General features: G+C 36.2%; 1 protein-coding gene across 2 annotated transcripts; it reads left to right on the top strand.

Annotated features, from left to right (window-relative positions):
* Positions 1-5685: 5685 nt before the first annotated feature.
* COL21A1 (collagen type XXI alpha 1 chain) lies at positions 5686-204334 on the top strand. Of its 2 annotated transcripts, XM_055263888.2 has the most exons (30): positions 5686-5853; positions 80350-80475; positions 82878-83429; positions 91868-92036; positions 92131-92347; positions 94699-94872; positions 96013-96090; positions 98141-98149; positions 98457-98540; positions 106280-106342; positions 120539-120592; positions 120684-120737; positions 134510-134563; positions 135035-135086; positions 136330-136385; positions 136509-136562; positions 157961-158014; positions 180852-180896; positions 182864-182917; positions 184110-184163; positions 190162-190215; positions 191837-191908; positions 193620-193655; positions 196309-196353; positions 199238-199270; positions 199874-200020; positions 200116-200170; positions 200695-200895; positions 201676-201753; positions 203079-204334. In XM_055263888.2, exons 2-30 carry the CDS (start codon positions 80388-80390, stop codon positions 203264-203266), a joined length of 2874 nt encoding a protein of 957 aa, XP_055119863.1. In that variant the 5' UTR covers positions 5686-5853; positions 80350-80387; the 3' UTR covers positions 203267-204334. The 2 variants fall into 2 exon arrangements, with proteins under 2 accessions (XP_055119863.1, XP_055119865.1); XM_055263890.2 differs by lacking the exons at positions 5686-5853; positions 80350-80475; positions 82878-83429; ... (9 more) ...; positions 134510-134563; positions 135035-135086 and adding an exon at positions 150666-150690 and having other exon boundaries at positions 136148-136385.
* Positions 204335-243793: the final 39459 nt, after the last annotated feature.

The raw sequence follows: 243793 nt of genomic DNA, 5'->3' as shown, positions 1-243793 counted from the left end.
GTTATCATATGAACCCAAACCAAGGTCTACTACAATCACTCCTGTAAAATCATGGGCCTCTTGGCTGTGGTGTTTCTGGAAACAGCAGCCCAAGGTCTATAGTTCAGCAGTGAGCATCTGAAATATTTCCCAATTGTTTTCAGGGTAGGGCTATGAATTCATGACCTGTGCAGCACTTAAAGAAATATCAGAGGTTGCTAAGAGAATGATTGTTGTAATGAACATATCACTTTTAAGAGAAGTCTGGAAACTGGGGTTGTTCTGTTTTCTTACATAGAATACATAGGTCATATCTTCTTAGATAGAATACAGCTATTGTGTATTAGGCTCTTCGATTTATCCATCAAACTTAAGGTGTTTATAATCCAAGGATATCGTTGTTGAAAGGAGATAGAGGTGGCCCCTGTCATTGGTTCTAAAAAGCCCCAGGGAAATGGTATATCTTTTCTCTCCATGCAGTGGCTGTTTTGTTTCATTTTGTCCACCCAGCATTCATTCCTCCTTTTTATGGTAACAGCATCCTGATTTTCTTTGAGGATATTTTCTTCCCCATTGTGGGCAATTTTAGTAGGGCAGTAGAATTACATGCCCTACTCTTTCCTAATCTAAGGGGTCGATAGGTGACCCAAGCTAAACCAATGGAACTCACTCTCTTTATACATCTAGTAGATTAATATATGAAAAGAAAAATGTAGCATATTTATACCTTTGTTGGTATCCTTTAAAGATGCTAAGTAGTTCCTGATACCTGGTCTCTGCAGCTTTGTCTGATGCCTCTTTTTCAAAACTTAATTTTCCAGCCCTTCTGGGAGCTACTCATATATTTCCAAAGGATTCATTTTTTAAAAAATAAATTACACATAAACAGCTTCTGTGCTTGCAACCGGAGAGCACTAACCAATGTAGAAGTTAGGGCTAGAAGCAGGGTACTGCAAGTTACGGAGCTTAACATGCGAAATTACCTAGTCAAAGGAAGATAGAAGGCAGAAAAGACTCCTCCATCCAGGCCTGGAAAGTTGGCCATTATTGTTATGCAATAAGGTAAAAGCTTGTTAAGCTGTAGCTTGTAGTAATTGGGAACTCAGACCACTTGAATCTTTCAGAGATGCAAATGGAAAATGTGAAGATATTGAAGTTTCTTGGCTATATCTTGTAATCTTCAGTAGGATCCTAGAAGAAATTGATACATTTAAGCTGAAGCTCATTCTGAAAGGAGAGAAAGAAGAAATAAGGCCTTTCTAGAGATATTCTGCAACCTGCAAAACAAGATGTCTTAAAGACTATGGAGTCTTGGATAGTTAGAAAAGCCAAATTCTCTGTCTCCTGAGGAAGTTAGTGTGATCAAAAGTAGCACAGTGGAAACTACAGAAGGAAATAAGACGGCACAGTCCTCTGTTACTTCTCACTCCCTGCACATATATCCTTGATTTAAGTTTTGCATTTACAGAGGATTGCTAGAGGAAAAAGTGAGGACATGATCAGATTTTCTTGGGATAACCCTTCCTGCAAACCTAGAGAGAGCATTTGAGAACTGCTTGTCTTTGTGAATGGCCACTATTTTAGAGTTAGCTATTAATGTCCTGGCCTATGTCACTAGACTAGACACTAGAAAGATGTCTATGTCACTAGACTGAAACATGAAATGTCACTATGTCACTAGACTAGACACTAGAAAGATGTCTATGTCACTAGACTAGACACATGAAATGTCACTAGACTAGACATTTCATGAGGGAGGACAGGGGCTAGTCCTGTTTATAGGTTTCAGAAAAACTATGCCAAATAACTTTAATATTCTCAACTATTTCCCATTTTTTCTCATACACACTCACACACATCCAATCAAAAGACCTTTATGAACAATGAGCTTTTGCTCATAGCTACATCCCAAAAGTCTAGCCTGGTGCCTGGAATAAATAACATCAATTTATTCAATATTACATACATTGACGTTTTTCTCCCTTGGACTTGTCATATTAGGTATTCATTCGATAAATAGTTGTTTACTGTTCCCATGGGAATATAATGAGAAACGATGTAGATATGACACCTGCTCTTAGTGGTGCTGTGTGGCTTAGGTTCACTGTGGGAGATTGATTAAATATAATTTAGTTGAGAATTTGAGACTTACGATGCCATAATATAGTAGTCATTTAGGCTTATTCTTTTGAAGAAAAGGAAGAAGTATTACCTTAGCAGAGAATTGAGGAGCCCTGAAGAATCAGGATAGAGGTATTTCTAAGAGAGCAATGTATCAATTACAGCCAATCTTTATGTAACAGCATCTTCTGTCTTGATAGCCTGCATTTGGATGAGGCAGAGGTGAGACAGAGGACTGTAAGGGAAGTGAAGGGCTCTTTTGATCCCTTGTGTTCTAGTTTTGGGGGTCTATGACTCAAATATCTATTACTGAGGAGGAAGAAGCAATATTGTGAATTTGGGCACAATAATGTTCTAAAACAAACATTGGGAAGTTTAACTTGGCAAGTATATTCTTTTTCCTAGTTTGTGAATTTAAACATTTAAAGCCATACAAGTATTTAGTAATTAAATAATATTAATCAGATATAAAAAGATACTCTCCTTACTAAAATGAATAGCTCAAGAAATTTAGACCTTGCTAGAATATACGGGTTTATGGTAATTGCATTAGTTTTCTGTTGTTGCATAACAAATTACCACAAATTTAGCAGCTTAAAACATCACAAATAGTTCATATCACAGTTTCGATGAGTTAGAAGTCTAAGTATGGTGATGCTGGATTGTCTGCTGAGAGTCTCAGTGGGCTGAAATCAAAGTGTTGGCTAGGGCTGAGGCGCTCATCTAGGCTCAGGGTCATCTTCTAGGCTCACTGGTTGCTGACAAAATTCATTTCCTTGTGGCTGTACAACTGAAGTCTCTGTTATTCTTCAAGCTGTCAGCCTGGGATGGTTCTCAGATCCTAGAGGCTGCTCACTGTTCCTTACCATGTGACCTCCGCAGGCAGTTCGTTACATGGATGATAGCTTTCTCTGAGGCCAGCCAAAGCATGCCTCTCTAACTTCCTCTTCTGTGAGGAAACCTCTCTGCTTTAAAGGGTTCAGGTGATCAGATCAAACCCATCCATACAGTTTCTCTGTCTTAATGTTAATTCATTTAAAACCTTGGTTATATCTGCAAAATGCCGTCACAACAGTTTCCTAGTTTAGGCTAGTTTTTTCTTCTTCTCCTTCTTTTCATTTAAAGCAGTTGTCTTAAAGGAACCCTATGAATATTTCCCTAAGTATATATGTGCCACATGGCATATTTTGGGAATGGGGATGATGAAATCAAGCAATGATTGTGCAGACATGTTTTAAAAAATTGTGAATTCACTTAGGACAAGAATAGTTCTCCAGAGAGCCACGACAAAATTTAGAGGAATATTTTACAGTTCAGTTAAAACCAGTGCATTTTATTTCTTATTTTTAATAACATCTTTATTGACCTACAATTCATGCATCATAAAATTTACCCACTAAAAGAGTACAAATAAGTGTTTTAAAACTGATATATAATTCACATACGGTAAAATTGACCATTCTAAAGTCAACAATTCAGTAGTTTTTAGTATATTCAAAATTGTCACTATCAGCACGAATTCCAGAGCATTTTTATCACCCCAAAGCAAACCCCATTCCCATTAACACTCAGTCCCATTTCTTCCTTCTACCAGCACTTCATGTATTATAGGTATGGATTTACTACATACTTCAAGTAGCTATGGATTTGCTTATTCTGAACATTTAATATTGACAGAATCATACAATAAGTGTTTTTGTGTGTGTGTGACTGGCTTCTTTTAGCTAACATGCTCAGGTTCAACCATGCTTTAGCATGTAGCGTTTCATTCCTTTTTATGTCAGAATAATATTCCATTGTAGGGATATAACACTTTTCTTATCCATTCATCCGCTGATAGACATTTGGCTTGTTACCGCCTTTGGCTTTATGAGTAACATTCCTATGAATATTCATATAGAAGTGTTGATGTGGATATACGTTTTTGATTTTCTTGGCTATCTACTGAAGAATGAATTTGTCAGGTCATATGTTAACTCTACATTGAACATTTTAGAGAATGGCAAACTGTTTTCCAAAGTGGCTTAATCATTTTTACAAGCCCACTAGGAATATATGAGTGTTCCAATTTCTCCATATCCTCCCTAACACGTATTGTTTGTCTTTCTTATTTTAGCCATCCTAGTGGTATAAAGTGTATCTGCTTGTGGTTTTAATTTTCATTTCCCCAATGGCTAATTATGTTTAGCATTCATTCATGTTCTCATTGGCCATTAGTAGATCTTCTTTGGAGAAACGTCTAAATACTTTGTGCATTTTTAAACTGTCTTTTTACTCTTGAGTTGTAAGATTTTTATATATCTGGACACAAGAATCTAATTGTATAGATGGCATGCAAATATTTTCTTAGTCTGTGGGCTGTTTACTTTCTAGATAGTGTGGAAATTCAGGAAATGATCATTCGAAGATGTTTGTATCACACCTGAATGAAGTGAGATTTAGTTATTGAAGAAGGCATTTCTTTGTGAACCTGTTCCCACAGGGAGAAATTAAGTCACACATTCATTTAGCCAATGTTTATTGAGCACCTTGTATATTCCAGGTATTGTTCTAGGCTCAGGGGACATGGCTAGGAACAAGACCAATTTCCTGCCCTCATAGAGCATACCTTGAGTTGGATAGGAAACACACAAGCAACGAAGATATAACAAACTTCAGATAGCAATAAGTGATCTGTTGAAACCAAAGTGGGGTTGGGCATTCCATTTGGATGGGATGTACAGGAAGGACTCACTCTCAAAGGGCCATTTGAGTGGAGAATTTGATGAACAGAAGCAGGCAACTATGATAAGATCTGGGACAGAGTTTTGGAGGCAGAAGAAAGTGCCAAGTGAGATGAGAACACACTGGTGTGTATAAGAAAGGGCAAACAGGTCTTGTGTGTGTTGGGGTAGGAGGGGTGCAGGGTGAGAAAGAAGAGTGACAGGTAATAGGGAAAGCATATGAATGTTAAATAACTTTCTGGCTGCTCTGTGAAGAATGGACTCAAAGGGGCAGAGCAGATAGCATCTTTATCTTGTCATAAGGCTGTCACCTTATTCTGAGGCTTCCCTTGTAATCGCTAAACCCTCAAAGGTCACTGCCTACTTGACTATTTGAAAGTGAACTTCCTTCAGGTTTTGGAGCAGCTGTTACTTTTGGTTAAAAGCAAGGAACATCAGTCCGCTGCGACGTACCTTGGCGTCCCAGAGGGGTGTTCTCCTTGGGCAGGGGAGGCAGGCCTCCTTCGATCAGTGCAGGCGATGCTCTGGTTTTGCCCAAGTCTTTGCCTCCTTTGGTGCTTGCCCTTTCAGCTGAGTTGCCTTTCCTGCTTTCCTGGCAGTCCCTTATTCTGCCTCTCTCCTCGCGCTTCCCTGGTCCTCCTTCACCCTCGTTTTCAATCCTCAATCGTGCATTTTCTGATGCTAGCAGGATTTGAACAGAGTGTTTCCACCAGGGCGACACTAGCAGTTCGCCCTTCAAGATCCAGATCCAAAATCCACCCTCTGGTCTTCGGCCAAGGAAAGGGGGCGGGTGGGGAGCGCGAACCTTATCTCCCGGGCTCCGCCTCCAGGGGGCTGAGAGCGAGTTTCTGAGCCTCTGCGCTCTGCACTGGCCGCTGCAGGAAGAACGGACTCCGGGCGGAGGGCAGCCAATCCGTTTCAGCTCAGGTCTTGCTCGGGTTGGGCTTGCCACTGCCTAGAACATACCTGTCCCCCTGGCGCAACACTCAGCTGGCTGCGACGGCAACCCCGAGCCCGGACACTGCGCCAGGTAAGGAGACACCTCCTACTCCCCTCTCGCTGCCAGAATGCCGTCTCGGGGGGGCCTCAGGGCTGGCCCTCCAGGGGCTGCAATTTGGCATTTTGGGTTTCCTGGGGGTGCAGGCTTCTCCCTGCTTCAAAGCAGTTGGTGAACCGTCCGGTGAAATCCTCGCCCAGGCTGGAGGCTGAGCTGTCAGGATTTGTCTTGCAAAGTTACTTCATGTTAATGAATCTTGGGAGGTTCTGTGGGTGCAGATTCCTGACTCGGAGTGTTTGGCTTCTGAGCACGATAACGTGCGTTGATTTACTCCCCTGAGCTCAACCCCACCCTCAGCTTTTAGCTTCTTGGAAGGGTCTCCAGCGTCCACACGTGGCGCTAAGCGCGCAGAGCTCTGGGTCTGGGGCTGTGTTGGGTGGGCCAGAGGTTCTTTATAGCTGCTGCATTATGGACTCATTCCGGGACCTTTAAAAAAATCGATGCTTGAGCAGCACCCCAGACCAATTACTCAGAATCGCTGGGGGTGGGACTTTGAGTATTAACATGTTTAAAACTTTTCTCAGGTGATTCCAACGTGCAGTCGAGTATAGAAAGCAGCGAACTACAGCAGTGATTCGCTGTGCGGCATCTGGCCAGCAGCAGCAAGCACCTGGTAACTTTGAGAAATACAAACAAAATCTAGGGCTCTAGCTCCGCCCTAGACCCACTGAACCTAAAACCCTGAGTTTGGGGCCCAGAAACCTGTGTTTTAATGAGCCCTCCAGGTGACTCTAGTGCTTGCTCAAGTTTGAAAACTGTTGGGTTGGATCTTATTTAATCAGAAAAGACACCTGCAAATTTCCCTCCACCAGGGGAGGAGGCAACAGACCACTTTTCAGAAAAACCTTAGTTATTTATTTGTAGAGTTTTGCCCATATTGAAAAAAAAAAGCATACTGGGGACTTTGAAAGATCTTGTAAAGGGGAGACTTAACCATCATTGAATAATTTTTAAGCAGTAGAATTTGCATACTTGCTTTAGGAGAGAATAGGAATTTTTCCTTTTCTAAAAGTTGAAATGAAGCCAAGGAAGAAATATACATGAGTCTTCCAGCTGTAATAACAGGAATCTTTGACCCTGATGAGATGTTCCTGGATCATCATTGTCATCAGTGCAGGTTACAGAACTCATATGCAGTATTTTTTCTTTTCCTAAAGCAGTTGAGGGTTTAAGGGATTCATGCCAATTCTCTTTAGTGAAAGGGAATTCAGTGTTGCAGGCCTCTGGATTATTGAAGTGGACCATTTTTTTTTCTTTTTATAGATATCTGAGATTTCAAAATTTTGACTAAAATAGTTCCAGCTGTTTCTACGCCATTAGTACAAAAATAGAATGACTTTGCAAATGGGCTTAAATGGATTAGAAATCTGACATTGGATAAGAAAATCTAGAATAGGCATGACTCCAATCCCAGCACATGTGTGCTGCAATGAACACAGGGCTAACTGTACCAAGACTTTCTGTACAGAGAACATTTATTTTCCAAACTGCTTTTTTTCTGTGCCAATTTGTGACTGAGGTATATAAACTTGTTAAGGGTTAGGTACTAAGCTTGCATTTAGAGAATTTGGGGGAAATTTAGATAGTGGTTAGGAACAGGAACTTTGGTCTGAGGCAGACCTGGGTTCAAGACCTGCTCTTCTGCTTCTCTGTGCTCTTGGATAGTTGCATAGCTTCTCCGAGCCTCATTTTCCTCATCTGTGAAATGGGGGACATACTAGTACACTTACCTCATAATTCACATTGTTGTGAGAGTTAAATGAAATAATGCTTCTAAAGTGCCTAGCGTAGTAAGTTAAATATTTGTTAGCTCAAAATACAAACTCATGTATACACACCATAAAACAACATAATCCTCGAACACCTTAATATAAGATCTATGTTGATACATGATTAGATTTTTATTTAAATACCAACTGCACCCTTAGAAGGTGACTATATGGACATCCTCAAATTATCCTTATAATTTTATTACATACTTCATATGGAACTTTCTGGAAAAAGTTTTAGATTAGCTTCAAATCAATAGCCTAGTTTTTCTTTAGTCACTGTGGTGAAGGATTTCACCTTCTGGTAGCCTTCATAATATATTAACATTCATATTTAAATAGCCGTAAAATCTGTTTCTTCAGAATATTTTTCTTTATAAAAGAAAATCCAAATGAGAGAGCATCTAAAAGTGGCATGGTGTAGTCTCCAGCAGAGCTAGTTTAGAAGTACTATCTGGTGTTTCTTAGGTTCTTAACAGAGTGAATAAAGGAAACCCTATCCAGTTACATCATGATTTGTTCAAGAAAATATAAGAGGAAGCAAAATGAGGACACAGAGCAAGGACAAGCCTAAACTGGCAAAAAGAGTAGGTGAGGTAATGAGTCCTTTTCTTCCTTAGCTGCAATAGTTTCAAAATGCTTCAAGTCACACACACACGCATACAATCAATTCCTTTCACATTATTTGATTGGAACTGATCTCTATTATCCTCTTAGGACCAAGTAGATCTAGTGAAAATATTTATGGTATTAATGCCAAAAAAGATGCCAAATGATTCTGTACTTTGAAATTAATTTCCATTCTCTTTTATTTTAGCGATAAGTTGAATAGTGTATTACTGAGAATGCCTTTTATGACTCATCTGGCATCTTTACATGCAAGAGATTGTAACCTGCCTATTACCAATCTTATATGACTTCTCTAAGACTAAACATAAAGCAAGTTCCGGCATCTAAGCCCTTTAGTAAGTCCTCCATTCAAGAAATCAGATCTTCATTAGGATACTTTAAAAATTACAATTTAATGTTATTAAAATGATTAGAATTAGAATGTAATGTTATTAAACTAAATGTAATTCCAATTTATTATAAGTAGGGTTTTCTATTTGACTCACTGTGGAAAGAGGAGTAGCTGTGGGGATGAAAAAGAAGGTCAGAGGCACACCTGTTGATGGGAAAAACGGAGACATATAGGAGCAAATTCAGATTCTCAGTAATCAAATGACGTGTTCTGGATAACTTAACTGAAAAGCTAAGAGAGTCTACGATGTTGCAATTCAGAGTGACAGATGGGGCAGCACTGCTTGCAGTGAATGGCCAACTAGGAATGATCAATATTGCGATGCCCCACAGTGACTTTATGATTCTCCTCTCATAGGTATAGGGTCCAGAGCAGATATAATCATAAAGAAGTTGTGCTTGGTTTACATAACCTGGCTCACTTAGAAATGTTTTGATGAGGGTTACCTGGCATTCATTTAGGTTCATTTTCAGGGCCCTCTTTGTTCCATAGTGGATGGTTTTACTATTAAGGGTAATCTTGAAACTGTTGTGAGTAAGGCCTATCACAGGAAATGGATACGTGTTTTTATTTTGTATGTATTCTCTTTGGATTATATTTCTCAGCACGCAATAGTAATTCTTTGGTTTGCTTCATTACTATTCTTGTGAGAAACAAAGTTGAAATGTTTATTTCTGATATGTGGTCCAGTCTCATAGGAAGAAAATGAACCATGAGGCTAAATTCCCCAACTTTCTGCATAGACTGTTGGTTAAAGACGAGGTACTCTGCAGCCAGACAGCCTAGCCCCGAATCCTGACCTCATTACTTTCTAGTTGTTTCAACTTGGACAAGTTACATAATCACTTTTCACTTCTGTTTCCTCATTGGTAAAATTGGGGTAGTAGAACCTACCTCAGTAGGGCTGTTGCGAGGGGTAAATGAGTTAACACATGTAAAGTTCTTAAAACAGTGCCTGGCTCATAGTAAGTGCTTAATAAGAATTTGCTATTAGTTTACTTTGGGCCTTAATGAATGCTTTAAGCTGAAGCTCTCTTTTCTGTTTTCACCTCTGAAAGTGAGATCCTAAAAGGAAATAGTAATTTAGGTTATTAATGTGGTGCTCATTTCATGATTTTTCTGTTTTATTTAATGGGATAATTTGTCTCAGAATAAGTGAAGTACTTAAAGTTTCTCAGAAAATAATAAATTTAGAACAACATTTTTGTAAGGTTCCAGTTGGTACTACTGTGGCTGGCCAGAGACCGCACCTAGGGAATCACTGCTTTAACCCACTGATTCCCAAACTCGACTGGACATTTGAATCATCTGAGAACAGTTTTTTAGACTGTGTTCTGTGTTAGAATGTTTGAAATTTATTATGAAAAGAGTAAAGTAATCATGTCATTTATAAAGAGAGTCCCTGGAGCATATCTACACACTAACTATATCCATGGGATTCTCGTGTACTCATAGAATTTTTAGAATGGTTAGGGATATTAGAATTTGCTTAATACAAATGAGGGAACAGGTTTGGAGATGTCATTCTTAGCCAAGGGCTCATGAAGAGTTAGTGGTGGCACTGGATAACAATTCATATTTTTTTAGTACTTTAATCCTACTTAGTACATTTTTCATTCAACTGTCTTGCATTCCAAAAAGTCAGATAATGTTGACAAGGAGACACACAATCCAACTTACAGAATACCACTGGAATACTATAGTTAAGCCTGTTCCACTTATCCCAGTTTAATTTCAGGGACATTTACTTAAAATATTTCTTTAATTAAAGAGCACTGGAAGCAATATGTTTACAATGCCAAGAAAATAAATCTGAAGTTATCAGTTGTGAAGAGGATAATTTTTCTCACCTTTGTCACTTCAAAGAATTCAATATAATTTTTTCTCCTTGTTGTTTCTTGGACATTTTGGTTTTTACCAATGAAATGCTCAGATAAATCTTTGAAAATTTCAGGAAACATTGACAATTTTCTGAAGTCCAAGCTTAGTGACCTTCTGGGAATCCTGCCAGATGCTTGTGTTTGATTCAGTGTTTAGTTTTTGTTTGGACTTGTCTTGTTTTCATCTAGGTCAATTTAGCCATGATTGCAGTGTTATGCTACCCCTTAACTGTTTGTTTATGTACTCACTGGTGTCGAGAAGAAAAGACTAAGGACCAAGAAAAAAGGTTTTTTTAATTCAAAGTAAAATGTTCTAGCGAAGTTTGAGCTTTTTAGAAAGTTCTTTTAAAAAATTTCTTTGGAATTTTAGTCTTTTGCATTAATTATGTAATGGAGTAAATAAAAGCACTCAAAGCTTATTTTTATATTTTTATGAGAATCTTTAAATTCATAGGTGATTCAATGGAAACAACTTATTAGAATATTAACTTAATATACTTTAACATTTTTAGACCTTGTTGTATATGTATTTTGCAACTTTATTAGGAAGAGAGAGTTTGCTTCCACTTATAGAGTGTGTATAGGCATGTTTTTTCCAGCAGTACTCAGAAGATGGAATATTAAAGATAAAACCGGGAGGAACATTCCTTGTTAGTGTTCAGCCATTCATCAAATAACTATTAAATGTCTACCAAGTGGTTGGCTATCTTAGGTAAAGGGGATTCAGACAAAAAGTTGCTAAAGTCTGTTTCCGAGAGTCTATTAATAGCCAATCTGCTGTTTCTTTTTTAAAAATGAAAAACTCCCTTCAATTTGTTATTAAAAAATAATATTTTGTAAATACCTTGAACAATGTAGAAGGCAAAATGCTTCTAATTTAAATTTAAAAACCTCAACAAGCATAGCGTGATGTATCACTGGATTTCTTAAACCATTTTTGATTGTCGTTTGACATAATACTATTTATTAATCTTTAGAAAGTGTTCAATGTGGTTTGAAGTAATGTCTTGGCAACCAGTGGAGAGATTATCCCAGAGAGAAGCATTGTGGAGAAGGTAAATATCCAGGGTCCTGAGAGTCAGGCTTCTGTCCACCGTTTCCCTATTGATCATCACCTGTTCTCCTTGGCAGTTTGCCTTTGGATCATTTTACAGCTCTTTTACTATTTCTCCCTGTTCAGATTCCTTGCTAGCTAGCAACACTAGGCTGAGTTTTGAAATGAGATAAAGATAAATATCAACTGGGGAAGAGGGATGATATGTGTCTTAGTTAGCCCAGGCTGCTAAAATAAAATTCCATACAGCAGGTGGCTTAAACAACAGAAATTTATTTCTCATGTTTCTGGAGACTAGGGAGTCCAAGATCAAGGTGCCGGCCAATTTGGCTTTTGAAAGGGCTCTGTTTCTGGCTTACAGAGAGTGGTCTTTTTGTTCTTTTCTCATGATGAAGAGAAAGAAAACAAGCTCTCTGTCTATTTATAAGGGCCTACCAGTCCTGAGGGCACCAGTCTTGTTATCTAATTACCTCCCAAAGGCCTTGTCTTCAAATATCACCGTGTTGGGAGTTAAGGCTTGTACACATGACTTTTGGGAGGGCAGCTTTCAGTTCATAGCAACATGATAATTGTTTTAACCAGAGTGGTATAGGAATGGGCAGAGTTCCTACTTGGGTGTCTATGGAATGGGGAGGGAGCAGGGTTGAAAAGGGAAAGTAAGACGCAGGGCTCTTAATGGAAGCGGAGGGACATGGAACCTAATTCAAACTTTTGTATTTGTGTAACGACAGCAAACATGTGAGTGTGAAGTGTGAGCGATAGGTACCTATAATCTAAATTATGTGTCATTTCTACACTACTATTTAGATAATATTAATATTGACATGTCAAATACTAAATAAAGGCCAAGAAGACCCTGGGCCGGGAAATGGCTTCTCATCCAGCCTGCCACCAACTTACTGAGATGCTGGAAGCTTAGAAAAGCCTGCAGTAAGGAGAGTTAGACAGGTGTGTTTGCAAAGTTCTCTTTCCTTTTGCTATTTGGATATTTTTCTTAGTTAAAAGCACCATTAGAGGCCATCATGAAACATCTAAAGGGTTGCATCTGAGCGCATCTCTATATAGAGTTTAAGTCAGCATGAAGTCATTGTATCCTTTAGGAAGTCGGGCTACTGAGAAATGTAGAGTTTATTTATTCCTAAGATTCCTATTGAGGTATATCTCAGTTCATTTTATGCTGCTATAACAAAGTACTTGAGATTGGGTAATTTATAAAGAACAGAAATTGATTTCCTCACAGTTCTGGAGGCTGGAATCTAAGATCAAGGCATTGGCAGTTCTGTTGTCAGGTGGAGGCTGCTTCCAGGGTGGCGCCTCATGGCTGCACCCTCCAGAGGAGAGAAACACTGCGTCCTCACATGGTGGAAGACTAAGGGCAGGCCAGCTGAAAGCTGCCCGAAACCTCTTTTATAACAGCTTTGTATTATTCTGTTCTCACACTGCTGATAAAGACATACCCGAGACTGGGTAGTTTATTAAAATAAAAAAAAAGGTTTAATGGACTCACAGTTCCATGTGGCTAGGGAGGCCTTATAATCATGGTGGAAGGCAAATGACACATCTTGCCTGGTGGCAGACAGAGAAAATGAGAGCCAAGCAGAAGGGGTTTCCCCTTATAATACCATCAGATTCGTGAGACTTATTCAACCCCATGAGAACAGTATGGGGGAAATCATCCCCATGATTCAATTATCTCCCACCCGGTCTCTCTCACAACACATTGGAATTATGGGAGCTATAATTCAAGATGAGATTTGGGTGGGACACAGGCAAACCATATCAGGCTTTAATCCGATTCATATTGGAGGAGCCCTTATGGCCTAATCACCTCCTAAAGGCCTCACCCCTTAATACAATCACATTGGCGTCATGTAAATTTTGGAGGGGACACATTGAAACCATAGCAACATACTTGAATGTTCACTGAAGATGGATGTTCCTGTGGATGGTGAGTAATAACAGCTTTTTCTTCCAAACAAATTGTAAACTCTTTTTCATGATGGCTAAACAAATTTATCTTTGACTTCTATGTGGAAATTATATAAAAAATTTTTTTCATTGGTCTTTCCAACACTTGAAAAAAAAATTTAAATTTGAATTATGGCTTTTTGTTGGAAATCATGTTTATATGAGTAATCAAATTATATTTTCAGGCTCTAAATTATATGTTTCCCAAAATGCTAACAGTTGTGTTTGGGTTGTGAGATGATAGACTTTTTTATGCTTTTCTTTGTTTTCTCATGTGTATTTTTAAATACATGTATTATTTTTATGATGCAAAAATGAATACTTAGATACATGCTTTGTATATGGAAACATTTGGAATTATAATTTCAAATTCCCATAAAAGTGAGAGATAATGATTGTTAGAATGTGATTAATTCATGTTTCTATAATTCATAAAGTACATGTTGTGCCAGATGCACTTAGATACTAATTAGAGATGGTAACATCTGGTGAAAAGGAAATAATTATTTCTAAAAAGCAGAAAATATTATTACTCCTTGTGAATGCAAAAAGAATAGTTACATGCTCTAATACATTGAGGCCATATAGAGTAATAGCTAAGATTATGTGTGTTGTATGGTTGTGGCTCTGACATTTACCACTTGTGTGACTTTGTGCATGGTGCTTGACTTTTTAAAGCTTAATTTGCTATGTGTCAAGTGGGTATTCAGAGGACCTACTTCATAGTATGGTCAGAAGGGTTAAATAAAACAATGCACATAAACCCTTTGGCATAAGGGCTGGCAGATACAAAGTACTCAGATTAGTTCAAATTAGTTATTATCATAAGTAATATTCTCCTAAGCTTTTTCACACTTACATTTGAATTCCTATGTTTTGGAAAGCTTGTTGCTTCTTTGGGTGAGAATATTCTTCATATAACTGAGGACCTGGAGCAGATGCAAATCCAGATTTTAGCCATTATCCACCTTGTACTTGGGAGAGGGAAGTGAGAATGCGAGAGAAAGGTATCTGCTGAAGGTGGCAGGGCAGTGGCAACTCTAACAGAAGCTTTTGAGGTAAAGCTTTGTGGCTGTAGGTGTTGATTCTGGGATCCATGAGGCTGTCAGTCTTTGCTGTAATGGCACAGTTGCAGTCACTGTGGTGGTTGGGTGAGACTGAGGGTATCCTCAGGTCTTGCTTGTAACTGCAAGTGGTTTGTGGTGAGCTCCTGGATTTAGCATTTGTGGAGGCTTTTTTTTTTTTTTTTTTTTTTTTTTTTTAGAAGACTGCCCCGAGTTTCAGCATCCACTGCCTTCTCAGCAGGTGCCTTCATGCTTCTGCAGTCCAGATTTGCTGTAACAGTATAGATATGCATCAATTTATCCATTCAATAAATATTTTTTCAGCCTTTTCAATAGATTAGACAAGGTGCTAGGGATGCAGCCCTAAATATGACATGATTCCTGTCCTCGAGCACTCAGTTTGTTAGTCAGTTTCCCCTTAGGTTCTCTGGATGCCATGATTGGTTGTCATATCACAAGGCTCCCAGCCCTAATCAATTGCTGCTTAGAGTAGAGTTCTTTGAGCACGTTGTTGATTGTTTCATACCCAGTAATGTGAAGGCTTATAATTGGAATATGTGGTCAGATCTATGTTCTCCTCAAAACTGTGGTGAAGTCTGTGTATGTAACGTACATAAATTTTTACGTGATATTTAGACTAACCACGTAGTCTATTAAGCTAAAAATAAAACAAAAAAACCATAATTGAATTGAATGAACTGAGGCTTTATGGAATAAAGCCGTGGAGGCACTGGGAGAATCAGAATCAATTACTTTTAGACTATACATCTCAGAATACTGGAAAAAATGTGAATATTTTTGACCTCTGATTCATTCTAAATTAATTAAATGAATGTCCAGTTGCCTCTGTAGAATAGTTAGAGCCATTTATGTATGTGTATTTCCTTAACTGTGCCTCTAAATATTTTTAATTTTCAGGTGGAGAGTGTAATTTCACACTGGACATTTTTGGCCAGACTTATGACATTACTAAATGCTAAGGTTGACTAATTTAATAAATGTACATTTTAAATTATTCTATGCCATTTTGGATATGGTTGCTAAGTTGAATTCCAAATCTCCTTTCTAGTAACCTGTCATATTTTTGAGCCTTTGGCCTAAAGAGCCTAAGCGAGATTAGAGAAGCAATTATATTTTTACATTTTCAAACTTGATTTGAGCACTAATGACTTAATTTAAAACCTAAATGTGTTTATGCTTTCTACTTTATCTACTCTTTCATTTTATCCTAAGGATTAGCATTTATCATAAAGTTAACTGAGAAAAACATTTTCCTTTTTAAAAATTTCATTATTTTAGTATTGCCAATGCTTAGACAGGGCAAACCTGTTTTACTCAAGGGAGTGTCCTCAGGTAATCAGCACGGTATAAAGCTGCAGACTTTTCAAGTTGCAATGAAGAAGACATGTAGCCCTGGTTCTTTAGAGTGCACTACTTTGCTACTGTCTATTACTGTAGACTCTAGAGAATTTTAAAATTTGGCTTTTTTTTTTCCTTTCGAATTTTTCTTTTCCTGGGATTTCTGTTTTCTCAGAGCCATCTATTGATAGGTTCTCAAGTAAAAATAGAGAGAAAAAGGCACATTTTGCTCTCATCAAAAGCTGTAAAAATGGATTTCAGTTTTTATAACCATTGTTTTCAATAGGGAGTTGAGAAGTTTTAAATGGAAAAATATAGAAATTTTAAACTATCAAGATGGAGAGGCACCACCAGGAACTCTCAAATAGCCATTACTGTATATTTCACCACTTTCGCAGCAAGGAGGTATTGTCAGCTGTAAAAACATTGAATATATGCCATACGAAAACAAGAGGAGCAATGAGTAGACAAGTTTAATTTCAGTGGCCATTAGGTACTTAGTAGATCAAGGCAAGCCATAGTCAGATTGCTTATGATACAGTTGTGAGATGGACTATTTTAAATACAATTTTTAGAAAGCAAACTAATACTCTTTAATTGAGTTCCATATGGTCTAATGCTAGACGTAAGCACTGTGGAAGATATGATCTGTTTTTGTCATGGTTTGCTTCATGGAGGAGATGGGGCTTGACCCAGCCTTTTGAAGCATGCTTCAGTTTGAACAAATGTTTCTGTTTAGACACACTCTAGTTAACACAAGTCATAGGGCTGGCAGTATCTTACAAATTGTTGTTCATGATACGAATATTGTTTATCCCAACAATACCTGATGCTTTCACCCCTCCCTATAGCATACATATTGAGCATACTTTCCAATACCAAACACCTCCAATGATGGGAAACTTTCTATTTTAGGGAAATCCTCATCTATTGAAAACTTTTTTCTTAAACTGAAAAACTTCTCCCTGGAGTTTCCAGGCTTTGGACCTAGTTGTGTACTCTGGGAGTGACAGAAACAAGCCTTATTTTTTTTTCCATGTTCCCAGCATTTGAAGACAGCTAATATGATGCCCCAAATGGAACATCATATTCTGAAACCACTTCTTTGAGATGGTTTGTATTTATATCTCCACTCTGGTCAGCCTTCCCTAAGCACATTCAGTTTTGATATCTCTGGCCATTGGTTGCTTAATAGAAAGGATGTAGCCCTGTTCTTTCCTCAATGTAGTTCAAGAGCAAATTAATTCTTGACAGCCAGTTCACACGAATGAATTCAATTTGGCATCAGCTAAGACCATTTAGTCAACTCAGACCTGCTGCTGTTAAGGCACTTTATTCCTAACGAGCATTCTACAATCCAAATTTTGGATCCCAGAAGTTTTGTATTTCTTTTGAATTTTGCCTTGTTGCAGTGGTCTATTATTTATTCAGTTGAGGTATTTTTTTTTTGTCCAAAGTCTTCTATTCCATCAGCCAGTCATCTTTCAAGGTTTGCTTTGTCTAGAAATTTAATTTGCAAGCCATCATCTCCCTCATTCAAATTATGAATAACCAGTTAGACAGGGAAAAGCATAGAACTCTAAAACATACCACCAGACACCTCCTACCAGGCTGACGTCAGGTGTTTTTCTTCATTAGGGGGGCCCTTTAAATAGTCTTATATCCGACTTACATTAATTCATTTTCATTTTTGAACTATCACGAACAGTATTCCCCTGATGTCAGCCTAGTACAGCTATCAAAGAAGTACAGGTTAGTTTTATATGATCTATTTTTGGCACTTAGCAAGCACTGCAGAGTGTTCAGTGACTCATTCCTTTTGTAAGTTTTGTTAAGTGCTCACAAATAGGAGTGAGGCTTAGAATATTAAACAATCAGAAAAGCCAGAACATCAGCCAATTGGAGTGGGTTCAGATCCAGTCAAAACAGATGTGCATACACAATCTGTACTGCAACCCTGCTTTGTACCAGCTGAATATAGGCCTGGTTCACAATTGTTTTTAACCTTCGGGCTTGTGGGTTTACCAGAGGCATATATATACATTGATATTCATAGCTATTTCTGTTCCCTTTTGCCTCCCATTTCTTTATTGCATATACAGATTACTTATACCAGGTTTCTGTAAGTTTATGGTGTTTATTACCTAGACCCTGAACATTAACCTGTAAGCCACAAATTAAGGTGTGTTTTGAGATAAGCCTTAGAACTATGAATGGAAATGGCTTATTTAAGGGACTCAATATAACTTGCCTAGTAGGAATGGAAGGTTTAGGTGTAGAGAAGTAGGAAATAAGATATTTCAGTATGCAGGAACTGAAGTTCTTGAGTGGAAGCAATCACTGGAGCAGGGGAAGATGTTGTGTTTTCTGGATGAGGGGCAGTGATCAGTTGGCTAAGAATACATTTGTCAATAGTCTGCCAGAAACAAAAAGGCCAAAAGAAAATGACCAATCAGGAGAAAGGATAGCTTTTAAGAGATGAATATGAGAAAGCATGAGAAGAGTGATTAAGAGTGTGTGACTTTTTAAGCAGAGGAAGATAAAGGAGAGAAGTGTGAGAGTGTGGGTGAGGGAGCTATTGAATTGGGAAATGAGGATGTCATTACTCTTCAGGTGAGCATTTCTGCTGGTGAGGGAGATGAAAGTGCAATTTTTTTGTATTTTAGAAAAAAAATCCTAAATGTGTACCATTAGGGAAAATGTTGCCTTTTGTATTGATTATGAAGCAGTGTTTAAAACGATGTTTAACAGTAAATGTGTCTTTAGAGATAATAGAAAATATAGAAAGTAAATAACTTTATAGAAAATGTTCATGACAAAATATTAAAAGAAAGTGGTTACAGCTTCATAACTTATTTCTTAGGAAACGCATCTTATATAAATATGAAATATTCCTTTTTGATCCTGCTTAATACTTTTGCTTTGAACTCTATTTTTCATACTATATTTATTTTCTTTTATTAGTATTTACCTAGTAAATTATATTTCTGCCCCTTTATATTCAACATTTTCTGTCACTGAGTTTTAGGTGGATTTCTTGTAAACAGCATATACAAAGACTTTAAAAAACACAATTTCAAATTTTTCTGGATTCCAAATAGGCAAATTTAACCCATTAAACTTTATTATGATTGCTAATATGTCTGGACTTTTTCCTTGAAGTTTAACTTATGTTTTCTGTTTTTACCATGCTTTCTTGTTTTTTATTATAAACGACTTTTTCTGTTATTTGGAATTGTTTGCTTTATTTTCCTTTTCTACCAGTTATCTCCGGAAGTTATAATTCTGTTTATATCATAATTGTTATAATTACATTTCTACGTATTAACTAAAACATGTTTTCCTATTAATGGCTGATTGGTATCAATTACCCCCTCATTGTTTTTTAGCTTCACTTTTGTGATAAGAAGTCTCTAGACAATCTAAATTTTATTTCTTTTTAGGCATCCTGCTCCTCCCCCAAACACTTAGGATTTTTTTGCTCTATTCTTTGAATCATAACTTTTCACAAAAATATGAAATAGGTCTTTTTTTTGCCTATTCAAGCAGCTTGATATTTGTAATGCTTTCAGTTTCAAGATTCAAATGTTAATTTAGCACTGAAATTTTTTCCTTTACTGTTTCTCTCCTGTATTTCTCCATATGTCTCTTTTTAGTTTTTTCTTCTGAATATTCTTCTGAAATATTTTGTAAACTCTGTGTTCTTTTGCATTGTAATCTGGTAGAAGTCTTCAACTTGATTTTCCATCTAGCTATTTCCATCTTCAACTATATCCATTATTAAGTTTTTAATTTTCTAAGATACTAATTGATTCTTTCTCTTTTTATTCACTAATATTCTTACATATATATTTGAATATATCAATTAGATTTAAGTGAGTCCTTTTCTTTTCACTGTTATTAACTGTTTCTTTGGCTGTTAATGTATTCATTGAGTTCATGGTTTTTCTTCATGTTGCTGGTTTTTATTGATATTTGTTCACTCTTATTTGTATGCCTATTTTCATGTCTGTAATTTTGTATTTAAAACTATCTGGAGCTTGCCCCCAATAATTATAAAGTTGGGCAATGTATTAGTGTCTTATTTATTGGATATGGCTGCTTCTTCTCTTGGGTTTTGCTAGTGGGGAAGCTACCTGGGGCCTGTCTTGTCAATCTAGTCTAAGTGCCCAAACTCATAGATTACTGTAGATAGAAATAGAAAGAGTTGCATAGTGTTCAAGAGGCCATTCTTCCTCATTTGTGTAAAGTTTATCCTTCTCTGAAAGGCACCTACCTCTGTCAGAGCACTTTTCTTCCCCCTGCTCTGAGAATTCTTTTACTTCCAGCTCTGAGTATTATTGTTCTTCTAATCTTCCCAGCAATATAGGCTATGGAGTTGTAGAGGTATCACATTCAGTGTTAATCTGACAATATTCTAAAGCACCTGTAATTATAGAAAGGAACAAGAGTCAGTTTGATATCTGCTTTATTACTTCTACTGTGTAGTGAACATTTTGGATCAAATCATATGTGGCTCTGGGGATCTTGTTTGCAATTTCTTCTGAAAAACATTTGAATGATGTAGTAAAATAAGAGCATCTCCTTTTGGATAAAGTCTGTCATATTGTAATTCTGAGACTGCACTTGGCACATGCTTGAGAAATGTCTGTTTTTCGGGATGAACGAAGTCCAGTGCAGCTGTTTCTGCTTTACACCATTGGGTCTGAAAGTCTGTACAACAGAACGTAACCAACTGACTTTGGAGTGAACAGTGAGATAGGAGAGTTTCCCACCTCATGAATCTCCTGCTTTATAGGAAGCAAACTTGATAACAACACTGTCTTGAGTTTATACAACATGACCCCTTTTAGAGATCTGTTCTGCAAAAATTTTTCGAAATATTTAATGACAGTATCAATGTTTGTAATTCACTTTGTTTGTCACACTAGTCTAACATAGCAGAGTTTAAAATATCTTTTTAAACATTGCATATTGTTCTTGTTTTCTAAGATGTGAGGCAAAATATTTCCTAAGTAGAATGTTTTTTAGTTCTCTTGAGTTGCTTTTTCCTAGGATGTTTTCATTGTTTACTCAGTTGGAAGTATAGTATTGTCAATTTTCAGAATGCCAGACATAGTTTTATTCAAATATAAGAATAAGACACATTCCAGTGCCCAATTATACATCTTCCCCAACTCTCCACAATTTAAGGTTATGTGTACTAGTTCTCTCTTGCCATCCCACTTGGCAGATAGTCAATATTTGATTGTGGTATTCATTTGCTAATTTTTTTTGTGTGTGTTGAAAACAATGTCAAATAGTTTAAGAAATCTCATATGTTGGAGTCCTAAACCATATACTGCAAGAATTCAGTTGGAGTTTTGTAGTGCTTGTTACTCATTTAAAAGGAAGAACATTTTCATGGGATTATTTTTCATCGTGATAGCTTAGCAATCAAAAAACTTACGAAAAGAGAATGATCTGAATGTTACCGTATATGTCTTTGGAGCTCTTTAAAAGTAATAGAACTAGGGATAGATATTATAATTTTGATCATAAAATGTTAATTATAGAAAATTCATAACATTAGATCTAGTGGATTCAGTTTGAATAATGGAAACAAATGACTTTTTTGCAGCTTTAGAAAGCTGATTATTAACCATGTATTTACTAGTATACATAATTAGTAAAATATTTAAGACAATAGAACTGTAGCCAATTGGAAATGGAAGAGATTCTCAAATTCGCTTATCTTCTCACCCCCTGGTTTTACAGAGGAGATACTGAAGTCTAGCCAGGCTTGTTTTCTTGCTCAAATTCCCGCAATGTCTTAATGGCCTTGGTTGGGATGCAGAGAGTCTAGTTCTCAGTACTATCCTCTTTTACCCACACCTAGCTGAATAACGCCAGGAAGGAACTGAATATTGTGACTCATCACTTTTAAAAAAGTTGCTGTTACAGAACTGAATATAATGCTTCCTTTACTAACAAATGCAGGATGTTTATCATTTTTCCATACCAGAGCTTCCTTTTATATGGTAAGAAATGGCACACTAAGTTATTTTTGAGGATAGTCTTTTTATTTTCTGTTCTTTTAAACATAGTCATGTTTTATTTGGGTCTCCTGAATGTCAGGATGGTATTAGTTCACATTGATTGTTTCTTCCTCAGGAAACCTCTTCTGGCATCCTTAGTAAATGGCAGTAGAGTCATCTGGGAGGTAAAAGAAGATTGTACCATGTGAGGTGTGTTTTATTCTTGGCTGGTCAGCAAGCATTTTTCCTGTCGAAACAAAAGGCTGGCTTTTGAACTGGTGGTGCTATGAAGGGTCGGTAGGAAAAAGCATGGCAGTTTATTTGAGGGAAGGGTAGAAAACACTGATTGGAACTCATGTATTTAAGTAAGCGATTATAAACCTTTCACATGGGTGATAGAAACTAAGAGTTAAGATGAATTTATTTTGGAAATGAAAAATTTGAAACTAAATTGATAAATGGGATGTTTCCCATAAACATGTACAGCTAGCATATTTCAAATTTATATTTTCTCAGTTGAAAATAAGAAATAAAACATTTAAAATTGTGCAATATTAAGCATGTGATAAGGAGTTAGATACTCATACAAAAGGTATTTTGCAATTGATTATGGTTTTGAAGTGTGCTTTCTTCCCTTAAACATCAAAAAATAAGTAAGCCTGATAAAAATCATCACCTTATAAAACATGATAATACTTTATGTTAATAACAATACAAACTAAAAAAAATTATATTACAATTCATCCTGGTCAAGGATGCCATTTGAATTAATATAAGAAGTATATCTGTTCCTTAAAAAAAATAAAATAAAGCTGTACGGAATTAAGAAAAACTTTGGAAACTTGACTTTTTTTATTTTAGGAGAAATAAAATGTGATTCTACTCTTAGCACTTGAAGGATGCTAAACTTTGAGTTTGCTTTGTGATATTTCTCAACTGATTTATCATTGAGAGACCATACTATTAAAGAAAGAGTAAAACATTGGCTGAGTTCTTTGAGATTGATACAAGATTCCCCCAGCCTTTCATAGAGTCATAGGACACTGGACTAGAAAAACCTAGTATGCAAATTGTTATGTTTCCATATATCTGGCTTAGTTGGGACTCCCATAGAAAAATGACTTTCAATTTTTTTTACAGGACCTACAGGAAGAAATAAATTTTACATTGTGACACATCTGTATTTATTCGAAATATGTATACCAAATATATCATAATATTTACCTTTTGTACATACAATGTGCTCTAACATTTTCTTTTCCCTTCTATTCTATTAAACACTATTGGTCATAGACCACTGAGTTGATTTCAAGATCAACCAACGGATCGTGATTTGCATTTTAAAAAACACTACCATAAAAATCCCTCCAGTTTTTTGTTGCTGCTGGTGGTAGTGGTGGAGGGGATGAATTTGTAGTTATAGGAGATCCTTATTAGTTCTGTTTGTCAAATAAATTTCAGGTACACAGTCAGATTACGTTTTCTGGCCCCATGATACTCATGGCCAATGAGTTGAGTGGAAATTAACATATATTTCTGCACTGGAACATTTATTTTAAATGTGAGAACCTCCAGAGCTCTTTACACTTACCTTGGAAAATGACCATACTCCTCAGACTCAATCTTAAAATGAGGAATGTGGAGCAGAGCCACTAGACAGCTCATAGTGGACGTAGAGTATGCACAAAAAATAAATGTTTGTTGTTATAAGGCACAACAATTTTTGGGTATATTTGTTACCCAGCATAATCTAACCTCTTGTGGTTAGTGTACGATAATTCAACTATGTGTTTTGCTAATGGAGCAGAGTCTCCTTTTGAGATATTAACCTTATCTAAAACATATGTAAGTTTAAAAATATGTTTATTATTTCTGATTTTAAAATAATGCATATTGTGTTGTTTTTGAGACAGAAGCTCTCTCTCTTGGCCAGGCTAAAGTGCAGCAGTGCAATTCAAAATTCTGGGCTCAGTGGTTCTGTCCCCTCAGGCTCCTGAGTATCCAGGACTACAGGCATGAGCCACCATGCTCAGCTAATTAAAAAAAAATTTTTTTTGTAGAGACAGGGTTTCTCTGTATTGCCCAGGCTGGGCTTGAACTCCTGATCTCAAGCAATTCTCCTGCCTCAGCCTTCTAAAGTGCTGAGATTCCAGGTGTGAGCCATCATACCCAGCCAAAATAATGCATATTCTTTATAGAAAAGTTGGAAAGCATCAAAAAATAAAAATTACATATCCATAATGCTATTATCTGGAAGTAACAATTTTTGACATTTCTTTGAAAGAGATATAATATCACATAGTTAGCTTACTATATAGTTTTGCATTTTTTGCATTTTTTCTTTTATTGATATTTTTTAAATTGTCATTAAGTATTCTTGGAACATTTGAATTTTATGTCTCTGTAGTACTCCATCATATGGATGAACCAGCAATTACTTAGTTATTCTTGTACTTTAGTCATTTGTTTTATTCCATACAAGGAGTTTTAATGGACTAAAAATCTCAGCCCTTGACACTCAAAAGCAAATAGTAAGCCAGACCAGAATCCATGTCCACTCACTCTGCTTAGCGTCAGTGGCATCTCCCCATTACTCAAATCCTGGCACACAGGGGGTCTATATATTTACCTGTCAAGTAAGCAATTTCATCTGTCCATGCTTTTTTAGAAAATTAAGCACAAATTTCATGTATGAACCATTTCATGTCCATACATGAAATTTGTGCTTAATTTTCTAAAAACTTAGATGCTTTATATTTCTTCTCCTCTACCCTCTAGCAAGAAAATTTGGTTTTATTTTTCCTGAATTCTTTCAGGGAAAGACATCCCTATCTACAAGATGTTCAAGCCAGAGGCTGGGGTCGTTCTCTTTCTCCTGTCCACTGCAATCAAATAGTCATGGGACCTGGCCCGTTTTAACCCCTGAATGCCTCTCAATCAATTTCTGCTCTCAACATCCTTCAGGCCCTTACTGCCTCTCATTTGACTGCTGCCATAAACTTTCCATCTTCCTGTACACCATTCTCCCTATTGCTGCCATTGTGAGCTTTCAAAAATGTGAGCCAGAATATGTTTCTCTCTGCTAAAAATCCCTCCTATGGTAAATTTTAACGACAAAGTCTTCACTTAATGCAAAAGGCCATGTTCATGCTATGTTTCCTGAGTACCTGCCCCATCATTCATTTCCTTCACCCCTCACCCCTTTCCCAGTCTCCACGGGCGGTTCACTTCATAAAAACCTTTTCACTGAGCACATCTTGTTCTTTAGTGTTTTTAAGCATTTTCAGGTACTATCTTCCTGTCTTCTTAAGGTCATCTAGCAAATCCCTGGTTTGCCTTTAATTCACAGATGCACTATACTTCCTCTCAGAGAATGTACCCATTTCCTCTCAGCCTTCCAGGAACTAGGTATTCACTCCACCAGGCTCCCAATACCTTGAACATACCTCGATTAATGTCTCTATTATTGTATTGTGGTTACATATTTGATATCTTTTCACAAAAAACGCTATACTTGCTGAGGCTATCACTAGGCTTTCTCATCTCTGTATCCTCAGTGCTTAGTACATTGCCTGAATAATAGCAGATGACTGTGCATATTGTGGAATGAATGGATAAACAGACAAACAATAGTGGGAAAATATGTATTAAATTTTATCTCTTGATGATTCTTTCTCTTTCTTTTACAATCTAAACAACCAAGCTTCATATATTTTTCATATCAGAACCAACTGTCAAGACAGGGTCTGAAGTTCATTTACTCTGAAGCGTAATAACTGATAATAGTTTATGTCTCCCAAGGGGGTTTTTATTTAACAAGGATGGAATGCTTAATCTAAAGAAAGGAACCTTACTTAGTAGAATTTCCCACAGGCTAAACAAGCATATGGGATTAGTTTTAATTGGGGATTGGAGGTGGGACTTAGAGGTTTTCTCTTTACTCCAAATAGTCTATAGGCTTTGGCTAAATATGAGACCAGTTTTCTTGCTTGCTGGCTCACAGAATGAACTAGCATGTCATATTACACAGCACATTCATTTTTGTTTCTATTATACAGCATAGATCATATGAACTTCACATCTGGTAAACATTTGTACATTGAATGTGCAGCTGCCAAGAATTGTGGTTTCTTGGTAACATCCCAGTGACGCTGAGTCAAGGTCACAAAACCAGCATTGCAGAGTTTTCATGATCTGGAACTGTATCCTGCTTTTAGTTATTGAGAAAGTTGCTCTCTTAGTTCCTTTGAGGACCTGTCATGGCACCATTTTAAGTTTGGAAAATAACTTGGGCGATTCAAAGTCCATTATAGTGTTTGTGGACTCCTCCTATACGAGCCATCCCACAGAGATGGGAATCTTATCTACTTAAAAAAAGTCCAAAGAAAGTATTTCTTAATTCTTCTCAGTGATCTGTTTTCAAAGTTTGATAGTCTCATCAAAAGTTTCATTGTCATAACAACGTAACTCTTCCCTAATTTAGTTTTATCACCTTGCACTGTTTTTTATGGAAGTGAGGAGCATTGAATTTTCATATAAACTGCAGTGCTGAAGATACCAGTGCATTGTACCATAAAAGCAAACCAAACAACACCACACAAACAATTCAAGATAAATTAAGTTAGGAAAATGGGGTTTCACAGTGTGACTCAAACTAGGCTTGCCAGTTAGCTTTTGCCTCCAAATGGAAGTCTAACATTTTGGTGTGTGGTTTATATTTTCAACATCCTTAGTGAATTCTGCCTTGAAAAGCCAGATACCATTAATATAATGGAGGAACTGGTTTATTTTATAATGATATAATATATAAAGCTTTTAAAAATGTTTCATGATAGTTACATTTTCCCTCTGGGATTTTGAGGAAGAGGGACAAATATCTATCTCTTGAAAGTTACAGTAGAATCATTAGTAGATGTGTTCATATACATTAAGTAATGAGAAACATTTTGTAAAAAGTTACTTTGCTCTTCTTTCTAGAAGGGAATGATATAACATTCCTATATTTCCAGGTGAAGAAAGCAAAGTGACTTTTGTTGGTATACACCTGACTGTAAAAGCTACCCTGTAGGTAATTCGGCTATGCCCTATACTTATTTTTCTCCCTGATGTTAGATGAATTAACAATTGGTAACATTTCTAAAATTAGATTTGAAAAGAAAAATTCAAGATATTTGGATTCTTTAAACAATTCTATGTACTATTTGTACTCTTATTCTTGGGAAGAATATTTGAAATAAGATGAAAAAAGGACATCATGAAATAGCAGGCATAATACTCTTTGTAACTTCTAGAAACATGTACACCACAATAAAGACAGGATGCTCTGTGATTAATCTATTTAAACACTATATGCTTCCAGGGATCTCCTACCCAGGAAACAAAGCCCACAGGAAGACCATCACATAGGAATAGTAAAACATCACAGGCACTTGGGTGACTAGCTGTGTCTAATTTTACCTTCTGACATTCTAGCATTACTCAAACTTAATTTCAAAATATTCTTTTTTGTTCCCATAATTATTGTGTTTCTTGTCTTTTTAAAGTAATTAAATCTTAAAAAGACTAAAAAAATTAAAGGCCATGAATATGTTTAAAATTTGGAATCCTTTTGTTTTTATGCCAAAGTTCTCATCAGATTATTTTCTGATGTAGATTATTTTTCATTGAGTACCTGAAAATAGTACATTCTTTGGACAGGAACAAGGTGAAAATTTGCCCAAGTGGCAACCTGTAGGCAGCCAAATACCAGGTCTCTGCTGTCAAGTACATTTTTGTTGCCTTCATTCCACCAGCTACCATAGATTCCATCTGGGCTAGAATAGAGAACTTAGCTACTTAAGGTTTTCAAGTTTCCTTACTGAGGAGTGAGTAGTAGCCCACTCAAAGTGAAGCTCTAAAAGAGTTCAGAAATGTTGAGTCATGCTATCACTCAGCAGCAGGTGTTGGAATCAATGAAGACCAGTTGACCTAGTGGTTAGTTTCTTGATAACTTGGGGGGTCTCAAAATGATTTAAAGAAATGATTGTTGAGTACAGGGCAGTTGTTTGCTTTAGTAGAAATCTTATTGTAACTTGCATAATGTTAAAGGAAAATGAAATGTTTTAAGACTTTGTGGGGAAAAATTTAAAATTTGTGGCTTTGGAGGAGTCAGTGGTGTTTAAACTAATTTAGTGGTTAAAGTGATCATATTTTAGAATTTGAGAAAAGGGAAATCTTTTCTGACTTTTTTTTTTCCTGGAGGGTCAGAATTTTTTCTTTCCCCGTTTATTACATTTTAGTTTTATGTTACAATTTACACTGCATGCATGGTATCTTGCTCAACAGCATTGTTGTTCTTTATCACCATCAATTAGATGATGAGAGGTAGGTAGGAAAAGTGGTTGGTGTGATTTGGCTCACTAGTTGTGATAGGTTAAGTAGTACTTTTTGTTAAATAATGGAGTTTAATTTAACTATAATATTTTAGCATATTTGTCCAAGTGAAATCCAATATGTCATTATTTTCATTTAATGGCCCATATTGATGTGCTTTTTCCATTAAGGGACTTGGTAAAACAGGGAAATATCAGAGAAAGAACAGCCCATAATGTCAATGTTTTTGTTTTGATTTAGTTACATCTGCTGATTTTTATAAACCCAATCCTTTTTTGGTATTAAATATGATTTTTAAAAAATTTGTTTATGTCTCCCATATTACAAAAAGACTGTGAATTATTTAGTAGCATCACTTATTGACATAAGGTATATGGGTTTCAGAATGAGAAGCATTAAAATAGTATTTTTGTCTTAATTACATATAAAATAAAGTATAGACTATGACACACTTTTGCTAAAGTAAATTGTAAGCCTCCACATTAAGTCATGGAATTCAGCCATACATGGCTACCTGTTCTCTTCATTTAAGAAGTAATTATTGTCTATCTACTATTTTTATGTGAAGAACTATGAGCCTGAGATTTTACCCTACTTGCAAGCTAACTAGTCTGGTGCAGTTTTATAGGTGTTGGCAGAGAGGAGACTGTTGAGTTAGGGACAAAAGACTTTATTACTCACAACTTCATGTTTGCATTGGTTGCTTTTTCCCCTAAGCCCTGTGGGGTGATATGGAAGGACCCAGATAGATGCTATGTACATAGTGGGTGTGTGTCATGGCTGAAGAGCTCCAAGCTCAAAAAATCCCCAGTCTTATAAAAAGAGTACTAGTAAATCTCTCCAATGTTTATACTGGAAAAAATTACGTTTATTATTCCAGTCAGGAAACAAACTTGCCCTTATCCCAGGAGAGAGACACTGTCTCCCAAGGCTGTAGGGGATGTATCTCAACATCTTTGGGAAAATAGGTGGAAATAAGATGCACAGAACACTCCATGAGTATCTTCCAATACTTTACAGTTTAAAAAATCAAATAAAATGTAAAATCTTAATGCATGTATCAATTAATTTATATCGCATAAGGTGAAAGCCTTTTGGTGACTATCAAGATGAATCATGGTACATTTTGTTACTCTGGCAATAGCTAATGATGTTACACACCTGGGCATCTTTGATTTAAAGGTAGTTTACCATGAATGCATTATGCAAATATCATTCTACATTGCTTACAATTTTTATGTTTTTTTAAAAATTAGTATTATCCCCTTACCCAAAACCCCAATGTAATAGCTGTAATTATCATAAGAAACATTTACTGGTGACTGCCAGAAAATTTTAATGTGCTTTGTTTGGCACATTAAACAAATGTGCTAAGCATGTTAAGAAAATTGTATAAACCTAGTACCTAAATTTTTAGAGGAATTTAATATAGTTTTTAAATTTAATGATTCAGTTACTTGGAAAAGCAAATAAATAGGTGTTTCAGTAAGTCATGTTATAGAATGAAGGATATTACTTATGGCACCCAAACAAAGCTTGAATAAAATATGAAATAAGAAAGTACAGTCTTTCCCTTCATGTTAGAGGGACACTTTTACTTTTCAGTGGGAAGACAAAAATAAGCTCAAGACAATAAAGAGGAAAATAATACAGAAAAAAATAACATGCTACTGTCCTCTCATCTACTGATGTTACTGTCAGTCATGATCAGCCTGTCTTCAAATGAAAAGACAACAAATACATGAACTGATTATCCCAGAAAGTAATGTTGGAAGAACACGGTTTATCCCAGAAGTGACCGGTAGAGTAACAGCAATAAAAACTTATCCAGGGATTCCAAATTTTTTTTGTTCTGAATAGAATGTGGATATCTCTTCCTTTAATATACACTTTGTCTGCATTTAATAAAAAAAAAATACTGAGTGAGTCACATGATACTCACTGGTATGAGAGCAAAAAATGTAAAAGGATGGTCAAAGTCAAGGACATAGATTAATCCACTCACCCTCCATTGCCAAAGCCACCAAGTAGGCTTTAGTTTTTTGGAAACTGTAAGTACTAATCTGTGTGACTCACTTTGAAATTCTTGCAAACATTCCCTGGGAGTCCCTTTTTTTTTTTTTTTTTAAGAATAGGAGCTTACACTGAATAAAAAGATATCTGATTGACAACCTCATGAAAATCCTCTAGGCTGAAAGCCAAAGAATCTTTGTGTACATGATTTTTTTCTGAACCTTAAATGTAACCAGATGTATTTTCTTTTAATACTCTCCTACTCAGCTGATTTAAATGAATGATTTGTCTTCTAATGGGAAATCTGCGTTTCATCATAGAAATGGATTACATGTCTTACATTTAATTACTCCCTAGAGAAGCAATGCCTCTTTTGTTTAATATTCTTTGAATGTACTGAAGACTTATATAAGAATTTTATTATAGGCATGAAATATTAGAGCTTTTTAGATGAATGGATGGAGAAACATGAAAAATATAACCACCATTATCATGCGAGTGAGTAAAGTATAATAAAAATCCTCATAGACAACATTATTAACCTCCTATTTTACAATTAGTTGCCTGTAAAGCTAAAATAAAATAAAAGGAAAACACTTTCAATTTTTTTTTTTGAGATGGAATTTCACTCTTGTTGCCGAGGCTGGAGTGCAATAGCTCTATCTCAGCTCACTGCAACCTCCACCTCCTGGGCTCAAGTGATTCTCCTGCCTCAGCCTCCTGAGTAGTTGGGATTACAGGCCTGCCCCACCATGCCTGGCTAATTTTTGTATTTTTAGTAGAGATGGAGTTTCACCATGTTGGTCAGGCTGGTCTCGAATTCCTGACCTCAGGTAGTCCATCCGCCTCGGCCTCCCAAACTGCTGGGATTACAGATGTGAGCCACCATGCCTGGCCAACACTTTCAATTTTAAATGCACTCTATAGTTCATGGCCAAAGAATAAAAAGCAAATATAAACCATGAAATTGTGTGTATGTTTAGTAGCTTTCTCGATTTGCTTTTAAATTGTTTTTTGGCAATACTTAATCTATTTCAAAAACATTTTGATTCTGAAATAGAAGCATTACCCTGGAAACACTGATAGTAAAAGAATAGAGCTATGTCGAACCTGATACAGAGAAGGCTATCCAATAAATTCAAGTCTTTATAATATTTTATTTTTTATTTTTTAGAGACAGTCTTGTTCTGTCACTCAGTGCAGTGGTGTGGTCATGGCTCATTGCAGCCTGGAACTCCTGGGCTCAAGCAATTCTCTCACCTCACCTCCTGGGTCACTGGAATTATAGGTGTGTGACACCACAGTTGGCTAACTTTTAAAAATTGTTTATAGAGGCAGGATCTTTCCATGCTGTCCAGACTGTTTTAAAACTTCTAGGCTCAAGTAATCCTTCTGCTTTGACCTCCCAAAATGCTGGGATTATAAGCATGAACCACCGTGCCTGACCCTTTTGAATACTTTAAACAAATTGAGCTTTTTACCTTACTGACTTCTTCTTTGGGCAGAGGAATGTGAACATGGTGGCTGATTCCTAGTTTGGAACCTAAGATTTACAAACTTCAAACTCAGTTTCATTAATTAAGGTCCAATTATCAATCCTTGAGGTAAAGCCTCTATTTACTGACTAAATCAGTGATTTCCAATAGAGGGATTTTGTGCCACAGAGAAATTTGGTCATATCAGGGAACATTTGTGGTTGTCACAGCTGAAGATGATGCTACCAGCATCTGGTGGGTGGAAGGATGCTGCAAACCTCCTAAAATGCATGAGACAGACTCCACAATAAACAGTTAATGTGGTTTCAAATGCCAGTAGTTGAGAAACTCTGGACTAACATACATAACAGTACACTTAATGCATAAAGAAGAACTACAAAATATCAATTAACAAGAGGCAGATTTTTCCCTTAAGAATGGAATTGAATTGTGTAGTGGAAAGCAGAAGTCATATGACCTCAAAGGGACTTCGCTAAAACTGTGGGCTCCACCTTTTTGTGACCAGCTTCCTTTAAATATCTCAGAGCCTCTCTGTGCTCTTGTAAAATTGAGGTAATAGTATAGTTTCTACTTCAAAGTCTTGTAGAATTAAATAAAATAATGTGTGTAATTGCTTAGTCCGTTGCCTGGTTCCTATAGGATCTCAATAAAAGTCAGCTATTTTTCAAAGTATGACAGTGAAGAAGAGCCTTGTAGCTATCAGAACTGTCTAAAGATAGAATGGTTTGTTTAGAAGGTAGCCAGTTTCCTCTTCTCAGATAAGTTCAAGTACAGTATGGACATCTTGTGTCCTTCTGACTCTGTTATGAGTGAATGGCATTCCATCTTTCTTAGTTATACAGAACCATTCTTAAATAAAACATAAAGTCACCGTAAAACATAAAGGTTTTTCACAAGTCTTTAGCAGTTAAGAAATTTTAGGTAAGAATGACACCAAATAAGCATAGACAACACTGATATTGTTCAGCAATTTTAAACTTCCTTTGTGTTTTAATACCAAATGTTGACTACCTTTTTTGCAAACATATTCCCTTTGTTCCTTCTACTAATCAGTGTCGGTTATTTGCTTGGATTCCCCCAGGCTATTTTCTCTGCTTCTGTAGCACCAGAATTCTTTGTACATCTTTTGTGTGGTTATTGCCTGTTACAGGTCATGGCTGGCCTGCCATTTATCTCTCCATATAGCATGACATTAATTGTGCACTCCTTGTATGCCAGTACTGTGCAATGTGCTGTTTATGTATTATGCCATTTGATAAGCAGGCAATAAATGTTAATTCAATGAATAAATATGTTAAGCATAAATGCAATATTGATTGAGCTTCAATACATTATATACCAATACAGTCTATTATTGAAAATTGAAAAAAAGATAAAATACACTTTGAGCCCACCCTCTAAAAACTCTTTTTTTGAAGAAACAGAATGATTTATAGTAAACTTCCTATACACAGTTAAGTGCCTTGATTGGAAGAATTGTGATTATTAAATCTTCATAACACCTCAGTGTTTATCAGGCATTTAATAAATAGAGGTATTCTGTAAATCAGGCACTCAATACATATTTGCTTGAAAAATGAATAAAGTGTAAGTCAGTGGATAGATGGGCAGAAATATTCATTGCAACAAGTCAGCTGCTTGACAAAATGCTATCTTAATTGGGTAATAAAATGAAATGTATCCTGATGATATCACAAATGATAATTGACGTGTATCATCACATCCATCATCAGGATATAATAATATGCTTCAATTATGCAGTAGATGTTTTATTGTAATTTTTTTGTTAATTACAGTTTTGTAAACCAGATCATGTTTATTTATTTTAAATAATTTGAATTTGCAAAAAGTCAAGATGCTTGAAGAAATGGTAGTTGGTTGGCAAGAGGTCGGGTGAATAAGGCAAATGAAGCAAAAGTTTGTAGCCCAATGCCTTCAACTTTTGAGGTGTTGGTTATATGGTGTGCAGTTGGGCATTGTGGAGAAGAATTGGGCCCTTTCTGTTGATCAATGCTGGCTGCAGGCATTGCAGTTTTCAGTGCATGTCATCAATTTACTGAGCATACTTTTCAGATGTAATGGTTTCTCTGGGATTCAGAAAGCTGTAGTGGATCAGACTGACAGCAGACCACCAAACAGGGACCATGACTTTTTTTTTTTTTTTTTTTTGGTGCAAGTTTGGCTTTGGGAAGCGCTTTGGAGCTTCTTCTGAGCTCGGCTCAACACTGAGCTAGCAGTCGCTGGTTGTTGTATAAAATTCACTTTTCGTTGCATGTTACAGTTTGATCGAGAACTGGTTCATTATTGTTGCATAGAATAAGAGATGACACTTCAAAACGATGATATTTTTGATTTTTTGCTCAGCTCATGAGGCACCCACTTATTGAGCTTTTTCACTTTTCCGATTTGCTTTCAATGCTGAACAACCATAGAATGGCTGACACTGAGTTCTTCAGCAACTTCCCATGTAGTTGTAAGAGGATCAGCTTCAGTGATTGCTCTCAACTGGTCATTGTCAACTTCTGATGACTGGCCACTACGTTCCTCATCTTCAAGGCTCTTGTCTTCTTTGCAAAACTTGAACTACCACTGCACTGGACATTCGTTAGCAGTTCCTGGGCCAAATGCGTTGTTGATGTTGCAAGTTCTCTCTACTGCTTTAAGACCCATTTTGAACTCGAATAAGAAAATAGCTCAAATTTCCTTTTTGTCTAACATCATTTCCATAGCCTAAAATAAATATAAAATGAGCAGTAAGTAATAAGACATTAGTAAAAAAAAAAGCAAGAAATGTGCATTTAAGTAGTGTATAACATAACCACATTTATTTTTATTTATTTATTTTTTTTTTTATTATACTTTAGGGTTTTAGGGTACATGTGCACAATGTGCAGGTTTGTTACATATGTGTCCATGTGCCATGTTGATTTCCTGCACCCATTAACTCGTCATTTAGCATTAGGTGTATCTCCTAATGCTGTCCCTCCCCCCTCCCCCCAACCCACAACAGTCCCCGGAGTGTGATGCATAACCACATTTATTTAAGAATGTATTCCAATATCAAATGGCAAATTTCAACAAGGCAAAAAAAAAAAAAAAACACAATAACATTTGCACCAACCCATTTCCATCTAAGGGGGGAGGGAGCTGTTGTCTTATAGATTTATAACAATAACAAGCCATGTGGTGATTTTATTATACAGTTAAAGAGCAGCTTTTGATTTTAGGAAGTGTTGGGAAATGTACTAAGAACAAGACAATGATATGGCTAACAACTTTCATGACTGTATTCTGTTGTTTTTCTTATTCTTTTTTTTACAAAGCCATATACTTTTATGCTAGGAAGTAATGTTGGAGGACAGTTCTGAGTATTGAATATTCATCAAGTGCATTTTCTTTACACTTTGAAAACAAGATAATTCAGCAAAGTTTGATTATCCCCCTAATATTTTGTACCAAGTTTGTGATCTATAAACATTTTTAGTGTATTCCTCTTAAAAGAGGGTACTAAATTGTATTTAGACAATTTTATAGTACAGATTAAGCCATCTTCTCATTTGGGGACACAGAATTTTAAGTACTTTGCATAGCATGTCATAATATGTGAAGCTCTTGAGGTTTCATCATTACATGTCATTCTCATGTGAGACGGATTAGAATTGGCTTGCCCCATCCCCTTTTACATATACAACCTCCAGCTCTCAGAGGTGCTTAAGTGATCAGGAGGATCACATACCTGGTGCTTTGCAGTTAGGACTGGAGTTGACTGGAGTTGGGATGGTTTTGCTCTGTGTTGAGATGTGAGTGAAGTTTTCTTGTTGTTCCTAGAATACCACATGTGGGTGGAAGCCTTCTTCATGTTTAAGCCATACACTGAATCCTATAGGTTGTTTCTAGAGCAATAACATTATGCCTTTTCCCATTTTAAGGGAGACAGTGTGGTAGATCGGAGAGAACACAGTTTGGGGAGTCAACGCACTCAAGTTCTGATATTGGTCTGTCATTATACTTAATATTGGTTAGAATATTTAACATTATTGTGCTTCAGATTCTATCTGCCGAACAACAAAATTGGGTTGGAAGGACTTTCTGGTACCTTTCGGTCATTTGGTTTATGTTTTTGAGGAAAATTTTCTTTATTTTTCTATTTATAGGGAGTTTTTTTATTGAAATGTATTTAATGTGCACTCTTCCGAATTTCTGAGAAAATTCATGGTTGACAGTGCTGTGGTGGGTGAGAGCCACATTTGGGGTGGAGTTCTGTTCAGACAGGTAGTTATCTGAGATAAAGCATTGACTTAATTGGTGGTTTTGTTTCAGATGACCCAGGAGTGGGAACCCACCAAGTGGAGTCCTCCTTATTTATTGGTCCAGTTGTTTAGACAGAGGACACCATTCACTGGAACTCGTATAGTGTCCATTTACAGAAATTTTAATTAAAAAGCTAGCAATATACTTTTATTACACTTGAGAGTATTACCCTCTAACAGTATTTCTTTTTATTTGGAAACTTAATATATTTTATGATTAGTACCCAAACTCTACACCTAAACGTTTCTTAAAAATATGGATTGGCCATATTTTTATAAGAATTTTAACATTTGAAGAATATGTGCACAACTGAATGTGTTTGCTTAATACAGAAAATACTTGTAGGTTGCTTTGGAACATATAATCAGGTCTTGCCATCTAAATATATATTCTCATGTTCTTAATTTTCAGAAAGAAATTATTCTGTAATTATCTTGTTATTTTAGAAATAAAAGTGATACTGAGGTAGATGATCTCATAAGATTTTTCATTGTTTAAAAATGCAAGCAGGTGTGGAAAAATCCAGCCTCGTGCCCATTTGTTAGGAAATTTTGGCCTGAGTAAAAAGATGTGTCAGGAAAGTATAGCTTCAATATTCTACAGGTGGTTAGAGAAAAGAATTGAACTGGAATCTTCTCTTGGTCAGAGGCTGCGAATAATGTTGACCTAGCATTGGCTGTGTACAACTAGTGAGTCTCACATCTGTATGATGTTGACCCTTATCAAGAATTTCTTTTGATGATTCCCATGGGAATTATTTGGCTAACAGAGTAAAAAGACATGGGGCAGAATTTTCAGCACATTTAAAAGTTATCCTAGTATGAATTGGGCTTTAAAAGACTTCTTTGGTCAAAAAAGGAAAGTTAGGTGTATGTGAGCAGAAGAGGGATAAATTTTTGCTGTTTGTATATTTGGTTGTATCAACTTTTGGCTCTACTTGGTTCATACTTTCAAAGCTAAAATATGAATTTCCTAAAAATAAATTATCCAAAAATAATAATGTTGGTCCTCTCTGTAGGGTTGGATGTATCTGAGTTGGCTTGGTTTGTTGGAACACGGCCACTAATGCAGCAATAGGTCCCCTATCGCAGTGGACTACATAGTGTTCCACATGTATTCTGTACACTTTGTCCTAGCCAGTCATTCCACTGATATGTGGCTCCAAGAGAAGCCATCACAGAAAGTGTAGGTGGATTAGCATACATCTATCACCATTGTGAAAAAATTAAATATCTTACCAGTGACAGGTGAGCCATTAAAATATTTAATTGATTGCCTGTAACATGTAAGGAATTGTGAGGTTAGAGAATTATTGGCTTCAAACTGTGCCCTCAAGGAACTCACAGGCAACTAGTCAAGCAATTGGAATATATACACATATACACATGAACGTGTAATACCTTACAGGAAAATGACAGATGACTGCTTGCAATTCGCAGATAATGCATTATAAGTATTCAGGAAAAGGGGATTCCTTTCAACCATAACAATCACTTGTTTTTCCACTCTTGCTTTTGCAAATTCTGCTGTTAAAGGAAGGGAAGAAAAATATTATTTATTTGGTTCTTACAGTTGGTTAGAGACTGTGAAAAGTGCTTTTATGCCATTTTCCTTAGCATTTTACTTAACAGCCCTTCAAGGTAGATGCGGTAGATTTATCCTTGCTTTTAGTGAGGAGGATAGTAAGATTCAGAGAGAATTAAGAAACTTGCTTTAGTCACACAGGGAGTGAGAATTTAAGCATGTTTTAACTGAAAACCAGTACTATTTCAACTATGCCATAGTTTCTAGCAGTATGTGCAGGAAAATGCAAAAGTGCCTAGATTTGGGCAAATCTCCAGAAACATTTCCATCTTGATCCATAGTTGCACTGCCAGGTGAGGATGGTAGACCCTTCTGCAAGTAGAGTATGAGTCTGGAGTGGGGAGGGTGTCCAAAGAGAACACAGCTGCAGGATAAGGTGTCCTACACCAGTCTTTGAAAAGCAGATATCTGGGATAATTAAGGATATGGAATGAGAGAGGTGCTACCCACACTCTCAGAGATATTATTGCAATGGGTTGAAGATTTAGCAGGAGATGAGAAAATGGAAGGAATCAAATGAAGACTTCTGTCTCATCAGGCTTTGCCATGAGGGGACGGAAAGGAAAGAACATTCAAATAAAAGAATCAAGGGAAGAACAATACTTTAAGATTAAGTGTCAAATTTCTCAGTTTTGAAATTGCCTGCCACATGTATATAACATAGGACGTTAAGCATTTGCGAACATGGTTAGGAGATAGTTACTGGATGTGATGAAGAGCTGACCAAGGTTATGTGACTGGACAGTTTTAATTTAAAGTTGACTGTTCAGCTATATATTAACCTGCCCTTTGGCTCTTTTTATTTGTTGTGCCCAAAAGCATTGAGTCACATAAAAGAAACTTACATGAAGCAAAGTCAAAGACTGGAGTCAATCCTGGGTTAACAATGAAGTGCTTAAATAAGGGTAAAAACTTTCAATAAATGGAAAATATAAGACAAAAATCTTTTTAAAATCATTAATGTAAAATATAACCATTTTGGTTCTTATTTTTGTTTTGCCTAACAACCATATGCCATGATCAAATGGATTTCTAATTTGCAAAAAATTTTCTAAATGAAAAAAAAAAGGGGGGCCTTGACTGCTTAGGGTAGAATGTTGAGTCTATTTTGGTTATCATGATTCAGTAAAAGCTATTAAATCCACAGACTCTGCTAGTCTGTAATAGAGGAAGTCCTTGTCCCTGTTCTTTCTCCAACACTGGAATCAGAGGATAACCATACTCTAGATTCTATTTATTCTGGCACAGCTTAGTTCATTGGATTTGTTTCCAATTTAAATGATATCTTTGCCAGGTGAAGTTGGTAATGATTAAAGGAATTTAAAAATATGTATTCAATTCACTGAGATGCTTTTCACATATTTAGCTATCATTTAGAAATTCCATTCATGATAGGATGGATAAATATTTTAAGTTGCCAAATTTATTTTTATAGTTGAAATTAGCCCAGATTGCCAACTTAAGTTGGATTGCAACAAACCAGTTCAGGGTTTCCATGGAAACATGATTTCATCCCATCTATGAAAACCATTTTGTGTTTTCTCCTTTATCATGGAACTTGAAATTCCGCAATGTTTTTTCTGTGATTCCTGCTCCAAGAAAAAGAAAACAGGTTTCCAATTATACAAATATTCACATTTAGCTTATTAAAGTTTAACTCCAAGGGACATTTTAATTTAGGGAGATAGACAATAGCTATAGCCTCAAATCTTTCCTATTTAGGTACCACTTTGTGTTTTTGTTATTTTTGTTTTCTATTTTCAAATACTTGGGTCACCCTCCAGTCAAAATTGTTCTAAGCTATGTTAAATTCCTACTTCTAATATCCCTATTATTTGGTGTTTAGCCGATTTAGAAATCTTTAGTGAAAGAGCTGTGACATTCTTCATTTTTACTTTCTCCCATGCCTGGCGCAAATAGGTTCTCAATACGTCATTGGAGCATGACGTATATTGAATAAATGATGGATCTGACATTTGTGTGCCCTCTGTGGGCTTAGCACTGTTAAGGGCTCTGTAGTACACACACAAAAAATGTCTATAATATACTTTTTTTTTTTTCCGTAAAGGAGTGCTCTACGGAGGAAAAATAGTGAAATGTATGTGCTTGATACTTACTTTTTAACCTCATATACGCCAGAGTTTTACTATTTTGTTTAATCTTTACAAAAGTCATTGAAGGGCTAGTGAATTATACTGATGTCTTCAGATGAAGATACTGTGGCTAAGCAAGGCCATGAGAGTGACTGTTGGGCCAAGGTTTGAATACCAGCCCAGGATTGGCAAGTACACTTGCTAGTTGGAGAGACAAGTCCGTCCACACAAAGCAATTAGTGAGCTAGGAGGTATTAGTGGCTCTGAGGAGTTCAGACAAGGAAAGATTATGTGGATGAGGGTAATCATGGATAATGTAAGTGAAAACGTCACTACATAATGAGCTCTATACCATATACTAATCAATACTACCTATTTGTAGTTTATCTATTGAAATAAAATGTCTTGGCTTTTGGACTTGTTTGTTAAATGTGTACATTTTTTTAAAATAAGACTATGAAATGGCATGCAGATACTTTTGTCGTAGAAACAACCAAAGGAATACATGCAAACTGATTTATCGTAGAGTCACAATATCAGACTGGTCAGCCCTCTACTTTTTAATAGAAAAGAAAACTGAGTCTAAGACAGCAGTCACACCTAATTTTTTCTTTCTCTCTTGCTTAAATTCATATGATGGCAGAATCAGGCAAAACTCAGTCTTCCAACATCCAGTCTAATGTTCTTTAAGCTGTGTAATGCTTTCATTCTTTCATTTGTAGCATAAGTACATATTAATGAATAAAAATAATTATAAGAATTTTGAGTATATATCATTCATTTATCATGCTCCAATAAACTATTATATAAACATGTTGTGGTGAAAACCATGCATTTCACATCCTTGTGCAAAATATTCTTAGAGATCATTGAGATGTTAAGTGCTGTATTAAGTGAGGTGAAAATGATGCTCTGTATCAATTCATTACCTATTTTTCTGTGCCTTTTCCTTGGTTATATTTTGTTTCTTTGCTGACTCCAAGCTGTAGTTTTTTTCCTAGGTCTTCTCTTGGGTTCCATGTAAGTGTTAAGCACTTTTGTTTTTCATGATTAGTTGTTTTCCTTGAAAGGGAAAAGTTTCAAGTTTAGAAAGATAATTATAATCATTCTTAAATGCTAAGTCCTTATCAATACGTCATTAGTCTAACACTATAATTTCTCGTATAAACCTAGAATCCCTCAGAATAGGAATAGGTATTTTATTGGTAGCAAACCTATGCTATAAAATTTCTTATTAAGTAGTGTATATTCACAGTAAGAATAATATTCTTTTTTTTTTTTTTTTTTGAGACAGAGTCTCACTGTCGCCCAGGCTAGAGTGCAGTGGCGCGATCTCAGCTCACTGCAGGCTCCGCCCGCCGGGATTCACGCCATTCTTTTGTCTCAGCCTCCCGAGTAGCTGGGACTACAGGCGCCCGCCACCTCGCCCGGCTAATTTTTTTTTTTTTTGTATTTTTAGTAGAGACGGGGTTTCACTGTGTTAGCCAGGATGGTCTCGATCTCCTGACCTCCTGATCCGCCCGCCTCGGCCTCCCAAAGTGCTGGGATTACAGGCGTGAGTCACCGCGTTCTTTTGGTGGGGGGCTGTGTTCCTGATTAGCAATTAACATTAAATAATATGTATCAGTGGTGATCTCAGAATAGCAATCACAGAACTAGGATAATTCAAAATAGAAAAATAATGATCCAAACTTTAAAAATGAACCAAATTAGAGAGTACAAATCAATTATACCAGGCTCCAAAGAACCATAATGCATTTCTAGGAAACCCTCTATTGTATTACATATACAATTTGAATATAAGAAATGTTAATGAAGTACTTTGCACTAATCTTGCTTGCCCTTCTTAGAATTAAGAATAATTTAGGAGCGAATGATTTAGGTTAGACCACATTTCTTAAACTTTCCAGGAAATTTCAGTTGATACTATCTTTTTCTCCAGTGCCTATGTCACAGTTTTACACTCTTTCAAACTCATCAAACTTGGTTAGAAAAATTTGAAAAATAATTACTCAACTCTTCCTTAGAATTGCTGACATATGTGATGGACAAATATTCATCGGGTTTTGATAAAAGTGGTGTAGATTAATGTATTTTATTAATCAGGCTGGCTTAAATTAGTTCAACTGGAAACTAGGAACTGGGAGAAGGGGCAATTAAAAAATAAGTAGTTTGAATTTTTAGAGACTGACCCAGTGAAATAGCATTTGTTTAAAAAAATGGTGACAATCACAGTAATTTAATTATGTATATCATACATTCGAGTGACATCTTCCTCTCTCCCCCCAGTTTGGTAATTCTTCTAGAAACACTGCAAATCAGATGAGTTGTTTTTGCCTTTTGTTTTGCTTTGTTTTGAATTGAGGTAAATAATTCAATATAGGACTTTCCTCCCTGCCACAGCGGTTTACATTACTACCCTGCATGCTCTGTGAGAATAATGCTGCTATTGGCCACACCTAAGAACAGGAAAGAATATTTCTGACATATTTTTTAGTAACTCCAACTATTAAAAAGGTTTAAAGTAAGAGAAAAACAAGACTGACTGGGTTGATTTTTTTCTAACTCATTTTAGAAACAAATTAGAAATAAATAAAAATTTGTATTCAGAATACAAATTCCTTGGTGACTGTGTGCATTACAAATATTTTCTCCCACTGTGTGGCCTATCCTTTCATTATCTATCTATGTATCTATCTATCTATCTATACACACACACACACACACACATAAAATTTACACATATATAGAACTTGCTCTCGCTATATAAAGATTATATATATTTATAAATAAAACTGTATACGTAGAATTCTGTCTACATAAAGCTTATATATCCATTTGAATACTTAAGGACTTAAAGGAAACACAACCACCGTGCTACTGTCACACACATGCATTTTTTTAAATGGTGAATATCATCTAATGTCCTGTCCATGTTCAGTTTTCTCTGATTGACTCAAAAATATCTGTTTACATTCAGTGGTTTAAATTAGGATCTCAACGAAGTCCACAATAGCATGTAATTGATGCCTCTTAAGTTTCCTTACCCTTGTCATACCATTTATTTATTGAATAATTTTAGAATTTCTAGATTTCACTGATTTTGTCCTCTTGGTGTCATATAACACAGTACTGAATTTCTTTTATTTAGGTAGCTATAGAGTCTTGAGTAGATTCAAATTTTACTTTTTATTGGCAAAAACAATTCACAAAAGAAGGTGATGTGCTCCTCCTATTATATCTTGTTTGGAGGAATATATGTCTTTTTAAAATTTTATTTTATTTTATTATTATTATACTTTAAGTTTTAGGGTACGTGTGCACAATGTGCAGGTTTGTTACATATGTATACACGTGCCATGCTGGAGTGCTGCACCCATTAACTTGTCATTTAGCATTAGGCATATCTCCTAATGCTGTCCCTCCCCCTTCCCCCCCTCCCCACAACAGTCCCTGGTGTGTGATGTTCCCCTTCCTGTGTCCATGTGTTCTCATTGTTCACTTCCCACCTATGAGTGAGAACATGTGGTGTTTGGTTTTTTGTCCTTGCGATAGTTTGCTGAGAATGATGATTTCCACTTTCATCCATGTCCCTACAAAGGACATGAACTCATCCTTTTTTATGGCTGCATAGTATTCCATGGTGTATATGTGCCACATTTTCTTAATCCAGTCTATCGTTGTTGGACATTTGGGTTGGTTCCACGTCTTTGCTATTGTGAATAGTGCTGCAATAAACATACGTGTGCATGTGTCTTTATAGCAGCATGATTTATAGTCCTTTGGGTATATGCCCAGGAATGGGATGGCTGGGTCAAATGGTATTTCTAGTTCTAGATCCCTGAGGAATCGCCACACTGACTTCCACAATGGTTGAACTAGTTTACAGTGCCACCAACAGTGTAAAAGTGTTCCTATTTCTCCACATCCTCTCCAGCGTCTGTTGTTTCCTGACTTTTTAATGATCGCCATTCTACCTGGTGTGAGATGGTATCTCATTGTGGTTTTGATTTGCATTTCTCTGATGGCCAGTGATGATGAGCATTTTTTCATGTGTTTTTTGACTGCTTAAATGTCTTCTTTTGAGAAATGTCTGTTCATGTCCTTCACCCACTTTTTGATGGGGTTGTTTGTTTTCTTCTTGTAAATTTGTTTGAGTTCATTGTAGATTCTGGGTATTAGCCCTTTGTCAGATGAGTAGGTTGTGAAAATTTTCTCCCATTTTGTAGGTTGCCTGTTCACTCTGATGGTAGTTTCCTTTGCTGTGCAGAAGCTCTTTAGTTTAATTAGATCTCATTTGTCAATTTTGGCTTTTGCTGCCATTGCTTTTGGTGTTTTAGACATGAAGTCTTTGACCATGCCTATGTCCTGAATGGTAATGCCTAGGTTTTCTTCTAGGGGTTTTATGGTTTTAGGTCTAACATGTAAGTCTTTAATATGTCTTGAATTAATTTTTGTATAAGGTGTAAGTAAGAGATCCAATTTCAGCTTTCTACATATGGCTAGCCAGTTTTCCCTGCACTATTTATTAAATAGGGAATCGTTTCCCCATTTCTTGTTTTTGTCAGGTTTGTCAAAGATCGGATAGTTGTAGATATGCGGCGTTATTTCTGAGGGCTCTGTTCTGTTCCATTGATCTATGTCTCTGTTGTGGTACCAGTACCATGCTGTTTTGGTTACTGTAGCCTTGTAGTATAGTTTGAAGTCAGGTAGCGTGATGCCTCCAGCTTTGTTCTTTTGGCTTAGGATTGACTTGACGATGCGGGCTCTTTTTTGGTTCCATATGAACTTTAAAGTAGTTTTTTCCAATTCTGTGAAGAAAGTCTTTGGTAGCTTGATGGGGATGGCATTGAATCTATAAATTACCTTGGGCAGTATGGCCATTTTCATGGTACTGATTCATCCTACCCATGAGCATGGAATGTTCTTCCATGTGTTTGTATCCTCTTTTATTTCATTCAGCAGTGGTTTGTAGTTCTCCTTGAAGAGGTCCTTCACATCCCTTGTAAGTTGGATTCCTAGGATTTTATTCTCTTTGAAGCAATTGTGAATGGGAGTTCACTCATGATTTGGCTCTCTGTTTATCTGTTATTGGTGTACAAGAATGCTTGTGATTTTTGCACATTGATTTTGTATCCTGAGACTTTGCTGAAGTTGCCTATCAGCTTAAGGAGATTTGGGGCTGAGACAGTGGGGTTTTCTAGATATACAATCATGTCATCTGCAAACAGGGACAATTTGACTTCCTCTTTTCCTAATTGAATACCCTTTATTTCCTTCTCCTGCCAAATTGCCCTGGCCAGAACTTCCAAGACTATGTTGAATAGGAGTGGTGAGAGAGGGCATCCCTGTCTTGTGCCAGTTTTCAAAGGGAATGCTTCCAGTTTTTGCCCATTCAGTATGATATTGGCTGTGGGTTTGTCATAGATAGCTCTTATTATTTTGAGATATGTCACATCAATACCTAATTTATTGAGAGTTTTTAGCATGAAGGTTGTTGAATTTTGTCAAAGGCCTTTTCTGCATCTATTGAGATAATCATGTGGTTTTTGTCTTTGGTTCTGTTTATATGCTGGATTACGTTTATTGATTTGCGTATGTTGAACCAGCCTTGCATCCCAGGGATGAGGCCCACTTGATCATGGTGTATAAGCTTTTTGATGTGCTGCTGGATTTGGTTTGCCAGTATTTTATTGAGGATTTTTGCATCGATGTTCATCAAGGATATTGGTCTAAAATTCTCTTTTTTGTTGTGTCTCTCCCCGGCTTTGGTATCAGGATGATGCTGGCCTCATAAAATGAGTTAGGGAGGATTCCCTCTTTTTCTATTGATTGGAATAGTTTCAGAAGGAATGGTACCAGTTGCTCCTTGTACCTCTGGTAGAATTCGGCTGTGAATCCATCAGGTCCTGGACTCTTCTTGATTGGTAAGCTATTGATTATTGCCACAATTTCAGAGCCTGTTTTTGGTCTATTCAGAGATTCAACTTCTTCCTGGTTTAGTCGTGGGAGGGTGTATGTGTCGAGGAATTTATCCATTTCTTCTAGATTTTCTAGTTTATTTGCGTAGAGGTGTTTGTAGTATTCTCTGATGGTAGTTTGTATTTCTGTGGGATCAGTGGTGATATCCTCTTTATCATTTTTTATTGGGTCTATTTGATTCTTCTCTCTTTTCATCTTTATTAGTCTTGCTACCAGTCTATCAATTTTGTTGATCTTTTAAAAAAACCAGCTCCTGGATTCATTAATTTTTTGAATGATTTTTTGTGTCTCTATTTCCTTCAGTTCTGCTCTGATTTTAGTTATTTCTTGCCTTCTGCTAGCTTTTGAACTCGTTTGCTCTTGTTTTTCTAGTTCTTTTAGTGGTGATGTTAGTGTGTCAATTTTAGATCTTTCCTGCTTTCTCTTGTGGGCATTTAGTGCTATAAATTTCCCTCTACACACTGCTTTGAATGTGTCCCAGAGATTCTGGTATGTTGTGTCTTTGTTCTGGTTGGTTTCAAAGAACATGTTTATTTCTACCTTCATTTCGTTATGTACCCAGTAGTCACTCAGGAGCAGGTTGTTCAGTTTCCATGTAGTTGAGCGGTTTTGAGTGAGTTTCTTAATCCTGAGTTCTAGTTTGATTGCACTGTGGTCTGAGAGACAGTTTGTTATAATTTCTGTTCTTTTACATTTGCTGAGGAATGCTTTACTTCCAACTATGTGGTCAATTTTGAAATGGGTGTGGTGTGGTGCTGAAAAAAATGTATATTCTTTTGATTTGGGGTGGAGAGTTCTGTAGATGTCTATTAGGTCCGCTTGCTGCAGAGCTGAGTTCAATTCCTGCGTATCCTTGTTAACTTTCTGTCTCGTTGATCTGTCTAATGTTGACAGTGGGGTGTTAAAGTCTCCCATGATTATTGTGTGAGAGTCTAAGTCTCTTTGTAGGTCACTCAGGACTTGCTTTATGAATCTGGGTGCTCCTGTATTGGGTGCGTATGTATTTAGGATAGTTAGCTCTTCTTGTTGAATTGATCCATTTACCATTATGTAATGGTCTTCTTTGTCTCTTTTGGTCTTTGTTGGTTTAAAGTCTATTTTATCAGAGACTAGGATTGCAACCCCTGCCGTTTTTTGTTTTCTATTTGCTTGGTAGATCTTCCTCCATCCTTTTATTTTGAGCCTATGTGTGTCTCCGCACGTGAGATGGGTTTCCTGAATACTGCACACTGATGGGTCTTGACTGTTTATCCAATTTGCCAGCCTGTGTCTTTTAATTGGAGCATTTAGTCCATTTACGTTTAAAGTTAATACTGTTATGTGTGAATTTGATCCTGTCATTATGGTGTTAGCTGGTTATTTTGCTCATTAGTTGAGGCAGTTTCTTCCTAGCCTCGATGGTCTTTACAATTTGGCATGTTTTTGCAGTGGCTGGTACCGGTTGTTCCTTTCCATGTTTAGTGCTCCCTTCAGGAGCTCTTTTAGGGCAGGCCTGGTGGTGACAAAATCTCTCAGCATTTGCTTGTCTGTAAAGTATTTTATTTCTCCTTCACTTATGAAGCTTAGTTTGGCTGGATATGAAATTCTGGGTTGAAAATTCTTTTCTTTAAGAGTGTTGAATGTTGGCCCCCACTCTCTTCTAGCTTGTAGATTTTCTGCTGAAAGATCAGCTGTTAGTCTGATGGGCTTCCCTTTGTGGGTAACCCAACCTTTCTCTCTGGCTGCCCTTAACATTTTTTCCTTCATTTCAACTTTGGTGAATCTGACAATTATGTGTCTTGGAGTTGCTCTTCTCAAGGAGTATCTTTGTGGCGTTCTCTGTATTTCCTGAATCTGAATGTTGGCCTGCCTTGCTAGATTGGGGAAGTTCTCCTGGAAAATATCCTGCAGAGTGTTTTCCAACTTGGTTCCATTCTCCCTGTCACTTTCAGGTACACCGATCATATGTAGATTTGGTCTTTTCACATAGTTCCATATTTCTTGGAGGCTTTGTTCATTTCTTTTTATTCTTTTTTCTCTAAACTTCCCTTCTCGCCTCATTTCATTCATTTCGTCTTCCATCAGCGATACCCTTTCTTCCAGTTGATTGCATCGGCTCCTGAGGCTTCTGCATTCTTCACATAGTCCTCGAGCCTTGGCTTTCAGCTCCATCAGCTCCTTTAAGCACTTCTGTTTACTGGTTATTCTAGTTATACATTCGTCTAAATTTTTTTCTAAGTTTTTAACTTCTTTGCCTTTGGTTTGAATTTCCTCCTGTAGCTTGGTGTGGTTTGATCATCTGAAGCTTTCTTCTTTCAACTCATCAAAGTCATTCTCCGTCCAGCTTTGTTCTGTTGCTGTTGAGGAACTGCATTCCTTTGGAGGAGGAGAGGCACTCTGCTTTTTATAATTTCCAGTTTTTCTGCTCTGCTTTTTCCCCATCTTTGTGGTTTTATCTACTTTTGGTCTTTGATGATGGTGAGGTACAGATGGGGTTTTGGTGTGGATGTCCTTTCTTTTTGTTAGTTTTCCTTCTAACAGACAGGACCCTCAGCTGCAGGTCTTTTGGAGTTTGCTAGAGGTCCACTCCAGACCTGTTTGCCTGGGTATCAGCAGCAGAGGCTGCAGAACAGTGGATTTTCATGAACCGCGAATGCTGCTGCCTGATTGTTCCTCTGGAAGTTTTGTCTCAGAGGAGCACGCGGCTGCGTGAGGTGTCAGTCGGCCTCTACTTGGGGGTGCCTCCCAGTTAGGCTGCTCGGGGGTCAGGGGTCAGGGACCCACTTGAGGAGTCAGTCTGCCTGTTCTCAGATCTCCAGCTGCATGCTGGGAGAACCACTACTCTCTTCAAAGCTGTCAGACAGGGACATTTAAGTCTGCAGAGGTTACTGCTGTGTTTTTGTTTGTCTGTGCCCTGCCCCCAGAGGTGGAGCCTACAGAGGCAGGCAGGCCACTTTGAGCTGTGGTGGGCTCTACCCAGTTCGAGCTTCCTGGCTGCTTTGTTTACCTAAGCAAGCCTGGGCAATGGCAGGCGCCCCTCCCCCAGCCTCGCTGCCACCTTGCGGTTTGATCTCAGACTGCTGTGCTAGCAATCAGCAAGACTCCGTGGGCGTAGGACCCTCTGAGCCACGTGTGGAATATAATCTCTTGGTGTGCCGTTTTTTAAGCCCGTTGGAAAAGCACAGTGTTAGGGTGGGAGTGACTTGGTTTTCCAGGTGCCATCTGTCATCCCTTTCTTTGACTAGGAAAGGGAACTCCCTGACCCCTTGCGCTTCCTGAGTGAGGCAATGCCTCGCCCTGCTTCGGCTCGTGCACGGTGCACTGCATTCACTGTCCTGTGCCCACTGTCTGGCACTTCCTAGTGAGATGAACCTGGTACCTCAGATGGAAATGCAGAAATTACCCATCTTCTGCATTGCTCATGCTGGGAGCTGTAGACCAGAGCTGTTCCTATTTGGCATTCTTGGCTCCCTCCAGCAATAGTTTTTCTTTTTCTTTTCATTATTTCTAAGATCTATGATCACAGCCTCCACTATATAGTAAAATAATGAGGCTGGGCACAGTGACTCACACCTGTAATCCCGGCACTTTGGGAGGCCGATGCGGCAGGAATATATATCTTATTCTACTTTAATGATGTTAAGGTAGATTAGTGGGTTCACATGTAGTACAGCCTAATGCATCTGCCATAAATTTTCCCTCTAACCTTCCACCTAATAATATTAGCAGCCACTGGTAGTCCTTGCCTAGATTTATTATTCATTAGGAGTTGAAAAACATGAATTTTGAATTCTGTTACTCTAGAATTTATTGTTTCTCCATCATGTTTTATTACCTTGAAATATCATACATGTAGGAAAAGTAGGATAAATGTTTATTCTCCTTATTTGTGCCCATTTATTAGCAGCCTTCAAAGGTGACCCATCATGTTTTCTTATATTTGTCATTATAAGCTCATATGTAGTTCAAGCTATTTAAATTATTCTTTTTTTATTATTATACTTTAAGTTCAGAGGTACATGTGCAGAATGTGCAGGTTTGTCACATAGGTTTACACATGCCGTGGTGGTTTGCTGCACCCATCAAACAGTCATCTGCATTAGGTATTCCTCCTAATGCTACCCCTCTCCCAGCCCCCCACCACCCAGTAGGCCCCAGTGTGTGATGCCTCCCACCTGAGTCCATGTGCTCTCATTGTTCAACTCCTACTTATGAGTGAGAACACGTGGTGTTGGGTTTGCTGAGAATGATGGTTTCCACCTTCATCTGTGTCCCTGCAAAGGACATGAACTCATCCTTCCTTATGGCTGCATAGTATTCCATGGTGTGTATGTGCCATATTTTCTTAATCCAGTCTGTCATTGATGGACATTTAGGTTGATTCCAAGTCTTTGCCATTGTGAACAGTGTCACAATAAACATATGTGTGGATGAGTCTTTATAGTAGAATGATTTATAACCTTGGGTATATACCCAGTAATGGGATTGCTGGGTCAAATGATATTTCTAGTTCTAGATCCTTGAGGAATTGCCATACTGTCTTCCACAATGGTTGAACTACTTTACACTCCCACCAAGTGTAAAAGCGTTCCTGTTTCTCCACATCCTCTCCAGCATCTGTTGTTTCCTGACTTTTTAATAATGGTCATTCTAAATGGCGTGAGATGGCATCTGATTGTGGTTTTGATTTACATTTCTCTAAAGACCAGTGATGATGAGCATTTTTCATAAGCTTGTTGGTTGCATAAGTGTCTTCTTTTGAGAAGTGTCTGGTCATATCCTTTGCCCACTTTTTGATGGGGTTGCTTTTTTTTTCTTGTAAATTTGAGTTCTTTGTAGATTCCGGATATTAGCCCTTTGTCAGATGGATAGATTGCAAAAATTTTCTCCCATTCTGTAGGCTGCCTGTTCATTCTAATGATAGTTTCTTTTGCTGTGCAGAAGCTCTTTAGTTTAATTAGATCCCATTTGTCAATTTTGGCTTTTGTTGCCATTGCTTTTGGTGTTTTGGTCATAAAGGCTTTTCCCATGCTTATGTCCTGAATGGTATTGCCAAGGTTTTATTCTAGGGTTTTTATTGTTTTAGGTCTTAGTTTAAGTCTTTAATCCATCTTGGGTTAATTTTTGTATAAGTTGTAGGGAGTGGATCCAGTTTCAGCTTTCTGCATATGGCTAGCCAGTTTTTTGAACACCATTTATTAAATAAGTAATCCTTTCCCCGTTGCTTGTTTGTGTCAGGTTCATCAAAGATAAGATGGTTGTAGATGTGTGGTGTTATTTCTGAGGCCTCTGTTCTGTTCCATTGGTCTGTATACTTGTTTTGGTACCAGTACCATAATGTTTTGATTACTGTAGCCTTGTAGTATAATTTGAAGTCAGGTAGCATGATGCCTCCAGCTTTGTTCTTTTTACTTAGGATTGTCTTGGCTATGTGGACTCTTTTTTGGTTTCCATATGAAATTTAACATAGTGTTTTCTAATTCTGTGAAGAAACTCAATGGTAGCTTGGTGGGGATAGCATTGAATTTATAAATTACTTTAGTCAGTATGGTCATTTTCACAATATTGATTCTTCCTATCCATGAGCATGGAATGTTTTTCCATTTTTTGTGTCCTCTTTTAATTCCTTGAGCCGTGGTTTGTAGTTCTCATTGAAGAATCATTCACATCCATTGTAAGTTTTATTCGTAGGCATTTTATTCTCTTTGTAGCAATTGTGAATGGGAGTTCACACATGATTTGGCTCTCTGTCTATTATTGGTATATAGGAATGCTTGTGATTTTTACACATAGATTTTGTATCCTGAGACTGTTGAAGTTGCTTGTCAGCTTAAGGAGATTTTGGGCTGAGACAATGGGGTTTTCTAAATATACAATCATGTCATCTTTCCAATATACAATCATGTAATCTATTTGAATACCATTTATTTTTTTATCTTGCCTGATTGCCCTGACCAGAACTTCCAATACTATGTTGAATAGGAGTAGTGAGAGAGGTCATCCTTGTCTTGTGCCAGTTTTCAGAGGGAGTGCTTCCAGTGTTTGCCCATTCAGTGTAACATTGGCTGTGGGTTTGTCATAAATAGCTCTTATTATTTTGAGATACGTTCCATCGATACCTAGCTTATGGAGAGTTTTTAGCATGAAGGGGTGTTGAATTTTGTCGAAGGCCTTTTCTGCATCTATTGAGATAATCATGTGATTTTTGTCATTGGTGCTGTTTATGTGATGGATTGTGTTTATTGATTTGCATATGTTGAACCAGTCTTGCATCCCAGGGATGAACCTGACTTGATTGTGGTGGATAAGGTTTTTGATATGCTGCTGGGTTCGGTTTGCCAGTATTTATTGAGGATTTTTGCGTCAATATTCATCAGGGATATTTCCCTGAAATTTTCTTTTTTTGTTGTGTCTCTGCCAAGTTTTGGTATGAGGATGATGCTGGCCTCATAAAATGAGTTAGGGAGGATTCCCTCTTTTTCTATTGTTTGGAATAGTTTCAGAAGGTATGGTACCAGCTCCTCTTTGTACCTCTAGTAGAATTCGGCTGTGAATCCATCTGGTCCTGGACTTTTTTGGTTGGAAGGCTATTAATTACTGCCTCAATTTCAGAACTTGTTGTTGATCTATTCAGGGACTCGACTTCTTCCTGGTTTAGACTTGGGAGGGTGTTAGTGGCCAGGAATTTATCCATTTATTCTACACTTTCTAGTTTATTTGTGTACAGGTGTTTATAGTATTCTCTGATGGTAGTTTGTACTTCTGTGGGATCAGTGGTGATATCCCCTATATCATATTTTATTGAATCTATGTGATTCTTCTCTCTTTTCTTCTTTATTAGTCTGGTTAGCCATCTATGTATTTTGTGGATGTTTTCAAAAAACCAGCTCCTGGATTCATGGATTTTTTGAAGAGTTTTTCCTGTCTCTATCTCCTTCAGTTTTGCTCTGATCTTAGTTATTTCTTATCTTCTGCTAGCTTTTGAATTTGTTTGCTGTTGCTTCTCTAGTTCTTTTAATTTTGATGTTAGGGTGTCAATTTTAGATCTTTCCTGCTTTCTCTTGTGGGCATTTAGTGCTATAAATTTCCCTCTACACACTGCTTTAAATGTGTCCCAGAGATTTTGGTATGTTTTGTCTTTGTTGTCATTGGTTTCAAAGAACATCTTTATTTCTGCCTTCATTTTGTTATTTACCCAGTAGTCATTCAGGAGTAGGTTGTTCAGTTTCCATGTAGTTGTGCAGTTTTGAGTGAGTTTCTTAATCCTGAGTTCCATTTTGATTCCACTTTTGTCTGAGAGACTGTTATGATTTTCGTTCTTTTGCATTTTCTGAGGAGTGTTTTATTTCCAATTATGTGATCAATTCTAGATTAAGTGTGATGTGGTGCTGACTAGAATATATATATGTGTATAAATATATATATATATACACACACATATATATATATATTTAGTTGAATTGGGGTGGAGAGTTCTGTAGATGTCTATTAGGTCCACTTGGTCCAGAGCTGAGTTCAAGTCCTGAATATCCTTGTTAATTTTCTGTCTCATTGATCTGTCTAATATTGACAGTAGGATTTTAAAGTCTCCCATTATTATTGTGCAGGAGTCTACATCTCTTGGTAGGTCTCCAATAACTTGCTTTATGAATCTGGGTGCTCCTGTATTAGTTGTATATATATTTAGAGTAGTTAGCTCCTCTTATTTCATTGATACCTTTACCATTATGTGATGCCCTTCTTTGTCTCTTTTGATCTTTGTTGGTTGAAAGTCTGTTTCATCAAAGACTAGGATTGCAACCCCTGCTTTTTTTTTTTTTTCTTTTTTTGCTTTCCATTTGCTTGGTAAATATTCCCCCATCGCTTTATTTTGAGCCTGTGTGTGTCTTTGCACATTAGTTGGGTCTCGTGAATACAGCACACTGATGGGTCTTGACTCTTTATCCAATTTGCCAGTCTGTGTCTTTTAATTGGGGCATTTAGCCCATTTACATTGAAGGTTCATACTGTGATGTGTGAATTTGATCCTGTCATTTTAATGCTAGCTGCTTATTTTGCCTGTTAGTTGATGCAGTTTCTTCATAGTGTCGATGGTCTTTACAATTTGGTTTGTTTTTGCAGTGGCTGCTACCAGTTTTTCCTCTCCATGTTTAGTGCTTCCTTCAGGAGCTCTTGTAAGGCAGGCCTGGTGGTGATAAAATCTCTCAGCATTTGCTTGTCTATAAAGGATTTTATTTCTCCCTCACTTATGAAGCTTAGTTTGGCTGGATATGAAATTCTGCATTGAAAATTCTTTTCTTTATGAATGTTGAATATTGGTCCCCACTCTCTTCTGGCTTATTGGGTTTCTGCTGAGAGATCTGCTGTTAGTCTGATGGGCTTCCATTCGTGGGTAACCCAACCTTTCTTTCTGGCTGCCCTTAACATTTTTTCCTTCATTTCAACCTTGGTGAATATGATGATTATGTGTCTTGGAGTTTCTCTTCTCAAGGAGTATCTTTGTGGTGTTCTCTGTATTTCCTAAATTTGAATGTTGGCCTGTTTTGCTAGGTTGGGGAAGTTTTCCTGGATAATATCCTGAAGAGTGTTTTCCAACTTGGTTCCATTCTCTCTGTCACTTTCAGGTATGCCAATCAAACATAGATTTGGTCTTTACACATATTCCCATGTTTCTTGGAGGCTTTGTTCATCTCTTTTCACTCTTTTCTCTCTAGTCTTGTCTTCTCGCTTTATTTCATTAAGTTGACCTTCAGTCTCTGATATCCTTTCTTCCTCTTGATCGATTTGGCTATTGATACTTGTTTATGCTTCACGAAGTTGTCGTCCTGTGTTTTTCGGCTCCATCAGGTCATTTATGTTCTTCTCTAAACTGGTTATTCTAGTTATCAATTTGTCTAACCTTTTTTCAAGGTTCTTAGCTTCCTGGCTTTGGGTTAGAACATGCTCCTTTAGCTCGAAGGAGTTTGTTATTACCCACCTTCTGAAGCCTACTTCTGTCAATTTGTCAAACTCATTCTCTGTACTGTTTTGTTTCCTTGCTGATGAGGAGTTGTGATCCTTTGGAGGAGAAGAGGTGTTCTGGTTTTTGGAATTTTCAGCCTTTTTGCACTGGTTTCTCCCCATCTTTGTGGATTTATCTACCTTTGATCTTCAATGTTGGTGACCTTTGGATGGGATCTCTGAATGCACATCCTTTTTGTTGATGTTGATACTATTCCTTTCCGTTGGTTAGATTTCCTTCTAACAGTCAGGCCCCTCTGCTGCAGGTCTGCTGGAGTTTGCCATAGGTTCACTCCAGATCCTGTTTGCCTGCGTATCACCAGCAGATGCTACAGAACAGCAAAAATTGCTGCCTGTTCCTTCCTCTGGAAGTTTCATCCCATAGCAGCATCTGCCAGATGGCAGCCAGAGCTCTCCTGTACGAGGTGTCTGTCAGCCCCTACTGGGAGGTATCTCCCAGTCAGGATACATGGGGGTCAGCGACCCACTGTGGAGGCAGTCTGTCTCTTAGCAGAGCTTGTACACTGTGCTGGGAGATTTGCTGCTGTCTTCAGAGCTGTCAAGTAGGGATGTTTACGTCTATTGAAGCTGCACCCACAGCCACCCCTTGCCCCTGGTGCTCTGTCCCAGGGAGATGGGAGTTTTATCTATCAGACCCTGGCTGGGGTTGCTGCCTTTTTTTTTTTTTTTTTCAGAGATACCCTGCCCAGAGAGGAGGAATTTATAGAGGCACTCTGGCAGCAACCGCTTTGCTGAGCTGTGGTGGGCTCCGCCCAGTTTGAACTTCCTTCTGGCTTTGTTTACACTGTGAGGGTTAAACTGCCTACTCAAGTCTCAGCAATGTTGCATGCCCCTCCCCATACCAAGCTCAAGCATCTCAGACTGCTGTCCTAGCAGCAAGAATTTCAAGCCAGTGAATCTTAGCTTGCTGGGCTCCCTGGGGATGTGACCTGTGGAGCCAGGCCACTTGGCTCCCTGGTTTCCACCCCCTTTCCAGGGGAGTGAATGATTCTGTCTCGCTGTCGTTCCAGGTGACGCTGGGGTATTAAAAAAACAAAAACAAACGAAAAAACTCCACAGCCAGCTGGATATCTGCCCAAACGGCCACCCAGTTTTGTGCTTGAAACCCAGGGCCCTGGTGGTGTAGGCACCAGAGGGAATCTCCTCATTTGCTGGTTGTGAAGACCATGGGAAAAGTGCAGCACCTGGCCCAGAGTGCACCGTTCCTCCCGGTACAGTCTCTCACGGCTTCCCTTGGTTGGGGGAGGGAGATCCCCTGACCCCCTGCACTTCCCAGCTGGGGTGATGCCCCACCCTGCTTCAGCTCACTCTCTGTGGGCTGCACCCACTGTCCAACCGGTCCCAGTGAGATGAACTGGGTACCTCAGTTGGAAATGCAGAAATCACCCATCTTCAGTGTTGATCTTGCTGGGAGCTGCAGATCGGAGCTGTTCCTATTCGGCCATCTTGCCTGCAAATTAAATAATCAAATGATTTCGTCTTTGTCAATGGAAGCCTTTCAAATTGGCTCTTGGGTCCCGTTGATCTAATCCCAGTAGATTTTGACAGTTTTCTTCTTTTCAGAATGACAAGATATCTGTCTTATGTCTCACATGCCCCAGATCTGGAATCTGCTATTTTTCCAAAGAGCTTTGGTTCCTTTTAGTGGAAAATGATATTTAGAAACTGCAATTGGGGTGCTAGAGTTACTTATTGATGATTTTAATCATATCACTTGATGTCTCAAAGAGTGCCTATTTCCATTCATTTCCTTTCACTGACTCCTCTTTTGTCTATGCCATTTATTTTGATTTGCTATCCTGTATTATTTAACCTTGGATATGCTAACACTGTATTTTCTAAGTAGGCAAACCAGGCACATCCAGGACTGGAACTCACATCACTTGACTTGCTATCCAGAATTCTTTTTGGTGTATCATGAATGAATTGGAAGGTTAGATAGTTAGAGAAAAATTTTGACCTGAGTTAGAAATTTAAAGTTGTATTAGTTTTCCACTTGGAAACCAGTGTCTTTACTTTTCTAATATTTTATTGTCAAAATTAAAGCGGAGTCAAGAAAAACAAGTAAGAAATTAGGATAATTAATGTAATGTAAGAGGCATTTAGAGCTAGAGAAAAAGGCTGCATTTATAAGCAGTTTAAAATCACCAATAGAATCCTGTGGCCTGTTTTCAGTGCATTTGCTGGCACAGGCAAATAAAATACACTGTACAACACTTCTTGGCTTGTACTGGTCTCATTATATAGACATGTGTATTCTTTTGTTGCTTGAATATTTAGAAGTTGCTATGGCCAGATTAGATTTTTAAACTATTCATACAAACTCCAGACAAGCAAGTTACTGCAGTTCTCTCTTTCCTGTGTGGTTTCGATGGATATTATGTAATATATTGTACAACCCAATCAAGAAATAACTCACCTACTCTGCAGTGTGAAAACAGACTCTGAAACTAGCAGTTTAAATTAGATGGGGATGTGATAGTGGTTAAAAGATCACTTAGATGGATACCACTGTAGACTAAGTGTGAGATGAGGAAGGCATTATAAGTGGGGTCAAATAAGAGGATGATAGAAGAGATGCTGGAAGTAGAAAAAGATCGAATTAAACCAACATTTATTGAGGGTCAGTGATTTGCCAAGTACGATTTAAGGCACTAATCATGCAGTGATGAAAGAGAATGGCAAAGTGGTCCTCCTTATGAGTTATCCATTAAATGTAGGGGAGATAAGGAAGATGGATGTGTGCTCTTGGGTTTTTAGCTTCAAAAATGGCTAGAAGCCAAGCCATTACTGTAGCAATGGGAAATGCTGTGATTTTCCCCTTTTCCTCCAGAAAAACAATATACAGTTTTATTAATTAATTGACACATCTATGATGCCTTTACCCATGCATTTTTGGTGGTATACTCTTTAGTTACCTTTTCATATTACCTTTTTAAAAAATATATCTTTCTTTGGAAAGAGTAAAAACTTCAGTCTTGATCATCTAGATTGAAAGATAGTTTAATCTTTTATCTGTACTATCCTTGATTAGGGTTAATCAAAATCAGTGTTTTAGGGGATTTCCTTTGATCCCGAACTTTTTCAATTGGAAATGGATTATTATTCTGTTCTTATACTGTTCAAATAATATTAAATAATATTCAGTAACTGAGGGAAGAGTAAACATTTTTATGAAACAAGTTTAAAAATAAATGCTTTAGTTTCTCATTAATTTTTAGTATACTAAAATGTAACAGTTAAATAGTGGGTTGGCTATAAGTCTTTATGCTTCTTATTCAAGCATTTATTGCCTTTTTAAAAATTGAAATGTATTTTTGTCTATAATTATGACAATAGCTTCTATTTATTAAGAGCTCACTAATTGTCAGACCCATTTATTTGTGGTTTCCATACTTTATTTCTCATAGCCTTATGAGAAATTAATACATATAAACACACATACAAATGAATTCTTAAATTTTTTTTACAAGTTTGCCAGCATTTTGCCCTTCTAAATTCTATTCTGTTCCAATTGATACTTCCTCCTAATACCTTAATTGAGAATATAGAATACTATAGATGTCTGTGTAAAAGAGCAGGGACCAGAATTTCAGCCTCCCCACCTTTTCCTGTTTTACAATTTAGTTCAAAGACAGAACCTTTAAATAAGCATGAGTTAGTGTCTCATGAGTGGACCGTATTTAGTCTTTATTTTATTTAAAGTTTTATAACCAAGCATAGTAAGCAAATTTTGAGAGGGCATCTTTCCTGACAGTCCCTCAGTTTGAAAGCTTTTATTACATTCCTGGTGGCTCCTCATGCTAATTCCCATGGCTTTCTGGTGATCCACTGAAAAATACATTCATTGTGAGGGACAAGGAACTTGTTCTCTTTTGTGTCCACTATTCTGAGAAATTTGCTCACAAATATTTATTTATTTATAAATATAATATAGCAATGATGACACTGGAATATAACATATAACAAAATGGAAGAGATGTGAAAGGCAAAAGAGGACATTAATAGATCGATTGCCCTTTTGATTTCCTATATCGTAAAATGAAATAATTCTTTTTTTTTTTGAGACCGTGTTTCACACTTGTTGCCCAGGCTGGAGTGCGATTGCGCGATTTCGGCTCACCAAAACCTCCACCTCCTGGGTTCGAGCGATTCTCCTACCTCAGCATCCTGAGTAGCTGGGATTATAGGCATGCGTCACCATGCCCTGATAATTTTTTCTATTTTTAGTAGAGATGGGGTTTCTCCATGTTGGTCAGGCTGGTCTCTAACTCCCAACCTCAGGTGATCTGCCCACCTTGGCCTCCTGAATTGCTAGGATTACAGGTGTGAGCCACCGCGCCCAGCCAAAATGAAATAATTCTCAGGTTTTTATGGAGTGTTTTAGTTTTCAAAGTGAGATGACCTACTTAATATGAAAAGCAGATCTGTTCCATTGGTCTATATCTCTGTTTTGGTACCAGTAGCATGCTGTTTTGGTTACTGTAGCCTTGTAGTATAGTTGGAAGTCAGGTAGCGTGATGCCTCTAGCTTTGCTCTTTTGGCTTAGGATTGACTTGGCAATGTGGGCTCTTTTTTGGTTCCATATGAACTTTAAAGTAGTTTTTTCCAATTCTGTGAAGAAAGTCTTTGGTAGCTTGATGGGGATGGCATTGAATCTATAAATTACCTTGGGCATTATGGCCATTTTCACGATACTGATTCTTCCTACCCATGGGCATGGAATGTTCTTCCATTTGTATCCTCTTTTATTTCATTGAGCAGTGGTTTGTAGTTCTCCTTGAAGAGTTCCTTCATGTCCCTTGTAAGTTGGATTCCTAGGTATTTTATTCTCTTTGAAGCAATTGTGAATGGGAGTTCACTCATGATTTGCTCTCTGTTTGTCTGTTATTGGTGTATAAGAATGCTTGTGATTTTTGCACATTGATTTTGTATCCTGAGACTTTGCTGAAGTTGCCTATCAGCTTAAGGAGATTTGGGGCTGAGACAATGGGGTTTTCTAGATATACAATCATGTCATCTGCAAATAGGGACAATTTGACTTCCTCTTTTCCTAATTGAATACCCTTTATTTCCTTCTCCTGCCAAATTGCCCTGGCCAGAACTTCCAAGACTATGTTGAATAGGAGTGGTGAGAGAGGGCATCCCTGTCTTGTGCCAGTTTTCAAAGGGAATGCTTCCAGTTTTTCCCACTCAATATGATATTGGCTGTGGGTTTGTCATAGATAGCTCTTATTATTTTGAGATATGTCACATCAATACCTAATTTATTGAGAGTTTTTAGCATGAAGGTTGTTGAATTTTGTCAAAGGCCTTTTCTGCATCTATTGAGATAATCATGTGGTTTTTGTCTTTGGTTCTGTTTATATGCTGGATTACGTTTATTGATTTGCGTAAGTCGAAGCAGCCTTGCATCCCAGGGATGAAGCCCACTTGATCATGGTGGATAAGCTTTTTGATGTGCTGCTGGATTCGGTTTGCCAGTATTTTATTGAGGATTTTTGCATCGATGTTCATCAAGGATATTGGTCTAAAATTCTCTTTTTTTGTTGTGTCTCTCCCCAGCTTTTGTATCAGGATGATGCTGGCCTCATAAAATGAGTTAGGGAGGATTCCCTCTTTTTCTATTGATTGGAATAGTTTCAGAAGGAATGGTACCAGTTCCTCCTTGTACCTCTGGTAGAATTTGGCTGTGAATCCATCTGGTCCTGGACTTTTTTGGTTGATAACCTATTAATTATTGCCACAATTTCAGAGCCTGTCATTGGTCTATTCAGAGATTCAACTTCTTCCTGGTTTAGTCTTGAGCGGTTGTATGTGTTGAGGAATTTATCCATTTCTTCTAGATTTTCTAGTTTATTTGCATAGAGGTGTTTATAGTATTCTCTGATGGTAGTTTGTATTTCTGTGGGATCGGTGGTGATATCCCCTTTATCATTTTTTATGGCCTCTGTTTGATTCTTCTCTCTTTTCTTCTCCATTATTGTTGCTAGCGGTCTGTCAATTTTGTTGATCTTTTCAAAAAACCAGCTCCTGGATTCATTGATTTTTTTTAAGGTTTTTTTGTGTCTCTATTTCCTTCAGTTCTGCTCTGATTTTAGTTATTTCTTGCCTTCTGCTAGCTTTTGAATGTGTTTGCTCTTGCCTCTCTAGTTCTTTTAATTGTGATGTTAGGGTGTCAATTTTAGATCTTTCCTGCTTTCTCTTGTGGGCATTTAGTGCAATGCCGCATTTCTACAACCATCTGATCTTTGACAAACCTGATAAAAACAAGAAATGGGGAAACGATTCCCTATTTAATGAATGGTGCTGGGAAAACTGGCTAGCCATATGTAGAAAGCTGAAACTGGATCCCTTCCTTACACCTTATACAAAAATTAATTCAAAGGCCGGGCGCGGTGGCTCACGCTTGTAATCCCAGCACTTTGGGAGGCATAGGCGGGCGGATCACGAGGTCAGGAGATTGAGACCACGGTGAAACCCTGTCTCTACTAAAAATACAAAAAATTAGCCGGGCGTGGTGGCGGGCGCCTGTAGTCCCAGCCAGTCGGAGAGGCTGAGGCAGGAGAATGGCGTGAACCTGGGAGGCGGAGCTTGCAGTGAGCCGAGATTGCGCCACTGCACTCCAGCCTGGGCGACAGAGCGAGACTCCATCTCAAAAAAAAAAAAAAAAAAAAAAAGAAAAAAAAAAAGAAAAAAAATTAATTCAAGATGGATTAAAGACTTAAATGTTAGACCTAAAACCATAAAAACCCTAGAAGAAAACCTAGGCAATACCATTCAGCACATAGGCATGGGCAAGGATTTCGTGTCCAAAACACCAAAAGCAATGGCAACAAAAGCCAAAATTGACAAATGGGATCTAATTAAACTAAAGAGCTTCTGCACAGCAAAAGAAACTACCATTAGAGTGAACAGGCAAACTACAGAATAGGAGAAAATTTTTGCAACCTACTCATCTGACAAAGGGCTAACATCCAGAATCTACAATAGACTCCAACAAATTTACAAGAAAAAAGCAACCCCATCAAGAAGTGGGCAAAGGGTATGAACAGACACTTCTCAAAAGAAGACATTTATGCAGCCAAAAGGCACATGAAAAAATGCTCATCATCACTGGCCATCAGAAAAATGCAAATCAAAACCACAGTGAGATACCATCTCACACCAGTTAGAATGGCCATCATTAAAAAGTCAGGAAACAACAGGTGCTGGAGAGGATGTGGAGAAATAGGAACACTTTTACACTGTTGATGGGACTGTAAACTAGTTCAACCATTGTGGAAGTCAGTGTGACAATTCCTCAGGGATCTAGAACTAGAAATACTATTTGACCCAGCCATCCCATTCCTGGGCATATACCCAAAGGACTATAAATCATGCTGCTATAAAGACACATGCACATGTATGTTTATTGCGGCACTATTCACAATAGCAAAGACTTGGAACCAAGCCATATGTCCAACAATGATAGACTGGATTAAGAAAACGTGGCACATATACACCATGGGATACTATGCAGCCATAAAAGATGATGAGTTCATGCCCTTTGTGGGGACATGGATGAAAGTGGAAATCATCATTCTCAGCAAACTATCGCAAGGACAAAAAAGCAAACACCGCATGTTCTCTCTCATATGTGGGAATTGAACAGTGAGAACCTATGGACACAGGAAGGGGAACATCACACACTGGGGACTGTTGTGGGGTGGGGGGAGTGGGGAGGGATAGCATTAGGAGAGATACCTAATGTTAAATGACGAGTTACTGGGTGCAGCACACCAACATGGCACATGTATACACATGTAACAAACCTGCACGTTGTGCACATGTACCCTAAAACTTAAAGTATAATTATAAAAGAAAAAGCAGATCATGATGCACCCATGCTTAAAACCCTTTAATAGACACACTTTGCATTTAGGAAAATCAATTCTAAACTGAACATAATGCTTGTGAATCATGCTACTTTACTTTAGTCCCTGTCATTCTTCCTCTTGCTCCCACACGCACGACTCACTGACCTTTCTGTTCCTGGAACAAACCAAACTTACTCCATCAATGGAATGGAAATCTTGTCCCCAAATCCAATCAAGCGTGGCTCCTTCATGTTGTTTAAGTGTCAGCTCAAGTGTTACCTTTTTAGAGAGGCCTTCTTTGACCTCCAAATCTAACAGAGCCCTTCCTCTCCTCCTGGCCTCAAGTGATACATTACTGTTTTCATTATACACTTACCAGTATCTGAAATTATCTCATGTATTTGTTTAATCTCTGGCACAAACTGCATGGAAGCAGATTCCTTATTTAGTTTTGTCACCTCTGAATTCCCAGCACCTAAAAGAGTATCTGTCACATAGTAGGCACTTAATAAATGTTTGTTGTTGAATGAATGTAATGGAAAGGACTCTGGAGTCAGCAAACTTGGTTTTTGAGTCTGCTGCTTTTGAGTACACGCAGGAGGCAAACCATATGACCAAATCAGGCCTTATTCTCTCAACATTCTCAAGATTAACTAAACCAAAGTTTTCTCAAAGCAGTTTTAAAAGTATAAATTTTAATTATCACAATAATCCTTTGATGACAGATAATATGAATCATTGTTTTCATAGTTGGAAAGGAAGATACAGATTACCAAGTTTACCTCTCTTTTTTCTAATCATTAGAAAACCACTAAGAAGGATGTTCTTTAAGTTATTGTTAGTTAATGGCAGTGTTAACTCTATAGCCTGGATTTCTTGATGTCTATTTAGCCTACTATATATTCCATATTAACAGGTGAGCTCAGTTTAAATTCCTATATTCTGGTAAAAATAATTTCTTCTTTTCCTGTCACCCATTAAGAATTATTTATGTACCATTAAAAGATTGATTTTAAAAAACCAGAATTCCATGTTTGAGAAGGTAGCATATATATCAATATTCTTTACAGCCCAATTCACTAGAAGTGAGGCAAGTCACCAAGGACTTTCTGCTGTTAAGGATGTAAGCATCATTTAATGGAGACCCTGCAACTGTAGTAGTTACCATCCCAAGCAGGCTTTAAGCAGTTCTGGATACAGGTTAGACCCAATTCTGCAGGTGAATTGCAGCACTGTATCTCTGTCTCTGTGGTAGCATTTCTCACAAGGTTTTGTGGGAAGAGCTGGGAAGGGAAAGATTCAACGTCTATGCCCAGGATCTCTGACTCCAAATATCATCCTAGCCCTTCTACATCTGTAGAGCCACTTTCAGTTAATAAAAAAGAAAACTCGTGTTTTAATTAGTAATCTCATTCTTGAGGGAAACCATTATTTTCCATCTTAGTTCACTCCTGCCACCATAGTTATTCCAAATTCCTATCAAGACACATTTTAAGCATACATATTCTAAAGCTTTTGAAAAAATAGAATATAGGCAAAGTGTCTAATGACCCATTTAATTTCTTACTGAGAAGGAAGATGAGCTATGATATAGTATTTCCAAATGACATGTGAAATAGATCTGAAAGCATGGCCTCCTTATTCTCCCTTTCACTTTTTGTTTTTTAATATAAAAGACTTATTGTTTGCTTAGCATGCCTTTCATTAGTCTATGGATTGTGCTGCAGGCCTTGTTGTCCTGTATTCTTTTTTTCTCATTTTAATTGTTCTTTATGTGGGGTTAAACTGTTTTACCCCAGCTTTTTGAGGTGTGACTGACAAATAAAAATTGTATATATTTTAGGTTGACAACATGATGTGATGTAAGTATACATTATGAAATGATTACCACAATCAAGCTAATTAGCATATCAATTACCTCATTAGGTATCTTTTTTGTGATAAGGAAACTTGAGATCTATTCTCTCAGCTAATTTCAAGTATAAAATAAATTATTAACTGTAGTTACCATGCTGGACATTAGGTCTCCAGAACGTATTCATCATATGTCTCAAAATTTGCACCGTTTGACCAACATCTCCTCTCTTCCTCCTCCCCAGCCTGTGTTATCAACATTCTACTCTCTTTTTCTGAGTTTGACTTTTATCTTTTAAACTTCAACATGTGATCATGCAGTATTTGTCTTTCTGCATATGGCTTCTTTCACTTAGCTCGCTGTCCTCCAGCTTTATCCATGTTGTTGCAAATGGTAGGATTTCCTTTTTTTGTAAGTCTAAATAGTATTCTCTTCTGTGTGAGTGTGTATATGTGTACACACACCCCAGTTTCTTTATTCATTCTTCAGTTGATGAACACTTAGGTTGTTTCCATATCTTGGCTACTGTAAATAATGCTGCATTGAATATGGGACTGTAGATACCTCTCTAAGATAGTGATTTTATTTCCTTTGGAAACATATCCAGTAGTAAAATTACTGGTTCATATAGTAGTTCTATTTTTAATGTTTTTGAGGAACCTCTATACTATTTTTCATAATGGCTGTACCAATTTAAAGTTCCATCAACAGTGTACAAGTGTTCCCTTTTCTCCAATCTTCACCAACGCTTGCTATCTTTTGACTTTTTGATAATAGCCGTGCTAACAGGTATGAAGTGGTGCTATTTTAATTTGCATTTTCTGATAACTAGTGATGTAGTGATGTTGAACGTCTTGTATACCTGTTGACCATTTGTGTGTCTTCTTTGGAAAATTGTCTATTTATGTCGTTTGCCTATTCTTTAATCAGTTTTTTAATTTGCTATTGAATTGTATGAGTTTCTTATGTATTTTAGATACTGATTCTTTATCAGATATATGGCTCGCAGATATTTTCTTCCATTCTGTAGATTACTTTTTTATTTCATCAATTGTTTCCTTTGCTGTGCATAAACATTAGTTTGATGTAGTCCCACTTGTTTATTTTTATCTTTGTTGTCTGTGCTTTTGTTGTCAAATCCAAAAAGTCATTGCCAAGACCAGTGTTATTAAGTTTTCCCCTGTGTTTTCTTCTAGGAGTTTTGTGATTTCAGGTCTTTTGTTTGTCTTTAATCCATTTTGAGTTAGTTTTTGTGTATGCTCTAAGGGTCCAATTTCATTCTTTTCCACATGGATATCTAGTTTTCCCAGCACTATTTGTTGAAGAGACTATCCTTTCTTGACATTTGGTGGAAAATTAGTTAACTATATATGCATGGATTTATTTCTTGATTCTCTATTCTGTTCCAGTGGTTTGTGCGTCTATTTTTATGCCAGTGCCATATTGTTTTAATTACTATAGCCTTATAATATAACTTGAATCAGGAAGTGTGATGCCTCCAGCTTTGTTCTTCTTGTTCAAGATTGCTTTAGATATTTGGGTTTTTTTGTGGTTCCATACAAATTTTAGGACTTAATTTTTCTATTTTTGTAAAAAATGCCATTGGGATCTTGATAATGATTGAACTAAATCTATAGATCCCTTTGGGTGGTATGGACATTTTAACAATATTAATTCCTCCAATTCATGAACATGGATATCTTTCCATTTATCAGAGTGAAGAATTGTATCTGTGTCTTCTTCAATTTCTTTCTTCAATGTTTTAGAGTTTTCAATGTACAGATATTTCATCTCCTTGGTTAAATTTATTCCTGAATATTTTATTCCTTTTGATGCTATCATAAATTATATTGCTTTCTTAATTTGTTTTAGGATAGTTCATTATTAATACATAGAAATGGCAACTGATTTTTATATGTTGATTTTGTATCCCACAAGTTTATTGAATGTACTTGTTTTAATACTTTCTTGGTAGAGTCTTTATGGTCTTCTGTAATAAGATCATGTCACATGCTAATAGAGACAATCTTACTTCTTCCTTTCCAATTTGGATGCCTTCATTTCTTTTTCTTGCCTAATTGGTTTGGCTAGGACTTCTAGTACTATGTTGTAGAGAAGTAGTGAGACTGGGCACTCTTGTTTCTTCCTGATCTTAGAGGAAAAGCTTTCAGCTTTTAACCATTAGTATAATGTTAGCTGTGGATTTGTCATATATGGCTTTTATTATGTTGAAGTTCATTCATTCCATGCCTGATTTGTTGAGTTTTTTAAATTATAAAATGATGGAGAATTTTGTCAGATGCTTTTGTTTTGGCATGTATTTGGATGATCGTATAATTTTATTCTTTGTTTTTAATGTGATATATCATGTTTATTGATTTACCTATGTTGGACCATCCTTGCATCTCAGGGATAAATCCCACTAGGTCATGCATATGACACTTTGAATGTACTGTTGAATTTAGTTTACTAGCAGGTTATTGAGAAATTTTACATCCATGTTCATCAGGGCCTGTGATTTTTTTTCTTGTAGTGTTCTTGTCTGGCTTTGTTATTAGGGTAAAGCCAGCCTCATAAAATAAGTTTGAAGTATTTTCTTTTCTTCAATTTTTTGGAAGAGTTTGGGGAGAATTGACATTAATTCTCATTTTAAAGTCTAATAGAATTCATCATGAAGCTGTCTGGTCCTGGACCTTTCTTTGTTGGGAAGTTTTGTTTACTGATTTAATCTCTTTATTAGTTATAGGTCTGTTAGGATTTTGTATTTCATCATTCAGTTTTGGTAAGTTTTAAGTTTCTAGAAATTTATTTATGTTATGCAGTTTGTTAGCATATAATTTTTATAGCAGTCTCATAATTTTTTGTGTCTCTGAAGTATCATTTATAATAGCTCCTCTTTAATTATAATTTTATTTATTCAAGTTGTCTCTCTTTTTTTTCTTAGTATTCTAAGTTAACTAAGATATTAAAATACTCACAATTCTGCCCCTCTTTCCCTCCCCCACCACATTTGTTTCAGGAAGACAGAGAGACTGCGGCTCAGATTCTTAAAACCAGGGAGATACTATTCCTGATATTGTAGAAATTTCAACATTATTTTTACTTTTGGGAAAAGAACAACAAAAGACAAAAACTTTTAGCACCTAAATACACAAAGTGTGGTCTATGGACCAGCAGAATCAGCATTACCTGGGAGCTTGCTAGAAGTTGTTTTAGTACATTTTCTATTTGTTGTAAGAGAATACTCAAAACTGCATAATTTATAAAGAAAAAAATTACTTCTTATAGAGGCTGAGAAATCCAAGGTCAAGAGGCCACACCTGGTGAGGCCTCCATGCTTGTGGGGACTCTCTGCAGAGTCACAAGGCTGCAGGGGCATCACATGGTGAGGGGACTGAGCATGCTAGCTGAGGTCTCTCTTCTTTTTTCATAAAGCCACCAGTCCCATTCCTATGCTAGTCCATTAATTTATTAATTTATTAATCCACTAATCTGTGAATGGATTAACTCATTCAAAAAGGCAGAGCCTTCATGACCCAATCACCTTTTAAAAGCCCTGCCTCTCAGTACTGCTGCATTAAGGATTAAGTTTTAACATGAATTTTGGAGGGGACAACCATTCAAACCGTAGCCAAAATGAAGACCCTTCATCTAAAGCTATGTAATCAGTATCTACATTTTAATAAGATCTCTAAGTGATTTTTATACACCTTAACATTTGAGAAATGGGAATGCTAAAGGTCACCTGATTACTCTGAGTATCATGGCTTTATAATTTTTTTGCTTGTAGAAATTCTGAGTTATACTACCCTATTTTGGGTTGCTAATTTACTTATCTACCAAGGGAATAGGGACTTTTTTTCTTATTTATCATTTTGCATTGCCCCGTAATAGAATTTATAAAACTTTGGTGCATGTTAGCACATGAGAAGATTCATTTATTTATTTTTAAAGAATAGTCGGTCCCTTCCCCTACAATCTGAAGCTACTGGATTAGGGTTAGGGCATCCATATGTTTAACACACTCCCTATTCAACTAAGTGTTAAAACTTGATAAGCCTAACTTCATTTGAAGTGTACATAAACATATGTATAATGAAATATTTATGAAACACACCAGTTTTAATGATTAAATAACGTGGTAATAATATGCATTTAGTATCCTTTTGTATCTTCTACTTTAATGATTGTCAATTTAAATTATAATAACATTGGGGAATTAACTTTACCCAAAAAATCTGAATGAATTACATATACATAGCAATACTGAGATGTTTTTGGTAGAGGAGCTTAATAACTTAATTTTGAGGCTTTTGGGAAGAAAGGTGGTGAAAATTTATTAGGACAGGTTGTTAGCATAAAACAGCACATCCCGGTGATGACTCATCAAAAATGCCTCTCAGCTGGGCATGGTGGCTCATGCCTGTAATCCCAGCACTTTGGGATCATGAGGTCAAGAAATCAAGACCATCCTGGCCAATATGGTGAAACCCAGTCTCTACTAAAAATACAAAAGTTAACTGGGCATGGTGTCACATGCCTGTAGTCCCAGTTAATCGGGAGGCTGAGAGAGGAGAATCGCTTGAGCCCGGGAGGTGGAGGCTGCAGTGAGCTGAGATAGCGCCACTGCAGTCCAGCCTGGTGACAGAGTGATACTCCTTCTCCAAAAAAAAAAAAAAGCCTCCTTTTGGACCTTAATAACTCTTTTATACAGAGGGGCGGGCCTAATTTGGAAATTGACAGTAATGGACTGATTTTTTTTTTCATTGAAGTATAATTTATAAACAATAAATTACACAGATACAGCACATCTGGTTTAATTGCCTTAGATGAGTTCATATATCTGAATACTGACTTTGCAAACATAGCCTATTTCTGTTATCCAGGAAGTTTACTTGTGCCACTTTCAGGCAAAGGTTTCCTGTTTTCTAACACCATAGATTAGTTTTGCCTGTTTTGGGGCTTCATACAACTAGAAACATACTGTATGCATTATTTTGTGTCTGGCTTCTTTTATTAAATACAATGCGTTTTAAATTTATTCATGTTGTTTCCTATAACAGTTCATGATTTTTTGATTGCTGATTAGTATTTCTTTTTTTAAATTTTTTAATTTTTATTTTTTATTATACTTTAAGTTCTGGGATATAGCAACAGAATGTGCAGTTTTGTTACATAGGTATACAAATGCCAGGGTGGTTTCCTGCACCCATCAACCCGTCACCTACGTTGGGAATTTCTCCTAATGCTATCCCTAGGCCCCCACCCCCTGACAGGCCCTGGGGTGTGATATTACCCTCCCTGTGTCCATGTGTTCTCATTGCTCAACTCCCACTTATGAGTGAGAACATGCGGTGTTTGATTTTCTGTTCTTGGAATAGTTTGCCGAGAATGATGATTCCCAGCTTCATCTATGTCCCTGCAAAGGACATGAACTCATCCTTTTTTATGGCTGCATAGTATTCCATGGTATATATGTGCCACATTTTCTTAATCTAGTCTATCATTGATGGACATTTGGGTTGGCTCCAAGTCTTTGCCATTGTGAATGGTGCTGCAATAAACATACGTGTGCATATGTCCCCACAGTAGAATGATTTATAATCCTGGGATTGCTGGGTCAAATGGTATTTCTAGTTCTAGATCCTTGAGGAATCACCACACTGTCTTCCACAATGGTTGAACTAATTTACACTCCCACCAACAGTGTGAAAGCATTCCTATTTCTGCACATCCTCTCCAGCATCTCTTGTTTCTTGACTTTTTAATGATTGTCATTCTAACTGGCATGAGATGGTATCTCATTGTGGTTTTAATTTGTATTTCTCTAATGACCAGTAATGGTGAGCTTTTTTCATATGCTTGTTGGCTGCATGAATGTCTTCTTTTGAGAAATGTCTGTTCTTATGCTTTGTCCACTTTTTGATGGGGTTGTTTTTTTTCTTGTAAATTTGTTTAAGTTCTTTGTAGATTCTGGATATTAGCCCTTTGTCAGTTGGATAAATGGATAGCTTGCAAAAATTTTCTCCCATTCTGATGGTAGTTTCTTTTTCTATGCAGAAGCTCTTTAGTTTAATTAGATCCCATTTGTCAATTTTAGCATTTGTTGCCATTGCTTTTGGTATTTTAGACATGAAGTCGTTGCCCATGCCTATGTCCTGAATGATATTGCCTAGGTTTTCTTCTGGGATTTTTATGGTTTAAGGTCTTATGTTTGTCTTTAATCTATCTTGAGTTGATTTTTGTATTCAGTGTAAGGAAGGGGTCCAGTTTCACTTTTCTGCATATGGCTAGCTAGTTTTCCCAACACCATTTATTAATAGGGAATCTTTTTCCTGTTGCTTGTTTGTGTCAGGTTTGTCAAAGATAAGATGGTTGTAGATGTGTGGTTTTATTTCTGAGGCCTCTGTTCTGTTCCATTGGTCTATATATCTGTTTTGGTACCAGTACCATGCTGTTTTGGTTACTGTAGTTGTAGTATAGTTTGGAGTCAGGTGGCATGATGCCTCCAGCTTTGCTCTTTTTGCTTGGGATTGTCTTGGTTATGCAGGCTCTTTTTTGGTTCTATATGAAGTTTAAAGTAGTTTTTTCCAGTTCTGTGAAGAAAAGCAATGGGCAGCTTGGCCATTTTCATGATACTGATTCTTCCTTTCCATGAGCATGGACTGTTTTTCCGTTTGTTTGTGCCCTCTCTTACTTCCTTGAGCAGTGGTTTGTAGTTCTTCTTGAAGAGGTCTTTCCCTTGTAAGTTGTATTCCTAAGTATTTTATTCCTTTGTAGCAATAGTGAATGGGAGTTCACTCATGATTTGGCTCTCTGGATTTTTTTTTTTTTTGAGATAGAGTCTTGCCCTGTCACCCATGCTGCAGTGCAGTGGTGTGATCTCAGCTCGCTGCAACCTCTGCTTCCCTGGTTCAAGCATTTCTCCTGCCTCAGCCTTCCCAGTAGCTGGGATTACAGGCAACTGCCACCACACCTATTTTTTTTTTTTTTTTGTATTTTTAGTAGAGATGGGTTTCACCATGTTGGTCAGGCTGGTCTTGAACTCCTGACCTCGTGATCCACCCACCTCTGCCTCCCAAAGCGCTAGGATTATTGGCTCTCTGTTTGTCTGTTATTGGTGTATGGGAATACTTGTGCTTTTTGCACATTGATTTTGTATCCTGAGACTTTGCTGAAGTGCTTACCAGCTTAAGAAGATTTTGGGCTGAGACAATGGGGTTTTCTAAATATACAATCTTCTCATCTGCAAACTGAGAAAATTTGACTTCTTCTCTTCCTATTTGAATACGCAATATTTCTTTATCTTGCCTGATTGCCCTGGCCAGAAGTTCCAATACTATTTTGAATAGGAATGGTGAGAGAGGGCATCCTTGTCTTGTGCCAGTTTTCAAAGGGAATGCTTCCAGTTTTTGCCCATTCAGTATGATATTGGCTGTGGGTTTGTCATAAATAGCTCTTATTATTTTGAGATACGTTCCATTGATACCTAGCTTATGGGGAGTTTTTAGCATGAAGGGGTGTTGAATTTTGTTGAAGGCCTTTTCTGCACCTATTGAGATAATCATGTGGTTTTTGATATTGGTGCTGTTTATGTGATGAATCACATTTATTGATTTGCATATGTTGAACCAGCCTTGCATCCCAGGGATGAACCTGACTTGATTGTGGTGGGTAAGGTTTTTGATGTGTTGCTGGATTCAGTTTGCCAGTATTTTATTGAGGATTTTTGCGTCGATGTTCATCAGGGATATTTGCCTGAAATTTTCTTTTTTTGTTGTGTCTCTGCCAGGTTTTGGTATGAGAATGATGCTGGCCTCATAAAATGAGTTAGGGAGGACTCCCTCTTTTTCTATTGTTTGGAATAATTTCAGAAGGAATGGTGCCAGCTCCTCGTTGTACCTCTGGCAGAATTCGGCTGTGAATCCATCTGGTCCTGGACTTTTTTGGTTGGTAGGCTATTAATTACGGCCTCAATTTCAGAACTTGTTATTGGTCTATTCAGGGACTCGACTTTTTCCTGGTTTAGACATGGGAGGGTGTATGTGTCCAGGAATTTATCCATTTATTCTAGATTTTCTAATTTATTTGCATAGATGTGTTTATAGTAGTCTCTGATGGTAGTTTGTATTTCTGTGGGATCAGTGGTGATATCCCCTATATCATTTTTTATTGCATCTATTTGATTCTTCTCTCTTTTCTTCTTTATTAGTCTTGCTAGCAGTCTGTCTATTTTGTTGATCTTTTCAAAAAACCAGCTCCTGGATTCATCGATTTTTTTGAAGGGTTTTTCATGTCTCTATTTCCTTCAGTTCTGCTCTGATCTTAGTTATTTCTTGTCTTCTGCTAGCTTTTGAATTTGTTTCTTCGTAGTATCAATGGTCTTTAAAATTTTGTATGTTTTTGCGTGGCTGCTACCAGTTTTTCCTTGCCATGTTTAGTGCTTCCTTCAGGAGCTTGTGTAAGGCAGGCCTGGTGGTGATAAAATCTCTCAGCATTTGCTTGTCTCTAAAGGCTTTTATTTCTCCTTAGCTTATGAAGCTTAGTTTGGCTGGATATGAAATTCTGGGTTGAAAATTCTTTTCTTTAAGAATGTTGTATATTGACTCCCACTCTCTTCTGGCTTATAGGGTTTCTGCTGAGAGATCCGCTGTTAGTCTGACGGGCTTCTGTTTATGGGTAACCTGACCTTTCTCTCTGGCTGCCCTTAACATTTTTTCCTTCATTTCAACCTTGGTGAATCTGACGATTAGGTGTCTTGGGGTTGCTCTTCTCAAGGAGTATCTTTGTGGTGTTCTCTGTATTTCCTGAATTTGAATGTTGGCCTGTCTTGCTAGGTTGGAGAAGTTCTCCTGGAAAATATCCTGAAGTGTGTTTTCCAACTTGGTTCCATTCTCCCTGTCACTTTCAGGTACATCAATCAAATATAGATTTGGTCTTTTCACGTATTCCCATATTTCTTGGAGGCTTTATTCATTCCTTTTTATTCTTTTTTCTCTAATCTTGTCTTTTCACTTTATTTCATTAAGTTGATCTTCAATTTCTGATATCCTTTCTTCCGCTTGATTGATTCAGCTGTTGATACTTGTTTATGCTTCACGAAGTTCTCGTGCTGTGTTTTTCAGCTCCATCAGGTCAGTTATGTTCTTCTCTAAACTGGTTATTCTAGTTATCAATTCATCTAACCTTTTTTCAAGGTTCTTAGCTTCCGTACATTGGGTTAGAACATGCTCCTTTAGCTTGAAGGAGTTTGTTATTACCCACCTTCTGAAGCCTACTTCTGTCAATTCGTCAAATTCATTCTCTGTCCTGTTTTGTTCCCTTGCTGGCGAGGAGTTGTGATCCTTTGGAGAAGAAGAGGTGTTCTAGTTTTTGGAATTTTCAGCCTTTTTGCACTTGTTTATCCCCATCTTTGTGGATTTACCTACCTTTGGTCTTTGATGTTGGTGACCTTCAGATGGGGTCCTTGAGTGGAAGTGCTATTGCTTTCTGTTTGTTAGTTTTCCTTCTGACAGTCAGGCCTGTCTGCTGCAGGTCCACTGGAGTTTGCTGGAGGTCCATTCCACATCCTGTTTGCCTGGGTATCACCAGTGGAGTCTGCAGAACAGCAAAGATTGCTGCCTGTTCTTTCTCCTTTCCAGGGAAGCTTTGTCCCAGAGGGGCACCTGCAAGATGACAGCCAGAGCTCTTCTGTATGAGGTGTCTGTTGGTCCCTACTGGGGACCCAGGATACATGGGCGTCAGGGACCCACATGAGGAGGCAGTCCGACCCTTAGCAGAGCTCGAACGCTGTGCTGGCAGGTCCACTGATCTCTTCAGAGCTGTCAGGCGGGGAAATTTAAGTCTGCTGAAGCTGTGCCCACAGCCACCCTTCCCCAAGGTGCTCTGTCCAGGGAGATGGGAGTTTTATCTATAAGTTCCTGACTGGCGCTGCTGCCTTATTTTCAGAGATTCCCTGCCCAGAGCTGCTGAGCAGTATTTCATTGTATGAATATATCACACAACTTGTATATTTATTGTCCTGTTGATAGCATTTGGGTTATTTTTTAGTTTGGAATTATTATGAATAAAACTACTGTAAACATTGCTAAAGTCTTTTGCTGTGGACACACAATTTCATTTCTCTAGGCTACATATCTAGCAGAAAAATCATTGGCCATAGTTTAACTTTATAAGAAACTTTACCTAACAGTTCTCTAAAGTGATTACATCCATTTTCAATCTCACCAACAATGTATGAATTCCAATTTCTTCACATATACTTGTAAACATTGGATATTATCAGTCTTTTAATTTTAGCTATTTTCGTAGGTGTGAAGTCATATCTTATTGTGGTTTTACTGTGCATTTCCCTGATGGCTAGTGATGATGAGTACTATTTTATGTGCTTATTGGCCATTTCTGTATCTTCTTTTGTAATGTGTCTGTTCAAGAACTTTTACTGATTTAAAAAATTGTGTTGTTTTTCTTTTTATTATCTGTATGTTTTCTGATATGAGTCATTTGTCAGAAATATTTAATGCAAACATTGGCTTGCATTCTTAAATGGTGTCTTTTAAGGAATGGAAATGTTTAATTTTGATGAAATCTCATGTACTTATTTTAAAACTGCTAGTGGTTTTTGTGTCCTAAGAAATATTCTTCTTAATCCTAAAGTTGTGAAGATACTCTCTTACATTTTTTCTTTGAAGACTTATAGTTTTAGTTTTTACATTTAGATCTATGTTCCATTTAATTTTCTTATGTGAAATGAGGTAGGAGTCCAGGTTCATTTTATTCCATGTTTATTCAGTTGATTCAGCAATGTTTGTTGAAAAGATTTTCCTTTTCTATCCAATTACTTTGACATTTTTGTTGAAAATCAATCAAGTGACCACGTAAGTGTGGGTCTGTTACCGAAACTCTATTGTGTTCTGTTCTGTGCCTACCTTTATGTCAATATAGTACCATACTTTCTTGATTTCTGTAGCTTATAGTAAGTTGCTATGGTTTGGATGTTTGCCCCCTCTGAAACTCATGTTGAAACTTAATCTCCAGTGTAAAGGTACTGGGAGGTGGGTCCTTTAAGAGGTGATTGGGTCATGAGGGTTCTGTTCTTACGGATAGATACATCCTTTTCATGGGTTAGTTGATTAATGGGTTACCATGGGAGTAGGTTAGTTATCAGGAAAGTAGTTCTGTTATAAAAAGAAAAGCCAGGTAGGTTCTCTCTCCTGAACCCCCTCACCATGTGGTACCCTGCACCACATTGAGACTCTGCAGAAAACCCCCACCAGCTGTAAGGCCCTCACCAGATTTCGCCCTTAGACCCTGGACTTTCCAGCCTTCAAAACTATAAAAAATAAATGTATTTTCTTTATAAATTACTCCATCTCAGGTATTCAGTTATAACAACAGAAAGCAGACTGACATAAGTCAGTATCAGATAATATCAGTTCTCCAACTTTGTTACTAAGAGAGTTCTTTTTCAAGACTGTTCCAATTCAAAATCATTTGCATTTTATATGTTTTAGAATATGTGTTAATTTAAAAAATTGGGATTTTGTTGAATCTATAGACCATTTGTGGAGGGTGGACCTGTGAATAATATTGAGTCTTTTAATCCTGATTATGGGTCTCTCCATTTATTTGGTTTCTTTAATTTTGCGATGTTTCAGTACAGAGGTCTTTCCATATTACATTAGCTTTATTTCCACATTTATAATACTTTTGATACTATTGAAAATGGTATTATTTTTTTCCCGATAAAGAAATCGTTAATCTTGTGTCTTGTGACCTTGCTAAATTCACTTTGTTCTACTATTGTTTTTGTAGATTCCACTTTCTATGTAGATTATCATGTTTTCCATAAATAACGATGGTTTTATTTTTTCCTTTATAATCTTTACATGTTTTATTTCTCATTTATGCCCATGGCTATAGCTAGAACTCCCTGTACATTTTTGAATAGAAATGATATGAGAATGTATTCTTAGCCACTTACTGATTTAAGAAGGAAAGAATTTAGTATTTCACAACTCAATGTGATGTTATATGTAGATTTTTTTACAGACAGCATTCACATTCATAGGTTAAGTCCTACTCTTAGTTTGCTGAAAGTTTTATCATAAATGAGTGTTAAATTTTGTTGGGAACTTTTGATCCATAAATTGAGATGTTCATGTGATTTTTTTTCTAGTCTCTTACCATGGTACATTATATAAGTTGAATTTTGAGCGTTAAACCAATCTTGCATCTCTCTAATAAATCCCACATGGTCATGATATTTTAAATTATATTGCTAGATTTAATTAGCTAGTATTTTGTTATAGATTTTTATATCCTTGTTCATAAAGAATAATGGAAAATTTACTTGTATGCTAAATCGATGGACTATAATTTTCTTACTTTGTATTATCTTTGTCTAGGTGTTATTTTTTAATTAGGGTTATGTTGGCCTCATAATAAAAATTGGGGGGCATTCACTTCTCCTTTATTTTCATTTAATTCCACCGAAACAAATAGTTTTATTTTATTTTTTTCCCTTGACTGTTTTGTAGAAATTGTTGGAAGAAATTACTGGTGGAGCTATCCGGACCAGGAGTTTTCTTTGTGGGAATGTTTTTGATTAATAATTTAACTTCTTTAACCAATAATTGGATCAATTTCAATAAATAGTGTTTTTCAAAGACTTTGTTCATTTCGCCTGTCCACTTACCCTTTTAATGTTTATACGATCTATAGTTGTGCTTTCTATTTGAATACCGACTTAGGCAATTATTTATGTTTTCTCTGTTGTTTCTTGGTTATAATTACTAAGGCATATCAGTATATTTATTTGTCCAAAGAATTAACTTTTTAACTATTTATTTTTTAATTGTCTTTCAAATTTATATTTCATAGTTATTTTCTACCTTGTCTACTTTTCTACTTTTTTTCTACTTTTTTATTGTACTTTTTCTATCTAGCTTCTTAAGGTGGAAGCTTAGATATTGGTTTCTTTTTTTTAATACATGCTTTTAAAGCTGAAATTTCTCTGTAAGTGCTGCTTTAGCTGTATCACAAAATATTTGATTTAAAAAATTATTCAGTTTGAAATATTTGAAATATTTAAAAACTTTTCCTTTGACTTTTTAAAACTTATGGATTATTTAGAAGTATGTTGCTTAATTTCAGAGTATTTTAGGACTTTCACTTCTGAAAATCTGTAGGACAACTACAGATCCTACAGATAATAGAAAGATGGTAAGTGGACAGGTGAAATAGCCAAAGTCCTAGAAAAATACTATTTATTGAAACTGGTCCAATTATCTATTAATAAGTTACATTTTTAATAAACAGCTTTTCCTCAAAACTTCATATCCAGATGCCATCGCCAATATTTTCTAATTAAATGCCCTTTGGTCAAGGAACATAATCTGTATGGTTTCGATTTTTTGAAATCTGAGACTTGTTTTCTCTCCAGCATATTGTCTTTTTGGTGACTGTTTAATATGCATTACGAAACAATGTGTCTTCTTCTGTTGTTAGTTGGAGTGTTTCGTAAATATTAACTGGGTGAAGCTGGTTAATAATAGTGTTGTCCAGACCTTCTGTTCCACTACTAATTTTTTCTGGTCTAATTTAAATAATACTGAGGGCTGGATATTAAAACTTCACATTATTTGTAATGTGTCTCTGCTTATTTTTTTCATTTTTTGTTTCATATATTTAGAAGCTTTAATATTAGATGTCTACACATTTAGGATTTTTATCTTTTTCTGATTGAATGCTCAGTTTATTACCAGAAAATTTCTGTCTAAAATTCTTACTGCTGTCCCTTTGTAGGTGGTGTATCACTTTTCCTCTGGCCAGTTTTAGGAATTTTATATTTTATTTTGATTTTCAGTTGATTGAATATGATGTATGTAGGTATGATTTACTTTGTGTCTCGCTTGGGGTTTGCTGAAGTTCTTTGACCTGAGAATTGGCAGCTTTCATTAATTTGGAAAATTTTTGGCCATGTCTTTTCAAATATTTCTTCATTCTCTCCTTTTCACCAAAAAAATTTACTTATATGCTAAATCAAGATCACTTGATATTGTTCTGTAAGTTCTAGATGCTCTATTCCTTTTATCATGTTTTTATGCCTTGGGGTTTCAGTTTTTGATAATTTCTATTGACTTATCTTCAAGTTTACTTATCTTTTCCTCCAATGGATGCAGGTAAACCCGTTGTATAAACCATTTTCTGATGTTTGTTTAATTGCAAGCATTTTTCTTTGTATCTTTTTGTATAGTTTTCATCTGCCTTCTGAAATTCCCCACATCTTTGTACATGTTTTCCATCTTATTCACTAGGTCCTTTAATGTATTTATCATTGCCATTTTACAAACATTTTTTGCTACTTCTGATATTTAGATAATCTTTGGATCTGCTTATGCTGTTTTTCTCCTGATCAGGAATAAAAATTTCTTGCCTCTTTTCAAGTCTTGTCCACTGTTTTATATTTGAGGAAGTCTCTGGGTACCTGGATAGGAAGAGGGACAGACTCTCTCTAGGCTGTTCTATACTGTTTCCAACTTTCTATGTACTACTTATCTACTCCGTATATTTAGTTAAGGCTCACCAGAAGGAACTGCTGAATGAAGAAGTGCTTGTTGTGTGGCAGAGACGCCTCAGATTTCCAATCTGTTACACCAGCTTTGAGTGATTTTTTTTTTTTTTTTTTTTTTTTTTTGAGACGGAGTCTCGCTCTGTCATCCAGGCTGGAGTGCAGTGGTGCAATCTCGGCTCACTGCAAGCTCCGCCTCCCCGGTTCACGCCATTCTCCTGCCTCAGCCTCCTGAGTAGCTGGGACTACAGGTGCCCGCCACCACGCCCGGCTATTTTTTTGTATTTTTAGTAGAGACGGGGTTTCACCGTGTTATCCAGGATAGTCTCGATCTCCTGACCTCGTGATCCTCCCGCCTCGGCCTCCCGAAGTGCTGGGATTACAGGTGTGAGCCACCGCGCCCGGCCGAGTGATCTTTTTACATGCGGTGGCAAATTCCTTCTCATCAGTATTCCCTTTCTGCCAGAGAGTAAAGCAGCTGCAAATCACTTCTGTCCGATGAAGGGTTAATAGCTTCTGGAATTTGGTTCTTTTAGGTTTCTTTAAATTATTTCATTTCTGCTGGGCTTAAAAAGCATATGAATTTGTACTTTATCTGGTATGTACTCATTGTTGTGAATGACAGTCTCTTGCAACTTTCTACATTCTAACCAGAAATGAAGTTCTTGGACTTATTTTAGATGGTGTATGAAAACTATATAACTGAGTGTTTATGAATTAAATAAAACAGGTCTTAATGTTTACAATTACATCTTATTTTAAACATTAAATTCGACCAGCTGTATCTTAGAAATATTTTCATTAAATACTCTTTGAGTGTCCCTTAAATACAAACCCACACTTAAAAGAAAAATGTTTGCTAATATTCAGATAGTAAAAAGAATGAGATAAGGTTCCACAGGCTATGCCCAAAGGATAAATTTGAGTAAATATTTTGCAAAAAGCTCAAATTTTAGAAAATGTGTATACTTTTCTGAAGACAATTATGAATTAAGATTTATCATGGTCTTTAGCTGCTATTCATTGTCCTCCTGCATTAATATATTTAACATTTGGCTATTTTAAACAGATTTAAGTTAATTCTAATAGTCACAAAATTAGCTGTACTTCAACTGGCTCTTGTAATTTCAAAATGTAAATGTATAATGGCTAGATGTTGACTTTAATTAATATATTTAACTCGCCTTTTTTTTCCCCTAGGAATCCTAAAACCAAAATATTAGAACGAAAACAGAAACATGGCTCACTATATTACATTTCTCTGCGTGGTTTTGGTGCTGCTTCTTCAGAATTCTGTGTTAGCTGAAGATGGGGAAGTAAGATCAAGTAAGAACTATCAGCATTGTCCTTTTTCGTTATCAACGAATTAATCTGGAAATTAAACTAGAAGAGTTCAAGTAATGGTTTTAAGGATCTCATTCTTACTGTCTTTGATTCTGTAACTCCCTAAAATAAGTGAATTGCTATGTTACTCATTAACTGAGAAGAAAACTTCCCTCAGAGATAATTTTGAGATGACTCTATGGCAATAGTTTATTCAATTAACACATCAAGCTTTGGAACAAACAGTCTGGTATTGAGTCCATGTTCAGCCATTTTTGAGCTGCATGATAGGAAGATAAAGAAAGCCTTCTAGATTGGTTATCAGGACTGAATGAGATAATGCATGTCAAAGGCTTAGCACAGTACATCTCAGTGAATGTTATTATTGATTATAGGAAAGAGATAAAGAGATGCCTATAGAGATAAAGAGCTATATTAATTATAGTTCTGTTACCCAGACTATCATTTAGAGATAGCACACTTTTTAAAAAAAAAAAAGTTTGCTTATGTTCACATTTTAAAACTCATAAGCATCCTACTATAAATTAACTAAAGTCTCTATAAAAGTTAAATGAGGTGGTTTGACAATTTGCTTCAACTTGGCTTAAAATTTATTAATACAATAATATTTAAAGCTTGCTTAACACTTTTATAGTTTAATTCACACGGTCACTCTATAATGTGGATACCCTTTCCTTTGGTTTTTCTTGGGTGCGAAAAGGGATTTTAATAAGTTAAGGGGCTTACCTAGTATCATCCAGCTTGTGAGGGCAGTAACTAGTATTTGAACCATGTTTTTGCTCTTCAATCCCATTCCTTTTCTATGATGTCATTCATCTCTCTAAGGAAGAGGTTCTCAGGACGGATATTATGTCTAGGGCTTATAAATGGCGTGATTTGCTTGTGTGCCCATGCTCTTGACTAACTTTACAGTTATGAAATACATGATCTGTGGCCCTGTGACAGGGAGAAGGGTAGGAAGGGCCAAGAATAACCCTCTTAGAGTGAAAACCACTGAATCAGGTGGCACACAAACACTAACAGCTTCAGACAACAATGAGTCTCAGTATTTAGGAAGGGCCAACATTGAAAAGCTCTGCCAACAAGCTTTTCTATCCTTTCTTCTCCCCGCAAAAAACCAAAAAACAATAAAAGCATAACCCTTTAATCCTACTCCATCCAGCTTCCAAGCTTCCAAAAATAACAGAAAAATTGCATTCCCTTGGGTTAGCAAGTTTGCCTCTGGGCAGAACTCCATTTCTGCTGTCCCCACCTTGACCTCTGGCAGTGGCCGCCATGGCAGAGGTTGTTGGAATTGTGTCCCTTACACCTTCTGAGGATACTACCACCTGCGGTAGAGCACTTTAGGAATAATGTCATAATCACAGATACATTTTTGAGACAAATCCATATTTTGGCAATTCTTTTTATTTTTGGAACTCCTTGACTGCTGTAAATTTAGGAGGGGATGGCAACCTAACTGTGGAAGGTCAGGAAAGGTTTTATGATAAAGCTGACAGGCAATCAGGGATCTGAAACAAGAGTATTAGTCAGGTGAAGAGGAAGACATTCTAATAAAAGGGAAGAGCAACTGCAAAGGCCCAGAGTTGGGAGACTAACACAGACTAAAAGATAGACTGGTTTGTTGGGGGCAATTCCAATAGTTTGGAATGGCTAACAGAATGCTCAGAAAAGAACAGCTATATTTGTCTTCTTCCCTAACTTCTGTACTTAAAGCAGCAATAATAGCTATTATTTATAGCCCATATGATAATAAGATAATTTTATATTCATGCTTTGTTTTACATTTAGCATGTCACATTTATAACAGGGGAAGTCTTTTTCTTTCCACAACTGCTTATAACTTGTTCAAATGTAACTTGCACCAAAGAGGGTATTTTTTTTTCCCCAAAAGGACGTTAGGATGTGTTGACCACATGTGTTTCCTGGCATCTTGAAACAAGAATCTCTATCTCTACTACACAAGGAATAGCTTTATACCTTTAACGATAGATTGTTAGTATAAGCTAATGTTCTGACTACATTATTCACTGAATATGAGACATCAGACCTTTAGAAACTCATCTTGGATATAATGCAAGAGTTGATTCATTGGGTGATCTTGGTTCATTACACTTTTATCAACTATTAATATATCAAAGATGAAATTTTATTGGCTAGCTAAGTCCTGGAGTTGGTAGAAAATTTGTTTTTAATTTTTTTCTCCCTATTCACTGGCTTTTATTTTTGTAATATTTCAGGTTAGCATTAAGCTAAACATATTTCACTGACAATTTAAAATAAGCAATGATATTAGTATATAGCTGAAACTCATATATTTAAAATCTCTCCCTTTTTGCTTTTTATATAAAAGATGTGCTATGATGGTTTTCTTTTGCACTTAGGTTGTCGTACTGCTCCGACAGATTTGGTTTTCATCTTAGATGGCTCTTATAGTGTTGGCCCAGAAAACTTTGAAATAGTGAAAAAGTGGCTTGTCAATATCACAAAAAACTTTGACATAGGGCCGAAGTTTATTCAAGTTGGAGTGGTTCAATATAGTGACTACCCTGTGCTGGAGATTCCTCTCGGAAGCTATGATTCAGGAGAACATTTGACGGCAGCAGTGGAATCCATACTCTACTTAGGAGGAAACACAAGGACAGGGAAGGCCATCCAGTTTGCACTCGATTACCTTTTTGCCAAGTCCTCACGATTTCTGACTAAGATAGCAGTGGTACTTACGGATGGCAAATCCCAAGATGACGTCAAGGATGCAGCTCAAGCAGCAAGGGATAGTAAGATAACATTATTTGCCATTGGTGTTGGTTCAGAAACAGAAGATGCTGAACTTAGAGCTATTGCCAACAAGCCTTCGTCTACTTATGTGTTTTATGTGGAAGACTATATTGCAATATCCAAAATAAGGGAAGTGATGAAGCAGAAACTTTGTGAAGGTAAGCCTTAAAATGCCTTAATATAATTTGGGAAGCAATTAATAATTGTGCTTTTTACATTTTGATATAATTTCTTCATTAACACTAGTGTAAATTGTTATATTTAATGCCAATTATAATGTTACAACATTTATAATGTTATAAATATTATATTTATACTGTGAGCATAAATTTTTTGTGTTATATGTATTTAGGATAAATTTTGGTTTTTAGAAATTATTTACAAATCTATGTATGGAAAATACAATATTTTGTAACATTTATTATTTTTCCTTTCAATTATAACATGTCTATTGTAGAAATTGTAGAAAAAAAGGCACAGAGAATAAAAATATATATAAATCACATATAATCATATCCCCCCTGTTAATGAGTTTTTCTGTACTTTACATTCTAGTTTTTTTCCTTTTTTCCCCAGTGTGTTTTAGTTTATCCTTCTGCCTAAATCAAGATACTATTGCATATATAATTTCATACTTTATTTTTGTATTATATACTCATGTATACAATTTTTATAGTCTATTTACAGGATAGCAGAAAATTTCCTACTGTAATTTATTTTAAATTTTTCCTGTTTTTGTACATTTAGTTTATTTCTAAGTTTTGCTAATATAAACGACAGAAATGAATATTCTTGTACATAATTCTGAGCTAGAATTTCATTATTTCTTCAGAAAAAAAAGCTTCAAATTACTGACATTTTTAAAGTTAGGGGGAAAACATGTTAAAATTGCACTTTAAAAAGCTTAACTTCCCTTTCACAGAACATTTGAAAATAACAGTTTATTAATTATGTTTATATCATTTCATAAAATCTAACTTCATATTCACGATAACTGCATGGTATGGGAAAGTCCCAGTTTTGGTAAATATTAATCCTATTATGGCATAGATATGCTAATATTCAGATTATTTTAGAGGAGAGTAATTTTTATATCTCTTATTTTTTAATATTATAGGAATTTAATGTACTATATTAAAGTAATATTCATATAAAGTGAATATTAGTTTGTCTACAAAAACTCCCAAGGTAGGTGGCTTCACATTTGACAAAAATATCCTGTGTGTTTATGGGTTAGGAAACAAATTATATCATTAATTCCTCTGTTTTCTTCATATTTGCTTGTGGGATATGGTAGAGAAAAACATTTTTAAATTTTCGTATTTAAGAGACTGTAGAAAATTAAACGTCTTCTTCCATGAAACTTTAAATAAAGGTACTGTAATAAGTACAAATCACCACCACAGTCCTTTTTATGAATCTCTAGTAGTTAGATTTTGTTGACATTTATCATATTGAACAGGCTAGTGGGATTTAAATTTTTAATGTGTGGTCATATTAGTTAGAATTCTTTGATTTTGAAGCCAGGTATATTTCATTCTTAAAACAGACTTTTCCTGGAGAAATTTCACTTATCATTCATTTTTATCTTTAAATATAAATGTAACTGATAAAATGTTTGTTCAATATTTGCTTCAGAGACTTTTTCTGTGGATCTGTATTTTGGTAAATGCATCCTATTTTAATGATTCTAACTAGTAGATGTGCTTAAAAGAGTTAAACATTCTTTTAGCTAAAATGTATCATCTATAAACACAATCAAAATTGAAATCTTGCCAAATATATTTTCATCCACACTCAAAAAGATGTAAATAATTTATATGTCTAATCAGTTCACATATCTGTTGCACAATAGACATCTTTTTAAATGTTTTTGAAAATGCACTTATGGAATTTATATGGGTGTTCTGCACTTGACTTTTTTTTTGAGACAGAGTCTCGCTCTGTCGCCCAGGCTGGAGTTCAGTGGTGCAGTCTCGGCTCACTGCAAGCTCCACCTCCCGGGTTCATGCCATTCTCCTGCCTCAGCCTCCCGAGTAGCTGGGACTACAGGCGCCCACCACTATGCACGGCTAATTTTTTCTATTTTTTAGTAGAGATGGGTTTCACCATGTTAGCCAGGATGGTCTCGATCTCCTGACCTCATGATCCGCCCGCCTCAGCCTCCCAACGTGCTGGGATTACAGGCGTGAGCCACCGCGCCCAGCCTGCACTTGAGCTTTTATATTGTATTAGAGTATGATTAATGCATTAAACTAAAACATTGCTATATTACAACAGCCACAAACCATGTAATCTGTATTTGAATCATTTGAGAAATTCACATGCTTTTTCTTTGACACATACTTAACTTCTACGTTGAAGTGTTAACATGTAGGATGACCATTTCCTAATACTGTTTATTTTTATACTCTGCTGTAGTTGAATCACAATGAACAAAATATTATTGAGTTAAATGATATTTCCCACAGCTTATTTCATCTTTATGGACCTATTATTTCTCTGGAAGAGTTGTCTCTAATACTTTCCTTTCTCTGATAGGTGATGATTCCTTTATCTCTGTAAAAGACTTGTGCTGCTGCTGCAGCTACTGCTACTAGTACTACTACGCCTACTACTACTACTTCTACTACTACCACTTCCTCTTCTACTACTACTTCTTTTTCTACCTTCTACTACTACTACTTCCTCCCCCTCCTCCTCCTCCTCTTCTTCTTCCTCCTTCTCCTCCTTCCTCCTTCCTCCTCCTTCCTCCTCCTTCGTCCTCCCTCCTCCTCCCTCCTCCCTCCCTTATTCCTTCCTCCTCCCTCCTCCTTCCTTCTCCCTCCTCCTCCCCTTTCCTCCCCCTTCCTCCCTCTTCCTCCCTTTTCCTCCCCTTTCTGCTCCCTTCCTTCTTCTTCTTCATTTTTCTCTTTCCCCCTCATATAAAACACATTAACATGAAACCTAGTCTCCTAACAAATTTTTAAGTGTACAGTATTGTGAATCATAAGCACAATGTTGTACAGCATATCTTTGGAACTTTTTCATCTTGCTTGACTGAAACCTCCCTCCTTCCTTCCCTCCCTCCTTCTCTTCCTTCCTTTCTTCCTCCCTCCCTCCCTCCCTCTTTTCCTTCGTCTTTCTTTCTTTTTATTTTTGGTAATGGCCAGCCTAACATGTATGAGGTAACATTTCAATGTAGTATTGATTTGCATTTCTCTGATGATTAGTGATGTTGGACATTTTTTCGTATACCTGTGGCCATTTGTATGTCATTTTTGGAGAAATGGACAAATGTCCTTTGTCCATTCCTTAATCAGTTTTTTTTTGTTGCTGAGTTGGAGTTTATTATTTATTTTGAATGTTAATCCCTTATCAGATATATGGTTTGCAAATATTTTATCCCACTTCATAGATTGCCTTTTAACAGTTTTTTTTTCTCCTTTGCTGCACAGAAGCTTTTTAGTTTGCTGTAATCCCAGTTGTCTATTTTTGCTTTTTTTGTTGCCTGTGATTTTGGAATAAATCATAAATGATTTGGAAGAAATCATTACCAGATTGATGTTATGAAGCTTTTCCTAGTTTTCTTTTAGAAATTTTATAGTTTCAGATCTTATGTTTAAGTCTTTATTTTGAGTTGTTTTTTGTGTATGGTGTAAAATAAGGGTCCAACGTTATTCTTTTGCATGTGGATATCTGGTTTTCCCAGCACTATTGATTGAAGAGATCCTTTCCCCGTCAGGCAGTCTTACCACCCTTGTCAAAGATAATTTCATTGATGCATGCAAGAGTGTTTTCTGGGCTCTCTATTCTGTTCCATTTGTCTATATGTTTGTTTTTGTGCCTTTACCATACTGTTTTGATTACTCTAGCTTTGCAATATATTTTGAAATCAGGAAGTGTGAGGCCTCCAGCTTAGTTTTTGTTTCCCAAGATTGTTTTGACTGTTTGAGGTCTTTTGAGGTTTCGTATAAATTTTAGGAATGCTTTTTCTACTTCCGTAAAAAATGTTATTGGGATTTTTGTAGGGATTGCATTGAATCTGTAGATCAAGTTAGGCAGTATGGACTGTTTAAATAATATTGTCTACCAATCCAGGAACACAAGATATATTTCCATTTATTCCTTCTTCAGTTTCTTTTATCATTGTTTTGTAGTTTTCAGTGTACAAGTTTTTGTTCTTTGGTTAAGTTTATTTCTAAGTATTTTATTTTTATGTTTTATAAATGAGATTATTTTCTTAATTTTCTTTTTAAATTGTTGTTACTGAATAGAAACACAACTGATTTTTATATGTTGAATTTGTATTCTCCAAATTTGCTTCATTTGTTTCTTCTAACCATTTTTTTGGCATGGAATCTTTTATGTATAATCATTAGGGTTTTCTATATTTATGATCATGCTATCTGTGAACAGAGATAATTTTATTTCTTTTGTGATTTGAATGCCTTTTATTTCTTTTCTTGCCTAATTCCTCTGGCTAGTACAATGTTGAATAGAAGTGGTGAAATTAGGTATCTTTGTCTTGTTCTTCATCTTAGAGGAAAAGCTTTTAACATTTTACCATTGAGTGTGATGTTAGCTGTGAACATTTCAAATATGGTCTTTATTATGTTAAAGTAGTTTCCTTCTATTCCTTACTTGTTGAGGGCTTTTATCATAAAATAGTGCTGATTTTTGTCAATTATTTTTCTGCCTCCATTGAGATGATCATGTTATCTTTTCCTTCATTCTGTCAATGACACATTTATTGATTTTATGTGTCGAAGTCTTTCATCCTGTGGATAATTCCAATTTGGTCATGGTGTATGATGTTTTTGATGTGCTGTTAAATTCAGTTTGTTAGTATTTTATTGGGGATATTTGCATCTATATTCATCAGGGATACTGGCTTGTAGTTTTATTTTATTATGGTATCTTTTTCTGGCTTTGATATCAGGTTAATGCTGGCCTTATAAAAATAGTTTATAAGTGTTCACTCCTCTTCAATTTTTTGAAAGATCTTAAGAAAGGCAGATATTAATTCTTCTTTAAATGTCTGGTAGAATTCACCACTGAAGCCACCTGGCACTAGGCTTTTATTGTTGGGGTGTTTTGATTACTGATTTAATTTCCTTTAATCTCTAGTTATAGGTATGTTCATTTATTCATGTTTCAGTTTTGGTAGGTTATATGTTCTAGGAATTTATTCATTTTATCAGGTTACCAATTTGTTGATATATAGTTGTTCATAGTGGTCACTTAAAATCCTTTTTATTTCTGTGGCATCAATTGTAATATCTCTTCTTTCACTTCTTGTTTTGAGTCTTCTCTCTTTTTACTTAATCTAGTTAAAGGTTTGTCAATTTTGTTGATTTTTCCAAAAAAGCAACTGTTAGCTTTGTTGATTTCTATTTTCTATTTTCTACTTTATTTATTACTGCTTAAATCTAAATTATGTTTTTCCTCCTGCTAACTTCAGGCTTAGTTTGTCTTTTTTTTTATGTAGGTCCTTGAGGTATAAAGTTGTTTATTTGATTATTTGATATCCTTTTTCTTTTTTAATTTAGGCATTTATTGCTATAAACTTCTCTTTTAGTACTGTTTTCCTGCATCTCATAAATTTTGGATGTTGTGTTTTTGTTTGTCATCAGGTATTTTCTAACTTTGTCTCTGATTTCTTCTTTGACCTAATGGCTATTCAAAAGTGTGCTATTTAATTTTTACATATTTGTGAATTTTTCAATTTTCCTCCTGTTGTTAATTTTTAGTTTTATTCCATTGTGGTTGGAAAATATACTGGTATGATTTCAGCCTTCTTAAGTAAGACATATTTTGTGATTTAACATGTGGTCTGTCCTGGAGAATGTTTCATGTGCAGTTGAAGGGAATGTGTATTCTGCTGCTGTTTGGTGGAATATTCTCTATGCATCTGCTAGGTTCATTTGGTCTATAGTATTGCTCAAGTCTTCTATTTCCTTATTGATCTTCTGTTTGAATGTTCTAATCATTATTGAAATCCTCTAATATTATTGTGTTTCTGTCTATTTCTCCCTTCAGTTTTGTATATGTCTGCCTCATATTTTTGTTACCATGATGTTGGCTGCATATATAATCATAATTATTATATCTTCCTGGTGAATTGACCCTTTTATCATAATAGGATATCTTTCTTTGTCTCTTGTTATAGTTTTGTACTATGTGATATAAGTATAGACATCTCTGATGTCTTTTGGCTACCATTTGCATGGAATATCTTTTTTCATTTTTTCACTTACAGCCTATGTGTGTCCTTAAATTTAAAGTGGGTGCTTTTCATTTCTTTTCTCTTTTCTTTTCCTTTCCCTTTTCCCTTTTCCCCCTTCCCTTCCTTTCCCTTCCTTCCCCTTCCCCTTCTCCTTTCCCATTCCTTTGTCTCATTCTGTTGTCCAGGCTGGAGTGCAGAGGCATGATCATAGCTCACTGCAGCTTCAACCTCCCAGACTCAGTCAATCCTCCCACCTCAGCCTCCTGAGTAGCTGAGACTACAGGCACATGCCACCATGTGTGGCTAATTTTGTTGTTTTTTTGTTTGTTCGCTTTTGTTTTTGCTTTTGTAGAGATGGGGTTTTGCCATGTTGCCCAGGCTAGAGTCTTTCATAGATAGTATATAGCTGGATCTGTAGCTCTAAACAATTCAGCCTCTCTATGTACTTTGATTAAGGAGTATAATCACTTACATTTAAGGTAATTACTGATAGGGAAAAATTATTATTGCCATTTTGGTAATTATTTTCTGTCTTTCCTGTAGCTTTTTGTCCCTCTTTTTTTCTTTCACTGTCTTCCTTTGTGTTTTATTGCTTTTTTTTGTAGTGATGCCCTTTATCATTTTATTTATCTTCCATAGGTATTTTCTTTGAGGTTCTCATAGGGGTTACATGAAACATCATGTAATTATTACAATTTAAGTTGGTATGAAATTAAATTACATATAAATATTCTATATTTTTGCTACCTGTCCTTTGTTACTGATGCCACAAATTGCATCTTTTTATATTTTATATCTGTTAACGTATTTTTAAAGTTACAGTTTTTAAAAATGCTTTTGTCTTTTAACTTTTACACCAGAATTAAAAGTCATTTATGTACACTATTACAGTATTATAGTATTGTGTGTCTGTCTATATATTTACTTTTATCTGAAAAATTTATACTATCTTATGCTTTTATGTTGCTGTTTAGTATACTTTTGTTTGATCTTGAAGGACTCCTTGAGAATTTCTTATAAGGCAGATCTGATGGTGATGAGCTTTCTCAGCTTGTGTTTATCTAGAAAAGTCTTTATTTCTCCTTCATTTTTGAAGAACAGTTCTGCCAGACATAGCATTCTTGGTTGGCAGGTTTTTTCTTTCCTTTCAGCACTTTGAATATGTCATCCCACTCCTGGCCTGCAATGGTGCTATTGAGAAATCTGCTGATAGTCTTATCAAGGTTCCCTTGTACATAACAAGTCTCTTTATTTTCTTGCTCCTTTCAAAATGTGATCTTTGCCTTTAACTTTTGACAATTAGATTATAATGTGTCTCAATGTGGATTTCTTTGGGTTTAACTTAGCATGTATTAGGCTTCTTGAATTTGAGTGTCCATATCCTTTTCCAGATTTGGGAAGTTGTTGGCCTCATCTCTTTAAATAAGCTTTTTGTCCCCTTTTCACCCTCTTCTTTTTTTTTTTTTTTCTGCAACTCCCAAAATGCATATATTGGTATGCTTGATGGTGTTGCATAAATCTCTTAGGCTTTCTTCACTCTTTCTCATTCCTTTTTCTTTTTGTTTCTCTAACTGGATAATTTCAGATGATCAATTATTAAGTTTGCTGATTCTTTTCCCTCTGCTTGTTAAAGTCTGCTATTAATCATCTTTAGTAAATTTTTTCAGTTATTGTATTCTTCAGCTAAAGTATATCATACTTATTACCTATATAGCTGACTATGTAATGCTAATGATTATTCTTAAGAAAATATTCTTTATACGTATGATTAATATATAATTATAGATGAGAAAATATGTCCATTTGAAGAACTTTCATGAATAGATGGGACCCAGGTTAAGTTTTTTCCAGAGAGACAGACTAATGATATTTGAGTTATAGAAATATAAGCTGCTTGAACTGGAAAGAAAATCAAGAACAGAAAATACTTTTTACCCCTTAAATGCTAAGAATGCAAGAAAAGAATTTTAGTGTTCATTTTTGAATTAAATAAATTAAAAGCATTATCCAAAGTTGTATGACTAGTTAATAGGAAATCCTAATGAGAATCATAAATCCTGTTCCATTGTTTTTCTTTTCCATAGGTGTTAGATTGTCTCAATTTTTTGCTAAAGACAATACATTAACAAATATTTATGTTATATTTTTGTTTTACTTTTATCCCTCATTTTTTAGAGAAAAAAGCATATTAAGATCTCACTCTTAAATGTGTAAAATACTTCTACATTTTCTCAGAAAAGGTATTCATATACATTTACATACTATGCATATGTAGATTTTATAATTCTAATTATAGAATACTATATTGTCTAGTATTTCTCGCTTGATTTTTCTTTTCTTTTTTGAGTAGTCCATGATTAATCAACTTTTATTGCTTTTGCTTTATAGAATCTGTCTGTCCAACACGAATTCCAGTGGCAGCTCGTGATGAAAGGGGATTTGATATTCTTTTAGGTTTAGATGTAAATAAAAAGGTTAAGAAAAGAATACAGCTTTCACCAAAAAAGATAAAAGGATATGAAGTAACATCAAAAGTTGATTTATCAGAACTCACAAGGTATGCATTATATGTTGACACAACTTTTTTGGGGGGATATGTCCATGGACACGTCAAGAATTCTTTAAGCTTACGCTTGCTCTTCTTTTTCTAGCAATGTTTTCCCAGAAGGTCTTCCTCCATCGTATGTATTTGTGTCTACTCAAAGATTTAAAGTCAAGAAAATTTGGGATTTATGGAGAATATTAACTATTGATGGAAGGCCACAAATAGCAGTTACCTTAAATGGTGTGGACAAAATATTATTGTTTACAACAACCAGTGTAATTAATGGCTCACAAGTGGTTACCTTTGCTAACCCTCAAGTTAAGGTAAAGATGCCCGGGATAATACCATGATTACGATATTCATGGGGAAGCACCATTGGGTTTATGTGTGTTGGGGAAAAGAGGGCTATAATTTTAACATGACTGGAAATATTTTTACTTTAAATTTAATGTTTCTGTGTTGAAGAAAACTAACAAAGAAAGGAAAATTTTTTCTTGATCAATATGGGGACAAATGCTGAGGGGAACTGACGTATTTTGAGTGCCTACTACTAGGTACCAGGCACATTTAATTATAATAGCCATCCAATAAAGAAACCATTGCTCCCATTTTGCAGACAAACTAATATTCAAGGATGTTAAGTTCTCCCTCAAAGTAGAACAGCTAATAAGTGATGACATCAGGAATTAAATTTTGGTCTAGTTGACGTCAAAGTCCATATTGGTCTGTTTTACACTGCCATGTTCTACAGGATATTTACATGAAGACATATCTGTTAGAATATTAAATACCAGATACATAATAGGTATGAAATTTACCTTAATTTAGGAGGACATTTTATTTCCCCGAATGGAATACATATTTAATAGAATATATAAACTTGAAAAAGTTTATTTTCAAAATCATGTTTTCAGAATCCAGATGCGATAATAAAAGTAAGTTTTGCTCATTATTATAATGATGATAGTCTAAAGCCATATTACACAGCTTAGGAAATATATATGGTAATATATATAAAGTATGCGATTTCTTCATTTAGTAAGTATATTACATTAAAAAAATTGTTATTTGCTGTCTTCATTAAAGCCAATGTGCCAGATTGTGTAAGAAATGACAAATGAATAAGGCATGTTTCTTACCTGCAAAGAGCGTATTTCCAATAGGATATTCAAGGCAACTGGTATCAAATAGAAGTACAAAGTGTTAGTGGAGTGTGGATGGGAAAATGTGTTCTAACATAAAATAAGAGGAAATCTGAATAAGTGAAATAATTTTTGAACTGGACCTTGAAGGATGTATAGCATTTTGATGGAGATGGATATAAGGGCACATTAAATAAATGATTCAGTATTGAGTCATCATGTGTGTAATAAAATGCAAGGTTTTTATTTAGAGAATGCAAAGTGACTCTCCTGTGTTTAGAGTATAAGATGCATGGAAGAAAAAGCTACCTAGCTGTAAGCCCAATTTATGAGGAGCCTGGAAAGCCATATAATGTGGTTTGGACTTTATTCAGTGAATGTTTCATCAAAAGGTCTTGACCATAGTGTGTCACGGTCAAGGCAATCTTCTCTACTTCTTTTTCTTCTTCTGTCCATAAATAATACTTTCAACTTTATCTAAAATTAGGCCAGGTCCTGGGGATACAGAAATTAATAAGATGGAACATCTCCCCTAACAGAACTGTAGGGAGAGAGATTAATTCTAGTGGTAGTCTGAAGGATGGCTTGGAAATGAAAGGGTCAGAGATCTAGGCAGATTTGAAAATTATTGAAGTAAAACAAGAGTTCCAAGAGCCTAAATTATGGCAGTGACAATGAAAATGAAGAAATGAATTTGAGTCATGTTGAAGAAATATACTGGGTAGAACTCTGCATCTGGTTAGTTACTGCAACTCGAAGAAAGAAACTTATGTTTAGAGGATGTTATTACGTAGGGAAATGGGGTCAAGAAGAAAACTCTGGGGGGTAGTTCAAGTTTATTTTGTTGCATACATTGTTGGGCTAATTGTAAAACATCCTGAAAAATTATTCTACCTAGTATTAGAATTATAGGACCCACACATAGGAGAGGTACAGGCTGTTAGTGTAGACATGGGAGTTATTACATAGCAGTGATAATTGGCCTGGAGGAATGGATGAGTCAAAGAGAGAGTGAAAAATGTCCAGAATAGACCTATGAGTAATGCCCTCATTAAAGGGTAGGTTGAGGGAGAAGAACACTCAGAGGCAGAGAGAGAGAATGAACAACTAGAGAGGAATAAATGAAAATGATCAAGATTGTTTGAATTCCAGAAGTTGAGTGAGATTATCAAGGAAGATTGATTAGTTATGGGGCCCAAAGTTGCAATGAAATAAACAAGATGAGGAAGGAGAGAAGCCATTTGGATTCAGAGATTATTAAACTCATTTATGACTTTGAGGTAGTTGCTTTAGTAAGTTGTTTGACACAATTTCTTTGAAATATGTAATAGGAACTCAGATAAAGATTAATGAAAGAACTGGTGGATAGCATATGAGGTCCACCTTGGATCAGGGTGAATTAATGTATAATACAGTCAGTCTGTGTGGGATAAAGTTTGTCAGCAATGGTTAGGAACAAGGGAGTAAGAACAAAGAAAATAAAATATCGTTAGGGGCTTTATTTATCAATCTTCCACACTTTCTTTTTGTAGATGTTGTTTGATGAAGGCTGGCACCAAATTCGTCTCTTAGTAACAGAGCAAGATGTAACTTTATATATTGATGACCAACAAATTGAAAACAAGCCCTTACATCCAGTTTTAGGGATCTTGATCAATGGGCAAACCCAAATTGGAAAATATTCTGGAAAAGAAGAAACTGTTCAGGTAGATAAATAATGATTTACTCTTTGAATTATATAGAATGAAACTTTTGCTGTCCTTTTTAATAGTTTTCACTACATTTAATCGTATTTAACTTAATTATGAATTCCCTTAAGTTGTTCACCAAAATGTGGTCAGTTCATTAGTGAAATTATGTGTATGTATATGTATTAAAATGCAAAATTGGACTTAATCTATTTCATAAGAATATTTAGAAAAATGTTCCCCTGGGTTCAGGATAGAATTCTACATTTCTAGGAAACATTAATTTCATGTCTCCCAAGAGAAACAGTTTAAGTAATGAATTTGGAAAAGAAAATATAGTTTCATCTGTAAGTGGGGCTATAAAAATGTCTTTGCAGCTGCAAGGATAAAATTAGATTAATTCATGTCAGGGTTCTTCACAAACAAAACTGTTCCTTAAAAATAAAGCAATTGTGGTATGTTCAAATTATACCTACAAAAGTTTTGTTTTGACTTTTTGATACCTCCTTAAACTGGAGTATCTGTATTTGGATGGAGAAATGTGTCTGTAAACGCCATTTCCAGAAAAATCCTTTATTTGAAAAGGTATGTCCCTCCTGCACTGTTTCTATTAAAGGACGAGTCTGTCATTTTCATATACGTGTTTACACATGTGGTCTCTATGAATTAATGCTACATGTCAAATTGTAGTAAATATTTAAAGATTAACAGGTGCTGGGCCTACTAATCACACAACACTCCATGCCAGCAACTAAATAGCGAAGACCAAAGATGGCTTCTTGAGTCCACCCTATACCATCAGGAATGTTGTGGAGATTTAAGATAAACACAGAAAACTGGGAAAACTTTTAAGTGTCCGACAAAATGCTCTTTAGATTAGCTTTTAATACAGGAGTACTAAAAAAGCCTCACTGAGTTCTGGAAGAAAATCGGAGATTTGCTCTTGGTGCTAGGGAATTTTTCTTTAGTAGTTATGTTGCATCACATCTTTATAGTGTAAAGTATAAAAATTTTGTATTTTCATTGTTTTAGCTAAATGCTGTGATGTAAACCTTACACAATTACTAACCATAGTGGATGTTTCTATGTATCTGAGTTACTCTTATAAAACAATTAGCTTGTGCCTCAACTTTAATTCTACTGGGTTTATGTTCTTAGTTTGATGTCCAAAAGTTGCGAATCTACTGTGACCCAGAACAGAACAACCGGGAGACGGCATGTGAGATTCCTGGATTTGTAAGTAGGAGGGATTGTTTTGTTCCCAGATGTTGCTTTAGCACTTTCAAAGCAATAAATAAAAAGTAGATAATATCTGAGTATTAATTTAATATGTAGACTTAATTTTATTTTTTAATGTTAGTGGAAGTGAAGTTACATGAAGCAAAACATATTTTGAGGTTACAATTGAAATGAAATTGTTATGTGTCATTGTGCAAGTGTGAGTGAAAGACCACAAGGAAATGTTTTCTTGTTTTGTTTTGTTTTGAGTCGGAGTCTCACTCTTGTCGCCCAGGCTGGAGTGCAGTGGCGCGATCTTGGCTCACTGCAACCTCCACCTCCTGGGTTCAAGAAATTATCCTGCCTCAGCCTCCAGAGTAGCTGGGATTACAGATGCCCGCCACCACACCCAGCTAATGTTTGTATTTTTAGCAGAGACGGGGTTTCACCACGTTGGCCGGGCTGGTCTCAAACTCCTGACCGCAGGTGATTCGCCAGCCTCAGCCCTTTAAAGTGCTGGGATTACAAGCGTGAGCCACCACGCCCCGCCAGTAATGTTTTTTCCCATCATCTATGACTATGACTATTCCAGTGCTCAGGTAAAGCAAGATGAGACCTGCTCCAGAAAAATGTAGGATGCTTTGAATGTCAGTGTGTGAAATACATCATTATACTTAATATAATCATGTATAATATAATATAACAATATAATAATGTACATTAAACATGTGGACAGAACACCCCAAACAGCACACTTCTGAAGAGCAAGAAATAATTATTTTTCCTTTTCACTGACACTTTTTCTCAAAGTGTCAGTGAAATAATGAATACTTTTCTTGTTGTTGATACCTAAGTAAAAATTTATTATAGTTCTAGAATATAAGCAGTTTTTCTATTTATTTAGCTATTTTCATTAATGTGTTAGGAGGAAAAAGATTATGAGCTAAAATGTTACAGCATCACATGGGTGTGTGTGTGTGTGTGTGTGTGTAATCAATCCCCTTTCCCCTGGGCAAAATATTGGTGTATTACTGCTAGTGGAAATATGGTAGAATGTTGTACAACTTTTTGACGATGTGAATTCCCAGTGATATTTAAGTCAACCATAGTTTTTAAAATGTGTATAATTATGTTGTCATCATCTTCTTTTTTCCCATCAAATGAATAACGTATGGATCCACATGTTTTAAAACCTTGAAGACACAGAACAGCACATTTAAAAGATCTGTAGTCAGAGTTTTCTAGAAAGGATTTAATTCGGGGTTTTCTAGATAAATAACTGTTTAAGCAGTATAGTTTTAGATATTTATAATTTGAAATGTAAATCTCTTTTAAAAGTGTTAATAAGCTATGGCATTTGAGAATTCATTGTGCATACTTCATTTATTGATGTGTCTGCATTGACATATGATCATTACCATTATCCTTTCATATGATGAAGCACAGCTTTAGATAGCTGATTTTGAATTCTCACTTCCACTTTATGTTTTAATGTCTCCTTCGTTACTCTCAGGTGTGACTTTCTGTGGCCTGTTTGCCTTTTGCACCTTCAATCCAACCTTCTCATTTTTGAACTCATTTTTATTGTTTGGAAAGATGATTGTCCTTTTAAAATTGTATGTTATTGAATAAAACACAGACTATTTTGGAGAAGCTCTCCTCAAGTGCAAGATTTTAATGCATGCAGTTTGTAACTTCCTCAGATGTGTTTCAACATTTTTTTTCTGGTTCTTAAATGATTTCCTGAAATTTCAAGACAGCATATAAATCTCATCTGGAGGTATTTTTTAATCTTGCATGGCTATTATGTCAAGCAGCTCTGGTGTTTTAATTTTCTTCTACTCACCTTAAAAAAATATATCCTTTCTGTATTCTCCTATATGAATGGAGTAGTAACATATATAGATAGGTGACTTTTTAGGATAAATGCAGGGAAATATTTTGGTTTTTGTTAGTTTTCATACTTCATATATCTCTAATCTGGATGGTGAAATATCTGTAAATTAGGCGGATAATTTATAACTTTTGTTAAAAACATTTTAAAACACACTTGTTGTTTTTCTTTCAGAATGGAGAGGTAGGCTTGGATACTATTGTTCCCCTTAAGGTAATATTTGTATTGTGGGACCACTTAGCTCTTTTCCAACAACTGTAAGTATATATATTAGACAAATAGAACCCATTTTTATGTAACTTCAATGTATTTAATATTTATAGATTTTTGTGATTTGGAATTTCCTATTGGGTTGGGCTAAATAAAATTTTAAAGTGAATGTAAGATATTTTTGCCATTTTACACATATATATAAATGCATAAACATATGTGTGCATGTACCTATATGTCTTTCCATGCTTGTTGTCTGTTTCCATTTTTGTCTTTGTAGTGCCTTAATGGTCCTAGTGATGTAGGTTCAACTCCAGCTCCCTGTATTTGTCCTCCGGGAAAACCAGGACTTCAAGGCCCCAAAGTGAGTAACACCTAACTTGCTGTTTTTGTTAAAACACACAAACAAGAGCTGGGTAAACCATACAATTCCTAATCACCATTGATCCTGTTGAGAAATTTCTATCTGATTTCTTATACGGTTTAAAATCTCAGTTTTAGTCATTTTTTTTTTCTAGAAAAACAAGTGTATTCTAGACTAGATTAGGATACCTTTTGAACCTAAAACTGTATCTGTCATCCACATTAAACTGAGACAGTATTATTTGTTTGGTCATTTTTTTTCCCCAAATACTGCTGCTAGATCCCAAGAACAATACTTCCTTACAATCTGGTAAAAAATGAAGAAAGGGCATTTGTTAAGACATGGTCTGAATTCTTAAATCTCTCGGTTCTTAATTTGTCAAAATAATTTTCGGATGGAAAAAATGAGTAAGAAATTTCAAATTGATTTTACTATTGTGAATTTGATGTCTAATTCAAAAATAGAGCCACATACATTTATTTCACTTAATCGTGTACTTTTGGGGAGTATATTCTCTTAGTCATTTCCATATTTCTGTATATGCGCTTGTTCCAGTTACATTTACGTATTGATTTGTATACAAATGTGCATATACATTTTTATATGATCAGAGCCATTGTGTGCGTACTACTTTATAACCAGTTGTTTTATACATAATATGTTCTGAATATTTTTCTATGCAATTTAATATTAATGACTGGGATTTTTATTTTTTTTTGAGATGGAGTCTTGCTCTGTCGCCAGGCTGGAGTGCAGTGGTGCAATCTCGGCTCACTGCAAGCTCTGCCTCCCGGGTTCAAGCGATTTCCCTGCCTCAGCCTCCCGAATAGCTAGGGTTACAGGTGATCACCACTGCGCCCGGCTAATTTTTTGTATTTTAGTAGAGATGGGGTTTCACCATGTTGGCAAGGATGGTCTCGATCTCTTGACCTCGTGATCCACCCACCTCCACCTCCCAAAGTGCTGGGATTACAGGTGTGAGCCACTGCACTCAGCAAATGGCTAAATTTTTAAGTAAGTTGTGCTTCTTGTGGCATCACTTAGACACAGCCTAAGTAAGACACTGAGAAGTGTAGTGGTTTGTCCATGATAGATAAATCTTGTTTACTTAACATTATATTAAAATATCACCTAAATAAAATAATGTGTAACTTGAAAGCAAGTATGTTTCCCTAAGCAAAAAGATAATGTTTATGTGTATTGATCACCTCTTACTTGAAGTGACCATAATCATTTTTGTTAAATATGAATTGTAATGTTCATTTAGACTGAATTTTCTGATTAGTGAATTTTCTGAATTTTCTGCTGGTCCAAGGTAATTTAATTCTTTCTGTCTTTTATGTATATTTCTCTATTCATTTTTGGGCCTAACCATTAAAATAAAGAAAGATATGGAATTTAAGAAGTATACATTTGATCTGTCATTCAAAGTAAATCTCTGTCTGGCTTTAAATTTTAATCAATGTATTATTGTAAATTATTTTTAGATAGCATTTAGAAGAGTTAATTCAAATCATCTTTAAAGTAACCATCTATTATTTTAGATGCCTTGACGTAAAGGAGAAATACTTATAAAATTCTCCTGGGAGAATATAACCTGGAAGATACCTTGGTGTGTCCTACTAGTAGATTCTTTTAAAAATATATACATTCATATGATTTATTCACCTTGTAATATTATACATAAAAGTAATTTGACCTGCATGAGATATAATGTAGAAATCAGAGACCCATGCCCTATCAAAGCCTAGAGTGCTTTTCTGACTCTCAGTGAGGTTCAAGCCACCTCTACCATCTCCAGGGTCTCCAAGGGGCTGTTCACTTTTGGGAGGCACCTGAAGCCTCTGCTGTTTTCTGATTGTCATTTGTGGTCCAACAGATGTCTTGTAGTGTCACCTGCTTTTACTCATGTACTTTCTACACTAAATTTTTAGCACACCCATTGTCTTATCTGATGAAGCCTCTAATTTTTTAATATTTCCAGGTTTCATGTGTTTCTCATTTTCATTTTCTTTTCTTAGTCATAATCTAGCCCTATTGCCATCTACTACTCTAAGTGAAATTGCAGTTTTCCACCAATCTTCAAGTTGGCGTGCCTTTTTGATCTGCTTTCCATTTTCTTCAGAAAATCTGGCAGGAGGGCAGGAACACACACACACTCTTGCATCCATTTAGGGCTCTTTATCCTGGAAGTGGTTCCTTACCCAGAACATGGACCTGTATGTAAAAAACAGAATCCCTAGCAACACTCTAAGTTGCACTTCTTTTCTGGCTTTGAAAGTTGATAGGGTTTTAATTAGTTCAACAGAACTTGAATTAAAACAGATGAGACAAGTTTACTTTAGGTTCCACTGAGGCTTATTGGCCATTTTTGTTATATGCTTTCTGGAAAGGTTTGCAGAAGTCCATTAAATAGAGTGACCTGTAAAGAACAGATCTAGCTTTTCTATTAACCAGAAATAGTGTTTTAGGAGATGAGTGTGGGGTCGAGACTGAAACAGAGGAGAAATTTTTGTATTGATAAATGGGGAAGTGCTGATTCTAAGATAGTTATTTTTTTTAAAGTTCTTTAGATTTCTGGAAAATATGACAACACTGCTGCAAAACCAGGTCAAAATGACAAGGTACACCACACTTAGACTTATCATTGTCATTGTGACTCTTTATCAGACATCAAAAAATTTTCTGTCACTAGACTGTGTTCTCCTGGAAGAATGGCTTATTTTTTATCCCTAATGACAAACATAGGGAATGATTAACGAATCCGTTGGAATCATTTGTATATGCAAGCCCTTCTTTTGTTCACAGTAAAGGTTAATAAAAAGAAAATTCTCCTTTGGCACTCCAGTCTGGCCCAGTGCTTAACAGTAGTAATTTTCGTTAAAGGAATTGTGAAATTGTCAAAACAATAAGATCACCCCTCCCCCCATTTAACCTATACGGAACGCGCTTCTGTTCTGCGAGAAAGATCCAGGTCAACCCCAGCTTGCAAATAACTTCCTTTCAAATGACCTGTGCATGCAAATAACAGCTTCTTCCCCTGCTTCAGTAGCCAGAGGAACAGTTGTGGTAACAAACTCCTACATTTGCTCTAACCGGAAATGTTAGATGTATTAGGTCTGAAGTGGAAAGAAGACATTTTTGTCTTTTTTAGGTCAGGACAATTTTGTAATAACTACTTTGCTCCGAGATACCACTTTTACTATAGCCATATCTCTGTTGATACCCTTTGTTACACCCTAGTAATTTTGCCAATTAGAGATTCATTGGGACTATCGAGGTACCCTCTGTCTAAAACACAAAAGCCTTTGGAAAATTTCGAGGGCCAAGGGCATTTACATTTTGATGTTAAAATGTTTCAGACTGAGTAGAGTCCTTCTAGATTCAGGGAGCGGTACTTGGGTTCTGATGGAGGAAAGAGGTTGATTTTGGAGAATGGAATAGGTCTTAGGTAAGATGCTCTTGTGGAGACCAGAGGGGTACCATGAAGGCATAAGGTTTTTGAAATGAAGGCTTACAAACATCGTATTTGGACCTATATGAAGTATTCCAAATTTTTGCCTTGGATGAACAACTTAAAATATTAGCTTATTTTTATAAGCATAACTTTTTCTTACTTTATTTATATTTACATTACTTACGAGACCATATTCAGAGATGTTTTAGTTTAGTCCATGACATTTCCACTTCTGTCAACAACTTAAAAATCCTGTGGCACAAATTCAAACAAACATAAATAGATACTGCTTTTCAGCTGAGTACATATTTTTGAAAACTCAAAATGTACAAATGTTTCAACTAAATTAGAATAAGTTGGATTGGGAATTTAGTCACAGTTTTATAATAATAAGTCATGTGTCTAATTTAATGTATTGGGGAATTTTTTTTTCCATATTAAATTTTCTAGCATTCCTCAGTCTGGTTCTGATCAGTGTATTATTGTGGACAGGAATGGTAGCGTTTAGGAGCTTGGACCCTGGAGCTGAACTGGTTGGGTTTGAATCCCATCTCTATCACTGCTGTGTGACCTTGGGCAACTTGCCTAACTTTCCCAGCCCTCAGTTTTCCTACATGGAAAATGGGAATAATGAAAGTATCTGCTTCATAGGATTATTACGAGAATTTGGTAACTCAATATATGCAAATCTGTTGGACCAGTGCTTAGCACAAAACAGTCAATAAAGGTTGGGTGTCAGCTTTTATTAACAGTAATAAAATTGGCCTTCTCTCCAGTCAGCTAAATTAATTAGGAGTTTACTTTATTCTTCCAGTTTTATAGGAACAATATCAAACCTACCTGAGTTTTTGCAAATAACGTAGTGACAGCAATAGTCAAAATAACCAGTAAAATCTAACAGCAATAGCAGAACCTACAAGAAATTATTTTCTTCTTGGGGCTGTTGACCAGTGTTACGGTCTTTATGAAGTCACACTGGATTTATCTTGTGGGCAGTTTTTTCATTTGGGAACTTAATTTTGATTAACTGAAAACATTATTATTAAATATCTTTTTTATAATTGTATGCAGCAGAAAAATCTCAAGTCCCTTTTATGTGCCAAATTTTTATTTCAGCCTGATGATGATAGAGATTAAACCCTCTCAAATCCTTTTGATATCTTAGGTTTTGCTGATAATTGATATTCTACAAATGAGTGGGTCAATGACAGATTGTATTTGAAGCACATTAGACAAAAAGTAGTTATTGAATCTCTACTTGATACCCAGCATTGTACCAAAAAAAAAAAAAAAAAAAAAGTAAAGCCAGGCATGGTGGCTCACACCTGTAATCCCAACACTTTGGGAGGCGGAGGTGGACAGATCATGAGGTCAGGAGTTCAAGACCAGCCTGGCCAACATGGTGAAACCCTGTCTCTACTAAAATTATAAAAATTAGCTGAGCATGGTGGCGCATGCCTGTAATCCCAGCTACTTGGGAGAGTGAGGCAGGAGAATCACTTGAACCTGGGGGTGGAGGTTGCAGTGAGCCAAGATCATGCTATTGCACTCCAGCCTGGGTGACGGAGCAAGACTCCGTCTCAAAAAAAAAAAAAAAGAAAAAAAAAAAACGTAGTTCAGACTTTGCTACAGTCTCAATCCAAATGATAAATGAAGACTAACCAAGGGAAAACTTTGAGAAAACACTAGTTATGAATAAATGACTTAAGAGCTGTCATCGCATTTCAGTAGAAAAAGACACCAGGAAAAAATGGAGTAAGAAAGTTGCAGTGAGGAGAATTTTCTCTTACTAACTCTAGAGTGGAAGAAGAGGAAAATTTATTCCAGGGAGAAGAAAAAGATGGAATTTCTTGAAAGGCAGCAAGTCCAATCAGCACATGGATAAGGAAGGATGGCAGGGAGGCTGGAGATTAATGTGCACCTTCTCAAAATAAGAGAGAAATTCTAACTCCCTAGAGACACAGAAAGTTGTTTCCTAATGGCCAGCCAGCACTGCAAGTCCTTGGATTAGAATTATAAATTATATTTATTCAGCGAGACATTACATGGTTCAGCATTATTTCCCCCCCTTGGATTTACAGCTCTTCTTTCTGTCTTTTAAAAATGGCATTTCCCTTCTTCTCAGCCTTTCCTCAAGCTAAGCCTCTTGGGGGGCAGCTGCTAAGTGAACAGCTCATCGCTGCTTTATTGGTTCCTTATTAGAGTTCACTTAGTTCTTTCCATTTTTTTCCTGTTGTTTCAGGAACAAATTTCCCTAGCCAGGAGTCTGAAGTAGTATTTCCATGAAATTTGGCTCTGTAATAGTACCCTTAATCACAGGGTAGGTGATTGATTTCTATGTGAATGATTTCTTGATAAAAAATAGAAAAGAGATCAGGCTCAGTAGTTCACACCTGTAATATCACCACTTTGAGAGGTCGAGGCGGGAGGATCACTTGATCCCAGGAGTTCAAGACCAGTCTGGGCAACATATGAGACCCCACCTCTACAAAAAATATGGAAATTAGCTGGGCATGATGGCTTGTACCTGTAACCCCAGCTACTTGGGAGGCTGAGGTGGAAGGATCACTTCAGCCTGGGAGGTTGAAGCTACAGTGAGCTGTGATCACACCACTGCACTCCAGTCTGGGTGACAAAGCAAGACCCCATCTCAAAAAAAAAAAAAAAAAAAGAAAGAAAAAACCCACAACTGAAGAATTAATAGAAATCATGTGCCTCCGGTGGCTCACGCTTGTAATCCCAGCACTTTGGGAGGCCGAGGCGGGCGGATCACGAGGTCAGGAGATGGAGACCACAGTGAAACCCCGTCTCTACTAAAAAAAAAATACAAAAAATTAGCCGGGCTTGGTGGCGGGCGCCTGTAGTCCCAGCTACTCGGAGAGGCTGAGGCAGGAGAATGGCGTGAACCCGGGAGGCGGAGCTTGCAGTGAGCCGAGATTGCGCCACTGCACTCCAGTCTGGGCGACAGAGCGAGACTCCGTCTCACAAAAAAAAAAAAAAAAAAAAGAAATCATGTGCCTCTATATAGGAACACCCTGATACTTATGGCAGTGACTTCATATTTTTCAGCAGGATGCTCCATTTAGACTTCACGAATTCAGAGATAGATACCTATGATATTTTTTAGTATTTTTTAGAATTAAATTATAAAACATCCTCACCTCACAAAAAGTGTTGCTTTCATGTTTTTTTTACATGGATGGTGACCATCTGAATGGTCAGTACTGGCCATTGGGCAACATGCAGGAGTTCCATAGAGTGTGACTGAGCTCATTGCCATGTGGTATTAAACAGTGTTCTTTAAAGATCTTAGGTTTTTGAGGATAAAGGTTTTTTTCTTCATTTAAATATTACATGTATTCAAGAATTAGGGACTTGGAATAGAGTTGTTTGGCCTGGGCCTTGCTCTCATAGTAATGTTATGTTAATCTGAGATTGCAAGTATAGACAGAGTAACACAGCAACACACTTACAGGATTGAAAGAAATGATAGTCATGCAGCTTTAAACTTGAATTCTACATGAGAGATCACATGGTCTACAGACCATTTTAAAAATAAATATGAGTTAAGTTGTATTATAGGACATCGATGTCTATACATGTAGAACCTATAGGATATAATTAAGTCTATAGGTCGGGCGCAATGGCTCACCTAGCACTTTGGGAGGCTGAGGCAGACAGATCACTTGAAGTCAGGAGTTCGAGACCAGACTGGCAAACATGGTGAAACCCCATCTCTACTAAAAATAAAAAAATTAGTTGAATGTGGTGGCACATGCCTGTAGTCCCAGCGACTCGAGAGGCTGAGACAGGAGAATCTCTTTAACCCAGGAGGTGGAGGTTGCAGTGAGCCGAGATCGCATCACTGCACTGTAGCCTGGGTGACAGAGCAAGACTCCATCTCAAAAAAAAAAAAAAAAAAAGAAAAAGTCTTATGAGTCAAATATTGCCATCATGGAGACCATATTTGCTATGACACTTCACAGTTTGTTCGGAATTCTAAAAATGTATCCTACCATAAATGTGCATATTTTGCATCAGTGAAAAACACTTTACTTGCTATAGTTATACTTGGTGTGGTCACATAAATAAATCATTGAAAGTTCAATATAATAAGATGCATTATTAAGTAAGCATTTAAAATATGGCTTTTTTTTTAACTTTTGTTTTTAACATACAAAAAGCCTCAAATAATGGAATTGGTTTCGAACTTTTTTTGATCCTGACTGCACCAATGTGGCTGGTTGTTTTGTACTCAAAAGTTTGTTTGCTTCTTGCTTAGGGTGACCCTGGACTGCCTGGGAACCCTGGCTACCCTGGACAACCTGGTCAAGATGGTAAGCCTGTGAGTACTGAAAGCTTAGTCATCTCCGGTATATCTGGGATTATAGTGTCAAAGTAAAAGTTTTGCTGAGCAAAGCTAAACAGACAAGGAAAGCTTTATTCATGACTGCTGCCATAGGAAGGAGAGACTGAACTCAACTCTGTTGGAACAAAAGGAGCTAGGGTGTGTGAGCACTAGGACAAGTTAATGGAAAAGTAATGGAGGACTTTAGATGGGAGGTTGATCAGTAGGCTTAAGCACATTGAGTTATTCCACAGTTTGCAAATGTTTTCCTCTGTGATCAGGCCATCTCCCTTTACTAATTGGTGCTCATCAAAGTTAGGTACACACCCTCCTTCAGAGACTGGAAGATAGTGGGGACACTATCTTCCTTGATGATTAAATTTCAAAGGGGTGGCTCTCAGGTCCTTGAGAAAGACATTTCTGGGTTATAAAATTGACAAGTAGCTTTTTAGAGTATTTACATTTCAAAGGAGCAGAGAAGGAATTTACAGTTTTAAGTCCTCTAAAGCAAATGCTCTAAGGAAAAGGGAGGTCAGGGATCCACAGTCAGGAAGAAAGCTGCCTAAATGTAGTCAAGTTGAAGAGAATGTTAAGGTAAGCTTGGGAAGAGAGTTAGTGTTCTAGTCAGCTTTTAGTTATCTTACTTCAAAATTGCATACATCTTTGCTACAAAAAAAAAATATTGTCCAGTGAGTTCTCAGTATCATGAAGGGCTGGTTTTAGAAATTCTATTGTCTTTTCTCTACACATCTGTGGAAGCTTTCAAATTAAAAACACTTTTAAAGGTAATGTTATTTTCCTAATAATGTATACACTGGGATATATTTATAGTCTGACTAAAAAATACAATATCCTCTAAGGCTCAAGGAAACTTTAGAGATGTAAAGCGAACATAAATCAACTTTAAAGCACTTTAGGCAAATATTTACAGTTAAGTCACTATCAGCATGTTTATAAGAGTAAACATTGAGAATTAGCTTTTGGCTGGGCATGGTGGTTCATGCCTATAATCCCAGCAATTCACAAGGCTTAGGTGGGTGGGTCACTTGAGACCAGGAGTTTGAGACCAGCCTGGCCAACTTGGTGAAACCCCATCTCTATTAAAAAAAAGAAATACAAAAATTAGCTGGGTGTGGTGGCACACACCTATAATCCCAGCTACTTAAGAGGCACAAGAATCACTTGAACATGAGAGGTGGAGGCTGCATGAGCTGAGATCATGCCAGCCTGGGTGACAGCACAAAACTCTGTCTCAAAATAAAATGAAAAGGAATTAGCTTTCGAATGTTTGAATGTCAAATTATAATTGTCACCAAAATGAAGCATTTCCTGAGATTTTCTTTATCATGAGGCATTAATTCTTACCATGAAAGAGTGGGAATGTTTACATTGTGAATCAAAATTGTTCAAGGAATGAAAGAACCATAGATGTAATGTGGAATCATCAATACCTTAACCATGAGGATGAAAGAGTTGCTTAAGTTCCTGAGAGAGATTTCCTGAGAAATTAAAAAACAAAAAATAAAACAAACAAAAAAAACCACAACTAGCCAGATTTTGAAGAAGTAGTAATGTGCTGAGACTTTTTATACTAGTGTTGCATGGGAAGAGGATGGATAAACAGGTAAACCTCTCTAGAGAAAGATTATCCAAAAAGGGCGGTTAATTATCCTTAGCAAACTAACACAGAAAATGAGATATCACATCTTCTCACTTATCAGTGGGAGCTAAATGATGAAAACATATGGACGCACAGAGGAGAACAACACACACTGGAGCTTATTGGAAGGTGGAAGGTGGTGGGGGGAGAGAGTCAGGAATAATAACTAATGGGTACTAGGCTTAATACCTGGGTGATGAAATTATCTGTGCAACAAATCCCCATGACACAAGTTTACCTACGTAACAAACCTGCACATGTACACCTGAACTTAGAAAAAAGAAAGCAAACTTGGGGAAATTTTTTTTCTTTAAAAGTAGGGAGGCTGAAGGGGTAAGCAAAAGTGGTAGCCACCTGGAAAGGCAGAGAGCTAAGGCGATGTTGTGTGGTTGTTGGGGCAGCATTTTTTCAGCTGACACACAGGGATTCAGAGTGTGAGGGTAATCTACTTAAGGACTTTGAGAAAGACAGTGATTTGATCTGTTTTATGATTTAGAAGGATAAATATAAATGCTATTTGGAGAGTAGATTATATGGGGGCAAGAGTAGAAGAAAGGAGACTATGCAGGAGGTTGTTTCATGATTCTGAGTGGTGAGAGTAGTTTGTACTAGGGTGATATGGTAGGAGAATGGAGAAGTAGTCAGATTCTGGGTTATTCTTAATGGAAAGCTGACTAGAATTGCTAGCAAATTTAGATATAAGATATGAAAGGAAGAGAGGTGTCAAAGAAGAATCAAAGGAGTATGGCTTGAGCAACTGGGTGCATTGTGGTGCCATTTACTGTACTGGGCAAGACTGGGGGAGATAGAAGTTTTATAGACATGTCTTAGTCCATTTTCTGTTGCATAACAGAATACCACAGACTAAGTAATTTATAAAGAAAGGTTTATTTGGCTCATGATTCTGCAGGCTGGGAAGTCCAAGAGCATGACACTAGTATGTGGCAAGGTCATGGCAGAAATTATCACATGATGAGAGTGTGAGTGAGAGGTAGTGGAGTGGGAGTGAGCAGGAGAACAAGGGGGTCAGTCAAATTCATCCTTTTTATCAAGAATTCACTCCCTTGGTAACTAATCCACTCCCACAATAATGACCTTAATCTATTCATGAGGGCAGTGTCTCCATGACCTAACTACCTCTTAAAGCCCCACACATTATTACTGTTACAATAGCAATTAAATCTCAGTGTGAATTTTCAAGGGAGCAAGCATTCAAACCATAGCAGGGGGGAATTGGGACTATATTTTTGGACAGGTTGGAGGTGGTCGGTTGGGACTTATTTTCATGCAGATGTATGCAAAACCATGAGAGTGGATGAGATCACTTAGGAAGTGAATACAAATAAATAGAGAAGAGAAGGTGGCAGGGGACTGACCACAGGGCTCTCTTACAGGGGAAAAAGAGGAAGTGGGTCCAGCCCAGCAATTTGGGACGGACTTATCAGTGAGATGGGAGGAAAACCAGGGGAGTGTCATCCTATTAGGTGTGTTATTGTTGTCAAGAGATCCAGAAGAATGAGGCCTAGACTAGACCATGGATTTGCTATAGGAGAGTATTTGAGGACCTTGATGAGGAGGATTTCAGGGAGGGTAGTACAAACAACAGATCGAAATGAGTTAAGCACAGAGTGGGAGATAAGAAAAATGGTGACAGTGAATATAGATTTTTTTTTTTTTTTTCTGAGAGATATAAAAGGAAGCAGAGACCCAGAGCAGTAGAATTGGGGCAATGTTTTAAAGGCAGGGTTTTTAAAAAATGGGAGATGTTGTAGCATGTTTTTATAATGATGAAAATGAGGCAAAATAAAAAAATGAAAGTTTGGAAGATAGGGGATATTTTCAGGAGGAAAATCCATAGGCAGGTTGGAGGGCATTGATTCTAGTTAGCAAAATAGAGCTTGGCCTGGATGGAGAGTGTGGGCAATTAAATCTTTATATGAGACAGAAGTCAAGCCGATAGCACTGAAATAGCTGTGTAGGCTATTTTGTGGGAATTTAATTGAGAGAATTATCGTAAGACAGCTTCTATTTGAATGAAACTGAATTGAAGGAATAGACTCCAAACCTAACCTCTCCTCTTTTGTATTTATCTTCAACCCCCATTATATGCCAACATTTGCCTTATAATTTCCCTTATAACCCATTCCTTTCTCACTTTTACTTCCGATGTCATATGACTTTATTGCATTTCCTCACTGCAATTCTTTAATCTCACTGAAGATACTTCCCTGAGGTTCTATGTGAGTTTTGCCCTAATTACACTGGGTGAGCTGAGTTTTAGAAATGTGAGCCTCCTTGGCCTGCAGACCCCTTTCCTGGGAACTCCATTTTCTGTGACTGGCAGCTGAAGTGCTCTACTGACTCCAGAGCCAATGCAGTTCACACACTGATGTCATCTGCTGATGCCTAATAATGACACAGAGCTCCCAGACAGCGCTGCTAAATTATTTAGGTCTTGTTTTTAGTGATAAAAAATCCTGGGTAATGTTTGGAAGTGAGTGCTGAGCAGGCCTTCCACAGGCTATCAGCCCTTGGTTTTCTTTGTTTAAAAAAAAAAAATCTTCCCATGCATGAAGAACTGGAGGTGAATTATTGTTAGCTTGATATAATACTCATGGATATTACTCTATGACTCTGACTAAGTTATAATAGACTTATTTATTGCCTCATCTCATTTAGTACATGTATGTGTTTTGGTGTCTGTGTGTATGATTTTATATATAGATAACTATGGTAGTATCTGATAGTAGTCTCAAAGAAGAACACAACTGTGGTAGGAAGAATAATGGTCCCTCGAAGATGTCCACATCCTAATCTTTAAGACCTGTACATGTGTTACTTTACATGCAAAAGGAACTTTGCAGATATCATTAATTTAATGATCTTGAGATGGGAGATTGTCCTGGATTATCTGGGCAGCCAGATATAATCACAAAAGTCTTTATAAAAAGGAGGCAGGAGTGTCAGAGTCAGAGAAAGAGAGTCTGTGATGGAAGCAGAGAGCACATTGAGGTAATCATGAGCCCAGGAACGATGGCAGCCTCTAGAGGTTGGAAAAGGGAAGCTCCCCAGAGCCTCCAGAAGGAATGCAGTCTGGCTGGCACCTTAATTGTATCTAAGATTCCTTTGAGACTTCTGACCACTGAAACTGTAAGGTAATGAATTGGTGTTGTTTTAAGCCACTGTGTTTGGGGTAATTTGTTATAGCAGCAGTAGGAAACTGATACATCAGCCCAAATCCTGTCTTCCCAAAGGTATGACTTTTTCTTAAATATCCAACCCCTCCCTCCAGTCTCCCTACTTCCCCCACGTTTCTTTTCCTCTGTAGGGGATGTGAGGTTGGGTGGTCAGGCAGGAAGAACAAGCAAGCCTGGGAGCCAAAACAGCTGAGGGTCATTAGTATGTGTTCAAGGCCAGCACCCAGTGGGAGTGGGAAGGTGTGGGTGGGGCCTCTGGCTGGCTATTGGAGCCATCTGGACCAAGGAAACTTGGATGGAACAATTTGAAGGGAATTCTGCTTTGTTTGGATTTGTTTCTGTGCAACCCCCCTCAATAAGCAATTTGAATCTCTTTCACACATTATAACCAGGCCAAGCCAACTGAAACTTTAAATAGGAAATTATTCCACTCTGGAGAAATACTAATTTTCATAAGAAAAGTGCCTTCAACCAAAATTAAAGACCTGTTTCAGATCCTTCCATTTCTTTCTCAGTTCTTTGTCAGTTAAATAACCTCTGTTATCACAGTGTCTGAATATATTATTGATTTACAATTTTAGCATTACAAAAGAGGTAGGGGAAATATTTATGTATCCTGCCAGGTAATTCAGAGGAGTACAGTTACTGAAGGCATTATACAGATATGGCACTGATTTGTTAAAGAAGGCCATATGTGGAAATAGCACCAGCTTATGAGTTTATAGAAGTTTATATTTTTACAGTGCTCATTTCTGCTTTCTGTTATCATTAGTTAGTCTTTTTTTGTTTGTTTTGTTTTGTTTGAGACAGTCTCGCTCTGTCGCCCAGGCTGGAGTGCAGCGGCGAGATCTCGGCTCATTGCAAGCTCCACCTCCCTGATTCACGCCATTCTCCTGCCTCAGCCTCCCAAGTAGCTGGGACTACAGGCACCTGCCACCAGGCCCAGCTAGTTTTTTGTGTGTTTAGTAGAGACGGGGTTTCACGGTGTTAGCCAGGATGGTCTCGATCTCCTGGCCTTGGCGATCCGCCCGCCTCAGCCTCCCAAAGTGCTGGGATTACAGGCGTGAGCCACCACGCCCAGCTAGTTCCCCCAACTCTTTATTGTGCCACTGAGTGAACTAGAGGTGCAGACAGGGGCAGCCTTCTATGGAGCATTAAACCTCATAGAAATAGCAGTCATCACAGGTGGGGAATTTCAAAGTTACGTGACTGATCAAACCACAAAAATATAAAGTACTAGTTGGGGGAAGGTTAATAGGAAATCAGTTTGGATATGGAGGAAGGAGAAGGAAGGGAAGATGGCACAGAGTTCTTTAGACCATTATGAGTTTGGCTTTCAGTTGGAGTGAGCGATGGAGTAACTGGAGTAGGAGACCGATGTGATTTAACTTATTTTTAAAAGAAATTACTTTGGCTTCTGGGTTGAGAGTAGATTTTAGGGAGATGAGCGCAAACACAGAAGGAGAAGTCAGGAGGCTCTTGTAATAATCCAGGGGTGAGAGGATGGCAGCTAGGGTCAGAGTGATAGTGGTGAGGTGAAGAGAACTGCTTACATTTTGGGTATATTTTGAAGTTAGAGCTAGCAGGACTTGCTGATCTATTGGATATGGGTTTGAGAGAAAGAGAGGAGTCAAAGGAGACTATGGATTCATGGGAGAATGGAGAAGATAGGATTGGGTGAGGAAAATCAGGAGTGTGGTTTTGACAATGTTTAAATTTATATGTTAGTCATTCGAGTAGAAATTTTAGGTTGGCAGACGAATATAGAAGTCCGACATTTAGGATGAGTTCTCTTCTTGTGACGTATCTTTTCTTGTCCTTTGCCTATTTTCTATAGGAGTGAGGGTACATTTCATATGGACCAATAAGATCTTATGCATTAAGAGAATTAATTCTTTGCTATATATGGTGTAAATGTTTCTTCTGACTACTAATCTGGTTCATAATTTTGTTTTTAATTTTTAGAAATGTAACATTTCCCCAGAATGTAATGTTTTCTTTTTATTAGTTCCAGTGTTATTTTTCTTTAGCATTAGCTACTCATGTATGTTAATTTAGCTTATTATGATTTTTAATGCCTATTAAGTCTTGATTTCATTGGGAATTTATTTTTGCATTTGAGGTAACATGAAGATCCAAAAAGATTTGGAGAACTTAGAAAATGAGCTATTTACGGTGAAATTCAACTGGAATAAATGTATGGGTCTTACTTGTCTTTGAGATATTTTTTAAGCTTGATGAAAAAGGGATTAATGTATATAATAGGGCTGCCTAAAAAGCTGATGCAATTTTTTGGCATAGTTTGTAAATGCATAACATCTGTATGGAGAGAGATGACAGCCCTGCCTCTGGAGTGTTAGATTTGCTTTAGAACTCTACACTTGAGGGACACGAAGGAACTGGAATTCATTCAGAAGTGTATAACTTGGAGTGGGCCAGAACTCAGAAGACAGCCTGTGAGGGAAGATTCACTGAACTTCAAGTATAATCGAAACAAGAGATGCTACTTTGAAATATTCAAGAATGATGATAGAGAATAGGAGGACGGGGTGGACAAGCAGCCCTTAGGCTTGCAGAGTACACTTGTTGAGGGTGACTAATTAAAAAAACAAGTAAGACCTATGAGATAAGCTTATTTATTATGCTTTCCTTTTTCCAGACCCTTAACTGAATATGGTGCCAGTTGTGGACTCAACAGTTTAAGAGCTGTTGGGAATTTGGGGCTGAGTGCCATGAAGATTAAAGAATTGGAAAATGGGATACAGCTGATTAAAGGCCAAAGGAATGGCTATTATTTAGCTTGGAGAAGGGAATTACAAGAGATGGCTTAGTTACAAAGTATATGAAATACATTCTAGATAGAACAGTGTCTATCTGAACTCTCACTTCAGTTTGAACTCCTTGGCAAATAGATTTATTTATTTATTTTATGTGTTTCTCTCTCTCTCTCTCTCTGTCTCTTGTCTCACTAATAAGCTAAAATATGAACCATTTACTACAAATGAACTATCCTACATTTGGGCAGTTTATCGCTTTTTTAGTTATTTAAAACTATGCCTTCATAAGGCTTTCCTAGAGAAAGCTTTAACCTTGGTGAAAAGGCATCGCTGTATGAAATGTGGCTGCCTAAGAGGCTGATATAATTTTTAGCATAGTTAGTAGATATATGACAACTGTATTGAAAGCGATGACGGTCCTGCCTCTTGGCCTGTTGGATTTGGTTTAGGACTCCACACTTGAGGGGCATGCAGGAACTGGAATTCATTCAGAAGAGCATAACTGGGAGCATTTAAAACTCAGAAGACAGCCTATGAGGGAGGGTTTACTGAACTTTGAGTATAATCCAAACAAGAGATACTATTTTCAGATATTCAAGAATGATGCTAGAGAAAAAGAGGACAGGGAGGAAAACTAGCTCTCAGGCTTACAGAGTATGCTTGGCAGCGGGTGAATGGTTAGTAAAACAAGTAGGACCCATGAGATGAGCCTGACCAGCCAATTCATTTTTCTTCAACATTCTCCTTCTGTGAAAATCATATGTAGATTATTCCATGTTTATCTCACGTCTCTTAAATAGATTACTTAGATATATATTATAGGTAGTATATATAATAATGTGTGTAGACATGTATATATATACACACCAATGTTATTGGTATATTAAATTCTTCAAAGAATTGGTCACTGACACATCTAACGTCTGTGATTTTAAAGATAAGTTTGTGCATGTGAATGTAGGGCTGTTTCTACTATTAGAGTTCTCGGTTAGTGATAACTGGTTGAACTCAGTAATTATTGATTTGTTTGCTTATTTATTCTGTTCTTCACTCAGTCATATACCTATCCTTGCTGGGTGTTTACTGTATTCCTGGCACTCTTCTAGGCTAAGGATATACAGCAATGAACAAAACAGAAAAAAAAGCAAAAAACAACCCCCAACTTTGTCATTATGAAGCTCACATTCTATTGGGGGGAAATAGGTAATAAATACACACACACAACATCAGATGGTGTTAAGTACTATGGAAAAAATGTAGGAGGACAGCAAGAGAGGAAATGAGGTTAGCTATTGATCACCTCTCTTTGAGTATGAAAGGCCCAATTACTAGAGATTTATGTTGGGAAGTAAGAATTACTAAGATGGTTTAAGTTACCTTAAAAAGTTGCACATTCTCCTTTTGAAATTAGTATAAGTTTAAGTGTAACCTAACTCAGGGAATAAGGCAGTTTACCAAAGTTTAATTAAATTCTGTGGATTTAACGACCTAGCTCTATCTGCAGAGATTATTTGTCAAAGGTAGGCAATATTTTTCATTTATGTGCTTAGCTCAAGGGAAATATTATAGGAAACTGGATGATGTTGCTCTATATTTATCTATCCCTTATTTACCTTTACCCTATATGAGGGAGGATTAGATTTAGGCTAAATCTCATTTATAGTTAATGTAGTTTTCTTTAATTTGAAGTAGAACTGTTGTTGAGTCCTTTGTAGGACCCACGAGCTGTGCAGATAACCTCGTCTACCATTCCGCCATGTTTTTCAGCCTGCTTCCTCTTATTCTCTCTCTTTTGGCTTTGTGGATATGGTACATCTTTTCCCGATGCATGACCTATTGGAGGAATTCCTCTTCGGCATTGTGCTTTCTTTAGTACTCCTCTATCTCTTAGAAAAACTCCCAACTGCTTGCCCTTCACCTCCCATAGCAGTGTAGTTCTTTCATAGCACTTAGCTCAGGTGTAATTTTACATATATTAATGGAACTTATTAATGAAGTAATCTAAGCAATCAGTAAAAGCATATACACCACTTGACTAATAGTTGGGTTAGGTAGCAAACAAGTTTCTATATTAGTTATACATAGAATGGCAGAGATTAATTTTCTTGAAATTTAATTGCATAGAGGTATAAAGCCTGCCAACAACTAGAAGATTCCACAGTGGACATTAAAAGTACACACTTGGTTTTGGTTACCTAGTTACGTTGGCTGTGTATCCAAGAGTATCTGTTGGAATTTTGGAAATCTTTGAAGAAAATTATTTAATGGAATAAACTTTAAATCACATTCTTACATTTTTAAAAGGAGGGTGACATCCAAAATTATTTCTTTGGAATTTATTCTTATTTTTAAGTTTAGAGTATTTTAAGGAAACTAATATCTCTACCCTTCTCACTACTTTGAAAAAATGTGTATATTTAGATTGGCAGAATATTTTATGACGTGATTAGAATTGAGCACAGAAACGAATTGGTGACCCTGGCACATTTCGGGATTTTATTTCCTTAATTTCCATTTCAATGCTATACATATTTCCTGAAGCTTTGTAACTATGAATCATGAAGGAAAATTAAATTGATTCTGTATTCTTTTCTTCAACCCTACAATTTGGCAGTGAGAATATTTTTTTCCCTAAAAAAAAAAAAAAATGACTCATTTATAAAGAAGTTTTCTGTGAACATGGAAAAGACTTAAATACTGTCAGAAATCTTGCAGATGGGGGTAGGGTGGATATTTGGACCTGCTAATAAATACAAAATGGCAAAATTCATGTTGAACAGTATTAACCCCTCAAAGATCATAGGAAGGTTACAGTTCTAAAATGATACCTGAAACATGTGTTCTGAAAAATAAGAACTCAGTAAGGTATATAAAAAGCTTATTTTTTCCTGTTTTAAGGCATTTTCCTTTTTTTAAGGTTGACCCTGCTATGAGTCAACCAATGTTTTATTTCTTTTTCCTCTTGGAAATTGTTCTGTGTTGTAATATTCCCCCTTTTATCATTTATTTTCCTGGTTTTTAGTCCAAAATTTGTTTTTCTGAATTTCATTCTATTTCTTCTGGTGTTTTGCCCTAGGATTCCCCAGCTTGGATGTCGTTTGGTTTTCTCTATTTTGTTACTAAGCATGTTTCCTGTAGCTTCTAAAACAACATTTGAATTTCTTTCTGCAATTAGTATTTTAAGAATGCATCTAATTGTAACCTTAAAAATATACATATCACAACATTCTCAAATTGTGAGAAGCACTTATTATTCTTATATTGTAATTCCTCCAAAGATATAACAAAGAAAGCCATTATAAAATACACTGAGGCCATGTTTGCATGTTTAGCATTATATCTGTATAATGTTGGAAAAGAGTTAAATCATAAAGACGATGACTGGACCTGCCATTCCCAATGTACTAATGGTGGCTGATAAGGCTGTTGAGTAACATTCTGCAGAAGTATTCTTGTGGTCTTGTACAATAGTCATTAAGTCTGAAGAAAAGAAAGAAACGCACATTTATTGAGTTCCTAACACCTGCCAGAATCTTCACTTGTGACTCCATTTGTTTCTTTTCAAAAGTGAAGTGGATGATAATAACAGTTTATGGTAAGAAACTAAGCCTTTACTAGGCAAAGTGACTTAGCCAAAATCTCATAGAAAGTAAAAGGAAGGGCAAAAATTCAGTGCAAGGTCTTTTCCAATTTCAAATTCATCGTCTTTCCACTTAACTGTGTTGCCTCCCAGGGTTTGGGGATTGATGACTCTGCCTGAGGTCACATTATGAGTCAGAGGTAAGCTGGGAACACAGTTAGGGCATCTCCATGTTGTTTTAATCTGTTAAAATGCAATGCGTCCTCTATAACAAACACTACATCAACTTCTTCAAAGAGGAGAGACAGCACAGCAGCATTTGATCTTTTATGAAAGATTAATTTTCCTAAAAAAGTAGTAAGGTAGATATGACGTTTGGCTTAACTTTTGAAAAACTGTAAAAGAAAAATAATTCATTAAATGTGAGCTTTGCAGATGATCAACCATTTTGATCAATAGCCAATTTCCATGGTAACTTTCTTTTGAGGAATTTTATGAACATTCCTTTCCTCTGGGCACTCAGAATTCTAAACAATTTAAAAATAGTCTCGCAAAATGGATTTCTTTGAATCAGATGAGTCAATCTACAATGATCAGATTTGACCCGTCATGGAGCACTTTCTGATAGAGAATATTCCCGCTGGCTCTATCAACTTACTAGCTATGTAACTTTGGGCAAGTTACTTAACTTCTGTGCCTTAGTTTCCTCATCTGAAAAAAAAAGATAATTTAGAACCTACATTAAAGAATGGTTGTAAGGAGGAAAGTGAATTCTAGATTTGTAAATTGCTAGCAGTGACAGAGCTGAGAGTGAATTCCAGGCCTATCTGATTCCAAAGTGGTTGAGGGAAGGAGATTCAGTGATAACTAGAGTAGTAGACATATAGGGCTGAGCAAATTCTATGTAGACTGAATTTCTTCTTACTTTTGAGTAATCCTGGGAACAGGAAACATGAGATTACTAAACATTTCCATTTTCTACAGAAAGGTGCACAAACATAACATGATTCATTGGAGAAGGAGATTTTTTTTTTTACACATTCGTGTATAGAGTTGATGACTTTAAATTATTCCAATGTTCTATCAACAGAAGTGTGCAAAAGAATGTGTTCAATGCCAAAAATATAGAAATGAATTAAACCTGGTCTTTGACCTCAAGGGGGCTCATAATCCAGTGACAGAGACAGTGCTAGTCTAGGGAACAGATGATGGGTTGGAAACATGCACGTTGTTTTGTCTGGAGTATGGAGAGGTTGATAATCAGACTCATTGTTTCCTGGTGAAGTGCAATGGTTAAGGATTGGGCAAAGACATTCAAGAAAAAAGTTTGAATCTGAGAAGTCATGGAGAAATCATAACAATATATTCTGTGAAGAACTGAATAGAGTATGAAGGAAAGGATGATGGTTAGTGATAAAAAATTGTATAGTTGGCCGGGTGCAGTGGCTCACGCCTGTAATCCTAGCACTTTGGGAGGCCAAGGAGGGCAGATCCTGAGGTCAGGATACCGAGACCATCCTGGCTAACATGGTGAAACCCCGTCTCTACTAAAAATACAAAAAATTAGTTGAGACCATCCTGGCTAACATGGTGAAACCCCGTCTCTACTAAAAATACAAAAAATTAGCTGGGTGTAGTGGCAGACACCTGTAGTCCCAACTACAAGGGAGGCTGAGGCAGGAGAATGGCGTGAACCCGGGAGGCAGAGCTTGTAGTGAGCCGAGATTGCACCACTGCACTCCAGCCTGAGTGACAGAGTGAGACTCTGTCTCAAAAAAGAAAAAAAAAAAAAAAGAAAAAGAAAAATTGTATAGTCATTGTCATTCTAGAAGTAACTGAGAAGGCAATTTACACAATAGAAAATGTAAATGCATGTAAAAGGAGAAAATAAGACTGATCTTTCAGAGACAACTCATTACCAGAGGTAGCAAAGAATATTAGAAAGGATATTTGAAAATGTGAATAGAAAAACAGGGAATTATGATGTCTCTAAAATTACAGTTAAAAGCATATTGACAGGTGAGTGGATGAATATGAAGACCAGTGCAGACACCCATGAATAGCCACATGGAAATGAAGCTTTTAGATTTATGAATGAAGATGTAATTGGAAACATTAATGAGATCTGTGTTAACATAATTGACAACAGAGACTGGTACCCAAACAGTAAGATCTAAGAAAAATGGAGTGTGAATAAAGAATATGAGAAAGATGGAATTTGATAGTGGTTATTAAGTTTGTAGGTGTCAGGTGGTCCATTAACATGACAATCAGCCCTAAGAAACCTAGATAAATGTTTAGGGCCTACAAGTTAATTTGGAGACTTTAGCTGTCATGTGTTAAACCAACAATAAATAGTTCAACTCTGTCTAAAAAAATTGTGCTATTTTACTAAATTTCCAGTTTTTGAGGAGGGATGTCTAAGAATGACTCCTCTCATCCCCCTCCCCTAAGCAAACAGCCCAGCCTTAGGGGACCATGGGGGATATGTCATAACCACCTTCTTACATTTAACATCAACATCTTTCTAAAATGAGTAATTTAAAGATTGAAGAATAATATTAATTAAAGGTTAATTTATTCAAGGGACTAACTCAGATGGCCATTAATTAGGTGGTTTATAAATAGACATTTGTTTAATCCTCCAATCTCTTGAAGTGTTTCTGTCTTGGATATGTTGAATATATTTCTAATAAATCCAGTACATTTCTTAAGAAACTGTGAACATTAACTCTCCTCTTAATTTAAGATTTTCTAAATGTTTTTATTAATTTACAAATATTTAGGGCCCTATATACTTTTTAAAGGATTTCATAAAGATCAAAGTGTATAAATTCCTTATTAAGCATTTAACACTTTATTATTTTGGATTTGTTTTAGGCGTGAGAAACTTGAGATAAGAGTGAATTCTGAAACGAAGAACTTCTCTTGGTAAATATGATGAAATATTAATTTTTTTCTTTTTTAATTTTTCTTTAGGGATATCAGGGAATTGCAGGGACACCAGGTGTTCCAGGATCTCCAGGAATACAAGTATGTGACCCACTTATATACATTTTATAAATTTTATTTTTAGTGAACTAAAACCGATAATTAACAAAATTTTATTTTCTGATTAATTTAGGGAGCTCGAGGACTACCAGGTTACAAAGGAGAACCAGGGCGAGATGGTGACAAGGTAAACACACACAAAAATGCAATCAATGGTGTTAGTCCCTCAAAGATAAAGGATGTTAGCTATGATGGTTTCCATTCAACAGTCTGCATCTTGGTGAATCCTAAGATTTGTGGGCTCAGAAATTTGTCAGTGGCTATTAGCCAATAAAGCTTATAGAAGGCTTTATCACTAGATAAAAGAAGTTATCACTGACCACTATCAAATGAAACAGACATTGGCATTGCCCTATGCCATATTCTCTCCCTGTGGTTAAGCTCCACAGGGAGTTACCTTCTTAGAGGGGAGTGGGTTATGTGAAAGAAACGTGTTACCATGTTAACCTCAGATAGTCCAATACCCAAGGGACCATCTCCACAATTGGTATCTATCTGGCACGTGGCCTATTGGCTCAGCCACATTTTTTAGATTCCACATATAAGTGAGATGATATGGTATTTGTCTTTCTGTGTCTGACTTATTTCACTTAACAAAAATGTCTTCCAGTTTCATTCATGTTGTTGAAAATGACAGGATTTCCTTCTTTTTTATAGCTGAATAGTATTCCATTATGTATATATACCACAATTTCTTTATCCATTCATCCACTGACAGAACTTAGGTTGAGGCCATGTCCTGGCTACTGTGAATAGTGCTGCAATACAGTGGGAGTGCAAATATCTCCCTAACATACTGATTTCATTCTTTAGTTGAGTTTTACACACTAAACATAAAAAGGGGGATTTTATTTGTACATTTTAATTGAACTAAATTTTTGTGGGAATAAATGTTCCTTGTTTTAAAATAAAAGAATAACTATAATTCTACTAGTGGCATCTTATGCTGACTGCTTTATTGTTTTGGGTCATTATGTTGTCTTTTAAATATAGGTCTGTGAATTTTACGACGTCATACATTCTACTGGTTAAGATAAATAAGATGTATATTTATGCAAGGTCTCTGTTTTCAGACCAGTCGTGGATTTTATTCAGAGTTTATTGTTTTCTGAAGTTCATTGTTGGGGTTAAACTCTGATTTGACATAGTCATTGTGGGTCTAAAATCATCATGTACTACCTTCCAAGTTTCCGCTTCACATTCCATGTGGCTTCTGAGAGTTCTTTGCCCAGAGCTAAAAGAATTTAGTAAGTTAATTGAAGGTTTTTCCTTGATTATTCCTTTATAACATGGTTCCTTGATTTTTGGAAATGAAGGGTTAAAAAACATACCCCTGAGATGACTTCGACTTGTGGCAGTGCAGGATACTTTTCCAGGCATCACGCAGTGGCCTTTGGAAGATTGTTCCACACAATACTGTTCCCCATTAGGATATTTTCCCAGAATAATTTCCATTTTGTGGATTTTCTCCAAAGACGCCTACAGTAGGAATTTCCACTTAAGATAATTGAAATTAGATGTGCTTTCTTTCTGACTTTAACATGTGTTCTTCACATATCACACAATAGAATATATATAGATTTTGCCGGGTGTTTTTTCCTGAATTTGCAAAATCAAAAGGAATACTTACTCAGCAAATAGTCTTCAGTTGGTCACTAATTTTATTACATGCTTTAAAGCTATTCTTTGAAATCTAAAAAATACTTTAAATGCTTTAAAATACTTCCTCAATATTAAAAAACTAATATATTTAAATTGTATGGAGAACTATTTTTTGTTAAAACTTACATTAGGCTGTGCTGGTTAATTGATATGTATTTATGAATTTTCAAATTGAGTGTGAAACTTTTCCATGGCAAATTCAATTTTACAGATGTAGGAAGTATGAGTAATTTATTTTTTAACCTATCCAGACTCTGTACAAACTCATTACTTGACTTTTCTGGGCTTAAGAAATAAAATATCATAATTATATCTAGGGTATTATCGGAAAAATTATAGATTTTGTTTTCTTTGTTAGTACATTCAACTTTTAAGTGGTCCCTTCAAAGCCTCACTTTCCCATTGTCCTCAGCGTCCAGACTGGAGCATCATGTGATGGGTAAGACTTCCCTACCTGAATAAAGTTCCTTACCTCTGGGCCTCCAACATCGAAAAACTACGTGGTTTTACAGTGATTTCTGTTATAGAGTCAGTCACAACCAAGGAACTCCAATATATATTTTGAGAGAACAGGGGTAAAAAAGCTAAAAAATGTTAGAGAATACATGTTAAAACAGTATGTTAGTGGTATTACTTCTTTCAGTGTTCCTGAAGACCAAACAAACAAAAATTACCAAAACAGGGAGAGAGTCTACCCATGTGATTTTCTGATAACACCATGACCAAACACTTGTGTGTGTGTATGTGTGTGTATGCACAAGTGTGTGTGCCCAAGTGTGCATGTGTATGAGATTTGGGGGCTTAAAGCAGTTAAAGATTATAGATTATAGGCTTAGTTCTGAATTCAGACTGCTTACCTCCCAAATCACACTTCTTAATCTCTTTAAACCTGGTTTTTATCATCTGGAAAGTGGAAGCCATAGTATTACTTACTGCCTAGGCGTTTTGTGAAGATTAAATGAGGGCATGCATGTGGTTGGCCTAAATTAAGTGCTATAAATTGGTGATGATAGTGATGATGATCATGATTTGTTATTGGGCGCCATTCTGCTGGTTACTTAAGGCAAAATTTTTGGAAATATCTTTGAGTTATCCTTTATCCTTCCTCTCTCTGTTGAAGTGCTGCATCTGAAACGATCAGACAGAAATTCCCTAAATGTCTTCCCACTATGTCTACCCTCCTACCCGTATATGTACCTACATTCTGCCTTTCCTCCTCTTATTATGGGCGAAGTGTCCATGTGGAGTCCACAGGCCTCCTCATGCACTCTGGATCCCATCTTTCTCCATTACTTTGTGTATTAACAAGCCCTTCTCTTCTGTGTCATTAGTCATTTTCTTTTCTAGTTAAATTTTCCAAATAGCCTAAAGGATGATCCATTTGAAACCACCCAAACCTCACCACTTCCTCTACCACATAGCTTCCTTTAGCTACCAGGCCATTTCCCTGTTTCTCATTGTAGTACAAGTGCTCCAAAAGGTTTGCCTTTATTTCCTGCACATTTTCACTGCCATTTCTCTCTCTGATCCACTCTAGTAGGACTTCCATCCCAACCTTCTGCTGCATGTTTAGATCACCAGTCTTCCATCTTTGAAATCCAGTAGTCAGTATTGTTCAATTATTTCTTCTTGTCTTGGTGTATGTCTCCACAGTGTTTGACACTGTTGACAATTTCCTCCTTCTTGGGACAATTTCTTCTCTTGGCTTCTGGGATACCACATGCTCCTAGATTTCTCCTTGCCGTCACTAGTTACCTTTTCATGTTTTCTCGTTGGCTCTTTCTCTTCCTCCTCCACACATTCTCTAAATGTTGGGGTGCCTCCAGGATTCAGCCCTGTCCTCTTCCCCTTCCTCATTAAGAGATTTTATTATTGTAATATTAAGAAGTATAAACATATATGGATATAAATGTATATATAAAATATATATGCATATATTTTATAATTATAGTAACAATTATTGATATGATTAACTACTATAGTAAATAAGAATATTAAATACAGACATACACATAGGCACAATCTCTTTTCTAAAAAATAGTTTGCTTCATCTGAATCTGGAGAAACTTGGAGTTGTTACAATCAGGGGTTTTCAGAAAACAAATTTCTCTACTTTTTATGGAAGTGGTGTTACTATTAGGTTGGTGCAAAAGTAATTGTGATTTTTGACATTGCTTTCAGTGGCAAAAACTGCAATTTCCTTTTAAAAAATACTTTCCTCAGAGGATTTTCTCCCCAAGCAGTACTAGCTCTGCCCTCCCTAAATATTCTCTGTTATTAGGCATTGTTAAGTGTCTTTCCTGTACACATGGTGCTGACTTATGTGTGCTCAGGTTTTAACTAATTCTGTGGCTGCTTTTGCAATCTGGATTATCTCCTGATATTTCAACCTTTTTTCTTTTAAAACTATATAATGGATTTAACATCTTAGTTTATTATGAAGAACCATTAATTCCATGTCTTGCCTTATTTATTGGCTCTTATTCCTTTTCTGTCCTGGTTTTCCCTTTTTTCTATTGGTATTAGAAGGAAACTTAAAACTTTTATTGAATTTTTATAGAATGCTTTATGTTTTGTTTGTTCTAAACTCGATTTTTGTCTTCTCTTTGGATGTCTTCTGTTGTATGGTCATTGAGAAACTACTGCAGAGACTCAGCAGAAGTTTGGAAATTTATTTCTTTTGTAGGCATGAGTAGTTCAATGGTAATCCCAAACCCCAAATGGAATCCCATCACTGTGTTAGAGAGAGGAATTATTTTAGTAGGTTAAAATAGTTTCCCATAGGTCATTATTGCCTGAGCTTGTATAAGACTTAGGATTTGTGTTTTTGTTGTTGTTGTTTTTGCTTTTATTTTTTCTGAGAGGAAAAGAAGCCACAGATCTGTGCAAAACTTTATGTATTGGGTGCTTTCAGGGTTTTTACTGTGGTGTGTACCCTTTTCTATTTTATTCCTGATATGTTTTGCATCGATTTTGTCCATATGCTTTCCCCTTTACATTAAATCCTCACAAAAAGTCCTGTGGGATTAGTACAGTAAGTCATACTGTGCTCATTTTAGATTAATTGTGAAGTAAAGTATCCTCATTTTACATTTTGGAGAACTGAAAAATGAAGAGCTTGAGTAATTTGTGTAAAGTTACTCAAGGATCTAGGGGGTTGAAATAAAATACCTTGATCCCAATCTGGCTTTCTTTTTCCTGTATTTTTCTGCTTTGGCCAGAGTAGTTTTTCACTGTGTGACTTGTGCTTCTTTTAGTCTACTGCCTGCACTGTGAGAAGAATCCCTGAATGCCTGTCAGGAGCCAAGAAGATAGGCAGGGGAGGGAGCAGATGGATGAGTACCCACGGTCGTGTTGACTGGGCCATGAGAGTGTTCATGGTCTACATTTCTCTCTAGGGAAGAGGGATAGTTCATTCTAGATCATAGGTCATCAAACCTTTAAATTGCGAAATGTATTGCAGTAAAACACTTTTGGACAGGTAGCCTCATATATAAAAATTATGTATCTGTGCTACTGAGCAAAGTATTATGTGAATTTGAAACACACAAGGACATTTTTTAAAATGAATTTTAAAAATAGTAGTTCTCATGTTCTTTTACTAGCCCCCAAAATAATCTTGACCTGACTGAAGACTATGACTCTAGATTGACTTAAAAGATGGACAGGCTCATCGAAGTTATATTCATCAGCCATGAAAGGTTTGGAAAGCAGCCTGTGGGAAGTGGAATTATCTTACTATCTTGGATTCTCTTTGACTTTAATCACTTGTAAACTCTGATGGGACCAAGAGTGTGACTTCCCCAAATATTTGTTTTATTGAAATTTTCTTTGAGCACTCAAGAGTGTTGACTGTGTTTTGGGAAATGAAAACATTCTATATATTCAGCAAATTATTATTAATCACAAAGAAGACAATAGGTAGGCTAGAGTAGCTTATGCTACAATAACAAGCAAACCCCAAATGCTTGTGGCTTAAATCAAAGGTTTATTGCTCCTCAAACTACATATTTATCAGCAGCAGTGAGGAGCTTCCCATCGTCTTCACAGGGAGACTCAGATTAACAGATATTTCACCATCTAGATGATGACTAATTATGGTGACAGGTGCAGAGAGAATCAAACATTGGCTTTTAAATCACTACCATTCATGTTTAATTAACTGGAGCAAATTGTGCAAACCACATGTATTTTAACAGATTAGGTAAGTATGATTTCCCATATGCCAGAGAGTGGAGAAGAATCTGGATATGGGTAAATAGCAGTTGTACCGAGAAAAAAATAGGAATGAGTTAAGGATGAATTGTTTCCTCAGAGAGGTTGGAGTCTGATAAAGGACATGACACAAAGTAACTGTATTTCAAGATAGTCAATGTTAAGTGCCAAAGAAGAAAGTCAAATAAAATTCTCTAGGAGTTTAAAGGAAAGTTAAAAATTGGAAAGGCTTCATGAGAGAAAGTATAAAGAAAAGGTTAATCATAGCTATACAATGTAGGGACTGTTTTTATCAAATTTAAGAAATCTCAAAGATTGCCTTGGTTCTTTATTTATTGTTATTATTTTGGTATTACCAATAAGACTGTAAGAAACATCTTTGCATATATTTCTCAGTAGTTTTTCATGAGTTTATCAACAAGAAAAATTCTCAGAAGTGAAATTGACTATTGGACCAAAGGGTTAACTTCATAGTTAAACTTTGATTTAAATTGCTTATTGAGTTCCTAGAAAGTTGATTCTCTTTCAACAAGTATATGAAAATATCTTTCCTCACATTCTTATCAGCACTGTTTTTTTTAATTCTAATTTTCACCAGTATAATTTAGAAATGATACTGGTTTGATTTTCATTGCTTTATTAGTGAGTTGGGTAAGGTATCTTGACATGCGATTTGGGGGCATTGTGTTACTTCTCTGTAATTTGCCAGTTTTCTCATATCTTTTACTTTCCTACTGGGCTGTGATCCTTTTAAAGATTGATTTTTATATGCATTTCGTAAGTTGTTGTTTGTGTGTGTGAAAATATTTTTTCTGGGTTGTATTATGTGTTTTGACTTGGTTTTTGGAATTTTAGCCATAGAGAAAATTTTCATTTTCATGTAAAGTAGTTTTTTCTTCTATTTTTCTCCTATCTTTGTATATAAATAGAAAGGTTTCCCATTCTAACATGTTGATTATAATTACTGATGATTTTATTTTTGTAATTTTATTATTTTATTTTTAACCTTTAATTTTTAGTTTTTGGAGTAAAGTTAGATAAGCATTTGTATTAGTGCATTTCCACACTGCTAATAAAGACATACCTGAGACTGGGCAATTTACAAAAGAAAGAGGTTTAATGGACTTAAAGTTCCATATGACTGGGGAGGCCTCACAATCATGGGGGGGGCCTCGCAATCATGGGGGGGCCTCACAATCATGGTGGAAGGCAAGGAGGAGCAAGTCACATCTTACGTGGATGGCAGCAGGCAAAGAGAAAGAGCTTGTGCAGGGAAACTCCCGTTTTTAAAACGATCAGATCTCATGAGACTTATTCACTATCATGTGAACAGCACAGGAAAGACCCACCCCCATGATTCAATTACCTCCCGTTGAGTTCCTCCCACAAGTGGGAATTATGGAAGTTACAGTTCAATTTGAGATGTGGGTGGGGACATAGCCAAGCCGTATCATTCCACTCCTGTTCCCTCCCAAATTTTATGTCTTCACATGTCAAAACCAATCATGCCTTCCCAACAGAACCCCAAAGTCTTAACTCATTTCAGCGTTAACTCGAAAGTCCATAGTCCAAAGTCTCATTTGAGACAAGGCAAGTCCTTTCCACTTATGAGCCAGTAAAATCAAAAGCAATTTAGTTATTTCCTAGATAAAATAGGGGTACAGGCATTGGATAAATACTCCCATTCCAAATGGGAGAAATTGACCAAAATGAAGGGGGTAAAGGCCCTATGCAAGTCTGAAATCCAGCGGTGTAGTCAAATCTTAAAGCTCCAAAATGCTCTCCTTTGACTCCATGTCTTACATCCAGGTCATGCTGATGCAAGAAGTGGGTTCCCATGGTCTTGGGCAGCTCTGCTTCTGTAGCTTTGCAGGTTACAGCCTCCCTCTTGATTGCTTTCACAGGCTGGTGTTGAGTGTCTGTGGCTTTTCCAGGTGTATGGTGCAAGCTATCGGTAGATCTACCATTCTGGGGTTTGGAGGATGGTGACCTTCTTCTCACAGCTCTGCTAGGCAGTGCCCCAGTAGGAACTCTGTGTGGGGGCTCCAACCCCACATTTCCCTTCCTCACTGCCCAAGCAGAGGTTCTCCACCAGGACCCTGCCCCTGCAGCAAGCTTCTGCCTGGGCATCCAGGCATTTCCATACATCCTCTGAAGTCTAGGTGGAGGTTCCCAAACCTCAATTCTTGACTTCTGTGCATCTACAGTGTCAACACCACATGGAAGCTGCCAAGGCTTGGGGCCTGCACCCTCTGAAGCAATGGCTTATTCTGTACCTTGGTCCCTTTTAGCCATGGCTGGAGTGGCTGGAACGCAGGGTACCAAGTCCCTAGGCTGCACAGAACAAGGGGGCCCTGGCCCTGGCCCATTAAACCATTTTTTTCCTCATAGGCCTCCAGGCCTGTGATGGGAGGGGCTGCCATGAAGACCTCCGACATGCCCTGAAGACATTTTTGCCATTTTCTTGGAGATTAACATTCAGCTGCTTGTTACTTATGCAAATTCCTGCAGCCAGCTTAAATTTCTCCTCAGAAAATGGGATTTTCTTTTCTATCACATTATCAGGCTGCAAATTTTCCAAACTTTTATACTCTACTTCATTTATAAAATTGAATGCCTTTAACAGCACCCAAGTTACCTCTTGAATGCCTTGCTCCTTAGAAATTTCTTCTGCCAGATACTCTAAATAATCTCAAATTCAAAGTCCTACAAATCTTTAGGGCAGGGGAAAAATGCCACCAGTCTCTTTGCTAAAGCATAAGAAGAGTTGCTTTTACTCCAGTTCCCAACAAGTTTCTCATCTCCATCTGAGGATTACCTGAAGCTAGATTTCATTGTCCATGTCATTGTCAGCATTTTGGTCAAAGCCATTCAACAAGTCTCTGGGGAGTTCGAAACTTTCTCACATTTTTCTGTGTTCTTCTGAGCCCTCCAAACTGTTCCAACCTCTGCCGGTTACCCAGTTCCAAAGTTGCTTCACATTTTTGGGTATCTTTTCAGCAGCACCCTACTCTACTGGTACCAATTAATGGATTAGTTCACTTTCACACTGCTGATAAAGACATAGCTGAGACTGGGCAATTTACAAAAGAAAGAGGTTTAATGGACTTACAGTTTCATGTGGCTGGGGAGGCCTCACAATCATGGTGGAGGGTAAGGTGGAGCAAGTCAAGTCTTACATGGATGGCAGCAGGCAAACAGACAGATTGTGGAGGGAAACTTGCATTTTTAAAACCATCAGATCTTATGAGACATATTCACTACCATGAGAACAGCACGTGAAAGACACCCCCTATGATTCAATTACCTCCCACTGGGTTCCTCCCGTGACAAGTGGGAATTGTGGGAGGTACAATTCAAAATGAGATTTGGGTGGGGACACAGCCAAACCATATCAGCATTCTTATTTTATAAAATCATTTTCCTAAATAAAGAGCCAGTTGCCATAGTATTCATGGCATACCACTTTTTTCTCCATTTATTTCCATTAAATTTCCATTTTCATTTGAGCCTGGTGTTTTGGCTTTTCATTCTGTTCCATTGACCTGTCTACATCTTCTCCACTGCAGAATTGTTTTAATTATTGAGCTTCATTATCTGACTTAATATTGGCAGGGCTAATCCTTCCTCATTATTCTTTATAATCAAAATTTCCTGGCTATTTTTGAATACTTATTTTTCCAAATAAAGCTCAGTATCTTTCCTTCAATTTTTTAGAAATTGCTATTCACATTTCAGTTAGGATCCCTTTGCACATATGGATTAGTTTTAGAAGCATTGACATCTCTCCAATTGCTATTCAAGACTATGGCTTTTCTTTTTACTTCAATCTTGAATTTTTTGATATTAGTCCTGAACATTATCCAATTTTATTTTAACCTAAAAATTTTTTACCTCTTTTGTTTTTATTATAAATGTAGCCCTTTTAAAATATATTTTATATTGGTTATATTTTATATGTAAAAAGCTATTTATTTTTTATATTTTTAAAGCACCAAGTAAATTCATTTCTCTTACTCATTTAGGTTATTAGATCTATTGACGTATTAGAGGAATAATCTTAAAAATAATTTTTCTTCCTGTTATTTTTAGCCTTATTTCTATATTTGTCTGAATTCGTTGGTAGTCCAGAAAAAGTATTAAAAATAGTACAAATACAGGGTAACTTTGTTTTCATTTTAAGTCTCAAACAGGCAGAGTCTCTTTTAGTTCAGGTTGGTGGTTCCTGTGGTATTATATAATAACTTTCTCAACAGCATATCGTATATGTATATGTGTGTGTGTGTGTGTATTTGCAATTTTATGTTTTTGACTTTTGATTCCAGCCAATAGCAGCATCCACAATCTTGTCTCAGTCACATCTCCTTCTCTACACTTAATAATGGGTGACCTAAATTAATCAGGCATCCACTACACTCTGTTTACTTTTCATACGCCACACCGTCCAGCTTGACGGGATTTATTGAACCTCCCCTTAATGGACTCAGAGATTTTAAGGATGGTGTTTATAGCCACATCTTTGATTTCATCCCTCCCAGAGGCTGAGTTTTAATTGGACTTTTATTTTTTAAAAGCATTCACCATTACATTAGAGATGAGAAAAACAATTGTATCTCCCAATCCCAGTGTTTTTACACTTGGTCTATTTCTTTTAATTACCACTTGCAACCTGGCCAATTATTTTGTGAGAGCATATATTTTTTAAAATAGTACCTTGTCAAATACTTCCAATAACAGTCAATTCATAATATATATTTACATTCTGTTTTCTCAGTTCTTTACCTCTAGCTATAAGTTCATTTGATACATTATTTGCCTTTGCAAGTTATTACAAGCAAGGCTTTTCATCAATTATTTCACCACAATTTTACATAAGACACCATTTTTTCAACCTTCAATAATTGTTTTTCATTGCTCACTACCTGTCCCCAAAGCCAATGACATATATACATTTTAATATTGTTGTTTTGGCAGCCTCTATTTCTAATATTCCAACTGTACTAATTAACTTAGGCTAAGCTGCATTATAGTAACAAATGACCCGGTGGCTCAGAGGCCAACACAGGAGCCATTTATCTTTTATGTTACATGCCCATCCTGGATAGGCTTTGGCCCAACTTTATCTCTTCTTTGCTATCCATTGCTATTAAACCTTATAAATAATTTGATTGAGTATAATGTGTTTGAGCCATACTTTTTTCTGTTCCATATTTTGTACATATTGTTTCAATATTCCCCAACAGTTTTGCTGACAACTTGTTTCTGCTCACTCTCTCTGTCCTTCTTTCTCTCTCTCTCACACTGATTTATGTTAACATGGATACTACACCTTTTTATTACACTTAAAAATCTTCCTTCTGCACATAACAGTAGCTTTGTCCAGACCTTGTATTTTTTCTGTCCCAACATGAGTGGATGTTCCTGGTCTTCCTACTTCATCTGAGATCTGTTTGCCATCTCCAGTAAAAGAAAGTATGGATATTATGTCTTTTATAACCTATAGCCAGAGAATGGAAGTCATAGCTTGGACTTTGTTCAGCCTTAATAGGGAATCTCAGCTTACCTCTTCCTTCTATAGTTTTATTAAGCATTCATTACCCAGCTAATTTCCATCTTATTAATAGTATATCTTAGTCTAGCTCTGCCTTTAACTGGTTATCTCAGTTTAGTGTTTTCTAAAGAGTCAACTCAGATTGTTCTCTTAACTCCAGTCCTCTTTCTATTTCTCAGAACTCTGCCCACTCCTTCTGCTCCAAGCAAAAGGGAAAAATATATATATAATATACATATATATAAAATTTGAAGTTTTAATTTCAAATTTTAAATTATAAATATATAATTTTAAATTATATATATATATATATATAAAACCCTGTCATGAATGCTCTTAGGGAGGCAGAACCCCTGCTACACCCTGCTTCAACTGTGTTCCTCAGTGTTGAGTGAGGAGTCTTCAAAACCTGAAGAACACATTCCATCACACCATCGAGCTTAACCAAAAACAAGCAAACAAAACACATTCTGGATCTTAGATTCTGGCAGTCCCCGAACAATCTACCCCAATCCCATTTCCAGGGTTTGCCATCCCCTTTCCTGCCTTTGTCTTCCTAAAGACCTTCCAGCACAATTGTGTGTCTACTCCTGTGCTTACAGGTGGCTGAGAGGAGCCTGTTTATGTGATGTATGGATGGGGATGGAGCTTGGAAGTGTAGTCCGGGATGTCCATGTGTATGGGCATGAGTTCTCTATAGATGAAAAGGCCTATAGAGTACCTAGCATAATGGATGATTATAGACCACACCAGTGTATGATAGTATAATACTTCAAGACACTGGAAGCAAGAGGAAGATCTGCAAGCTTCTTCGGGGAAAAACTGCACGAGTCCTACCACTCCTACCCTCCCACTCCAGGCCCCCAAAAACACACAAGAAACAAAAGGCTACATACAAATGATCAGGAATCAGAAAGGCTTCACACATCTTATTAGTGACATGGAACTCAAGAACTGAATGAAGCAGAGCCTTCAAAAGTCTGATTTAAAACTTCTAAATTATCATCAATTACATAAATGAATAGAATAAGGACATTTTCAGAGATGTAAGGTATCAGAAAGTAATCTCCCATGTATTCCTTCTCAGGAAACCATTGGATAGTATATTCCCCTAAACAAGATAATGAACTCAGAGATAAAGAACATCAAATTCATGCTGAAATGAGACAGGTCTAGGAGATATTTATTAAAGAAAAAGAAATTTTCAATGCAAATGAATACAATCAGAAGTGATTTTGACAGTTGGAAAGATTTTGGAGTTCAATATAACAATAAGTTTATAGGAAAGTAAACGATTAAAATGGCAATATTTGACTCCAGGAAAGATAAACATTTGGGCAAGAAAAGGCAAGTAATGAGAATATATTTATAGCTTATCTTCAAATCTTAACAAAATAAACCCTGACTACTGATTTAACCAAAGCTGTAATTGAGGGTTAAGGGGATTTGTGTCTGTTAGAAGTGGAGATGGGGAGGTGGTGTTGGATGCAATGAGAGATTAATCCTCTGTGTTCATGGTGGGAAGTCAGTAGATAATGCAGAAAATGGAAAATGTAGCTATAACCAATGGTTTGGTGATTTGAAGTCAAAGAGATGCGGAACTTTGGAATAAAAAGAGTTGCCTTTGGAGGGTTCTATAAGCCTTGAATAAATATATCAGTATTTAAATCATATGAATCAATAACTTTTATAAAAATTACATCAGTCACAGATGATATAATCTTTAATATGTCTACCAGACAAGCTAGGAGTATAACTGATTGCTTAATTTGTCTAGATAAAAGTGAATATGACCCAAATTTTGCCATGAAAGTCATTGGTTCTTTATTTACTATGTCTTCACAATTATGATTTTGAAGCTAAAGCAGTACCATCCAACATATCCCGCTGAACTAAGTACTAAACCTATATCTACTAAATATCAAGTTGTTATGACTTTTCTTCATCTTTTTCTCTTTTGGAGAAAACTTTTGGCCTTCATGTTCATAGACACATATGAACAGATACCTTCTATGAGTAATTAGTAAGATAAGCAATTTTTAAAAATTCCGCAGAATCCTAGTGTGTGTTGAGACGTTATCCTTAGGGTCTTTCATTACTGAGCTGGATAGGACCTCAGAGGTTAACTGTTTCCTGAGTGTGCTGGGACTAGATCATTTCAATTAATTCATGTGTCTTGCCCCTGTAAAAGCCCAAGACTTTTTCAGAATAGGTGGTGGCTAACTAAGGGTGGAGTCTGGATTGCTAGTGAGATTTTCTTAGCTCCAAAATACTTACCTTCTGTGATCATAAATGAAACCCTGAAAAGTAGGGATAATTTTTCATAGTGATGGGATTTAATGCTGATATGAAATTAACTGTTTGCAGATAGATTTGAAGTGGATTTTGACAAGGGTGAGGTTGAAGAATATATGATGATATTGTTTAGGCTGGAATGGTTTTTCTTTAATTAATTTCAGTTTTATTTTCAGGGCGATCGTGGACTTCCTGGTTTTCCTGGGCTTCATGGCATGCCAGGATCAAAGGTTGAAGAAATCTGTTTCTTTTAAATATAGCAATGCCATTTTTTAATTGAAATATAAAGTACTTTTATATTACAAATGTGTTATAAATAAATGCTCATATGTAATTCGAGATAAAGTAAACAGTGGGCTAAGATTAATATTAGTTTTTACACAACTCTACAAAATTCCCTTTAAAGTTTCCAGTTATAAATGTATGATTTTATAGTATTTAAAAATTGATGTTATACTGTATGCAAGTTTTCTTAACTGTAAGTCTTAAACTATAAGCCCTGTTATAGCACTGAATGTTATTTTTTTAATTTTTCTTTATAAAGCCTGGAAATGAGGGCTTTTTAAAGCAAACTTTAAATTATTTTATTTCTATTTTGTTTTGCTTTGGGCATATTAAACTCTTTTGCTTATAATCTGAATTTTTTCTTTATAAGAAAAATATTCATATTTCTTTAATATTCACTATATTTTGTCTTTTAGGGTGAAATGGGTGCCAAAGGAGACAAAGGATCACCTGGATTTTATGGCAAAAAGGGAAGTATAGATCACACAACAAAGTATTCATATTGAACTTTTAATGTAATGGAAACAGAAAACTTGAATTGCAGTTCTAACCCAACGTGAGAACAGTTAGCTTTGTTCACCCTTCTTAGAGGATTAATTCAGAACAATGAAAAAAGAAAAAAAAGTAAAAAGAACTGGTGACTGCAGACTGCTATGTATGGTATCCTATAAGATTATGTTGTATTGTTGATCATTCTGAGCTTTTAAAAGATTTACAGGCTGGGCGCGGTGGCTCACGCCTGTAATCCCAGCACTTTGGGAGGCCGAGGCGGGTGGATCATGAAGTCAGGAGTTCGAGACCAGCCTGGCCAATATGGTAAAACCCCTTCTCTACTAAAAATACAAAAAGTAGCTGGGCGTGGTGGTGTGTGCCTGTAGTCCCAGCTGCTTGGGAGGCTGAGGCAGGAGAATCACTTGAACCTGGGAGGTGGAGGTTGCAGAGAGCCAAGATCACGCCACTGCACTCCAGCCTGGGTGACAGAGCAAGACTCCGTCTCAAAAAAAAAAAAAAAAAAAGATTTACAGTGAGAGATTCCCTAGGAAGCAGTAGCTGCTTAAAAAACGTGTCCACTGAAGGCCGGGCACAGTGGCTCATGCCTGTAATCCCAACACTTTGGGAGGCTGAGGCGGGCAGATCACGAAGTCAGGAGATCGAGACCATCCTGGCTAACATGGTGAAACCCCGTCTCTAGTAAAAATACAAAAACAAAATTAGCTGGGCGTGGTGGCGTGCGCCTGTAGTCCCAGCTACTTGGGAGGCTGAGGCAGGAGAATGGCGTGAACCCGGGAGGCGGAGCTTGCAGTGAGCCGAGATTGCACCACTGCACTCCAGCATGGGCAAGAGTGAGACTCTGTCTCAAAAACAAACAAACAAAAAACATGTCCACTGAAATTTGATGTTATGGGCCTTTCTAGTTCCTCACACTGAGGGAAGAATATTTAAAATACCCATTGCTTTTTAATTTTGCCAAGATGTTATTTCTATGTTTAGATGCTTGTAATGATAATTCTGCATCTATCAACATTTTTAATGTCTTGATACTGCATCCACTGGGTTGGTAAAATAGTGCTTTGCAGAGTCAACATGAGTTGTAGTTCCATGAGTTTTTACTACATAATGATGTTAACTTAGTAGCTTTTCTATTTAAGTTTTGGTTGGAACTTGAAAACATTATTGTGAAGATTGAGTTTTAAGTGTTTGTTTTTGATACAGGGTGCAAAAGGTGAAAAGGGGAATGCTGGCTTCCCTGGCCTCCCTGGACCTGCTGTGAGTTTGATGGAAAAAAGCTCTTAGTATTTTGCTTTAAATAAGATCTATCTTATAGTATCTGTCTTTAAAGAGAAAAAATTAGTGTAAAAATATATTAAAGCACATGTATTTATTTTTTAGGGAGAACCAGGAAGACATGGAAAGGATGGATTAATGGGTAGTCCCGGTTTCAAGGTATTTAAAAAAAAAAGAAAAAGGACAAAACAAAAAGATTTTTGTATCTTGTATCTTGTGAGGAAACATAAGAAAAATGTACCAATATTAAAATTTTTTAACATGTGGCCTTGGGATAAAATTCATGAGCTAAAAGGTTTTTTACGTGTAATTTAAAAATGATACTGAATTTCTTTTGACTTTTTTGTGGACTCTTAGGTGTCAGAAGTGAATCATAGGCTATTACAAGGTTGAGCTTCTTCAATAAGCCCTTCAGATTGGTTTGTTTGGCAGGTTAGAAGCAGAGGTTCTTTGCTGTGTTTCCCAAAGATTGAGGTTTCAGTGGGCTGGGAAGCTGTCTTCTTAATCCTGGCTTCTTTATCAGTTGTGTGGTATGGGCATGAGAGCATTAGAGTAAGTGGGGAACTGCAAAGTGTCAATAATTCACTGTCTATGAAAAAGCTCAAGGGCACATGCCCTTGGGGTGGTCCGTTAGTACCATCATATTCTCACAGTTAGGATTTAGCTGATTTGGATACCTAAGGAGAAGATTTGTATAAGCCATCAGAGCTGAAGAGGCCATTTGGTCAAGCATTGGACATAGGGATGTTATCTGGTTTTCTAACGGTCAGTTCTTTGAATCCCAAAGTTGCTCAGAAATTCAGTCCAAATTTTCTTGGTCTGTAGGTGTTTTCCAAAGGAAAAATTATTCATTTATTTGCTTCAAGTGCTATGAAGGTTTTTCAAATATCTATGATTCTTCAAAGAGTATACTTTGAGACAATACTTCCTAAGGCAGTAGTAACCTGACTATAAAATATGGGAACCCATTTTAAAGTCCTTGGTTCCTTCTTGTTAATTATGCTTCAGTGGTTTCATATTTTCTCACTTATTTAATTGAAGAGGTTTTATTGATATTTATTAGAAACTAGACATATAGAGGAGAATAAAGCCATCATGGCTTCTACTCTTACAGAGTTTATAATCTAGACTGCATGAGAGAACACAGACTTTATCTTTGCCTACAACCTAAGCATTCATTTTAATTAATTTTTTGTCCTCTGTTAGCATAAATTCATATGCCCCAAGAAATGGGACTATTCTTTTTGGGAGGCAGGATTGCTTAGAGAATAGAATGGAGTTGGATTTCCAGCTTGCAATGACTTTCTCTAACTAGCTGTATGTTCTCTGGCAAATATTTTGACAGTTTCTATTTCGAAAATAGAGTAAATGTTACCTATCTAGAATGGTATGAAATGGACTTGAGTAAGACAAATCACCCAGCACAGTTCCTGGCAAAGAATAAGTGTTAAATAAGGAATTAGTTCTTTTATTCATTTCCTGATTTGAACACAGCTTTAAGATTCCTTTTTAGTCTTAATCTGGGTAGTATGTGCATTCATGTACCTGTGACTGTAAACATCAGTTTACTGTTTTCTAGCAGCTATATTGCTATATAATTGAAATACCATAAAATTCACCCATTTAATGTGTAGAATTCAACAGTTTTGTGTATTTACAGAGTTATGAAACCTCATTAGAGTCAATTTTTAGAACATTTTCATTATCCCATAAAGAAACACCATGCCCTACTAAAAATACAAAAAAATTAGCCAGGTGTGGTGGCGGACGCTTGTAGTCCCAGCTACTCGGGAGGCTGAGGCAGGAGAATGGTGTGAACCCAGGAGGCAGAGCTTGCAGTGAGCCAAGATGGCACCACTGCACTCCAGCCTGGGCAACACAGCCAGACTCCATCTCAAAGAAAAAAAAAAAAAAAGAAACACCATGCCTATGTAGTGGTCACTCCCCATTTCTCAACAAGCTACTACCTGTACATTAAACCCTTGGCAACCATTACTCTGTTTTCTGTCTCTGCAGATTTGTGTATTCTGGACATTTCATATAAATGGGAACATGTAATATATGGCCTTTTGTTCTTTCAATTACCATGACATTTTTGTGGGTCATTCATGCTTTGGTTTGTATCGGTAGTACTTCATTCCTTTTTAATGCTAATAGTATTTTATTGTAGGGATATATCACTATGTTCAACATTTTGAGGTCAGTTCACTCTTGATATGTGCCTTCCTTATAAGTTCATACCACCCTTCATATTTGACCTTGGTTATGTCTCCTATTTTCTAATTAGCGTGGGTCTCCTAAAAACAATGAAGTTTTCTGTCTTGTCTGTTTGTAAATTTTTAATGGAAACATTCATGAATTGAAAAAAAAAGCTATTTACTTTTTTTGTTTAAATTACTTTATTTTTAACAACAGTTTTAGGTTTATAGCAAAATTGAATGGAAAGTGCAGCATATTCCCACACACCCCCTGCCACTTCCCAACCCTGTACAGGCTCTCCCACGATCAACATCTCCACCAGAGTAGTACATTTGTTACAACTGACACATCGCTATTACCCAAGGCTCATAGTTTATGTTAGAGTTAATTCTTGGTATTGTACACTTGACACATATATATATATATATTTGACAAAAATAACATTGTAGTATCATAGAGAATAGTTTCACTCCCCTAAAAATCCTATGAGCTCCACCTTTTGATCCTTTCTTCTCTTCAACCACTCACAGCCATTGATCTTTTTACTCTCTCCAGAGTTTTTCCTTTTTCAGGATATCATAGTTGGAATCATACATTATGTAGCCTTTTCAGATTGGCTTCTTGCTCTTAATAATATGCATTTAAAGTTCCCCCATGTCTTTTCATGGTTTGATGGCAGCCTCTGGTAACTATCCTTCTACCCTCTATGCCATGAGTTCAATTGTTTTGATTATTAGTTCCCACAAATACATGAGAACATGTGATGTTTGTCTTTCTGTTTCTGGCTTATTTCACTTAACATAATGATCTCTATTTTGATCCGTGTTGTTGCAAATGACTGGATCTCATTTATTTTTGTGGCTGAACAGTACTCCATTGTGTGTTTCTTTATCCATTCATCTGTTGGTGGATACTTAGGTGACTTCCAAATCTTAGCCATTGTAAGTGCTGCCAGGAACATAGAAGTGCAGACATCCCTTTAATATGCTGATTTCCTTTCTTCTTTTGGGTACATACCCAGCAGTGGGATTGCTGGATCATGTGGTAGCTCCATTTTTAGTTTTTTTTTTTTTTTTTTTTTTAAATTGAGACACAGTTTTGCTCTTGTTGCCCAGGCTGGAGTACAATGGCATGATCTCAGCTTACTGCAACCTCCGCCTCCTGGGTTCAAGCAATTCTCCTGCCTCAGCTTCCTAAGTAGCAGGGATTACAGGCGCTGGCCACCATGCCCGGCTAATTTTTGTATTTTTAATAGAGACATTTCACCATGTTGGCAAGGCTGATCTCGAACTCCTGACCTCAGGCGATCCACCCTCCTTGACCTCCCAAAAGTTCTGGGATTATAGGTGTGAGCCACTGTGCCTAACCCATTTTCAGGTTTTTTGAGGAATCTTCAAACTGTCCTTCACAGTGGTTGTACTAATTTGCATTCCCACCAACAGTGTACAAGGATTCCCTTTTCTCCATATCCTCACCAGCATTTGTTATTGTTTGCCTTTCGGATAAAAGCCATTTTAACTGGAGTAAGATGGTATCTCATTTTAGTTTTGATTTGCATTTCTTTGATTATCAATGATGAACATCTTTTCATATGTCCGTTTGCCATTTGTATGTCTTCTTTTGAGTAGTGCCTATTCAAATATTTTGCCCATCTTTTGATAAGATTATTCGATTTTTTTTCTACAGAGTCGTTTGAAATTTTTGTGTTTTCCGGTTACCAATCTCTTGTCAGATGGGTGGTTCACAAATATTTTCTTGAATTTCATGGATTATCTCTTCACTTTGTTGATTGTATACTTTTCTGTGCAGAAGCTTTTCAACATGATTTGTCGATGTTTACTTGGGTTACCTATGCTTGTAACGTATTGCTCAAGAAATCTTTTCCAAGAGCAATGTCCTGGAGATTTCCCCCAATGTTTTTCTGTAGTAGTTTCATAGTTTGAGGTCTTAGATTTAAGTCTTTAGTCAATTTTGATTTGATTTTTGTATATGCCAAGAGATAGGGGTCTAGTTTCATTATTCTGCATGGGAACATCCAGTGTTCCTAGCACCATTTCTTGAAGAAACTGTCTTTTCCCTAGTGTGTGTTCTCGGAACCTTGTCAAAAATGAGTTCACTGTAGGTACGTAGATTTGTTTCTGGGTTCTCTGTTCTGTTTCATTGGTCTTTGTATCTGTTTGTATGCCAGTACCATGTTGTTTTGGTTAATATAGGTCTGTACTATAATTTGATGTCAGGTAATGTAATTCCTCCACTTTTATTCCTTATGCTTAGGATAGCTTTGGCTATTCTGGGTCTTTGGTGATTCCATATAAATTAGAGGATTGATTTTTGTATGTTTCTGAAGAATGTCATTGGTATTTTGATAGGAAGTGCATTGAATCTGTAAATTGCTTTGGTAGTATGGACATTTAAACAATATTGATTCTTCAAACCCATGAACATGAAATATTTTTTTATTTTTTGGTGTCCTCTTCAATTTCTTTCATTAGTGTTTTATAATTTTCATTGTAGAGATCTTTCAATTCTTTGGTTAATTGATAGATATTTAATTTTATTTGTGACTATTGTAAATGGGATTACTTTTTAAATTTCTTTATCAGATTGTTCACCATTGGCATATAGAGATGCTACTGATTTTTGTATGTTGACTTTGTATCCCGCAACTTTACCAAATTTATCAGTTTGATAGTTTGTTGGTGGAGTCTTTAGGCTTTTCTAAATAAAAGATTATATCATCAGCAAACACGGATAATTTTTACTTCTCCCTTTCCAATTTGGATGCCCTTTGTAACTTTCTCTTGTCTGATTTCTCTAGCTAGGACTTCCAGTACTATGTTGAATAAGAGTGGTGACAGTGGACATCCTGTCATGTTTCAGATCTTACAGGAAAGGCTTTTATTTTTTGTCCCCATTCAGTATGATGCTAGCTGTGGGTTTGTCATAGATGGCCTCTATTATGTTGAGGTATGTTCCTTCTATATCTACTTTTTTGAGGGTTTTTATCATGAAGGGATATTTAATTTTATCAAATGCTTTGTCAGCATCAATTGAAATGATCATATGGTTATCTTTCATTCTGTTGATATGATGTATCATATTGATTGATTTGCATACATTTAACCACTCTTTTATCCCAGTGATGAATTCCACTTGGTTGTGAGGAATGGTCTTTCTAATATATTGTTGAATTTGGTTTGTTAGTATTTTGTTGAAGACTTTTGCATCAATATTCATCAGAGATATTGGCCTTTAGTTTTGTTTTGTGATATGTTTTTGTCTGGTTTGGTGTCAGGGTAATACTGGCCTTGTAGAAAGAGTTTGGAAGTATTCCTTCTTCCTCCATTTTTCAGAATAGTTTGAGTAGGATTGGTATTAGTTCTTTAAATGTTGGGTCAAATCCAGCAGTGAAGCCATTAGGTCCCAGGCTTTTCTTTACTGGAAGACTTTTTATGACAGTTTGGATCTTGTTACTTGTTATTGGTCTTTTCAGGTTTTGGATTTCTTCCTGGTTTAATCTCAGTAGGTTGTATGTATCTAGGAGTTTGTCCATTTCATGTATATTTTCCAATTTATTGGCATATAGTTGCTAATAGTAGCCACTAATGATCCTTTGAATTTCTGCACTGTCATTTATAATGTCTCCTTTCTCATTTCTGACTGTACTTTATTTGGGTATCCTTTTTTATTTTCTTGGTTACACTGGCTAAAAATTTATCAATTTTGTCTTTTCAAAAAAAAACCCAACTTTTTGTTTCATTGATCTTTGTGTTTTTAAATTTCAATTTCATTGATTTCTGCTCTGATCTTTATTATTTCTTTTCTTCTACTAATTTTGGGTTTGGTTTGCCCTTGCTTTTCTAGTTCTTTAGGATGATTGCTTATTTGAAGTTTTTTTCTCTTTTTTGATGTAGATATTTAGAGCTATAAACTTCCATCTTACTACTGTTTTTGCTGTATCCCACAGATTTTGGTATGCTGTGTTTCCATTATTACTTGCTTCAAGAAGTTTTTCAATTTTCTTCTTAATTTCTTCATTGACTCACTGGTCATTGAGGAGCATATTGTTTAATTTCCATGTATTTGTATAGTTTCCAAAATACCTCTTGTTATTGATTTTTAGCTTTATTATATTGTCAGAGAAGATGCTTGATATTATTCCATTTTTGGAATGTTTGAAGACTTGTTTTGTGATCTAACCTATGGTCTGTCTTCGAGAATAATCCACATGCTAAGAAAAGAATTTATATTCTGCAGCTCTTGGATAAAATGTTCTGTAAATATCTATTTGATTCATTTGGTCTGTAGTGCAGATTAAGTCTAATGTTTCTTTGTTGATTTTCTATCTGGAAAATCTGTCCCATGCTGAAAATGGAATGATGAAGTCTCCAGCTATTATTGTATTGGGGCCTATCACTCTGTTTAGCTCTAATAATATTTCCTTGATATATCTGGATGTTTGGGTGTTAGGTGCATTTAAAATTGTTATATCCTCTGCTGAATTAACCCTTTATCATTGTATAGTGACCCTTTTCTCTTCTCATAGTTTTTGACTTGAAAGCCATTGTGTCTGACATAAATATAGCTACTCCTGTTCTTTTTTGGTTTCTGTTGGCATGGAATATCTTTTTCCATCCCTTTATTTTTAGTCTATGTGTGTCTTTATAGGTGAAGTGTGTTTATTGTAGGCAATAGATCAATGGGTCTTGTTTTTTCATCCAGTCAGCCAGTCTATGTCTTTTGATTGGAGAGTTCAGTTCATTTACATTAAATGTTATTATTTATAAGTAAGGACCTACTCCTGTTATGTTGTTATTTATTTTCTGGTTGTATTTTGGTCTTTCCTTCCTTCTTTCTTTCATTCCTATTGTCCTCTAGTGAAGATGATTTTCTCTGGTGATATAACTTAGTTTCTTGCTTTTTATTTTTTGTGTATTCATTATATGTATTTATGAGCCTTACAGATATTATTTTATAACCCATTATTTTAAACTGATAACAACTTAATGCTATTTGCATAAACAAACACACAAGCAAAAATAAAACTAATAAAAACTTGCCTTAACTTTGTCACCCTGGTTTTTAACTTTTTATTGTTTCAATTTATATTTTATTGTACTGATTATGTCTTTTAAAAGTTGTTATAGTTATTATTTTTGATTGGTTCATTATTTAGTCTTTCTATGTAGGATAAGAGTAGTTTACACACCACAGTAACAGTGTATAATATTCTGTGTTTTTCTGTGTGCTTATTATTACCAGTAAGTTTTTTACCTTCAGGTGATTATTGATCATTAATGTTCTTTTCTTTCTGTTTAAAGTACTGCCTTTAGCATTTCTTGTATGGTGGGTCTGGTATTGATGAAAGCACTCATCTATTGTTTGTCTGGGAAAGTCTTTCTTTCTCCTTCATGTTTGAAGGAAATTTTTGCGGATATACTATACTAGGGTAAAGTGGAATTTTTTTTTTTTTTTTTTTTTTTACCTTCGGCACTTAAAAAATGTCATGCGTCATGCTACTCTCTCCTGGCCTGTAAGCCTTCCACTGAAAAGTCTGCTACCAGACATATTGGAGCTCCATTGTATGTTATTTATTTATTTTTGTCTTTTGCTGCTTCTAGGATCCTTTCTTTATCCTTGACCTTGTAAAGTTTGATTATTAAATGTCTTCAGGTAGTCTTTGGGCTAAATCTGCTTGGTATTCTATAGCCTTTAAGTACTTGGATATTGATATCTTTCTCTAGGTTTGGGAAGTCCTCTGTTAACCCTTTGAATAAAGTTTCTACCTCCTCTTTCTCTACCTCATCTTTAAGGCCAATAACTCTTAGATTTGCCCTTGTGAGACAATTTTCTAGATCCTGTAGGTATATTCTATCATTTATTATTATTTGTCTCCTCTGACTGTTTATTTCCAAAGTCTATCTTCAAGCTCACCAATCATTTCTTCTGCTTGATTCATTCTTCTATTAAAGGACTCTGATACATTCTTCAGTATGCTAATTGCGTTTTTCAGCTCCAGAATTTCTGCTTTGTTTCTTTGTAATTATTTCAATTTTTTTGTGAAATTTATCTAATATAATTCTGAATTCCTTCTCTGCATATCTTGAATGTTTTATGGTTTTCTCAACACACATATTTTGAATTCTTTGTCTTTTAAGACATATCTCTGCTTCTCTAGAATTGATTCCTGGTGTCTTACTTAGTTGATTTGGTGAGGTCATGTTTTCCTGAATGGTGTTGATGCTAGTAGATGTTCTTCAGGGTCTGGGCATTGAAGAGTTAGGTCTTTATTGTAGTGTTCACTGTCTGGGCTTATTTGTAGTCATCCTTCTTGGGAAGCTTTTCCAGTTATCTGAAAGGACTTGGGTGTTGTGATCTAAGCTGTTTCTGCTTTAGGGTACACCCCAAGCCCAGTAACATTGTGGTTCTTGCAGACTTGTAGAGGTACCACCTTGATTGTCTTGAACAAAGTCTGGGAGAATTCTCTGGATTACCAGGCAGAGATTCTTGTTCTCTTCTCTTACTTTCTCCCGAACATACAGATTCTTTGTCTCTGTTCTGATACACCTAAAGCTGGGGATGGAGTGATACAATCACCCCTGTAACCACCACCACTATGCTCTGGGTCAGATCCGAAGCCAGCACAGCACTGGGTCTCACCCAATGTCTGCTCTGACCACTCTCTGGCTGCTGCCTATGTTCGTTCAAGGCCCTATGACCCTACAATCAGCAGGTGGCAAAGCCAGCCAGGCCTATGTCCTTCCCTTCAGGGTGGTGAGGTCCACCAATGCCCAAATGGGTCCAAAAGTTCCATCTTGGAGTCAGGGACCAGAGTCAAAAGCCTTAGATGTGTCTACCTGGTATACTGTTGTATTGCAGCAGAGCTGGCACTTAAACCACAAGACACAGTCCTTCTCACTTTTTTCTCTCCTTTCAAAGGCAGAGGAGCCTCACCTCATATCCACCACCACCCCTAGCCATGAGGAGTACTGCCAGATTACCACTGATGTTTCTTTGAGCCCCAGGGTCTCATAAGTCAGCTTATGGTGAATGCTGTCTGGCCTGGGACTCACTCTTTAGGGCAGTGGGATCCCCTGTGGCCCAAGGCAGGTCCAGAAATGCTAAGACTTGAGTCCTGGAATTGGAGACCCCAAGACTCTGCTTGGTGCTCTACTTCCCCGTGGCAGTGTTGGTACCTAAGGTGTAAGACAGAGTTTCCTTTACTTTTCCCTTTGCTTTTCTCAAGCAGAAGGACTTTTACCCCATGGCCACCACAGCTTGAGGCTGAGTCTCACATGAAGCCAACAAGTCTCAGAGGTTCACCAAGGCCCTTGGTGTAGTACGTAGGTATCGCTGCTAGTTATTCAGGGCCCAAGGGCTCTTCAGTTAACAGGTGATGAATGCTGGCAGGACTGCATCCTTTCCTTCAAGGCAGTGGGTTTACTTCTGGCCCAGGGTGTGTCTAGATAATGTCATCTGGGAGCTAGGGCCTGGAAAGGGGGCCTCTTGACTCTGGCCAGTGCCCTATCCTGCTGTGGCTGAGCTGGTATCCAAGATACAAGACAAAGTCCTCTTCACTCTTCCCTCTCCTCTCCTCAAGGATTATAGAAGGAAGGGGTCTCTTTTGGAGCCATGAGCTTTGCAGTCTGGGATTAGGAGAAGGATGCTGTCAACACTCTCTTGGCTGCCCCAATGTGGGTCTCAGAATGTTGTGTGCCTCCCCAGTCTACTACTGTCTCTGGGCCTAGTTTAGCACTAGGATTCTCTTATGAGTTACAGACATTATGGCCTAGGCTCCCTTTCAAGTTTACTTGGAGACTGAAGCACTTTGGCCCTTGATGGTGAGGTTTACAGGCACTCAAGTTCAGACCACTGGGATGGGTAATTCTCCTTTGGCTGGGGCTGGTTTAAATGCTTCCTCTGGGCCTAGCGCTATGACTCACGCCTGTAATCCCAGCACTTTGGGAGGCCAAGGTGGGCGGATCACCTGAGGTCAGGAGCTTGAGACCAGCCTGACCAACATGGAGAAACCCCGTCTCTACTAAAAACACAAAATTAGCTGGGCATGGCAGCACATGCCTCTAATCCCAGCTACTTGGGAGGCTGAGGCAGGAGAATCGGTTGAACCTGGGAGGTGGAGGTTGCAGTGAGCCAAGATCACGCCACTGCACTCCAGCCTGGGCAACAAGAGCGAAACTCCGTCTCAAAGAAAAAAAAGCTTCTTCTGTGGGCAGACATCAGTTGAGTTTGGTCTGGTTTTCCTTTCTGCTTTAACAGGAGAGCACTGGTTTCAGTGCTTCACAATTGCTGTGTTCTCCCTTCATTAGCACCCAGAAATGCTTTCCACTCCATGCTGCCTCTGCTGGGGAGCGGGGAGGGGTGGCGTCGGTAATTCAGGATTGTTTTTTCTCTCTCTTCAGTGCCTCTTTCAGCAATATGGAGTTAAAACCAGGTACTGTGAGTGCTCACCTGATTTTTGGTTCTTTGAAGGTGTTTTTTCTTTGTAGATAATTGTTAACTTGGTGTTCTTGCTGGGAGGGGTTACAATGGGTGGAGCTTTCTACTCCATCTTGCTTGCCTCCCTCCTCATTTATTTTGAATTAATTTCTGTGTATGGTATGAGATAAAAATCAGGTTTCATTTTTTTCCCATGTGGAGATTCAGTTATTCTGGCACCATTTATTGAAGACTATCATTTCCCTTTGAATTACATTAGCACTTTTGCCAAATATGAATTGATCAATGTGTGGGAAACTATTTTTAGATTCTCAATTCCATTCCACTAATTTATACCCATATCTTTCCTCAACAACACAGTCTTAATTATTATGGCTTTAAAATAAACCTTGAAATTATGTGGTGTAAATATTCTAATTTTTTTTTTTAGAAATCTTAATGGATATTATAGATTTACATAAATTCCATATTATTTTTAGTATCAGTTTTAAAATTTTTACCAAGAGAGCTTGTGGGATGTGTTAAAGTTTTTTCTTTTTCTGTTTTTTTGAGACAGAGTCTCACCCTTGTCACCCAGGCTGAAGTGCAATGGCACGATCTTGGCTCACTGCAAACTCTGCCTTCCAGGTTCAAGCCATTCTCCTGCCTGAGTAGCTGGGATTACCGGCACCTGCCGCCAAACCTGGCTAATTTTTTTTTTTTTTTTTTGTATTTTTAGTAGAGATGGGATTTCACCATGTTGGCCAGGCTGGTCTCAAATTCCTGACCTCAGGTGATTCACCCGCCTCAGATGCCCAAAGTGCTGGGATTACAGGCATGAGCCACCATGCCTGGCCAAAGCTTTTAGTGTGAAATAATTGTAGATTGCAGAAAAGTTGCAAATATAGTACAGAATTCCTTGTACCCTTTATCCAACTTCTGTTGAAGTTAGCATTTTATATTACTATGGTATATTTGTCAAAACTGAGAAACCAATATTGGCACATTACTGTCAACTGGACTCCATACTTTATTTGGGTTTCATTAGTTTTTCTACTAATGTAATTTTTCTGTGCCAGGATTCAGTCCAGGATACCACATTACATTTATTTGTCATGTCTTCCTATTTCCCACTGATCTGTGATAGCTTATCAGTCATTTCTTGTCTGTCATGACTTTGATGGTTTTGAAGAGTATTGACCAGGTATTTTGTAGAATATCACTCAGTTTGAATTTGTTTCATGCTTTCCTCATGATTAGATTCGGATTATGGATTTTTTTTTTCTGGAAAAGGATAGCAGAGAGTTCAAGTGCCCTTTTTATCAAATCAGAATGTACATGCTATCCAGATGAATATTCATTGGTGATATTAATGATGGTCACCTGTTTTATAGTATTTACAAGCTTTCTTACTACTTTTTCATCCCATATTCTGTTCTTTGGAAGCAAGTCACCAAATTCAAGCCCCACTCAAGGTGGGGTGTAGACTTAAGCTCCAAATCTTAGAGGGAAGAGCGTCTTCATGTCTCTAAATTTATTTGGGGGGAGTTGCCATCTTAACAATATTGAATTTTTCAATCCATGAACATGGTACATTGTTTCACTTATGTGAGTTTTCTTTATTTTATCTCAGCAAAGTTTTGTAGTTTTCAGATCTTGTAAGTCTTCTGTTAAGTTCATATCTAAGTTTTTTATTGTATTTCTTCATACTCATAAATGGACTTTGAAAAATTTTTCAGTTTGTTGCTAGTATATGGAAATGTTATTAGTTTTTGTATCACCTACAATCTTGTTAAATTCTCTTATTAGTTCCTGCAACTTTTTTTGTTGATTTCTCAGGTTTTTCTACATAGATGATTATATTGACTACAAATAAAGACAGTTTTCTTCTTCTATACTAATTTATATGAAATTTATTTATTTTAATAGTTTTATTCACTAAACAAGCCCTCAATACAATAACAAATAGAAGGCATAAAAGCACATATTTTTGCCTTGCTTCTGACCTTAGGTAAAAACCGTCAGTCTTTTAACATGGAATGTTAGTTGTTGGTTTTACATAAAAGCCCTGCATCAGGATGAGAAAATTCCCTTTTGTTCCTAGTCTATTGAGAGTTTTCTTTTAAAATATCATGATTAGATGTTGAATTTTGTAAAAAAAAAAAAAAAAAAAAAAAAGCTTTTTCTGCCTTCACTGACTTGATTATATAATTTTCTCTCTTATTTTCTTAATATACAACATTGATTTTTGTATGTAACACTAATTTTGCATTATTGGGATAGACCACAATTGGTTATCTTATAATATTCTTTTTATATATTACTGGATTCAATTTGCAAATGTTTTATTTCATATTATTTGTGTCTATGTTCATGGATGATTTTGATCAGCAGTTTTATTTTTTGTGATATTTTTTCTGGCTTTAATATCAAAACAATACTGGCTTTTCTTTTCTAAAAGCATTTGTGTAGTGTTGGTGTCGTTTCTTCCTTATATGTTTGGTAGAATTCACCAGTGAAACCCTCTGGGCCTGAGCTTTGCAGGTGTGTTCTATGGCTAAGGAACATTTTAATTAATAATGCACCTATTTAGATTTTATCTTTCTTCTTGAGCAACCTTCAGCAATTTGTACCTTTCAATGAATTTGTCCGTATCATTTAACTTGCAAATTTCTTGGCATATTTTGTTTACAATATTGCCTTATTCTTGTCCTTTTAATGTCTGTAGGTTTGTAGTAATGTGCTTTATTTCATTCCTGATATTATATGTGTTGTAATGATAATTTCTTATTGATACTTTACAATTGAAATCAAGCACTGCAGAATATTTCCTACTCTTCCCCTCTGTCATTTGAGCCTGGTTCTTTTTTGTTCTTGGGTAACGTTCGCTTATTTTTTTTCCATGGGAATTTGTCTGTTTAAGCATTCTTTCTCCCATAGGGTCAATAATAATAAGCTTCACCCCCCCCTAGGGAACTATTATTTCATCTATATTTTTCAAGGGACTTGTATAAAATTGTGCGAGTTCCTCTCATGATTTTTAAAAAGTTTTCTCTGTTTTAATGATTATTCTCCCTTGGTCATCATTTCTTACTTTGAATACTTATTCTTTCACTCTCTACTTTTTTTTTTTTTACTTTAATATGTTTCTGGTTTCCTTCCTGTGTTGGATTTTTTCAAAGATCCAACATTGTAATTTAATTTTTGACTTCATTAAATTTTTGTTTTTTGCTTTTATCCTATTTTATGTCTTTATTCTTTTTTCCTACATTTTTTCTAGCTTTTGCAATTGAGAATTGAATTCATTTACATTCATTTTTTGTTATTTTTTATCTAAGTAGTTAAACTGAATATTTTTCTCATCTTTGTTTAAGTTGTATCCCCTTGATTCTGATATGCAATGTTTTCATTAACTTTTTTTAAAAGAAATTTTGTAATTCTAGTTTTTCTCTATTTCCTAAGAGTCGTTTAAAGAGTTAAAAGTCTTTTTAGGGTGAAAATCCTTTTATTTAGATTTTGTTGCTAATTTCTGATATTATTACGCTGTATCAGAGAATGTTTGTATAATTTCTTCTTTATAAGTTTTAGTGAATTTTTTCTTTGACTTATTGTATGTTTAATTTTCAGGAATGTTCCCTGTGCATATGAGAAGGTAAATCTCTATTTTCAGAGTGTAAAACTCAATATACATTCATAAGAACTACCTTATTGAATATCTTATTTAGATCTTCTATAACTTAATTCTTTGTTTGGCCTGTCTTGAACAGAGAGTGGTGTATTAGTGTCCTATTATTCGTGCATTTTTGTCTCTTTTTTCTTTCACCTTCTGTTTCATGAATGTAGTTTCTACGTTATTCATTGTATGATATTTTTAACTACTACATCTTCATTTTGAATTGTGGCTTTAGCATTATAAAATATATTTTTTGTTTCCTTTAATAATTTTTCACTTGAATTTTACCTTCTCTGGTATCAGGATTACACGTTATCTTTTTGATTATTTTTATTTGCTTGCTGCACCTTTGCCCATCCTTCTATTGTCTAGCTTTAGCTTTTGAGTCACTTTGTTTTAGTTGTGTCTCTTGTATCAAGCGTAGAGTTGGTCTTTGCTTCTTAAAGCAATCTGAATTTTTTTATTTTAATAGATTAAGTCTATTTTCACCCATTGTCTGATAGGTTTGGTCTTATCTCTGTCAAAATACTCACGTTGTAATTTTGTTATCTTATTATGTAAATTATGCTATACTGACTATATTTCTTTCTCAATGTGTTTTTGTTGCCTTTTCCTATTCTGCTTTTAATTTCTTTGGGATTTAGGAAAATTTATATTTTTATTTTAGTGGTCTTTATACTACGTTTACTACGCCTTGTAAATATCCGTTTCAGAATTCTGTTATTCTCCCTTTACATACCTTGAGCATCAACTCTTTGTTGTGTTAAATTTAAATTATATCCTATTATCTATGTGGAAATTAATGAATTCTATTTTCTCCTTTTCCTTATCCTTTTCTTCTTGTTTAATTATTTATACCTTATCAGATTATATAATATTTATAAAATACTTTTTACACTTTATCTTTGTTTCAGATCTGCAATTAAATATACTCAGTGTTTGTCACCGGCACCTTTACCAATATTCAACAGTCACGTTTGGGTTTAATAAAGGTTTTCCTCCTTTGGAAGGGCTTGTGAATACAGCATTCTGAATTCTTGATATTTTAGTATGTTTTTCTACACTTTTATTATTTGAATGACAGCTTGGCTAACTATGAAACCCTTGTCTCACTGTTTTTCACTGTTTTCTCTTTTTCTGAATTTCTTAGAAATATTGCTTACACTGCCAACATGTATGTTGCTGATGTCAATCTAATTGTCTTTCCTTTGTGACTCTTTCATATGACGATGAGAGTTTAAAACAAAAACAATTTTGCATTTAAAGTCTAATAGCATATGTTTCAGAATTTAAAATCCCAGTTACTCCAAAAAGCTTTAGAAAGGAAGATTCAGGGATTTTTTTTTCTGGAATGTTCTTTTGAATTATAGTTTTAAATATAAATTCTGTTACTTTTTTTGGTTTATATCTCAAGGACTCCAATTACAGATATGTTGAAATTTGTCTTCTATCATTTCTGATCCTTTTAATGTGTTTCAAAAGTCTATTTTTATTGGCTATGCTTGTTTTCTCCTCATTGCCGTTTATAATTTTAAGTTAAATCTATTCTCCCTTGGTTTCTAGTAATTTAATCATCATTCTCATCTGAGATGATTTTGTCTTTTTGATTCTTGAATAAAATCTTATTTCATATCTTCCATTTATACATTTTTATTCTGAATTTTTTAACTAATAAAAATACTTGGCTGGGCACGGTGGCTCACGCCTGTAACCCCAGCACTTTGGGAGGCCGAGGCGGGTGGATCCCGAGGTCAGGAGATCGAGACCCTCCTGGCTAACATGGTGAAACCCCGTCTCTACTAAAAATACAAAAAAATTAGCCGGGCGTGGTGGCGGGCGCCTGTAGTCCCAGCTACTGAGGAGGCTGAGGCAGGAGAATGGCAGGAACCCGGGAGGCGGAGCTTGCAGTGAGCCAAGATCGCGCCACTGCACTCCAGCCTAGGCGACAGAGCGAGACTCCGTCTAAAAAAAAAAAAAAAAAAAAAAAAACTTGTATAAAGTTTGTTAATCCAGGTTACAATATTTTGTTTCAGTTTTCTTTATTTTTGTGTGAGGAAAATATGAAAAGTTTTTACTGTTTTTTTCCTTTTGTTCTTTTTTTGGATATTATCTGCCAATTCTTTGCAAATTTGAAATATCCTGTATATATTTTGACCCGTAATAATAAACAGGGTTGTACATGTTTGGATAGCTTGCTGGTCTTCTTAGTTGTAGATTGTCTCTTCTTTTATGTATAATGAAGTTAGAAGTTTCTTTAGTTAATGAGATTACTGGGTAGGACTTGGTGTGTTTTCTGCTGGGGATGTGGAGGAGTGAGAAACATAATGTGTTGATTTTAGATTCTTGTGGCACATCCATGGGAAGATGTTGAGTAAGCAGTTATACACAGATAAGAAGCTCCATCTTATTTAGAGAAGGGGAAAGAATGAGATATAGAACAGAGTTGTAAGGAATTATCTTAGATTGAATGAAGGACTCCTGTTTACTGTAATAAAATAAAAGAAGAATAGATGGGTGCAAATGCAGGTAAGTGTGTTCGTTTGGTGGCAAAATGTTTGTATCCCGTTTTTTCTTAGAATGTTGGGAGAAGGAGAAAAAAGCTTTTGTTGATTGGAGAATATTTTATATAGCAGAAACTTTCTATATACATGAAAAATGTGGCAGAGAAGAGATAAAGGAAATATAGAAGTTGCATTGAAGTCCAGTTGAAGCTGGAAGTTATAATCTGTATGATTATTATAGTATTTTTCCTCCATAGCCATACTTTGAACATAAGCATAGGCTGAGGCTGTTTTCAGTTTGGTTTACTCAACATTGGAATTTGCATAAACCAGTATGGTGGATGCAGAGTGAGGTAAAGGGCAAGAATTTTAGTTAGAAAGTGGTTGAAATAATTAAATGTGGTATTTAAGCTAGATATGCAAGAACCAAAGACAGAAAAGGAGAGATTATAACAAAAGGCGTAACTCATTGGATACTTTCCAAGAGCTTCGTTCTTTTTACAGCACTGTACATACATTTTCTCATTAATCTCATAAATCATTATGAGTTGTAAGTGGAAAAAATTTATCCTTTCGCAGATGAGGAAACAAAGAACTAGAGTAAATAACTTGTCCAAGGTGACGTAGCCATAACAACAACCAGTGAAAATTCTGCTCACCAACTAGTTGGAAATCATGTTATACCCAAATATTCTCTCCTAGTTATAGAAAATAATGATGAAACTATTGACCCTACTGTTTTTAATGATATCTTAACTGGAATAAAGAAGGATTGGCTTTATGTTTAAAAATACTCATTTTGCCAAAATTATAATGACAAACTATAGCAGTTCAAGTATTGAAATAACTTATATTATTTGAAAATAATATAGCCAAAAATACATCATGAATAAAGGGTTGTTAAAACCTCAACTTTTTGGTGGCAGTGGATCTCCCTTTCTGTGCCAAGGGTTGCATAAGGCATTTTCACAAAGCCTTTTATTTTATTTTCCTAAAAAACAAAATCGATGAAGTTTAGAGTATTAATGGCATTTTATGCATAACACCAGGTTCAAAGAGAGGAAGGGATTTAGTTAAACATGCACAGCTAGTTCCATGGCAGAGTGAGGGTTCCAGGTCTAGTTTGTATGCTCACTGATGTGCATGATACCTTCCAAATGTCCTGTCTGTTTACTTGGTCAGCTAGGAGAAGCTTCCTCAGTCTTACATCTTTAATACATCTGCAGGCATGCTAGAGATGTGTTTACAAATGAAGAATAAACTATGCCATAAGATCAAAGTCAAAATAAAGTGTTTCCTTAACAAAGCAAGGATCGTCCTCAAAATTAAACTATATTTTCATGATCAGTAAACCATACCTTCCACCTGATTTTGAGGATTGCTATAAGCAAACTAAATTACTTTCCATCCTTTTATTTTTTTGTGGGTAAATGCCAAAGACCACAGCATGAAAGGAAATACACATGGAGTGCAAATTTCACATGCCTGGTTTTAGTTAAATTTCCTTTTTTTAAAGAACTGTTTTGTTGTGGAATAAATCATTTTTGATGTTAGCTCTAGAAATTAGATTGAGAAATAATGTTAAGCATGATATTTTCTCAATTATGTTATATCAAGAAATGAGTTAATAACGGAATAGAAAAACAATAAATTGGAGATGGGGCCATGTTTTATACTTTTTCAAATGCCAAACAAACTGACCTGCACCAGGTTATCCAGGTCATAAAAGTAATCAAGTGATCAGGTTAAGTTCTGGTAACAATACTAAATTTCACAAGCTGGTTGTATCTTGCATTTGATTATTTCAAGGAAAATGCCAAGTAGAAATTATTCTTTTATTTCTTGATGAAACATTATTAAAATCTATTATTAAAAAATCAAGAGAGTGTTCTTAGGTAAAGACGACTGGCCATTATCTCGTAATAACTGACTGCATAATTGTCCAACAGTAAATGCTAGAGCTTTATCCACAAATGTTTTTCCCATTTCCTTTATCCCTTTGAAATTGAACATTGAAGAATAAATAGTCTCTTCCTCCTTCCTTGATATACTCCAATGATTGTAAAGAAGGGTACTTGTAGTTTTATGTTTGGCACTAGTCTACGTATTGTAGGTGATTAAAAAAACTCCTATAAGTCATGTTTTCTACCTTTAAAAGAATGTGCAAGTCAAGCAAATAACACATATAAACAAGACACCTGCTGAACAACTTAGCATAATAAAATTCAGTGCTAAGCGAAAAGCTATACAGTGTTATAGTATTTCACAGAAGAGAGGGATTCATAAGTCCAGAAAGAGTCTGTAAGTCTGTTTTGAGATCTGGGCTAAAGTAGCGTTTCTCAAAATGTTGTCCCAAGACTAGCAGTCTCAGCACCTTCTGTAAACTTATTAGAAATGCAGATTTCGGGGCTTGCCCCAGACCTACCGTATCAGGATCTCTGGGTTGGGGCCCACAATGTGCAGTTTAACAGACCTTCCAGGTGATTCAGATGAAGCTAAATTTTGAGAATCACTGCTATAGATAATAAAGAATGTGATATTTTATTCAGTTAATATGTTGTGTCTAATATAAAGTAGGAAGAACATAATCAGTTAAATCCTCAAATAATTGTGGAACTTCATTATTGATAAATCTTGCTGATGGCTACTTAACGTTTTTAAAACTCCTGCTAATTAAAATAACATGATATTAGGTCAATGGACAGATAGAAAAAAGTAGAGATTTTATAAATCAAAGTAGTTATGATTTTATAAATCAAAGTAGTCATCTAATCATGTATTTTGCCATTACTTTTAATGGCAAAAACTGCAATTACTTTTGCACCAACCTAATAATTTCAAATTAATTGTTTCTACTATTTGGCAAGTGCCTTACCTTCTTTATTTTACATATAGAAAATTTAACCATAGATTGTTTTATAAGTCACATATGACAGTACCTGGAAGTAGGAGAAGTTAAATGATCTAATGACTTATAGCAGTGCTGGTTCTCAAATGGCTGCATTAGAATCACCTGGAAGAATTATTAACACAGATTGCTGGCCCCCACCCAGAGATTCTGGCTTAATATGCTGCAGTATGGCCTGAAATTTTATATTCTGAAGAAGTTCCCATGTTACATGAAGAAGTTGATCTTGCCTGGTCTGAGGACCATATTTGAGAACTACTAATATGAGAGATTCCTTCTGACTATTGATATGAGTGTTAAGTTCAGATAAAAATATTGCATTATTTCTCCATAGTATTAGGATCTAACATATCCCTTGTCTTGAACTTTTCAGGCTTTTAAAACTAGCTTTCAAACTAAGTGGATCCAACATTTTTTCCTCCAATATTTTTATATGCTTTTCTGTAGAACTATTGGATTAGCAATAACTTCTCTCCCTCTAATTTGGTTAATTTTCAGGAAAGCATTAATCTTTGCTCCTTCTATCCTCAACTAGTGTTTGTAAATAAAACTGGTGTAGATGAAATATTTGGCTTTAGTTGGCATTTCACAGTTCTAACAAAATGCAGGAATTCATACAAGTGGGAGAATTGTTGTTTATATAATGTGATATGGTTGAATTTTTTTCTAAGTACTGATTATGTTTGCCAAATTTTAGAGCCTCTTCTGTGCTTTATTTTCTATAATTTTGGGAAATTCATTAGAATATGAAATTATGGATGACGGTGTTGTAATATGCTTCAGTGCATTGCATTCTGAGACTCTTTCTCCCTTAAACTTACTTCAACTCAGGTATTTGAGACACTTACAGGAAAAAATGCTTTTATTTTACTTCCTATCTTGCTTTCATCTAGGATAAAATGTTCTTTCTGGTATGAAACAAGTGTGGCAAATTACTTGCAGAGAACTTTGCTTGTTGTGATGCAGCATTTTGCTTGACAGAAACAAATGCATGGCTCCTAATGACTGTTAGATTTCAAAAAGTCTGGGGTGTGTACATGTGTGTATATGTGTCAACAGGCTCTTCCTTGCTATCCTTCATTTTGCTCAGATAGTTTAATAGTCGTACTAATCTGCAGATATTACACATTTTAGGATTATACTCAGCTAATATTTATTGTTTTAGTAGAAGAAGTGTCAGATACATTTGTATTCACTAGCAATTGATTCATTTGGGAAAAAAATTTAGCTTCCAAAACACAGATGTAAAATAAGATGCTTAACTTGAGCATAGTAATGTAAAGGTATATATCGCTAAAAACAATTATAATTTAACAGCTACCTAAAATATGCATTATAGATGTTTATTTTAAATACGTATATACTAAAGTGCCAGATAATTTCAACTAATAACCTATAAATAACTCCATTCCTAATGAAAGTTTTGCTTTTGCTTTAAAATGTAGCTCTTTGAAGGCAAGGTCAAATTAGGTCCAACATATGATCAATTTTAAAATAAAAATGAAAAAGTATGTATGAATAGGACTGATATAGAATATTGGTCACATTTACCTTGCAGATAAGATGGTCTATTCTCATAAGAATGACTATACAGTACCACAGTTATTTTATACTTAATTATCTGCCATTATGTACACATTTTTGTTGTTTACATGGTCACTTTATGAATTTCTGAAAAAGTTACTTGATGTCAGGAAAAGTTAATATCAATAGTCCAGAAGTAATTTTAATTTTTCTGTTTGTATCTAATGTTCTTTAATATGTAATGTTATATATTGTTATTTTGGTAAGCAGACCTCAGAATTTAATTCTCTATTTCTTTTTATCAAATCATTAAAAGGGAGAAGCAGGATCCCCTGGTGCCCCGGGGCAGGATGGAACACGGGGAGAGCCTGTGAGTACCTTCTCATTGCAGTTCTAAAAGATGAAGTTCTTTTCCTGTTATGAAATCCCTTTTGGTTATTTAAATTCTTCTCTTAGATGCCCTATTATTTGTTCAGTGACTTCCAGATTTTAGATGTTGTAGAAGCTCCTTGTGAAACACCATAAAATATTGAAATGTTGAATCCTCTTTTAGAAACCAGGAAGAATTTTGCAGTGTGAGTCACAAACCGCAAGCACTCATGCCCAAACAAATGCGTGGTTAACACAAACATCATGGTCTGTTGCTGAGCCTTTAGTCACTGTCACTTTACCACTCATCTATCGTTTCATAGTATACTCTTTGGTATCTTGTGTTCAATGAAAATCAGGAGTAGAGAAACATGACTAAGAAAGTACTGAATCTGAATCCTAGATATCTACATTTTTAGCAAGTGTCCCAGGTGATTGTGAACTTCAGGTGAGTTTTAAAAATATAGTTTGCCCCCACATTTTATTCCTCCAACTCATGGCCAACATTTAAATACCAGAAGATCTTACTGTATTCATCAAAGGTACCTACCCTCAAGAAATTTGAAATTTGCCTTGTGGGAGCTAGGTTAAGAATTGAAGTAATAGCTGAGATGTATTTTTATCACATTTATCACAGAGTGTTCAGTTGAGATTTCAGGATTTAAATATTGTACATAAGCGGGAGAAAGGTATCACCAAAGCTTCTTAAATAGGGTAGAGGGATTAAACTACTCTTAAAGTTACTTAATAAATTTTCATTGAATTTCATCTTGTGTATGATTTTGTACTGGGGCAAGTTCTATATAATGCTATTGCCTTCCAGAAGCTTATAATTTAATTTGGAAGACTGAAAAAAATGATGCAAATAATTACCAACTCTTTATAGTATGTGCCAAATATGAATCTGATATGGAGTCAGAAAGCCAGGGTTTGGAAATGATTACTGCTACATTTCAGCAGTGTGAGCTTGGAGAAGTCACTTCACATCCCTGAATATGTTTCTCTAAGTGTGAATAGTGTAGATGCTTATAATGCTTACTTCACAGGGTTGTTGTGAAGCTTACGTAGGAAATGTTTAAAAATTGTAAAAACATTGCACAAATGCATGGGCCTATTCTAAGTGCTGAAGGAGTATAGGAAGGTAGTCGTGATATTGAGGTGCTTGAAAACATTGTACCAAGGGTTTGCGCCAGATTTATTCATGAAAGGATGACTGGGAATCAAAGGAAGACAGGAGAGAGAGAACTCATCTGAATGAAGACACGTATGTGAGATGGTTAAAGGTGTGCTCAGGAAATAATGAAATGATCTTAACGAGGTCCTGAATCTGCAAAGAAGGGTCTCTGTTGCGTGTTAGAAAGTAAAGATAGAAACTTGGCTAGGGCCATAAAGTGGAGACCCTTGACTCCAAGTTTGAAAAGTAAACCTTATTCATTTGTCATTGAAGTTTTGTGAGAAAAAAAGATAACATAGTAAAAAGAACTGTTTTAGAGGCAGCGTATGAGCTCCTGGTGTGGAATGATTGGAAAGGAGAAGAAACTGGGAACAGGGCACTAGTTAGCAGGCTGTTTTGACAGACCAGGCATGAAGAAGGCCTCAACCAGGCATAGAGTGAGTTCAGTAGGGCAGCATGAGCTCAACATATCTGAGCCATAATTGCTGCTATTTAAGAAAAATTAGGAGACTTGGTAACTGGATATAAGACTGGGTGTGATTGTTTATGTTATTGTTTCAGAGTATAAAGTATGTGTGTGTGTGTGTGTATGTGGGTGTGTGTGTATGAGAGAAAGAGAATAAGAAACACAAAGAGAGGTGAGAGACAGAAAGGTGAATGGGAAGAAGAGAAGGAAAAAGAGGAAGAGGGAAATAAGAGATAATAGATATAAGAGCTTGGATATAATTTAGGATGTGACGGCCGGGCGCGGTGGCTCACGCTTATAATCCCAGCACTTTGGGAGGCCGAGGCGGCTGGATCACGAGGCTGGGAGATCGAGACCATCCTGGCTAACACGGTGAAACCCCGTCTCTACTAAAAATACAAAAAATTGGCCAGGCGTGGTGGCGGGCACCTGTAGTCCCAGCTATCAGAGAGGCTGAGGCAGGAGAATGGTGTGAACTCGGGAGGCGGAGCTTGCAGTGAGCCGAGATCGCGCCACTGCACTCCAGCCTGGGCGACAGAGAGAGACTCCTTCTCAAAAAAAAAAAAAAAAAAAAAAATTAGGATGTGACTGTGTTCTAAATGTTTGTGAGTTAGTTATTTGGAATCTGTAACTCATTCTCCAGTAGAAACAATGTTAGAAGGGGCAGACTGACCGGCAAGTCTTTGTAGACCATAATTCAATGTGAGGAGCACATATTTACTTTGAACATGTTACTATTGAAATATCTTTAATAAAACCTAAAAAGATAAAAGAAATCTTAAACATAGGCCAGGCGCAGTGGCTCACGCCTGTAATCCCAGCACTTTGGGAGGCCGAGGCGGGCAGATCATGAGGGCAGGAGATCGAGACCATCCTGGCTAACACGGTGAAACCCTGTCTCTACTAAAAATACAAAAAATTAGCAGGGCGTGGTGGCACGTGCCTGTAGTCTCAGCTACTCGGGAGGCTGAGGCAGGAGAATCGCTTGAACCTGGGAGGTGGGGGTTGCAGTGAGCCAAGATCGTGCTACTGCACTCCAGCCTGGGTGACAGAGCAAGACCCCGTCTCAAAAAATATATATATAAAATATAAAATGAGGAGTACTTAGAAGATGCTTTCCTTTCCCATGGGTGCTTGTTTCTCACTTTTATCCCCAAGCAGACACTGATTTGGGTTTGTTTTTGCCCTGCCTGCTCTCACTTTATTCAAGACTTATTCATGTCTAGACTTGTTGCACTAGAATAATTTACCATTCCAGGGAGTGTGACCCTTTAGATTTTAACCATTTCCTTCTTTTCTTTTTTTCTTTCCTCCCAATATTCCTTCCACCCCTGTAATGTTTAGCTTCAGTGGTGAGGGAAACACAGTGACTGCCTCAGGGAAGCTTACTGCCTAGTTGGGGAGATAGATAGTAAAACGATAAACAAGCAAAAACTAAATTACCAAGTTCAAAAAGATAGACAAACAAGGTGCTGAGGCAAACAATAATGTGAATGGGGTAGTAGAGGTTATTGAGATGAAATTTTTCCTCCTAAATCTAGTGGGTAAAAAACTGGGAGTTACTGAGTGAGACTCTCCTACTCTGGCCCAATGGACTGGGGAAGACAGGAGATGCTCCTTTACTTCTTTTCTGCCATTCCCCTCTCTTTCTTGATGAATGGCAAAGAGGAAGCCAAGTTTCCTATGCCAGGAAATGCACCCTGTTAGGAAAGCAATTCATAGGTTAAGTGTCTCAAACTTGCTGATGTCTGGAAACAATTCTTCTGGTCTGTATTTTCTTCCAAATAAGAACAGATAGCGTTACAAGCTATTTTTTTTTTTATTTTTTTACAATTAATGAAAACTTGGTTTTTATTATGCTGTGCAAATGGATTCTTATCATTTGTGGAAAAGCTCTGAAAATAGAAAAAAAATCCATAAAGTTTATATATTTTGTGACACAAAGAAATAAACATTCTTCCATTGTGTGGGAATAATGGTTTTAAGTAGTTGTAATAAATGACTTGGCTCTACTATAAAGGGCATATTCACTTTATTCTATAATGTGGCAGCCAAGAAAATTAATGGAGCTCCACACGGAAGGACAGAAGCTCTTGGAAAAATGCTTTAAAGCTAATTAAACACAGCTTATGTCAGTCTAATGGTGATTCATCCCTGTAAGCAGATTGATACATATGAACACTAACTCCCAGAATTAAAATTAATGGCTAGCGCTATAATTTATTAGGAAATGATTATATTGCTTCAAAATACAAGTACATTCACATCAATACTTTGAATTTGAAAGCTAGTATTTGTCGATCCTAAAAGTAATTTACTTTCTAAGTAGTAAATTATACCTAATTAACTTCAATTCAGGAAACTGTAAACTCAGGTCTAACACCGGATAGATTTATTATAACTTGTTTCAACCACGAATTGCTATGTTTATAGATTATATTCTTTCAATTATTCAGCAGTATTTACTGAGTGTCTACTTTGTGCCAGACATTGTACTAATTGAGGAGAATGTGAAGATTAATTAATCATGGCCTGGCCATCAAGGAGTCAAATGAGCCAATAGATGGCAACACAGTATGAATGTTATGAACATAAGTATGGGGGGAGCCTGAAAGGCTGTGGAAGATGTGTATAACCTTACATGAGGCTGCAGGCATTGTCGAAAGGTATGCATTGTTAAAAAAAAAAAAAAAATTGCAGGTCAGACGTGGTGGCCCATGCCTGTAATCCCAGCATTTTGGGAGACCAAGGCAGGTGGATTACTTGTGGTCAGGAGTTTGAGACCAGCCTGGCAAACATGGTGAAATCCCATCTCTACTAAAAATACAAAAATCAGCCAGGCGTGGTGGTGGGCGCCTGTAATCCCAGCTACTTGGGGGGCTGTGGCAGGAGAATTGCGTGAACCTGGAAGGTAGAGACTGCAGTGAGCCAAGATCATGCCACTGCACTCCAGCCTGGGTGACAGAGGGAGACTCTGTCTCAAAAGAAATAAAAACAAAAAAACCAATATTATGAGGTATAATTCACATACAGTTCACCTATTTAAAATGCATAGGAATGCCTTCTTAAGAACACAACTCTCTTGGCCAAATTCTGAATGATAGATATGAGTGGGCTAGTTGTTTGGCCTGGCAAGGCAGGAGTGTGTAGCATGCGTGTTCCAAAATATAGAGGCAGAAGAAAGCATATTCTGAGAAGAACTGACAGTAGTTCAGGCTGCCATGTGGTACATGAAACGGAAGTGATAGAAACAGTAGGTGAGGTTTTAGGGATAGATAGAGGCCAAACCAGGAAGGGCTTTAGGTGTCTGTGCTGTTTGCATTTAATTCTGAGAGTAATGGGAGCCCTACTTCCCTACTTAAAACTTTTGACTGGAAGCAGTTAGTGAGCTCTGTCACCTCTAGTAACAACTAAAGCGAGAGTGGTCAGAGTTGGGGGGGGAGAGTGGGATGGATTTGAAATGAACTAAACAGGTACTAGCAGGGCTTGAGGATCCATTGGATGCGGGTAAGATAAGAGATGACTCTTCAAAAGTCTTACTGCATGGATGGATACAGAGGAACACCAAACAGTAAGCAAGGACTAGAACACAAAGAACCAGTTTTGGCTAGTGCAATTGATCCTAAAATATGTTTAAATGGAACATATCTAAATAATAACAAAGGCATTTAAAGAGAAGGTCTATATTTTGGGATAATTAGAAAATAATAGGCTTGTAAAAACAGAAATTAATAAAATTTCAATAAAAAGTTGTGGGTCAGATCCAAGGAAATTTTAGATGAATTTCTGTAAATACTAGTGGTAGTAGGTTAAAAAATGCCTCCCCTACAAAAATATCAGATCTTAAGTTCTGAAACTTGCAAATATGGTTTTATTTGGATAAAAAGGTCTTTGTAGAAATGATTAAGTTAAAGATCTTCTGATGGGGAGATTATCTTGGATTTTCTGGTGGGCATGAACCAGTCAGTTGAAAGTTCAGAGCAAAACTGAAGTTTCCTAGAGAAAGAAGCAATTCTCTCCATGGATTACAGTGTCAGCTCCTGTGTAAGAGTTTCCAACTTACACCTCCTAATTGCCTGTCTTATGGATTGGTATTTGCCTAGCCAGTCCCCACTCTTGCATAAACCAATATTTTGCAACAAATCTCTGCCATGTATGTGTGTGTATACATGCATTCATATATCTCAGCTGGTTCTGTTTCTCTGCTGGAACTCTGACTGATGCAGATTTTGTTTCCGGGAGTAAGTACCTAAGTACCTAAAATGTAGAGTGGCTTGGGAACTGGGTAATGTATAGAGGCTGTAAGAATTTTGAGGCACATGGTAGAAGTAGTTTATATTGCCTTGAACAGACTATTGGTAGAAATATGTATGTTAAAGATTGATAGTGAGGGCTCAGTGAAGAAGTGGAGGTCATGCGGAGAAAGCCTTTCTCATCTTAGAAAATATGTATAGCATCATCAACACACTGTTGCTAGATGAATGGACATTAAAGACACTGTTGATAAAGGAGGAAAGGGGAACATGCTGTAGGAAACTGGAAGAATAGTGACACCTTGTCATAAAGTGGCAGAAAATTTAGCTAAATGATGTCCTGCTGTTTTGTGGAAAGTAAGACTTCTAAGTGATGAACTTGTATATTTAGCTGATGAGATTGCTAAGCAAAGCGCTAAAGATAGAGCATGATTTTTTTTTTCTTACTGCTTATAGTAAAGTGTGAGGAGAAAAAGATATTTGAGGAAAGAACTGTTAAGCAAAAAGGAGCCAGCACGTGATGATTTGGGAAATATCCTGCTTATACAGATTACAAAAGATGTTAAAATTAGCAGATTCACTGTTACACAAGCATGCTGAAAAAAGGTTAAGATTGTGGCTGGACAAAGTTTGCTAGTGCAAGAGATTAGGTAGAGGACTCATGAATCCATTCAACCAGCCCAGTGGAAGCCACAAATAAAGATATGAGACTATCCAGGAAAAACCTGGGGAGGAGCCTCTTGTCTAATTGTGTAAATCCTCATTATATATACAGGAAACGTACAAGGTTTTGATAATGTTATATCAGCAGAAACTCTGCCAGTTTGGAATGAAATGTACAGAGACAAGACAAAGTGAGGGAAGGCTGTTGGACCTCAAAATTTTTATAGGTAGAAAGCAGGCTGATAAAACTACTCAACTTCAATAATGTACTCTCTTTCAAGTAATAAAGAATAGTGATTCCAAGGCTGGCAGGGCCCCAAGCCCAGAAGGGTATTGCTAGGTCATGAAACCTGATGGAATTTTTTCTGCTGGATTCAGCATCACAGAGGATCAGTGACACTTTTCTTCTCTTTGAATGGATATGTTGATAACTTATCCTTTGCCTGTCTTAACATTGTAATTGGGAAATAGATAACTTGCTCTGTAGTCTATAGGTTCACAGATGGAAAGAGATTTTGTCCCAGGATGGATCATACCCATACCTGATTTAGATAACAAGATTTGGGACTTTAGAGCGATTTATTATTTAGATAAGAATTTGAACTTCACTGTAAATAGTTGAGACTTTTGTGGACATTGGATTGGGGTGGATGTATACTGTATGTGGGATGAATGTGAATCTTTGAAGGCCAGAGGGTAGACTGTGTTAGACTGAAAATTACGCTTCCCCGAGACATCAGCTCTTAATCTCCGGAATATGTAAATATTAACTTATTTGAAAAAAAGGTCTTTTGTAGATATGAATGAGTATCTTGTCATAGGGAGATTATCTTGGCTTATCCCAGTGGACCCTAAATGTCACACTAGTGTCCTTGTAAGAGAGAGGCAGAGGAAAATTTCACACAGAGAAGAGGAGGGAGTAATGAGACCATGGTGGCTAAGATTGGAGTGATGTATCCACAAGTCAAAGAATGCTGGCACTGACCAGAAATTGAGAGAGGCAAATAATGGAATCTTCCCTTGAGCTTCTGGGGGACACACAGCCCTGAAAAGACTTTGACTTCAGACTTGTGCATTCCAGAACTGTGAGGGAATAAAATTCTGTTGTGTAAACCAAGTTTGTGGTAATTTGTTACAGTAGTTATTGGAAACAGTACACTAGGCTTTTCATTTAGTCTAGTTCTTAATCATTTTATGTAATGAACCTATATAAAAATGTATGTGAGTACATATTGGTATATATTGCAAACTGTTGGTAGCATATGTGTTGATCAAAAATATTTGGGCTTCAGCAAGTCAATAAACAAGTTGGTTTCAATGACAATTTGAAAGCAAGACTCTTCAGTCAATATTTTCTGTACTATCAATTTTGTTAAATTATCATGTATTTTTAAAAACTTAATTTGTCTATTTCTCATTTTGCTACGTTTTCCATTATTGTATTTAGTAACTTTTAGCCCATATTTCTTCTCTGTGTTATCATATTGTAAATTTGAAGCAATTAAGTGGATGATACTTAATGTGCTATATATAATAGTTAAACAATATATGAATACATATGCGTAAAAAAGGATCTGCATGGATACAGATCATATGGTTTAATTATATTTCAATTACTTCGCTTATTTTTCCCCAGTTGGGTTTTTGATGTCTGTTATGTTGCATTTTTCTTGCCTTTATTTTATGTTCTCCCATGAGCACAAACATAATAAACATAAACATATGTTCTCTCATGAGCATAAACAAAAATAATTATTGTTTTTGTATTATAACAACAATTGAGGACTAGATTTTGAGTGCTTTTTAGTGTTTTTTTTTCTTTTAAAAGATGCCAACTTTGCTAGACTACATTTTAGTTTTTATTCTAAGAATAAAGGACAAGATTGTTTCAAAGAATCCTTAATATTTTGGAAATTTCTTTTCCTAACTTAATATTTTGGAACTTTCTTTTCCTAAAATCACTCTCATTTTATCTTGGGCAGCTAGGTGGATGGTGAGGGCAGAGCAACATGAGGGCAGCAGTAGAATAAATTTACCAGTAGTTGAAAAAACCGTAACATAAAATATTCATTTTCAACTGAGTTCAATTTTAGACCAAGTTATCATGTTGACGAGATAGTCTTCTTTGGTCAATTCTTGTCAACCAAATTATCTGCAGAATAGTTTCCACTGCTGCTTTGTCATAGCTATTTTCGTCCTGGTGCTCAATCCTGATGGCATGTTGTATTTGGTGTTAATGTTTTCATCAGGCAATCTAAATCATTTGCTTTCTAGTTCTCTGCTCACCAGCCAGCCCCATTGTGTACAGGGAGCCTTAAGGCTCACAGTGAAAATTTTTAGGCAGGGACTGGGTTCTACTGTGAGCTGAGATCCCTGGAGCTCCATGAAAAGGAGAAAAAGAATGCCATGTTTCCTGGATCTATGGAGGTGAGTACATATTTCTTAATGAAGGATGGCCTTAGCAGTTTTATTTTGGAAATGTTTGCTGTCTCATTTTTCAAGGAATGAAGACATGGGGATCACTGTAGTGTGGTTGAAACACTGGCTCATAGAAGCTTTTATTGTTTCCTTTCCTCATGCCTTTCAAATTCTTGCTTAACCACATGTTATGCTTGTCTTTATGATGTAATGTTTACTGCTGAGCCAGTCCAAGTTACCATGTACTTAAGAGACAAGTAGATCTTTTGTTTAATCACCTTTTCTATGATGTGATTATTTGGCATATCAGTTTTATGCATACACACAGAAGACATGCATAAAATTATTGGGGAACATTCATGATGAATTGCTGTGATAATTTCCCTTGTGGAATTACCAATCTACTTTGTGATGCTAGTAAAGTGGAGGTATCTTTATTTGCCTGCTTGACTATGTTTTTTATTTAGATTGAAAAGAAAGAGGAGAAAAACCCTCTAGTTCTGTTATTGTTTTTACTTGATTTGCAATTGTATGTTAAGGTGTTTCAGTCTTTTGTAATACTTTTTCTCACCCCTTTTTCAGGCTCCAGGAGTGGTACATACCCAGTATGTGCCAAGTAAACCAACTTTAACTTGACACTCATATATCTGCTATTACAAATTTCACACAGCAGTTCTTAGTGTGAAGGCAGCCCACATGTAACAATTTGGATAGTACAATTTGAAAATTCACTCATATTTATTATTGTAATAATGTAATTATGTATATAATTATTATAAAACAATATTACTATATAAAACACTTACGATAATATATTGTCATAGTAATTATGTTTTAAAATCTAATTGAGAATAACTCTTACAATGCATTTTGAAATAGGCTTTATCTAAAATAATGTAGATGCTCAGGTTAGCTGTAGGATTGACTAAATTTGTAAGCAATATCTGTAACTTTTTGGTCTTCTACAATATGACACTTGGCAATGTAGTGACTGTGAAAACATTGTGTCATTAATTTTGACCTCACACACAAATGTTGGCTCATTATCTGTATAAATTAGTTAATGAAGTCCCACCATGTTTAATCACAGATCTGTTTTATTCTTTCCTATTATAAATGACGTAAATATCATTGACATAGTAAAACTGAACTATCATCAAACAATAACATAAAGTAACATTGTTGATTTTAAATTTAGAAGCTCTGTGTCTACGGAACTGATTTTTTTTGTGTGTTGTTCTAAGAAATCTTTTTTTTTTTTTCGATGGAGTGTCGTTCTGTTGCCAGGCTGGAGTGCAGTGACACGATCTCGGCTCACTGCAACCTCTGCCCCCCGGGTTCAAGCAATTCTCCTGCCTCAGCTTCCTGAGTAGCTGAGACTACAGGCGTGTGCCACCACGCCCAGCTAATTTTTGTATTTTAGTAGAGACAGGGTTTCACCGTTTTGGCCAGGATGATCTTGATCTCTTGACATCATGATCCGCCCTCCTCAGCCTCCCAAAGTGCTGGGATTACAGGCGTGAGCCACCGCGCCCAGCCAGAAGTCCTTTAAATTATTGTTATTGTAAGAACCACTGATAAGCATTGAAGTATTTTATTTGATTTTTTCTCTTTTCTATCCATTTCTTTATAATTTGAAAGAGGCTTTATTGAGCCCTGAAATTTCAAGAGGAATAAATGGAATTGCAAATATGAGATGATGTATGATTAATTCTTAGAATGGATAACATACCCTCTAAGTAAATAGAGTCTCATTATTGCTTATGTGGGCTCAGTAGTCTCACTGGTATGGGGACTGATTATATTCATCTCTGATTTGAAGAGAATGGATGAGAGGAAACTTACCATGTATACAGGATATCAAGTCTAAATTTTATGGGTTGATGTCATGTAAACAGACTTTGACTTTAACAATATGGATTTGAATTGTTTGGGTCCACTTACATGTGGATTTTTTTCAATACATATAGTGAAAAATTTTTTGGAGAGTTTCGACAGTTTTAAAAACTTGTGGATGAACCATGTTGCATAGAAATTTTTTTTAAAATAAAAAGTTATGCTTTGAGTGCAAAAAATATATACAGATATTAGTCTGTATTATTTATTATAATAAAAATTTAAAATTTATCACAACTTAAATATACAAACATTTACAGAGCATACATAGTGCCATTTGCAGTTGAGATAAATGTAAACAAATGTAAAGATGCAATATTAAATCATCATTGCCTAAAATTAACTGTAGTGCATATTGTATTACTGTAATAATTTCATAACCACCTCCTGTTGCTATTGTGGTGATCTCAACTGTCGCAGGTATCAGCTTAAAATGCCATGTGATGCTAATTGTCTCCATGGGAGCAGTTTGTCTTTCCAGTAAATTGTGTATTACAGTAAAAAGTGATCTCAGCCGGGTGTGGTGGCTCCAGCCTGTAATCGCAGCATTTTGGGAGTTCAAGGTGGGCAGACCACTTGACCAAGCCCAGGAGTTTGAGACTAGCGTGGGTTGCATGGCAAAACCCCATCTCTACAAAACATGCAAAAAATTAGCCAGATGTGGTGATGTGTGTGCCTAGTGCCAGCTACTCGGGATGCTGAGGTGAGGGGATCACCTGAGCCTGGGAGGTGGAGGCCCCATTCAGCAGAGATTACACCACTGTACTCCAGCCTGGGTGATAGAGTGAGTGAGACTCTATCTCAAAGAAAAAGATCTCTTGTGGTTTTTGCATATTTTTCATTGTTTAGTGCAATACTGTAAACTCTGAATAACATCATGAAACACATAGGAAGTGCCACTAGTGATTTTGGAAGTGCTCCCAAAAAGCAGAAAAAAAGTTGTGACATTATAAGAAAAGGTTTTATTGCTTGATATGTACCATAAATTGAGGTCTGCTGCTGCAGTTGCCCACCATTTTGAGATAATACAGTGTAAGGACCGTTGTAAAAAAAAGAAAAGGAAATTTGTGAAACTGTTGCTGCAGCTATGCTGGCAGGTACAAAAATTTTGTACTTTTCGCAAAATTCCTTTTTGTCTCATTTTGAAAATTCAGCTTTTATGTGAATGCAGGATTGCTATAAGAAAGGCATACTAATAGACACAAAGATGATTTTTAAAAAGCAAAATTATTTTTTTTGAGATGGAGTCTTGCTCTGTTGCTCAGGCTGGAGTGCAGTGGCGCAATCTCAGCTCACTGCAACCTCCGCCTCCCGGGGTCAAGCAATTCTGCCTCAGCCTCCTGAGTAATAGGCATGTGCCACCATGCCCAGCTAATTTTTGTATTTTTAGTAGAGACAGGGTTTCACCATGTTGGCCAGGCTGGTCTTGAAGTCCTGACCTCAGGTGATCCACCCACCTCGGCCTCCCAAAGTGCTAGGATTACAGGTGTGAGCCACTGTGCCCGGCCTAAAAAGCAAAATTATTATATGACAAATTAAAGCAAAACAAAGCTGAAGAATTTATCAATTCTCCAGCTTTTTCAAACAAAAACTGGAGAATTTAAAGTCAGCAAAGGATGGTTTGATAATTTTAAAAACAGGTTTGGCTTAAAAATTGTCAAACACAGGAGAAGCAGCTTCCGCCATCAAAGCAGCAGCACAAGCATTTCCAGATGCCACTAAGAATCTCATTGAGGAGGAATGGATATCTTCCTGAACAAATTTTTAATGCAGATAGAATTGTCCTATTCTGGAAGAAAGAAATGCCACAAAGGACATTTATTAGTAAGGAAGAGAAACCCCAGGGTTTAAGTCAGGAAAGGATAGGCTAACTGTACTGTTTTGTACAAATGCAGTTGGGTTTATAATCAGGACTTCCCTTATCTATAGAGCTGTTAACTCCCAAGCCTGGAGGGGAAACTATAAACACCAGCTGGCAGGTCTTCTGGTTGTATAACAAGAAAGCCTGGATGAGAGAATGCTTTTTCTGGATTGGTTCCATCAATTCTTTGTCCCTGAAGTCAGGAAGTACATTGCTAGTAAGGGACTGCATTTTAAAGTCTTTTGATATTAGACAATGCCTCCAGCCACCCAGAACCCCATGAGTTCAACAATGAAGACATCTGAATGGTCTACTTGCCCCCTAAGACAAGGTATCTAATTCAGCCTCTAGATTGTATAATAAGGAGGACCTTTAAAGTTTATTACACATGGTACTGTATGGAAAGGTTGTCAATGCTATAGAAGAGAACCCCAGCAGAGAGAATGTCATGAAAGTCTGGAAGAATTACACCACTGAAGATGCTATCATTGTTATAGAAAAAGCCATGAAGACTGAAACATAAAATTCTACTGGAGAAAACTGTGTCTAAATGTTGTACATGATCTTATGACACAACCAATCAGGGAAATCACAAAAGAGACTGTAGATATGGCAAAACAAAAGGTGAAGGGACAAGGGTCCCAAGATATGGATTGTGGAGAGATTCAAGAGGTAACAGACACCAAATCAGAGGAATTAACAGAAGACAGCTTGATGGTGATGAGTGCCTCCAAACCAGTGCCAGACTATGGGAAGAAGATGGAGAAGAAGCAGTGCCAGAAAGCAAATTGACGTTAGACAAGCTGGTAGAATGGTTCAGATTATTCAAGACTGCTTTTGACTTCTTTTACGGCATGGACACTTCTATGATATGGGTACTGACACTGAAGCAAATAGTGGAAGAAGGATTACTGCCTTATAGGAACCTTTCTAGATAAATGAAAAGCAAAAAATCGGGCAGAAATTACAGTGTGCTTTCACAAAATTACACCCAGTGCGCCTGCCTTTCCTGCTTCCCCTTTTACCCCTTCCACATCTGTCTCTGTCACCGCTTGAGACAGCAAGACCAACCCCTCCTCTTCTTCCTCCTCAGCCTACTTGACATGAAGATGATGAGGGTGAAGACCTTTATGATGATCCACTTCCACTTAATGAATAGTAGATATACTTTCTCTTCCATATTATCTTAACAACATTTGCTTTTCTCTAGTTTCTTTATTGTGATAATATAGTATACAATATATATAACATGCAAAATATGTGTTAATTGACTGTTTATGTTATTGGTAATGCTTTCAGCCAAAACTAGGCTATTAGTAGTTACATTTTGGGGGAGTCAAAATTTAACCATGGATTTTCAACTGTGCAACGGTTTGGCACCACTAACCCCTGTGTAGTTCAAGGGTCAACTGTATATAAAAATCGTGTGGTGGGTTAAAACTCCTAAAATCCATTAAAGATAATCAGATTTAATCATGACAGGCAGAGTGTTAAGAATTTTGTTCAAAGGTTATAGATTGGTAGAAAAATAATCTATATGTAATGGTTTTTAAGCAGAGAGGCATAAAATGGATTATTTTAAAATCTAATTGGTAGATAATCATAAATTTAAAACCCCTGATGGCAATCCAAGCTTAACGCCTGTAATACAGATAGTTTTCAAGAGAGTCTCACTTATACATAAATAATTTAGATATTTTTATATATAATATAAAATATATGAGACTCTATATGTAAATGAGCCTTGAAAATTATCTGTATTATGAATATAAATGTACTTATATATAAATAAATGATACTCTCTTGAAAATGATCTGTATATTTATCTCTTGAAAAAATATATAAAGAACACTATTTCTCAAGCTCTGATCCACAGAGTACCTCAAAATTAATAGAAATGCCTGTTAAAATTCAGTTTTCTGGGGGCCATTCTGCTCCTGATAAATCAAAATTTGGGGTCAAAGCCCAAGAAACTAGATTTTTAATGGGAACTGCATGTGAGTCTGATGTAAAGTTTAATAACTACTGATATAGAGACTTTGAGACAGGTAGATCAAAAAGGGGAATATGAACACAGTAGGAAGACAAAAGTTACCTACTGGAGGAGAACAATTAGTTTTAGTGATATTGGTACAAGAAAATAATTCTCACATTTTAATATTTTTTAGACCATACATGCTTTAATATGTATTTCTCTGGTTAAATAAGCTTTGATGTTGTCATAAATGATAACATGAAATTTTATTTCCAAATGAGTTCGGTTTCCTTTGCTTATTTATAATATTTTGTGCTTTGTTTATTGACAAAAATAACAAAAACAAATCTATTTTGTAAAACAAAAATACACCTATATGCAATTGAAGAGGACTAAACTTGCTTATATGAGAGAGGTAAACCCTTACAAAGATAGAAATTAGATAACTTCAATTTATGAGTTTTATTATACCTTCAATTTTAATGAAATTTTTAGGTTATTAATTTTTCCAGATTTAAAAAATTTTATGTAATAGACAAAAGTAACAATCTGTAATTATAGATCTAATATATTACCATTTTTTTGTGTTAGAAAAGTTCTATGACTGTGGGAAAATGGGGGAAATAGTGCCTGGGAAAGCTGATTTTGCCAAATGTTGAATTCCTGGCTCTCCTGTGAAAGAAAGTGCTCCTTAAACACAGCATTCTCTTTCCCTGAGCAATATGAATGCCTTTGTCCAACACAGTGTACTTAGCAATATGTGAAAATTATCTGCAAGAATAATCTCCCAAGGCATGAAAACTTAGCAAATGTGTTACACAGGGAGGTCATAGCAGGGAGGTGTATTAAGATCCCCCCAGCATTGATTTCTGAGTCTGCAGTATAATTCTTTCCAGTTGTTCTAGTTCTCTTACCAAATGATAGCCACAACCTTTAATATCTTTACTTTTTTATTTTGAAAGACCAGCGTTTAACAGTAATTTCTTGAATGATTTAAATGTGAGGAAAATAACTCTTCGACATTTTTTGAGAATTTTTTAAGATAAGAAATTTGTGTGGGCCAACTTTTCATTTGTTTATTATTATGTATTGTGTATTTGATTACATTTTATTAGTTTTATCTAATCCTTTTATTCATTATTTATCACTTCTTACATATATTTATTTACTTAGTTTATCTTAAGTACTCAAAAAGTATAGAAGTTGTGTTGTAAATTTGAGTCTGCTTTCACTTACCCAAATTCCATTCCCATTCCCAGCAGTAACAATTGTTACTCATTTAATGAGATTATGTCTGGACTTTTTCTTTGCAAATACAAATACATAAGAACATACACAATTTTTTTAAACAACAAATTGGATCCACTGAAACTTTTATTTAACTTGATAATATGAACATTTTCCATATAAGGTTATAAGACAATATAAAATCTATCTCATTTCATTTATAGCATAGCTATAAATCAATCTAATCTCTCTTATTAATGTTATATATATATATTTTTTTTTTTCTGCATACTTAGGCAATATTTTCCCTGAGGGATATATCCCTATAAGTGTGACTACCGGTTTAAAATATAAACTATGGTTTATTCCTGAATTTAAGTAGAAATGTCTAGTGTTTCACCAAATCTGATGTTTAAAATGGGTTTCTGATTGATTCAGACTTTGGTTTCAAATATTAGTTCTATTCCTAGATTATTGGGAGTTTTCACAAATATTGCATGATAAATTTTTAATAATGAATCTTTTGAGATAATTTTGTGTGTTTTTCTTCTAAATTGTTAATATGGGAATGTCATTAGTACAGTATATTATATGGATATATTTCTTTATATTGGACATTTCTTGCATGCTGAGACAAACCCTACTTAGCCATGCTCTACTTTTGTTCTGACACACTGCTATATTTATCTTACTAGCCTTATAGTAAGTCCATTTGCATTTATTTTAACAAATTACATCAGCTTGTAGATTTCTTTTTTAGGTATTATTATTGACTTAGTATTAGTAGCTTCATAATTTGAATTTAGATGATCATCCTTTTAATGCCTTGGAGGAATTTAAATTACATAGAAACTATCTGGTCCTCAGATATTAGATAATATTTCTGTGGTAGGCAAAATATGACAACTCTCTCCTCTCCCCAAAGATAGCCATAATTTAATCCCAGGAACCTGACACTTTCCACAGCAAAAGAGATTTTGTGGATGTGATTAAAGTTAATGACCTTGAGATGGAAATTTTATTCCAGATTATCTAAGGAGGCCCAATCTTATCATGAGTAATTGAAAGTGGAAAAATACAGAGCAGGAATGGGGCAAAAAGATGTGACTGAAGAAGGACCTGACCCATTTGAAGATAGAGAAAATGAGGGATAGATTCCTTGGGGCTGTAAACCAAGGAATGTAGTCGCCCCTGGAAGCTGGAAATGGACCTCAAGTTTACATCCAGTAAGAAAATGGCTACCTTGGTCCTACAGCTGCAAGAAACAGAATTCTGCCAATAACCTGAATGCGCAGGAAGCAGATTCTTTCCGAGAGACTCCAGAAAGGGGTGTAGCATTGCTGACTCCTGGAATTTAGCCCTGTGAGACTCATGCCGGACTTCTGACCCACAGAACAGTAAGAGAATAAATGTGTGTTGTTTTAATGCACTAAATATGTGGTAATTGGTTAGGGATCAATAGAAAACAAATTTAATTTTTTTACTTTAATCAATGCTTATTTGTCTATCAATCGTTTCATTATTTTTATAAGAAAATGGGATTTACATTACATAAACATAAAATTCACAATGGGCTGTGTTATGCAATAACTAGTCTAGAGATTTAGATGGAATAGCATACACATTTCAAAAATATGAGGTTATAAATAAGATATAGAAGATATTAGATTAGATACAATTTTAAATACCTAGTTATTTTTATCGTATAAATTAACCAAGTTTAAAAATTCACTTATCAGTGTGTTTTCTTTATCAAACTAATTTCATTTTTTATTTGGTGGGGATGGTTAATGGTGCTTTAAAATATTTTGGTATGATTGCCTCTATTGTATATAAAATTTCAAAAAAAAAAGTAAAATTTTCCAGTTTCTCTGGAAAAGATTATCTTCTATTTTAACTTCTATTCAGCACCAAGTTAAAGTTTCTAAAGTTAAAAAGGGTCTTTGAAAAATTCACTTTTACTTTTATTCTTAATGAGAAATTGACCATAATTTGTTTTGAGTTATGTAGTAACAAAAAATGTACCCCAAAAATGTGGTAGGTACTTTTCAGGCTTTCAGAGGATCAGAGACCATTTTAGAACAACTCTAGTATTATTTTGGAACTTTCTCTTTCAAAATAGAATTGATTTTAAGTTTTACGTATGTCTATACATACATGCTTGTTTGTTTGTTTGTTTGTTTTTTAACACATCCATGTATTTCATACGCATTTCACTTACTGGTATAAAGGGGCAGGTGGTTTTTCTGGACCTTTGGGCTCTGGTGGCTACATGACTTTCCCGCTATGTGACAGGGGTCCCAGATCTCTTAATCCTTTCCCTTCCTCTCCAGATAGTCTTCGTCCTTGTCTGAGTTTTCAGGTTTGTTATTTTAATTTGCTAAGAATTTGTGATTTTGTCTTGTGCTGGAAAAGGATGCTTTTGCAACGTAACATTGTTCAGACTATTTTATTGGTTTATAAAAATGTAGAAATGCCTTTAGGTGTGGAAAAGAAATGCCAGTTACTGGAGTAGCCTTGAAAATGGCCTCCAAATGGCTTTTCCTTCCTCTGATATCTTTGTTCTCTTTTTTTGTAGGCTGTAAGGTGAAACTCGTGACACTTTCTGCTTTATTATGAACATGAGTAGTATTTGCTACTTAAATTGTTTATCTTTGGGTAATTTGGGTCCAGTCCCAAATGGGCCCTTGTCTACAGGCCAGGGTGAATAAGTTCATCCAACATTCTTAGATTATTTTTTCTTAAGGATTAATTACAGCATAATATGGGAATAGAAAACTGGTCATTTCCTTATCAAGGGTTTATTGCAAGTACTTGTATATTGGTTTCTTTTAGGTCTGGCAACTGCGATTGTAAGTTACTTCTCCCTATAGTTACCTTACCACGGAATAATCTGTTGTAAATCATTCATAATGGCCTGCCAGTTACTGTGGAAAAAAAATTATTGAGAAACATTGCAGGGTTCAACTACAAATATATTTAATACTCTTGGTCATCTTTTTCTGAACAAATAGTGATGAATTATTTAAAATATTTAAAAAGCAAAAGTCATGATAGTATTACTCTGTAATCAAGATCAGCCAAACATGAAAGGTATTGAATGGGAGGCAATGCCGACTTGTTGGCGCCCCCGAATGGGGGACTTTAGGTTGCTAGCATCATCCTACATATAATGGTATTTTTGGAAATGAAAGTAGGGAAAGGCAAGGTAGAAAGGCAAAAAGAAAAAAAAAAAGAAAAAAGAAAAAGCCTCACAATGGAGAAAGAGGACAAAATGTAGAGACATGGAAAAAAATTGACCAAGTATTTCACAACTTTCAAAGGTCAGGGAGGAGCTGTGAAGAGACAGTTATAAAAATTTATTCATTATTGTGCCAGCACTGAGCTAAATATTTGTGAAAGCTAATTGATAGAATGTACCAACACTATGAGACAGGTTTTATTATTTTCCTGACAAAGAAAACTGGGATTCAGAGATTTTACAGTTTAAATAACTGGCCTGGAGTGGATCTGCTATTAGGACGTGGGCTGGCTGACTCCAGCATCTATTTTTTTAGCTGCTTCATATGGCTTCTACTGTGCTCTTTACTGATAATCAGATTGGAATCTTTTTAGTTAATGAGAATGATACTTTCAACATGTGAATTTTTTCTTCATTGAATCTTTAAGAATGAATAAATCACTTCTTGATATAATGAAGAAAACATGTAATATACTTCTGATATTTTGATAACTGGATATTAAATATCTCTACCATTGTGTAGAAAGGTAGATAATTTGATATAAAAATACCATTAATAGTTTAGATCTTTTTTAGTGAATTGAAAATATTGCATTACTTAAAAGCAAATTTGATCTAAGATGGTCCAAATTCATAGATAAGTAAATACACTCATTACATATGGAGAGTATAATGTGATATTTTGTCTTTTCTAAGTAATATTGTCATAGACACATTTCCTTCATTACAAAATATTCTCTAGGAAATAGAAGTCAAACTCTTTATTCTAAAGTATGTATTCTATTCTTAACAACTTGTTTGTTGTACAGCAGTGGTTTAAATGGTTACAGAGAAGCTTCTAGAACAATTTTTTGTGTCAACGTTCTTTAACCACAACATTATGCAGGATTTTCTGGTTGACTTTCTGCTCTTCCTCAAACCCAAACTGAAATCACAGAAGTAGAGGAAATATGTCCATTTACTCTTACTTGTTTCTGTCTTTACTTGGACATTGTTACAGTTGCCTGAACCCAAAACCACAGCGAAATAGAAAATAGTCTCCTTGGAAACACATTTGCGCTATAAAATAATTGTCACTAAATACTTTGCGATCAACAAACTGTTAACTTTCAAATGCTTTTGGATAATATGACTGCTAATGTAAAATTAGCAAAGTTTAGTCAATTTCAATACACATATTGGGGGCCCAAGAAAATTTTACCTTGGAGAATTTTATTAACTAATATAGCTCTGAATGATTTCAGTTTCCCTGGTTAACCTCTCCCTCAATAAGCTGGTATTCTGTGCGTGCTTGTGGTATTATATTAGTTTTGCCAAGAATTCCTTAGATAAATCAGGCCTATGTTTTGTTTTTGATATCGTGTAGTTTTTATATATTTTACTTGGTATTTGTAAAAGAAGTAATAATTCTTAGCATAATTGGACATAGAAGATCTATTAGGACTTCATGGACATACATATCTATGAAATATATGTAAATTTTTGGCCAGTTTGAGAGGATGAACAAAAAGAAAAGGAATTTTTTTTTATAATCTGGAATCTCCCCCAAATAATCTTAATATCAGATATATTGAAATAATGTAAGATTTGTGGCTGTGTTCTACTACAGACCAAGATCAGTATTAGACTATCACAGATAAAAGAATCAGATCAAATCCAAGGAGTAAACAGTGGGGAAACGGGCTCTCAAGGGCTTTGTGGAAGCCAGGGTGCTGTTCTTGGAAACCTGGGTATAACTGTTTTCTCCAGGGAAAGGATGTGAACTTGCTAACACTGGGATTGTCTTCAGGATATCTGTAACTAATTCTGCTAACATCACAGACTGTGTAAAGGCACAGGGACTTGAATAGTGATGAAAACTTTAAATAATAAAAGACTAGTAAGAAATTCAGCTTCTCAGGTCTGACACTATCATTGGTAATCACATGTGCCCGTTAGGAATTCTGGGGGCCAAGGTTATTACATTGACAGAACTGTACCAGTTTTCCAGCATAGAACAATGTATAGCCACCTTCCTTCTGAGAAGAATTTACACACGTATTTTCGTTAAATTCAGAACTTGATCTCAACTTTTAGTGAATTTTCATATGTGTGTGGGTGTTTGAATGGGAGGAGGTCACAGGGTGGTTTCACACCAAATTATGGTTCATTCAAATGGAGGCCCTTATTTTGAATAATGTTTATCTTAATTCATTGCATTGAGAATATACATTTTCTGCATAAGAAGGTACAATTCATTTTATATTCATAACTCAAGTGATTTTACTTTTACTTTATGTTTTAGAGTGCTTATTAGGTGTACTGTGATCGTGTTTTATATTGTTACTTTAAGGTATTTTTATTGTTTTCTTATTATTCTCTACTTACATTTATAAAGGCTTGTCTATGCAACTAGATTGTGAGTCCCTTGTTGATAGTCATTGCTCACATACCACTTTTGTTCTCTGCAAAGGGTATAGTGAAGTGGCAAACTGAATTGAGCTGAATAGAACCAAACTGAGTTCCAATGTATGATTTAAGTTCAGATTTTAAAACTAGAACTATGTGTTTATGTCTTGCCCTATAATTGTGATTAGCACATTGATCAATAAAGGTTGTATTTATAAACTCAAGGTGTGAAAATAAAGATAATGGCAGATTCTCCTTGCAATAGAAGAAGACACTTGATCTCATTGGCAATGGCAGCTCTAGCACCTGCTGTGATTTACTGAAGAGTACTGCTTTCCTTTGGAAGGCCTGCTAGTGCAGAGGGTTTTCAAAGTCATACAGATGTGACCCAATTTTCTTGTCTTTCAGTGTCAATACATTTGTATAAATATAAATGTTGTTAACAATTTCAGCTCAAATGTCACCAAAATAGGTGCTAAGAAAATGGAATAAAAAGCAAAAATTGATTAGTACAATGACTGTTTTGCATGATAAATGATCATTTTGGGTAAATGCATCAAAAGGCAGACAATAGAACTGTTCTGCAAGCAATAAATGTGCTAAATTTATTCTTAACTTGATAGAATTAACATTAATTTTTTCTGAATGTTGCTAGGGACATGTGCATATGAGTTCAGCCATGTGAAAGAGTGACCTGTACTTCTTTATGTCTCTTCACAAACTGTGGTCTTCATATTCTTCATGATTGCATCAGTAAGGGAGTTATTAAGAGAAAAGATTGCCATTTTTTATATGAATATTTAGGTTCTTGGGTATTTCAAGGCTCAGGTTGGAGGAAATCATTTAGTTAAATTAATTTTTAACTAAGGTGGTGAGACTGAGGGCTTGTGGAACTGTTGCACTAAATCAGAGCTTATATCATTTAACAGATTTTCTTGCATGATTCATTAGAAGTAATAGAAGAATGTGTGCAAATGAAACATCATTTTAATTTTGTCACTCGTGTTGGGGTGCAAGAACTGAGATGAATTTCCTTGTAGTTTCTTTTTCAAAAAGCTTTTATTTAAAGCTCTAAATATCAGTAATATTCATATAATGCTATATCTCATAAATTGTCTTTTCCATATTGGATTATTACAAATAGCAATATTATAATATGTATACATTTGAAAATATGTGTTATTTACCAGTTAAAATTCCAATTGTGACTGTTTCTTCTTTAATGATAAAGTCTTCAATTTTTTATAAGTTAAAAATCTATTTTATTTGTTTTTAGGGAATCCCAGGATTTCCTGGAAACCGAGGATTAATGGGCCAAAAGGTAAGTATTCATGAGAGTAAGCTTTGGGCCTGGATCTGCTCATTTAATGAATTGTTGTCTACGATAAAATACAGTTTTACATTTGTGGTAACAGTTAATTTTTCAAATGTTATATAATTTTGGAAGCCATTGTTTTGGCTTTACAAATTTGTATATATTGTTTTGTGGTGGTTTTATATAGATAATATTAATTTAGATTTACATTATATGCTTCCTCCTTTACTTTGTTACTTTTCAACTTTGTTCTCTAAGATAATCATGGCATAATTAACTCTATTTTTGAATGTCTTTTTAGTACAGATATCTTGGTAATAAACTTTCAGTTTTTATTTAATTACAAACTTCTTTATTTTGCTCTTGTTTTGAAGGACAGTTTTGTAGACTATACAACTCAAGGTTGACAATTATTTTCTCTTAGTAAATTGAAGATTTTATTCTATGGGTTTTTTGGCTTTCATTGTTAACTTTGAAAAATCTGTTGTCATTCTAATTATCATTCTTTTGTAAGTGATCTGTCTCTTTCTTTTGGAACTTTTTAAGGTATTTTATTTGTTTTTAGTGTTCTTCAAATTCACTACAATATACCTAGATATGGATATCTCTTTATTCATGTTGCTGGGCATTCAGTTTCCTTCTTTGCTCTGTGGAATTATTTCCAGTAGTTCTGGAAAGAATCAGCCATTATCTCCATATGACCTCTGCTCCATTCTCTGTTTCTGGAATTCTGGTTAGACATTTTTTTAATTTCTTCTAATTTTATGCTCTACATCTCTTTTTAGCATTACCTACCATATTTCCATATTTTTGGTTGTCTTACATTCTGGTTAAATGTTTTAGATATACCTTATAGTTTACTTACTCTTTACTGTGTCTAATCTGTTAGAATGATCAATTGATTTTTTTTGAAAATGATAAACACTCATAATTTTCACTTTTAGAGTTTATAATTTTTTAAACCACAACTTTTTGTACTTGAAGTCTCTTGTTGTATTTTCAGTACTAATAGTCTTTCATGATTCTTTTTTTAATTTTAAAAAATCTCATATCTAGTTCTAAATTCTGTTTCTAACAGTTCTAATATCTGCAGTTTATTATTTATTATTCTCATTCCTGTAGCTTGCTGTCTCTTGTTTCTATATTGTTTATCATGAGCTCATTGCTTCATCTTAATTTAGAGGGTGTCCTGTCAGCCTAACTGGGAAATGAAGACCTGCCTCTTGCTGGTAGCCATGGATACCATTTCAGCCCCCTTTGAAAGTCCTGAGTCATCATAGGTATTTAAGATTCCTGCTTCCTTTCCATGGCTGGCCAACATTCAGTTTCCCAAGAGCCGAAGATCCATCCTTAGATACTTCCACCTTTCTTGGCTCCTACAATTCTGTCTCTGGCACAGTTTCTGTATAGTTCAAATTCTCATAATTATAGCCCCAACTCAAAGTATATTTCATTAAAATGAGAGATCTTTGAATACCTCTCCTACTTCTCAGAAGACCAGCACTCTCTCACAGAGGACGTTCCTTCTAGGATTTTTGTTCTGGACTTAGAAGACCTAGTCAGCCGTAACCCTGGAAGTTGAAGTCTAATGCTGTTATTTTTTTACTCTATTTTTCTTTATTAATTTATGTTCACTATTATATTTCTTAAACTCTGTGAGAAATAGGAAAATTTTTCACCTGATTTTTATTTCTGTTGTTTACCTTACCAACTCCATCTAAGCTGCTAGGTCTTCCTTTGAAAGAATGGCAAATGTCACTACAAATGTCATAATAAAAATATTGACAGTAAATACTCAGACTCTATGCCAAGGTCTTTAAGGCCTTGCTCCTTCCTTACAGTAGTGGAAGAGAAAGCAGAAAAAGTTGAGCTGATTGATATTCAATTGTCATTCCATTATGCTTTGGCAGAAACTTTCTTGAAATAAATTGATAATTAACAATTTATAATTTCTTTAATATTTGATTTTTTAGGGAGAAATTGGGCCTCCAGGACAGCAAGGAAAAAAAGGAGCCCCAGGGATGCCTGTATGTTGATGTCATTATCATCAAAGTGTTTGCAGTGTTGCTATTACCTACTAGGAGTTCATATTCAAGAGTTCATAAAAATGTAGGGGATACAGCAATAAAATATTTGAGGTCCATGAATTCCATTCAGTTGTATGAAACATATTATGTCTATGTGCATTCTTCTAAAAGAGTAAAGATTTCTTCAGTTTCTCAAAAAGTTGGCCACCCAAAAAAAATCAGGGACCCTAACTGTAGATAAATTAGAAATCATATATTCTAGCTATTAATTTAAAAGTACTAAGTACCATTAAGTCTAAATCTCAGTGATTTTTTTATTTTAAAATAAATTTACAAACATATTACACTAATGGGAAAGAATATGTATAGAAGACATAGTATGGGAAGTTCCTAAAACAGAGTAAATTATTTTAGAATTTTCAAGAGTGAAGATGGTATATGAAACTGATTCAGAATTATGAAAATGCATGTGTGCAAGAATTCCCCCCCCCCCAAATTTTAAGTTTATTGCTAGAAGTGATGTCGATTTTAATATATGAATCAAATTGTCTGTTATAGGTTCATATTGAGATTATATTTTCTAATGATACAATGATTTTTTAATCCCTTTTCCTTTGTAAAGTGTATTAAATATGTATAATAGTATTTAAAGTAGAATCTAAATTAAATCAAGTCCTAATTGAAAGAGTAGTTATCCTTTTTTATTTTGAATCATATGATTAAAGATACGGCCATTTTGTACCTTGAAGAAAGATTATCCAGAGAGTTTATTAGAATGTAACTCTTTTAAAATATTGTTCAAGATAATAGAATTCTAAGTAATGTTATCAGGATAACGTCTATGAAGACACCTAATTCTTAGCCATCCTAACAAAAGAAAAAGTGTAGAAAAAAAATTTTTCTTTATATATTTTTTTTACTAGCTCTCCATTTTCTCTATTTGTAGTTTTTGTAAGCAATAGAATTATAAGCAATCTGCTAGCCTTCATGCTATCTTGCATAGTTTGATTTTTTACTTTTATTATCCTTTATGGATGTATGGTAGAGTAATTTTCTAAATATTGTATTATATTTTCAGATCTGTATTATAATTTAGTGAATTAATTATGAGAATGTGTAACTTGGAAATTGATTTAAGATTTTTTAATAATCTTCTCTAAGTTACTCTTGAAATTCCTTTTTAAAATTGTAGGGTTTAATGGGAAGCAATGGCTCACCAGGTCAGCCTGGAACACCAGGATCTAAGGTAAATATGATAAAATTAACAAGACTGGGAACTTTGTATAAGCACAGTGGCCATTTATAACTTTGATGAAAATTTGACTACTACCTTGATTGTATTTTAAATGTGGTTTTTATTCTATGAAAAAAATCTTGTAAGAATTAAATCTGCAAAGGCTCAGCATAAGAGCTAAAGTAAAGCTCATCCTGTTATGTTGGAAAGGGTCCAGAATCTCCTGCTGCTCAGCCCCCTTCTCCCTTTTTGGTGTCTTGGTGTCTAGTATTGAGGAGTACTAGAGCTCTATGGAGCTCAGTGCCAAAACCACCAGTCTAGAGCATTCATAGTTATGAATAAGAATATCTCTTACAATATCAGTTTTCTAGTCTTCTTTTCAGTATTTTTATTTAGTGGAATGTATATAAAGTGCCTTGTAAATTGTACTAATTCTGTGAGTAAGAGCATATTATCTTTACTTTTAGATTTTAAATAAGTAAGGCAAGCTTGACAAATATATTTAGGATATGAGGTTAGTTATTCTCAAGGTAGAGCTGAAACTCTTTGAATGTCATCATTTGACCATTTTCTAGCTATATATAATCCTGTGGTACGAGAACTATTTTGTTTTCTTGGTTAACCAGAAGATCAGACAAAACACTCAGAAAACTGTTCCCAACTATTTTGCAAATAGATTCTAGGACAACCTTCCAAAAGGAAGTGATGGAATTGCTATTTTGGAAGCATTCAACCTTTGACTAAACATTGCCTCAGGGGAATAGACCCTGGTGTATGAGTAGATGACCTAATCTATTTTACTTTTAATTTCTAAAGTATTTAGAAAAGAGAGAGAGAAAAAAAAAGACACAGGAGCCCAATAATGAGACAAGGTAGCTGCTCTTCCATCAGTGGTAGACCCTTGTGGATCCTTGGAGTATTGTGGGCTCCAGCAGCTATAGGTACACACAGAGTTGGTATAATACACTGGAATGACTGAGCTTCCTAAGCAGGTCTCCACAGTTTCTCAAGGTCATTTTGTAAGAAAATACCTCTTATTAACTGGTGCACAATGGGCTCTCTCATTGTCTTTTGGATTCTCTAATTCTTAAGGATGCAGCCTAAAATTTCATCAGCTTTTTTTTTTTTATTAGATACACCACACTGTTGACTCACACTGAGTTGAAGGTCAATTGTATCTGTTGGACTTTCCGTAAAAGGTTTTAGAACAATGTGTGCTGTCTACCACTTAAGCAGACTCTGCTGGTTTGGCTGGGTAGGCCAGTGAGGATTTCCAGTATCGCAGTTTGTTTATTTTTACCATGAATGACTCTAAAGTTGGTTTTCTGCGTCTTGTGCTTGTACAATTATTTTGTTAAAAATAGATCTAAGAAGTTAAAATTACACATATTAAAAATACACATAATCTTTCCAATGAAATATTTTAATTTTTTTCTTGCAGTATATTAGGTGTTGGAAACTTTTTCTGAAAAGGGACAGAAAGTAAATATTTCAGGCTTAGAGGGCCATACAAGTCTCTGTTGTAACTACTCAATTTTGCCATTATAGTGCAAAATTAGCCACAGGCAATACCTAATCAAACGGGTATGGGGTGTGGTTGTGTTCTGGTTAAACTTTAAGTACTTGCATTGGGCTGGATTTAACCCATGGGTCATAGTTTACTGACTTCTATATTCATTTCTTTCTGCTAGTTTTGTCAGCTTATGTTTGTGGCTTATGCTGTCAATATCATTGATAGAAGTTCTAGGGTGAGACAAAAACGTATTCAGTAGGGCAGAGATAAGGCTGAAACTGAGGCAGATCTTTAGAAAACCTCTAATTTATATTATAATACTTAAAAATAGCTGTGGAAACATTTATAAGCCTATTTAACTATACTATGTTTTGGTTTTAAAAAACATTATCTGCCCTTTACTCAATACGTACCCAAAGGAATATAAATCATTCTGTTACAAAGATACAAGCACACATATGTTCATTGCAGCACTATTCACAATAGAAAAGACATGGAATGAACCCAAATTTCCATCAGTGATAGACTGGAAAAAGAACCATGGAATATTATGCAGCCATAAAAAAGAATTAGATCATGTCCTTTGCAGGGACATGGATAGAGCTGGAAGCCATTATCCTCAGCAATCTAATGCAGGGACAGAAAACCAAACACCACATGTTCTCACTTATAAGTGGGAGCTGAACAATGAGAACACATGGTCACAGAGAGAGGAACAACACACACTGGGGCCTGTTAGTGGGGGAGGGTTGTTGGGAGTGGAAGAGCATCATAAAAAATAGCTAATGCATGCTGGGCTTAATACCTAGGTGATGGGTTGAAAGGTGCAGCAAACCACCATGGCACATGTTTGCCTATGTAACAAGCCTGCACATCCTGCACATATAACCCAGAACTTAAAAAGATAGTAATTATCTAAATAATATTAGGATATATTAGCTTTATCAAGTCAGATAACTTTCAACAAATCTCATGTCTGTGAATTTCAGTTTAATCACTTATAAAATTAGAAATTTTAAGGAATCATTATTCTGTGGTTCAATAACACTGTTATGTGCTAAATGCTTTAATTAAATCTAATGTGATCTTCACGTGTTTTCTTTTTTTTTTTTTTTTTCTTTTTGTGGCTGGTTTATTTCACTTAGCATTTCATCAAGGTTCACCCATGTTGTAGCATATATGAGAATTTCCTTCCTCTGTAAGGCTGAATAATATTTCATTGCATACCACATTTTGTTTATCTATTCATCTGTCAACAGATACATGGGTTGCTTCTACCTTTGGCTATGGTGAATAATGTTGCCATGAACATGAGTGTACAAATATCTCTTTGAGATTCTGCTTGCAAATTCTTTTGGGTGTCTACTGAGACGTGGAATTGCTGAATCATATGGCAATTCTATTTTTAATATTTTGAAGAACTGTCATACTGCTTTCTATAGCTGTTGCACCAATTTACATTCCTATCAATATTGCACACAGATTCTGTTCCAATTTCTCCATATCATTGCCAATGCTTGTTACTTTCTGTGCTTTTGATAGCAGGCATCCTATTGGGTGTGAGGTAGTATCTCCTTTTGGTTTTGATTTGCATTTCTTAATAACTAGTGATGTTAAGCATCTTTTCATATGCTTGTGGTCCATTTATATATATTCTTTGAAGAAATGTCTATTCAAGTCATTTGCCTATTTAAAAAATCAGTTTTTTTTGTCATTGTTAAATTGTAGAAGTTCTTTTTTTTTTTTTATTTTTTTATTATACTTTAGGGTTTTAGGGTACATGTGCACAATGTGCAGGTTTGTTACATATGTATCCATGTGCCATGTTGATTTCCTGCACCCATTAACTCGTCATTTAGCATTAGGTGTATCTCCTAATGCTGTCCCTCCCCCCTCCCCCCACCCCACAACAGTCCCCGGAGCGTGATGTTCCCCTTCCTGCGTCCATGAGTTCTCATTGTTCAATTCCCACCTATGAGTGAGAACATGCGGTGTTTGGTTTTTTGTCCTTGCGATAGTTTACTGAGAATGATGTTTTCCAGTTTCATCCATGTCCCTACAAAGGACACGAACTCATCATTTTTTATGGCTGCATAGTATTCCATGGTGTATATGTGCCACATTTTCTTAATCCAGTCTATCGTTGTTGGACATTTGGGTTGGTTCCAACTCTTTGCTATTGTGAATAGTGCCGCAATAAACATACGTGTGCATGTGTCTTTATAGCAGCATGATTTATAGTCCTTTGGGTATATACCCAGTAATGGGATGGCTGGGTCAAATGGTATTTCTAGTTCTAGATCCCTGAGGAATCGCCACACTGACTTCCACAATGGTTGAACTAGTTTACAGTCCCACCAACAGTGTAAAAGTGTTCCTATTTCTCCACATCCTCTCCAGCACCTGTTGTTTCCTGATTTTTTAATGATGGCCATTCTAACTGGTGTGAGATGGTATCTCACTGTGGTTTTGATTTGCATTTCTCTGATGGCCAGTGATGAGGAGCATTTCTTCATGTGTTTTTTGGCTGCATAAATGTCTTCTTTTGAGAAGTGTCTGTTCATGTCCTCTGCCCACTTTTTGATGGGGTTGTTTGTTTTTTTCTTGTAAATTTGTTTGAGTTCATTGTAGATTCTGGATATTAGCCCTTTGTCAGATGAGTAGGTTGCAAAAATTTTCTCCCATTGTGTAGGTTGCCTGTTCACTCTGATGATAGTTTCTTTTGCTGTGCAGAAGCTCTTTAGTTTAATGAGTTCCCATTTGTCAATTTTGGCTTTTGTTGCCATTGCTTTTGGTGTTTTAGACATGAAGTCCTTGCGCACGCCTATGTCCTGAATGGTATTGCCTAGGTTTTCTTGTAGGATTTTAATGGTTTTAGGTCTAACATATAAGTCTTTAATCCATCTTGAATTAATTTTTGTATAAGGTGTAAGGAAGGGATCCAGTTGCAGCTTTCTACATATGGCTAGCCAGTTTTCCCAGTACCATTTATTAAATAGGGAATCCTTTCCCCATTTCTTGTTTTTGTCAGGTTTGTCAAAGATCAGATAGTTGTAGCTATGCGGCATCATTTCTGAGGGCTCTGTTCTGTTCCATTGATCTATGTCTCTGTTGTGGTACCAGTACCATGCTGTTTTGGTTACTGTAGCCTTGTAGTATAGTTTAAAGTCAGGTAGCGTGATGCCTCCAGCTTTGTTCTTTTGGCTTAGGATTGACTTGGCGATGCGGGCTCTTTTTTGGTTCCATATGAACTTGAAAGTAGTTTTTTCCAATTCTGTGAAGAAAGTCATTGGTAGCTTGATGGGGATGGCATTGAATCTATAAATTACCTTGGGCAGTATGGCCATTTTCACGATATTGATTCTTCCAACCCATGAGCATGGAATGTTCTTCCATTTGTTTGTATCCTCTTTTATTTCATTGAGCAGTGGTTTGTAGTTCTCCTTGAAGAGGTCCTTCACATCCCTTGTAAGTTGGATTCCTAGGTATTTTATTCTCTTTGAAGCAATTGTGAATGGGAGTTCACTCATGATTTGGCTCTCTGTTTGTCTGTTATTGGTGTACAAGAATGCTTGTGATTTTTGTACATTAATTTTGTATCCTGAGACTTTGCTGAAGTTGCTAATCAGCTTAAGGAGATTTTGGGCTGAGACAATGGGGTTTTCTAGATATACAATCATGAGCAGCCTACAAAACTTTTTTAAAAGCTGAAAATGGCATTGGTTTGCCTCACTGATTAGTAAACCCAAGTTGGCTCTGGGTAATTATTGTGTTCCCCTTCTAGGTGTCACACCAACCTGCTTAATTATGGGCTTTTGCCAGACATTGGGTTGTGATTTCAGGTATCAAAGTATTCGAAAGCCAGAACTACATTTGACAGTCTCTCCTTATTAGCCAGAAGACTTGTTTTCTCTTTCTCTATCCACTTTTCCTTTTCTGTGTTACATTCTTTGCCCTATCAGCGTTGTACTCCAAGTTTCCATCTGTTAGAAAGAACTGCACTGGAATCCTGAAAAAGCACAAACTAAACATTTTCTGATTCACACTCCTTCAAAAAATGCCATTGTGCATTTGAAGCTACTCTTCTTTCCTTCAGTTGCATGCTGAAGATGAGTCCTACTGAGAAAGTGAAACAGGATAATGATGAGGATCTCAGCCCTGAGGATGCTGTTAAAGTACATATCTCCCACCTGTGCAGTGTGGTGGCTGGACTTATTAGTGCTGGCCACTAAAGGTTTGACTCTCCTCCCTTATGCTTGAAGCTACCAGCTTTAACACAGGTTTTTAGAGAGGCTTATGAATGTGTGGAACCCCTTCGTTGCCTAAAATAATTTTTCATTTTTCTTAATACATAGGTCTAATGTACAGAGTCTATCAAACAATCGGAAAGTTAAAAATGTAAAAGTTATTTTAAATATATTCTCTTAAGTGTCTATATCAGATATATTATGACAGAATTGTTTTTAAAAAACTCCAATGTTTTTGATGTGTTGACAGGGAAGCAAAGGTGAACCTGGAATTCAAGGGATGCCTGGGGCTTCTGGGCTCAAGGTAATTTTGATGCATTTGAAAATATTTTCAAAGAAATTATAATGTAAATTCCCCTCATTATTTAAGAAAATTAACATTTTATATCTCTTAAGAGATACATGAAGTTAAGGATTACCTTTATCATGAAATTAAGGTACCTGAAATGAAATTGTCAATACAGAGCTTCATTTCTGTTTTTTAGATACTTTGTCATTGGATAATAAAGATATAAACTTTGGCTTAATTTTTTGAAAAATGGTAAAATTGTATGCAGACATGAACTTCCTTCCTGGTCCAGAGAATAGACTTCTCTTAAACAGCTGAAGACAAGAGTGTGTAGTTCTCACGAATGATACTGTTCTTTGTTTGCTTATGGGAATTTCATCTTTGATATAGAACTCACAATGGCCTTTGCCAGTTTCCTCCAAACCACATGGGTTGATGTTTATTTCAACGGGATTTTTAATACACTTCCAACCTTCAAAAATCTAGAGAATGATTCGATGGCTAGGAAGTAAGTACAGTAAGCAAAGAGAATAAAGCCTCCTTTTCTTTTAAAAAAGAGAGTGATCTTTAGTTGATGTTACAGAGTTTTGGACTAATGGCAAAACACAAAACGAAACAGAACCATGAAGCATATTCAGGATTATGTTGCATCTCTTACAAATATATCCTAAATATGTCAATGCATTATTAATACGTGCTTGCAAATAATTTAAGACTTTAAAACAAAAAACTTTATTTCAGAAAGGACAATTCCTATAGGATGATGGAGAGTGGAGAAATGGAATTCAGATAACTCATGTAATACACCCTGTACTGAAAAATAGCTCAAGAATTTATTTCTAACAAAAGAATATTCCATATGTGTAAATAAATATATATAAATAATTAAATTTAACTACCAGGATGTTCATTCCAATATTTTTTATAAAAACAAAAATTGTGAAAACTGTAATGTTTAACAATAAGAATTTTATTAAATAAAATACAGTCGATAAATATGGATACTCTTCCATAATTAAAAATTATGTTATGAAAAATATAGCATAATAAGAACTTTATAATATTAATATATTTAGAGATTAAAAGATATAAAATTATGCATGTATATGAGCACATTTTATTAACTGTATATGTGTGTTCATGAATTAGAGAAAAAATATATAACAAAATAAAAATATTGGGTTATGAGATTTTTAATAATTTTTATTATTTCTATTATTTTGTAACAAGAAAATAAGCTTTTTTTAAAGTAGCAATTTGAGAAAAAGCAGTTTCAAGGAGAATAAGTGTTAGTAAATAGGTAAACAAAAAAGAGATACTTGTGTTTATTATTTTTACAACTTTATTATTTCGTTTATTATTGAAATTATAAAGTATCATAAAAATAACAAATATTTACAGAATTTTAAAATATGAAATTCTGTGAGAAGTTTTCAGCTGGAAAAGATAGAGAAAAATACAAGAAATTTTACTGGGATTCTAGTAAACATTTTATTCTTTACTATTTCTGTAGTAGTAATTGTCAATAAATTTTTTTAACCATTCATTTTAAAATTGAGATATGTAGAGATAAAAACAGTGGTGCTTTTCATAAGCAGTAGCTCTGTGACCTTTGTGGAATTTCTGTGTTACATAGGGAGAACCAGGAGCAATGGGTTCCCCAGGAGAACCAGGATACATGGGTTTACCCGGGATTCAAGGAAAAAAGGTATGCATTGGTTAGGAGATACAGTTCGCTTTTAACCAGTTACTTGCAAACAAGTTTTTCTTTTGTGAAATTCTTAAAGTAGGACTTGTTGTTAATATATTTTTAATGATAAAGTACCCTATATATTCGATGTATGTATAATATGTTCAGCCCCATGCTAATAGCTGTGGCATCTTTTATATACCCACATGGGTATTGTCTCCTAGACGAAGACCTTAAAAAAGACATGCAGATCAGAAAATATGAATGTACAATTAAGTAATATCCTGTAAATTCAGGTTTTTTTCACAATCCAGGTGAGCTAAGAATTTTTTGAGGAAAATTATCCAATGTCAGGCATTCCTATCAAAATACGAATACTCCTGTCGCCAAAACCGGATCAAATTCTGGAAGGATAAAACTTATGCCCAAAATGTTTGACCATGAAGTTCCTATCTATGAAACAATTATGTTACATAGCAGTTTATTCAAATTAATTTAAGGAGTTTAAAAATACAAGTCAAATATACTAATTTAAAATATTTTGGCAAGGAAAGACAGCAAAACTAAGTTCTCTCTCTCTCATTTTGGTCAAGTAAGGGAACCTTGACTTGTACGTATATAAATAATATATATGCTTTTATTTGTTTGGAGGTTTTGAGCAACAGTTGATGCCTGTGTGCCTAAGAAGTCCATGCTACTGCTAATACAAACATTTCAGGTTAAAAGTAAATCTATTGGTTTTTATTCTGGAAAAGACACAAACTCTTATGTCTCCATCTTCATGTCCCTTGCTATTTATTTTTCAACATCTTATTTTCTATCCCTCATGTGTTGTCTACATGGTGCCTAGATCATACACACTGTGATCTTTGGACTTTTTGTTCTGATGATCAGTAGGCAGCACTAGCTGAGAGAGAATTGTCCCCACATAGCAGCCATCAAGTGTGAGGCTCTTAGTAAATGTTAAGTAAATCTACTATGAATATATGTTTGGGATGAAGAGAATTTTCTTGTTCAAAACATGCCATTTAAAAGAAAATCTGTATTTTTTTGTTGAAATGCAAACTGTACTCCATGTTTAGGTAGTATGGTGAAGTATTAATAGAAAGGAAATTCAGAAACCGTGTCCAAGTTTAACTTTGGGCAGGTGCTTAACTGGCTGTTTCATTATCTATAAAAACAAGGGCATTGTATAAGTTGGTTTCTAACTTCCCTTCTGGCTGATAATCTATGAAACTTATTTTTATGGAATATAATTTTTCTTCCAAAAGCTCACTTTTGAAATATATGTTTTCTAAAATAGCACTTAAACATCATGCTTCACTTGTCATTGTTTCCTATAAACTTGTGGCTACTAATAGCTTAATGGAAGATTTTCAGTTTGATTTCATAAAACAACGTTTGTCAAAATAAGTCCGCTCCTGTTAGTTTGTCTAACCTAAAACTGTGAACCATGTAGAAGTTTTCTCCTTTCTGGGAAATTAAAGATTGTGGTGAAATTTCTTTCCAATGTAGGAGCATACAAAAGTGTTCTTTTGCAATATCATTTTGACATAATGTGGTTCTGTTCTCTTCCCAAATATTGTGTTAGGAGTCAACTTCTGTGTATACAGGTGCTTGTGGAGTTTGCACGAGATGTTGTTTTTCTTCAGCAGAGAAAAATATATGTTTATTTGAAACTGTACAGAATATGCTAGATTATGATACAGATCAAACTGCCTTTTTGTAGGGGGACAAAGGAAATCAAGGTGAAAAAGGTATTCAGGTATGTTGTTTGCTTTTTTTTAGTAGGCTGAGCAATAAAATCAGAGCTTTTAAAATATTCTTATTTTATTTTTAAATTCCTTTCTGTTTCAACATTAATATAAAGGTGTTAAATCCTATTTTCTCCTTTTGCTATTGAGCTTCTCAGACAAGACCAAATTTGACTAAAATTCCTCACCACTTTGCTGTTGTAGAAAACTTAGAAACAAAATGATTCAACAAAATAAAGACATAGATTTTATTATATACTTCTAATATGTATTTATATGCATATATACATATATATATACCACATACACACACACATACACATACACACACACACACACACACACACACACACAGTTTCTAAAAATGATTTGAAATTGTTTTATGGCAAAAGTTTGATAAAAAACCTTTAACCCTAAATATAAAACATATTCAAATCAATATATGAAAGGAAAATTAAACCAGAAAATTGTAACAGGCTAGAGAAATCTAGGGTGATTTAGAAAGACATTTAGTTTTGGGTGTCTTAGCAGCAAAGTCAAAGAGGAGACCTATTTTACTACTTCAGGAGACAAGGATAGTTTCACCTCAATTAAAGTGTCTATGGAATGGGTTTTTTCATTCACTGAAGACTGACTCTTGAATAGGGTGCCACTAGCTGAGTCAATGAAATAGTTATCTGGGATAAATTATATCTGATGGTCTTTCAACCTCTTAAGTTTTAGAAATATAAAACTTTTCCAACCATAAATTACCAATCAAGTGTTCAGACAGTATTTTAATGATGTTTTTAAGTTTGTAAGTCTCAGTGTCTGAGCTTTGCTATGCAGAATAAGCTGAAAATGTAAAGAAAAATACTCTGGACATTTTCACAAATGTAGAATTCTGAATGCTCTAGAATTTCTGGAATCGTAAGAGAAAACTTCAAATTGAAATAGTCATAGGCAAAATTTGCTATATCCACAGTTATAACAGTTTCTATTAATGAACTTATTCTTCATAACATACATAAGATGTTTTAGAGTGGTATAACAAAATTCAGTTGTTTTTTAGACAATGTTTATTGAAGATCTTCAAGTACTATGATATAGGATTCCTTTAAGTTAATATTGAAGTTGGGAGTGAGGTAAATGTTAAGTAAATGTCTGTGAGCTCTAGACCCACATATTCTAATTTCCTTCTTGGTACTGCATTTAGATGACTCATGGGCACCTCAGGTTCAATATGTCCAAAACTGAACTTGTCATCTTTCCCCATAAACCGCTTCATACTCACAGATTTCCTGTCATGATAATCAATGCTAAATATCTCTTGAACTTGACACCTTCTACCTCTCCTGACTATACTAGTTATTTCTTGTCAAGGGTCCTGGGCTACTGCAGTGTCTTCCTAACTGGTCTCCTTGAGTCCAGTCTACTTCCTTCTTCCACACTTTTGCTTGCATAAAATAGCTAAGCTACATATCTGCTTAGCAATCCTTTAATGGCGTCCCACACATGTTAAGATAAAGCCTGTGCCATCAAGTGCTTTCTGGGCTGACTGAATCTTTTAGTGTTATCTCTTGCCACTCCGCCTATTCTTATCCAATCCTGCTCCGCTGCCAAAAGAAACTACCTGCCTTTCACCTTTGTCTTCTCTCCCCGATACACCCTCCTACCCTTTCTCCAATTGGCTACCTCTTACTCATCCCTCAAGGCTGCACAAAGGGTGAGTCACATTCCCTACCCTTTCTGTCAGATGCCCCTTCCTAAGTTCCAATAATATCCAACCCAGATGTTTAATTATACATTGTAGACTTATCAGCAGTATTTTCATCATTCTAGATTTAATTGCTTATCTCTCTTACCACACAGTAAGTGACTTGAAGCCCACAATGATACCTTTGTTTCAGTGTCCCTAAGTGCCAGCAAATAGGTGCTGCTCAATAAATATTAGGAATTCACTTATGTAAATTGATGAATTCATTACTAGGCAAGGGCAATGTAAAATTGTAGTCACTAGATCTTTCATTGATTACCTTATCTAGGTATATGTCTTCCTAGAAACTGCTAATTATTTTGCACAATAAATATAAGGATGAAGTAGTGCTTCAGAGTCTAGCATAATGTCCCATGAATGGTAGATACCCAAAAATATTTATTGAATAGATAAATGTGTTTATACCTTTATTAATTTTTCTGTTCTCTTGTTCATGCTGATTTAAAGCTCTTCATTTAAATGGCTTTTTTACTAAAATGTGACAGTATATTTTAATTTTTAAAAATAAAATGTTAAAGAGGTCTTCTTGTCCTCACATGTCCATAGTCAACAATGAACATAATTGCCACTGAAATTAATAAAATGTCCATATCCAATGACTTTTTAAACTATTTTCCCACTATTAATATGGACTTAGAAGAACATCCTCATTGTCTAGAATTATTTACATGTTTCACCCAAATCAGTAATTTGTTCGTTATCTCTGTCCATTTTAACTATAAGATTAGGATGACTTTTCTTCTTTTTCTCTGAGTGACTGACTTTCCCATCTCTCACATAATTTATACATTTGTATCACTGCTTTTGTTACATTTCTTCTGGAACTCAAGGTAATACATAGTTTGTATGGTATATGTGATTGCATCATAAGTGTGCAGACTAATCAATAATGTTTATTTATTTTAAAGGGTCAAAAGGGAGAAAATGGAAGACAGGGAATTCCAGGGCAACAGGTACTTTTTGGTTTTCTTCTGATAAAAAATGAAATAACAAGTCACATAACTGGACAATGTTGAGAGGGGATTACTTGCAAAGAAAAATGGTGGGGAGAAGGATACGTATAGTATGCATTCTAAGCATATAAGGTTGAATATGTAGGTAGTGTGGCGATAATGAGTTTCTTTCATTATTTGTTTTATATTTGCACTTTCCCATACTGATAACGTTGGTGGCTCTGAATTTTGTTTTTTAATGCATCCAAGCAAATGACTGCAGGTAGAAAATTCCACCCATTTCTTGGGGGTAGTTATTGGCCAGAGACGGCCAGTCACACAATGGCAGCTTGTTCATCCCTGCTTGTTTGTCCTGCTTTTCTTCTTGAAAATCAGTTGGGGCCACGCGTGGTGGAGAAATGTACTTGTTTCCCTTCAGTTTGTTCAGAGAGACAATTTACTGCTCTGGAGATATATTAAAATGCTATCCTGAGAGACAGCGTTGTAGAACAGACACACAGTAAGACAGCTTTGCTTCTTTCTTGACTAAACTGTTCTCATTAGGTGGTGTTTCAGTGAGATTGCCATGTGACTGTAAGTTCAGTCAGAGCCAAAGTGGACGGACAAAGGCATAAAGGAGATTGGTACTTAGGTAGCATGTTTGCTGCTGTGTTGCTTGTAGCTGCAGAATGCTGGACATGGTTCCAACTTGATCAGGTCTGAAAGGGCAAGCTGGATATGTGAGTCCTCCCATGGGGTGGACCTCTTTCTCTGAGGGTGAGTGGGAGAAAGATTCTGCAATTACACCAACTCTGGAGAGAGTGGGATAAAACTGGGTAGTGATGTATCCAAGGACAGAGGTCTCTGTGTCCCTTACTTGGAGGAGTCTGAGAGACCATTGGGAAGAGTGTAAGCATAGGGCCCCAAGGTTATCTGCAATAGGGGATGGAAGGTGAGTGCCAGATGTTAAGAAGAATTGAGAATTTAGAAGCTAACAATAAAAGTAAAAGTAAAAGTAACCAAGAGGAGGAATGATTGGAATTGCCTGAGTACAATTATGTTCAATAAAATGTTTTTCAGTTTTCATGATCCTCCACTTGACTCAGACCCACTTGATGACACAAACAACTCCATTCCTGTTCCCCAACCTGGCAACACAGATTAACTCTCTGAGTTTCCTTAAGTCAATCACAAAACATCTGTAAACTGATGTTCTCATAGGACCTTCTTCTCTTCATCCATTTAACCTCCACAGCCCAGACTTTTTATCAAAAAATGTTACTCACGGTAACTCTCAGAAAAGAAGGATATTTCCTTTAGAATTTGAACTCGCAACTTAGCTAGCTCACTGGCTTATGGATCACACTTTCTCTAAGGTTCCACTAACTTTTTCACTTCTCAAGGAAAAGAGTGTGTGTCCTCTCCTAAGGCAGGATTTGGGTTCCCTAGAAAGCTTCTGCCCTAGATTGGCTGGAAGCTACATTTCTCACCACCAGGAGCTTAGCCTACATGGAGTACCCAGGGCCAGAGCAGCTGCTGCTATTCAGCAGCCGAGTAGCCACCCCAAACTCTTCATGTAAACACAGTCTTAGTTACCTGTCGCTCTACCAAGCACAGCACATGTGTATTTTTTGGCCCTCGTTTTGTGAATGGAGTCATCTTAATGGGTTCTCAGATGACAGCTGTTTTTAGTTTTAGCTCTAATTCAATTCCCATGGTGAGAACTTCACTGTTTCGTCTCTCTTATGTTGGTCCTAGTTGTTCTATTATATCTTGTAAGGATTACTCCTGCATTTCTTCAGAAACAAAATTCAAGTATGACCATACAAAGTTGGTTTTACTTACTAAAAGATTCATATATAAAAACTAAATATTTGGTGTTTTATGACGATTTCTATCTAATTCTTTTCTTTGTCTAATTTGGATAGCAGTGTTTGAGGAGCCTGAAAATTAATCAACAGATATACCCCAACTCAGACTTCATTGTGTGCAACATTATACATTAAATTTCATATTAAATTGGAGAACACCGATTTTTTATTTTAAAGTTGAATAATGAGAACCTACCTGTTGTTAAAGTCTTATCTTTTTTCCTGAGTGAATATTAGGAGATTTTTGAGCCCAGGTGTACAATGAATTTCAAAAATGGAAAATGTTAATACCTTTCCTGAGCGTCTTTTTCCTCTATAATACACCACTGAAATAAATATGGAAAAGAGGAGTGGGAAAGACTTTAATGGAGCCATCCAGATGTAGCTGGTAATTATAGTTGAATGAGCTTCATGCATGGTTTCCCCAGTGTTTGTATCACTGTGAAAAAATACCATCTTTTACATGACACTGCTTCTCTGGTCTCTTAATTACTGGCAGCGAATGGTTTAAGCACAGGACAGCTGGGGGTTTTCTCTCTTACTAGTCACTTTTAATGGTATCTTTGCTTTAACCCATCCTTTGTCAATAGCACCCAATCAAAATTTAATTTTAAGAACACACACTTGAGAAAATAGACTATTCATCTTAATCACTGAATACAAGAAAAAATATACCTAATATTTAATCTGATTTGTTTTTATTTTTATTAAAATAGTAATATATTTTAAATTCAGTAGATCCCATTCTTACCCACATGATTCGACCTGCAGCATTTGAAAATATTCATATCTAAGAAGGAAACAGTTAAGCAAATTAAAATTTTTATGTTATTCAGTTAACATATTTCCTAGTCATTAGCCTTCTCTGAAAGGCAATAAGGGTCTCTTTTGTGTGTAATTCTGTCACTAATGCGATCAGTATTTTCCAAATTGAAATTTTAAATTTGATTAAGTATGTGGGAAAAGGTGGATGCCACATTACAGTACTGTAGCTTGCACATTTATTATAGTTTTTTTCCTATTAATTTTCAAAGGGAATTCAAGGCCATCATGGCGCAAAAGGAGAGGTATGTTTCTTCATATATTATGCTGTCTTTCTTCAGTCCTTTTTGCTTGGGTTTCAATACTATATAAATCTAGCTTTTGAGTAAAAACCAGAAAACGAAACGTTTTTTATCTTCTTCAGTAGAAGTTCCCAATTAGTTGTTTTCAGAATATGTACGTTTATACTGAATTTGATATGAAATGTGAATTGTCAATATTACTGGTTTTTCTTCCAGACTTGGAGCTGAATTTTTTCTCCATATTTTTGAATAAAGAATATCGTGCATTTCTGTATCTGTCGGACCCACTAAAATGCAAGCTCCTTGTGAATAGGACTGTGTTACGCCCATTGTTTTATCTCTAGCAGTGTGCATATTACCTATACAATATACTCAATCAGTAGTGGATACCTGTAGGTCTGGCTGGTTGGATGGATGGATAAATGACAGTTTAATATGATATGAAATTTCCCTTCTGGTCAATGACAATATTTCCAGCTATTCCTTACATACCTGACATATTTACATATGTATACATGCATATTCACATCCTTAAGGAGTTTCATGATGCAATTATACCTTCTGAAATATTTAAATAGAACTTGTAAAGATTTCTTTTGCCTTTAGAGAGGTGAAAAGGGAGAACCTGGTGTCCGAGGTGCCATTGGATCAAAAGGAGAATCTGGGGTGGATGGCTTGATGGGGCCCGCAGGTCCTAAGGGGCAACCTGGGGATCCAGGTCCTCAGGGACCCCCAGGTTTGGATGGGAAGCCCGTATGTATTCTGCTTCTTTCACAGTTATTATATTTTCATTGATCTTTGCTCATGTTCTTTATGTGCATGTTATAACCCCTAATACTTTGATGCAGGGAAGAGAGTTTTCAGAACAATTTATTCGACAAGTTTGCACAGATGTAATAAGAGGTAGGTATCAAATATAGCATTTTAATAACTTTTCTCAAATTACAAAGGTAATACAAATTCTTAGGACAAATTGTAGAGGATATAAGTGAGGTGAAGAAGAAAACAGATAACGTTTATAAGCCTCATCTACTTTTCTTCAATGAGTATTTTTATAAAGATTTATCATATATACTCTTTTATAATCTTTTTAATAAAGACATTTATTATTTTGCCATTATTTGAATTTTCTTTTTTAGCATATTTTTTGATAATTTAGTTCATAAATATGAATATAGTCCACCAATTTCTTTTGGGGGCACTTTCACTTTTTCCCCTATTTTAAGCAATTGCTCTAATAAAATTACGACACAGAGCAATGAATATTTCCATAGTCAAATTCCTAGAAGTGAAATTATTGGCCAAGAAATATGCACATATTCAATGCTCATAGTTTTTTTCTCTGTAAACTGAAAAAAAATTAAAAATATAATTAACACCAACTCACCATTTAAACATAAGGGATGGGGTTTCTTTGTTTTTAAAAGCCCAGCTACCAGTCTTACTTCAGAGTGGAAGAATTAGAAATTGTGATCATTGCCAGTCCCAACATGGCTCCCCGGGTATTCCTGGGCCACCTGGTCCGATAGGCCCAGAGGGTCCCAGAGGATTACCTGGTTTGCCAGGAAGAGATGGCGTTCCTGGATTAGTGGGTGTCCCTGGACGTCCAGGTGTCAGAGGATTAAAAGGTATGCAGTTAGTTTGAACAAGAAAATGAATTTTAAAAAGTCTTTTTTTAAAAATTCATACCCTATATCCATTTAATAGTCAAGAGTTAACTTTGTTTTCATGATAAAGAAATCTGTAAATGCTCGTTTTTAAATAATTTGCCAATTGAATTAAAGAGAAATTATTTTCTTAATGCGATATTCTCAAATAGAGAAGTCAAATTTATGAACACATAAAGTTACAAATTAGAAAATGTTGCCAATGTACTGAGAAATTTTGCTTGAGTGTAGAAAAGTTTTTAAATAGAAAATCACAGTTGCCATTTCCTTTATTTTGACTTTGGTAACTTTCTGCACTGTTACCTTATTCATTTTTTTTTTCTATTATAGGAAAAAATACGTTTTGCGATAAAACTTCCTAGTAGCCCAGAATTTCTCCCTGCCTTTGAATGTTTATGTGAAATGTTGGTTGATAATTCTTTCCTTTTTGTTTAATAGTATATAAACGATTTAGATGTTTCATAAACTAATTTTAAAAAACTATGATTAACACAAAGGGCTAATAATTCCAAACCATTTTCTTTTCTAAATATTTGATTCCCATTAAGTTTTGGATCTAAACCACTGATCATTTTAGAAATTATTGCTTCAAAACTTGTTTTCCATTAGTAAGAAAAAATAGATGGCAAGCTGGTTTTTAAAAGACATTTTTCTTTCATGTGTATATTAACAGCTTTGAATGAAACAATCTAGAAGGCAGTGATTTTAAGTAAACTTACTCAGGTGTTTGACACCCTGCAGGCCTACCAGGAAGAAATGGGGAAAAAGGGAGCCAAGGGTTTGGGCATCCTGGAGAACAAGGTCCTCCTGGTCCCCCAGGTGAGAATTGCTACCTGCTCATAAGTGTTGCTGCTCATTTTGCTTTAAGAAAAGTCATCATAGATCTATGTGAAATAAATTGAAACCGAGACATCCGTTTTCTTTTTTGAGTGATTCACATTTAACACACTGAAGTCTAACTTCTAGAATATTTTTTCATATATTATCCTCAATTTATTAATCCTTCAATATTATCTCTTGCTTATCATTTAGATAGTTTAATATCTATTCCTTAGAAGAGTTCTAGAATCGTTTTAGTCACCCCTGCTTATCTGGTGTATAACACTGTTTAGTCTTTATGACTCTCAGGGAAGCAGAGAGATGTTGAAGCGGTTAAGAAATCTCTGCTAGCTGTGCAATGTAACTCTGCCATGTCTCAGTTTCCTCATTGGTAAAATGGTGATGATAATGTTATCTCCATCATGACGTTATTGAGAGATTAAATACTTTCTATATGTAGTGCTTTCAGAACAGTGCAGGACAATCACAGTTATGTTTTCAATAAATGTTTGCTATGATTAGATGTTATTAAGAGGCTTTGGAGTTGATCAAATGACTTAACACTATTTATGTAAAATACTTTGAACAATACTTACAGTTGCAGTTAAGTGCTAAATAGATGTTTATTAGTAGTAGTAGCAGGGAGTAGAGGAGTGAGAAGTGGCCCAAACCACTGTGCTCCTTCCCAAAATCTGAATATTTTGTTTTTGTTATTTTGAATCAACTTTAAAAGGCCAGTATCCTAAGCTAGCTTTTGTTTCCTTGAGCATGCTAATTGAACTAATCAGGCTATGTTTGACAAATTAGGGCTTTAATACCTATGTGTATTGATGATATCGATGACTATAATACTAAAATAAGAATAATGCATTTAGATATGGAAACTAAAAATATGTATAATAGAAACTGTCTTTTTTTGTTGCAAATATGACACAAAAATGACTCAGCTTTGGCTTACGTATGTATCACCTATTAACTTATAATAATATTGGTAAAAGATAGGCTGAAAGGAAGAAATAAGATTGGACAATACACAAAATGGAATATTATAATGTTAGCTAAATGTTTTAATCAGTAGCATGGTTGCTATGTTAATATGCTTAGCCTAGTTTTCAAAAATTACTGATAACTTTTGGATGGTTCTTTTCAAAGCAGAAGACATGTAGAATTATCAAGAAAATGCCCCTACTTTATAATTAGTGCAAATATATAAAATATTCAAGAGGTTTTTTTTTTTTTTTCAGTTTAAGTTTCTTGAAGAATTGGCTCTTTCACTCTAAAAAACTAAAGTCCTTTGTTTACATCTTGCCAATGTCCCACCTTAGGTCCAGAGGGCCCTCCTGGAATAAGCAAAGAAGGTCCTCCAGGAGACCCAGGTCTCCCTGGCAAAGATGGAGATCATGGAAAACCTGGAATCCAAGGGCAACCAGGCCCCCCAGGCATCTGCGACCCATCACTATGTTTTAGTGTAATTGCCAGAAGAGATCCGTTCAGAAAAGGACCAAACTATTAGTGTCTGATGCCTCATTCAGCAGCCTAGGCATGGTGCTTTTTCTGTGGTCTTTTGCATCTCAGGAAGATAACCAACAGTAATCCCTTGAAAAGAAACATAAGTACCTCGGTGTTTTTATTTTTTTTTCTTATGGAAAAAAATATAAAAGGTCACGTATACTGATTTTAAAGGCTCCTCAGTCAGTTGGAGCCCTTGGATTAGCAGCATTAATTAAATCTCAAGGGTTTCTTGTAAAGTCCATTTATGTTAATCAAAGTTGAATATAAAAATCCACCATTGCCTGTTAGCCAGTCAATTTTAGTCACTGTGAAATATTTCACATTCAGCCTCCATGCAGTAGAGATTTGAGTTTAATTTCATGTCCATGTGACTTTCATGTTTCATATCTCATAGCTCATGCTACTACATAAGCCAAAACATGTATCTCGTCATTGGAAGTAAGATTAGGGCTGATATTCACCTGGGATAGACAGTATTGGTGAACTACTCATTTCCTACAGCGTCTCAGCCTTGATAAGGGGCAGTGGATTGCCTGTTGTTCAGTGTTGTGAAGAGCACCTCTGAATATGATTAGTGTGTTTCTTAATTCATTTCAAACTCTAAAATTAAATGAATGGTGGTGCTAAGAAAGAGTAGTAATTACTTTGGGAATGGTCAAAATTAACATTAGAAACATTTTAGACAAAAAGTTTCATTGTACATTCAACGAAAATGTAAGTTCAGAAGTACTAAAAGCCTGTATTTTATACTTGTTGATTAATCAGAATGTTTGTTGTATGCCTTCATTTTCCATTTCACTTATATGTGTATGTCCATATATGTTAATTTTCATTGTAGCAAAGCTAATGGAAATAAAGCTAATGCCGTAGTTGAAAGAAAAGGAAAACTCCTGAAATCCTAGAATGTCTTGTTATTTTTAGCTGACTGTAAAATATTATGAACAGTCTTTGTGTATTGTTCTTAATGCTTTTGTAAGAAACAGAATTTGAAATATTTCATCCTTGTCATGCTCAAAATTTTGTTACATGCTTGTTATTCAGAGTATAATAAAGTTGTGTACAGGCCTGATTACAATGTCTTTTTTTATACCTAATTTTAACTGATTGTTGAGTATGGTATGTATATTACATGGTCATTTATTCAATGGATGTAATTTATTAAATCATTCACCCTATTCTTAAAAAACGTGTTCACCTGAAATAAGAAATTACAAATTGAATTGGTGTGCTACACACCTGAACAGTTGAAACACTTGCTTCCTAGCACAGTCATGGCTGTTGCCCAATGTTTAACTTTATTGTCGTGCAAATTCTACTATTTTGATGAGGACTTTGGAGGAGACTAAAATTCATGATGTTTAGTGGCTGAATGAGCGTAAGGCTTGTTCTGATGTTTTATCTCCAGTAAAGCCCCAGGTATCTGCTTAAGCCAACAAACCTATTGCCCCTGCTTTAATTATGACATTTGCTTCTAAGAGCTGGTAAAGAATCAGAATAAAGCCATCGGTATCATTGATTTATTCATCCAACAGTACTCACCATATGGATAGGTTCTGTGCCTGGGATACAATGGCAATATAGTTAGAATTTGGCCTGAGGGAACACATGTATAACGAGACACAGGTAAGTATACAGGTGATTCCAATACATTAATTCTAAGAAACGAGAAAATGCAATTGAAATGTAAAAGATGATGTTATGGACTGAATTGTACGCCCCCGATTCATATATGGAAGCCCTTACCCCCAGTGTGGCTATATTTGAATATAGGGCTTTCAGGAGGTAACCAAGATAAATGAGGTCATAAGGGTGGAGTCCTAATCCCATAGAATTGGTGGCTTTATAAGAAGAGGAAGAGGTTGCTCTCCCCTACTACCCTCCCTCCCTTCATCTGCTTCATCTACCTCGTGGCCTTCCAGCTCTCACACCCAGGGAAGACTATGTGAGTACATTGCGCAAGGTGACTCTCTGCAACCTGGAAAAGGGACCTCACCAGAACCCGACTATATTGGCACCCTAATTTCGAACTTCCAGCCTTCAGAACTGCATGAACAAAAATTTCTGTTGCTTAAGCCAGCAAGTCAATGATATTTTGTTATGGCATTCCAAGCAGAGTAGTGCAGATTGTAGTAGGCTAGGAGGTAGTGGCATAACTAAGTCATGTAAAGATAATGAAAATGAGCAAAGGGTGGAGGGTTAGAAAAAGCAGGAAGAATTCCAAGAACAACAAAATCTATGGAATGTAAATTATATTTACTTTCAGTATTTCTGCTTTAAAATTTGGCATCTCAAGATGAAATATTTGCATAATTTAGCATGGCATATGTTGTGTCATAGTTATGCCTTGGAGAAATTTAAGACTAACTCATAACACACTGATTTTCAAGAATGAATAGTTGAATAATCTTGCTCTGCAAGTACATTTTTGCAACATAACTACGTTACGTGCTCAGCACCGTGTTACCTGAAAGGCCTTTTAGTGTGGTTGCTGAGAGCATGGCTTCTTTCCTAAGCTTTCCGGCATCCGAATTCCTACATTTTGTTTCTAGCTGTGAGGCTTCAGAAAATTTATTAACATCTTTGTGCTTAAATTCTCTCATATGATAAGTTGGGGATATTAATAATACTTACTTCATAGTATTAAAAAGATTAAATGAGACAAAACAAAAGAAATTCATCAGTGAAATAAGTCATACAATTTACTAGAACTAGACAGAAAACATGGGGTTACCAATTTTTTTTTTTTTTTTTTTTTTTTGAGACAGAGTTTCACTCTTGTTGCCTAGGCTGGAGTGCAATAGCATGATCTTGGCTCACTGCAACCTCTGCCTCCCGGGTTCAAGTGATTTTCCTGTCTCAGCCTCTGGAGTAGCTGGGATTACAGGCATGTGCCACCATGCCTGGCTGATTTTGTTTTTTAGTAGAGACGGGTTTCTCCATGCTGGTCAGGCTGGTCTTGAACTCCTTACCTCAGGTGATTCACCCGCCTCGGCCTGCCAAAGTGCTAGAATTACAGACGTGAGCCATCATGCTCAGCCTTTTTTTTTTTTTTTTCTTTGAGATAGAATCTTGCTGTGTCACCCAGGCTGGAGTGCAGTGGTGCAATCTCGGCTCACTGCAACCTCCGTTTCCCAGGTTCAAGTGATTTTCCTGCCTCAGGCTCCTGAGTAGCTGAGATTACAGACACCCAACACCATGCCTGGCTGAGTTTTGTATTTTTAGTAGAGACGGGGTTTCACCATGTTGGCCTCAAGTGTTGGTCTCAAACTCCTGGCCTCAAGTGATCTGCCTGCCCCAGCCTCCCAAAGCGTTGGGATTATAGGCGTGAGCCGCCGCGCCCGGCCAAGGTTACCAATCTTGAGAGTGAAAAAATTTTAAAAGCACTAAAATCATTTTATATGTGTGTAACTGATACTGAATAAAGCTGATCTGACTCATTGGCATTCCTCTTGAATGTCAATTCAGAATGAAACTCTCAGTCTTCAGGGTAAAAATCATTCTCAGTAAAGGCTGTCTTTGCATGATTTCAACGATTTTCATCTAAAATGTAAAGTAGGGACAATTTAGAAAAAAAAAAAAAACCCTTAGGGTTTATAGTCTTGTGGTACTATACTTTGTCTCTGGTACTTAGAACTTTGCTAGGTGCTTGATTTAATTTTTGTCATGAAGGGATTTTCAACTGGAATTGAGCTGGGAGAACTCAATTGAGAACTCGTCCTTTGGTCCCCAGTAGAGGGCAGCAACACACACACACACACACACACACACACACACACACACACACACACACACGCGCGCGCTATGATCTCTTCTTCATTATATTAATCTTGTAAGTCTTATAAGTTATAACTATGTATCTTTAGCCTGAACATTTTCTCATTTTTTAAAGTATGGCTAGATTTATTTTCTTACAACTTAGTTGTTCCAAAGAAGAAAAAAATTGTTTTCATAAGTTGAATACCTAAATCACAATTAAGCCATTTATATTTTGATGTGTTGCCTATCTGCTTTACCTTTGTATATTTCCATTTGTTAAAATCCTCAGCTAGGAGGTTTGGTTAATTCTTCTGATTGATAACGTTATTGCCAAAGGCAGGGTTCAAAGCTCACTCCTGGTAGTCCTAAATTATAGATCTGGCCTATTGGCTGTGCCTCACCTTGGGGAGGCAGAAACTTGCTCTTACCATTATCTACAGATTGCAATTAATAGTCAAAGGACATGTCACCATAATCCAGGCACAATAGGTTGTATGAAATAACACAAAAAAGTTAGCACCTTTGTGCCTAAAGCACTGAGAGCCTCATCTTTGAGGACTGGGAAACAGAATGGGGAACACGGAGGGACGCCTCAGATTCAGATTCATTTCTGTAGTTTTAAGGTGAAAGACCAGAAATCAACTCATAGTTTAAATTTAGCTGCAAAGATTTATCTTTGGAATATCTTAACCAAAGTTTTATTTTGCCCCTAATAACACATTTGAAATAAGGAACATAAATGATAACCCAGTGCGTTATTCCTGGGTTATGCCTTCTCAAAAGTAGATTTTCACAGAGAAATTTTACAGATTCCAAAATTCTCATATTAATATCTGTTTTAGCTTACTTTAAGTCCAGGGGTGCCTGTACAGGTTTGTTACGTAGGTAAACTTGTGTCATGGGGGTTTGTCATACAGATTATTTCATCACCCAGGTATTAAGTCTAGTACCCATTAGTTATTTTTCCTGATCTTCTCCCTCCTCCCAACCTCCACCCTCCACCCTCTACCCTCCACCTTCCAGTAGGCCCCAGTGTGTATTGTTCCCCTCCATGTGTCTATGTGTTCTCATCATTTAGCTCCCACTTATAAGTGAGAAGATGCAGAATTTGGTTTTCTGTTCCTGGGTTAGTTTGCTAAGTTTAATGGCCTCCAGCTCCATCCATCCCTGCAAAGAACATGATTTCGCTGGTGAGGTTGTGAAGAAAAACGAATGCTTATACACCGTTGGTGAGAATGTAAATTAGTTCAGTGTGGAAGACAGTATGATGATTTCTCAGAGACCTAAAACCAAAAATACCATTCGACCTAGCAATCCCGTTACTGGGTATATACCCAAAGAAATATAAACCATTCTATTATAAAGTTGCATGCACACATTATGTTCATTACAGCACTATTCACAATAACAAATACATGGGATCAACCTAAATGCACATCAATGATAGACTGGATGAAGAAAATGTGGTACATATACACCATGGAATACTATGCAGCCATATTGATATCTTAACTAAAAATGACAACCTGAAGTAGCTGACTGCAGGATCATTTTGAAGAAGGGAAGAACTAGGCCGGGCGCAGTGGCTCACGCTTACTGACATGGAGTGCAAGTGTTTTTCCATTGCATCCCCCGTTCAGTTGCTACTTCAAAATAATATTTAAAAATCAAATTTAGAAAGCATCTATAGCTGTGATTGACATTCAAAGAATCATTAATTATGAGATACATTATTTTGGGGAAACAAAGGTAAAAAGAATCCCGTGACATGTGATCTTGGATAAACTTGATAACTTCCCTGAATGTTTTTTTTAGTAAAGCAAGAGTTTAAATTACTATGTTTTCCGACACTGGCTGTACGTTAGAGGCACCCAGGGAGCTTTAAAGAATACCCTTGCTTGTGCCCCACCCAGAGGTTCTAGTGTAATTGGATTGGCTTCCAGGTGGGGAAACAGTTTGTATAAAGGCTTTGAACCTGAGAACATAGCTCAATGGGAGGGAAAGTAATTCTACATTTTGGGATTTCAGGAAACTGATGGTGGAGAGAGGTAAAAGATAAGGTAGAGATTCTGGGAGTAGGAGAAGGGATGAAGAGGGAAGGAAGAGATTTCAAAAATCTTGCAAAATTTTAAGGAGGAAGTAGCATGAAGAGATTTGCATTTGAAATAGATCACTCTGGTCGCAGAAAAAATACAGTAGTCCCCCGTTATTTGAGTGGGTTATGTTTCAAGACCCCCGGTGGGTGCCTGAAACCACAGACAGCACTAAATCCTATATACACTGTTGTTTTCCTGTAAGTACATACCTATGATAAAATTCAATTTATAAATTAGTCACAGTAAGAGATTAACAACAATAGCCTATAATAAAATAGAACACTTATAACAATATACTCTAATAAAAGTTATGTGACTGTGGTCTCTGTCTTACAAACACACACACACATAATATTTTATTGCATGTAAAATTTTCCATCCAAGGTTGGTGGTGGGCAACTGAAACTTTGATAATCGAAACTGCATGTCAGGGGGTGACTACTGCTGATGAAACCAAGCAAGAATGCAAGGGGAGAAGCTAATTAAAAGTCATTTCAGTGGCACTGAGGATGATGGTGAAAATAAGAGTATGAGACAGAAGCAGAGGGTTTAGAAAAAAAACAAAGACCATCAATTTATTAGTTCTACTATAATCATGGTGAACTTCCAGAATGTATACACAGCCCCCTCAGTGACTTGAGGAAGTTGGAGGCTTACCATTAAATAGTGTGAAATAAATGCCTGAACAAAATGTTTTAGGCTTTGGATGTTGTCGGAAATAGAATAAGCTTGTTTGCAGGGATAAAGGCCTCATCTTAGGGGCCTCTCTTGAAATGTTGGCAGGGTCAGAGTGACGACTGTGGTCTGATATGTGAATGCGGAAATATTCCTTTCAACTTCAGCTGGGACAAAATGCTCCAGTCTGTTTTTTTCTCTACCTCTGATAGTGACCAGAAGTCTCCACCTGCAAGTCTTATTCACAACAAGGTTTTACTGATTACAACAGTGAAATTTATCTGTTTCTCTCTGATGCTTAAGGATTCAGGAGAATATTATCTTGCTGGTGCTGGGATCCTTTTGGAACATCTAATTGTTAAAGTGCAGTGGCATGTGTCACAACCACAGGTGTCAGAATGTGATGAATGAGCTTTGTTTTTATGAAGTGACACTACAGTAAAATGAACTATATTTTATGAGGAAATGAAAGTATATGTAATGGGTGTCATTTTGGATGGAAATTCTCTGTTAATCCAATTAGCTGTTTAAGATAAAAGGATACACTTTAGTCTCCCCAGATCATGTGCAGTTCGTCTAAATTCTAGGAAGAAACACCAGAGCCCTTCACCCAGAATCGGTAAGTAGAAGCTGTTAGAGCCATATCCTAGCAATTGTTTACTGGTTGCTTGGAAGAATGCAAAATCTAACTTAGATGTGATTTTCCTTGCCTTAAGGATGAAGCAGTGAGATTAAAGGAGTTGTGGAGTAGAGGAGTAAATGAGGATCTGTGTGTGTGGGTTGACTTTAGAGGAAAATCTGTTTGAAACTGATTTTTCCATCTGTGACCGCTCCCAGGGATTTTGGAGCAACAAACTTGAATTTGTGACTTTAATAATGCTTTTATTTATCTTGGAATTGACTGTATAAAGTATGTACATTTTATTCATTTTAGATATTAAAGAACCTCAGGTGCAGATTTTTCCTGGTTACATAGGAATTAAAGAGAACAGCAAGGATTCAAATCTAAGTCTTGTCTCCAAAGATAGGGTCAACTTCTTTCATACTGTCTTCTCCTATGAGAACTGAAAACGAAGTGATGTAAGCCCCTTGTATCCCTGGTTTAATTTAAGTGGTTTTCACCTGCCTCTCCTCATGGTGAATTTAGTGATTAAAAAAATTCTTAAAAAAGCTCTGAGCTCAACTTAAGGATTATTAAAAAGGGGAGAAACTTGTGCAATAGTGTCCAACTCATTTGTCAGTCATTTGTGGTCACTCTATAAGGCTCTTACTGGAAATGTCTTTGTCTGGCAATAGCTAAAACAAAAATATTTCTAGATCCAGAGATGAAGAAATACATTTAATAACTCATCCTAAATGAGAAGTCAAGGAGTGATAGAAACTAAGAAAATCAGAAGTATTAGATATAATTACAGAAATGCTGTCAGAAATGTATTGTCTTAATTTCTTTTGTATTAGAAAGAATTCACTGGACAATTGAGCTTTGAGGATTGCTCAGTGCTTTGAAAAAGGAAAAGGATTGTTTCTTTCACAATTGAGGGGCAAAAAGGAGAGGGGGAAGCTTGTTTGGTATGAAGTGGCTCACTGGAAAGAGAACATCCTCAAGGTTAACTTGGAGAGGCTTAACCCTAGTCAATAAATAGACTTCAGATAGCATTTAGAAAGGAATGAGTGGGAACATAGAAGAGTAGTGATTGGTGCTTGTATGGTTTTCATGGAGAAAACCATGGGGAGTAGGTTTTCATGACAGCCATGAACTTACATGTATTCAAAGATGAATTTCCTTATGCTTACATAATGAAAGACTGACATAGAGTCATATTTCCCCATGTTTTATTTCTGTAATTATGAGTCCAGGGAAACAAAGGGCCTAGTTAAAAAAAAATTGAGAGCACAGTGGAGAGTAAGGAGCAGGCTGTAATGGCTGAAGATGGCTTTTACCACAGATCTTGCGAGTTAACTTTTCATTTTTAGATGCAAAGTTTTAAGGTTAATTAATGTTTTGTTTCTACCAAAGAGTAATGTGGAAGAAACAGAAACTATTTGGTTAAAGATGGTGGTCGCTGTGGATAAAAAGAATGTTAAGAACCAAGCAAACATTTTCTAAAATTTTTCTTTTAAAGTTTAGAAACATCTAAAATCATTTCTCATTTACCTGAAGGAGGGTTATCAGGATGCCTGTAATCCTAGAATGGTGCTGAGGGGTTCTTTTGATAATAACATATTTAATTTCACTTAAGACAACCTACTTTTCAGCTTCTCTAAATTTAAGTGACAGCAGCTATTCTGGCTTTCATTTAACTGACAAGGACTCTCTCACACCTTGTGCAGACTTGGGAAGTGGGGAAGATCTCATTATAGGAATGAGTGGCACCCACGTGGGAAAAAGAGAGCTGGTGCTGATTAGTTTTATCCCACACCATCCCATGATTCTGTTGTTTATTTTAAGGCACACTAGTAAAATTTTAGAGGCATAAGCTCACATAGGAAATGATCATGATCTCCAATAACACCCAGAGAGTAAAAGAGATGAATGTTATTGCCTGTCCCCATGAAATGTTAATGGACCCTTGCAGGTTTTAAGAATCCTAAGAGCCTGGAGGAAAGAAATGAGTGCTGAGCTCTCCAAAGGAAAACAGCTACATTAGGAAGCCACAACAGAGACACTCACAGCAGCTACTATTGATTCAGTGATTTCAAAAACATTCCACCCTGAGTCTTCACAGCTTCCTTAGAGTAGATAACGTTTTCATTTCATAAAGGAAAACACTGAGCTTCACACTAATAAGCAGTGATAAATCTAGAATGCAAACTCAGATCTGCCAGGCTCCGAAGCTCCTGTTTTCAGTTTTACTATAACTAAAGTGTGTTCTCTCTACAGTTCCTGTTGCAATACAATACTCAGTTGGCAATTGGAGGCCAATTAATTATTCCATCACTGTGTTGGGCAGAATTTTTCACTGCACTGAATTTTTTCTACCCTTTGGAATGTTATTTGCAGGTTTCATTCCGAGTGACTATTCCGGGTCCTTTTTTGGACCTCTCCCAAGTGTTCTTACTAATATCCTATATAATGCCCCATGATAACATCTTTTTGTTTTTAATCCTATATTGCAATTGTTCTTTGTAATTGCAGTTGTCCCTATGAGACAGTGAGCTTGTTAAGGGCGAGCCTCATGCAGTGTTTAAAAATATGTTTTGAAGTACACCTTTTGCCAAGGTTGATTTGAAATTCTTTTTGAACCATATTTGTTAGTATAAAGATCATATAAAGGAGAATTATAATGGGGCCTGTAGTGCTAGGATTTGGGTGAATTAATAGAGTAAAATTCTTAGACGAGTAGCTGGAACATAATAAGTACCTAATAATTGTTAGCTATTATTATTACAACTTTCTGATGATCGGCTTATTTTATTAGGTTCCCCCAGTAATGTGAAGAACACAAAATGGGAACCAGAAGTTCTTTAATATCCCAGGTTTGGGACAGACCTTCTAAATTTCCTACCTGTGCGGCCTTGAAATTTGTTGCGATAAGCCTCAGTATTTGAAAGGGAATCATTATGATAAACCAAATTAGTGGTGATAAGCCTCATCTTTGAAAGGGAATAGCAATAATATCTCAGGATTGTTTTCAAATGTGATAATTAAAAATACATAACAAGCGTTCAACACACAGTAGGCTGTTGTTATATGATTACCAGTGGAGACAGCGGTTTTTCATTAGCCTCTATATTGTCCTTTGTGGCTAATTGTATACATATTGAAACAAATTTGAGCCACACAGACAATTATCAGGTCTCATCTCTTCGATCCTAAACGTCTCTCTAGTCCTCCATATAACAGAATTAATGCAGTCTCTTCACAGAATGTCCTACCATCAGTTAACTGTGAATGTGTAAAGCAGAATTTGATATTTTCACCCTTGCTACTTAAATACTGTTGTCACTGTTGGTGGCACCACTATTATTCTAGATTAGCCAGGGAACTGCTTTTTTTTTTTGAGATGGAGTTTCACTCTTGTTTCCCAGGCTGGAGTGCAGTGGTGTGATCTTGGAACGCAACCCCCGCTTCGCAGGTTCAAGTGATTCTCCTGCCCCAGCCTCCCGAGTAGCTGGAATTGCAGGTGTGCACCACCACACCTGGTGTATTTGTAAAAATACAAAAAAATTTTTTTTTTTTGTATTTTTAGTAGAGACGAGTTTTCACCATGCTGGCTGGGCTGGTCTCAAACTCCTGACCTCAGGGGATCCACTTGCCTCAGGCTTCCAAAGTTCTGGGATTACAGGCGTGAGCCACTGTGCCCAGCCCACTGCTTTCTTTATACAGTGACTGAACAGGCTGCCTGCCATCTAGCTGTGGCTTCTGTGGTCACTGTTGGCAGGGCCACAACTTGTTGCTCTGTTCCTCTGCTTCCTGAAATATGTGATAACTTTTTTCCTGAATAAATCTATTCAACTTGATTAGGATTGTTTAGAATCAGTCCTCACTGTTGCTGAGAATTGCAGCTAACTGCGAATTTTTAGGACATTTTGGGGTACACTTTGTAAGTTACTACTCTTATTTCATGTAGTCACTCATTAACTCATTAAATAACTCCATAGAGAAAAATAAAAGTATTTGCTTTCTTCTGTGATTTTGGAAAAAAAAATGATTTGTATTATTTCAGTAAAACTTACTACATCTATATAAAAATGATGTGTTCAAACTTTTTTCCATTTTAAAATTTGTGCAAAACAATAAGCAATGTGGTGTCCCTTTTGTTAACATTGCAAAACCCTATATTGCTTTATAGGAAATGGGAAAATAAGGCTTTAAATTTTAAGCACTTGACTAATTTAATGCCCTAAAAACACTGAACATTAGATAGAAAATTAGTCAGTTTGGGGAAAAAGTGGTGAAGTGGAAAACAGGAAAAAAAAATACATATGTTGCTAAGGAAAATTATAATTCACAGTTTTTCTTTTTTTTTTTTTTATGTTCCAGTAATTTAATATTGGTGCTCTAAAGACATGGCCATGTTATCTAATTGTCAGTGGAATAATGTGATTTTCTGGCACCAAATTCTGTATTCCACAAGAGTAACTGCTAATAAAATTAAAAGAGTTTGTTGAATATTAGAGATTCTGGTCTTTTGGAAATTAAAGAAAAGCATTCAACCACATAACTTTTTATGCCTAGTATTTATCTAATTTCTACATTGGAAATTGGCAAAGAAACATTCTTTCCCAAATATGTATTTATATGAAAATCTGTCTAAATGCCTATGTAATGAAATTTGTACATAATGTTACTCAGAGGAAAGAAAATTCTGAGGACAAAAATAATTGCAATGGTTTTGTAGTTTTGATTACACAAAAAAACACTTCAAATAAAAATAAATAGACAAATCCAAATATATCAAATAACTATTCCACCTCCTCATTTTACAATTTTGAAAGAACCTGAAATTGACCTATATTCTATTTTTTCTGCGTCTTGCCTTTCTCTTTTTTCTCCTTTCATTGTTTTTGCTTATAAAAAGCTTCATATAGAAACTGAAACTTAATTTTGTTTACTGTGTATATGTAATACATATAATTAGGTAACTTAAAAATAAATTTTATTGGGATATAAAATTTACATACAATAAAATGCATCCATTTTTAAGTCTGTATTTTGATGGGATTTGACAAACATATGCGCTCATGAAACCATCACCACAATTAAGATCTAGAACATTTCCATCACCCTTTAAAAGTTTCCTTGTGCCTTTCTCCAGGTAATTTACCCCTCCTCCAGGTCCAGGCAATCCCTGCTCTGCTTTCTGTCACATAGATGATAATTTTCTTTTCTAGAGTTACATAAAAATGGAATCACCCTTTATGCAATCTTTTGTTTCTTGGCATCCTTCATTCATTATAATGTTTTTGAGATTCATCTATGATGTGGTATCAATAGTTTATTCCTGTTTTGTTACTTCGTAGTCTTCCTTTGTATGACTGTATTTCTGATTATTTATTCACCTGTTTATGGACAACTGGGTTATGTCCAGTGTGGGGCTACTCTGAATAACACTGTTATGAACATTCATTTACAAGTCTTTGTGTGGAAATATGTTTTTATTCTTCTTAAGTGGAGTTATTGGGATATATTGTAAGTATATTCTAAACTTTGTCAGCAACTGTATTTTCTGAATACAAGTCCTTTGTTACATATTGCAAATAATTTTTCATGTCTGTGGCTTGCATTTTTATTTTCTTAATGTAGTCCATCATAGAAGTTATGAGATTTTTATAAAGTACAATTTTATCAATTTTTTCTTTTATAATTTGTACTTTTTTATGTTCTATTTAAGAAATCTTTACCTATCCAGAGATTGTAAATATTATTTACTTTGTTTTCTGCTAGAATAGCACTGTCCAATGGAAGCTTATCCAATGGAATTTTGATTGGGATTATAATAAATATATTGGTCATTTTAAGGAGAATTGACATTTTAAAAATATTTAGTCTTTCCTTCCCTAAGCATGATATATCTCTTCATTTACTTATCTCTCCATTTTATTTTTCTCAGAAATGTTTTATAATTTTCATTGTATAGGTTTGTGCACATTGTTTAACAAAATTTATCTATAAATCATGTTTGTGGATGCCATTATAAATGCCATGTTTTAGACATCGTTTTCCATTTGTTCTTTGCTAGTTTATCAAAATACTGTTGATCTTTTGTATATTGACTTTTATCCTTGGACCTTGCTAATAAATGCACTTGTTATTACTAGTTCAAGTAGCTTTTTGTAGAATTTCAAAAATCAGATAGATATTAGTTATATAAATTTTCTTCATTTTCCCTCATCTTCTCTTTAATTACTTTCAGCTCTTGCATTTATTGCTTTACTCTCTGACTTACTTTGGATTTAATTTGCTCTTTTCTTCTAGCTGCTTAAGGTAGATATTATTGAATTGAATTTCTTTAGATCTTTCTTATTTTAAGAAATAAGACAATCAATTTTACTGTAAGCATCATTTTAGTGAAATTTAAAAATTTTGATATACTGCTTTTTTATTTTCATGAAGCTCAAAATATTTTCTAATTCCTCTTGTGATTCCTTCTTTGACAGATGGTGCCTTAGTCAGTTTCCTGTTGCTTATAACAGAATATGTGAAACTGGGAAATTTATAAAGAAAAAGAATTTATTTCTCGTAGTGCAGGCTGGCAAGCCCAAGGTTGAGGGGCACATCTGGTGAGGGCATTCTTTCTGGCAGGACCTCTGCACAGACCCGAGGTGGCACAGGGTATCACATGGAAAGAGGGCTGAGAGTGCTAACGTGCTTGCTCAGGTTCTTATTTTTCTCCCTATGAAGCCACCAGTACTCCAATGGTAGCCCATTAATTCATTAACTTGTTAATTCATTAGTCCATGAATAGATTAATCCATTCATGAGAGCAGAGCCTTCATCATCCAGTCACCTCTTAAAGTCCCCACCTTCCAATGCTGCCACATTGGGCATTAAGTTTCTAATACATGATATTTGAGGGACACATACCAACCATAACCGATGGTTATTTAAAACTGTGATATTTGATTTTCACATATTTGGATATGTTTTAGATGTCCTTTTGTTACTGATTTCTAATTTAATTTTGTTGTCAGAAAACAAACTCTATCAATTCTTTTAAATTTAATGAGACATTTTATGAAGCAGAAAATGGTCTGCCTTGGAAATACATCATTTGCCCTTGGAAATAATGGGTATTCTGCTGTCATCAGATTGAGAGTTCTATAAATAAAGCCATGTCGGTTAATAGTATTGCTCATACTTTCTCCATTCTTAATAATCTTGTATCTACTTGTTCTCTCAGTTCCTGAGACAGGAGTGTAGAAATCTCCTGTAATTGTGGATTTGTGTTTCCTTTTAATTCTGTCAGTTTTTTGCTTCCTGCATTTTTTAGCTCTCTTACAGTATGCACACACATTTAGGAATGTTATGTCTTCTTGATGAATTGACCTATTTTCATTATAAATGCCACTTTTTTATCCCTGATAAAGTCCTTCTTCTGGAGTATACTATCTGACATTAATACAGACACCTCAGCATTCTTTTTTGAAAAGTTTGCGTAGTAATATTTTTTTCATCCTTTGACTTTATCTTATCTGTATCTTTATATCCAGAATATATTTCTTGTAGGAAGTCATTGGATCTTTCTTTTAATCCAGTCTGGTAATTTCTGTTTTTACTTGGAGTGTTTAGACCAGGAGTCAGCAAACCTTTTCTGCAAAGAGCCAGGTAGTAAACAGCTTAAGCCTTGCAGGCCATGTGGTCTCTCCTTGAATCTACTCAGCTTTAACATTGTAGAGTGAAAGCAGTCATAGGCAATGGGTAAACAAACAAGGATGGCTGTGTTCCAATAAAACATTATTTACAAAAACACTTGGCAGGCTAGATTTGTCCCATAGGTTGAAGCTTACCAACCAGGGATGGACCACTTAAATTTAAAGTAATTTTTAATATGGTTAGGTGTATAGCTATCATCTTCCTATTTTTTTATTTCATCTGGTCTTTCTTTCTTTTTCCCCTTACGTGTGCCTTCTGATGTGATGAGTATATTTTAGTATTCCTTTTTATCATCATTATTGGATTATTAGCTATACTTATGCATTTTATTTTTGTAGCAGTACCTCTAGGGTTTGTAGCATATGTTTTTTAATTTAATATAGTCTATATTAAAATAATATGCCATTTACAATATAATAAGTATACTTCCTTTTCCCTGCTCATCCTACATGCTATTGACATACATTTTGCTTCTACCTGTTCTAAAATCCCACAGTACATTTTTATTATTTTTGCTTATATGGTCAATATTATTTTAAATAACTTAAAAATGAGAAAACAGTATTTACCCTTCTATTTGCTACTTCTGGAACTCTTCATTCTGTTGCATAGATTCAAATTTCCATCTTATCATTTTCTTTCTCTCAGGAGAGCTTCCTTTAACATTTGTTGTAGTGCAGGTCTACTGGTGATACTATTTTGGCTTGCATATTTATGGAAAGAAGTCCGCAGTTATTTCTATCTTTGATCTTTTGTTTATAAGGTGTCTCTTTTCTGACTGCTTTCAAGAGCGTGCCTTTATCAATCGTTTCAAGAAATTTTATTATGCTGCTTGTTTGTCTACACCCATGTGTGAGTGCATGCATTTTATGTTTATCTTCCACGGGATTTGTAGAGATTCTTGGATTTGTGGTTTTATAGTTTTCATTAAATTTGGATGATTTTTCACCTTTACTTCTTCAATTATCTCTCCCTTGTTGACTCCAATTTGGCATATGTTAGACCAAGTCACCTTGTTCTGCTAATCATGATGCTCAGCATTTTTTTCCTCCCTCTATGCTTCACTTTGGATAGATCCTATTATTAAGTTTTCAAGTTCACTGTTTTTTTTTTTTCTGAAATGTCCAATCCACTGGTATTTCCACCTAATAAATTTTTATTTCAATATTGTATTTTTCTGTATTTTTCATCTCTAGGAATTGTATCTTTTATATCTTTTCTTTTGATCCACTTTAGGTACATGCTTCCCTTTATATAGTTGAACATAGTCACAACAGCTATTTTAATATGCTTGAATGGTAAATTCATAACCTATGTCATTTCTGTTTCATTGCTTTATTGAGTGACTCTCTTGTTTCTCAGGGACACAAAGGGGTTCAGAATGAGGGGGGTCATTTTCCCTGACCTTTGCAGAACCCTCAATGCCTTAGCATATTTGTGACTGGGTTTGTTAATGGTATTGTGAGACTTTAGCCTTGGCACAGACATTGGTGTGCTCATGATGTCACACTCAGAAATGGGAATGACCAGAACTGATCAAGTAGATTTGTGGACATCAGATATTTTGTGCCCCAAGGGAACATGGGCAAAAGTGGAAGAACATATGAATGCCAGATATCGTCTCTAACTGGCAGGCTAATTGTGACTCCTATGAGCATTACCAGAAACATTTGTAACATGTGAAAAGTTCTGAAAATATAGGTAGAGGCAAAAACACAAACTTTGGTTTCTTGGCATTGCAACTTTGTATCCACAGATAAGTATTTGGAACATGTACAATTTTTAAGAAGGAATGTGGCAGACACTCTTGATTTCCTCCCCCAAAGACATTCTATTTCATGCCTTTCTAAGACAGCTGCTAGTTTGTTCAGGCAGCAATGCATTTAAGCCAAAAGGAGAAATGTTTTGGATGAGAAGTACATCATTGCAGTCCTAATCCATTTTGCTATCTCTGAAAAACTCCTGGGAGTCTCTGATCAAAATTTTCTGCTCTGAAAAGAGTGCAGCACGGGGGAACTCTTCTTGCTCCTTCCTTTTCTTTCTGCTATAATTTTGTCATATGGGGCTACAATGCCTGGATCCGCTGTCTTACGTACACTAGGAGAAAGTGTTTCTGACACACTGAGGATGAAAGTTTAGGAAGATAGAATCGTAAACATATTATTGAGCTACTAAACCATCTCTAGGACTTCCTACCGCTAAACTTCTTGTTAACTCAATGGCAGATGTCCTTTTAAAAGGTTTTAAGCCACTGTTAGTTTATATTACTTATATTCAAATGTGGGCTAAATGAAACTGATACAACTTGTGGGAAGGAGTTTCAAGACTTATGATGAGTCATCTTTCTGATGAAACTTCCACTGCTATAACCTTGTTTCTAAATCAGTGGGTAAATTATGCATACAAACAACTGGCTCTACAATATACAGTCTAACTGCAGCTGAGAAAAATGTATTTTCAAGTTTTGCTTGCTGTTAGGTATAATTATACTAGTTTACCATTTCCCAAAGAGTATTCCATGAAATGCTAATTTTAAACAAGGCATATCATATGAACTATATTAGAGAAATGGAAGGAAAAGCAAAGCATGTTTTTGAATGGCAGATCTTAGAGGCATGAATATGCCCATATACATTGAGAAACTCTAAAACAAAGATAGACGTATATTTCCAAAACTTACTTGGGTGGTGAATCTTTTATTCTTAAAGATTTTACTAGTGTAATATTCTTCAGAAACAGTAGTGTTCTTGAGGAACACTAATTAATGCGAATTTTGTATATTTCTTCTTTTGTTAAGGCAAAGAAAAGCCTATGTTCTATATCATCTTTACCTCATGAATAATGTATTTGTTCATCCTGTATACCCACCTTTTAAAAAATGATGATATTCTCTTTTATTTAAAATAGGGATAAAACTCAAACTCATGTATAGTAATTTGATTTTGGAAGCATAAAAAGTAGGTATTAGAAAAAAATCCAGTAGCAAGCTTACATACAGTTTGAAGATATTATTGAATATTTAGTAAACACAGTTGTTATTAAACGAAACTTATAGCAAAGCAACAATAAAAAAGCAATTAAAATATTGTTTAAATGACTAAACAAATACATTCATAAGAAAGAGAAAGGTGCTCACAATGCATAGGGCTACTGCCATCTTAAATAAATACGCGTTCAAGAGATTGTGTAAAGATGATGAGAACTTTCCTTACATATATCAAAATGTGAAATCTGATACTAAACCTCAGTATGTCTCTTTGATGATCATGTTTGTAAAATGGGCAGTTAGAATTAAGAAAGAAAAAAGAGACTCAATTTATCCTTTGTGTCTGATTTTTTGAAAGATATGAAGGAAAACTCTGAAATTTTCTTATGCAATGAACCCTGGATTTGTTGTAAAAGCAGGTGCCAGCCCCCTACCAAATTAGCCAGTCTTGGCATATGAACATTTAAATGTCCTCCTTTAAATTTGCATTCTATGCCAGCTCAGCTTCTAATTCAGCTTCCCTGAATCACAGCCTAGCTATACTCTGATAGTATCTGTGTCTACTTCCAGCAAAGCTTATCTCCTCCTGTGGTTTTAAGCTGGATGAAAGCAAATACAGTACCATGTTACATGGCAAGTTATAAACTTATAGGATTCATTATCCCACATGACGGTGCATAAACAAAATCTGAGAGAAAGCTTTGAGGGACTTTAAGTTCAGAGTAAGTTGTGTATTTAGTCCATTCTCACAATGCTATGAAGAAATACCTAACACTAGGTGATTTATAAAGAAAAGAGGTTTAATTGGCTCGTGGTTCTGCAGGCTGTACCTGAAGCATGGTGGCGTCAGCTTCTGCGGAGGCCTCCGGGAACTTAGAGTCATGGTGGAAGGTGAAGTGGGAGTGAGCCATCGCCTATGCAGGAAGCAGGAGCAAGAAATAGAGAGGGGAGCTGCTACACGCTTTTAAATAACCAGGTCTTGTGAGAACTCACTCACCATATAGTACCAAGGTGGGATGGTGCTAAATCATTCATGAGAACTCCACCCCTATAATCCAATTACCTCCTACCAGGCCCTACCTCCAATACTGGGGATTGCAATTCAACATGAGATTTGGGTGGGGACACAAATCCAAACCATATCAAGTTGTGAAGAGATACTACAATATTCAGATACAATCATCTCCCATAGTGTCCTTGAGGACCACTTCTGAGACAACTGTAGAAAAGCCAACTGTTTCCTGACAACTGTTAAAAAAGTAGAGAAGTAGATAAATAAATGAGGGAGTGGGGAGAGGTGGAGAGAGAGAAAGAGAAAGAGAATTAATATGTTGATTATGAGAAAAAGGGGAAGAGAGTAACATGTATACAAGAGTACTTTCAAAAGTTGAGTGAAGTCCCATACTTTTTGTGGACTTCTATACAGAGTACAGGAGTTGGCTGAACTTTGAAATGAGGACAACGGGTGTCTCTAATGTTGCTGTAAGCACCACAACACTGTATTTCAGTCTGTGTGTGGAGAGAGTGGTGAAATCCTCTTGGATGTGGCTATGCCTGGAAAGAATGACCTTAGCCCATTGTAGAAGGCCACAGCTCCCTCAATGTTTATAGCCACCAAACACATCATGTATTGAAAACACATCATGTAGAACTTTAGATACGATTGTTTGAGTTTGAAATTAAATGTGTATGTCTATAGTTTTTGAAAGGAAGGAAAGGATAATAAAAAGTAAGTTATAAAACCCTTGTATTTCTTGAAAACAGCCTGTTAAAGCAATGGTATGCTTGGAAGAAAAATGTTATTGGTATCGTTAGAGAAATCTCAGTTTAGAAAGTTCACAAATTTGTGAACTAAGACAAGTATTTTAATCTCATTTTAGAGAAGGATGCAGAGGCATAGAATCATTGACTTTCCTAATGTTAAGTACCCAGTTAGTAGTAGAAAATATGCTGTAACTTTTATCTCCTAATTCCCAGTGCAATATATTTTCTTGTCAACTCTACTGCCTCATTCTGTGCTCATATCAAAATAGCTCCTAAAAATTCTAGTGAAATCTATGTAGTCACTAGAGTTCAACTTAAGATTAATAAATAATGTAGTTTTGCTAGCCTTTGAACAGGTACAGCACATATTATAGACCCTGCATTTGACAATAAGAATTTAACATATTTATTTTAACAGACCGGTATGCCTGTTGAATTCTTGAAGTAAACATTTTTTCCAATTGTGAACTTCATTACATAATTTTTTAAACTATCAGGATTAGAGCACATTTGATTTTTTTATTGATATATTTTAGACAATGTAGCACATTTGTGTGAACTCTGAAGCTGTTGAATAAAGATTGGTTTGTCAGGTGGACTTTGGAAGTGACTTTCTTTTGAGGTGATTTGGACCAAATTTCTCACCCACTTTTCTCAATCTTAAGCTAATCCTGGGACAGCTTAACTCTAAGCCAGGAGTAAGGCCAATATGCTGCAAAGCCTCTTTGCCAGCTAGCTCTGCCAAAGAAGAGACCCATATTGGCACCTACCAGTTTCTCAAGACCATAGCCAAGGTCTTTCAATTACTTTTTTCCTACTCAGGATGTGCTGGACCCAGGAAAAAAAGTAATTGAAATAAAAAGTTCATTGACCAGAGTCCACAGAAAGAAAGAAGGAATTTCTAGAGTTGAGTTTTGTACATACAGGGAGTATAAAGATCTTGAGCTTCTCCTGGAGCCCAAGAAGATGATCTAGGAGATCAGCAAGATGCAGGAAGTAAACAGCTGCCAGTGCAAGCTGAACCAGAAATACATGCAGCTGTGCATGCAAGGTGCGCTGTGCCAAGAGGATTTTATGCAGTGGAGGATAAACGGCAGTGACTACGCTAGTGTATTTCACTTGAGGCCCTTCTCCCTTCCTGTCTTTCTCCCTCTTTTCTCCTCTGTTTTCCAGGAGGGGAGACAGTTCTTTAGGACAGAACATTTCATCTAGTTATTGTCAGAGAAGTGGGTCTCCAATTTTCTCAGAAGAAAGGGGCACTGGTATAAAAAACATCTTAATGACATCACAGTAGCTGCCTTCTACTACTGCACAGTTGCTCTCCATTGAAGAAACTTTGGCTTAGAGAAGTAAGGGATGAAGATGATTATTAGTCCTCTGATGATGAATTCTGAGTTTACATTTAAATTCAAAATGTAAAACCACAATACACAAGGATCTTGAGTAGCCATTGTGCATCTAAATGCTTCTAGTGTGCTCTGCTCATAACAAACGATTTACTATGTTTTTCCTCTTAAAAAATATTCTTGAGACTTTTGATTTCCAGTCTGGCTTGTAAGAAGCTTACGAGTCACCACTCTATTCTAACAATAAGTAAAAAGCTAAGCAAAGTGAAAAATCAGCAACTGTTTTTAGATCCACAGAGAAATGAGGTAACAGGGCAAACCCCAGACTGAAGAAACTGACAGGAGAATACAGAGAATCACAGCTTACTTCAGAACCTGCTAATAGAAACCTCTCTGGGAACCAGTGCCAGGAGAAACTTGGACTATTGTAACTGATGAATTGCTGGAGGCTCAGTGTGGACAAGTCTGAGAGATAAGAACTCTAAGGGGACCGTGTCATTAAAAGGCCCCCACACTTTTGTGATTTTGATCACCTGAGGCTCTATAAGATTCTCACAGTGAATACCAGAGAAAAAACCTCTTGTGCTTCCAGCAGAGGCAGGGGCAATGGAACCATTTAAAAACCACCATACATTCTGTCCTTCTTAACAAAATCTGCTTGAAAAAAGCAAGTATTTAACTGGGACCTAATCTTCTGGGATTTTATCAGAGCCTAACTGACCTGGGAAATGAAAATATCCAACTCCAGCTCTAGCCATCCAGTTCCACCTAAAGGGGTGAGGAGTGGGGGACTGACAACCACTTGTGAAGTTCACAGTCCAGGGGAACATGCTCACTAAAAGACTAGGACCTAATCATAAGATTACAGAAAATGTCTCCTTCACTGACACCTTACCAGCCCATTACTAAAGGCCTACTGACACTAGTTCCTTTTACCAAGTAGCATACCATGTTTGACTGTTAAGAGCATTATAAGCCACACTAAAATTCAGACAACACAATTTGAAGAGACAAAGCAAGCAGCAGAATTGGACTCAGATATGACAGTTATGTTGGAATTATCACATCAAAATTTTTAAAGCAATTATAATTAAGATACTAAGGGAGCTAATGAATAAGGTAGGCTGCATACAGGAAGATATGGATAATGTAGGCAGAGAGATGCAGTTCTAAGAAAGAGCTAAAAAGAAGTAATAAAGATATTTTAAAAACACTGTAACAGACTAAAGAATGCCTTTGATGAGCTTGTTAATAGACTGGTCATGGCTGAGAAAAGAAAAGAATCTCTGACTTTGAGTATATTTTAATAAAAATCTCTAAAAATGAACAGCAAAGAGAAAAAAGAATGAAAAAACACAATAAAATTTCAAAGTTGTATGACAACTCCAAAGTTAACACAGGCATAATTGGAATACCAAAGGAAAAGAAAAGGAGAAAGAAGAAATATGTAAAGCAATATTAATAGAAAATTTTTACAAATTAATGTCAGAAACCAAACCATAGATCCACAAAGCTCAAAGAACACCAAGCAGGATAAATACAAAATAACAACATCAAAAACAAAACCCAAACTACACCGAGGAATATCATTTTCAAACTAGAAAATGTCAAATATAAAGAAGTAGTCTTGAAAGAAGCCAGAGGGGGAATAAAACAACACCTTACCTATATAGAGCAAAGATAAAAATTACATCTGATGTCTCAGAAAGCATACAAGTAAGAAGAGAGTAGAGTGAAATATTTAAATTGTTGAGAGAAACAAACACCAGCTTAGAATTTTTCACCCTGAAAAATTATCCTTCAAAATGAAGAAGTCAAAGACTTTCTCAAACAAAAATTGAGGGAACTTATTGTTGGTAGACCTGCTTTGTAATTATGTTAAAATAAGTTCTTTAGAGAAAATAAAAATAATGTAGGTCATAGACTTAGATCTACACAAAGAAAATAGCAACAGAGAAGAAAGAGGTGGAGGTAAAATAAAAACGTTTATTTTTCTTATTCTGAATTGATTTAACAGATAGCAATTTGTTCAAAATAATAATAGCAATAATGTATTTGACTATACTTATGTATAGTATATTTTCTTATGTATTTTTAATGTATAAATAAATGACAGGAACAGCAATAATACAAAGGAAAAAGAGGGAGGAATTAGGATCATTTTGTTAATGTTAGGTACCCACAGTACTTGTGAAGTGATATAGTGTTATTTGAACATGGACTTGGATTAGTTATTAAATATATAATGCAAACTTTAGGGCAATTCAATCGTTAAAAAATGCTCAGTGGAAACCACAAAGGCATAAAGAGTAGAAGACAAAAACAGGAACAAAGATCAAGTGCAATAAATAGAAAACAATCACCTATATGGTAGATATTAATTCAATCATTTTTTGTTTTGTTTTGTTTTTGTTTTTGAGACAGAGTCTCGCTTGCTCTGTCGCCCAGGCTGGAGTGCAGTGGCGCGATCTTGGTTCACTGCAACCTCCACCTCCCAGGTTCACGCCATCCTCCTGCCTCAGCCTCCCGAGCAGCTGGGACTACAGGTGCCCGCCACCACTCCCAGCTAATTATTTTTTGTATTTTTAGTAGAGACGGGGTTTCACCGTGTTAGCCATGATGGTCTCGATCTCCTGACCTCATGATCCACCTGCCTTCACCTCCCAAAGTGCTGGGATTACAGGTGTGAGCCACTGCACCTGGCCTAATTTAATCATTTTTAAAAAGTAATTGGATTTTAAATTAAAAGACACAAAAAATCAAAGTGGATAAAAAAATAAGACCCAAATATATGTTGTCTACTAGAAACCCACTTTAAATATAAACACACATATAGATTGAAAGTAGATGGATAGAAAAGAGACATACCATGTGTATTAGTCCATCCTCATGCCGCTAATAAAGACATACCTGAGACTGGGTAATTTACAAAGGAAAGAAGTTTAAAGGACTCACTGTTCAGCATGGCAGGGGAGGCCTCAGGAAACTAATGATCACGGTGGAAGGGGGAGCAAACATGTCCTTCACACAACAGCAGCAAGGAGAAGTGCAGCTTTTGTAGTAGAGCAAGCCCTTTTTGTCCTTGGATTGATTTTTAACTCCTTTTGCCATTTTTGATAATTTCTACTCAAGGGTACATTGTTGTAAAACAGGGAATTGTTCTCATGAAATGGAGTAGGGAGCAGCTACAGAATGATAACTTTTTTTCTTTTTTTCCCATCATGTTCCCTTATGCCATGAGTTAAGGGCCACCAAAGTGCAATGAGATGCCACATGGCAACAATTTCTTTATTGAGAAATAATTTGTCCCAGCCAACCTAGCAGTTTGCCATTCCTTTTCTCTTTCCTTTTTAAAGTGGAGAATGGGCCAGTCTGAAATATGGAATCATATCTATATCCAAAGGCACACAAAATGATAAAGCTCTGTCACCAGGATGATTTGCTTTTGAATATGTTCATAACATCAGTTTTCCTACTCAAAGACATGAGTTTTCCATTTCTCTTCTACTAGATTTTCCTGGGTGAGTGTTTCACCCTTAAAATTTGGCTAAGTTTTCTGTTCTCATAAAAGATACAAACTTAGCAAACTCCTGTTGCTCAAGTTTTTTTTAAAGATATTTAAAGTTCTTTATAATTTTTATAAACTGTCATCTCTGTCCCATTTCACCTCCTGATCTGCACCATGCTTCTCATAAATGATGTGTCTTTCTGCACCATAGTTCTTTCTGTATTATGACATAATTTGCTAAGAAAGCATTTTGTCGTTGTTAAATGTTTAATTAGCCAGCAACTGAAATAGAGCTGCTTAAATGCAATCTTATTTTGCACTCAGTGGGGAAAACTTTGGGGTAAATATTTCTGGCACGGGGCTTGTTTAAATCCCAGTTGTGCTATAGGAACTTGCACTTGATAGGGGCTGCCAGTCAGACTAAAAAGGCACAATTGCAGTTGGCATCATCAAGTCAACATCTTGTCATGAAAGTTAGAGATATTCATTCTCATGTGTGAAATTTTAATCAGAAAAATCTTCAGGCTGAACATCATTTATAGATCAGGAGGTCTCCCATTTTTATTACTCTTCTCAATGGAAGACAATACAGACATCTAAATGGTGTTCTGACTGGAGCACTTGTTGGAAAAGATGTAATCTTATTTTGGCTTTCCTGGTACTTAAGACTACATCATATTACATGCAAATGGCCCCTCTTCTCTAGGGTCAAAAGTCATAATAATTAGTCATCACTATGCTTGATAAAGTGAAAGAGAAAAGAACTAAGCAACAGGAAACTTGAGTTACGGCCCTAGTTTTCCAACTTTCTGACTTCAGACAAGTGAATTTAATATGGGCCTAATGCTAGTTGTGAAGATTAAATAAAAATAAACAAAACTACATCTGGGGTTTAGTAAATGGAAATAAATGGACTTTTGGCTCAAGACCATGTCACAGTGGGCCTATCAGGTGTGAAAACTTAGCCTCTTACTGTTTATCTCCTATTTAAGAATTATTATTAGATTAGATATACTCAGCACATTTCCAGAATGACAGGAAGAAAATGGAAGAAGAGTCAAGCAGTAGATTCTGCAATACTAATTCCCTACCAAAATATAAGAAGTACTACAACTCCAGGGAACTACAGAGACTCATTCCACTATCAAAAACTGTAAGATGCAGATATGGCTATTTTTATTACAGGCTCATTTAGCTTACCTGTTTTACTTGGGTCTTGGAGAATAAGGGTTATGTATGTAGGCTTAGTAAAGTGGTAACTCCATTGTAGATGTAGTCTCTGAGATGGTTTGGATCTGTGTTCCTGCCCAAATCTCATGCCAAATTGTAATCCCCAATATTGAAGGTGGATCCTGGTGGGAGGTGATTGAATCATGGAGATAGTTTCTCAGGGTTTAGCACCATCCCTCTAGTCTTGTGATAGTCTAGTTGTCTCGTGATAGGGTTCTCACGAGATCTGTTTGTTTAAAAGTATGTGGCACCTCCACACCACCTCCCCTTCCTTGTGCTCCAGCCATGTGAAGATGCCGGCTCCAGCTTTGCCTTCTGCCATGAGTGAAAGCTCCCTGAAGCTTCCCCAGCCATGATTCCTGTACAGCCTGTGGAATTGTGAGTCAAAACTCTTTTCTTTATAAATTACCCAGTCTCAGGCATTTATTTATAGCAACATGAGACCAGACTAATACAGTCTTTACCAGAACAAATTAACACAGCCCTTCATACTTGATTGATCTGAAAAATGCTATTCTCACCACTCCCATCCCCACTCCTCATTTCAATAACTAGTTGTGAAAGAGTTGCTTCCACCCAGCAGAGACAGCAGTACACTTTCAGGGTCAACAGGAATAGCTTCAATAGATACAACATTGCTCCAGTTTCTTAGCCCTGATTTCAGGAGGGCACTAAAAGTGGAGATGCCAAGGGTGATCAATGAATCCTTGATAATGGAATTGCACATTGAACTATACTGTAATCTAGTCTTCTATTTTATGTTGTATAGCATCAAGATTAATACAATCTACCAGGTTTGGGTAGTATAGTCATTGGCACTTACCCAGATTAGTCTGTGTGAAGAACTTCTCTAGGTTTAAATATATTCAACTGGGGTGGAAGAGGAGCATTTGGGCTTCCAGAAACCTTGACATAAGTTTTGATCAGATTTTTCACCTGCAATTATTTTCTTTTTTAGGGGAACATGGACATTTATACCAACATACCAACATTTATTAAAGGATAATTGTCCTGATACCTTTGCCATATTCTGATTGCACTAACTTTTTTCTATAGTAGGATAAGAAAGTCTTACTTAGATAAGTAAACCTTATTTTACTTATGTCTGTGTCTACTCTCACTGATAGTCTGAAATGACTGTAAATCTTTTCTAATATGAAGGCTTTCCAGCTCAACATGGATGTTCCTTCATAAGAGCTCACCAGGTTACTGACACTGCTAAGTACCTAAGTTTTTAGTGGTAGTACCCAATGCTGACACCACCTCCCTCCCCACTTCCCATTTCCTGACCTATCAAAATACAGTTGCATTCTCTGGAGGATTGGCAGCCAATTGATAACATATTAATATGATGGACACTTTCTATTGTGGACAGGAAAGCCCTTTGCTCTTACTGGAATATACATGTGGATTTAGATACGCCTTTTCTGACTACCATGCTTCTGAAAGTCCTTCCATCAGATACATCCATGCAGGTCTTAGATTTAGAAGTGAGCAATGTGAGGAGATAGCCGCATTTGGAAGATGTGATTTGTTATGGTTGATGTCATAGGGGACTGCCAAGATTCCCTCTTCAAGATTAAGGCACTCATCTTGCAGTTGCCATGAGTGTTGCTGCTGATAGCACTCAGCTTAGTCTGTCTCTGAGTCTTGTTCTTGGAGGGCAGCCAAAGGAAACCTGTCTCTGTCCCCTCTCCAGACAGCTCGTATCTAATGACTGGTAAATTCGGGGGGCCGAACTCTTGGTCTAAATTGGGGATAACTCTGAATGTCCAAAGCTCCCTAAGGGCTTAACTATGGCCTCTGGTACAGTTTTCTCTCTCTACCCAGTGTTACTTCCTTCACTCTCTTACAGGTGTTGTTCCTGAGAGTGTTTTCTGATAAAATCCTTGCGCAGAAATCTCTACCTCACAGCCGGTTTCCCCAGTAATCTGACATAAGCATCTGGCTAGTAGAGAGGTGATGTACAGTGCTTTTAGGGAGAAGCAGTGTGAGAATTTCTAGCATCTGGTGCCAGACATTGTTGGGATTGTTTTATTCATCTTTATTAATTTTATTCTGGATGTGCACCTGAAGTTTTCTGGATCAGAGATTTATTTATTACCTTACAATAAATAAGCATGTGATTCTCCTTACCTTAGTCCTTATTTCTGGGGTGATATGATGAAAGCCAGGTGGAAAAATCTTGCATATGAGTAGCTAAATACTTTCTCAGTGAGAAAAATGAATTCTCTTCTTACATACAGGAGAAAGAAACAGCTGTTTCCCCCTTCCCTCCAAAAAGGGAGAAAAACCTTTGCCCTGCAGAGATGGAGTGCAGAGGATCCCGAGTACTCACGCTCACCTTCTGGAATGCACATACATCTTTCCAGGGGCTGCATAAGCCTTGCATATCTCTCTGGTTTTTTGTAAGCTATGGATTTCTTCAAGGTCCTGGGACTCATTTTCTCTTAAAATGTAAACTATCCAGAGTTAGCTAAATCTCTTGGGACTTCTCTCACCATCTACTCCACTGTAAATTAACTTCCCAAGCCTGGCTCTTATCCCAAGATGCTGAGTTTTCAGGAAATGTATTCAGAAAGCCCAGACAGTGCAGAAACAAAAATATTTCCTCTACATCCCATAGCTTCATGGTTGCTGATTAGAAGCATGAGTGTTTTTATTAGATAAGATTTTGTGATGTGTTGGACTGTATATTTTCAGACTCTAACTTTCTTAGGATCTTAGAGAGTCTATGAACTACATAATAGTCTATGATAAATTACTTTTGTAGTTAAAGTAGCTAAAGTAGATTCTTTTGTGTTTGCAACTAAGATTCCAAACAGATAAAGATAACATTTGAATAATATTCTAAAACATGCAAATAAAGCTACAAATGATATATTGGAAGCATACATATTTAGTAAAACTATGAAAATGTGTGGTAATAACAAACATCGAATTCAAGATTACTTGATGGTAGCTTTGGAAGTTGAGGGAAGGGAAAATTTGGACTAACATGGAGTGTGTACGAGATATAGCCATGTTGGTAATGTTTTATTATAAGCGAAGGGTACAGGGATAGTCACTGTTTTTTCATTTATATCCATACATCTAACTTAAACATACACACACACACGTACTTTATAATAATTTAAAAATATCTGCAGAAAATCTTTTAGTGTAAAAGCTACTACAACAAAGAAGCTCCCAAATGTTTTGACTTAAAGAAAAAATTAACTTATTCTTCCCTCACATAACAATCCTTAGATAAACCAGATTGTTGAGAAATCTCAGATCCACACAGTGATTCAGGGACCCAGGTCTCTTTTACCTTATTATTCTGTCTTCCCCCAGGGCATTGTCCTCATCTGTATGCTAAAAACTGGGTCACAGGTATGTGCATTCCAGTGCCCAGGACAGGAGAAAAAATAATAAATAGCAGTATTAAAACAAAACAAAGACAAGGAAATGGCTCACATGATCTCTTTTTACATCACAGTGGAGAGAACTCTATGTACATGGCCAGACTGGGCTGCAAAAGAGTCTGGGAAGTGTCTTCCCAGCTAGACAATGTGCCCAGTGACAACATTTTGTCGTGGAGGAAAGGGAAAGTGGATTTTGATGAAAACCAGCAGTTTCTTCCAAAGGGATTTTATGAAAGCTGTATTCAAAAATGATTTAATAAGATATAAAAAGTCTGTGTACAACTTTCTTCTCTGCTCACAAATCTACTAACATTATCAGTCACTCTTTAATTTCACTTCAGAGGAAAAATTCTGTATCTTAGAGTCAGAATAACTCTAGAGAAAATACCTTGTCTATCTACCTTATGGAGGGATCAAGGACTTCATGTGAGTAACAACCTACTTAAGACTTCAGAGGAAAATAACTAACTTTCATCCTCACTCCATCTCTTGTCACTATTTATCAACACTGCATATGAGGAAACTTAGTTGTTTGCTGCGCAGATCTTTCTCTGTTCTATTTGACTTAGTTTTAAATTCCCCTTTTAATTGTACGTTCTCAGTTGTTTTCTCATAACAAAGAACAAAGAGAAGAGAAAATGATTTTCTTTGTATATGTTAGAACTTGTGATGATCTTCCTCAAATTAGGAAAAGATTACCTTGGCAGCAGTGTTTCTAAATTATTCCCTCCAACTAACTAATCCTGATTCCCGTCCATGCTTAAATTTTTAGCCCTGGTTTTCTGAAGCAGAATTTCAGCTGCTCAGTTAATTAGTTTGTATATTCAGCACAAATTTTCTCTGAATATTTTTTATTTTTGAATATTTTTAATCATTTTGGAATAAAACAATTGTTAGGTAGAAAAATATGTTTTTTAAAAAATATTCTACTCTTTTCAGCTATAAAAGTACCAGATAAAAGGAGGTTTAAGTGACAGGCATTCCCCTCTCATTCCACTGGCAGGGCTTCAGTAGGTTTGGGACTTTAGTTGGAGTCATAATTTTAGTTTTGGGTTAACATAGATCACTAGATAACATGAATTCAGGTGTTAAAAACAAACCAAAAAGAAAACTTCAGATGAATTAAATGTAAATAATTGAGCAAAGAACAGTTCAAGAATTGGCAGTCCTTAGAACTAGAAGAGACTCAGAGAGCTCCACTCAGCAATGTGGGAAGGCAGCTTTTATGGATGGAGAACAGAAGTGAGGTACAGGAACAGTCTGATTGGTTACAGCTTGATTGGTGACAGCTAGGCATTTGCCTTGTTTGAACACGATCCAATCAATAGGAAACTTGTGATTGACTAAAGCTTGGCTGCTTGATTGGCTGAGACTCAGCTATTTGTTACAAAAGTAACCTCCTAAAGTAGGCTTTAGATTAGTTTACATACTAAGGTTGCAATTCCCTCTGTAAGGACTGCAACTACAGAGGCATCCTCAGGCCACATTTAGCTGAATGTAACACAGTTTTGGTTTAAAACACTCTCCATTAAGATGCCTCACCTTGCTATAATCACTATAGTTTTTCTTTCCTATTGTATGTTGATATCCCTTCCTTTAATAGACTACATCCTTTTTCTCCTCTGTAAGATTGGATATAAACAAAAACTGGATAGATTTGGATTTAAAAAAGTGATTTATTAAGTGCCTTCAAATTATTACACATGGTATATAATCCTTAATAGTGAAGGGAATAGACTGTATGTCTTCTTAGACTGTATGTCTTCTTGTAACTGTGTTTGATGTTTTATGTTAATGTCATAAGACTTCTTTATGGAATTATTTTAGCTACTAGTGTGAAAACAAGAAACAATGATTTCTTCTTGAAACACTTTGACATTTTGTTTTAGTAAAACCATGTGTGGCGTATAATTGTAATGTTATCCAGTAAACACAACTCTTAACAAGCTTTCGAATCAGATTTTATGACAATTAATCCTGAATTATTTCTTTTCATTAAATTTTTCTGAAAAAACTGCCAAGATGAATTATATATTTACAATGTGTATATGTTATCAATAATCTTAAGTACTTATTCCTAAAATGCATGAGTGTAATTTGCACACATTTATAATTATAGAACTGAAAACAATCTTAGATATGATAAAGTCCAACTCTGTTGTTTTACAGATAACAAAGCTGAAAAAAGGACTTGGAAAAAAATCACACAGCTGGTTAGTTGTGGGCAATGTTGCTTAGGACAGGGATGCCACACATTCACCACTTCCTCCCTCTACCCAGTACACACTGCTTTCCATACCTATCCATGGCAAAAATTGCTAATCAGTGTTTTTCTTGCTGAACATAGATGTGGCCCGAAACTCATTCTCAACAAAGTGTTCCAGATAGGCCTTGTTATTTAGAATTCATACTTGAGTTGAAGCTATTTGTTAACCCTAGCCTAGATCTTTGTCTCTTGAATTCCAGTTCAGCATTTTAATATTTATTATGCCATAATTTTCACTGTTATACAAATAATTTAGATATTTTATTTCCATCCAGACTCTATAAATATTTTATGTAAATCTCATAACTTCTGTGGTATCTAGACAGCCAATTATTCATATTTATCCAAAGCACAATTATTTCATTAAAAATGAAATTATTTTCCTATTTTCAAAATTCTTTCTATAATTTTAGTCTTTTTCGGAATATACTAACAGATACATTAACAGACAACAGGTAAAATAATGGCTGCTGAACCAGAAAAATATGACAAACAAAACGGAATGCCCTTAAGACAGGATATTGGGCCAAGTTCTATCATAAATCTACACACGAGACTTTCAGTAAGACATTCTCTCCAAAATGAGGGGGGAAATTTAGATTTTGATCGTTATGTCTGTGTACAACTTGAGGGATAAAAAAAGAAAGGGGTTGAAATAATTCAGAGTTCTGGCCATTGTTCTTTGTTATGCTTTTGGTAGACTTTGTAAATAGTTTGAATTAGACTCCAAGAAGAAAGACCACACAGAAAACCAATCTTTCATCTCATTCCAGCTTTACACGTCGGTTTCTCCATCTCTTGTGATAATGAATACACATTTAAGAGAAGGAAAGTGGCTATTCAAATTTCCATGGTCTCACCATTCAGCAAAAATTGCCATGCTAATTAGATTACAGTCTCTCTGTTCAGGGTAACTGCTGCCCCCTGGCGACCTGGATAGACACTGACGTTTTGAGTATCATTTAGTGCCTAACTATGAACCAAAAATACTGCTTATTTTAACTACAAAGCAAACTTTCAGGTTCTGTATTAGATTGTTGGTGACTTATGTATATTAGTAACTGTATTGATAGATGATTCAGGATTCATGAAAAGTCATAGTAAATTATAATCCAGGTTTATCCCCCTGTATTATGTCAAAAAGTAGATTTCTAAATGTTTTATCTGAGTTTTTCTTGGATCCAGTATCTCTTTTAACTTGGCTTAATTACAATATTCATGTAACTGGGTCTGCAGGAACTTAAAAGGCTTATTGTGTCTGTCTTCCATCCCTATTCCTTAGTGCTGCCCTATTCTGTAGAAGAATCAAGTGGCAGCACCATAGCTAATGGTGTTTTCTCACTTTTGTTTTCTTTTTTCTTATTGTGAGTTCTTCGTAGAGTCATAAAAGTACTAGGATTACAGGCATGAGCCTCTGTGCTCAGCTAGAACTGGCATATTCCTTGAGTTAGAGAAATTTGATTATGGGGGCATAAATTTCTGCAATCATTATCTTATACCTGAATTGAAGAGATTTTACGGATAGATTCTACGTTTTTCTTTTTATTTTGTCTAAATCTGTAGAATATTTTTTTGAAATTCATCTACATTGCCAGTGGCAGAAATGTTACTTTCTAAATTATACCCTCAGAAATAGAAGTTCTTCAGCCTTTTTTTTCTGGAGTGACCCTACTGATGTGACTTACCTCTACCCTATTATCTGTCTCTTTCAGGCATTAAATTCTTGGAAGACAGGTTCTTAATGTCCCAGTTCAGGTCAGAAGACTACCTATGAATTAATTAATAATATGGTCAGCGTGTCTGGTCTCTTAGCCCAAAAATGGTTTCAGAACACCCACATCTGTATGTTAAAGAGATTCCCAGAAAATAATGAGTTCCTATGAATTGAGCTTCACCCCTTCCGTACTAGTTATCTATTGCTATATAATATATTAGTACAAATGTTGTGGCTTAAAACAACACACATTTATTACAGTACACTTTAGTTAGGTCAAGAGTCTGGGTATGACTTCACTGGGTCTTCTGCTTCAGGGTCTTTTATGATGCATTCAAGGTTTTGGCCAGGGCTAGGGTCTCGTCTGAAGGCTTTACTGGGGAAAGATCTTCCAACTGGATAAATTGGCCAGAATTCAGTTTTTCAAGGGTTGATAGATTGAAAATATCATTTCCTAGCTGGCTGTTGGCTATATTTTATCATGTGGATCTCTCCAACATTGCGCCCTACTTCATCAAAGCATACAAGCAAAGAAAGCAACAGAGAGAGTCAGCTAGGAAGATGCAAGTTGCAATATTATTTAAACTAATCATAGAAATGATATTTTATCACATTTGACATTTTTATTGCTTAGAACGAGTCATGGTTTCTGTCCACACTCAAAGAGAGAAGATTACACAAGAAAATGAATACCAGGAGGCAAGGATCATTGAAGAGTGATACCTGCCACATTCCCCACAAGCATTGTTAATCAGCTGTAAAGGCCTTTATAAATTAGCTTGACAAGTACCAAATATCAGGCATTAGTTAGATGCTTAGGGATCAAATAAATAGACAAGATTCCTTCCCTTGCCCTTATAAAATTGTAGTCTAGCACATAAGATTTTAACATAAATTTAACATAGAAATATATTCCTCTATTTAAAACCTTTCAACTGCTTTGTGTTGCTCTGAAATTAAAATAAAACTTCTTATCATGGCTAAGCAGGGTCTGTGTTATCTTATAACTTCCTACTTTGACATTTTCATCTTGTGTTTTCCCCAATGTTCTACTATGCTCAACCCATATTAGCTTCTCATATCCCAGGATATGTGTATGTTTGAAAACATTTTTTTAAGTTTTCAAGTGAAGTGATGTAATCGAATTCCTACCATTAAGACCTCAGTCACCCAAAGAATGCCTAGCTTTAAACAATATAATTTCATACTGTAACCTCCTAGATAAACTATTCATCAAAATATACCCTTTGGTAATAAACTGCATTGAATTACTTTCTAAGATTGTTAGTTAGATACATTGGTTGATTGTTGAAGGCAACCATCCAAAGATGAATGTTTGATTTAAAGAAGTAACTCAACCAGCCCTCAAAATGTTTGGAACACTGTGGAAGTGTTGAAATTATTCTTACAGGTCACATATACCAGTAATATTTTGTTTGTTTGTTTTGTTTTTCCTGCATCACCTAATATCTTCTTACTGAGAAACCCAGAAGAAATTCTCTCTGTTCCAAGAAAACTTCTATTTAGTCATCGTTTTCACCTCATCTTACAGATACTGAATTGTAAAACTGATCAGAATCCTGTTTCTTTGTCAAAAGACCCCTTTGAAGACACAGCTACAACTCAAACTTACATAATCTGACTCCAAAGTCCATGGTCTTTCTTTCCTGTGGAGTTTACATATTTTCCCCTAAGTCCTTGTTTCTGCTTTAGAGTTCACCCAAATTAATAAGAAATGCCTGCATTATAAAAGCTCCTTTTCATTTTTAGTTTAGAGTTCGTCAAACTACAACCATGATCTATTTAAGATTCTGGAAGATTTGGGGTGACCTGTATTAGTTCTCTTGCACGTTTTCTCCACTTGTTACTTTGATATAAAAAAAATCTGATCCAAGAATTATGAATGAATAAGAAGATAGAAGAAAATTCTCTTCATTTCCCCTCTTCTTTTCTCTTGCACTTCTTACCTTTCTTCGATTTCTCCCTTCACCATCCACCCTATATATGATATTTTTGTCATACCTAAGCTTAAGGTAGAATACATAAACTTTGAACAACAACAATAACAATAACAACAAAAAACAAACACACAGAAACCAGAAATTCTCAGGTTCCATGATAAAGTCTATAGAGTTGGCAAATTATGCATATGCTTGTGGCCTTCCTTACTTTTCCACATAAGTGACTATGTTACTTGAGAATATTTTATTGGTGTTGCCTGGAATAGAAGAAAAGAGAGAAGGAAAAGGAAAGGACAGAGAAGAATGACTTCATAATTAGCTTGAGGATACACGCTTTCACAGTGTGAATTACGTATGGAGTAGTGTTTTCAGTCAAGTGAAAACTTACTTACAAATGGGTTTAGCTGCACGTTTTAGGTCTCTAAGGGACCTTGACTTTTACTTATGTTATTTAAAGTTGATTGCTCTCTGGGTCAGCCAAGTTGTGGCCAAGAGAACAAGGCTCCCATGGCTCTCATGAACGTGTTGAGATTTATTTCTCTGGGTGGCCTAAGTGAGTACCCGTTCATTCCAACAAATCACCCCATTTCCATTTAGAGATTCATATGTTATAATATAATACCCAAAGAAAACTGGAGGAATTAGTAATGATATATTTTGAGAATCTTCTTACCATAAAACAAATTGAAAACATAGGGCCTGTTGTGTATTTAGATATGCAGAAAATTGTAGGAGATTACCTAAAGGGATAATAATTTTGATGCCTAGGGCAAGGTGCTAAAGAATTAAAGTATTTCTCTTCCACATTCATTTATAAGAAACCACCAAAGAAGTTACATTTAGGATTAACAATCTGTGTTATGTTGATTTTCATTTTTGCTGTTAGGATTTATTTACATTCATCCCATCCCATTTAAATGTAATTTGTTCACTTATCCATTCAATTGATTCAATAAATATTTCTTGTGTGGTAAATACATGCCAGGTTTGGGATCGAAAGATACATAAGTTGCACTATCCTGCTGCAAGGAATTTATAGACCATTGAGACTGTGAATCTCTGAGGAGCTGCTCCCTCTCTCTTCACCCCTCCTTTTACTTCATAGGAGTAGTAGAGGAAAATAATGATGAAATAGGATTTAATGCTATTTTGAAATTAAAAAGATATATATCTAGAGTATGATACACTCATATGATTGTATTAATTTTCTCAAAATCATCTAATGCCATATTTATTAATTTGGGCTGGATACCTCCCATTTGTCCTTCCAAATCCAGTCCTCACATCAAATGGTGTTCTTGACTTCTGGCTTCTTCAAGCTGGGTTTTACCAATGAGAAGCCCCAGTAGATCAGATGGAGGCTGGAGAGTAAGGTCAGGGTATTGATCCCTTCCTCCATATTTGTAAATGAAATTCTCCTAGAGTGTTTCTATTTTGAATTTTGGGAACCTGATTATTGCAATGTCCATTCAGTTATTGTATCATGTTTTATTCATTTATTTGCTTTCTGCCTTGTCCTGAAAAGATCTATGAAAATTCAGGTAGTATGTTTTTATTGTTATTACATATAAATTTTTAATTTTAAACTATATAAATTAAATATTTAAAAATCAGAAAATAATGTTTTTTTCTTAAATCAGTAAATATTTTCTCACCTGTTTTCATATGCTTTATGATCATCACTATAAATTACAAAAATATGATCAAAATGGGATTAATAAAATTGTGTCCTAAACAGAAATAATTTACTCTTTGGCCTATTTGGAACTTCTTGTTCTTGATTTTTTTTTCCATTCATCAAAACAGAAATGAAATAATACTTCTTTTATTTTTTTATTTCAATATTATCATGGTCTTATCTTTTAATGGAGCATGTGTAGTCTCACAGTATGACAAATTTGGCAAGATTCCTTAAAAGAAGCAGAAGTAACATTGCTTGGTCAACAGGTGTTCTATTATTCTCAGAGGCTCAATCAAGTGACTGACTTAAAAGTTCAAATGAAGTTTAGCAAACTTGCTTTAGACGAAAGAACTTTTTTTTGTTAAGATGGCTCAATGAATATTTCTGAAAGTGCAAAATAAATAATGGTAGATTAAATAACTTTTTAATTATTATGTATCACAAATGTTTAATACATTCCTTTATATTTAGTCCATGGAATATTTTGATGTGTATACAAACAGATTATGATTTATAGTCAGCAGGATTAGAGTATACTCTGGCTTTCTCAAAATACCACCTTTCAATTTTATAAAAAATTATAACAGTTGTCTAAAATTTCTCCAGGTCCGAAGCTATAAAACATCAAAACTAATCAGGGGTTCTTAACCTAGCCAATTGCCTTTGGTCTTTGGGTAGATTACAGGGGTTTCACAAAGCCCAGGATATTATATGAGAAATATTTATATTTGTTATATATTTGAACTTTTCTGAAAAGGGACTCCAAACCTCCCTAAGAATCCAAAAGAGGGTAAGAAACACTAGTTTAATTTTTACCGAGCATGGTAGATTTTATTATTGTTCTCAATATTCAGAAACCTTACATATGGGCCCTGTCAGGCCTCTGAGCCCAAGCTAAGCCATCATATCCCCTGTGACCTGCACGTAAACATCCAGATGCCTGTTCCTTGCCTTAACTGATGACATTCCACCACAAAAGAAGTGAAAATGGCCAGTCCTTGCCTTAAAAGATGACATTATCTTGTGAAATTCCCTCTCCTGGCTCATCCTGGCTCAAAAGCTCCCCTACTGAGCACCTTGTGACCCCCACTCCTGCCAGCCAGAGAACAACACCCCTTTGACTGTAATTATAAATCTTATAAAATGGCCCTACCCTTATCTCCCTTCACTGGCTCTTTTCGGACTCAGCCCGCCTGCACCTAGGTGATTAAAAAGCTTTATTGCTCACACAAAGCCTGTTTGGTGGTCTCTTCACATGGACGCAAGTGAAATTTGGTGCCGTGACTCGGATCATGAGACCTCCTTTAGGAGATCAATCCTCTGTCCTCCTGCTCTTTGCTCTGTGAGAAAGATCCACCTACGACCTTGGGTCCTCAGACCAACCAACCCAAGGAACATCTCACCAATTTTAAATCTGGTAAGCGGCCTCTTTTTACTATCTTCTGCAACCTCTCTCATTATCCCTCAACCTCTTTCTCCTTTCAATCTTGGTGCCACACTTCAATCTCTCCCTTCTCTTAATTTCAGTTCCTTTCCTTTTCTGGTAGAGATGAAGGAGATGCGTTTTATCCATGGACCCAAAACTCTGGCACCAGCCACGGACTCGGGAAGACAGTCTTCCCTTGGTGTTTAATCATGCAGGGATGCCTGCCTGATTATTCACCCACGTTTCAGAGGTGTCTGACCATGCAGGGACGCCTGCCTTGGTCCTTCACCCTTAGTGGCAAGTACTGCTTTTCTGGGGGGCAAGAACCCCCCAACCCCTTCTCTCCCGTGTTTCTACCCCTTCTCCACTTCTTCTCCTTCACCCTTAGCAGCAAGTACCACTTTTCTGGGGGCAAGAACCCTCCAACCCCTTCTCCTTCACCCTTAGTGGCCAGTACTGCTTTTCTGGGGGGCAAGAACCCCCCAACCCCTTCTCTGTGTGTCTCTACCCCTTCTCTGCTTTTCTGGGGGACAAGAACCCCCCAACCCCTTCTCTGTGTGTCTCTGCCCCTTCTCTGCTTTTCTGGGGGACAAGAACCCCCCAACCCCTTCTCTGTGTGTCTCTACCCCTTCTCTGCTTTTCTGGGGGACAAGAACCCCCCAACCCCTTCTCCTTCACCCTTAGTGGCAAGTAGCACTTTTCTGGGGGACAAGAACACCCCCAACCCCTTCTCTCCATGTCTCTACCCCTTCTCTGCTTTTCTGGGTTGCAAGAACCCCCCAACCCCTTCTCTTTCACCCTTATTGGCAAGTACTGCTTTTCTAGAGGGCAAGAATCCCCCCAACCCCTTCTCTCTGTGTCTCTACCCATTCTCTACTTTTCTGAGGGGCCAGAACACCCCAACCCCTTCTCCTTCATCCCTAGTGGCAAGTACCACTTTTCTAAGGGGCAAGAACCCCCCAGCCCCTTCTCTCCATGTCTCTACCCCTTTTCTGCTTTTCTTGAGGGCAAGAACACCCTGACCCCTTCTCTCCATGTCTCTATCCCTTCTCTGCTTTTCTGGAGGGCAAAACCCCCCCAACCCCTTCTCTCCATGTCTGTACTCTCTCATTTTTCTGGGTTTGTCTCCTTCACTATGGGCAACCTTCCACCCTCCATTCCTCCCTCTTCTCCCTTAGCCTGTGTTCTCAAGAACTTAAAACCTCTTCAACTCACACCTGACCTAAACCTAAATGCCTTATTTTCTTCTGCAATGCCGCCTGACCCCAGTACAAACTCGACAGTGGTTCCAAATAGCCAGAAAATGGCACTTTCAATTTTTCCATCCTACAAGATCTAAATAATTCTTGTCGTAAAATAGGCAAACAGTCTGAGGTGCCTGACGTCCAGGCATTCTTTTACACATTGTTCCCTCCCTAGTCTCTGTTCCCAATGCGACCTGTCCCCAATCCTCCTTCTTTCCCTCTCGCCTGTCCCCTCAGTCCCAACCCCAAGCATCGCTGAGTCTTTCTAATCTTCCTTTTCTACAGACCCATCTGACCTCTCCCTCCTCCCCAGGCTGCTCCTTGCCAGGCCGAGCTAGGTCCCAATTCTTCCTCAGTCTCGGCTCCTCCACCCTATAATCTTTTTATCACCTCCCCTCCTCACACCCAGTCTGGCTTACAGTTTCATTCTGCGACTAGCCCTCCCCCACCTGCCCAGCAATTTCCTCTTAAAAAGGTGGCTGGAGCTAAAGGCATAGTCAAGGTTAATGCTCCTTTTTCTTTATCTGACCTCTGTCAAATCAGTTAGCATTTAGGCTCTTTTCATCAAATATGAAAAACCCAGCCCAGTTCATGGCTCGTTTGGCAGCAACCCTGAGACGCTTTACAGCCTAGACCCTAAAATGTCAAAAGGCCATCTTATTCTCAATATACATTTTATTACCCAATCTGCTCCTGACTTTAAATAAACCTCCACAAATTAAATTCCAGCCCTCAAACCCCACCACAGGACTTAATTAACCTCTCCTTCAAGGTGTACAATAATAGAAAAATGTTTCAATTCCTTGCCTCCACTGTGAGACAAACCCCAGCCACATCTCTAGCACACAAGAACTTCCAAATGCCTGAACCACAGTGGCCAGGCATTCCTCCAGAACCTCCTCCCCCAGGAGCTTGCTACAAGTGCTGGAAATCTGGCCACTGGGCCAAGGAATGCCCGCAGCCCGGGATTCCTCCTAAGCCACGTCCCATCTGTGTGGGACCCCACTGAAAATCGGACTGTTCAACTCACATGGCAGCCACTCCCAGGGCCCCTGGAACTCTGGCCCAAGGCTCTCTGACTCCTTCCCAGATCTTGTTGGCTTAGCGGCTGAAGGCTGACACTGCCCAATTGCCTTGGAAGCCCCCTAAAC

Source organism: Symphalangus syndactylus, chromosome 23 (assembly GCF_028878055.3).
Source record: "Symphalangus syndactylus isolate Jambi chromosome 23, NHGRI_mSymSyn1-v2.1_pri, whole genome shotgun sequence".
NCBI classification, from domain to species: Eukaryota; Metazoa; Chordata; class Mammalia; order Primates; family Hylobatidae; genus Symphalangus; species Symphalangus syndactylus.
Note: the sequence above shows the minus strand (reverse complement) of the source record. Positions and strands in the feature narration are given on the sequence as shown.

Coding starts and splice junctions, on each gene's coding strand:
- COL21A1 (XM_055263888.2), top strand. CDS start 80,388: ATGGCTCACTATATTACATTTCTCTGCGTGGTTTTGGTGCTGCTTCTT. Junction 158,015..180,851: donor ATGGAACACGGGGAGAGCCT/GTGAGTACCTTC, acceptor ATTTGTTTTTAG/GGAATCCCAGGATTTCCTGG. Junction 193,656..196,308: donor AAGGTGAAAAAGGTATTCAG/GTATGTTGTTTG, acceptor TTTATTTTAAAG/GGTCAAAAGGGAGAAAATGG.